General features: G+C 45.4%; 1 protein-coding gene across 2 annotated transcripts; it reads right to left on the minus strand.

Moving 5' to 3' along the window:
* Positions 1 to 104,815: 104,815 nt before the first annotated feature.
* Positions 104,816 to 212,124, minus strand: LOC122928457 (branched-chain-amino-acid aminotransferase, cytosolic-like). Of its 2 annotated transcripts, none has more exons than XM_044281309.1 (11): positions 212,051 to 212,124; positions 163,578 to 163,643; positions 132,286 to 132,486; positions 131,593 to 131,703; positions 125,025 to 125,144; positions 116,223 to 116,386; positions 114,287 to 114,429; positions 112,834 to 112,919; positions 112,611 to 112,751; positions 109,600 to 109,668; positions 104,816 to 108,551 (listed from the first exon to the last, which is right to left on the minus strand). In XM_044281309.1, the coding sequence occupies exons 1-11, from the start codon at positions 212,054 to 212,056 to the stop codon at positions 108,504 to 108,506; spliced, it is 1,155 nt and encodes a 384-aa protein (XP_044137244.1). In that variant the 5' UTR covers positions 212,057 to 212,124; the 3' UTR covers positions 104,816 to 108,503. The 2 variants fall into 2 exon arrangements, with proteins under 2 accessions (XP_044137244.1, XP_044137243.1); XM_044281308.1 differs by lacking the exon at positions 212,051 to 212,124 and adding an exon at positions 166,610 to 166,694.
* Between the last annotated feature and the right edge of the window lie 71,424 nt (positions 212,125 to 283,548).

Genomic DNA, 283,548 nt, shown 5'->3' on the forward strand with positions numbered 1-283,548 from the left:
TTGATCACCACTAGAAGCTATCTGTATAGTATGAGAGGATACTAAAGATATGGCAAGATAGAGGAGGGTATGGAAAAGCTACAAGAAATGACATGGAATATATGTATCAGTAGATTTAGCTTTTAGTACCATCTCTATGCTGACGATACCCAACTATATACTTAATCCCCTGACATCACCCCTGTTGTACTACAGAACATCAGTGACTATCTGTTCACTTTCTCCAAAATCATGTCCTCTCTCTGTCTGAAACTGGATTCTTCAAAAACTGAACTACTTGTGTTTTCTCTATCTAGTAACCTACCTAAACCTGATATCTCCATCTCAGTGTGTGGCACTACCATAACTAATAGGCAGCACTCGCACTGTCGTGTTATGCCTGACTCTGATATGCCATTTACCCCCTATATTCGATCTTTTTCCCACTCATGCTCCAAACAGCTCTAGAATCCGCCCCTTTAATACTGGGGAAACAACATAAAGACTCATTGTTGCCTTAATCCATTCCCGACTCGATTACTGTAACTCATTACTAATTGGTCTCCCCAACGAGACTTTCCCCCCTCTCCAATCTACCATGAATGCAGCAGCCAGGCTCATCTATCTGTCTAGACGCTACTCTGGTGCCTCAGTCCCGTGCCAGTCATTGCACTAGTTGCCCATGCAGTACAGGATTCAATTTAAAGTCCTCATTCTTATCCACAAAGCTCTCCACAGTGTGGCACCCCCTAACATCTCTTTCCTTATTTCAGTCTAGCGTCCTACCCGTGCTCTCCATTCCACCAATGACGTACGACTAACATCCACCGTAATCTGAAGCTCTCACTCCAGTCTCCAAGACTTCTCCTGAGCTGCACCAGTTCTCTGGAATGCTCTACCCCAAGCAATTAGGTTAATTTTCTCCATTCACCCCCCTTTCAATTCAGCATCAGCCACTTTAATAAATCTGACTCAATTTTAGACTGTCTTGTCTAACTTTACACTAAGGGAAAGGTTACCATGAGGGTACTATTTGAAGCCAGTTTTATTTCAATCTCCATTGGTATACTTTGAGCCAAATTTATCTTATTTGTTCAACTTGGCACATATTTAAACCTAAGGGTATGACGGCACGGGTTGATCCGGTCGGGTTTCAGCCATGCTGCTGTCAAAAACCTTGCGGCCAATTAGCCGCAGCTGCCTTTCATTTAACTAACGATGAAAGTCTGCACTGGTTAGTCGGTCTTCATTGTTAATGGCCGCGTGGTATTCAAGCTGCTACGCAGCCATTAACAATGAAGGCCAACTATATAGTGCGGACATCATTAGTTTCTCCATGCAGTTTTGTAAGCCAATATAAAAAAAAAATATAAAAAAAAGGAGAAGTTGTATATGTCCTTTATACTTTCTTTCCTTTTATGATTCACTCGTGATTTCGGCTTCTAAAACTGCATGCAGAAACCTGACCATGTGACTGTGCCCTTGTCTAGAAATGCTCCTCTGGACTGAAACTAATTAACATAGCTAACCACACTCACTTTCCCACCCGCTATTCAAATATGGAGCGAATGGTGTAAACATGCAAAATGTCAGAATATTTTGGCATAAATATTCCAAAAATGTTGTAAATCCCTAAAGCCCTAGTGTTGATCTCAGCTGAGCTATGCCTGAGACTAGTAGAATACCTTTCATGGACGGAGACCACGGCACTGATATTGGGACCCAGGAAGGGGGCAGCACTGAAATACTTCTTCTGTTCCTGACATGAAACACCATCAATACGGAGAGCTCAGTTCAAACCGATTTTTACAGCTTCCATTGCAGTCAATGGTAACTTTATAAATTCCTATGCACTGAGCTCCCCCTAGTAGTGGCATCAACCAGAAAGTTTTATAATACACTGCATAAAGGAAGCTACAGACATAGAGCTGCATTGGGAGATTTATCAGAGTATTTATGGCAGTTGTGCAGTGTAAATGCAAAAATATGGTGTTCAGAATGAGTGCAAGATTTTTGCAACCCCTTTTCCCCTGTTCACAGATTAGTTGGATAAAGTGTGTAAGGAGGAGGGTGACTTTTTATGACAATTTTCATTTTAAAATTAAGATTTCTTACCGCTAAACAAATCTGTCAGAAATCTGAGGCATCACACTTTGCACTCGATGTAGCCTTGGAGTGTTTTACGCATGCATGCTGGAAGCCCATACTGGATTTTGCTATGGGCCCTAATGAAATCAGTGTACACTCTCAGGGACTCATGACAAATGTCACAATTCTAGTACACCAGACAGAAGTTCTGCCCCACCTTTAGGGTCCATTCACACGTGCACAAAATGGGTCCGCATCCATTCAGGTGTGGGCCTATTCATTTTCAATGGGGCCGGAATGTGCTGTCCGCATCCGCAATTCCGTTCCGCAAAAAAATAGAACATATTCTATTCTTGTCCGCAATTGCGGACAAGAAAAGGCATTTTCTATGAGAGTGCCTGTGATCATCGGTCCACAAAATGCAGAACGCACATTGCCGGTGTCCGTGTTTTTCGGATCCGCAAAACACATACGGATGTGTGAATGGACACTTAATCTATCATATATGGGCCCTCCAACTTCTGTACAACAAATGGGTGCCTAAAGATACTGATAAATAGATATTACACAACTGTGTCTAACAAGCTCAATCCCTAACACTCTCCTTCAATACCTCTTTGAATTTGAGAAAAAGGGGTACGTGGCATGTGCACTAGAATTGTAGTCTAACCTGGGCCAGAATTCTGCTGCAGCTAGATTATTGTATTGTATTAATGTAGAAGTGAGATATATAAGCAGCAGCTTCCTGTCCTAGCAATAACCTCCCAACAACAACGGCTATAAACAGGAAAATCACAGCCGTCCAAATAACAAACAGCGAAACCTACCGCGATGTAAACGAGGAAGCAAAATACAATGAGGACGAAAACAAGTAAAATTAGAAGCAAAAAATACAGAATAGACTGTTAAAACTAAAGCAGAATTACAGTACCAGATGGAAGAAGTGCCCCAAATATACGCAAGTACCTCAATATCAGTGATAACAGTAGCAAAGCTCCCATGATTCAATGCTTCGGCCCTACATTCTAGGGGGGTGGGATTTAGCATTTGCCTGTTACACTTTTTGAGCATAAAAAAATCACAAGTGGCATTTCTATACCACCAGCAAAAAAAAGGGGGTCAGTCAGCACATCCCAATGCGCAGGTGCACGCCGCCATGGCTAGAAACACGAAGAAAATAATAATAATGCAACAGGGCTCTGCAAACACAAATAACGTACAATAATGCCATAGTTATAGAAAGTATTCTGATGCTAATGCTACGCTTATTTTGTAAATTTCAGATTCTTGGCAAATACATTTTGTAAAAAATGATTTGGGCCCGTCTGCCACACGTCAAGGCGATCTCTAAGACTTCTAAGACTGGAACCTAACACTAAATGCTACCTCTTATGTGCCATAATAAAATTGCCACCATAAAATTCAGGGAGGGCAGGTCCCACATGCATGCTGGGTCCACTCTGCCTTTTACCATTTTTGTTGCCATAATGGCCTCCATTAAATCCAGGGAATGCAGGTACCAACATGCATGCTGGGTCCACTCTGCCTTGTACCATTTTTGGTGCCAGGATGGCCTCCATTAAATCCAGGGAATGCAGGTACCAACATGCATGTTGAGCCCACTCTATATCTCTCCTGCTGCCAGACGGCTTCCATTGAATGCAATGAGAGCAGGCTACAGCTTTATACTTACACTATTTAATATCAGCCTATGGGGCAGACAGGCTAGTCAGGGGTGCAAGACCAACAGGAATCAGCCACACCTCCAGCTCAGTACAACTGCAAGAAAAAGGGGGTCAGTGAGCACATCCTAATGTGCAGGTGCACACTACCATGGCTAGAAACATGAAGAAAAAACACACAATGCAACAGCACTCTGCAAACACAATGTTGACTGACCCCTTTATCTTGCAGTTGTACTGAGCTGGAGGTGTGGCTGATTCCCGTTGGTCTTGCACCCCTGACTGGTCTGTCTGCCCCATAGGCTGATTTTAATTAGTGTAAGTATAAAGCTGTAGCCTGATCTCCCTGCACTCAATGGAAGCCGTCTGGCACCAGGAGAAGTATAGCGTGGGCTCAGCATGCATGTTGGTACCTGCATTCCCTGGATTTAATGGAGGCCATCATGGCACCAAAAATGGTACAAGGCAGAGTGGACCCAGCATGCATGTGGGACCTGCCCTCCCTGAATTGTATGGTAGCCGTTATGGCACATAACAGGTAGTATTTAGTGTTAGGTTCCCGTCTTATAGAGATCGCCTTGACGTTTGGCAGATGGGCCCAAATAATTTTGTACTTGGAAATGTGTTTTCCAAGAACCTCAAATTTACAAAATAAGCGTAGCATTAGCACTAGAATGTTTTCTATAAATATGGCATTATTGTACTTTATTTGTGTTTGCAGAGTGTTGTGCGTTTTTTTTTTTTTTACATCATCCTCGCCACTTCCTTGAAAAGTGGGGATTGGCGAGGACAGGGAAGGGGTGGGCCCAGCACACGGCTCAGAGCTTAGGTAAATTTTGTTCTGGTGCATGGACAGACATTGAACAAGCAGGGGATACTAGGAGACTTAAGCTCTGCAGCACAGCTCTGGGTATAACCTGATATACTATTCCTTTTTGCACCCATCCATGTACGGTACATCTGGTGTGGATAAGTGTGCGCTACTACTGTCTATGGCAGACACTGACCATCCATTCTGGTTGCTAATTACTTGCTGTCTATGTTGCCAAAAACACAATGATTGTTTTACGAGCACCATTTCCCAGATGAAAGCGAAGAGTCTTTGTTCTCAGGCTCTTTCCATTATTGAGTATATTCTTATGTTTCCAGGAGGATTTCTGTGCAACTTCAAATGTCCCTCCTGAAATTCCTGGCTTCTCCTGTAATAACACTCAAGATGTATGTCTCCAGGACAGCACCAGCAAAGCCTAAAGCTGCATGCGCCTTCATCTAGGTAAAGCACAGCTCCACTCTTGGATTTAATTTTAAGTCTTATTGTCTTACTGTATGCTCCAGTCACATCAACATCTGCAGTCACAATTTTGCTGTAACATCGTGTCTTATACACCTGTTACATCTAGAGTTGCAGTAACAATTCTCTAGTTACAGTATCTCACAAAAGTGAGTTCACCCCTCACATATTTGTAAATATTTAAATAAATCTTTTCATGTGACAACACTGAAGATATGACACTTTGATACAATGTAAAGTAGTCACTGTACAGCGTGTACACCCATAAGTGTCACTGTACACCCATAAGTGAAAATGGCCAAGCTGTGCCCAAAGTGTGAATATTTTGTGTGACCACCATTATTTTCCAGCACTGTCTTATCCGTCTTGGACATGAAGTTCACTAGAGCTTCACAGGTTTTCACTGGAATCCTCTTCCACTCCTCCATGATGACATCACGAAGCTGGTGGATGTTAGAGACCTTGCTCTCCTCCACCTTCCGTTTGAGGATGCCCCACAGATGCGCAATAGGGTTTACATCTGGAGACATGCAGCTTTAACCTCAGTTTCTTAGCAAGGCAGTGGTCATCTTGGAGGTGTATTTGAGGTCATTATCATGTTGGAATACTGCTCTATAGCCCAGTTTCTGAAGGAAGGGGATCATGCTCTGCTTCAGTATATCACAGTATACGTTGGCATTCATGGTTTCCTCAATGAACTGTAGCTCTCCACAGCCGGCAGCACTCATGCAGGCCCAAACCATGACACTCCCACCACCATGCTTGACTGTAGGCAAGACACACTTATCTTTGCACTCCTCACCTGGTTGCCGCCCCACACGCTTGACACCATCTGAACCAAATAAGTTTATCTTGGTCTCATCAGACCACAGGACATGGTTCCAGTAATCCATGTCCTTAGTCTTCTTGTCTTCAGTAAACTGTTTGTGGGTTTTCTTGTCTTCATCTTTAGAAGAGGCTTCCTTCTGGAACGAGAACCATGCAGACCAATTTGATGCAGTGTGCGGCGTATGGTCTGAGCATTGACAGGCTGACCCCTCACCCCTTTAACCTCTGCAGCAGTGCTGACAGCAGTCGTCTATTTTGAAAAGACAACCTCTGGATATGACTCTGAACATGTGCCTTCCTTCTTTGGTCGACCATTGGGATGCTTGTTCTGAGTGGAACCTGTCTTGTTAAACCGCTGTATGGTCTTGACTACCATGCTGCAGCTCAGTTTCAGGGTGTTGGCAATCTTCTTATAGTCTAGGCCAGTGGTGGCGAACCTATGGCACGGGTGCCAGAGGCAGCACTCAGAGCCCTCTCTGTGGGAAAAAGTCTATGGTATACCAATATGCCTTAGACCTCTGCCATTCATCAGCGCAGGGCGCACTATGAACCGCACAGGCAGCGCATTGAATGTAGCTAAATGATAAAGTACATGGAAGATATACTATATTGGCTGTAGTATTCAGGATAAATTGCCGTGTTGGCACTTTGCAATTAATAAGTAGGTTTTAAATTGCAGTTTGGGCACTCGGTCACTAAAAGGTTTACCATCACTGGTCTAGGCCATCTTTACGTAGAGCAACAATTCTTTTTTTCAGATCCTCAGAGAGTTCTTTGCCATGAGGTGCCATGGTGAACTTCCAGTGACCACTATGAGAGAGTGTGAGAGCAATAACACCAAATTTAACACACCTGCTCCCCATTCACACCTGAGACCTTGTAACACTAACGAGTCACATGACACCAGGGAGGAAAATGGCTAATTGGCGACAATTAGGACACTTTCACTTAGGGGTGTACTCACTTTTGTTTTGTTTGTCAGCGGTTTAGACATTAATGGCTGTGTGTTGAGTTATGTTGAGGGCACACCACATACACACTGTTATACAAGCTGTACACTGACTAGTTTACATTGTATCAAAGTCTCATATCTTCAGTGTTGTCCCATGAAAAGGTATAATAAAATATTTACAAAAATGTGAGCGATGTATTCACTTTTTAGAGATACTGGTATATTGTGTCTAATATGCTAATCACATCCATTGGTGCAATCACAATTCTATTGTATGTGTTGCAATTACAAATCTACTGTTATGGCATTTCTTATACTCCAGTCACATTCAGAGCTGAAGTCACAATTCTGCAGTTATTGTTGTCTTATACTCCATTCACTTTCAGAGCTATATTTTTCAAATCTGTTGGCTGCTACCTGGGACAGTCAGTCCTGCACACTATAAGAAAGGCGCCCTTAAGGCTACTGGATGTTTTTTTAACAGCCGTCACACGTCCGTTTTAAGAGCAATGGTAGTCTATGGGGCTATTCACATGGAAGTTTTTGTGATGGCCTGTGAATAACAGAAGACAAAAAATAGGACATGTTGTATTGTGTTTATTTTCACTGACAGACAGCCCCCATATAATTGAATTGGGCCGTTTTTAGCGTCCATTTCTCAGAAAGGCATCGTGTAAAAACGAAAAAAGTAGTTCATAGGTTGCATCGATCCCCATGGATATTGAAAAGAATGGGTGTTAGAGCTTCGGATGATTGTATAAAATGTGGGGGAGAGAATGCTGATTTAATACATTGTTTCTGGAGATGCCCAAGACTGTTCAGATATTGGACAGAAATAACAGATACTATATACCGAATTTTGAAGGTTCAAATATCAGAAGATCCCATGACTTGTATTTTGGGGGCAACCGAACACTTGAGCCTAAATAGAGATATACAAATGGTCTTGAGTAAAGTGCTATTTCAAGCTAGACTCCTAATAATTAAGAAATGGGTAGGGGCTGACCCTCCAACAGCTCGGCAGTGGAGGAAAGCAGTTGATGACTTGATTAAAGAAGAACGGGTGATGGAGGGCCATAGTAGAAAAGAAAAAACTGTTGATGAAATATGGAAGAAGTGGTTACTTTAGGGCTGGATAGATTGAGGATTTTAATTTTTTTTTGTTGTACTACACGTCCCCCTCTCCCTCCCCATAAGGGTGGTAGGAGGGTGGGTAAACTTGGAGTAAAAATATTTGTTTATGTATAGAAAAAGATTAGAATGTTTTCTTTTTGACAGATTAAAAATGTAACTTTTTTCTACTGATGTTGAAATTTGAGATGATGGAAATAAAGAGATAATTATAAAAAAATAAAAATAAACGAAAAAAGGTTTTTTGACTGTTTATTCATTTTTTATCCACGTTGGCTGTGTAGCCTGACCGTTTAGCTGAGATTCTCTGATAAGTACTCTCTTCAGTATGCTATGGGGTATGTACCTGTAAGCTGGTGGAGCAGCCTCTCCAAGTCATGTTCTGAACTGTTGCAGCTTATATGCTATTTCTTAGAAACTTAACCCTTTCATGACCAAGGGTCATTGATGCCCCAGTGTCCAGGTCAAAATTTACAAATCTGACATGCGTCACTTTATGTGGTAATAGCTTTGGAACACTTTTACTTATCCACGCCATTCTGAGATTGTTTTCTCGTGTCACATTGTACTTCATGATAGTCATATATTTGAGTCAATAGATTTCACCTTTATTTATGAAAAAATCCCAAATTTACCAAAAATTTGGAAAAATTCACAATTTTCCAAATTTCCATTTCTCTGCGTCTAAAACAGAAAGTGATACCTAATAAAATATTTATTACTTAACATTCCCCATATGTCTACTTTATGTTGGCATCATTTTGGAAATGTCATTTTGTTTTTTTAGGACGTTAGAAGGCTTAGAAGTTTAGAAGCAATTCTTACAATTTTCAAGAAAATTTCCAAAACCCACTTTTTAAGGACCAGTTCAGGTCTGAAGTCCCTTTGTGGGGCTTACATAGTGGAAACCCCCATAAATGACCCCATTATAGAAACTACACCCCTCAAGTTACTCAAAACTGATTTTACAAACTTTGTTAACCCTTTAGGCGTTCCACAAGAATTAAAGGAAAATGGAGATGAAATTTAAAAATTTCACTTTTTTGGCAGATTTTCCATTTTATATATTTTTTTTTCTTTAACACATTGAGGGTTAACAGCCAAACAAAACTCAATATTTATTACCCTGATTCCGCGGTTTACAGAAACACCCCACATGTGGTCGTAAACTGCTGTACGGGCACACGGCAGGGCGCAGAAGGAAAGGAATGCCATACGGTTTTTGGAAGGCAGATTGTGCTGGATTGGTTTTCTGAACGCCATATGTTTTTTATTTTTCTGCTGATCGTCTTGTGCAGGGGCTCGTTTTTTGCAGAAAGTGTTGAGGTTTTTATTGGTATCATTTTTGGGTACATAGGATTTTTTGATCATTCATTATTACACTTTATGGGGCAAGGTGACCCAAAAATTGGCTGTTTTGGAACAGTTTTCATTTATTTATTTTCACAGCGTTCATCTGAGGAGTTAGGTCATGTGATAGTTTTATAGAGAAGATAGTTACGGACGTGGCAATACCTAATATGTATACTTTTTCTTATTTATTTAAGTTTTACACAATAATAGCATTTCTGAAACCAGAAAAATGATGTTTTAGTGTCTCTATAGTCTGAGAGCCATAGCTTTTTTCTTTTCTGGGCGATTGTCTTAAATAGGGTATCATTTTTTGCGGGATGAAGTGATGGTTTGATTGGTACTATTTTGGGGGTCATAAGCCTTTTTGATCGCTTGCTGTTGCACTTTTTGTGATGTAAGGTAACAAAAATAGCTTTTTTGGCACTGTTTTTTTAAAATTTATTTTTATGGTGTTTATCGGACGGGGTCCATCACGTGATATATTTATAGAGACGGTCGTTACGGACGCGGTGACACCTAATATGTGTATTTTATTTTTTCATTTTTTATAGGAAAAGGCAATGTCTTTTTTTTTTTTATTTACATATTTATTTATTGATTTATTTTTATCAGTTCCCTCTTGGATCTTGAAGATCCAGTGGGGCTGATAGTTGTACTATACTTTGCAATGCTCTTGCATTGCAAAGTATAATACTTCCAGACTGCCTGTAGGTGGCAGCACTGGACGCCTTTGCCATGGCAACCGGACGCTTTTGCAAAGCGTCCGGTTGCCATGGCAACCATCGGGCGCTGCAATCACAGCGCTGCAGCCCCGATGGTGGAGAGGGGGAGCCCCCTCCCTCTGTTAACCCGATGGATGCCGCAACCGCAGCATCTATGGGGTTACAGGAGAGTGTCAGCATAGAGCTGACACTCTCTGCTGATGGCGGCGGCTCAGGAATGGAGCCGTCGCCATCGCACACAGAATGGGGAATCGGGGGCAGCGCTGGGGGGGGGGGGGCGGCCAGAAAATTAATGCAGAGGGTGGGGAGGGGGCGGACCGCATCAGGGCAGGAAGGAGATCAGCGTGGCACAGGTCAGCGGGGCACAGATGGGGGGGGGGGACCACAGAGGGGCACCAAAGGCTTGGAGGATCGGGGGGCACGAGGACACCTTACCGATTTCAGGCTCTGATCTGCAGAGCGCAGATCAGAGCCTGAAACCGGCATTTTAACGCTGCCGCGATCCGATTGGTTAGTCTGCACAGACTAACCAATCGGATCGATTGCCGGCAAGGGGCCACTCTGATTGGTCCCTTGCCGGCATTACTGCACTGTATGCTGTCCGTGACAGCATACAGGGCAGGGGCAGAAGCTTTAATCCAAGCGCTTTGCAGCGCTTGGATTAAAGAGCTGCCAGAACGTGTATATATACGTGGTAGCTGCACGGGGTATGTGCAGCTATCACGTATATATACAGATTGCAGACGTGAAAGGGTTAAGGGGGTCATTTACTAACAGAATATGTCTATATTAGATGCATTTCTGGTGCAAATTGCAGCACAAAGATTCTTTGTGCCTCAATCTGCAACTTTTCCCCGCTCACGCCAGGTTTCCAAAAAGGGTGTGGTGTGGGTGGGGAAGGGGACGGCCCAGCAGGCCCATCTCATTCATCAGGTGTAGAAAATGGTATAAATCTATAGTAAAGGAGGTGGAGTAGATTTAGGAGTGGTGGTGGTGGGGCATCTGCCTCTACATAACTTCGGCAGATCCACCGCCAGCGCAGGACCAAATTTTAAAATGTCTTATTTGACACCAATTTTTCTTCTGTCGCGCACCTGAAAATGGTTTGGGCAGAGACAGGGGTGTGTAATGAAGGCGCCACCTGTGTCCTGATGATGAGCAATGAAACTGGGGGAGTTGCTCATGCCTGCCAGCGCAAAAAAAGACCCTCTCTACTGGGGGTCTGTCTGGGCCATACGGAGCCTCTTCACCAAGTGTGCAACGTGCTGACCCACAGAGGAGGTATGGTGGCAGGAGCTGGAGAGCATAGGAATGGTGGCACTGAGAGTGGTTGTAGTCCTCACAGTGGCTAATCCCTCTGCCTCTGATGTTCCCTGGGCCACGCATGCAATAATGTGAGGGCGTACCCTTTCTTCCATTCGGGGCACACCCTGGACCTGGTAGCTGGGGTGCTCTTGATAATAGGTGTATGAGGAGCATGGTGCAAGGCAGGAGGGTAGACATAGAGGATTGGCGGATTGTGGAGGCACTGGCCAGGTCTCTTTGGTTATAATAAATAAAGTCTCTCTTTACTGAGCAGACTATGGGAGCTGTAGTACATACACATACAGTAGGCACAGTTCTGAGGTATATAACGCAGCAGGATTCTCCCAAACATTGTATATAGGAAGTGGCAATGATGGTAGTAATCCTTCCTGAGACTCTCTCTTGGTACACTTTTCACTCTTCCCCCAAAAAAACACAGGTGTATAATTCCGTTCTCATTAATACTTTTTGCAGTGCTCAGTCTGTAGGGTGCAAAACGTAGATCCATATGGAAAGTCTGTCTCAGAAGTGTGGTAGGCACCGGAGGCAATTAAGCCTTTCCACAAGCAGTATGGTCTATTGTAATAAACGTGCGTTTGCCTTAGGCCCCTTTTACACGGGCGAGATTTCCGCGCAGGTGCAATGCATAAGGTGAACGCATTGTACCCGCACTGAATCCGGACCCATTTATTTCTATGGGGCTGTGCACATGAGCTGTGATTTTCACGTATCACTTGTGCGTTGCATAAAAATCGCAGCATGCTCCTCTTTGTGCGTTTTTCACGTAACGCAGGCCCCATAGAAATGAATGTGGTTCCGTGAAAATCGCAAGCATCCGCAAGCAAGTGCGGATGCGGTGCAATTTTCACGCACGGTTGCTAGGAGACGATTGGGATGGGGACCCGATCATTATTATTTTCCCTTATAACATGGTTATAAGAGAAAATAATAGCATTCTGAATACAGAATGCATAGTAAAATAGGGCTGGAGGGGTTAAAAAAAAATATATATTTTAACTCATCTTAATCCACTTGTTAGCGCAGCCAGCATCTCTTCTGTCTTCATCTGTGAGGAAAAGGACCTTTGATGACGTCACTACGCTCATCACATCATGCTCTTTTACCATGGTGATGGATCATGTGACGGACCATGTGATGAGCGTAGTGACGTCATCAAAGGTCCTAGTCCTCACAGAAAAAAACAGAAGAGATGCCGGCTGCGCAAACAAGTAGATTAAGGTGAGTTAAATTATGTATTTATTTTTTAACCCCTCCAGCCATATTGTACTATGCATTCTGTATTCAGAATGCTATTATTTTCCCTTATAACCATGTTATAAGGGGAAATAATACAATCTACACAACCTTGAACACAAACCTGAACTTCTGTGAAGATGTTCGGGTCTGGGTACCACATTCAGTTTTTAGTCACGCGCGTGCAAAACGCATTGCACCCGCGCAATAAAAACTGAACAACGGAACGCAATCGCAGTCAAAACTGACTGCAATTGCGTACCTACTCGCTTGGGTTTGCCGCAATGCACCGGGATGCATCCGGACCTAATCCGGACACGCTCGTGTGAAAGAGGCCTTACTGTTTCAGTCCAGTACAGCCTTTAAGTGGTTCCCAACCATCTGCAAATGTCTGTTCTCTTTCTCTCAGCAGTAGTCCCTAGTAAGGTTGCTTTTTTGGCAGATTTTCAGTCTCAAGTATGAAGATTCCCTGAACTAAACCTAGTTATGAACAGTTCACACATGCCCTCACACAAACACTGCTCCTAACACCTAGGTCAGAATGATCTACAGGGTAGGCAATTAGAACTTCTGTCAGTCCAAGAGGTACACTACCCAAAAGTAGCATCTCAGAGCCTTTTCATAAGGCAGCGAGGGAAGCACTTTTACGCCCTCTTGTGGCAAGACCCGGCGTCTAATCAGGCCACACCTGTAGTAATTTACATATCTGCCTGAGATATAACTACATGGTAAGTTTAGCAGCAATCTGATATTTCTATTTGAGTGCACTATTTTTGCTATGCTGCCACTAAGTAGCCAAACTGCATTATTTTTAATATTGTGCTACTAAATGCTACAGGACATGTGGTCACAGGGTTCTTCCGGCAGATCCGCAAAATACTTCTACATAACACTGGCATTAGCATTGATAGGGTCTCAAAAGATATGGGGCTCAAGCCCCAATGCATATGTGTCATATTCTCGAAGTATCCACCCTATACCCCACACTCAGTAGCTATAATGTCCCCTATAAGATCCCCAGTGGTTACTGTCTAATGCCCCCTATAGTGCCCTTGTATTTATAATGCCCCCTGTAATGCCTCCTATAGTGTCCTAGTAGTTAAAATGTCCCTATATTGCCTCAGTAGTTATAGCGCTCTTCTGTAGTGCCCCAGTATTTTAATGGCCTCATCTGGTGCCCTCAATAGGTATAATATTCTACTATAGTGCCCCAGTAGTATTAAGGCTTTCCTGTTGTGCCCCCTATATGTATAATGCCCTTCTACGAACAAACAGCGACAGTAATTCAACAGTTGTACAGCCAGTAGCTGTAACATTCAGGGCCCTGGACAGCACATCGAGGGCTCAAGTCCCTAATGCTTTGACCTGGCGATACCCCTGGACATTGGTATATTTGTTTCAACTGTTATTGCAGCTGGTGAGAGATGCTGTACGTATTTGTTGCTGGCCTTGAGTAATACTGTAGTACAGTATGGCGGTGGGGAATAGCAGCCCTTTGTGCCATGTTGTCAAAGGCTGGTCCTTCTAAGGGTACTTTGACACTAGCGTTATTCTTTTCCGGCATTCAGTTCTGTCCTAGGGGCTCAATACCAGAAAAGAACTGGTCAGTTTTATCCTAATGCATTCTGAATGGAGAGCAATCTGTTCAGGATGCATCAGGATGTTATAGTTCAGTCTTTTTGACTTTTCAGGACGGAGATAATACTGCAGCATGCTGCGGTTTTATCTCCGTCCAAAACTCCAGAACACTTGCTGGAATGCTAGATCCGGCACTTTTTCCCATTCCATTTTTCCGGAGAGATGGATCTGGCATTTCAATGCATTTTTCATACGGATCAGGATTTTCATACCCTCTGTCTTGCGCTCCTTCTCCTTCAAGAGAATTGAGTGTACAGAGGAGTCTTCCCACATAAAGCTGAGAGTTGGGTCAAGTAAAGGCTGCAGCAGAGGTCAACCGTGAGGGAGCTAGAGACTGGCACTAAGGGCACAGAGACCAAGAGTTATGACATGGTCTGAGTAGCAGATTATTAGGGAAGAGCCTCCCTATGTATAGACTATAATGGCACCTGCGTGTGAGACCTTGGGCAGACAGACAAGGCGGTGTGTGTAGAGGATGTCAGGTCTGCCTTGCAATACTCCAGTCTTCAGGGAGGAATTATAAATTTGGAACATATTGTGGAGAACTACTGTACCTTTGCCACCTGTGGGTTTTGTGCTGTACTTGTACAGTTTGTATCATTTAAATGCGCTTGAACCAATCAAAATAAATTTCCACATGGAAAGCTGTAATGCAACCAACCATGCTATGACTAAGATCTGTTTGATCGAAACGCGTTGGCTGCGTTACCGCTTTCCAAGTGGAGATGTATTTTTACATAAAGCCAAATAAGGATTGAAGATTTTATTTTCATCTCAGTGCTGGACATATTTTCCCCTTTATTGTTTAGTCACTGGACCGTGCGTGTCCTTGCGCAAGAGATTATATGGGTAGTGTGACCTACGCCAGCCAAAATGTCCTATATGTCTCTACAAAAGAAAAATTGTGTAGATTTTTGGAAGCTTGGCATTTGCTTGGGAGGAATGGTGTCAGAAAGAAGCAATCTCTCTCCCTATGTGATCCTGAATAGACATATGTAGCAGATTCATCGATCTCAGGATGCTGCATGTTCAGCTATCCCCCACGTTCCATACATTACAGTAAGTGGAGGAAGAGATGAGGACACAATGAAAAGATCAGATGTCACAGTGTAACAATATTCCCCACACCAGCTGAGAACATTTTACACTCAGAATGAATCCTTCGCCTATGACTTTGCTCTGAGCATGACGCCCGTTTTTCTGGATTGGAATCATCCCAAAGCAACTGGAGACCATTAACACATCGTGGCCTTCCCAGCAGCTGACAGGCCTTAATTATTTTACCCTCGATTCCTTAAATACACTTTGTCTCTCTCTGGATTCAGGGAGTCCTATTGATCGGAGTAAGATGACTAATGATTAGCATTACAAGGCCCATCTTATTCTGCGGTGTCGTACTGATAACAATTAATAGCCCTGCATTAAAATGATATCTATGTGTCACGAACTTCAGGTTAGCTCCTCAGAAACTATAGTAAAGCAAGAAAGCTGCAGTCGGGTGCAAAAACTACAAGACAAGGAATGTGTACAAGATGCCTTTAGGGTTTTTAAGAAAAATGCTGCTTTTTTGTGGCACTTTTCCCTTTTAGTGATAGCCTATCTAGTTATTTGCATTATTCATTTATTATTTATCATACCTCTGATATCACTTATACTTTTTCATTTGCCATGTATCACTGCTTATGTACCATTCATCATTTATCTCCTATCAGTTATCGCTGCTTATGTACCAGTCATCATTTATCTCCCATCATTTATCACTGCTTATGTACCATTCATCATTTATCTCCCATCATTTGTCACTGCTTATGTACCATTTATCATTTATCTCCCATCAGTTATCACTGCTTATGTACCATTCACCATTTATCTCCCATCAGTTATCACTGCTTATGTACCATTCATCATTTAGCTCCCATCAATTATCACTGCTTATGTACCATTCATCATTTATCTCCTATCGGTTATCACTGCTTATGTACCATTCATCATTTATCTCCTATCAGTTATCACTGCTTATGTACCAGTCATCATTTATCTCCCATCATTTGTCACTGCTTATGTACCATTCATCATTTATCTCCCATCATTTGTCACTGCTTATGTACCATTCATCATTTATCTCCCATCATTTGTCACTGCTTATGTACCATTCATCATTTATCTCCCATCATTTGTCACTGCTTATGTACCATTTATCATTTATCTCCCATCAGTTATCACTGCTTATGTACCATTCACCATTTATCTCCCATCAGTTATCACTGCTTATGTACCATTCATCATTTAGCTCCCATCAATTATCACTGCTTATGTACCATTCATCATTTATCTCCTATCAGTTATCACTGCTTATGTACCATTCATCATTTATCTCCTATCAGTTATCACTGCTTATGTACCAGTCATCATTTATCTCCCATCATTTGTCACTGCTTATGTACCATTCATCATTTATCTCCTATCAGTTATCGCTGCTTATGTACCAGTCATCATTTATCTCCCATCATTTGTCACTGCTTATGTACCATTCATCATTTATCTCCCATCATTTGTCACTGCTTATGTACCATTCATCATTTATCTCCCATCAATTATCACTGCTTATGTACCATTTATCATTTATCTCCCATCAGTTATCACTGCTTATGTACCATTCATCATTTATCTCCCATCATTTGCCACTGTTCATTTCCCATTCATTGTTTATCTCCCATCAATTATCACTGCTTATGTACCATTTATCATTTATCTCCTATCAGTTATCACTGCTTATGTACCATTCATAATTTATCTCCCATCAGTTATCAATGCTTATGTACCATCCATCATTTATCCCCCATAATTTGTCACTGCTTATGGGGTGCAGTCATCATTTATCTCATTTATCACTGCTTATGTACCATTCATTCTTTATCTACCATCATTTGTCACTGTTCATGTCCCATTCACTGTTTATCTCCCACCATGTATCACTGCTTATATACCATTCATCATTTATCTCCCATTATGTATCACTAGGGATGAGCGGACCAGAGGATGTTTGGGATTGCCGGGTTCGGCTGAACTTCGGGTCAAAGTTAAGGTTTGGGACCCGAACCCCATCGAAGTCAATGGGTACCTGAACTTTGGTGCACTAAAATGGCTGTAAAATAGTCGTAGTAAGGGCTAAAGGGCTGCAAAAGGAAGCAAAATGGGGGAAAGAGTCGGACAGTTGCCCTGCAAACAGATGTGGATAGGGAAATGACTTAAAATAACATAGAATAGAAAAATATAAAAAATAATAATCTTGAACTAGGAGGCAGAGGTCAAAGTGGAGTAGGAGGTTGAGGAGGCGGTGGACGTGGCGGTGTAGGTGGAAGCTGCGGTGGAGGAGGAGGGGGTGGCCAACACTGTTTTTGTTGTTTTTTTTTCCTTTATTTTTAATTTTTTTATTATTATTTTTTTAAATAAATTTGGGAAGACCCGAAACATTGGGAAATAGAAAAAATAATGCAAAGAGAAAGTGCACTGGAGTATAACAATGGCTGGGTAAAGCCGGCATACTTGTCTACTCAGCTCAAGGTACGGACAAGACCTGTGGGATCCATGCCTGATTCCTTATAATGAACGTGAGCTTGTCCACGTTGGCTATGGACAATCGGCTGCGCTTGTCTGTGATTACTCAAGGCGTAAAGGGTAATCTCAGGCCATGTGCCCAATTTGGAGACCCAGAAGTTTAATGGGGTAGACCCATGTGTAGGCATGTGCACATGTACTGTTCCACCATGTTGCTGAAATGCTGCCTCCTGCTAAGACGTTCCGTATCAGCTGGTGGTGCTGGTTGTTGTTGACAAAGTTTTACCACATTTCGGCCATGCTAACCCTCCTTTCTGAGTTTGCTGACAGTGCCCCAGCTGCGTTGGTGACTTCCTCCTCCTCCTTGTGCTTCCACTGAGCCCCCGCTGTCAGGTGTGAATGCCATTAGCAGTGCGCCTACCAGCGCGCGCTTGTACTCGCACATCTTCTAATCACGCTCCAGTGATGGAACTAAGGACAGCACGTTGTCCTTGTAGCGGGGATTTACCAGGGTGGCCACCTAGTAATCAGCACTGGTTAGAATGTGGGCAACTGGGCGGTCGTTGCGCAGGCACTGCAGCATGTAGTCACTCTGTTGGTGCAGGAACCCACCCTCCAACCCACTTGTGAATGACTGGCCTGATAACAGTGGAAATGATCCCTCTTCCTCCTCCTCTTCCTCCTATGCCACATCCTCTTCCATCATCGACTGAAGTGTTTTTTCAAGGAGACATAGAAGTGGGATAGTAACGCTGAGAACTGCGTCATTGGCACTGGCCATGTTAGTGGAATACTCAAAACAGCACAACATGGCACACATGTCCCGCATGGAGACCCACTCGTTGGTGGTAAAGTGGTGCTGTTCTGCAGAGCGACTTACCTGTGCATGCTGCAGCTGAAACTCCACTATCGCCTGCTGCTGCTCGCACAGTCTCTCCAGCATGTGCAAGGTGGAGTTCCACCTTGTGGGTACGTCGCATATGAGGAGGTGAGCGGGAAGGCCGAAGTTACTCTGCAGCGCAGACAGGCGAGCAGCAGCAGGATGAGAACGCCGAAAGCGAGCACAGACGGGCCAGCACTTTCTACAGCAGCTCTGACATGTCAGGGTAATTTTTCAGGAATCTCTGCACCACCAAATTCAGCACATGTGCCAGGCAAGGGATGTGCTTCAAACTGGCTAGCCCCAGAGCTGCTACGAGATTTCGTCCGTTATCGCACACCACCAGGCCAGGCTTGAGGCTCAGCGGCAACCACTCATGGTCTGTTGTTCCATGTCCGTCTACAGCTCCAGCGCGGTGTGGGTTTTTCCCCCCAAACAGATGAGTTTTAAAACTGCCTGCTGTCGTTTCCCCATGGCTGTGCTGATGTTGGTGGGGAAGGTGTTACGCTGACTGGATGAGGAGGCGGTAGAGGAGGAAGCGGAGTAGGAGGCAATGAGAGATGTCCTGAAATCCTCGGTGACGGTAGGACATTTGCCAAACTGCTATCCGCCTCAGGCCCAGCCGCCACTGTACTTACCCAGTGTGCAGTTAGGGAGATATAACGCCCGTGCTTACTGGTCCACGTATCGGTAGTTATGTGGACCTTGCCACAGATGGCATTGTGCAGTCCACACCTGATTTTGTCCGTCACTTGGGTGTGCAGGGCAGGGATGGCTCGTCTGGAAAAGTAGTGACGGCTGGATACCACGTACTGTGGGACCGCCACTGCCATAAGGTTTTTAAAAGTCTCTGTTTCCACCCGACAGAATGACAGCATTTCAAAGTCTAGGAATTTTAAAATGCTGGTATTTAGGGCCAGGGATCGCGGGTAGGTAGGGGATACTTCCTCTTTCTCTCCAGTGTTTGGGGAATGGACAGATGAACGCTTCCATGGGACAGAGTGAACATGCAGGGTGACAGTGGTGGAGGTGGTGGTGTTGCTGCCACATCCTCTGTTTGCGGGGTGGCAGGTGCCACTGTCACTCCAGAGGGGAGGAAGAAGCTGAGATCGCAGCCGAAGAGGGAGCAAGAGGAGCCTGGTTTTTCAAGTGTGTACTCCACTGCAGCTTGTGCTTTGCATTTAGGTGCCTGGTCATGCAGGTGGTGCTCAGGTTTAGAACATTTATGCCTCGCTTTAGGCTCTGATTGCACAGCATGCAAGCCACTCACGTCTTGTCGTCAGCACATTGTCTGAAGAACTGCCACATCAGGGAACTCCTTGGAGCTGGCTTTGGTGGGCTCAGTCCCTGAGTGCGGTGGGCAGTAGAAGGCATACTGGCTAGGGGACGGCCACTCTGCTTTTGCACCCTGCTCCCTCTTTTGCTGTGCGACTGGCGCTGTGTGACCACCACCTCTTCCTCCGAACTGCACACGTCACTCGCATGACCTTGATTCCATGTGGGGTCTAGGACCTCATTATCCTCCACATCATCTTCCACCCTGCCCTCCTTGCCGGTCTGCACACGGCAGAAAGCCGCAGCAGTCGGCACCTGTGTTTCGTCATCATTATCAGAGATATGCTGCGGTGGTCCTCCCATGTCCACATCCTGAAACAAAAGTGGTGGGCTAGGTGAATGGCCCACGGAAACCCCACCAGCAGAGTCATCAAAAAGCATAAGAGACTGCTGCATGACTTGGGGCTCAGACTGTTTGGCTGATTTGCAAGGGGGTGAGGTGAAGGACAGATGCCCATGGGCTGCAGGTGCCAACTCTGCGGTTTCAGCAGGGGACCGGGTGGAAGACAATGTGAAGGAACTGGAGGCACTGTCAGCCATCCACTCGACTACCGCCTCTACTTGTTCTGGCCTCACCATTCGTACATCGGTATTCGGGCCTACAAAATGACGCTGAACGTCCTGTCACCTACGTGCACCTGAGGAAGGTGTTTCATTTGGGCGTGTAGCTGGCACAGATTGACCACGTCCTCCCCCTGCAACAGGAGCTCCAGCAGCACCATGACCAGGGTCACGTCCCTTATTTGATGCTCTCCTCATTCTTTGAGGTCACCCACCGAACTAACAGACAGATTAACTATATTAATTTCCCTGTCACGTATAAAAAGTGCACATGTATCTCACACGAAAAATGGCTATATGTCACCCACTGAACTAACCGATGGATTAACTATATACATTTTCCTGTCATGTATGCAGTGCAGGTGTACCTCACACTAAAAATGGGAATATGTCACCCACCAAACTAACAGAACGATTAACTATATTAATTTCCCTGTCACGTATACAGTGCACGTGTGTCTCACACCAAAAATGGCTATATGTCACCCACCAAACTAACAGAAGGATTAACTATATTAATTTCCCTGTCACGTATGCAGTGCAGGTGTACCTCACACCGAAAATGGGAATATGTCACCCACTGAACTAACAGACGGATTAACTATATTCATTTCCCTGTCACATATGCAGTGCATGTGTGTCTCACACCAAAAATGGGTATATGTCATCGGCCGAACTAACAGTCAGATTAACTATATTAATTTCCCTGTCACGTATAAAGTGCACATGTACAGTCAGGTCCACAAATATTGGGACATTGATGCAATTTTAACATTTTTGGCTCTATACACTACCACAATGGATTCGAAATGAAATGAACAAGATGTGCTTTAACTGCAGACTGTCAGCTTTAATTTGAAGGCATTTACATCCAAATCAGGTGAACGGTGGAGGAAGCATGCATAAACTCTGTTATTGTTATCTCAGGGGTAATCTTTCCATTTAGCTGTTCTCTGGCAGTTTTTAGTCCCAGGGATAAAAGTTTTAGGGCTACTTTTCAGGAGCTCTGATACATGTCTTTCCTTCTAGGCCTGCTTAGCAAAGACTACCGGGGTTGGGGCCAACTGGACTAAGACTGCCCATTTTAACTAACTGCTGCCTATAGAATACAATACCATAAGAGTACAACTAATCACAACATTTAACTCTTAAGCAGTGATCCGCAGAGTCACTGCATTTTCTGTCATTCATTTATCTCTGAAATTGGCCACAGACATTAGAATTTTATTTTCAGATTCTAGTAATTTAGACAGCATCTGCTGACAATCTAGTTCCAAACTAAGTTCACTCTAGTCAGCCCTATGCTGAACTGAATGTACTTGTTACTGAGTTGTGGGATAGCTCACGTATTAGTCATCAATTGTCAATCAATACTTGTCACTAGGGATGAGCGAACCCGAACTGTATAGTTCGGGTTCGTACCGAATTTTGGGGTGTCCGTGACACGGACCCGAACCCGCACATTTTCGTAAAAGTCCGGGTTCGGGTTTGGTGTTTGTCGCTTTCTTGGCGCTTTTTGAAAGGCTGCAAAGCAGCCAATCAACAAGCGTCATACTACTTGCCCCAAGAGGCCGTCACAGCCATGCCTACTATTGGCATGGCTGTGATTGGCCAGAGCACCATGTGACCCAGCCTCTATTTAAGCTGGAGTCACATAGCGCCGCCCGTCACTCTGCTCTGATTAGCGTAGGGAGAGGTTGCGGCTGCGACGTTAGGGCGAGATTAGGCTGATTAACTCCTCCAAAAGACTCCATCCATTGATCGATCTGCAGCTGTGGATGATTGAACTGCTGCTATTGAATTGCTCACTGTTTTTAGGCTGCCCAGAGCGTTTTTCAGTCACTTTTTTCTGGGGTGATCGGCGGCCTTGTGTTGCGCCAGCACAAGCTGCCACCAAGTGCATTTAACCCTCAATGGTGTGGTTGTTTTTTGGCTAAAGCCTACATCAGGGTCAAGCTGTCACACCAAGTGCATTTAACCAGCAATAGTCTGTTTATTTTTTGGCCATATTCTACATCAGGGGCAAGCTGTGCCTGTCACCAAGTGCATTTAACCCTCAATGGTGTGGTTGTTTTTTGGCTAAATCCTACATCAGGGTGAAGCTGTCACACCAAGTGCATTTAACCAGCAATAGTCTGTTTATTTTTTGGCCATATACTACATCAGGGGCAAGCTGTCACCAAGTGCATTTAACCCTCAATAATGTGGTTGTTTTTTGGCTAAATCCTACATCAGGGTGAAGCTGTCACACCAAGTGCATTTAACCAGCAATAGTCTGTTTATTTTTTGGCCATATACTACATCAGGGGCAAGCTGCGCCTGTCACCAAGTGCATTTAACCTTCAGTAGTGTGGTTGGTCAAGCTGTCACACCAAGTGCATTTAACCAGCAATAGTCTGTTTATTTTTTGGCCATATACTACATCAGGGGCAAGCTGCGCCTGTCACCAAGTGCATTTAACCCTCAGTAGTGTGGTTGGTCAAGCTGTCACACCAAGTGCATTTAACCAGCAATAGTCTGTTTATTTTTTGGCCATATACTACATCAGGGGCAAGCTGCGCCTGTCACCAAGTGCATTTAACCCTCAGTAGTGTGGTTGGTCAAGCTGTCACACCAAGTGCATTTAACCATCAATAGTGTGGTTATTTTTTGGCCATATCCCAGTCTAATTCTGTCAGTAAACGTATACCTGTCACCCAGCGCCTAAATACTAGGCCTCAAGTTTATATCCAGCTAAATCTGTCGTTACTGGTGTGGCTGGTCAAGTTATTTAGTGTCCGTCAAAGCACAGTTTTTGTTCTGGGTTGAAATACAATTCCCAATTTAGCAATTTCCTAATTTAGTGGTTTCTGCTGTATCAGAGCTTTTTTAAATCTATCCCTAAAAGGGTATATAATATTCAAGGTGCACATAGGGTCATTCTGAATAACTTCACACACACGCTACTGTGCATTTCCAAGTCTAATTCTGTCAGTAAATCTATACCTGTCACCCAGCTCCTAAATACTAGGCCTCAAATTTATATCCAGCTAAATCTGTCGTTACTGCTGTACTGTTGTGGCTGGGCAAGTTATTTAGTGTCCGTCAAAGCACATTTTTTGTTCTGGGTTGAAATACAATTCCCAATTTAGCAATTTCCTAATTTAGTGGTTTCTGCTGTATCAGGCCTACTTTAAATACATCCCTAAAAGGGTATATCAGATTCAAGGTGCACATAGGGTCATTCTGAATAACTTCACACACACGCTACTGTGCATTTCCAAGTCTAATTCTGTCAGTAAATCTATACCTGTCACCCAGCGCCTAAATACTAGGCCTCAAAATTATATCCAGCTAAATCTGTCGTTACTGCTGTACTGTTGTGGCTGGTCAAGTTATTTAGTGTCCGTCAAAGCACATTTTTTTGTTCTGGGTTGAAATATAATTCCCAATTTAGCTATTTCCTAATTTAGTGGTTTCTGCTGTATCAGAGCTATTTTAAATTTATCCCTAAAAGGGTATATCAGATTCAAGGTGCACATAGGGTCATTCTGAATAACTTCACACACACGCTACTGTGCATTTCCAAGTCTAATTCTGTCAGTAAACCTATACCTGTCACCCAGCGCCTAAATACTAGGCCTCAAATTTATATTCAGCTAAATTTGTCGTTACTGCTGTACTGTTGTGGCTGGGCAAGTTATTTAGTGTCCGTCAAAGCACATTTTTTGTTCTGGGTTGAAATACAATTCCTAATTTAGCAATTTCCTAATTTAGTGGTTTCTGCTGTATCAGGCCTACTTTAAATACATCCCTAAAAGGGTATATCAGAATCAAGGTGCTGATAGGGTCATTCTCAATAACTTCACACACACGCTACTGTGTATATCCCAGTCTAATTCTGTCCGTAAAACGTATACCTGTCACCCAGCGCCTAAATACTAGGCCTCAAATTCATAGTCAGCTAAATCTGTGGTTACTGCTGTGCCTGTATTAGTGTAATGCGGTACCTAACTAGATAGCCAGATAGTGTTAGGTGTCTGTAAAAAAAGGCCTGAATTTGAATTCAATACATTGGGCCAAATAATATTTTTGTTGTTGTGGTGAACGATAACAATGAGGAAAACATCTAGTAAGGGACGCGGACGTGGTCGTGGTGGTGTTAGTGGACCCTCTGGTGCTGGAAGAGGACTTGGCCGTTCTGCCACATCCACACGTCCTAGTGTACCAACTACCTCAGGTCCCAGTAGCCGCCAGAATTTACAGCGCTATATGGTGGGGCCCAATGCCGTTCTAAGGATGGTAAGGCCTGAGCAGGTACAGGCATTAGTCAATTGGGTGGCCGACAGTGGATCCAGCACGTTCACATTATCTCCCACCCAGTCTTCTGCAGAAAGCGCACAGATGGCGCCTGAAAACCAACCCCATCAGTCTGTCAGATCACCCCCATGCATATCAGGGAAACTGTCTGAGCCTCAAGTTATGCAGCAGTCTCTTATGCTGTTTAAAGACTCTGCTGGCAGGGTTTCCCAAGGGCATCCACCTAGCCCTTCCCCAGCGGTGGAAGACATAGAATGCACTGACGCACAACCACTTATGTTTCCTGATGATGAGGACATGGGAATACCACCTCAGCAAGTCTCTGATGATGACGAAACACAGGTGCCAACTGCTGCGTCTTTCAGTGTGCAGACTGAACAGGAGGTCAGGGATCAAGACTGGGTGGAAGACGATGCAGGGGACGATGAGGTCCTAGACCCCACATGGAATGAAGGTCGTGCCACTGACTTTCACAGTTCGGAGGAAGAGGCAGTGGTGAGACCGAGCCAACAGCGTAGCAAAAAATGAACCAGGCATGGATCCCACAGGACCTGTCCATCCCTTGTGCAGATTAGACATTAACTACCTCCCCTTAACCATATATTATTGTACTCCAGGGCACTTCCTCATTCAATCCTATTTTTATTTTCATTTTACCATTATATTGCGAGGCTACTCAAAGTTGAATGAACCTCTACTCTCTCTGGGTGCCGGGGCCTAAATATATGCCAATGGACTGTTCCAATGTTGGGTGACGTGAAGCCTGATTCTCTGCTATGACATGCAGACTAATTCTCTGCTGACATGCAGCCAGATTCTCTGTTACGGGACCTCTCTCCTCTGCCTGGGTGCTGGGCCTAAATATCTGCCAATGGACTGTTGCAGTGGTGGCTGACGTGAAGCCTGATTCTCTGCTATGACATGCAGACTAATTCTCTGCTGACATGAAGACAGATTCTCTGTTACGGGACCTCTCTCCTCTGCCTGGGTGCTGGGCCTAAATATATGCCAATGGACTGTTGCAGTGGTGGCTGACGTGAAGCCTGATTCTCTGCTATGACATGCAGACTGATTCTCTGCTGACATGAAGCCAGATCCTCTGTTACGGGACCTCTCTCCTCTGCCTGGGTGCTGGGCCTAAATATATGACAATGGACTGTTGCACTGGTGGCTGACGTGAAGCCTGATTCTCTGCTATGAAATACAGACTAATTCTCTGCTGACATGAAGACAGATTCTCTGTTACGGGACCTCTCTCCTCTGCCTGTGTGCTGGGCCTAAATATATGCCAATGGACTGTTACAGTGGTGGCTGACGTGAAGCCTGATTCTCTGCTATGACATGCAGACTGATTCTCTGCTGACATGAAGCCAGATCCTCTGTTACGGGACCTCTCTCCTCTGCCTGGGTGCTGGGCCTAAATATATGCCAATGGACTGTTGCAGTGGTGACTGACGTGAAGCCTGATTCTCTGCTATGACATGCAAACTGATTCTCTGCTGACATGAAGACAGATTCTCTGTTACGGGACCTCTCTCCTCTGCCTGGGTGCCTGGGCCTAAATATATGCCAATGGACTGTTCCAATGTTGGGTGACATGAAGCCTGATTCTCTGCTATGACATGCAGACTGATTCTCTGCTGACATGAAGACAGATTCTCTGTTACGGGACCTCTCTCTGCATCATACGGGTAGGCTACCCGACACTGCTAGATTTGAATGTGTATTTCCCTTTAAGCCAGTCAGGCCGGTTACCGGCAATCCTTGTCACAGCCAGCAGAGGGAGCCCCCAGTTCAGTATAAATAGGCTAGGGCCTAGCTCAGGAAGGCAGAAGTTTCTAGACTCAGTGCTGAGAGGGTAGAGTAAGCCCTGTAACCGGATTCCAGATCCGAGGAGAAGGTTCCCCTCCTGAGTCCGTATTCGTAGAAGCAAGAAGGGCATAGTTAAACAGCCTGAAGACCCAGAATAAAACAGAAGGCGAATCTAATCAGCAAGAGGTACTCAAGGTAACAGAGGAGGTACTTGATAAAGACAGATTCAAGGATACGCCAGAGCTAGGGCATCAGACCTTGGAGAATAAGTCACATGTTTCAGGATCAGTCAGGAATAGAGTGCAAGCCTCCTGTACTACAAGTCCTGTGTTTAACCCTCTGAAAATCACCTTGCTATTTCCGGCCTGTCTGTAACTTATGCAAACCCACTGTTTCCATATGCAAACCAACTGTCTTCAATGGAACTGCGTTTCCACCTATGTCCATGCCTGATTACTACTGAAAACCAGTGAAGTTCCAGTTTTGGTTGGCTATCACGTGGTTACTCCATTATTCCACATAACATTACACGGCGTGTCACCGTTTAATTGACACTGGCGTCACGAACATTTATGAACTGCCTGTTCCAGTCGCTGCCCAGATTGAAGACGACAGTGAATCCCAGGTTAGTGGGTTGCCCTGCACTACAAAGCCCAGCAGACCTAAAGCTACACTACTGACCCCCTGGGACACTGCATCGCTCTTTTTGGCGTCAACAGGATCCGCATACTTCTGAAGTGCAGAGAAGTGTGAACTGTGTGCTTTAAACTATTCCACCACCGTATTGCGAGGACTGTACCCTTTATTTCCAAGTCGGTGGATTACAATTGTGCCTGGGAGAAATCGGAGGCGCTGTGCTGTGTTGCGCTACCCCCAGGAAAAGAAAATCGTGGTTGTGGATTATAATTCATTAACTCCTCAACAACCCTGCTTGCTGTCAGGGAATGGTGATCAAGATGGCCACCGGCCGCCTGGAGTAAAGTTTCCCGCGCTGCTAAGGACCTTCGTGGGCGGATCCCTTCAAAGACATCGAAAAGCTCGCCCCTCTTCATCATCGCACCGCCGCGGCCCTGTTTCCTCTACGTCACCGCGGTCGCAGGAAGTCCGGAGTCTCTCGAGATTTGGCCTGCTTCACACCCGGCGATACCGGTAAGAACTTGTATCCGGAGGGAAGGAGATTGTTCCGGCCCTTTTAGTCGCCAGCGGCCGCATCTTATTAAACTAACATGTCCGATCCGGGAGTTGCCGAGCGGCCGGACCCGGGAGAGCTTGCGGCTCCTAATCATCCTATAGCCCCCAGCGTGATGCCCTTTACCATGCCTTACTATTTTGGGGCCCCATGGTTTCCCCGCTATAACGCAGAGGCCCATACCCTAAGAGACTTTAAAGAAAAGTTGCTGGCCTTATTCAAACTGTACCCCATAAATGCCGATCAGCAAATGGAAATCTTGCTAGCGCAACTGGAGGGGGCTGCCCGCAGAGAGGTATTATCCTGGCCTGCTGCGGAACGGAGTACTCTAGAGCAGATATTCACCCGCCTCAGGGCCACTTTTGAAACGAGGACTGCCTCAGAGATAAAGATGCAATTCTTTGGCAAGAAACAGAAGTCCGGTGAGTCCCTCCGTGACTATGCCCTATCACTTCAGGAGGCTTTGGGGGCTGTAATCCAGATAGATCCCAAGGAAGCTGATAACCAGGATCAGACCCTGAGGGAACAGTTTATTACCGGAGTGTCTAGTGAGCAAATAAGGACCCAATTAAAGATGCTGTCCGCCCAACACCCTAACAGTACCTTTCTGGACTTTAAAGAACTGGCTATAAAAATTCTGGGGTCAGCAGTATCTACAGAGTTGAGCACACCACCTGAGTTATCAGCCTGCAGGTCAAAACCGTTTATCATTAACCGAGCTGAGGCCGGTCAAGCTGTTCAAGCTACAGCTACCGATACTATCGCCATGCTGACAGAGCAAGTAAATCACCTCACTAAAAGCCTAGAGAGAGTGTGCAGAAAAATGGAGGAATGGGAAAAACCTATGATGTCAGAAGAAGAGTTCCTGTCACCTCCTAAGCCGTTCCCACCTCCATACCAAGAGACCAGGGATCCTGGGAGGCGCAATAGGGATCGCAAGCGGCCCGTGTGTACATACTGCAAAAAGGTGGGACACACAGAATCCACGTGCTGGCAGTTAAACGGGCAACCCCTGAGGCTGAGGACCACCCCTCGGGAGGTAGAACACTAGGTCCAAAAGATCCAAATTGGATGCCACGGTATGTAGGATCCCATCCTAAAATCAATGTAGAGATTAACGGGGTCCCCTTTGAAGCCCTATTAGATACTGGGTCTCAGGTCACTACTATTCAGCTGCCCGCCTTTGAAAGATTCTGGGACACCAACCAATTGACCCAGCCGCCTGAATCCTGGGTAGAGATTATCGCCAGCAATGGCAAACCGGTAAAGATTCATGGATACTGGGAACCCACCCTGCAGGTGGGAGAAGTAACCTTGCCTCAACAGGGGGTGATAGTAGTACAGGCCGGCGACAGAGGAGGACATCCTGTCATTCTAGGCACCAATGTCTTCAAAAACTGTTATGCAGAAATACTTGCCGTATTACACCAGACTCTGCCCACCGCTTCCTCTGCATCCAAGAGGGTGATTCAAAAGACTATCACTGTGTTAAGTGCCCAGCAGAGGTTTGCTAACGGGAAAGGAGAAATTTGTACTGCCAGGATTCGTGATAATAAGCCTGTGACTTTGCCTCCTAATTCCCAAACTCTGTTATGGTGTCGTGCTGTCCTGGGAGTCCAAGGCCGAGATTATCCGGCCCTGGTGGACCCAATCCAGATGGAGAATTACCCTTATGTGAGAGCTGCCAAGTGCCTGGTGAATGTCTCCCAAGGTAAAGTACCTGTCCGTCTGATTAACCTGAGTGATCATCCTGTTGCGCTTACTAAGCATTACCCTGTTGCCCAGCTTTCTCAGGTGTTCTTCCAAGACATCATCCGTCTTCCAGTGACAGAAAAGCCGCCAGCTGCAGTCAGCGGATGTCCGCCGGTGCCCCAGTCACAAGTACCCTGGTGGGAAGAGCTACATGTCGGGGACGAGACTACCCCCCAACGTCAACAAGAAGGGATACTACAGCTTGTCAAAGAGCACCACCAGGCCTTCAGTAAACATGCTACTGATTATGGAGAGGTTAGTGCCATACAACACACCATACCTACTGGCTCTCATCCTCCTATCAAGGAGAGATACAGACCCTTACCGCCTACTTCATATCAGACTGTAAAAGAAATGATCCAAGAGATGAAAGACTCTAATGTAATCCGGGACAGTCGTAGCCCATGGGCAGCACCCCTGGTCCTTGTAAAGAAGAAGGATGGTGGTATCCGTTTCTGCGTGGACTATAGAAAAATTAATCAAATAACCCACAAAGACGCGTACCCACTGCCCCGCATTGAGGAGTCACTAACTGCTCTGGGCTCCGCTGCCTATTTCTCCACATTGGACTTGACCAGTGGCTACTGGCAAGTACCCATGGCCCCGGCAGATAGGGAAAAGACTGCTTTCACCACTCCCATGGGCCTGTTCGAATTCAATTGTATGCCGTTCGGGTTATGTAATGCCCCAGGAACTTTCCAGAGACTAATGGAGCGGTGTTTGGGTCACAAAAACTTCGAAACAGTGCTGCTGTATCTAGATGACGTCATTGTGTACTCAAAAACATATGAAGACCATCTGAAACACTTAGCAGAGGTCTTTGAAATCCTTATCAAATATGGCCTGAAGGTAAAGCCATCCAAGTGCCACTTGCTCAAACCTGCGGTAAAATACCTGGGGCATGTGGTAAGCGGAGAGGGCGTACAACCTGACCCTGATAAGTTAGCGGCTGTCCGTAACTGGCCGGTCCCCACTACCGTCAAAGAGGTGAGGGGTTTCCTTGGTTTTGCCGGCTACTATAGACGTTTTATCCCCCATTTTGCTCAAATAGCCGATCCTATCCAGGAACTCTTGAGGGGACAGCCCAAGAAAAGTCCTAGAACTCCAGTGCCCATTGAGTGGAATGAAGAAAGAGAGATAGCGTTCCAGTTGTTAAAAAAGAAACTGACCGAGCCTCCCGTGTTAGGTTATCCAGACTACAGCAAGCCCTTCCATCTGTATACTGATGCTAGCAAGCGAGGCCTGGGGGCTGTGTTAGCCCAGATCCAAGAGGGAAAAGAAAGAGTGATAGCTTATGCAAGCCGCTCCCTGAAAGGAGCTGAGAAAAATGACCAGAATTATAGTTCCTTCAAACTAGAGTTCCTGGCATTAGTGTGGGCAGTGACGGAGAAATTCAAAGATTATCTAGCCGCTACCCCATTCATTGCATTCACTGATAATAACCCTCTGGCACATCTAAATACAGCTAAATTGGGGGCTTTGGAGCAAAGATGGGCCTCTCGCCTCGCCAACTATGATTTCTCTGTAAAATATCGTGCTGGACGTACTAATGACAATGCTGATGCTTTATCCAGGCTTCCCACAGAGACAGCTCCTGATGATGTGCGAGATGCTTGGGAAGATGTAGAAATGCCGGCCTTCTACCATAAATTTGCTCAACAGGATCAGGCTCGGGCTACCAGTGACAGAGCTGCAGTTCCTTCACCCTCCAGTAGGCCTGAACTCAAAGAAGAAAGGTGGGTGAAACTACAGTCTGAAAGTAGAGTGCTGGGTGAATTGTTGGACTTCATTACCAGTGGCAGAGCCCCTGAGAGGATTCGGCGTAAGAGTACAGATCCTGAGCTCATCAAACTGTGGAGACAGCGCCATCAGCTCTTCATACAAAAGGGCCTGTTGCTACGGAGAAGCCTAGACCCAGTGTCCAACGAAAGAGTGCATCAGATTCTCATACCCCGACGAGATGCAGGTATGGTGTTGGAGATGTACCACAATCAATCAGGTCACTTTGGGGTCCAAAAGACTGAGGCAAATATCCGCCAGCGGTTTTACTGGGTGGGCATGAGAGAAGACATGGAGAAGTGGTGTCGGGAGTGTGTAGCCTGTGCCTTGAAACGAGGTGAACACCATGATCAGAGGGCACCACTGAGACCCATTGTAAGTACTCGTCCCCTTGAACTTGTCGCCATCGACCATGTGAAACTGGAGCCTAGTCGCTCAGGGTATGTGTACGCTATGACTATTATTGACCATTTCACTAAGTTTGTTGTAGCGGTGCCTGTGAGAGACCAGACGGCCAAGACTACAGCCGAACTTTTATGGAAACACTTCCTCCTGCCCTACGGTTGTCCAGAAAAGATCCTCACCGATCAAGGTCCTGCTTTTGAGTCCCATCTGTTCCATGAACTGTGCCGCCTGCACAACTGTAAGAAGATCCGGACGACGGCCTACCATCCGCAAGGTAATGGATTATGTGAAAAAATGAATCAGACCTTGATAGAGATGCTGAGGACCGTGCCTCCTGAAACCAGGGGAGATTGGCCTAATCTGTTGCCACAGCTCATGTTCACGTACAATCATACCATACACTGTTCCACCGGGTATACCCCCTTTTATTTGATGTTTGGGCGCCAAGGGTTATTGCCTGCTGATCACTCCTTGGACGTACTCGTACCTGATTGCATCAACCCATTACCTAATACCGACTGGGTTGCTGAACACCAAAGGCGATTGAATACGGCCCAAGCTATTGTTCAGGAACGTATGGACTATGCTAGAGACCGGCAGCAGAGAGACTATGACCAAGCAGCCCATGCAGAACCCTTGACAATAGGGGCTGTGGTATGGTTAAAAAATAACCGCCGTACCAGTAAACTGGACAGTAAATGGGAGCAAAGTCCCTATGTTGTCACTGCAATCCCAAATGTTGGAACTCACACTTATGAGATCACCCGGGAAGGCAGGGGATCCCAAATTGTACACCGAAACCGGTTAAAGCTCTGCCTGACACCAGAACCCAGTGCCGAGAGTTCTATATCTGAACCCCCTGTGTTAGAGTCATCAATACAGCCCGAGGATCCTATGCAGGCAGTCCGTAATCTAAGGTATGACGCTGATCCCATGCATTGGCTTCTGACACCATGGTTGAACTTGTTGGTGCCCGCTCCGGCACCTACTGTACCTTTACTTCCAGAAGAGCCGGTTCCAGATGCCCCGGATCCAGTTCCCCCTCTAGTGGATCCTGTTGTTCCTGTTGTTCCTGTTGTTCCTGACCAAGGTCTCACGGATGGAGATCCTCCTGTTGCTACTCTCTCTTCTACCTCGGTGCTAAGGGAAGAGGAAACCCCTGTGTTGAGAAGGTCCACCTGGATGACCAGGGGACGTCCGCCAGTCCATTTAGGAGACTTTGACTATGCTGGTGGTGTCTCCTCCCGAACAGTTGTTACTAGAAATAGCCTGCTTGACGTGTGTGCGCAAGAATGGACTCCTCCACGTGAGCCCTTGCCTGTTCTACACCCGCAGGAAAACCCTGTGTAGTTCTTTATTATACTTCAGTCAAGGAAAAAAATAGACTAACCTGGTTCACCTTAAGTCCGCTGTGCCAGGTCAGCGGCCGTGCCTAAGAAGAAAGAAGACGCCCCTTTTTCTTGCGTCATTTGTTCATCAAGTCGCAAATGTTATATTTTTGTGTGAAATAGTTGTTTATCATATTTATAATGTAATGTTTAAATTATGCATCAGCTTATGTTGGTTCAGGCATGTGTGTGAGTACGAGGCCTTACTCACGTTAAAGTCTGGGGGTGTGCAGCATACGGGTAGGCTACCCGACACTGCTAGATTGGAATGTGTATTTCCCTTTAAGCCAGTCAGGCCGGTTACCGGCAATCCTTGTCACAGCCAGCAGAGGGAGCCCCCAGTTCAGTATAAATAGGCTAGGGCCTAGCTCAGGAAGGCAGAAGTTTCTAGACTCAGTGCTGAGAGGGTAGAGTAAGCCCTGTAACCGGATTCCAGATCCGAGGAGAAGGTTCCCCTCCTGAGTCCGTATTCGTAGAAGCAAGAAGGGCATAGTTAAACAGCCTGAAGACCCAGAATAAAACAGAAGGCGAGTCTAATCAGCAAGAGGTACTCAAGGTAACAGAGGAGGTACTTGATAAAGACAGATTCAAGGATACGCCAGAGCTAGGGCATCAGACCTTGGAGAATAAGTCACATGTTTCAGGATCAGTCAGGAATAGAGTGCAAGCCTCCTGTACTACAAGTCCTGTGTTTAACCCTCTGAAAATCACCTTGCTATTTCCGGCCTGTCTGTAACTTATGCAAACCCACTGTTTCCATATGCAAACCAACTGTCTTCAATGGAACTGCGTTTCCACCTATGTCCATGCCTGATTACTACTGAAAACCAGTAAAGTTCCAGTTTTGGTTGGCTATCACGTGGTTACTCCATTATTCCACATAACATTACACGGCGTGTCACCGTTTAATTGACACTGGCGTCACGAACATTTATGAACTGCCTGTTCCAGTCGCTGCCCAGATTGAAGACGACAGTGAATCCCAGGTTAGTGGGTTGCCCTGCACTACAAAGCCCAGCAGACCTAAAGCTACACTACTGACCCCCTGGGACACTGCATCTCCTCTGCCTGGGTGCTGGGCCTAAATATATGCCAATGGACTGTTGCAGTGGTGGCTGACGTGAAGCCTGATTCTCTGCTATGACATGCAGACTGATTCTCTGCTGACATGAAGACAGATTCTCTGTTACGGGACCTCTCTCCTCTGCCTGGGTGCTGGGCCTAAATATATGCCAATGGACTGTTGCAGTGGTGGCTGACGTGAAGCCTGATTCTCTGCTATGACATGCAGACTGATTCTCTGCTGACATGAAGCCAGATCCTCTGTTACGGGACCTCTCTCCTCTGCCTGGGTGCTGGGCCTAAATATATGCCAATGGACTGTTGCAGTGGTGGCTGACATGAAGCCTGATTCTCTGCTATGACATGCAGACTGATTCTCTGCTGACATGAAGCCAGATCCTCTGTTACGGGACCTCTCTCCTCTGCCTGGGTGCTGGGCCTAAATATATGCCAATGGACTGTTGCAGTGGTGGCTGACGTGAAGCCTGATTCTCTGCTATGACATGCAGACTGATTCTCTGCTGACATGAAGACAGATTCTCTGTTACGGGACCTCTCTCCTCTGCCTGGGTGCTGGGCCTAAATATATGACAATGGACTGTTGCAGTGGTGGCTGACGTGAAGCCTGATTCTCTGCTATGACATGCAGACTGATTCTCTGCTGACATGAAGCCAGATTCTCTGTTACGGGACCTCTCTCCTCTGCCTGGGTGCCTGGGCCTAAATATATGCCAATGGACTGTTCCAATGTTGGGTGACGTGAAGCCTGATTCTCTGCTATGACATGCAGACTGATTCTCTGCTGACATGAAGACAGATTCTCTGTTACGGGACCTCTCTCCTCTGACTGGGTGCTGGGCCTAAATATATGCCAATGGACTGTTGCAGTGGTGGCTGATGTGAAGCCTGATTCTCTGCTATGACATGCAGACTGATTCTCTGCTGACATGAAGCCAGATTCTCTGTTACGGGACCTCTCTCCTCTGCCTGGGTGCCTGGGCCTAAATATATGCCAATGGACTGTTCCAATGTTGGGTGACGTGAAGCCTGATTCTCTGCTATGACATGCAGACTGATTCTCTGCTGACATGAAGACAGATTCTCTGTTACGGGACCTCTCTCCTCTGCCTGGGTGCTGGGCCTAAATATATGACAATGGACTGTTGCAGTGGTGGCTGACGTGAAGCCTGATTCTCTGCTATGACATGCAGACTGATTCTCTGCTGACATGAAGCCAGATCCTCGGTTACGGGACCTCTCTCCTCTGCCTGGGTGCTGGGCCTAAATATATGCCAATGGACTGTTGCAGTGGTGGCTGACATGAAGCCTGATTCTCTGCTATGACATGCAGACTGATTCTCTGCTGACATGAAGCCAGATCCTCTGTTACAGGACCTCTCTCCTCTGCCTGGGTGCTGGGCCTAAATATATGCCAATGGACTGTTGCAGTGGTGGCTGACGTGAAGCCTGATTCTCTGCTATGACATGCAGACTGATTCTCTGCTGACATGAAGACAGATTCTCTGTTACGGGACCTCTCTCCTCTGCCTGGGTGCTGGGCCTAAATATATGACAATGGACTGTTGCAGTGGTGGCTGACGTGAAGCCTGATTCTCTGCTATGACATGCAGACTGATTCTCTGCTGACATGAAGCCAGATTCTCTGTTACGGGACCTCTCTCCTCTGCCTGGGTGCCTGGGCCTAAATATATGCCAATGGACTGTTCCAATGTTGGGTGACGTGAAGCCTGATTCTCTGCTATGACATGCAGACTGATTCTCTGCTGACATGAAGACAGATTCTCTGTTACGGGACCTCTCTCCTCTGCCTGGGTGCTGGGCCTAAATATATGCCAATGGACTGTTGCAGTGGTGGCTGATGTGAAGCCTGATTCTCTGCTATGACATGCAGACTGATTCTCTGCTGACATGAAGACAGATTCTCTGTTACGGGACCTCTCTCCTCTGCCTGGGTGCTGGGCCTAAATATATGACAATGGACTGTTGCAGTGGTGGCTGACGTGAAGCCTGATTCTCTGCTATGACATGCAGACTGATTCTCTGCTGACATGAAGCCAGATCCTCGGTTACGGGACCTCTCTCCTCTGCCTGGGTGCTGGGCCTAAATATATGCCAATGGACTGTTGCAGTGGTGGCTGACATGAAGCCTGATTCTCTGCTATGACATGCAGACTGATTCTCTGCTGACATGAAGCCAGATCCTCTGTTACAGGACCTCTCTCCTCTGCCTGGGTGCTGGGCCTAAATATATGCCAATGGACTGTTGCAGTGGTGGCTGACGTGAAGCCTGATTCTCTGCTATGACATGCAGACTGATTCTCTGCTGACATGAAGACAGATTCTCTGTTACGGGACCTCTCTCCTCTGCCTGGGTGCTGGGCCTAAATATATGACAATGGACTGTTGCAGTGGTGGCTGACGTGAAGCCTGATTCTCTGCTATGACATGCAGACTGATTCTCTGCTGACATGAAGCCAGATTCTCTGTTACGGGACCTCTCTCCTCTGCCTGGGTGCCTGGGCCTAAATATATGCCAATGGACTGTTCCAATGTTGGGTGACGTGAAGCCTGATTCTCTGCTATGACATGCAGACTGATTCTCTGCTGACTTGAAGACAGATTCTCTGTTACGGGACCTCTCTCCTCTGCCTGGGTGCTGGGCCTAAATATCTGCCAATGGACTGTTGCAGTGGTGGCTGACGTGAAGCCTGATTCTCTGCTATGTCATGCAGACTAATTCTCTGCTGACATGAAGACAGATTCTCTGTTACGGGACCTCTCTCCTCTGCCTGTGTGCTGGGCCTAAATATATGCCAATGGACTGTTGCAGTGGTGGCTGACGTGAAGCCTGATTCTCTGCTATGACATGCAGACTGATTCTCTGCTGACATGAAGCCAGATCCTCTGTTACGGGACCTCTCTCCTCTGCCTGGGTGCTGGGCCTAAATATATGACAATGGACTGTTGCACTGGTGGCTGACGTGAAGCCTGATTCTCTGCTATGACATGCAGACTGATTCTCTGCTGACATGAAGCCAGATTCTCAGCTACGGGACCTCTCTCCTCTGCCTGGGTGCCGGGGCCTAAATATCTGAGAATGGACTGTTCCAGTGGTGGGTGACGTGAAGCCAGATTCTCTGCTATGGGACCTCTCTCCAATTGATATTGGTTAATTTTTATTTATTTTATTTTTATTTTTATTCATTTCCCTATCCACATTTGTTTGCATGGGATTTACCTACACGTTGCTGCCTTTTGCAGCCCTCTAGCCCTTTCCTGGGCTGTTTTACAGCCTTTTTAGTGCCGAAAAGTTCGGGTCTCCATTGACTTCAATGGGGTTCGGGTTCGGGACGAAGTTCGGATCGGGTTCGGATCCCGAACCCGAACATTTCCGGGAAGTTCGGCCGAACTTCTCGAACCCGAACATCCAGGTGTCCGCTCAACTCTACTTGTCACCCATAACATTGTTACAATTAGTTGAGTTACCTTGTATGTCACAATTCTAATCACACACAACATAAATGTAGCTGACTCTGACAAATGACAACGACTATTGTCTAGTCTTACTCCAATATTAGACTGAAATGAATGAGTATTGCAGAGGTGCTGACAAACTTAAAAGATACCTGGGGCACCATGGAGCAATGGATGCCAATTCAGTTGAATGTAGCAATGGTTTCTTCCAAAAGAACCGGGTCTCTAGTGTTAGTAATGGATGTAGATCTGGGACACCGGTTATGCTGCAATCCCTTTGAACATTTGTCACTGTTCCTCCTTTGCCCACAACCAATAATCATATTTCCTTCAAAAACAAAACCCAGAAAGAAATTGTCGCGAAATCACAACATAATAAATACCAAATGTAATGCGTAGGGATTATTACAAGATGCTTGGTCCTTATACAGATCTCGAATAAAAGGCCTAATTCTAATTTAATACAATTATTCTTCTATCAAAAGCATTCAAAACAAACAAAAATATTGATAATGTGCAAAAGAAAGAGAAAACGAAGTCGACTTTTATCGAGAAATCAAACAATTATGCAGCATTCAGTAGAACATGATTAAAGAACGCGCCTGGCTTGATAGGCCTCATATGACACTTGATTGCCGGTGGATTATTAGACTCAAGACAGGAGACAGTGGTGTGATAATAGCCTGTTAAGTAACACAGCTTTGCATTTCCTTTGATTACAATTTTATATGCAAATAAAAAAAAATAAAAAAAGACTCAATTGCAGTTCAGCTGTTGGCGAATATGTAAATGGGAATTAATAAAGCGCTGTCTTTCAGCGAAAACTTAGTAATTTGAAGAATCAACATCCAGTAATTAATAATAAAAGACTTGAGTGTTCTATGCAGCGAATATCCAGACAGAAATTCCTTTCTTGTAGGGTCGTGTGTTTTTTTTTTTTTCCTCTCCTCCTCCTCTTAGTAACAAGGTTGTTTCACAATACAAAGCATGATACAGAATTGCCCACTCACTGTGAATGGGGTCTTTGTTTTCTGGCCTGTTTGGGTAGGAAATCGCTGCTATTTAGATTTCCAAGAGGGAATATAAAATTATGCTCACCTAATGAAGCGGGCCAGCAGTTAATCTGACAACTTCACATTCCTGAATAGCATTCGTAGAAACAATTTAACACAAACAATAATTTAAACCCTGCATAAATCATAAGGCTCGGGTAAGTAAGATGGCGGGGTGTTTTTTTATTTCACCCCCTGCAATCATGACGGGCTGTGAGTGAGAAGTGACATTTCCAGTGAACAGTCTCTGCGAGAGAGAAGAGCTGGACTAATAGAGCAGAGAGTGTGTCATTCTGTTCGTCAATATAATCACAGAGTGGAGAAATCGCACAATGCAGTCAGATACGGCGCTGCGGAAAAAGACTAATAGGGCTTTGAAGGAACAAAAGGTATTAAATGCATTGTATCCAGATCAATGTGAGAGACACGGGCATTTCATGGTTCTGGCGGCCTCTCCGTTTATTTCACAACTGTTTCCTTTAAACAGTATATTAGAGGAAACAATGTAACAAACTACAGAGCACAGATACTGAAGTATATACAGTATCATATACGATCATATATCATCATATACGTCTATGCTATGCAATGTGTATCCAGGGGACACCACTGCATCCATGAGTGACTGTTCAAGCATCCCCTGATACCAGATCTTGTCAAAGTATGTCCAAGATGTTGCTTTCTTTCTGGCACCATATTATTATATAGACCCTTCAGCAGTCTGTGATTGTAAATTGACAGTCAGTCCACCTCCTGATGATAACTTCTACAGTACATCAACTCAAACCACTGTCCATGCTGTTATTCGGAAATGTTGATTTAAAAATTGTGGTTCTATGGTAGAAATTGATGGAGATTAGAAGAGAGAAGAAAAGAGAGAAGAGAAGAAGGGTAGTGAAGGACAGAAAAAGGAGAATAGAGAAAAGAGGCGCCAAGGGGAGAGAGGAAAAAGAGGGGATAAGATGCGCAGAGAAGAGATGAGAGAACTGGAGAAAAAGATGCGGAGAAGAGAAGAGAGAAGTATCCAGGTAGAGAAGAGAACTAAAGAGCAGCAGAGCAGAAGGGAAAAGAAGAGGAGAGAAGAGAGGAGAGTAAAGAAGACATGCGGGGAGATGAGGGGAGAGAAGAAGCAGAGAGAAAGGAAAGGATAAGGAGAAAAGAAGAGGAGAACAATGAAAAGTAAACAATAGAAGAGAGGAAAGGAGAAGAAACTAACCATGTCCCATTTATAAAGCTGGTGTCTTCTGATGTGCCAGGTAGCAAATGCTGTCTCTGCACTCCATACATCTATGTTTCTGCATATATATAAAACAAATATTCACCCCTCTCACACGATAAATGGGGGTAACATGAAGAATTGCCCTGTGGCAATGGCCGGATGGATCAGGCGGGGAGGGGCATGCCTATATTTCCATCTGAACACTTGATCTTTCAAGAACATAAATTTTAATTAAGATTCTGCAGTCATCGGCAGAGTGACATGAGATAGATGAGGGGCCCTAAAAGTGCTTGACAGCTCTCTTCTCCAACAAATGAAACCTTCCTCATTTACAGCACTCAGCAAAAATAAATAAATCACATGTTAATATCCAAATAAATGTTAGAGAGCCCTACAGCATTGTTAAAAATCTTCTTCACTGTAAAAAAATCTTTTTAAAGGGATTTCCGGTTTGCATCAACATCCTTTAAAATAATCATTTGTGAAGGTAGCTGTAATTTTGTGATGTATTACTTTTACCCTTATTGCTCCTATGTTCTGTTCTGGGCTATGGTCACATGACCATGTCCATGCAGGAGAAGTGCATCAAGGGTTTGGTTGGATACGGCAACAGGAAGTGCCATATACAGGATGGAAACCAACCAGAGTGATTTCACCGGTCAGGAGAGCCCAAACTGAAAAAAATCATGAGAAAGATGTACATGAGCAATCACATAAACCTATTTGTTATAAAAAGGATTAATCCTGGAAAGCCCTTTTAACAATGGAAGCCCTAACTTTATACAGTCGTGCAAAAAGAGCACATGGAGGTCGCTGGCAGAAGGTTACACTATCATACAGAAGAACATTTGAGGGGTTATCCAGGTTTTAAAAATTGATGGTCTCAGCTATTTACATCAGGGGTGCACAACCTGCGGCCCGGGGGCCACATGCGGCCCTTGATACTTCCATCCATCTGGTAACAGACATGTATGTCTTGTGGCTGTTCACATGCATTTTACATGGATTTTGCCCATTAGATAGGAGTTCTAGAAGTGTAATGGTGTATACTCTGTGTTCAATATGCCATAAATACAGTATTTTCATTGGTAATACCCCTTTAAATTTTATTTTCGGCCCTCATCATTGGTTCAGTCTGGCAATGTGGCCCCCAACCAGAAAATGTTGTGCACCCCTGATTTACAATGTTCTATACCGCAAAGGCGTACATTGCATAGCAGCTGTGCTTGGTATTGTAGCTTTGTCCCATCCACTTGAGCACCACAGTCTCCTCAAAGAGCTGATGAGTGAAGGTGCCGAGAGTCATACTCCCACTGATCTAATATTGAGGGCCCATCCAAAAAAGAGGCCATCATTAATCTATAATGTGGGTTACCCAATTAACAGTGTCTTATACCCAGAAATGACAATAGGGGGTGCACTAATGCAAAAAAGAAATGCACTGAATGAGGATTGAAATAGGGGGATATATCTGTCTAGAAATGTTTGTAGATTTTCAGCTCCTCCTAGGTGTAGTTAAGAGAAGTTCTGCCTATGAAGTGATTAATCATTGATGACACTATGGGCATTTGAAAAAAATGGAAATGTTAATTCTTCTGAGCCCATTCATTTAGAACCGCAATGCAAACGACATATTCCACATCACTGTAGAGATTGGGGGACATGTACAAACACAAGCTACTCAACAATTGAAGCAATAAGAGTGATGGTCCTACTTGCAAGAGCTTACAGTCAATGAGGAAAAAGGATGGTGGCACAAAAGGTAAGAGTGCCATTTTGTAAATCAAGGTACTACACATAGAGCTGCATGAGCCAGTCACTAGCCAGTATCAATTCAAAGAGAAATTAGGGATGTATTAAAAAAATATAATAAAAATAATAATATATCTATAATAATTTATCGTCACAAAATATCCTCTTGTTTCTTCTCTTGTTCCGGGAAATATAGCTAATTTTCTTCTCCACTCAAATTAAATGTGCAAACTACCAGGATGATGTCATTGCAGTTGTAAAGCTATTTATACATACGTAGGCTTACATATAGCAGATGGTTGTTTATCATAATCAGTGTAATTATTCCATTAGTTTTTATGTATCTTACTAAATATTCAATGAAAAAAGTATTGAAAGTATCACATTTTTATTAATTATTACTATTTATATTTTAGTTATTTTTTGTATTTGTATTATCATTGGTATTTTGCTGCTATTTTACAGGATTACAGTCTCCTGCACAAGTTTGGATTGTTGTTGTTCCATACAAGCTTTAAGTTGTATAGAGCTGTAGTATACTTCCTATTGATATCCTCATATACAGCAGAGGGAGATTTGGTGGATCTCTGCAGGTCCCAGGGACTGGGTGTGACTACTACCTCTACATTTCCTATATCAATATGTATTGCATCCTTGCAACTCCAATGTTGAGAAGTTTTCTATGGTACAAGTGTTGAAGTATGTATTATAGAGGCATAAGGAAACTTTATTTCTAGGGGAGACTATCTTCATAATAAGACATTGTATGGAATATCATATTGTGGCACATTCTGAAGTATTTACTCAATGCACAAGTTTCTTCTGTGTGTATAAGGCCTAAATACAGTAGGCAAACTAATACCCTAGTAATATTGCCAACCTTAGACCCAGCCTATGTTTCACTATTGTAAATCCTAACTAGATGTTTAAACAACTTAAAATACATATTCTTTGAAAGTAATAATAATAATTTATTTAAAAAAAGTAAGAAATATATAAAAATACTAATGAGTAATGTAAATGTTATACTTTATTATGCACACATATACAGAATTAGATTCAGATTGTTATATAATGTGTATTATATATCTATAGTTATGTATATTTGTGTATATAATTATAATGTAGTAGCAGATAAATATATATGATCACTACTAATAGCCAGACATTTTTGGACTTTTCACCACATGTGTAATTCCAGAACATTGAGTGTAACTTCAGATCATGGAAATTAGTGGAGCCTGTTTTTCACACAGCAGTCATACCTGTGTTTGTTTTTCGGCGGTCGGATGATTTTCTATTCACACTAAGTTTCTGTCTCTAGAAACTTAATAAGGTTCTTTGTTTCATAAATAAAAAACCAACAGAAATGACACCTTATGAACAAAACGATAAATCTGATTCCCTATGGGTGCAATACACTTCGCAGCAAGACGAATACAGTATATGTACACACAATATCACTTCAGCCTCCAATATTTTATGCCTCCTAAATAGCACTATCACTATTTTTAATTCATAAATGCATAAAAATTTAAATAAAAACATATATAAAAATATATTTATTTACAATTTGTAAGTTTCATTTTGTTACCTTCTACATTATTCATTAATCATATGAAGATATTTCTTATTTTGTATTATCCTATTATTCTAACACACTTTTGTAACACTTCATGATATATATATATATATATATATATATAATATTTAGTATAATGTAATAATTTTTCAGATATTACAAAATAAACAAATGAGTGATTTAAAAATATTTCAGTCGTTACTTCTGATATGTATGGTCCTAGCAGCTGCATTGTAAACTCTCTATTACGGGACATTAGGGGATACAATAAGTTTTTGCTTCATCTGTATCCAGACGTCATGAAGAACCAGAATATGCCACTGCTATTAATATCTGTGGGAAATGAGAGGCTGTCAGACTCTAGGAATGAGAAGATACAGAATTAGTTCTTTGTCAGTCAAGCTTTCCTCTTGATAGGTCAAATTTAGCTCCTGAGCGGCTTAATGTAGAATTATCCTGTCTGAACAATTATATTTTCCTCCTTTGGTCAGTAAGATATGCAGATGTCATAATCTTTATGCTGAATATAGAATATTAGTGGATGCTTCCTACAGGGGTACTGACACATGGGCCATAATGCCCATAATGACCTTCGGATAGAGGTCCTCCACCAGGCCTCTTCTTAGGGTTGAGCTCCTTGCATTGACCTAGGGTCACTGTATGCTTTCTTCTAATGGATGCCGTGCTGGTGACACTGGCAAACTATTAAGAATAATTCACCCCTAGTTTCATATCACTGCCAATCCCTTCACCAGTTGCTGTGGCTACCAAATTTTATTTGACCCTTACTTTACTTTATGCCCCTCTGCCTCTGGGTTCTACTGATCAGTTGCCTTTTTCTAGGAATAAGAATAGTATCTTCATCAGTTTTGCAGTAGGGTATGTTGTTCTGTCACCCCAAGGTTGAGACCAGGGGACCATAGAGCTCATCCTATGGTAAAAACCTGTTATATCTTTCCAGTCCATAGCACAGACCTGTGCACGTTCATCAACTTATTCTAATGAGAATTGAGGAACTTATGGACATCCACTACACTCAACTTAGGGAATTCTGTGTAGACTATGCAGCTAAAGTTCTAAAAGATATGATATCCATGATTTGAAGCGATACCTAGGTGTATATCATCCGCCATCAATTTTAAGAGCTATCCTGACACATCCACAACCCTTGAAGGAGTTTTATGTGTATGAGCAGCTCAATAGGCACCACACAAGTCTGTTTCATACAATCGGGCTGGTGAAACCAAAGAGGCCTCTTCCAGAAAGTAAGGTTGTGGACTAAGGCCTTAGAGTGTTTTGGTTCTACTAGAGTTATGTTCAAATGTACCCAATGATGACGCAATGGAAGAATGGGTGAGAAGTTGTACAAGGATCTGATTCACACAGTAGCAGCAAAGTTAGAAAACAAGGTCATGAAAATGTGATGTGGACACCAGGACCAGATCTCCCAGGTTGTTAGGAGTGTTAGTTTGTGTCAAGCAGGCGCAGAAAGGGTTTCATTTTATATCTTTGGTCCCATCCTCTGTGTACTCATGAATTCCTACAGAATTTAAATACAGCGTTTTTAAAAATTGCAAATTGTTGATTGCAGCTGCAGAACTTGATACTTTCTTCAACCTCTCCATGTAGACACAATACTAAGTGCTGAGACACCATTTTAGTTCTATTTTCAATATGTCTCCGTCTCCTGAACTTCATTTCCAGACTTCATAGAACCCAGAATTGGTTAAAAACATTCTACACTGTTGACTTTTGTGCTCAGTTATTTGTTTTTGAGTAATAACCTGGTTTGAAGCCTCGGCAGCCGTTCTCGGTATAAAACCAGTTCTCCCCCACACTGCGCCAAGTGCTCTGAGAAACAAAAGACATTACAATTCATTGTTTCACGATTATGGATTCAATAAATTTTCCATCATTTGTGGGGAGGGTGGGGACTGAGCATTGTAAAAATGTATTTATCTAGAGTCTTAGAGCATTGATTAGAGTATTCAAATTCCCCTAATGCTGCATAATAGCTCCTAAAAGGTGCAACGTATTCAACTGTGCGGGAGGCAGGAACGTTAACTCCCAATGTGGTGAGTGTTGTGTTAACCCTTACATGGACTCTGACATGTCTGCAGAAGAAAGCAACAACACTGCCTCCACCACTCTCAGCTCCTCTGAGCCCTTATATTGTTCTTCACAATGTTCATTGTTTAGATGCTGAAAGTAATTGTCCTGCACTAAATGACACACAATATATAGAGCATAAGAAGTGGTACTGAGAATTACACCCAGTATACAGGACAGGAGAAGGGGTACTGTGCAGTGTCCATACATACAGAATAAGAGCAGATATTGAGAATTACACCCAGTATACAGAGCAAGAGAAGTGGTACTGTGCAGTGTCCATATATACAGAATAAGGGCAGATACTGAGAATTACATCCAGTATACAGGACAAGAGAAGTGGTACTGTGCAGTGTCCATATATACAGAATAAGGGCAGATACTGAGAATTACATCCAGTATACAGGACAAGAGAAGTGGTACTGTGCAGTGTTCATATATACAGAATAAGAGCAGATACTCAGAATTACACCCAGTATACAGGACAGGAGAAGTGGTACTGTGCGGTGTCCATATATACAGAATAAGAGCAGATGCTGAGAATTACACCCAGTATACAGGACAAGAGAAGTGGTACTGTGCAGTGTCCATATATAGAATAAGAGCAGATACTGAGAATTACACCCGGTATACAATGCAGGAGAAGTGGTACTGTGCAGTGTACATATATACAGAATAAGAGCAGATACTGAGAATTACACCCAGTATACAATGCAGGAGAAGTGGTACTGTGCAGTGTCTATATATACAGAATAAGGGCAGATACTAAGAATTACATCCAGTATACAGGACAAGAGAAGTGGTACTGTGCAGTGTTCATATATACAGAATAAGAGCAGATACTCAGAATTACACCCAGTATACAGGACAGGAGAAGTGGTACTGTGCAGTGTTCATATATACAGAATAAGAGCAGATACTGAGAATTACATCCAGTATACAGGACAAGAGAAGTGGCACTGTGCAGTGTTCATATATACAGAATAAGAGCAGATACTGAGAATTACACCCAGTATACAGGACAGGAGAAATGGTACTGTGCAGTGTCCATATATAAAGGATAAGAGCAGATACTGAGAATTACACCCAGTATACAGGACAAGAGAAGTGGTACTGTGCAGTGTCCATATATACATAATAAGAGCAGATACTGAGAATTACACCCAGTATACAGGACAGGAGAAGTGGTACTGCGCAGTGTCCATATATACAGAATAAGAGCAGATACTGAGAATTACACCCAGTATACAGGACAGGAGAAGTGGTACTGTGCAGTGTCCATATGTACAGAATAAGAGCAGATACTGAGAATTACACCCAGTATACAGGACAGGAGAAGTGGTACTGTGCAGTGTCCATATACACAGAATAAGAGCAGATACTAAGAATTACACCCAGTATACAGCACATGAGAAGTGGTACTGTGCAGTGTCCATATATACAGAATAAGAGCAGATACTCAGAATTACTCTACATTTATCTTAAATGACAAAAGAAGTGGTATTGTGCAGTGTTTATATTAAGAATTGCTCCCAACATGGACCACAAGAGAAGTGGTACTGTGCAGTGGACAGAAGAGCGATAGGATGCACTGGTCACTTGCATGGGTTAATGATAAAACCACATTTTGAATACTTCTGGGAGTGCTGAGACTTCTTGGAATTATTTTACATTATCCCAGTATCAGAAACCGGACCGCAAGCACCCCTTACCACTTGGACTTCACAGTGCAGCTTTCCTTTAGCAATATTTTCACCGGAGATGTGAAAGGAGCCTTAGACTTCTGGGTCGTATTTAGAATATTTATGTTTCACATTAGATTATGTCAATTTTCCTTCTCCACAGGTGATCACATAGAGACATATTGGGAAATTTATTACAGCTGGCAAGAGAGGAAATGATAATGGTGCTCTTTAGAACATCACACCCTCCCCTGTGTCCATATCCCACCCCAACGGTGGGTGGGGGAAGCACAAGACGTTTATCTCTCCATACATCAAGCTCTAAGGAGTAAGTCAGTTTAATGTATAATTATATCCAACACTGTACACGTTACATATAATCCAGTTATACCACTCGATAAATAGCCTCCAGTCCCCAGTGCTGGCTCTTCAGGGGAGGGGCTTGAACTTAATATGGCCAAATAAAAATCTGTGCAAAAGAATTTGAAAAAATACTGAAATAAATAAAATATTTCCTTTAGATGTATTCATGAATCCCATTAGATTACGTCAGAGAATTTTCCTTCTCCACAGGTAATCACATAGAGACATATTGGGGAATTGAGTACAGCTGGCAAGACAGTAAATGATAATAGTTCTCTGTAGAATATCACACCCTCCCCTGTGTTCATATCCCGCCCCAGACACTCTGCCATATGACTGATTGGAGGGTGGGGGGAGCACAAGAAGAAGTTGATCTCTCCTAACAACAAGTTTTAAGCAGTACGTCAGTTTGAAGTATGAATATATCTATGGCACCGTCGTACGCTTTACATTGCTACTACTCACAATTCACGTATAACTGACCTGATCACTGTTCATGCAATTGTCACTAGTCCTTGAAATTCACGTATTAGCCGGCATTGCTCACAATTCACGTGCTGCCACACAAATTTCACATTTAATCCACCACCACTCGTAATTCACATATAATCTGTCACTGCTCACATTTCTTGTAAAATCCAACGCTATAAACCACCACCTCTGCTCAAAATTCAAGTATGTTCGCCCACGCGCAATTCACTTACACTACGCCGTTGGCGCTCACCGCTCACATCTAACCCAGCACTGCTGTTCACAATTCCCATATATTGTGCCGCCTAATGATCCAGTAAAGGGACTTTATTCTATTCAATAGGTATTTCTTTATGAAAAACATAGGAATTGATGTTAAAGTGATCTATGACAAAAAAAAAATACTTTAACCGAGTAATGTGAGAGCTTGTTTTAAGACATTTCAACTTTCAGAAAGAAAAAAAAAAGTTTTGGAGAAAGTTTCAAAGTTTTGATGCGTACCCAGTCACAACCGAGCCTTGTTCTACCGTGTTTGCATAGGATGTAAAGCGCATTTTGAGGCTGCTGGTAAAAATAAGTGCAGGTGGCGGCACCACAAAAATCTCTCTATTAAAAGTTGCCTTAATGCAATAAGAGCCTCTCCTATATTACAGGGTGTCGAGGCTTCTGGTGGAAATATTCTTTGTTTGCTTTTCAATGCACTATTTATAGAGGACATATGCCGCACTAAAGACTCTTTCTGCTCAACCATAATGGACATCCTTGTGGCTGGAATCTGAAAACTGGATTTATTTATGTTTTTGTCAGGCTGGCTGCATTATATTACAACTGGGGGTGTGATGGGGCCACAGTGCTACCTGCTGGTCACTCCTGGGCACTACAGGCTGCAAACTTTTAACAGTCAACTTTTTATCCCTGATATAAAGTGATGTAAACTTCTACTAATGATTTATGTGTGACATGAGGAATATTACATTACATCAGCTGAGATACAATAACTGACTCCTATGGGGTTCATCTTCAGTGGTTACAATACCTAGAATCAGGGGCGTAGCTTAAGGCTCTAGGAGTTCAGCTTGGGACCCCCTTCTCTCAGTGCTTTGTGGCCGGGGGCAGGGAAGCACATAGCCTTCATGCTGCCTGAGGCAAAAATTGAAATGGCACCCCCCCATGCCAAATTCTTGACCTAACCCCTTCGCTACAGCCAGAGGTATAACTTGACCAGCATGCATTTCTACAATACCAGTGTCTTCTCATGTGGCACAAGGGTCTTTGTGCCCCCTCAGACACCTGGGCCCAGTAGCGACTGCTACCTCTGCACCCCATATAGCTACACACCTGCCTAGAATTACAATTGATTTCAGTGGATGAAAATGGATTTAGTATTCAGAAATAAATACCCAGAGACTGAATGTTGAAGCTGCTTATCCTCCCATGTGTGATACTGACTGCTGAATCTAAGCATCTGTGTGCTATACTCAGTGTCTGACTTGGTTCCAGAGGCCTAGCAGAGAACATTTTTCTTTTTCAACCCCTACACCATCAATAAAAAAGTAGAATAGACCCTGATTGGCAAGTTATTGGTTCCAAAGTAAGCCAAATTTTTTTGTACTGTATCTTTGGGGCCCATTATAGCATCAGAGCCAGGAGCCCACCAGGGAATCTTCTGGTATTCTGGTGGGCCAGTATGACCCTGGTGATACTGTCTGCTGAGCGTGTCTAAGCTGATCATGTGTGATACTGCCTGATAAGAACTGTATCAAAGCCATTCATGTGTGATACTGTCTGTGGGCAGTGTATCTAATGCTATCATGTGTGATACTGTCTGCTCAGCTTCTGTTTCTAAGCCTTTTATGGGTACTTTCACACTTGCGTTGTTTGATTCCGGCAGGCAGTTCCGTTGCCTGAACTGCCTGCCTGATCAGGCAAACTGTATGCAAACGCATGTCATTTTTTCTGACTGATCAGGCATTTTTCAGACTGCATTGCAATACCGTATCCGGCGATAGCCGCAAACCGCAGGTCAATTCAGACCTGCGGTTTGCGGCTTTTCTAACTTGTGGCGGCGAGCGGTGCCATCGGGTCCCCATGGGGCTGTGCGGGGGACCCGATGGCATGGAAGGCACCGCGATGCCTAAGGAAGGAATCGCGCTGCCTTCCGGTGACGAGCCTGTGAGATCCAGCCAATGTATTCCAATACAGAAGTATTTGACTGCATTGTAAAGGAATATACCCCCAAAAGTTCAAGTCCCAAAGTGGGACAAAAAATTAAGTGAAAAAAAGTTTAAAAAATAAAGTTTTCCCCCCCCCAAAAATTAAAAGTTTCAAGTAAAAATAAACAAAACGCAATTTTCCCCAAATAAAGTTTAAAAAAATTGGTAAAAATAGGGGGGAGGGGAGTATACATATTAGGTATCGCCGCGTCCGTATCGACCGGCTATATAAACATATCACATTACCTAACCCCTCAGATGAACACTATAAAAAATAAAAAATAAAAACTGTGCTAAATAAACAATTTTTTTGTCACCTTACACCACAAAAAGTACAACAGCAAGCGATCAAAAAGGTGTTTGCCCACCAAAATAGTACCAATCTAACTGTCACCTCATCCCGCAAAAAATGAGCCCATACCTAAGACAATCGCCCAAAAAATAAAAAAAACTGTGGCTCAGAATATGGAGACACTAAAACATCATTTTTTTTGTTTTAAAAAAGCGGTTATTGTGTAAACTTGCATAAATAAAAAAAAGTATACATATTTGGTATCGCCACGTTCGTATCTACCGGCTCTATAAACATATCACATGACCTAACCCCTCAGATGAACACCGTAAAAAATCAAAAATAAAAACTGTGCTAAATAAACCATTTTTTGTCACCTTACATCACAAAAAGTGTAATAGCAGGCGATCAAAAAGTCATATGCACCCCAATTTAGTGCCAATCAAACCGTCATCTCATCCCTCAAAAAATGAGACCCTACCTAAGATAATCGCCCAAAAACTCAAAAAACTATGGCTCTCAGACTATGGAGACACTAAAACATGATTTTTTTTTGTTTCAAAAATGATATTATTGTGTAAAACTTACAGAAATAAAAAGTATACATATTAGGTATCGCCGCGTCCGTATCGACCAGCTCTATAAACATATCACATGACCTAACCCCTCAGATGAACACTGTAAAAAATGTAAAATAAAAACTGTGCTAAATAAACCATTTTTTGTCACCTTACATCACAAAATGTGTAATAGCAAGCGATCAAAAAGTCACACGCACCCCAAAATAATGCCAATAAAACCATCATCTCATCCCGCAAAAATCATACCCTACCCAAGGTAATCGCCCAAAAACTGAAAACATTATGGCTCTCAGACTATGGAAACACTAAAACATGTTTTTTTTTGCTTCAAAAATGAAATCACTGTGTAAAACTTACATAAATAAAAAAAAGTATACATATTAGGTATCGCCGCGTCCATGACAACCTAGTCGATAAAAATACCACATGATCTAACCTGTCAGATGAATGTTGTAAATAACAAAAATTAAAAACGGTGCCAAAACAGCTATTTCTTGTTATGTTGCAAAAAGTGTAATATAGAGCAACCAAAAATCATATGTACCCTAAACTAGTACCAAAAAATCTTCCACCCTATCCCATAGTTTCTAAAATAGGGTCACTTTTTTGGAGTTTCTACTCTAGGGGTGCATCAGAGTGGCTTCAAATGGGACATTTGGGTGTAAAAAAAAAACAGTCCAGCAAAATCTGCCTTCCAAAAACCGCATGGCATTCCTTTCCTTCTGCGCCCTGCCGTGTGCCCGTACAGCAGTTTATGACCACATAAGGGGTGTTTCTGTAAACTACAAAATATGGGCCATAAATATTGAGTTTTGTTTGGCTGTTAACCCTTGCTTTGTTACGGGAAAAAATGGATTAAAATGAAAAGTGTGCCAAAAAATGTAAATTCAGAAATTTCATCTCCATTTGCCAATAACGCTTGTGGAACACCTAAAGGGTTAACAACGTTTGTAAAATCAGTATTGAATACCTTGAGGGGTCTAGTTTCTTAGATGGGGTCACTTTTATGGAGTTTCTACTCTAGGGGTGCATCAGGGGGGCTTCAAATGGGACATGGTGTAAAGAAAAACAGTCCAGCAAAACCTGCCTTCCAAAAACCGTATGGCATTGCTTTCCTTCTGAGCCCTGCCGTGTGCCCGTACAGCGGTTTATGACCACATATGGGGTGTTTCTGTAAACTACAGAATCAGGGCCATAAATATTGAGTTTGGTTTGGCTGTTAACCCTATTTCCCATTAATTCTTGTGGAACACCTAAAGGGTTACCAAAGTTTTGAATACCTTGAGGGGTGTAGTTTCTAGAATGGGGTCATTTTTGGGTGGTTTCTATTATGTAAGCCTTGCAAAGTGACTTCAGACCTGACCTGGTCCCTAAAATTTGGGTTTTTGAAAATTTCTGAAAAATTTCAAGATTTGCTTCTAAACTTTTAAGCCTTGTAACATCCCCATAAAATAAAATATCATTCCCAAAATGATCCAAACATGAAGTAGACATATGGGGAATGTAAAGTAATAACCATGTATTAAAGAAGTAGAGAGGTTGATACTTGGAAATTTGCAATTTGCAATTTCTTACCAATTTTTGCTAAATTTGGTATTTTTTTATAAATAAAAATGAATTTTTTTGCTTCATTTTACCAGTGTCATGAAGTACAATATGTGATGAAAAAACTATCTCAGAATGGCCTGGACAAGTCAACGCGTTTTAAAGTTATCACCACTTAAAGTGACACTGGTCAGATTTGCAAAAAATGGCCTGGTCCTTAAGGTGAAATAAGGCTGTGTCCTTAAGGAGTTAAAGGTCTGCGCATGTGCAGACAGGAAGGACGGATCCGGCATTCTGATATTTTGAATGCCGTATCCGGCACTGATACATTCCTATGGAAAAAAATTCAGGCAAGTCTTCAGTTTTTTTTCGCCGGAGATAAAACCGTAGCATGCTACGGTTTTCTCTGTTGCCTGATCAGTCAAAATGACTGAACTGAAGACATCCTGATGCATCCTGAATGGATTACTCTCTATTCAGAATGCATGGGGATATGCCTGATCAGTTCTTTTCCGGTATAGAGCCCTTGTGATGGAACTCTATGCCGGAAAATAAAAATGCTAATGTGAAAGTAGCCTATGTGTGATACTGTTTACTGAGAACTGTATCTAAGCTAATAATAATTGATACTGTCTGCTGAGCTGCATATCTAATGCTATCATGTGTGAAACTGTCTGCTGAGCAGCCATGTCTAAACCTTTTATGTGTGATACTGTCTACCGAGCTATTGTTTCTAATCCTTTTATGTGAGATACTTGATTGATGAGCAATAGTATCTAAGCATGTAAGTAATGGTAATTGTAACTCCTAGATAGAGGTCAGCAACCTCCATCACTCCAGCTGTTGAGAAACTACAGATCCCATGTAGTTTCACAACAGCCAGAGTGCCAGAGGTTGCTGACCCTTGGATTTTAAAGAGGTTCTCAGGATTTACATATTTATGACCTATCCTGAGGCTGTGCTGTGCTAGAAGCTGTGGAGTATTGGCGTAGTGTCCTGAAACACACTGCTATACACTGTAATTGTGTTTCATGAAAATGTGCTTGTCCCTGAATTCTCACAAAGCTGCATAGGGAGGTGGAGGTTCTAACAAACCTGCCAGGGAGGACTCCGCCCTTCTCTCTTTAAGAGGAAGGAAGTCAATGTAGTGTGTATTGTCTGAGGTAGAAGCAACAGCTCAGCAGCCATTGTGGAGAGTTATCTAGACTCCAGCGTTAGTTCCATGTACCACCCCATAGAAGGGAAAGATTACAGAAGATGCAGGCAACCCAGAGAGGGAGTGAGAATAATGGCAAAGGAAGGTAATTATTGTTAACAGGCTCTAGTCTCCTTTGCATTTGGTACAGAGATTCCAAGCAACAGTTCGAGCTGCCCACCATAACCAAAGACAGAAAGGCCACCTGTCAGGAGATAGTATTCCTAGAGAGGACACCGAAGCTATTAAGAACTGAAGTATATGTGGTGCTTGCTTCATGTGGCCAAAAAGGTATTGTGTACAGTATGTAAAGTGTAGAAGAAAAAATAAACTGATAGATGAGGACAGAGATTAAATTAAAAAAAATATATAGAAGGTTGCTTCATTGAAGCACAGAAAGTGAATGGAGAGCTGCTCTATTTAATTCCTTCTCACTGTTGGATTTTCACAAAATCAGTGTTTGGTCAGTGATTTCCATCAGTAATTATGAGCCAAAACCAGATGTGGGTCCAAAACACAGAACAGGTGGAAATATATCCTTTCTACCTTATATCACTGCTAGGTTTGGCTCAAAATCACTGATGGAAATCACTGATCAAACACTTATCAAACACTGACTGTATGAAAGCAGCCAAACATTTTAATCACATGTTGTACCATTGGAAAACCCATGTAAGGGTAGGTTCATATGTGCGATAAACTAATGCGGTAGAGAACAAAGTATCCGGTATAGCTGGATAATGCTATACACCGCCAGATCCCCATTCACTATAATGGGATCTGACGGGGATCGGCAGCTTTCCAGCATAAATGCTGCCTTTCGACTAGACAAATACCATTGTTATCTGGCTATGCTAAATACGGTAAACTCTGGTAGTCTGTTTGGAAAAGACTACCGGATTAGTTTACAATATATGTGAACCTAACCTTATGGTATGTTAAGTACATCTACCATAAGACAGTTTAAGGAGCATCTGTCAGCATGATCACCCCTATTAAACAATGAATAGGGTTGATCATGCTGACAAACACAATCATTATGTATTACTGGTTTCCCATTCCTGAGAAAAACAAGTTTTTATTGATATGTAAATTAGCCTACAGGAGCACCGGGTGGCCAGCGAGAGGACTTGGAGCACCAATTAGTAACACCTCTCCAGGTCTTGGCACTTGCCCAGATTTCAACTGAACAAGGGACGAGACCAGGAAAGACAAGAGACATTTGAAAAGATTAGGGTCAGCCCTTGCGCAGTGGGAATCTGCACTGTAGAGACCGTTAGGCATGGCGCAAGCACACAAAACATCTTGTCTAGCCCTGGTTTAATAGAGTTGCTCATGCTGACAGATGCCCTTTAAAAGAAGACCATACAGTGTGAGCAGCTATTATACAAATAGGGGCTGGGGACCTACACTGTGTGTACTGAGTTGAATAGTTGCCTTGATCAGAGTGAGGGCTCAAGCACACGTCATGCAGCAGTTCTTAGAGGTCCATATTATGTATGATGCCATCATACTGTCTGATTCTTCCATGAGCCACCATATTATCTCCTAAATAACTATACTTATGTGTTTCAACACAATTCCCACATTAATTTGCAAAAAAATAAAAGTCTGCATTCCGTTGTATAAAATTGTAGATGTACATAGGTACAGTATGGGACCATGACAGGCACTGGTGCAGTATGAGGCTGCCTTCATACGAGGCAGATTTAGTTACAGAATAGTTCTGCGACTGAAAATCAGTTCCATTCATTTGAATGGGGTTGTTTTGGCAGGAAGCATATGGATTTATGGAAGCCCCATTCAGATGAATGGAACAGATTTTTAGTTGCAGAAATGTTCTACAAGAAAATCTGCCTCGTGCGAAGGCACTCTTATGCCTCATTCACACGTCAGTGTTCGGTCAGTGATTTCCATCAGTGATTCGTGGGCCAAAACACAGAACAAGCAGAACAGGAGCAGATCTTTCCCTTATACGTTATGTCTGTGGAGGCTTCTCTTCTGGTTTTGGCTCACAAATCACTGATGGAAATCACTGACCGAAGTGTGAACGAGGCCTAAGGCTTCTTTCACACGGATGTCCCGGATTTGCTCCTGATGCGTTCAGGTTGCATTGCGGGAAACCTGCGCGAGCAGGCACACAATTGCAGTCAGTTTTGACTGCGATTGCGTTCCAACGTTCAGTTTTTTCCGCGTGAGTGCAATGCGTTTTGCATGCGCGTGAGAAAAAACTGAATGTGGTACCCAGACCTGAACACGGACTTCTTCACTGAAGTTCAGGTTTGGGTTAGGTGTTCTGTAGATTTTATTATTTTCCCTTATAACATGGTTGTAAGGAAAAATAATAGCATTCTTAATACAGAATGCTTACAAAAATGTGGTTTGAGGGGTTAAAAAATAAAAAAAAATGAACTCACCTCATCCACTTGATCGCGCAGCCGGCATCATCTTCTTTCTTCTTTTTTCAGGACCTGCAAAAGGACCTTTGATGACATAATCGCGCTCCCCAGTGTGGTGACGCCAGCGCAGGTCCTGCTGAATGAAGATAGAAGATCCTTCTATCTTCAGTCAGAAGGACCTGCGCTGACGTCACCGCGCTCACCACGTGGTTAGAGCGATTACGTCATCAAAAGTCCTTTTGCAGGTCCTGAAAGAAGAAGAAAGAAGACGATGCCGGCTGCTTGATCAAGTGGATAAGGTGAGTTATTTTTATTTATTTTTTAACCCCTCAAGCCACATTTTAGTAAGCATTCTGTACCAAAAATGCTATAATTTTCCCTTATAACCATGTTATAAGGGAAAATAATGCAGTAATTAGACTTTAATGGGGTTGCTAATCCCTATCATCTCCTAAGAACCATGCCTGAAAATCACACCGCATCCGCACTTGCTTGCGTGCAGCCCAATTCATTTCTAAGGGGCCTGCGTTGCATGAAAAATGCCGAATATAGAACATGCTGCGATTTTCACGCAACGCACAAGTGATCATGCTCATCTGCATTGAAGTGAATGGGTCTAGATTCAGTGCGTGTGCAATGCGTTCACCTCACGCATTGCACCCACGCGGAAAACTCCCCCGTGTGAAAGGGGCCTTACAGTTTCACTGTCACTCAACAATACAATGCTCTGAGACCTAGGCTCAGTGAGATGAACGAGCAGGATCATATAGACTCAAGATACTATGTTGTTCAATGATATATTGTAACAGGACAATGTTGCAGGACTCTAAAGACTCAGGATACAATGTTGCAGGACTCTAAAGACTCAGGATACAATGTTGCAGGACTCTAAAGACTCAGGATACAATGTTGCAGGACTCTACAGACTCAAGGGCTCATGCACATGACCGTATATCCTCCGAGACATACGGTCCGTGAGTGGGCAATATGTCCCGGAGCGGCATACATCGTGCACACGGTAGTGCACAGCATCATAGATTATTATGATGATGTGCGCATCAGGCCATTCCTCAGGGATATTGTCCTGCACTCATATGATCTTATGAGTGCAGGACAATAGTCCCGCGGGCGGCCCGATGCGCACAGCATCATAGTAACCTATGATGCTGTGTGCTCCCGTGCGCACGGTGTATGCCGCTCCGGGACATATGGCCCACTCACGGACCGTATGTCTCGGAGGGCATACGGTCGTATGCATCGGCCCTTAAGGGTACTAGACTGCTGATACAGTTTTATACTATTAAAATCTCAATGCAAGAAATCCCAGCCTCTGATATCAAAATGGATCTTCATCTCCCTCCACTGGTCCAGGTCAGAACTGCACATGGAAATTTAGATGTCAGCACCTTACTTCATGCAACTTCTTCTGGTAAATGAGACAGGCCAATAGGCCCTTCTCATTTACCACGTTCTACGCCTGGTTTAGGAGTACATAATTGTCTAAATGTAAGACAGCTAGGAAGCTGTCTGACATTTAGAAGTAGAGGTGGATCTGCTGAAATTATGTTAAGGCCGGTGCCTTTACATAACTTCAGTGGATCCACCGCCATTGCAGGGCTTTATTAAGACTGGCATCTAAAACGCCGGTCTTAATAAATGTGCCCCTAAGTCTTTGCTGTAATTGTGGACAGGTTGGCATCTTTGAGATGAACCATGTGTGCATCGTAGGCTGGGTTCACATCACATTTTTGCCCTACTTTTAACATAGATGTTGGGAAAAACAGATGCATAGTCATAGCAGACTACATGTACACATTAACATATCGTTTTTTTTTTTTTTACAATGTAGATCTAGGGTGATGTGTGCCACTGTCTGGCATCCATCTGAGGTGTACACATTTTTTGTATACATCAAACGCATGACAAATTTTCTGTGAACCTAGCCTAAAGAGTTATATTAGACTGTAAGCTCTTCTGGTGGGCACAGATATAAGTGCATTCTCTGTACAGCGCTGTGCAATATGTTGCTTTTATATCACTGATGTACCAACAATGAACACAATTGTTGAGTTCATAATCTACACTCAATAGTTGCTGCTGGTTTAGGGAACATTTTGCAGAATAAATGCAGAACAAGATTGAGAAGTGACTACTATGTTGTTGGGGCAGAATGTGCTCAGGTCAGTTGTCGCTGCCCCTTCCCTCGGCCTCCTAGATATAACATACAATATTACTCAGCAGGAGGTGACACTGGCCCCAAGGGAAAGCTGTTGTCAGGGTAAGGTCTCATGCACATGATTGTATTTTTGGTCCGTGTCCAATCTATATTTTTTTAAGGACAAGAATAGGCTTTTTTTAAAGTAGGTTCGCAAAAATTGCAGGAAGCACACAGATTGCACCCGTATTTTGCAGGTCTGCAATTAGTGTACCACAAAACGGATAAGGTTGTATGCAGGAGGCCTAAAGAGAACATGAAATATGTGCAAATCATCTCAAATACATGCAGTTTTTGGTTTGGTGCTGGAGATACTTGCTCTTCACAGTCTGAGATGAGCATATTCTGGAGTCAGCACATTGGTGTTTGTTCCCTTGAGGTGTTTTGACTTGACTTCCACTCAGCAGGAATTTACAGCCCCACGTGAGTCATGTACCAAGGGGCCTGCGGCATTGACCATAGACCCTTCCAGCGTGAACACTGCTCCCCTGTTCTGCTCTATCTCCTTCCACATCCTTCCCTCGGATTTATGACGAGTAAATATTGTCACATTCTGTGGAAAGAAAATGTGATATTTCACCCACCTTGAATGAGGCCGCCGCCGCAGAGAAGGAAAGTACAGTAGGGGAAGGGGGACGCCAGAGGTGGTGTGCTTATTAAAGAGGAAAATCTGCAAAATGGAGCAGCATCCAGATCATAAAGCCCAGAAGATCCCTGTCCGCTAACATCAGCAAAACAGAGTAATATCCAGATCATAAAGCCCAGAAGATCACCCCCTCCGTCCCTAACATCAGCAAAATAGAGTAATATCCAGATCATAAAGCCCAGAAGATCACCCCTCCGTCCCTAACATCAGCAAAATAGAGTAATATCCAGATCATAAAGCCCAGAAGATCCCCCAGTCCCTTAACATCAGCAAAACAGAGGTATATACAGATTATAAAGCCCCTGTCCCCTAACAAACATACTGTCACATCAAACATCTGAGCTGTGGATGACTGAACAGTCCAGTAAATGGGCAGTGTCCAAGGGCCCAACAGCATATACTTATGTGTCCTTCTTTATATTTCCTCTTGGCTTCAGATATCCATAAGTCAACTTTTCTAACACGGCAGGGTTAGATATGGTGGCTCAGGTCTATGTCCCAAATAATGGCCAGATACCAGTTCTACACAATTGGAAGTGATCACATAGCAGTTGCCCCTTCTCTGATTGCAGGATCTAAGATATTTGACAGAGGGGTGGGGTTTTCACATCACATTCTCCTTTTTGCATAGTCCCATGCATGCGCTTGTTCTCTAGTGTTAACCAGTGCATGAACAGACAATTTTAGCACTGTGGCTCAGTGGTTAGCACTGGTGCTTTGCAACGCTGGGGTCCTAGGTTCGAATCCGACCAAGGACATATGCATGGAGTCAGTATGTTCTCCCTGTGTTTGGGTGGGTTTCCTCCGGGTACTCTGGTTTCCTCCCACACTCCAAAGACATACATATAGGGAACTTAGATTGTGAGCCCCATTGGGGACAGTTGGATACTAATGTCTGTAAAGCGCTCTAAATTACTAGTAGCTCAAAAACACTTAGTAAGTTAAGAATTGAGCTGTAATTAATGTTTATAAGGTCAGAGATAAGGAGCCATCAGCTGAGCTATCTGAAGGGAAATGGTAAAGATACAGAGCTTGCTACTAGAGAATCTGAAGGCTGTACACAGAAAGGGGCTCAACATTTTTAATAAAGATCAAATGAAAAAATGATTTTTAGCTCAGAATGAGTACAATGCAATAATAAATAAATAAAAATGCCCCAAAAGGTGTACATAGCCTTTAACCCCTTCCTGAGACAGTGATTGTCAGTTTTTTCTTTTATGTTTTTCGGTCCCAGCCTTCCCTAAGCCATAGCTGTTTTATTTTTCCATTCACATAGCCATGTGAGGGCTTATTTTTTGTGGGACAAGTTTTACTTTATAATGCCACCAAATAGCGTTAATATGGCATATAATGTAGAAGGAAGCTGGATTTTTTTTTTTAATGGGGTGGAATTGGAAAAAAACACAATTCCTCCACAGTTTTATGAAATTTGTTTTAATGGCGTTCACAATACGGTAAAATTGACTTGTGCTCTACATTCTCCGGCTCAGTATGATTATGGTGATACCACATTTGTATAGTTTTTCTTGCATTTTAATGCTAAAAAATTAAATAAAATTGAAAAAAAAACATTTTTCTTTCTTGCCATCGCCATATTCTGACCCCCATAACTTTTTATAGTTTACATATGTCTTTTTGATCACTTTTTATACAATTTTTGGGGGAGGTAAAATGGGCAAAAATGGCAATTCTGTCAGTGTTTTTTATTTTTATTTTTCTATGGGGTTCCTCTTGCGGTAAATATTATATGATTATTTTATTCTGTGGGTTGATACGGTTATGGCCATACCAAATTTATATACGGTAGGTTTTTATGTTTTACTACTTTTTCAGCATAAAATCTCTTTTGTGTTAAAAATAAAGTATATTTTGTATCGCCATATAATAAAGTCCATAACGGATATGGGAAAAGACAATTTTTATTTTATTTTTATTTACTTTTAACCTTTCTTTACCCTTTTTTTTTATCAAGACCCATTTTGGTCTTGAATATCCAGTGGGTCTGATGGCTATACAGTGCATTGCAAATAGTAATCTATTGCAATGCACTATATTGTCAGTGCTACACTTACATCTAGGACTCATGCCGGACGTTCCTTGCATTGGGGACCGCAATTTGCGGCCAGGTGTCGGCTCTCACGGGAGTGCCAGCCCCAGAAGCAATGAGCTCTTCCATCAATACAGATGAAGCGCTCATTGCTGGAGCGCTGATGCCCACATACTGAGGCGGGGCACGGGAGCTCATAGTTCCCTGCCTGCTCCGCCACCAATCACCGCCTTAGGCTTCAGGCCTAGAAGTCATGAGGCCTATGTGGTAGTGAAATCCCGGCGCGCGCCTGTGTCGGGACGCAGCTGCGCAGTGAAGTGTGCGCTTCTTCCTCTGTGAGCAAGCGCCTGGACATAGGTGAGTATTTAGCTTTTTTTTTTTTTTATTTATTTTATGTGCCAACTTTGGGGGACACAGGAGGACATGTGGGGGGAAAATATTATGGTGGGCTACTGTGTTTGTGTAAGGGCAAATTATTATGGGAGGGATTACTATGTGGGGGAAATAATTATGGGGAAATGTGGAGAAAACTACTGTGTGGAGAAAATTACTATATGAGGGTAGTGGGGGTCAGTGTGGGGGAAATTACTGTGTGGGGGCAGTGTGGGGGAAACTACTGTGTGGGGGACACTGCTGTGTGGGGGCAGTGTGGGGGGCATTACTGTATAGGGGCAGTGTGGGGGAAATTACTGTGTGGGGGACACTACTGTGTAGGGGCAGTGTGGGGGACACTACTGTATGGGGGCAGTGTGGGGAAAATTTCTGTGTGGAGGCAGTGTGGGGGAAATTACTATATGGGGGCAGTGTGGGGGAAATTACTATATGGGGCAGTGTGGGGGAAATTACTGTGTGGGGGAAATTACTATATGGGGGCAGTGTGGGGGAAATTACGGTGTGGGGGAAATTACTGTATGGGGCAGTGTGTGGGAAACTACTGTATGGGGGCAGTGTGGGGCAAATTGCTGTATGGGGCAGTGTGGGGCAAATTACTATATGGGGCAGTATGGGGGAAATTACTGTGGGGGACAGTGTGGGAGAAATTACTGTATGAGGAAGTGTGGGGCAAATTACTATATGGGCAGTGTGGGGGGAATTACTGTGTGGGGTCAATGTGGGGGAAATTACTGTATGGGGCAGTGTGGGGGAAATTACTGTATGGGGGCAGTGTGGGGGAAATTACTATATGGGGGCAGTGTGGGGGAAATTACTGTGGGGGGCAGTGTGGGTCAAATTACAATATGGGGGAATTGTGGGGGAAATTACTGTGGGGGATAGTGTGGGGGAAATTACTGTGGGGGGGTAGTGTGGGGGAAATGATTGTATGGGGCAGTGTGGGGCAAATTGGTATTTGGGGTCAGTGTGGGGGAAATTACTGTGGGGGGCAGTGTGGGGGAAATTACTGTATGGTGGGAGTGTGGGGCAAATTACTATATGGGGCAATGTGGGGTAAATTACTATATGGGGCAGTGTGGGGCAAATTACTATATGGGGCAGTGTGGGGCAAATTACTATATGGGAGCAGTGTGGGGGGAAAATACTGTGTGGGGGCAGTGTGGGGGAAATTACTGTATGGGGCAGCATGGGGGCATTGCAATTGGGGAGGCACTGTAGGAGCAATTCTATTATTTCTAGGGACACTATATAGGAATTTTTACCCACAATATAGGGTGTAATTATTACTGGGGGCACTCTAGGGGACATTATATCTGCTGTGGACACTATAGGGACATTTGGGGTAATTTATCAAAATGGTGTAAAGTAGAACTGGCTTAGTTGCCCATAGCAGCCAATCAGATTCCACCTTTCATTTTTGACAGCTCTTTTGGAAATCCAGTTCTACTTTACACCAGTTTGATAAATGACCCCAATTATGTCTACTGGGGTCACTATTTTTTCAGCAGTATAGTACCTGGGGTATTGGGGGGCACAACGGGCAAAGTATTGGGGGGGGTGCCAGAGAAAGGACCCGCCCCGGGTGCCAAATACTCTAGGCACACACTGTCTGGCACTGATCTCGGACATTTACCTTATGGGGTTGAGAGGGAGGGAGCTCCCTCTCTCTACCTTCGGGCCGCTGTCATCGCGGTTACCATGAAAACTGGACGGCTTACAAAGGCGTCCAGGCTGCCATGTACCTAAGTCTGATCAGACCCTGAGCATCTGATCAGCCTTAGGCTTCATGCACACGGCCGTTGTCAGCCGTGGCCGTATTGTGGCCAACAAACAGTGGGTCTGCAATATGCGGGCACCGACCGCGTGCTCCCCACATCATGGATGCGGACCCATTCACTTGAATGGGTCCGCAATCCGGAGCTGCAGGGCGGAACATGTTCTATTTTTTGCGGTGCGGACGGATCAGGGACCCATTCAAGTTAAATGGGTCTCGATACGTTCCGGCCGCTGCACAGACGTTGCCCGTGCAAATTGCGGTCCCGATGAGTCCTAGGTGTAAGTGTAGCACTGACAATATAGTCCATTGCAATAGATTACTATTTGCAATGCACTGTATAGCCATCAGACCCACTGGATCTTCAAGACCCAAATGGGTCTTGATAAAAAAAAAAGGGTAAAGAAAGGTAAAAAGTAAATAAAAATAAAATAAAAATAGTCTTTTCTCATATCCGTTCATTTATAAGTCATTAAAAAATGAAAACATAAAAAACTACACATAATTGGTATAACCACTTCCCTTTCAACCTGATCTATAAAAGTATCACGTTACTAATGCCGTGCGGTGAACGTCATAAAAAAAATAATATAAAAAACAATGACGGAATTGCTGTTTTAGTCACTTCACATCCACAAAAAATTGTATAAAAAGTGATCAAAAAGACATAAGTACCCAAAAATGATACCAATAAAAACCACAGCCGTCCCGCAAAACAACAGGCCTCCACACAGCTACATTGGTGAAAAACTAAAAGTGTTATGGACTTTATTATATGGCAATACAAAATATAATTTATTTTTAACACAAAAGAGATTTTATGCTTAAAAAGTAGTAAAACATAAAAACCTATATAAATTTGGTATGGCCATAACAGTATCAATCCACAGAATAAAATAATCATATAATATTTACCGCAAGAGGAACCATAAAAAAATAAAAATAAAAAACACTGACAGAATTGCCATTTTTGCCCATTTTACCTCCCCCAAAAATGGTATAAAAAGTGGTCAAAAATACATATGCAAACAAAAAGGATACTGATATAGACTACAGTCCTGCAAAAACAAGCCCTCACACAGCTACATTGGTGAAAAAATAAAAATGTTATGGGCCCTAAACTAATTTCATCAAATTTTATGTTAGAAAATCGCGATACCACTCCTTTCCTTCTAAATGCTGCCATGCCCCCAAACAGCGGTTTATGACCACGTATGAGGTAATGCCGTATTCAGGAAAAAATGCATAATTTGTGGGGTGAATTTTCTCCTGTTACCCCTTGTGAAAATGAAAAATTTGGGGCTAAAGCAACTTTTTATTGGAAATAAAAGTTCTTTTTTTTTTTCATTTTTACAGCCACATGTTTCCAAATTCTATAAAATGCTTGTTGGATCAAAGCATTCACTTCACCACTAGACTTATTCCCTGAGGGGGTAGTTTTCAAAATGGGGTCACTTTTTGGGGTTTTCTTTCTAGGAGTACATCAGGGTCTCCTCAAATGTGACATGGCACCTGAAAACCACTCCAGCTAAATATGCCCTCTTAACAATATGGCGCTCCTTTCCCTCTGCACCCTGCAATGTTACCATACAGCAAGATACAACCACATATGGGGTGTTTCAGTAAACTTCAGAATCAGAGTAATAAATATTGATGTTTGTTTGGCTGTTGACCCTTGCTGTGTTACAGGAAAATTAGAGTTAAATTTAAATTTTTAAATTTCCCCTCCAATTTGATTTAATTCATGTGGAACACTTAAAGGGTTAATAAAGTTTGTAAAATCAGTTTTGAATAACTTGAGGTGTGTAGTTTCTAAAATGAGGTCATTTAAAGGTGGTTTCTACTAAGGCTGCTTTCACACTAGCGTTCGGGTTTCCGTTCGTGAGCTCCGTTTGAAGGAGCTCACGAGCGGACCCGAACGCAGCCGTCCAGCCCTGATGCAGTCTGAATGGAGGCGGATCCGCTCAGACTGCATCAGTCTGGCGGCGTTCAGCCTCCGCTCCGCTCGCCTCCGCACGGACAGGCGGACAGCTGAACGCTGCTTGCAGCGTTCGGGTGTCCGCCTGGCCGTGCGGAGGCGTGCGGATCCGTCCAGACTTACAATGTAAGTCAATGGGGACGGATCCGTTTGAAGATGCCACAATGTGGCTCAATCTTCAAGCGGATCCGTCCCCCATTGACTTTACATTGAAAGTCTGGACGGATCCGTCCCAGGCTATTTTCACACTTAGCTTTTTTTAGCTAATATAATGCAGACGGATCCGTTCTGAACGGAGCCTCCGTCTGCATTATTATGGGCGGATCCGTTCAGAACGGATCCGCCCGAACGCTAGTGTGAAAGTAGCCTAAGTAAGTCCCACAAAATGAAAAACATTTACAAAATGACGGAAACATAAAGTAGACATATGGGGAATATAAAGTAATAATTATTTTATGAAGTATCATTATCTGTCTTAAAATCAGAGAAATTCTAAATTCAAAATTTTGGATTTTTTTATACATAAAGGAAAAAACGTTTCACCTCAAATTTACCACTAACATGAAGTATGATGTGTCATGAAAAAACAATCTCAGAATGGCTTGGATAAGTAAAAGCATTCCAAAGTTATTACCACATAAACTGAAAAATGGGGCTCCCACATTTGGTCCAAACTGGCTGTCGCTTGAAGGGGTTAAAGACCCGACATCCACCTAACATGTATGGTAGATGTCAGGAAGGGGTTAAATATCTGTTCTTTTTTAGTTCATGGGGTTTTTAATTGATTCATATCTTTCTCTGTATACACACTTACTCAAGGAATGATATCAATCACCTCCTCCATTTACAACTAAAGTCATAAATAGCAGATATAGATGTATAAATTACAAGTTTTAGCCAATCTTTTCCCTCTTTATTGTGTCGGACTTTGGGCCCACCAGAGGAACCTCTGGTACACTGGTCAGCCAAGGCAACCCTGGTACTAGCTTTTTGCTCCATGCCCAGCATCCAGCACAAGACCAGTTCAATATCTGAGTATTACATGCTCACTGAATAATATAATCTTAAATAAGGCTACCATACAGTGTAGAAAAGTACTTAAATACAGTTTCAATATAATATTTCCATACTGTGCTTATATAATACTGCCTTACAGTGCAAAACAAGGCCTACATATTGCCATCAAACAGAGCCGACATGATCATACTTATGCTGTGATTGCTGTGATATTAATAATCTAGACCTAGGGGGTTAGGGCAGTTTCGCTACCATGCATTGTCCAAGGGCCCAAGATCTGGTGGAGGGCTCACGTTCTCCATGAGCACCAAACCCAGACCTGAAGCAGAGTAGATTAAGTGACACCCCAGAGTCAGTGACATCACCATTCATAGCCTGAAGGCCCATGTTTTAAACCTAAGCAACCTGAGTCCAAGTTGATCATGTGTCACGTATAATGTTCCAATGATAATTAGTTCCCCATGTCAAGCCCCTTTGCAAAGACCCTTTAAATCACTTCACGACTTATAGAGTGAGCTTATGTTCAACTCTCAAGGCATTTGTGAAGATTTCTCAGGGACATTGATCTGTCCCATTTCCAGGACTTTTCTCATTTGAAGCCATAAAACTCTATTGTATTAAATGTTTAAGTCCTTTGACTGAATGAAACAAATCTATGATCCAAGTGCCTAACCATTTACTCTGGAGGTTCTCATACCAGGTCAGTAATTCAGTTTCATGATAAAGAGGTGAATGTGGGGGCCAGGGGCGTTGCTAGGGTCTCAAAAGATCCGGGGCACAAGCCCCAATAAATATGTTGCCCCCCCGCACTTTGCTGTACTTACTATATATATATACTATATTACTATACAGCAGCACTTACCTGTCACATCCAGGGCCTCCAGGTGACGTCTCCTCTCTGTCATCATCTTCTCTGTAGATCTTCTCTCTTATCATCTTCTCCACTCGGTCCGGACACTTCTCTCAGCCGCCTCGTCTCTGCAGAGTGTGACACACAGACATCTTAGCTTCCTCACATTCTATCATTATCCCCCAACTGTAGTCCCCACAGTGTTATCCTGCTGCTTGCTGTGCCCCCCCCCCCCCCATCCCCAGGGGTGTAGCTATAGGGGGTGCAGCTACCAGTGGCTACCGGGCCCAGGAGCTTGAAGGGGCCCAAAGACACTTGTGCCGCATAAGAAGACACACAAAGCACTGAGGGAAGGGGAGCCCAAGCTGAACTCTTGTACCGGGCCCATGAGCCTTTAGTTACACCCCTGCCCCCCCCCCCCCAATACCCCCAAATACTATCCTGAAGAAACATTACTGCCCCCCATAGTAATAGTGCTTCTCATAGTCCCACCAATAGTAATTCCCTTCTAGAATGCCTTCATTAGTAACACTGCCCCAACCGTGATGATGCTCCTCAACAATGCCCCCATTATTAGAAGAGTCCTCCCATATTAATAATACCCTCACAGAGTACCCAGTAGAAATAAGGCCCCCTATTGTTCCCCCAGTCCCTACAGACCCCTCAGTAGTAATAAGGCCCCCATAGTGCGCTTAGTAGAAATAAGGCGGATCTATAAGACCCTCCTATAGAGCCCCCAGTAGTAATAAGACTGCCTATAATGTCCCCTGGATCTGCAGTGCCCCCTGCAGTTATACTCCACTCTCCACCATACAGTCTCATGTAAATAACATCACCTCCTCCCCAGCCGCCTCCAACGCACAATCCCATGTAAACATCACCCCCCTAAAGCTACTTTCACACTTGCGTTCGTGCAGATCTGTCCTGTACTTGTACAGGACGGATCCGCACCGATAATACAAACGAATGCATCCGTTCAGGACCGATTCGTTTGTATTACATTTGAATTTCTAAGTCTCAATACGGATCCGTACAATGTAAGTCAATGGGGACAGATCCCTTTGCATTGACACAAAATGGTGCAATTGTAAACGGTTCCGTCCCCCATTGACTTTCAATGTAAGTCAGGACGGATCCGTATTGAGACTTAGAAATTCAAATCTAATACAAACGAATCGGTCCTGAACGGATGCATTCTGAATGGATCCGCATCCATTCAGAATGCATTGGGGTTAAACTGATGCATTTGGGGCTGCTTGTGAGAGCCTTGAAACGGATCTCACAAGCGGATCCCCAAACGCAAGTGTGAACGTAGCCTAAACATTAAGTCCCATGTACATAAACATCATTCCCCCCACCATCCACTTTCAACATACAGTCCCATGTAAATAACATCACTCCCTCCCCCAGCCACCTCAAGCACACAGTTCCATGTCAATAACATCCCTCCCTTCAGCCCTAACATACATCCCAGTTAAATAACTACAACTCCCAGCATCTGCCTCTTCCTTAACTTACCTCTCCTCATGTACAGATATCACCATTAGGCTCCTTCTCCTCTTCATTCCGGTCCAATCCTGCACTGGTCACATGATAGTGACATCATCCAGGTCATCCTATCACAGCCTGTTTTGCTGATCACATGACCTGTGATGTCACCACAGGTCCTTCGCCTCTTCCCAGTGTAAGATTCAATTGTATTGCCGTTCTGTGTACGGCAATACAGTTGTATCTAGCAGGCAGGCAGGACATTCGGGGCATGGGACAAAACATCCGGGGCCCAGGCCCCGAATGTTTTAACCTAGCGACGCCCCTGGTGGGGGCACATCAATACGTCCAGACAGAGGGTGCGTAAATCTATATCTCACTGCCACTCTCGATCCTAATATATTATAGCATCATAGCTCTAATGTGAATGTGAATAGTATGGTGCGGAGCAGGAAGGGGTTAAACATGACTTAGAACATATCCAACAATATCAGCCAAACCAAAATCCTTCTCCGACTGGAAAGCGAGATCCATCTGCAGGCAGCTGTTTCTTGGATTTTAGAAACAACAACAGTTTGAAAGCAGATCTGGATGTAAAAGAAGAAGAGTAATGGGTGGACAATAAGGCAAAACTGCAGTAAAATCAGCATAGAAATGGTGCACTAAGTGATTATGCAGGAATACACAATCACTCACCCAGGACAGAGGTACCAAATGGCGGAAGGATGAGCAGAGGCGGCATTTTTAAACTTGTCCTGGCAGACTTCAGGCACGACAGAAAACAGCAGGAACTGTTCTGCTCACAGAGAGAGTAGCACAATGGGGCTTTAAAGGGGGTTTCCAGTACGATATTAATAGCCTATCCTCAGACTAGGTCATCAATATCTTATCATGAGGGGTTCTGACATCTGGCACATCCACTCTGGGGAGCACTGGGCCTTCTCACAGCTTACTGTTCTTGGTATAGCAACCCAGGACAATTCACTTGAATAGAACTAAGCTGCAAATAGGCCATGTGACCAATGAACATGAAGTCGCTGACCTATCAAGAGGCCGCAGTTTCAAATAGCTGATTGACGAAGGTGCCGAGAGTCGGACCCCCAAATATCAGATATTGATGGCCTAACATGTTCAGCAGGTTTACACAGGTCTCTTAGGAGTCTTCACATGTGGCCACTCATCCTCACTCTAGCTGGTCCTACCTCAATTTAGCTATAAGTCCCCCAGTCTTTCATTACTCATGGACAGACGGTAGACACAGCACACTTGCCTTGACACAGGGGCTTGCTTGGGTGTGCACCAAACCCTTAGGCCTCGTTCACACTTCAGTGTTTAGTCAGTGATTTCCATCAGTGATTTGTGAGCCAAAACCAGGTGCAACTCTAAACACAGAACAGGAGCAGATCTTTCCCGTCTACCTCATGTCTGTGGAGGCTCCACTTCTGGTTTTGGCTCACAAATCACTGATGGAAATCACTGACCAAACACTGAAGTGTGAACTAGGCATTACACTACCCTCATCACTCCACTAGAGGGTTGTGGCAGGTGCAGCACTATGAAGTGCCTTTTGCGCTGTGGCATTAGAAGAATTTTGATAACTCTGACTTTTAGTCTAACCAGACTGTCTGTTACTCTGTAATTCCTCTAGCGCCGTTCTATGGAAACAGTAGGTTTAAAGAGCACACCAAATGCTAGAAATAACTTCTTTATTAACTTCAACTTTTCTTCGTATAACACTGCCGCCTCCGCAGGAGATAATCCATGCACATAACACGTGCTAAAAATATATCACAAAATGGCGGTATGCGTAAGATGGTGGTTCAACTGTTCAATCTTGTCATTCAACATAAAATGATGGATATATTTCTCTCTTGAGTATCTGTACTCTCACTTTAAGCTATTTAAAGGGAACCTGTCACCGGGATTTGGGGTATAGAGCTGAGGACATGGGTTGCTAGATTGCCGCTAGAACATCTGCAATACCCAGTCCCCATAGCTCTGTGTGCTTTTAGTGTGTATAAAAACTGATTTGATACTTATGCAAATTAACCTGAGATGAGTCAGAGATTGAAAATATTACTCTTCTCTGGTCACACAAGTAAGATATGACTCTTTTATGTTAATTTGCATATGTATCAAATCAGTTTTTTTTACACAATAAAAGCACAGAGAGCTATGGGGACCGGATATTGCGAATGTGTTAGCGGCCATCTAGCAACCCATGTCATCCACTCTATACCCAAAATCCTGTGACAGGTTCCCTTTAAGCACTTTATGATCTCTCTGAGAGGTATATCTGAGGTCTAACTAATAGTTCTATTTGCTGAATTTGGTCGCAATTTGCAGTATGCAGTTAGCAGTAACTATTTGCAGATTGGTTGAGTATGATCTGGTATGGTTGTATGCAATTTGGATTGCCATATGGAATTTGAATGGTTACAACTGTATGGTATTTGCAATTGGTGGAACTGTAAGTAAACACACATATAACTGGTTCAGTATACAGTTCTAATCACTATATTAACAGTAGGAACATTATATAATTGTTCTAAATACCTATTTTGGCCTCTTTGCTTCCATAAAACACAGCTCTTAGTGGAGTGAATGTCTGTTCAGCTTCTCTCTCTGGTGAATAATAATTTCTAGCAGCCCTTGCTAGGAAATTTCCCACACAGGCTGTGTGTGAGGCTGGATGTGATTGGCCAAGACTACTGCTGTGTGTGAGGCTGGCTGTGATTGGTCTAGACTTCTGCCCAGCAACAACAGTTTTTAACTCTATGCTTTCTGTTGTTTCTGCTGTGTCATTGAGCTTAGCTCACATCCATATAATGAATTTTAAAGGCATATTATCTTTTCTGCTTCTGTGAACACAATATATATAACAGTTGTATGACATCCAAACATGAAGTCACTGTAAATAACTGCTTTTGTCTTTAACACACAAACATAGGAACTGTATTAAGGTTATTGGCAGGTCTAGCTGTATAAAACTATAAGCTATGTTAGCAACCTAGGACAGGTCTTAGCTGGCCAGCTATAAGGGTCTACACATTTACATCTCCTGAACTCAGAGAGAACTCTCCTCCAAAAGCCTGCTGCAGTAATGCTATTACCCAGCGCTTTGCTATAACACGCCACACAAATTAAAGGGAGTCTGTCACCTACTTTGAGCCCTTCATTAAAATTGTACCAGTATTGTGTCTTTAACATCAACAGAAAACGACTTTATAAAGTTATGCTAATTTGGCCCTGCAAGTGCCCAGGGGCAGTGGTATGGCTACAAGTGCCCAGACCCCTCATCAATGTGCCCATATAATCGCTCCCCTTTCAGTTCTCTAGCCCGCTCTGCCCTGCTACTTCGTCATCCTCCCCCGGCTCGGAGATCACAAGCATGCAAGACCTAATTGGCGTAACTTTGTAAAGTTGTTTTTTCATGATCTCTATGTGGGTCAGACACAATACAGGTACTATTTTAATGGTGGGCAACTGTTCTATAATGCAATATGAGCGGTATAAAACGCTCAAAGTAGATGACAGACTCCCTTTAAAGGAATATAGTTATCTTCCCCTTGTAAGGAGGGAATACTTCCAGCTCGCTTTACATGTAGTTCACTTGCAATGTAGCCAACAGTAGAGATGGCCTTGCGGTTCATTTCACGGCGAACTTTGCGTGTTCGCAAATCGCCAAACATGCGAACATATGGAGATATTCGCGCCTGCCATATTCTTTTACATTGTGAAGAACTTTGACCCATGACACATCCATCAGGTGGTACCACAATCCGGGGGGTTCCAGTGCACATCCATGAATCCCAAAGGGAAAGCAAAAAACATCTATCCCTGGGCTAGATGATGATGTGGAGTTGAAGGACAGGGCGGGCAAAGAACTGTCCCTGATATTTCCCTACAGGGGGGTGCTATTGAGACATTTCAGCACATGGACATACCCCCTACCTTATAAATAAACCTGATCTGGCCGCCATTTTACATTCAGTGTTTTGCCAGTATAGGGAGAGGTTACTGTGTGGAGCAGGGACAGGCTGTTAGAGACACCAAACGCTAGCTAATAGGGCCACAAAAGTCCTTTTAAGGACTGGTATAGGTGTGCTATCGATAGGTGTGATGCACAGAGGGGTGCGATATACTTATAATATACTTTTATAATGAGTCAAAAACACAAAGATCTATATAGTGATCACCTGGAAGTCGGGGGCCTAGGGGCTAGGGGCTTACTAGGGCCATTTTTATATAGGGTAAGGTTCCGGACGGGGTCGCTCTTATCAGGGCGGGTGGTTAGGCTATCAGGGCCAGAATAGCACCCCCCTGTAGGGCAATATCAGGGACAGTTCTTTGCCCGCCCTGTCCTTCAACTCCACATCATCATCTAGCCCAGGGATAGATGTTTTTTGCTTTCCCTTTGGGACTCATGGATGTGCACTGGAACCCCCCGGATTGTGGTAGGACATATGGTTTCTGATTTGGTGCCGCCGAGCACCTGATTTAGTGCTGCCGAGCATCTGATTTAGTGCCGCCGAGCACTTGTTATTGCCTACCACATCTATGCTTTTTACTTAACTTTAATAATTTAATTTATTTTCATTTTGAAGGATATCTTTTCCATTCACACGTCCGCAAAATGGGTCCGCATCCATTCCGCAATTTTGTGGAACGGGTGCAGACCCATTCATTTTTAATAGGGCCGGAATGTGCTTTCCGCATGCAATCTTCCGTTTCCGCAAAAAAATAAAACATGTCCTATTCTTGTCCGCAATAGTGACGGAATGCACATTGCCGGTGTGCGTGTTTTGCGGATCCACAAAACACTTACAGACGAGTGAATGAACCCTCATAGTAACATTATTAAAGGTTATGTTTTACCTTTATGTATATTCTAATGGATTGCCTTCCTTGTACAATGTTATAATATACTTTCTGTGTTAGAAAGTATATTATAGTGCATTTGTATTGTGCGGTTCTGCTGCGATACTGCAGGTATATAGAGGGACAAGCGTTATTGGAGCAAATAATTTTTACTGGTGTGATATACCAGTGGCCCCCCAAAAAAACTGATTGAAGCGAGGTGTTATATACCAATATACTTTCTTTATAGTGCATTTGGGTACTGTATAGTGCATTTGTGCATGCGCGTACGCAAACATCATATTGCTGTTATTTCGAATTGAAAAAAATTATGAATGGAGATCGCAAATTCGAATAATACATCTGGTATGTCACTGTCCATGTTGTGGGACTATTTGTGTACTTCTAGTAATTATTTCTTGGCTGCAAATATGAGCTGAAGGTTTTTCAGGTTCGTCTGCCATTAAAATGAATGGGACCCGTCGCAAACTTGCGGTTCGCGAACATTTGATCGTGTTCGCGCGATCGCGAACCGTCCCAGCAGATGTTCGTCCATCACTAGCCAACAGCTGCGAAGGCCATACCAGAAGGAAAGAACAGAAATGTCGTAAGTGTGCATTGGTCCTTGCACGAACAGTAAATCTCCCTAGTTATGTGCTAATACCTCTCACACATCCCTTCAGAACTAGATGCTGTCCAGAATCCTAGGAAAGCTATGTGACAATCAATAGCGTTGCTAGTAGAGCTGAGCGAATCAAAGCTGCCGAAGTGGAATTCGATCCGAATTTCAGGAAAAATCTGATTCGCACAGAATCTGAATTTCCTCACGCTTCGTGGTAACAAATCACATTATTTCCTAAAATGGCTGCTGCACGTGTGAGGACATGGAGCAAGGAACTCTGGAAGGCGGCATCACCCATAATGCCATGCATGCAGCCAATCTGTGATGTCACAGCCCTATAAATAGCCTCAGCCATCTTGGATTCTGCCATTTTTCAGTGTACTTAGTGCAGGGAGAGATGTCAGCAGGCGTTAGGGACAGTGTTAGAAAAAACTTAATTGTGATAAAAAAAAACTATTTACAAGTTCAGGGAAAGATTATTCAAGGTGTAGAGAAAGGACTTGATTCATTCCACAGCATTTATGTTGAACAGGGTTCAGGAGGGGAGGTTACAGCCTGGGTAATAGGAACAATCCTTTTATACACCTTGCTGCACTGACTGGGCACCCAAATTGCCATTATACAGCTCTGTAATTCCAGCAAACCGTTCTTGTTATTGGGGGTGTTACAGCCATTAACAGGGTTTATTACAAATAAATATTTCTATGTCTTATTTGCCCTTGTGTGGTGCAGTTATATGTTCAATCAAAAGCATTTTCAGCTTGTATTAGTGGGAAAAAAATGGCTCATTAGCCGTTGTGTGGTGAAGTGCTAAAATTGCAGCACTTTTTGTTGTGTATTAGTGGCAAAAGAAAAATATATTTGCCGTTCAGCGGTGCAGTTATATGTTCTAAAGCCCTTTTTGTTGTGTAATAGTGGTAAATGAAAAATATACAGTATTTGCTGTTCAGAGGTGCAGTTATATGTTCTAAAGCCTTTTGTGGCGTGTATTAGTGGCAAAAGAAAATATATTTGCTGATCAGCGGTGCAGTAATATGTTCTAAAGCCCTTTTTGTCATGTAATAGTGGCAAAAGAAAAATATATTTGCCGTTCAGTGGTGCAGTTATATGTTCTAAAGCCTTTTGTGGCGTGTATTAGTGGCAAAACAAAAATATATTTGCCGTTCAGCGGTGCAGTAATATGTTCTAAAGCCCTTTTTGTCGTGTAATAGTGGCAAAATAAAAATATATTTGCCATGCAGCAGTGCAGTTATATGTTCTAAAGCCTTTTGTGTCGTGTATTAGTAGCAAAAGTAAAATATATTTGCCATTCAGCGGTGCAGTTATATGTTCTAGAGCCCTTTTTTGTGTGTATTAGTGTGAAAAAAGGGCTTATCAGCCGTTGTGTGGTGAAGTGAGAAAATTGCAGACTTTTTTGGGATGTTTTAATTTCCTTTTTATTTATTTATTTGATCTAACAGTATGTCAGATAGAGAAGTGCAAGGCCCTGCACAGGGGAGTGACAGAGGCCTAAATGTTTCTGGCGCAGGCAGAGGTCGCAGCAGAGTAAGGGGCCGTGGCAGCAGGGGTCACTTCGAGAGGCCTGAGCTCCCAGTGTCAGCTAGCGGTCGTGTCTTGACCGGCAACCCAGTGGTTCTTGAATGGTTGACTTGATCTTCGACTTCGTCGCAAGTGACATCAGACACCCCCAGCCAAGAGTCAGTGGGTTCGTCAGACACAACCCTTAGTTGGCATGGTCCAGGAGCAGGCCCTGTGCCCTCACCTGTCCTCACCTGCCCTCAACCTGCCTCTGTCCTTTTCTGTTCTCTCACAGTCAGAGAAGTATTGGATGCCTCTGGGCTCAGCTCCACTATACAGTTAGGACTAGCTACTAGAAGACAGTCAGCAGCTATTGGCAAGCCAAGATGTGTAGGAGACATCCGCTGCTTCCTCCACTAGGCAGACACGTAGTGATGAGGAGAGTGGCGTGGGAGATGGTGTTGCGAGCGGTCAGGCTCCTGACCCAGAGATGGTTGAGGAGAACATAATTGACAGTACTCAATGATGATGTAGCTCATCGCACTTGGGAGCCGGGTGATGAAGGGGCTTCATCATCATCGGGAGAAGAGGGTGGCAGCTTGCCCATGAGGCAGCAGTGGAGCCAGCAAGTTGCTAGCGTGGCTGGGAATCAGCAGGGTGGCAGCAGTGGGAGGTCGGGAGCCAAACGTGCCCGGGGTAGACCACCCGCTTAGCAGGAGCCTACCTGCCCATAGAAGTAGTGGTGCACAGGTTCACGGAGGCAGTGGCGGTAGCAATCAGTCAGTGCGTAGTGTTGGGGGTAAAATCACCTACTCAGCGGTGTGGCAGTTTTTTGTTAAGCCTCCAGATGTGGTTAACATGGCCATGTGTAGAATCTGTGGGCAGAAGGTGAAGAGTGGCCAGGGTGTTAATGTTGGCACCACGGCCCTGCATCAACAATGCAATGTCACCATAAAGTGGCCTATGAGAAGTGTGGCTCCAATATGGTGGTCCAGTCAAGGCTCCACCACCTCAGCCGAAGGGAGCTGTAGAACAGCAGGTGGGCCAGTCCTTGAGCCTGTCGGTGTCTGCCAAAGTGCACGGCAGAGCCGACATGTGGAGCTGTAACTACGGTCAGGAGCAATACATTTCCTTTATGGCCCACTGGGTGAATGTGGTTCCTGCACAGCCACAACTTGGCCAGGTGATGCCGCTTCCACCTGCCCGTTCTCATGCCGTTGGTCCTGAGACAATGTCCGCCTCTGCCTCCTTATCCTCCACTGTGTCCTCAGTCTCCACTGCAGGGACAATCCACAGTGCCCCTCCAGCATACCACATATGCAGGGCACGGCGGTGTCATGCCGGTCTGCACCTCGTTTGCCTGGGCAAACAGGGGAGGAACTGCAGCTTTCTTCACCCGCCTAGTGAAGAAACTACTCACCAGCAGCATCTAGACCTGGAGCAGAACACTGCCACCCCACATTGAAGATCCGCTGAACTACTGGGCAGCCAAACTGGATTTGTGGCCGCAACTGGCCGAGTTTGCCCTAGAAAAGCTGTCCTGCCCGGCCAGTAGTGTGACATCAGATTGGGTGTTTAGTGTGGCAGTGGCCATAGTTACCCCAAGAAGAACTCGCCTGTCCACCCAAAATGTGGAGAGACTGACCTTTGTCAAGATGAATCAGGCCTGGATCATCCAGGATTTCCACTCACCAATGCCTGATGCATCAGACTAGATCATCCATGGTGCCACACCAACACTTTGACAAAAGAGACCGGTTTCTTCTGGCTACCTGCCTCAGCTACTATTCTAATGCTGCCACCCACCTGATGCCACACATCTGATGCCAAGTGCTCCTTCTTATACCCACCATCGTCAGCGGGTACTGTTATTGCCACCCACCTTCTCACTCTGTGGTCTCCTGATGCTGCTGCCACCTCCACATTATCTCACCTTGCCACTCTGTGGTCTCATGCTGCTGTGGCCACCTCCACACTGCCACCGGGTCACTCTGTGGTCTCCTTATGCTGCTACCACTTCCACACTATGTCACCTTGCCACTCTGTGGTCTCCTTATGCTGCTGCCACCTCCACACTGTCACCGGGTCACTCTGTGGTCTCCTTATGCTGCTGCCACTTCCACACTGTCACCGGGTCACTCTGTGGTCTCCTTATGCTGCTGCCACTTCCACACTATATTACCTTGCCACTCTGTGATCTCCTCATGCTGCTGCTACCTCCACACTATGTCACCTTGCCACTCTGTGGCCTCCTGATGTTGCCGCCACCTCCACACTGTCATTGTGCCACTCTGTGGCCTAGTCCTGATGCTGTTGCCACCACTTCCACACTTTGTCAATGTGCCACTCTGTGGCCTCCTGATGCTGCCACCTCCACACTGTAATTGTGCCACTCTGTGGACTTCTCATGCTGCTTCCACCTTGCACATCATGACTGGGCCACTATTTTACCTTTTCGGCCTGGCTGACATCATCATTTATTTAACCCTTCTTCTGATCTGTCAAAAGGAAGGAAAAATGAGACGCACAACAGATCCTGTTTGTGTAGCAGCTGTAAGGCCTGTATGCTCCCATTAGAATTGGCTTGTGATTTGCTAGCCAAAAGCAGAAGTGGGTACAAAGCACAGAAGACATGCAAATATTCCATTCACGTGTATCTCTGTTTTGGATCCACTCCTGTTTATTTTTGCCTTAGCAATACTGATGGATTACTGACCAAATGCTGACCGAGTAAAGGCAGATGCTCAACAGACGTGATCCGTTTTTTGGGGGGTTATTGCTCTGACGGATCAGAGGAAGGGCAAAATAATCAGTCAAATCAACACAAACTTACTGCTGACACCCTCTCCACTCTGTCGGGGGCTCTACTTGTACAGGGAGTGCAGAATTATTAGGCAAATGAGTATTTTGACCACATCATCCTCTTTATGCATGTTGTCTTACTCCAAGCTGTATAGGCTCGAAAGCCTACTACCAATTAAGCATATTAGGTGATGTGCATCTCTGTAATGAGAAGGGGTGTGGTCTAATGACATCAACACCCTATATCAGGTGTGCATAATTATTAGGCAACTTCCTTTTCTTTTGCAAAATGGGTCAAAAGAAGGACTTGACAGGCTCAGAAAAGTCAAAAATAGTGAGATATCTTGCAGAGGGATGCAGCACTCTTAAAATTGCAAAGCTTCTGAAGCGTGATCATCGAACAATCAAGCGTTTCATTCAAAATAGTCAACAGGGTCGCAAGAAGCGTGTGGAAAAACCAAGGCGCAAAATAACTGCCCATTAACTGAGAAAAGTCAAGCTTGCAGCTGCCAAGATGCCACTTGCCACCAGTTTGGCCATATTTCAGAGCTGCAACATCACTGGAGTGCCCAAAAGCACAAGGTGTGCAATACTCAGAGACATGGCCAAGGTAAGAAAGGCTGAAAGACGACCACCACTGAACAAGACACACAAGCTGAAACGTCAAGACTGGGCCAAGAAATATCTCAAGACTGATTTTTCTAAGGTTTTATGGACTGATGAAATGAGAGTGAGTCTTGATGGGCCAGATGGATGGGCCCGTGGCTGGATTGGTAAAGGGCAGAGAGCTCCAGTCCGACTCAGACGCCAGCAAGGTGGAGGTGGAGTACTGGTTTGGGCTGGTATCATCAAAGATGAGCTTGTGGGGCCTTTTCGGGTTGAGGATGGAGTCAAGCTCAACTCCCAGTCCTACTGCCAGTTTCTGGAAGACACCTTCTTCAAGCAGTGGTACAGGAAGAAGTCTGCATCCTTCAAGAAAAACATGATTTTCATGCAGGACAATGCTCCATCACACGCGTCCAAGTACTCCACAGCGTGGCTGGCAAGAAAGGGTATAAAAGAAGAAAATCTAATGACATGGCCTCCTTGTTCACCTGATCTGAACCCCATTGAGAACCTGTGGTCCATCATTAAATGTGAGATTTACAAGGAGGGAAAACAGTACACCTCTCTGAACAGTGTCTGGGAGGCTGTGGTTGCTGCTGCACGCAATGTTGATGGTGAACAGATCAAAACACTGACAGAATCCATGGATGGCAGGCTTTTAAGTGTCCTTGCAAAGAAAGGTGGCTATATTGGTCACTGATTTGTTTTTGTTTTGTTTTTGAATGTCAGAAATGTATATTTGTGAATGTTGAGATGTTATATTTGTTTCACTGGTAAAAATAAATAATTGAAATGGGTATATATTTGTTTTTTGTTAAGTTGCCTAATAATTATGCACAGTAATAGTCACCTGCACACACAGATATCCCCCTAAAATAGCTAAAACTAAAAACAAACAAAAAACTACTTCCAAAAATATTCAGCTTTGATATTAATGAGTTTTTTGGGTTCATTGAGAACATGGTTGTTGTTCAATAATAAAATTAATCCTCAAAAATACAACTTGCCTAATAATTCTGCACTCCCTGTATAAGCGTTTAATAGAACAGGTTCTGTAGACATTGTAGGAGAGTCCCCGGAATAATAATGGACGGACGATACGTGCCACCAGAGGTCCTGGCCTCGGTGGAGTAAGAACCGGATCATTGCGGTTACAGCGGCGAATGCTGCTGGTGCAGCGTGTCCGGGCCGGTTCTTACTGGGATCAGGTAAAGAGTGGGGGGGGTGCCTGTTCCCCTCGGCCAGCCCAGGTTTTTGGTGGAGCTGGGCCTTTAAAGAACCCAGCCTGCTGATGATGGGGGTGGGGTGTGTCTTGCTGTGCTGGAGATTTCCAGAGACAGAGTGAGTGCTGATGAAGGAGAGTCTGGGCGCAGCTCACATTGAAGGATAGCCCTGGGACCTGTGGTGCTACAAGCCAAAGGGGCTCTGGCCTGAGGGAGACAAAGGCAGATAGCCTAGAAGCCTGCAGAACTGCTGTGGTCTGTCCAAAACAAGGTGACTCAAACCTGCTGTTTATTTTCTATGGAAGGACTTTTGTTCTATGCACTATGTGGATATGCACCTGTGTGGTCTGCACATTGCCTGTTATGCCTTTGGTGTGAATAAAGTCACAGTGTATCACAAAGACTGTCTATGATTGCCTCAATACTGCCGCCGCTACCGTAGCCTACCACGAGCATATCCCCACAATTGGTGGCTTGGAGCGGGCATTCCTGCAGTGAGGCAGGCCTGAGGCAAAAGTTGTGTTGGACTGCATGTCATATATCAGGCCTGCAAGTTTTATGGTTCCTGACAAGATGGAGGAGGCCATTAAGCACCTGATTCAGAGTAATGTACAGCAGCAACAGGCATTGCAGGCTCAGAGGGAAAGTAATGAGCTACAGCAAAAAAGACATGAGGAGGCTATGTGTGCACAGCAGCAAACAAACACTCTCCTAATGCAGCAGCTGGTAGCCATGCAAGAGTCGGTGCGAACATCCCTGCAAGGAGTTTCAACTGCGACAACCCCGACTGTGTCTACCGCCAGGGACAAAGTCCGATCCGCCCTGAGGAAAATGGGTCCGGGAGATGATATAGAGGCATTCCTGATGGTATTCGAAAGAACCGCGGAGCAAGAGAGGCTGCCGTTGGAGCAGTGGGCCGAGGTGGTGGCGCCTTTTCTGGTGGGGGACGCACAAAAGGCCTATTTTGACCTCAGCTGCGATGAGGCCAAGGACTATGAGAGGCTAAAAGCTGAGGTGTTGGCCAGGTTGGGGGTAAACACCTATGTGCGAGCGCACAGGGTGTATCAGTGGGTGTTTGCCGAGTCCCGACCCGCCCGGTCACAAGCCTATGACTTACTTCACCTAGTAAAAAAATGGCTTCAGCCTGAGATATTGAGCCCTTCTCAGATGGTTGAAAGGGTCGTGGTCGACAGGTTCGTGCGTACCCTCCCGAGAGCCATACAGCGCTGGGTGGGACAAGGCGATCCAGGCCACCTGGAACAACTGGTTAGCCTGGTGGAGAGGTATATGGCCACTCAGGATTTGGGGCGGGACTCAGCGGTACTAACCGAAGTCACGTCAGCCCCCGCTGCCGACCCGGGATCCTGAAAAAGGGATCCCACCACATAAGGAGGGGAGTGGATCTCCAGTCCGTGGGAGGAATACCCTGGGGAGGAGGGAGGCTGCGAGGATCAGATGTTGGCATTGTCAGGACTGGGGACATGTGGCATCCAACTGCCCTAGGGCATCCGAACCCATGGACTGCGGGTTCGCTCGCCGGTCCTCTTTTTATGCCCAACCGGTGTATATAGCTGACCCCCTGCTGGAGGCGGACAACCCTCCGGTGTGTGATGTCGTTGTTAATGGACACTCCGTGCAGGCCCTGCTGGACTCTGGGAGCCTGGTAACTCTGGTCCATGAGTCGCTGGTAACGGAAAAACTCCCAGAAAGGCGAACCCTTACCATTGTCTGTATACATGGGGATCGCAGGGAGTATCCCACCACTAAGGTTACCCTGGCAGTGTGTGGAAAGGAGGTACCACATGTCGTCGGGGTGGGGAGACGGCTCCCTTATGCCGCAATATTGGGGAGGGACTTTCCCCTGTTCTGGACTTTGTGGAGGAACGGGTTGCCTACCTATGGGGAAGGAAAATGTCCAGGTCCGGAGCCCGAGGACCCCGAGGCAGGGACCCCAGCTGTAGGGGTCACCGTAGAGGAGGTAGAGTGTAACCCTGACCGGTTTCCCCTAGAAGTATTGGCGGGTGAGACAGTAGAAAGTTCGTCCATCCTGGATCTGGAGGTACCCCGAGAAACCTTCGGGACCGCACAGCTCCAGGATTCGACGTTATTGCGGGCTAGAGAAGGTGTGTCGGTGGTTAATGGTGTTGCCCAGCGTCCCGGCGCCGATACCGTATTTCCTCACCTGGCCTATAACCAGGACCTGTTATATAGGGTAGACAAGGTGAGGCAGGAGGTGGTGGAACAACTGGTGGTGCCCCAGCCTTACCGGCGAATGGTCTTGGATTTAGCGCATGCGCATGTGTTGGGTGGTCATCTGGGGGTTAAGAAAACGCTGGAGCGAATTCTACAACGGTTCTATTGGCCTGGGATATATGAGGAAGTCCGGAGGTTCTGTCAGTCCTGTCCAGTGTGTCAGCTGACTAGCCCCCAACCTCACTATCGCAGTCCACTGGTACCTATGCCCATTATAGAGGTGCCCTTCGAAAGGATCGCCATGGATCTGGTAGGCCCCATTATTAAGTCAGCCCGAGGTCACCAACACATCCTGGTAGTGTTAGACTATGCCACTCGCTATCCGGAGGCGGTCCCATTGCGCCATACGTCGGCCAAGGTAATAGCTAAAGAGCTCATGAGTATGTTTGCCCGGGTGGGGATACCAAAGGAGGTTCTGACGGACCAGGGGACACCCTTTATGTCCAAAATAACAAAGGAATTGTGTAAGCTATTAAATATTAAACACCTGCACACGTCCGTCTACCATCCCCAAACCGATGGGTTAGTAGAACGGTTTAATAAGACCCTGAAGTCCATGCTAAAAAGAGTCGTGGCTAAGGACGGGAGGGATTGGGACTTACTGTTGCCCTATGTTTTGTTTGCGGTACGGGAGGTGCCCCAGGCGTCCACGGGGTTCTCGCCCTTTGAGTTGTTATATGGGCGACATCCCCGTGGGCTACTGGATATCGCTAAGGAAGCATGGGAGCAACAGCCTACGCCTCATAAAAGTGTGATAGAGCACATAGGAAAAATGCAGGACCGAATAGGGGTCGTGTTGCCGATCGTCCGTGAGCACATGGAAGCGGCACAACTGGCCCAGAGTCGGGTATATAACCGAACCGCCCGGGTAAGGACATTTCACCCGGGGGACCGAGTTCTTGTACTCGTGCCCACGGTCGAGAGTAAATTCTTGGCCCGGTGGCAAGGACCCTATGAAGTTAAGGAGAAGGTGGGCCCAGTTGATTACAGGATATACCAGCCAGGGAGGCGGAAGCCCGAACAGGTATATCATGTGAATCTACTAAAACCTTGGAGAGACAGAGAGAATTTGTTTGCAGACAGCCCGCCCTCTGTCGGGACGTCAGGGAGTGACCCGGGGTCACCAGGTGTTCCGGAGAACGCCGCTGGGGTGACGATAGGGGACGGACTGTCGACCAAACAAGCACAAGAGGTGAAAGAATTTGTTAGTCGGAATAGGGACGTATTCTCTGACCTTCCTGGACGTACCACCTTGATCGAGCATGACATTGTCACCGAGCCCCGGGTGAAAGTCCGCCTAAGACCATACCGAGTACCGGAGGCTCGGCGACAGGCCATTTCGCAGGAGGTAAGATTGATGCTACGTCTAGGGGTCATAGAAGAGTCAAAGAGCGAGTGGGCTAGGCCGATTGTTCTTTTTCCCAAACCGGATGGTTCATTACGGTTCTGTAATGATTTTAGGAAATTGAATGAGGTATCAAAATTTGACGCCTATCCCATGCCTCGGGTAGACGAGTTGATAGAGCGGCTGGGAAAAGCCCGGTATTTTTCGATCCTAGATCTCACGAAGGGCTACTGGCAGGTACCTCTGACGGAGGCGGCAAAGGAGAAGACGGCCTTTGTCACCCCGGAGGGGCTTTTTCAGTATAGGGTGTTGCCTTTTGGGTTGCATGGCGCTCCGGCTACGTTCCAGCGTCTGATGGATGTCGTCCTCAAGCCCCATCACCAGTATACCTCCGCGTATCTGGATGATATAGTCGTGTTTAGCCCAGACTGGGAGGGTCATTTGTCAAAACTTCAGGTAGTGATAGATTCTCTAAGGAAGGCGGGGTTAACTGCCAACCCAAAAAAATGCTCGGTAGGACTAGAGGAAGCTCGCTATTTGGGGTATGTGATTGGACGCGGAGTCATTAGGCCCCAAGTAAATAAAGTTGAAGCAATCCGGAATTGGCCCAGGCCTCGTACGTCCAAGCAAGTACGGTCATTTTTGGGCCTGATTGGGTACTACATGAGGTTCATTCCCCATTTTGCCACCTTGGCAGCCCCGTTAACCGGCCTCTTGAAGGGTAGAAAGTCGGTGATGGTTCGCTGGGGGGAGAAGGAGGAGGAGGCGTTCTCCCGTTTGAAGTCGGCCCTATGTGAGTCCCCAGTTCTGGTGACGCCCGACTTCAAGCGGGAGTTTGTAGTTCAAACAGATGCCTCGGGAGTAGGACTAGGGGCTGTGCTTTCCCAGGAGCTCAACGGGGAAGAGCACCCCGTGGTTTTTCTAAGCCGCAAGCTTACCCCAGCAGAAACCCGGTATAGCATTGTGGAGAGAGAGTGCCTCGCCATCAAGTGGGCACTCGAGTCTCTCAGATATTACCTTCTGGGGAGAAGGTTCCGTCTGGTGACCGACCACTCCCCTCTCCAGTGGATGAGTCGGGCTAAGGAGGGGAGCGCTCGGGTTACCAGGTGGTTCTTGTCCCTCCAGAACTTTAAGTTCACTGTTGAGCACAGGGCCGGCCGCTTACAGGGGAACGCAGATGCCCTGTCCCGGGTACACTGCTGTGCATGTGTTCACCCCCTCAGGCTTGAACAGTATGTTCAAGCCCTCAGGGGTGAACAAAGGGGGGGGATATGTAGGAGAGTCCCCGGAATAATAATGGACGGACGATACGTGCCACCAGAGGTCCTGGCCTCGGTGGAGTAAGAACCGGATCATTGCGGTTACAGCGGCGAATGCTGCTGGCGCAGCGTGTCCGGGCCGGTTCTTACTGGGAACAGGTAAAGAGTGGGGGGGTGCCTGTTCCCCACGGCCAGCCCAGGTTTTTGGTGGAGCTGGGCCTTTAAGAACCCAGCCTGCTGATGATGGGGGTGGGGTGTGTCTTGCTGTGCTGGAGATTTCCAGAGACAGAGTGAGTGCTGATGAAGGAGAGTCTGGGCGCAGCTCACATTGAAGGATAGCCCTGGGACCTGTGGTGCTACAAGCCAAAGGGGCTCTGGCCTGAGGGAGACAAAGGCAGATAGCCTAGAAGCCTGCAGAACTGCTGTGGTCTGTCCAAAACAAGGTGACTCAAACCTGCTGTTTATTTTCTATGGAAGGACTTTTGTTCTATGCACTATATGGATATGCACCTGTGTGGTCTGCACATTGCCTGTTATGCCTTTGGTGTGAATAAAGTCACAGTGTATCACAAAGACTGTCTATGATTGCCTCAATACTGCCGCCGCTACCGTAGCCTACCACGAGCACATCCCCACAACATCTATGTGGAATCAGCTGACGACGGTGTAAAAGGAGTGCGCTTCCTCTTGACGCTAACATCGACCTTTAAGGCTGAGTTCATACTTGAGTTATTTGGTCAGTTTTGGCCCCGTGACCACCCAAATAAGTGAAGTGTGCAGTGATTCTAAGAGCGGCGCCTGTCATCTACATGTCATACTGACTTGCAGTATTATTTCACTACCACAGCAGACTCCCTATGCGTGTTACTGCAAGGCACAGTGTTCTACACCACTATAAAGGCTCTCTGCAACTAGGAAATAGCCGTTTTTAACGCGATTCACTACGAATAAATTCGGATAGAATTTTTTTCTGGAAATTTGGTGAACTGGCCGAATCGAATTTTTGAAAAATTTGCTCATCTCTAGTTGCTGGGTCAAAACACCCTGGGCTTAGGCCACCGATGTTTTGTCGAGGGTCCCGAATGTAGTGGTCACCAATTATACAACTGTATCCCTGTTCTCAGAGGCGAGCCATGGGAGTCAATGGCTCCCTGCTTCACCATTCACTCGCTCACTCAGTCATACGCCACTAGGCCAGATGGCCAATGAAATAGTAGAACGGCACAGGTGGCCATGAAGGGTCTCACGTGGAACAATGACATAAGCGTGAGCACCTGCTGCAAGACACAGGCAGCGCGTTGACTTCATCACAACTGCTTGAACAGAAGATGGCAGCTCATGCCACAGGAAGATGTGGGGAGTCACGTAAATATTTAGCTTTTTTTTGTTTATTTTTTTTATTTCTCACATTGGGGAAATATAGTACTAAGGCACTATGGGGAGGTCATTATAACCACGGGGGGGGGGGGGGGCGGGGCACTATAAGTATTGGGGGCACTACAGAGGGCACTATAATATTGAGGACACTACAGGGGGCCATTCTAACTACTAGGGAACTGTAGAGAGCATTATACTTACTGGGGGCATTATACCTATTGAGGGTTGTACAGGAGGTCATTATAACTACTGAGGACACCACAGGGGTATTATAACTACTGAGGGCACTAGGGGGCATTTTACCCACTGGGGGTACCACAGGGGTTAATTATAACTACTGTGGGCACTACAGGCATATTACTGTATAACTACTGTGGGCACTATAGGCGTATTATAACTACTGAGGGCACTAGGGGGCATTATACCCACTGGGGGTACTACAGGGGTTCATTATAACTACTGAGGGCGCTACAAGCGAATTATAACTACTGAGGGTACTAGAGGGCATTATACCTACTGGGGTTAGTACAGTGCAGCATTATAACTATTAGTGGCACTGCAGGGCACAATAAAACTACAAGAGGCACTAGAGGAGGCTATTATAATTACTGGGGGCACTATAGAGAGCATTATAACTATTGTGGGCACTATCGGGAGTATTATAACTGCTGGGGCACTTTAAGCGGCATTATAACTACTGGGAGCACTATAGGCAGCATTTTTAATATTTGAGGCTCTACAAGGGAGCCTTATGGAGGGGCTTTATTACTACTACAACTAACAGGGACACTCACATGGAACATAATCACTGTAGGGAACACTATTACTATTGATGGCAAAAATTTTACTATTGGTGGGACCTTTGGGAACACTTTGGGGACTACCTGTATGGCATTGTTATTTTGCAAATATAGTATTTGGGGGTATTGGGGAGCACAGCAGGCACAGTATTGGGGGTAGCAGCAGGGAAACACTGTTGGGGCACCAGGAGGAGGATGATAGAAATTTGAGGAACCTAAGATGTATTTGTGGCAAACTCTGCATAGATGAGACATGGCTTAAAGAAATCATGTGTTGTCTGAGCCAACTGGAGAAGATAAGGAAAGAAAACGTCTACATCAGAGGAGACTTCATTGGATGTAATAGGTATGTGGTGCTGTAGTCTCCTGTATGTGTGATAGCATTGTATGTAATGTCCATCCAAATATGCCTTTAGCACTAGGACTGGGGGTTTAAATTGAAAATGTAATACCTATGCATTGAGGCTTGAGTCCCGAATCTTTTTAGACCCTAGGAATACCCCTGGTGGCAATCCTGGTTGGAGCTACAGTGACACCATAAGAGATGTCACCCACCCATCCCAGAAACAACTAACAAGAAAGTTTAGGCCTCTTTCACACTTGCGTTGTCCGGATCCGGCGTGTACTCCACTTGCCGGAATTACACGCCGGATCCGGAAAAACGCAAGTGAACTGAAAGCATTTGAAGACGGATCCGTCTTCAAAATGCGTTCAGTGTTACTATGGCAGCCAGGACGCTATTAAAGTCCTGGTTGCCATAGTAGTAGTGGGGAGCGGTATACTTACAGTCCGTGCGGCTCCCGGGGCGCTCCAGAATGACGTCAGAGCGCCCCATGCGCATGGATGACGTGCCATGCGATCACGACATCCATGTGCGTCGGGCGCCCTGACGTCACTCTGGAGCGCCCGGGGAGCCGCACGGATGGTAAGTATACTGCTCCCCGCTCCCCACTACACTTTACCATGGCTGCCAGGACTTTAGTGTCCCGGCAGCCATGGTAACCATTCAGAAAAAGCTAAAGGTCGGATCCGGCAATGCGCCGAAACAACGTTTAGCTTAAGGCCGGATCCGGATCAATGCCTTTCAATGGGCATTAATTCCGGATCAGGCCTTGCGGCAAGTCTTCAGTATTTTTGGCCGGAGCAAAAAGCGCAGCATGCTGCGGTATTTTCTCTGGCCAAAAAACGCTCCGATACGGAACTGAAGACATCCTGATGCATCCTGAACGGATTTCACTCCATTCAGAATGCATTAGGCTAAAACTGATCAGGATTCTTCCGGCATAGAGCCCCGACGACGGAACTCCATGCCGGAAGAAAAGAACGCAAGTGTGAAAGAGCCCTTACTTGACAGAAGAGGACAATAACTGAGGTATGTTTTAAGTACTTTTTTATCTAATAGGCATGGCTGTCAGTCCCTGGAAACATTCACCATTAACATTCAGAGTATGACCTGCTCTTACAGCTGAGAATCTTGTTACAATGTATTAGGGCACGATCTATTAGCCTGAAGTCTGGGACAGGAGAGAGAGCTCACAGAGGATTGTCTTCATCAGGGGTACACAACCTTTTTATGGACTTTGGACTGTGCATAGTTGCCAAAAGTTCCTTGAAAGTAGTGAGACCACCTAAGAAGTGGTGGGCAAGGGTGCAGGGTTTGTGAAAGATGTCTCCAATGATGGTGATTTATGGGAATTTTCTGGGTGTTTTGGAGTGGTACTGAGGCAATGGTTGGGTGGTCCCAGTCCCCCAGGGCTTTAATGTCTCAGGATTCATTGGGAGCTATGACTGTGTAGTACTATGAGGGCTATTCTTTTATATAGTTCTTCTGGTTGCTCTCCTTTACAGATGAAAGGAACAGGGTGGTACGCACACATCAGTTTACAGGTGCATCTCAATAAATTTGAATATTATGGAAAAGTTAATTAAGGGTACTTTCACACTTGCGGCAGAGGATTCCGGCAGGCAGTTCCATCGCCGAAACTGCCTGCCGGATCCGCCAAAACTGATTAATTTTTTTTCACATTATCAAATTTTTTGAGCATGCGCAGACTGCAATGCCGGATCCCTTTAGCAGGAACACTAGGGGGTGGATACAGCATTAATGAATGTCAATGGGAAAAAATGCAGGATCCGGCATTCCGGCAAGTGTTCCGGAATTATGGACGGAGATAAAACCGCAGCATGCTGCGGTATTATCTCCGTCCTGAAAAATCAAAAAGACTGAAAATGTAGACATCCTGATGCATCCTGAGCGGATTACTCTCCATTCAGAATGCATTAGGATAAAACTAAACAGGTTTTTTCCCGGTATTGAGCCCCTAGGACGGAAATCAATGCCGGAAAAGAATTACGGTAGTGTGAAAGTACTCTTATTTCAGTAATTCAATTCAAAAAGTGAAACATATATTATATAGATTCATTTCATACAGAGTGATCTATTTCAAGGATTTATTTTAATCTTGATGATTGTGGCTTAGGCTGAGTTCACACTTCAGTTATTTTCCTCAGTTGTTAGGAGCCAAACCCAGGCTTCACTACTTTTTTTGGGGGCTCACAAAATAACTGAAGTGTGAACTTGATCTAGCAGTTAATGAAAATCCAAAAGTCAGTATCTCAGAAAATTACAATATTGTGATAAACTTATGCCATCTGCTGGCGTTGGTCCACTGTTATATCAAGTCCACAGTTATCACAGGTGTCTACCAGGACATTTTAGAGCACTTCATGCTTCTCTCTGCAGACAAGCTTTATGGAGATGCTGATTTCATTTTCCAGCAGGACTTGGCACCTGCCCACACTGCCAGAAGTACCAATACCTGGTTTAATAACCACAGTATCACTGTGCTTGATTGGCTAACAAACTCACCCTGACCTAAACCCCATAGAGCAGGGATACTGCTGTGAAACTACAATTCCCAACATGTACACTTACTTGGCTGTTCTTGTAACTCCCATAGAAGTGAAAGGTGGATTCTGGGAGTTGTAGTTTCACAACAGCTGGAGTGCCAAAGGTTACTGATCCCCACCATAGAGAATCTATGGGGTATTGTCAAAAGGAAGATGAGAGACACCAGACCCAACAAGGCATCTAAAACCTGGGTTTCCATAACACCTCGGCATTGATGCAGTAATTGATGCAGAAGGAGCCCCGACCAAGAGTGCATATACTGTATATACTTTTCTGTAGGTCAACATCTCTGTATTAAAAATCATTTTTTTTAATTAGTCTTATATAATATTCTAATTCTAGATACTGACTTTTGGGTTTCCATTAGCTGTAAGCCATAATACAACAATATTAATAGAAATAAACACTCGAAATAGATCACTCAAATAAGTATTCAATAGGTACAGTACCTACAGTATGAACGGCAATGACTAGGTACAATACTCAGTATCTTTACTGTCTGTGTAATTTATGGAGATAAATGGGTGATATGTGGCATTTTCCAGGCAATGTGTACAGTGTTTATTTGACCATTGTATGGCATCTGTATATTACACTGGCAATGTAGAGAAATATAAATACGGGAGGGCTCATGTCTGTAAAAAATAAATGTATATTGCTATCCTTCTTTGTTAAGGAAAAAATCTCACATGGTAACTGTAACGGATCTCCTGGCACCCCGACCGGGTACCTCCGTCGATAGATGCTCCTAGTGCTTTCTGAGGACTCCAAGCACTCCACTTGACACCGTACGCACTGCAGACCCCACGAACTGCCGAAGCTTGGTTGAGGTCTCACCGTCTCCTACCCACCCTGGACCTACGACAAGGCTCCAGGCTCCAGTGGGTGAACCTCTCCTAAAACCAGAGAGCAGGAACAGCTCTTACAAGAGCTAGTAGTTATGCTAGGGGAGTATAGCAATCCCCCAGTGTCGATCAGTTACCCAAACACCAGCCTCAACTTGGTAAAGGGTAAAAACAGGAACTCTTTATTTGAACACACAAGCATTGATTTATACACATCTTCCAACAAGGGTACCACCCACAGGGTTTTGTAAAAACAGCCAATAACCACGTACAATACACTCAGACACTCCCACACAAAATCCTCCCCTCTGTGATACAATTGCCTCACACCGGGTTGATGTAATCATCACAGGAAGGAGAATAAACAATGTCTTCTGTCCTGGAGACAACCGAGACGCAATTCAATTATCTCTCAGGACAAAGGGACATCGCCAATTCACACAGAGAGACAATGGAACAGACCTCACTACTCAACGTATACAATGTCCCACACTTTACAATACACATAGACATTTAACATCCCAAATTGGCACGAATTAGACCAGGGGTTCAAGTTAGTACAAGTCCTTTGTGAACAAAGGAGGCCTGGCTGATGAGAGGGCCCGTAATCAAGGGGCAGGAGGCGGGCAAACAGCCCTCTCCAAAACACCATGGTGAAGTGGCTTTCGCCACAATAACTTAGATACATTGCCTCATCAGATAGTATCCCACAGGATAGGCTTAGAAACATTGGTACAGCATATATGATCACACAAAATAGGATTAGATACACCAGCCCCACAGATAGTATCACATAGGATTACATACACTAGCTCTACAGACAGTATCACACACAATAGGGTTAGCTACAGTAACTCAGCAGCCAGTATCACACATGGTAGGATTAGATACTGCTGCTCAGTAGACAGTATCACACGTGAGAGGATTAGATACAGTAGCTGAACAGAAAGCATACACATGACAGGTGTATAGATATAGCAGCTCAGCAGATAGTATTACACTTGAGTATATAGTTCCATGGAGTAGCGGTAGTTTGTATGGAGCGTGGCAGTGCAGTTAATACTCCACTATTATTTTGATAATGAATCTTTCAGCACACAATGCGATGTCATGGTGTCTCCATTTTTCATGCTTAACAATTGCTGCCGGCAGCTTGGTTAATCACATTGTTCAGTTCCAACAACAGTAAAGACAATTAGCGCTCTCACTGAAGCCTCCATTGTCCTCGTGCTGCAAGGTTTTCTACAGCAACCATTTCAATGGCAGTAAATGACACATTAGACAACGTTGCGCACTCTCCTAAAGACGATTTTCTTCTCAGTAATAGTCGTCGACAATGCCTGTTAGCACGGAGTCACCCAGACAGATGAGTAATCAGCCGGATTCGCTGCTGTCACCACCTCTACCTCATTGGCAGGTTTAGTAAATGCACAATTAAAAACACATAAAGCCTTTGTTCGCAACAAGCCATCTGCAGCCAAACATCTTATGTGAGTACGTTTAAAAGCCCTGTAATCACCGTGGTTTTCTGCTAATCGAAAACTTCTATATTGTCTGAGGTTCCTACAATGAGAGCAGCAATTACACCAAACTTGTATATCCACTAGAGTCAATAAATGGACATCAGCACCAGGATTGTTACACTATGGAGTGGTAGAATATCGCCTGAACAGCTATAGCATCCCATCTAACTGACTAATATCAGCAGACTGGAGGACAGAAAATATATACAGACGTGGACAAAATTGTTGGTACCCTTTGGTCAATGAAAGAAAAAGTCACAATGGTCACAGAAATAACTTTAATCTGACAAAAGTAATAATAAATTAAAATTCTATAAATGTTAACCAATGAAAGTCAGACATTGTTTTTCAACCATGCTTCAACAGAATTATGTAAAAAAATAAACTCATGAAACAGGCATGGACAAAAATGATGGTACCCCTAACTTAATATTTTGTTGCGCAACCTTTTGAGGCAATCACTGCAATCAAACGCTTCCTGTAACTGTCAATGAGACATCTGCACCTCTCAGCAGGTATTTTGGCCCACTCCTCATGAGCAAACTGCTCCAGTTGTGTCCGGTTTGAAGGGTGCCTTTTCCAGACTGCATGTTTCAGCTCCTTCCAAAGATGCTCAATAGGATTGAGGTCAGGGCTCATAGAAGGCCACTTTAGAATAGTCCAATTTTTTCCTCTTAGCCATTCTTGGGTGTTTTTAGCGGTGTGTTTTGGGTCATTGTCCTGTTGCAAGACCCATGACCTGCGACTGAGACCAAGCTTTCTGACACTGGCTAGTACATTTCTCTCTAGAATTCCTTGATAGTCTTGAGATTTCATTGTACCCTGCACAGATTCAAGACACCCTGTGCCAGACGCAGCAAAGCAGCCCCAGAACATAACAGAGCCTCCTCCATGTTTCACAGTAGGGACAGTGTTCTTTTCTTGATATGCTTCATTTTTTCGTCTGTGAACATACAGCTGATGTGCCTTGGCAAAAACTTCGATTTTTGTCTCATCTGTCCACAGGACATTCTCCCAGAAGCTTTGTGGCTTGTCAACATGTAGTTTGGCATATTCCAGTCTTGCTTTTTTATGATTCGTTTTCAACAATGGTGTCCTCCTTGGTCGTCTCCCATGTAGTCCACTTTGGCTCAAACAACGACGGATGGTGCGATCTGACACTGATGTTCCTTGAGCATGAAGTTCACCTTGAATCTCTTTAGAAGTCTTTCTAGGCTCTTTTGTTACCATTCGGATTATCCGTCTCTTAGATTTGTCATCAATTTTCCTCCTGCGGCCACGTCCAGGGAGGTTGGCTACAGTCCCATGGATCTTAAACTTATGAATAATATGTGCAACTGTACTCACAGGAACATCTAGTTGCTTGGAGATGGTCTTATAGCCTTTACCTTTAACATGCTTGTCTATAATTTTCTTTCTGATCTCTTGAGACAGCTCTTTCCTTTGCTTCCTCTGGTCCATGTCGAGTGTGGTACACACCATATCACCAAACAACACAGTGATTACCTGGAGCCATATATATAGGCCCAATGGCTGATTACAAGGTTGTAGACACCTGTGATGCTAATTAGTGGACACACCTTGAATTAACATGTCCCTTTGGTCACATTATGTTCTGTGTTTTCTAGGGGTACCATCATTTTTGTCCATGCCTGTTTCATGAGTTTATTTTTTTACATAATTCTGTTGAAGCATGGTTGAAAAACAATGTCTGACTTTCATTGGTTAACATTTATAGAATTTTAATTTATTATTACTTTTGTCAGATTAAAGTTATTTCTGTGACCATTGTGACTTTTTCTTTCATTGACCAAAGGGTACCAACAATTTTGTCCACGTCTGTATATATGTGTGAAATGCCCCCTATGTACAAGAATATAGCTACTATACTGCTGCCCACTATGCACAAGTATATAGGTACTATAATACAGCTCCCAAGGTACAAGAATATATCTACTATTGTTATGCATTCAAAACATCTGTATGGCAAATTACTGTTAGTATTTGGTGCTATGGCTTCATCTAGTGGCTGTCTGTACAAATAGTTCTTAGTTAGTCAGCACTTAATCTTAGAAATATCCTACCTGAGCTATTGTACTCCATTGCCTCTGACCTTGCTGACATGATAAGCTCAGCACATACCAGCCATTTTCTTCCAAGACACTGAAGGACATGTAGCATCCATGTTATTCTCCTCACATCCAGACCAATCTGGCATCGCTGGTATGTCAGAATGCTAGTAGTGATGAGCGAACTTCTGTTTTAAGTTCGGCGTCTAAAGTTCGGCTTCCGGTTAGCGGAGAATCCCGATATGGATCCCGATATGGATTCCGACTTCCGTTGTGGTCCGTGGTAGCGGAATCAATAATGGCCGATTATTGATTCCGCTACCACGGACCACAACGGAAGTCGGAATCCATATCGGGATTCTCCGCTAACCGGAAGCCGAACTTTAGACGCCGAACTTAAAACAGAAGTTCGCTCATCACTAAATGCTAGTAAGTTAGAATTGCAGGATGTGTATTCAATATATACAGTGGGGCAAAAAATTATTTAGTCAGCCACCAATTGTGCAAGTTCTCCCACCTAAAAAGATGAGAGGCCTGTAACTTTCATCATAGGTACACTTCAACTATGAGAGACAGAATGGGGGGAAAGAATACAGGAAATCACATTGTAGGATTTCTAATGAATTAATTGGTAAATTCCTTGGTAAAATAAGAATTTGGTCACCTACAAACAAGCAAGATTTCTGGCTTTCACAGACCTGTAACTTCTTCTTTAAGAGGCTCCTCTGTCCTCCACTCGTTTCCTGTATTAATGGCACCTGTTTGAACTTGTTATCGGTATAAAAGACACCTGTCCACAACCTCAAAAAGTCACACTCCAAACTCCACTATGGCCAAGACCAAAGAGCTGTCGAAGGACACCAGAAACAAAATTGTAGACCTGCACCAGGCTGGGAAGACTGAATTTGCAATAGGCAAGCAGCTTGGTGTGAAGAAATCAACTGTGGGAGCTGTTATTAGAAAACGGAAGACATACAAGACCACTGATAATCTCCCTCGATCTGGGGCTCCACGCTCACAAGAACGGTGAGAAAAAATCCCAGAACCACGTGGGGGGACCTAGTGAATGACCTGCAGAGAGCTGGGACCAAAGTAACAAACGCTACCATCAGTAACACACTACACCGCCATGGACTCAAATCCTGCAGTGCCACACGTGTCCCACCGGTTAAGCCAGTACATGTCCGGGCCCATCTGAAGTTTGCTAGAGAGCAATTGGATGATCCAGAAGAGGATTGGGAGAATGTCATATGGTCAGATGAAACCAAAGTAGAACTTTTTTGTAAAAACTCAACTCATCTTGTTTGGAGGAGAAAGAATGCTGAGTTGCATCCAAAGAACATCATACCTACTGTGAAGCATGGGGGTGGAAACATCATGCTTTTAGGCTTTTTTTCTGCAAAGGGACCAGGACGACTGATCCGTGTAAAGGAAAGAATGAACACACCGCCCGGGCAATGAAGCATTTCAAGGTCCTGGAGTGGCCTAGCCAGTCTCCAGATCTCAACCCCATAGAAAACCTTTGGAGGGAGTTGAAAGTCTGTGTTGCCCAGCGATAGCCCCAAAACATCACTGCTCTAGAAGAGATCTGCATGGAGGAATGGGCCAAAATACCAGCAACAGTGTGTGAAAAACTTGTGAAGACTTACAGAAAACGTTTTGACCTCTATCATTGCCAACAAAGGGTATATAACAAAATATTGAGATGAACTTTTGTTATTGACCAAATACCTATTTTCCACCATAATTAGCAAATAAATTCTTTAAAAATCAGACAATGTGATTTTCTGGATTTTTTTTTCTCATGACAGGGTATTGGTTATTCCCCGCTCGCCCCTCTTGATCAGTCACTTACTAACCCTTGCCTCACCTACCACCAGCCCTATCCCTCTAAACTGGCCTTGTTAGAACCCCAATAAGACACGGACACCAAGTTGTATTATATCGGCCACAGCAGCCGTTTATTGAAAACACATACATGAATAACCTTTTATTTCCCACAAAACATAACCATAAGATATAACCAACTTATTCATATCCTTGAGTAACACGGGGGAGGTCTTAGAAGCCCCAAACCTCAGAATTTTCGCCAGTATCTTTTGAGCCGACTTGCCCCCAGCCGTTAAGCACCAGCTCGGAGGCACCACTGACGGCTCGCCCAAATTCCGCCACAACCGACCACCAGCCATAGGAGTCCAGCCCCAACTGTGGAGCCCTCCCATCCTCGTCACCTGAATCTCTCCAACTTCAAGGACCTCCCACCACCACAGCCGCCGTGACAAAATTTTTATTTTTTTTCTATGAGGTTGAGGAGGCAGTTGATGTGGCGGTGTAGGTGGAAGCGGCGGTGGAGGAGGAGGTAGCCTACACTGCTTTTACATTTTAGTACATTTTTTTACATTATGGTACACACCAAAACATTGGGAAATATAACCTGTGATAACCCCCTCCAGTCGTGCTAAACACACAGTCAGACAATACGCTGGCTGCAGGGCAGGCCAGCACCTCCAAGGCGTAAAGGGCAAGCTCAGGCCATGTGCCCAATTTGGAGACCCAGAAGTTGAAGGGGGCAGACCCTTCATTCAGTACATGTAGGCGTGTGCACACATACTGCTCCACCATGTTGCTGAAATGCTGCCTCCTGCTAAGACGTTCCAGCTGGTGGTGCTGGTTGTTGTGGCGTGCTGACAAAGCTTTTCCACATTTCGGCCATGCTAACCCTGCCTTCTGAGGTGCTGGTGGTGCCCCAGCTGCATTGGCGACCTCTTGCTCCTCCTCTGCCTTCGCCTTGTGCTTCCATTGTGCCCCCGCTGTCAGGTGAGAATGTCACCAGCAGCGCGTCTACCAGCGTGCGCTTGTACTTGCGCATCTTACGATCACACTCCAGTGACGGAATTAAGGACGGTACGTTGTCCTTGTAACGGGGATCCAGCATCGTGGCAACCCAGTAATCGGCACAAGTTAGAATGTGGGCAACTTGGTGGTCATTGCAGAGACACTGCAGCATTTAATCGCTCATGTGTGCCAGGCTTTTCAAGGAGGCATAGAAGAGGGATAGTAACACTGAGAACGGCGTTATCGGCACTGGCCATGTTGGTGGAGTACTCGAAACAGTGCAACAAGGAACACAGGTCTCGCGTGGAGGCCCAGTCATTGGTGGTGAAGTGGTGCTGTTCCGCCGAGCGACTCACCCGTGCGTGCTGCAGCTGATACTCCACTATCGCCTGCTGCTGCTCGCACAGTCTGGCCAGCATCTGCAAGGAGGAGTTCCACCTTGTGGGCATGTCGCATATGAGACGGTGAGCGGGAAGGCCAAAGTTACGCTGCAACGCTGACAGGCGAGCAGCAGCAGGGTGAGAACCCTGAAAGCGCGCACAGACGTCCCGCACTTTATGCAGCAGCTCTGACATATCAGGGTAATTTTTAAGGAACCTCTGCATCACCAAATTCAGCACATATGCCAGGCAAGGGATGTGCATCAAACCGGCTAGTCCCAGAGTTGCTACGAGATTTAGCCCATTATCGCACACCACCAGGCCGGGCTTGAGGCTCACTGGCACCAACCACTCATCGGTCTGTTATTCAAGGCCCGTCCACAGGTCCTGCGTGGTGTGGGGTTTATCCCCCAAACAGATAAGTTTTAAAACTGCCTGCTGTCGTTTACCCCTGGCTGTGCTGAAGTTGGTGGTGAAGGTGTTATGCTGACCGGATGAGGAGGCGGGAGAGGATGAGGAAGTGGAGTAGGAGGATGAAGCAACAGGAGGCAAACTGAAGCTCCCTGCAATCCTCGGTGGTGGAAGGACATGTGCCAAACTGCTATCCACCTCAGGCCCAGCCGCCACTGCATTTACCCAGTGTGCTGTTAGGGAGATATAACATCCCTGACCATGCTTACTGGTCCAGGTATCCGTAGTTAGGTGGACTTTGCCACAGATGGCGTTGAGCAGTGCACACCTGATTTTGTCCCCCACTTGGTTGTGCAGGGAAGGGATGACACGCCTGGAAGAGTAGTGGCGGCTGGACACGACGTACTGTGGGGCAGCCAACACCATAAGGCTTTTAAAAATCTCCGTCTCCACCAGACGGAATGACAGCATTTCAAAGGACAGTAATTTTGAAATGCTGGCATTCAGGGCCAGGGATCACGGGTGGGTAGAGGGGTACTTCCTCTTCCGCTCCAGTGTTTGGGAGATGTAGAGCTGAACGCTTCCGTGGGACATTGTGGAGGTGCTTGGTGACCCAGGTGGTGGTGTTGCTGGCAGATCCTCTGTTTGCAGGGTGGCAGGTGCCACTGTCACTCCAGAGGTAAATGAACAGGCCGAGACTGCAGCAGAAGAGGAAGCAGGAGGAGCCAGAAACCTTTCTTGGTTTTCGAGGTGTCTACTACACTGCAGCTCGTGCTTTGCACTTAGATGCCTGGTCATGCAGGTTGTGCTCAGGTTGAGAACGTTTATGCCTCACTTCAGGCTCTGATTGCACAGCTTGCAAACCACTTGTGTCTTGTCGTCAGCACATTGTCTGAAGAACTGCCACACCAGGGAACTCCTTGGAGCTGGCTATGGTGTGCTCGATCCCTTGCTGCGGTGGGCAGTAGCAGGCGTGCTATCTAGGGGACGGCTGCTCCGCTTTTGCACCCTGCTCCCTCTTCTGCTGTGCTGGTGGCTATGTGCGACCACCGCCTCTACCTCTGAACTACACAGGTCACTCGCATGACTTTGATTCCATGTGGGCTCGAGGACCTCATCGTCCTCCACATCATCTTCCACCCAGTCTTCACCCCTGCCCTCCTTGTTGGTCTGCACACTTTCGAAAGCCACAGCAGTTGGCACCTGTGTTTTGTCATCATCCGAGACGTGCTAGGGTGGTCCTCCCATGTACTCATCTTGAAACATAAGTGGTTCTGGGGCAGGGCTAGGTGGATGACCCTGGGAAACCCTGCTAGCAGAGTCATCAAAAAGCAGAAGAGACTGACTTGGGGCTCAGACTGCTTGGCTGATTTGCAAGGGGGTGAGGTGAAAGACTGATGGACATCGGCTGCAGGTGCCAACTCTGATCTTTCAGCAGGAGACTGGGTGGGAGACAATGTAAAGGAACTGGAGGCACTGTCAGCAACCCAATCTACTATCGCCTGTACTTGTTCTGGCCTCACCATTCGTAGAGCCGTATTAGGCCTGACCAAATACCGCTGAAGGTTCTATCGCCTACTCGCACCTGAGGAAGGTGTTTTACTTGTGCGTGTAGCTGGCACAGATCGACCACGTCCTTTCCCTGCAACAGGAGCTCCCCCAGGAGCACCACGACCGGGGCCACATACCTTATTTGACGCTCTCCTCATATTTCTCAAATTTTGTATCTTGCCCAAAATGGGTGTTTTTTAATAGCATAATAGAACAACAGTATCTAAAGGGTGTATGTCACAATGACAAATGCAGCAAAGGCTGCAAAATTATTTTTTTTTGCCCAAAATATGTGTTTTTTTAATTGCAGAATAGCGCAGCAGTGTCTAAAGCGTGTATCTCACACTGACAGGTGCAGACAAGGCCGCAAATTAAGTATTTTGCCCAAAAAGTGTCTTTTTAATAATAGAATAGCACAGCAGTATCTAAAGAGTATATCTCACACTGACAGATGCAGACAAGGCCGCAAATTAAGTATTTTGCCCAAAAAGGGTGTTTTTTTAATAACAGAATATGACAGCAGTATATAATGCTTGAATTTCACATGTACAGATGCAGCAAGGGCTGTAAAATTTAGTATTTTGCCCAAAAAAGGTGTTTTTTTAAAACCCAGAAAATTATACCTGTATTTCTAGCTTAAATTGCACACTGACTAATGCAGCAGAGGCCCAAGATGGAGGGTATTGCCAAAAATGGGTGTTTTTTCAAAACACAGAAAATTATAGAAGTATTTCAAGCTTGTTTTTAACAATCACAGATGCAGCAAAGGCTGCAATATTAAGTACTTGGCCCCAAAATGGGTGTTTTTGTAATAACAGAATATGACAGCAATATATACCGCTTGAATTTCACACTGACAGATCCAGCACAGGCTGTAAAATTGAGTATTTTGCCCAAAAATTATGTTTTTTAAAACCCAGAAAATTATTGCTGTATTTCTAGCTTAAATTGCACACTGACAAATGCTGTAAAAGCACCAGATGTAGGATATTGCCAAGAATGGGTGTTTTTTTAAACCCAGATTATTATTGCAGTATTTCAAGCTTGGATTTGAATGTCACAAAAGCACATATGCAGTGCTGGTGCACTGAGCTTGCATAAAATGGCCGCTGCCGCCCACCTAACTAACAGACGGATAAAAGTTATTTTTTCTGTGTCACTGGGCTCAGGGCAGGGTAAAAAGATTGTGTACTGCACCCACAAAACTAAATCTAGTTAGATCACTGAGTTAACAAGCATTTCTCATTAAAGATTCTTTCCTATTCTCTCCCTCACAGCAGCAGCATCCTCTCCCTACACTAGTAACAGCAGAGGGACATGCAGCGCTACGTGACTCCAGCTTATATAGAGCCTGGGTCACATATCACCATACACAGAGTGCAGGAAGGAGAGGGCACACATTTATAGATGGTGAGACCAGTGACTGCTGCTGATATCACTGACCCCAGCCAAACTGACAGCTCACAAGGGGTTAAAGCTCCTGAACTGTTGGTCTGGCTGTAATATCATGTCTGTGATAAGAACACAGAGCAGAGGGGCCATAAACAGGACAGACACTGGGACTGCTCACAGATACTAAATTTTTGATTCGATTGCGATAGTCGATACCACGGGAAAAAAATAAACCAAAAAAGCCACGAGCATTCCGCATTTAAAAAAATGGCGAATCGCGCAGTTTTATTTTATTTTTTCTGTTCCGGCGTTCACCACATAGATTTCTTTTCTATTTTAATAGTTTGGGCTTTTCGGACGTGGCAATATGCGATATAACCTGGGATTTTTTCATCGCTTGTCCTATTCACCCTGATAGAGCTCTATCAGGGTGAATAGGACTTCACACTCTCCCTGGCCGACTATGGCAGCCAGGGCTTCAGTAATGTCCTGGCTGCCATGGTAACCAATCGGAGCCCCAGGATTACACTGCTGGGGCTCCGATCACAACTGCAACTGCACCACCAATGAGGAGGAGGGGAGGGGACCCTGTGGCCACTGCCACCAATGATTTTAATATTGTGGTTTGGGGGGGAGGGGGCGCACTGTGCCACCAATGATTTAATACTGGGGAGGGGGCGCATTGCGCCGCCAATGATTTTAATACTTGGGAGGCGGAGGGGGCCGCACTGCACCACCAATGATAATTAACCTTTAATACAGGAGGCTGGTACTGGCAGCAAATCAGCGGCAGTTAACCCCTCAGGTGCCGCACCTGAGGGGTTAACTGCCGCTGATCGCAGCTCCCTGTCAGAGGCAGGGTGTTGGTCATTTGATTTTGCTGCCGGCACCTGCCTCCTGTATTAAAAGTTAAAGACTACCTTTCGTGGGTTCAGATTTAGTTAAGTTAGCAGGACATATAGAGCGGTGCCCAGAGATATCCCAGCACTTACTATTATTCCTGGGCGCCGCTCAGTTCGCCCGCTGTGCCCCAGTTACAGTCTCCTGCTCCGCATGCTAATTACTACTATTGGAGCGATGGGGAGGAGACATCAGCTTTTCTCCTGGGCGTTCCGAGAAGGAGCGACGAGGAGAGAAGTTGATGTCTCCTCCTCATCGCTCTGATAGGAATAATAGTAAGTGCTGGGATATCTCTGGGCGCCGCTCTATATGTCCTGCTAACTTAACTAAGTACGAACCCATAAAAAAGGTCGTCCTATCATTGGTGGCGCAGTGCGCCCGCCCCTCCTTCGCCCCTCTCTCCTCATTGGTGGCAGTGGCACAGGGAGGAGGGAGAGACTGCTTCCTTCTCCCCTGTTTTGCTGAGGGAACATGAGCGTGCTGACAGCAGCGCCCTCATGTTCTGTGATACTAGACTGCGCAGCCCATCGTATCAATACCGGGACAAAAGTATCGATTGGGTATCGAAATTTCGATACCCTCAACAACCCTAGTCCACAGAGCTTCCCTGGCTCTGCTACATCCTTACATGTTGGCAGGATCCTCTCAGTACAGGGGAAACAGAGGGAGCAGAGCCTTCAGTCAGATCAGCCATCACAGCTTCCCCTTAGTCTCCCTTCCTCCTACATAAGTTTCTTTATTTCAGCTTTTAACAAGTGTCCCTGCTAAGCCCCTGCCAGCCCTGAGTGCCAGCCACAGAAAGAAAGCACCTCTGATACAAGCAGGGTGCTTTAGGATCCAGACAGCAGCACAGGCTTCAGGCATGGACAGGTTGCTCTTCCATGGCACATGCAGGGATGGAGGAGACAGGCATCTGTGAGAGCAGGACAGGAGGGGGCGTGGTGAGAGCAGGACAGGAGGGGGCGTGGTGAGAGCAGGACAGGAGGGGGCGTGGCTTCAGCTTAAGAAGCTATATTAGTAAGTGTATTATCTCCCTACTTTCTTTATACTTGTAATAAGTGCTAACAGAGTGGACAACCCCTTTAAGTATTATTATACTGCTCCTACATAAAAGAATAGAACTACTATGATACTGCCTCCTATGTACAAAAATATAACTATTATAATACTGCTTCTATGTATAAGAATATAACTTTAATACTGCGACTATGTACAAGAATGTATCTACTATTATATTGCCTCATATATATATATATATATATATATATATATATATATATATATGTCATGGGCACTATTATTTAGAGGAGAAATGTATTAGGGCTCATTCACACGACCGTACAGTGTTTTGCGGTCCGCAAAGTGCGGATCTGCAAAACACGGTTGCCGCCCATGTGCCTTTCGCAATTTGCGGAACGGAACAGACGGCCCATTATAGAAATGCCTATTGTTGTCCGCAAAACGGACAAGAATAAGACATGAGCTATAATTTTTAGGGGCCACGGGACGGAGCAACAGATGCAGACAGCACACAGAGTGCTGTCCGCATCTTTTGTGGCCCCATTGTAGTGAATGGGTCCACACCCGAGCCGCAAAATGTGGCTCGGATGCGGAACCAAACCACGGTCGTGTGAATGAGCCCTAAATCTTAGGTTTTCAGCAAGCAGATGGTCTCCTCGCCATGTAACGTCGTCAGTGATAATCTTCTGGAAGACATGGGGCAAAGATCTGGTAGCAGGAGTGGAGAGAGACAGAGAACAGTGGGCGCCCTAGTCCACTAGTACAGGTCACGTTTTTAACCATCAGATGGGTGCAGTCAAGCACCAGTTGTACAATCAGTTTAAAGATGGGTGTTGAGCAGCCAGAAGGAACCATGAGTGGAGTAGAAATATAAGTAAGAATAGTTTTGGAAAGCTGTCAGAGAAAAGCTCTCAAGCCATTACACAGGGACTTCTGATGTAAAGTAAGGGTTGGAAAAGCAAGGATTTCTTATGGGTCTTGGGAAGCGGCAATGCAAAAACATTTTTTTTCTTTTAAAAAGGGGGTTTTATTGCAAAAAAAGTTGTAAAATGTAAAAAAATAAACGATATGTATTTGGTATCACTGTAATTGTACTGACCCAGAGAATAAAGATGTTATGTTATTTATACCGAAAAATAAACGCCGTAAAATTTATAACAAAAACGCGGTGACAGTATTGCTGTTTTTCCCATCTCCTTCCCAGAAAGAGTTAATAAAAGTTCATCAGAAAGTTACGTGTACCCCAAAATGGCGCCATTAAAAACTACAACTTGTCCCTGCAAAAAACAAGCCCTCATAAAGAAATGTAGACGGAAAAATAAAAAAGTTATAGCTCTTGGAACGCAATGATGAAAAAAGGAGGGGGTTAAACCTATTCTTTTGAGTTGGGCTGATTTTGATGAAAAAAACAAAACAAAAAACAGATGTGTCCTTTGACCCCAGCAAAGGCGATCCTGAGAAATATATATATTCTAAATTTCTATTATTAGTAACAGATCTTGCTTTATAATATGTGCATACAGTATTTATACATATATTTGCTTCTAGTGTGAATATACAGGTGACCACTAGATGGAGACAATGATCAGGACAATTGCTCAGGTGTCACTCTTTTGTGTTGGGCTCCAGAAGGAGACCCCAACTATAATGAATTATGTGACTCACCCCCTTACCCTTATTATATTATACATTTTACATAAAGACTACACATGGATGTTTATTATACACAGATTTATTGCATATTATACACATTTGGACTTACTGCACATCTTTTACACCTTGTCTCTTGGTCTCATAGATATAGACATAAATTTCTATATTATAATTCTTAAAATCCCTGAATATAGCGATTATAGTTATATCAGTCCGTCAACAAGGCAACGACAGAGGGAAAACACAACTGATTGTCAGAAATCCAGGTTTTACAACAATCGCATTGAATCACGATCCATAGAACAGCGACAATCATCACAATTTATTTTCTTGTGTTCGATATGCTAACAGTAAATTATTTATACTATTAATCTACCACACACTGATCCTGCCACTGTAACGTTGTGGGTATGGGGATCTCAGGTACTGAGCCACTCATCAATTCTAGAATTACAGGTCATTTTCAAGGGGGTAGGTGAACATGGATGGGAGGGAAACGCCACTGAAATGAATGGAAACTTGTGCTTCTATGTAGCATTACATCACGCACAACATACTTTTGCAGTTATAAGCCTCACCATACTTCTGCCCAAGAACACCCACAAATGCCAGTCTTAATATCCATTTGTACCTTTAGGGGAATTAAAACATGCATTTTTATTTTTATGCAAATAACGCCTACTGAACAAAAAACCAGCATATGCTAGGCTTGATGCTCCTAGCAACCAATTAGACCACGGTTTTCATTTTGGAGCTGAGCTTTAGTGTTCACAATGGTGTATTACAAATTTTGTGACCTTTTATATCTTCTTCTATATTAATGCTTTCATCTCCAGAATGTTGTTAAAAGAACATCTACAAAATTCCAATAATCCCCCACCCAAAATTCGACTGGTCCACCATGAGCATGCGTGTGAAAGAATTAGCACCAGATCAACGAACTGAACCACTGGGTACCAGATTATCAGCACATGTAATATGCTAGATTGCCGGACCTCTTGTTTCCAGACTTTCAACAATCCAGAAAATTTGATTTCGGAATGCTTATAATCATAAATTAAATGTTTTTTGGTTCGGTAAGAACGCGGAGGAAAAAACAAAAAACAAACTTAATATACAGAATATAATATATTTGGAGCAATGATATAATAACCCTGAGTGGAGTGTAATATGAAGTGTAATAAGCGCACGTACATCTTTGGATTTTCTGTGATGTCCAGACAAGTTACAATAAAGCAAGACTGACGTTGGAGCGCCAGGCGGAGTGTCCGGTATAGTAGGAGTCTTGTCCCAGAAAAGGGTACATGTCACCTGCTGTTGTATAACATCCATATTATGTTCAGAAAAGAGTGTAAAACTTCTCGCAGCGTCGCAGCTGCCTCCATCTTCCGTCCCTGGCGGTGGGTGCATAGGCATGGTCACATGCTCCACTGCAGCCAGTAAATGGCTTCAGCGGTGAATTGCTGCTTGTGGCCACATCCCTGCTGAAGCCAGTTATTGGCTGCAATGGAGCATATGACCATGTCCTTTCATGGCTGGATATAAACAGTGCGGGGACCGGAAGATGGAGAAAGTGGGTGCAACACAGAGGACTGCTGTGGCAGAGAGCAGGTAAGTATGAATTTTCTGTTTCAGGAGGCAGGCTGTCGGCAATACATAAAATTTAACCATTACCAGAAAAAAACTTTATGGTCATCCCCCTTTGGTTGACACAAACAAAAACTGTTATTCTGTGTCAGTCTTACTTTTGTAATTTATCTTCTGTTATAAAAATGCTCCAGTTGTGAGATATTCTCTTTACTTCCCCTGGTGTTTAATGTGTACATCCACCTACTGGGGTGGTCGCACATGCTCAGTTCTATCCTTCAACTGTCCCCAGCTTTATTTACTGTTAAAGGCTGGACAGTTACAAGGAAAGTGCAGCAGCAGAAAGGACACACCCTCTGAGCTTATTAGCCTTAAGAAAATCTAGCAAAGGAACTAAAGCAATGAACGGGGGAGCTCTAGATCCACGTGAGGCACAAGCCTAGTTTTAGCTTAGTTAGAAAGAGACCGTCACTGTCATTACATCACTTCTGAGTGACTGACAATGCTTTAGTTTCCTTCTGCTGATCTTGAGTAACATCATGTCCTATAATCCAGTCACATCCAGAGCTGCGGCTTGGAATTCATCAACACAGCTCTCCCCTGGAGTGTTAAGCATGATAAAACAACGAAAAAGTGAATCCAGATCTGGAGTTGAATGCAGTATAAGGCTAGTGCTACACTGCGACATGTGTAGCTGAAAAGTCGCGCAACATTTTTTATAATGATAGCAAAGGGTGTCACACTGTGACATGCTGCGACACGACAGTCTCAAAAAATCCATCGCAGGTGCTACACCATTGACTGTCATTGCAAAAATGTTGCGCAACATTGGTGCAACATGAATGTCGTGTGACACATGTCGCTGTGTGGCCCTAGCCTAAGACATGTAGCAGAAGAATTGCAAATGGAGTTCTGGCGTATAAGTCATGATGCAGGAGCAGAAATGTGACTGCAGCTATGAATGTGACTGGGGTATAAGAGATGATATAACAGCAGAATTGTGACTGCCATGAATGTGACTGGCGTATAAAAGATGATGTTATAGAAGAATCGTGAGTGTAGCTCTGGATGCGACAGGGGTATAAGACATCATACAACTCTGAATCAGTACAAGATTAGTATTGGTAATGGTACTTGGATCTGTGTGTAGATATAACTCTGCATTTTTGTGCTTTTAAAACCTCTGTTGTGCTGTTTGGAATATTGCTTTACTCGACCTCAATTTAAAGGCTAAGGAAACTTTTAGTTTTATGATTGCAGTTTATTCATTTTGGGCTAAAAATCATTTTTTTCCAGTCGGTTCTTATTAAAAATGTTCAGCCATTTTTGTGATACAAGTGGTTAAATATCAGTCTATTTGCAAACTGTCCATCCTGAGTTCAGTCAGCTGAAGCCTTATCTCGCATCTCCTGACCTTATAAACACTTATTATAGCTAAGCTGTTATCAAACTGGTAAGAATACGGCTTTATTGAGTGTTCATGAGGTAAGAAGATCAGGACATAAGGCATCACATAAGCCGTCAGCTGACAGAACAGTCTGCAAATAGAATGATTTTTAACTGCATGTATCACAAAAACTGCTGAATTTTTTAATAGACATAAAGAAATGTTTTTTAACCCGAAATGAGTAAGATGCAATGCAAAAGTCCCCCGAAGATGTCAAAGCCTTTAAATTTTGTTACAGATAAAATTGTTAAGCTGCTTGCACGTTATTTGCAGTTAAATAAAAAAAACTCAATGGGAAGATGTAACAAAACTGGTGTAAAGGAAAACTGGCTTAATTACCTATAGCAACCAACCAGATTCAACCTTATCATTTTTCCTTTACACCAGTTTTGATAAATCTCCCCTTCTTTGGCCCCAGCATAATGGGATCACAGTTTCCAGGTGTTCAGTAAATCTTAACCTGTAAAATTCCTGATTCACCAGATTTTAAAAAACAAGTGTCGACCAAGAATGTCATCTTGTGCTACAAGAAGTGCAGGAGAGACGATCTGCAAGGTCACCGTTTGGCACACAGGGATAACAACATGTTGTGACATTTAACATCACAGATTCTGAGAATGGGATTTCTAACCAATAAACATCAACTATTTAACTATTAAGATCGGAGACTCCAGACTGAGGGTGGATCTCCGCCTCACACCCTGAGTGACGTGTTAGGAATCCCCCACGAGCACCTCCCACTCACTTGGTGTCCTTCCATACTGAAACATAAAAAGAAACAATAGGACAAAAAATTATCAATACTGTAATATAAAACAGCAGAGCAGAGTATTTCAGGGGAGTGTGCCAGTCTTGTACAGTGATCTAAGTACTTAAAGGGGTTCAATATTGATGGTCTATCATCAGGATAGGCATTTATATGGACATAAGTGAATAAACGCACAAGTTCTCAACAACTATTGGGAATGCTATGATCCCTTCCTCGGTCACTCAGCTGTTTAAAGAGCCTGCAGCCGTCCAGTGATCGCCAAAGTCTCCTCCTAGGCCAGTGACATAACGTTCACAGATCCCATGGACTATGTGCAGCTCAAGCAAATACCAAGCACAGCCACAATGTATGGCACTCAACTTGGTAAGCTGTGAGCAGCGCCACAGAATTTTCAAACAGCTGATCAGTGGATTTGCCGGGAGTCTGATCCCTGCCAATCAGATATTGATGACCTATCAAACTTCAGTATCAAACTTTGGGAAAACCCCTTGAAGGGAATCTGTTGTCAGTTTTCTGCTGCTAGGTTCTAAGAGCTCCAGCACATGCCAATGAGTCCCCATATTCATGAGCTCACAGCCCCGCCCACCTGCCTCTGATTGACAGTTTTCTTTTTCCATATTAATCATCAGCAGGTGGGCGGGGAGAACCATGAGCTCATGAATATGGGGACTCATCAGCATGCGCAGGAGCTGTTTAGCAGAATGGTTGGGTCAATTAAAGAGAGTGACCCAGCATTTTGCTAAGGAGACCTGTCAGTAGTTTATGTTGCCCTTGGTTAGGAGACCATAAAACTGGTGATAGATTGCCTTTAAAGAATTTACTCAGACTTGCAGTTACCTAGTCTTGGACCCAGCAGCACACTTGTCTATTCATGTGATTTTAGTTAGGACACGTGCAATGACATGATGTGAAGAGATGGAGAAATGGAGACAAGTAGAAGGTTACAATTTTAGAGCCACACAGTAGAAGGAGCAGGGGATCTTGGGCTGGCAGTGACTAGATGTCACTCCGCTTAAGTGATAACATTTGGGTCCCCTCACCTGGATATCGGTCAGCTCCTTCAAGATGCGGCCAGCCAGTTCATTCCCCATGGTTGGGATTTCCAAGTTCTATTAAAACACAACAGATGTCAACAATACATAATAACATTGAGCTTTTCTTCTAGAAATTTCCAGATGTGTAAAGATCAATATGACAGAGCTGTAAATCAGTCAAGTACAGGCTGTCCACCAGAAAATTACCATACATGAGGGGCTGCGGTGGAGAAGGCCACAAAGAAACAATTCTATCACAATTCTGAACAAGTACTAACTACTATGGCTCAGAGCCAGATGCAGTTTTCATAGAGAAAATGGAAACACCTCAATACCAAAAACACCCTCCTTCCTTTGAAACAAGATTGTGGCAACATCATGGGGCTCCTATGTTATAGGCCATGTAAGGCTAGCACTTTGGAACAGGAGTAAATACAGTCCTGATCACAAGTTTAAGACCACTTGAAATATGGCAAAAAATCATATTTAGCATGGCTGGATCTTAACAAGGTTCCAAGTAGAGCTTCAACATGCAACAAGAAAAAATGAGAGTGAGAAAACATTTTTTTGAGCATTCAATTTAATGAAAACAACGAATAAACTGAAACAGGCTGTTTTTCAGCTGATCAAAAATTCAGGACCACACCTCCAAAAAAACACTAAACCCCCCCAAAACAGAAATCCAACTTCCAAACATAAACTCAGTAATGAGTAGCTCCGCCGTTATTGTTTATCACTTCCAAAATTCGCTTCGGCATGCTTGATGCAAGCGTTTCCATGAGGTGAGTAGGAACATTTCTCGAAGTGGTGAAGACGGACGCACGAAGGCCATCTACTGTCTGGAACTGTTGTCCATTTTTGTAAACTTCCCTTGCCATCCATCCAGGTTCTCAATTGGATTTAGATCAGGGAAACACGCAGGATGGGCCAAAAGAGTGATGTTGTTATCCTGGAAGAAGTCCCTTGTCCTGCGGGCATTGTGTACTGTAGCGTTGTCCTGTTGAAAAACCCAGTCGTTACCACACAGACGAGGGCCCTCAGTCATGAGGAATGCTCTCTGCAACATCTGGACATAGCCAGCAGCCGTTTGATGCCCCTGCACTTCCTGAAACTCCATTGTTCCACTGAAGGAAAAAGCACCCCAGACCATTATGGCGCCCCCTCCACTGTGGCGCGTAGAAAACATCTCAGGTGGGATCTGCTTGTCATACCAGTAACGTTGGAAACCATCAGGACCATCAAGGTTAACATTTTCTCATTAGAGAATAAAACTTTCTTACACCTTTGAATGTCCCATGTTTGGTGCTCTCTTGCAAAGTCCAAACGAGCAGTTCTGTGGCGTTCAAGGAGACGAGGTCTTTGAAGACGTTTTTTGTTTTTGAAGCCCTTCAGTCTCAGATGCCGTCTCATGGTTATGGGGCTGCACTCAGCACCAGTAAGGGCCTTAATTTGGGTCGAGGATCGTCCAGTGTCTTGATGGACAGCCAATTGGATCCTCCGGCTCAGTGCTGATTACATTTTTTTGGGTCTTCCACTTGAATTTTTTGTTCCATAACCCTCAGGATCATTTAAGAAATTCCAAATGACTGTCTTACTGCGTCCCACCTCAGCAGCGATGGCGCGCTGTGAGAGACCCTGCTTATGCAGTTTAACAACCCGACCACGTTCAAAAAGGGAGAGTTTTTTTGCCTTTGCCATCACAACGTGTGACTACCTGACAGAAAATGACAATGAATCCACATCTTTGCACAGATTTGGCCTTTTAAAGGCATGTGGTCCTAAAATTTGGATCAGCCGAAAAACAGCCTGTTTCAGTTTAATCGTTTTTTTCAATTAATTAAATGCTCAAAAAATGTTTTGTCTCACTCTCATTTCTTCTTGTTACATGTTGAAGCTCTACTTGGAACCTTGTTAAGATCCAACAAGATAAAATATGATTTTTTGCCATTTTTCAAGTGGTCTTAAACTTTTGATCAGGACTGTAGCAGCAGCAAAATACAGGGAAGTTCAAAGTGGAAACTCTGCAGTCTGCAGAACTGTCACCTGAGAGAAGATTGAAACAGACAACCCCAAACATAAAGTCAAAGGCAACACAGGACTGAATGAGTACCATAAATACAATTAAAGTGAATTATACTGTATTTGTCAGAGACTATAAGACACACGTTTTCCCCAAAAAATGGGGGAGAAGTGACAGTCTTATAGTCTGACTGCTAATGACTGCTTCCATTATGGAAGAAGTCATTAGCATGTGGGAGGCACGGAACGTGAGGGAAGCGATGTGCTGGCTGTACTCACCTTCCCTGGTGTTCTTCCGGGTCCTGCTGTGCATTTTGTCCTGGCCGCGCACAGAGTCAGGAAGTAGTGAATGTAGGCACACACTATGACCTGATGCTGTGCGCCGTCAGGTCACAGTACACAGCGTGACCCAGAAGAAGCAGTGGTCTGATGGGGGCTAGGTGGTCCGATCTGAGGCTGATAAGGGCTGGGGGTGCACTCTGAGGCTGATAGGGTTTAATATGGGGTCTGATCTGAATCTGATGGGGGTCTGATCTGAGGCTGATGGGGGCTGGGTGGTCCGATCTGAAGCTGATTTAGGCTGGGGGGTCTGATTTGAGGCTTATTGGGTCTGATCAGAGTCTTATGGGGTTAAGATCTGAGTCTGATGGGGGCGGATCCGAGGCTGATGGAGGCTGGGGGGGTCTGATGACAGGCTTATGGAGGTTGGGGGAGTCTGATCTGAGGCTGATCGAGCTTGTGGGTCTGCTTTTGGGGTCTGGTATGAGTTCTGATGAAGAATTTGGGTCTGTTTTGGGGGTCTGATGAGGGTCTGATCTGAGGTCTGATGAAGAATGGGGATCTGATTTGGGGGCCTGCTCTGAGGTCTGATGGAAAATATTTTATTTCTTATTGTCCTCCTCCAAATCCTCGGTGCGTCTTATAGTCTGCTGCGTCTTAAAGTCCGAAAAATACGGTAATCTATTTTTGGCAAAGATTTCAGATCGGCTCGCTCTTACCTCGTTCTTGTACAGTATCTTTCCAACTGGGCACACAACACAAGCCGTTCCAGAACCAAACATCTCCTTGACACGATCCTCCTTCAGGGCTTTCAATAGATCCACCATAGTTATATATCGTTCGGACACCTTAAACTCCCGCTGCGGACAGACATCTTACTTAGTTGCTAAAGAGTCTCATTTTCTGTGAAGTGCCAGACACCAGAAGACAATTTGTACATACCCATTTAAGAGCCAGATCTAAAATACTGCGCCTGGTGACACCCGGGAGAATGATGCCATCTAGTGGTGGAGTCACCAATTCCTGATCTGTAAAATAAAGATATGTCTTCTTTTTTTTTTTTTTAAATGGTCGTCTTAAATTGCCAGCGCCTTGTAGTTATAGGAAAAACTGATAACAAGCAGTATGGCCACTATTACAGGTCTCATTAAAATAAGGAGGGACCTTCAGAAGTCTGGGGAAGAGGGGTGGCAATCTATGGAAGCTGTAATGATTCTATTCTACTTTCTAACATTATATAGAGTTACAGTTGTTATAGATTCTATATGATTGTTGATTTGTTTCCATATAACCATCTCATATAACTATGACATTGCTGTGGAACATAAACCCTGAAGCCAATTCTCATTAGATGATGTGTCCAAAACATAGCAGAAAAAAAGATAATGGTTTCCCGTGAAGGAGAATGAAATCTAAGCTGAAAATTGGATTTGAAAAGTCATTTGTCAACTGCAGTCAGCAGCCATCTGTTCCTGAGTTGAAGATGGAGAATCTGCGGTGACCTTCAACCTGCCCTTTCAGGCTCCCTGTAATAATTTTTTTTTCTTTTTAATTATGCAAATAAAAATATATTCTGACTGGGTGTTTTTTATTTATATTCTGCAGCGTTCACAGTGGCCACTAGATGTCAGCATACCTTTACAATCATAGTTGACATTTCGAGCATTTCTTTTTGTGACCTGCTGTGAAACTTATAACCTTATGATTCATCTATTGTACTGAGAAAAGGATTTCCCTGAGGGTCCATTCACACGTCCGCAACTGTTTTGTGGTACGCAAATTGCGGATCCACAAAACACAAACACCGGCCATGCGTGTTCCGCATTTTGCAGGCCGCACATGGCCGGCACTATGATAGAAATGCCTTATTTTTGTCCGTGGCTGTGGACAAGAATAGGACATGTTCTATTTTTTTGCGGAGCGGAAGTGCGGATGCAGACAGCACGCGGTGTGCTGTCCGCATCTTTTGAGGCCCATTTAAAATGAATGGGTCCACCACCGTTCCGCAAAATTGGGAACGGATGAGAACCCATTTTGCGGACGTGTGAATGGACCCTTAACGTGTATCTGTCACCCAAACATGCTGCACAATTTAAAATAAGCCTATTATAGGGACCACCAAGTCGACTCTATTAGTCCAAATTGTGCAAAAAAAATTGCAGTTTAGCTATTAGAAGCAATCAAAGAATCCAGCTGATAGTTAGGGGTCTTCTCTATTCATGAAGCCCTCCTCCCATGTGTACACAATATGTTTTGTGCCGTTTTGGCTAACAGGAGGACAGAGCCGTTTCTGTAGCATGATACCCTTACAACTGGGCAGAATATTTAGGTGACAAATATACTTTAAATGTCCAGGTGACACAATCCCTTTACCAATAGGGTATTATTTTATTACCGCCATTTTCATTTGTCCAGAAGAGGAAGAGATTCATTGTGCCAACTTCTGTGATTTGCTGATCTTCACCGTACAGCCAGAGAACCTGCTGACAACCGTAAGCTTGAGCCTCGTACTGAGCAAAGAGGGAGTTTCCGTAATTCCTAAGAAAAACAACATGTTATTTGCCTGGGGTCCCCACGGCGATCCCTTTAATGAATTCCCCAACAGTATACCTTTCCACAAGCCTTGCTGCTATACCACTGGTGGCACTGTTGTACAGTTGCAAGAAAAAGTATGTGAGCCCTTTGGAATGATATGGATTTCTGCACAAATTGGTCATAAAATGTGATCTCATCTTCATCGAAGTCACAACAATAGACAATCACAGTCTGCTTAAACTAATAACACACAAAGAATTAAATGTTACCATGTTTTTATTGAACACGCCATGTAAAACATTCACAGTGCAGGTGGAAAACGTATGTGAACCCTTGGATTTAATAACTGGTTGAACCTCCTTTGGCAGCAATAACTTCAACCAAACGTTTCCTGTAGTTGCAGATCAGACGTGCACAACGGTCAGGAGTAATTCTTGACCATTCCGCTTTACAGAATTGTTTAAGTTCAGCAATATTCTTGGGATGTCTGGTGTGAATCGCTTTCTTGAGGTCATGCCACAGCATCTCAATCGGGTTGAGGTCAGGACTCTGACTGGGCCACTCCAGAAGGTGTATTTTCTTCTGTTTAAGCCATTCTGTTGTTGATTTACTTCTATGCTTTGGGTCGTTGTCCTGTTGCAACACACATCTTCTGTTGAGCTTCAGCTGGTGGACAGATGGCCTTCAGTTCTCCTGCAAAATGTCTTGATAAACTTGGGAATTCATTTTTCCTTCGATGATAGCAATCCGTCCAGGTCCTGACACAGCAAAGCAGCCCCAAACCATGATGCCCCCACCACCATACTTCACAGTTGGGATGAGGTTTTGATGTTGGTGTGCTGTGCCTCTTTTTCCCCACACATAGTGTTGTGTGTTTCTTCCAAACAACTCAACTTTGGTTTCATCTGTCCACAGAATATTTTGCCAGTACTGCTGTGGAACAACCAGGTGCTCTTGTGCAAACTGTAAACGTGCAGCAATGTTTTTTTTAGACAGCAGTGGCTTCCTCTGTGGTATCCTCCCATGAAATTAATTCTTGTTTAGTGTTTTACATATCGTAGATTTGCTAACAGGGATGTTAGCATATGCCAGAGACTTTTGTAAGTCTTTAGCTGACACTCTAGGATTCTTCTTCACCTCAGTGAGCAGTCTGCGCTGTGCTGTTGCAGTCATCTTTACAGGGCGGCCACTCCTAGGGAGAGTAGCAGCAGTGCTGAATTTTTTCCATTTATAGACAATTTGTGTCTTACCGTGGACTGATGAACAGCAAGGATTTTGGAGATACTTTTATAACCCTTTCCAGCATTATGCAAGTCAACAATTCTTAATCGTAGGTCTTCTGAGAGCTCTTTTGTGCAAGGCATCATTCACATCAGGTAATGCTTCTTGTGAAAAGCAAACCCAGAACTGGTGTGTGTTTTTTATAAGGCAGGGCAGCTGTAACCAACACCTCCAATCTCATCTCATTGATTGGACTCCAATTGGCTGACACCTCACTCCAATTAGCTCTTGGAGATGTCATTAATCTAGGGTTTAACATACTTTTTCCACCTGCACTGTGAATGTTTACATGGCGTGTTCAATAAAAACATTGTAACATTTAAATTTTTGTGTGTTATTAGTTTAAGCAGACTGTGATTGTCTATTATTGTGACTTAGATGAAGATCAGATCACATTTTATGACCAATTTGTGCAGAAATCCATATCATTCCAAAGGGTTCACATACTTTTTCTTGCAACTGTATATTGAGGCATTCACATGCAGTTGCACAATTCTCAAAATAAAAAGCCTTACCCTCCGATTTTGCAGTCGCCGGTTCCACCTTTCCAGGCTCGGATATATTTGGGGTCTGCCCATAACGAGATTGGATTAAAAGCTCCACTGGAAAAGTAAGGTCCAACTGGGCTCAGAATGACGTACAGTAAAGCCTTGGAAGATCTCTTAACTCCCAGAGAGGCCTGGACAAATGAGAGGAGACATCGTGAATACGAGACACAAAGTATCGCAGATTCACTAGTGACAAGAATGTCTGCTGAACCTGTCCCCTCCCCCTCGTTCACATAAATAGGCAGCCGCCATCTTTAAATTTACACATTCACCGGATCTGTCTCCTCCCCCTCATTTACATATAATAGCACCGGCCATCTTTATATTTACACATTATCTGTCTTTTCCCCCTCGTTCACATATAATCGCACCCGCCATCTTTATATTTACACATTATCTGTCTCTTCCCCCTCATTCACATATAATAGCACCCGCCATCTTTATATTTACACATTATCTGTCTCCTCCCTCTCGTTCACATATAATAGCACCCACCATCTTTATATTTACACATTTTCTGTCTCCTACCCCTAGTTCACATATAATAGCACCCACTATCTTTATATTTACACATTATCTGTCTCCTACCCCTAGTTCACATATAATAGCACCCGCCATCTGTATATTTTATCTGTCTCCTCCCTCTCTTTCACATGTAATAGCAGCCGCCATCTTTATATTTACACATTATCTGTCTCCTCCCCCTCATTCACATATAATAGCACCCGCCATCTGTATATTTTATCTGTCTCCTCCCTCTCGTTCACATGTAATAGCACCCGCCATCTTTATATTTACACATTATCTGTCTCCTCCCCCTCGTTCACATGTAATAGCACCCGCCATCTTTATATTTACACATTATCTGTCTCCTCCCCCTAGTTCACATATAATAGCACCGGCCCTCTTTATGTTCACACATTATCTGTCTCCTACCCCTAGTTCACATATAATAGCACCGGCCATCTTTATATTTACACATTTTCTGTCTCCTACCCCTAGTTCACATATAATAGCACCCACCATCTTTATATTTACACATTATCTGTCTCCTACCCCTAGTTCACATATAATAGCACCCACCATCTTTATATTTACACATTATCTGTCTTTTCCCCCTCGTTCACATAGAATAGCACCCACCATCTTTATATTTTATGTGTCTCCTCTCCCTCGTTCACATATAATAGCACCCACCATCTTTATATTTACACATTATCTGTCTCTTCCCCCTCGTTCACATATAATCGCACCCGCCATCTTTATATTTACACATTATCTGTCTCTTCCCCCTCATTCACATATAATAGCACCCGCCATCTTTATATTTACACATTATCTGTCTCCTCCCTCTCGTTCACATATAATAGCACCCACCATCTTTATATTTACACATTATCTGTCTCCTCCCCCTCGTTCACATATAATAGCACCCACCATCTTTATATTTACACATTATCTGTCTCCTCCCCCTCGTTCACATATAATAGCACCCACCATCTTTATATTTACACATTTTCTGTCTCCTACCCCTAGTTCACATATAATAGCACCCACTATCTTTATATTTACACATTATCTGTCTCCTACCCCTAGTTCACATATAATAGCACCCGCCATCTGTATATTTTATCTGTCTCCTCCCTCTCTTTCACATGTAATAGCAGCCGCCATCTTTATATTTACACATTATCTGTCTCCTCCCCCTCATTCACATATAATAGCACCCGCCATCTGTATATTTTATCTGTCTCCTCCCTCTCGTTCACATGTAATAGCACCCGCCATCTTTATATTTACACATTATCTGTCTCCTCCCTCTCGTTCACATATAATAGCACCCACCATCTTTATATTTACACATTTTCTGTCTCCTACCCCTAGTTCACATATAATAGCACCCACTATCTTTATATTTACACATTATCTGTCTCCTACCCCTAGTTCACATATAATAGCACCCGCCATCTGTATATTTTATCTGTCTCCTCCCTCTCTTTCACATGTAATAGCAGCCGCCATCTTTATATTTACACATTATCTGTCTCCTCCCCCTCATTCACATATAATAGCACCCGCCATCTGTATATTTTATCTGTCTCCTCCCTCTCGTTCACATGTAATAGCACCCGCCATCTTTATATTTACACATTATCTGTCTCCTCCCCCTCGTTCACATGTAATAGCACCCGCCATCTTTATATTTACACATTATCTGTCTCCTCCCCCTAGTTCACATATAATAGCACCGGCCCTCTTTATGTTCACACATTATCTGTCTCCTACCCCTAGTTCACATATAATAGCACCGGCCATCTTTATATTTACACATTTTCTGTCTCCTACCCCTAGTTCACATATAATAGCACCCACCATCTTTATATTTACACATTATCTGTCTCCTACCCCTAGTTCACATATAATAGCACCCACCATCTTTATATTTACACATTATCTGTCTTTTCCCCCTCGTTCACATAGAATAGCACCCACCATCTTTATATTTTATGTGTCTCCTCTCCCTCGTTCACATATAATAGCACCCACCATCTTTATATTTACACATTATCTGTCTCTTCCCCCTCGTTCACATATAATCGCACCCGCCATCTTTATATTTACACATTATCTGTCTCTTCCCCCTCATTCACATATAATAGCACCCGCCATCTTTATATTTACACATTATCTGTCTCCTCCCTCTCGTTCACATATAATAGCACCCACCATCTTTATATTTACACATTATCTGTCTCCTCCCCCTCGTTCACATATAATAGCACCCACCATCTTTATATTTACACATTTTCTGTCTCCTACCCCTAGTTCACATATAATAGCACCCACTATCTTTATATTTACACATTATCTGTCTCCTACCCCTAGTTCACATATAATAGCACCCGCCATCTGTATATTTTATCTGTCTCCTCCCTCTCTTTCACATGTAATAGCAGCCGCCATCTTTATATTTACACATTATCTGTCTCCTCCCCCTCATTCACATATAATAGCACCCGCCATCTGTATATTTTATCTGTCTCCTCCCTCTCGTTCACATGTAATAGCACCCGCCATCTTTATATTTACACATTATCTGTCTCCTCCCTCTCGTTCACATATAATAGCACCCACCATCTTTATATTTACACATTTTCTGTCTCCTACCCCTAGTTCACATATAATAGCACCCACTATCTTTATATTTACACATTATCTGTCTCCTACCCCTAGTTCACATATAATAGCACCCGCCATCTGTATATTTTATCTGTCTCCTCCCTCTCTTTCACATGTAATAGCAGCCGCCATCTTTATATTTACACATTATCTGTCTCCTCCCCCTCATTCACATATAATAGCACCCGCCATCTGTATATTTTATCTGTCTCCTCCCTCTCGTTCACATGTAATAGCACCCGCCATCTTTATATTTACACATTATCTGTCTCCTCCCCCTCGTTCACATGTAATAGCACCCGCCATCTTTATATTTACACATTATCTGTCTCCTCCCCCTAGTTCACATATAATAGCACCGGCCCTCTTTATGTTCACACATTATCTGTCTCCTACCCCTAGTTCACATATAATAGCACCGGCCATCTTTATATTTACACATTTTCTGTCTCCTACCCCTAGTTCACATATAATAGCACCCACCATCTTTATATTTACACATTATCTGTCTCCTACCCCTAGTTCACATATAATAGCACCCACCATCTTTATATTTACACATTATCTGTCTTTTCCCCCTCGTTCACATAGAATAGCACCCACCATCTTTATATTTTATGTGTCTCCTCTCCCTCGTTCACATATAATAGCACCCACCATCTTTATATTTACACATTATCTGTCTCTTCCCCCTCGTTCACATATAATCGCACCCGCCATCTTTATATTTACACATTATCTGTCTCTTCCCCCTCATTCACATATAATAGCACCCGCCATCTTTATATTTACACATTATCTGTCTCTTCCCCCTCATTCACATATAATAGCACCCGCCATCTTTATATTTACACATTATCTGTCTCCTCCCTCTCGTTCACATATAATAGCACCCACCATCTTTATATTTACACATTATCTGTCTCCTCCCCCTCGTTCACATATAATAGCACCCACCATCTTTATATTTACACATTTTCTGTCTCCTACCCCTAGTTCACATATAATAGCACCCACTATCTTTATATTTACACATTATCTGTCTCCTACCCCTAGTTCACATATAATAGCACCCGCCATCTGTATATTTTATCTGTCTCCTCCCTCTCTTTCACATGTAATAGCAGCCGCCATCTTTATATTTACACATTATCTGTCTCCTCCCCCTCATTCACATATAATAGCACCCGCCATCTGTATATTTTATCTGTCTCCTCCCTCTCGTTCACATGTAATAGCACCCGCCATCTTTATATTTACACATTATCTGTCTCCTCCCCCTCGTTCACATGTAATAGCACCCGCCATCTTTATATTTACACATTATCTGTCTCCTCCCCCTAGTTCACATATAATAGCACCGGCCCTCTTTATGTTCACACATTATCTGTCTCCTACCCCTAGTTCACATATAATAGCACCGGCCATCTTTATATTTACACATTTTCTGTCTCCTACCCCTAGTTCACATATAATAGCACCCGCCATCTTTATATTTACACATTATCTGTCTCTTCCCCCTCGTTCACATATAATAGCACCCACCATCTTTATATTTACACATTATCTGTCTTTTCCCCCTCGTTCACCTATAATAGCACCCGCCATCTTTATAGTTACACATCCCCTCGTTCACCTATAATAGCACCCGCCATCTTTATATTTACATACTATCTGTCTCTTCCCCCTCGTTCACATATAATAGCACCCACCATCTTTATATTTACTCATTATCTGTCTCCTCACCCTCGTTCACATATAGTAGCACACGCCATCTTTATATTTACTCATTATCTGTCTCCTCACCCTCGTTCACATATAATAGCACACGCCATCTTTATATTCACTCATTATCTGTCTCCCCCCCCCCCCATCCCGTTCACATATAAAATACACATTTTTTTTGTGGGACACTAATATTGGATATGATGCATGCGATGTAGTGGAAAGCTGGGGAAAAAATTAAAAAATGGGGGTGGAATTGGAAACAAACGCGATGCTGCTAGACTTTTATGGACTTTTTATAGCGCTCCCTATGTGATAAAACTGACCTTCATTCTCTAGGTCAGTACTGCGATACCACATTTCTATAGTTTTTCGTGTGTTTTAATACTGAAAAAAATAAAAAGCTTTACAATATATACAGTGGAGGAAATAATTATTTGACCCCTCACTGATTTTGTAAGTTTGTCCAATGACAAAGAAATGAAAAGTCTCAGAACAGTATCATTTCAATGGTAGGTTTATTGTAACAGTGGCAGATAGCACATCAAAAGGAAAATCGAAAAAATAACTTTAAATAAAAGATAGCAACTGATTTGCATTTCATTGAGTGAAATAAGTATTTGAACCCCTACCAACCATTAAGAGTTCTGGCTCCCACAGAGTGGTTAGACACTTCTACTCAATTAGTCACCCTCATTAAGGACACCTGTCTTAACTAGTCACCTGTATAAAAGACACCTGTCCACAGAATCAATCAATCAAGCAGACTCCAAACTCTCCAACATGGGAAAGACCAAAGAGCTGTCCAAGGATGTCAGAGACAAAATTGTAGACCTGCACAAGGCTGGAATGGGCTACAAAACCATTAGCAAGAAGCTGGGAGAGAAGGTGACAACTGTTGGTGCGATTGTTCGAAAATGGAAGGAGCACAAAATGACCATCAATCGACCTCGCTCTGGGGCTCCACGCAAGATCTCACCTCGTGGGGTGTCAATGGTTCTGAGAAAGGTGAAAAAGCATCCTAGAACTACACGGGAGGAGTTAGTTAATGACCTCAAATTAGCAGGGACCACAGTCACCAAGAAAACCATTGGAAACACATTACACCGCAATGGATTAAAATCCTGCAGGGCTCGCAAGGTCCCCCTGCTCAGGAAGGCACATGTGCAGGCCCGTCTGAAGTTTGCCAATGAACACCTGAATGATTCAGAGAGTGACTGGGAGAAGGTGCTGTGGTCTGATGAGACCAAAATAGAGCTCTTTGGCATTAACTCAACTCGCTGTGTTTGGAGGAAGAAAAATGCTGCCTATGACCCCCAAAACACCGTCCCCACCGTCAAGCATGGGGGTGGAAACATTTTGCTTTGGGGGTGTTTTTCTGCTAAGGGCACAGGACAACTTATTCGCATAAACGGGAAAATGGACGGAGCCATGTATCGTGAAATCCTGAGCGACAACCTCCTTCCCTCTGCCAGGAAACTGAAAATGGGTCGTGGATGGGTGTTCCAGCACGACAATGACCCAAAACATACAGCAAAGGCAACAAAGGAGTGGCTCAAGAAGAAGCACATTAAGGTCATGGAGTGGCCTAGTCAGTCTCCGGACCTTAATCCAATCGAAAACCTATGGAGGGAGCTCAAGCTCAGAGTTGCACAGAGACAGCCTCGAAACCTTAGGGATTTAGAGATGATCTGCAAAGAGGAGTGGACCAACATTCCTCCTAAAATGTGCGCAAACTTGGTCATCAATTACAAGAAACGTTTGACCTCTGTGCTTGCAAACAAGGGTTTTTCCACCAAGTATTAAGTCTTTTTTTGTTAGAGGGTTCAAATACTTATTTCACTCAATGAAATGCAAATCAGTTGCTATCTTTTATTTAAAGTTATTTTTTCGATTTTCCTTTTGATGTGCTATCTGCCACTGTTACAATAAACCTACCATTGAAATGATACTGTTCTGAGACTTTTCATTTCTTTGTCATTGGACAAACTTACAAAATCAGTGAGGGGTCAAATAATTATTTCCTCCACTGTATATATATATATATATATATATATATATATTTATTTATTTTTATTTTTTTCCATTGCCATAATCCTAAACCCTATAACTTTTCTGTAGTTATGTGTACAGGGGACATTTTTTTGGAAGCAACCAAAAAACGGCGAATAAGCCTTTTTTTCATTTTTTCCTTTTCTATATTTTATAGTACAGGCGCTTTACCAAGCAGCGATGCCTTTTTTTAAAAAATATATAATTTATTTTGGAGAAAGAGAGGTGATTTGAATTTTAACTTTTTTTTTTTCCTTTTTTTATATTAAAACATTTTATTTTTTACACTTGTTAAAGGTTCTCATAGGCAACTTGAACAAGCAATCATTAGATTGCTTCTCTCATAGACCCTAATGTATTACCATTGGAGTTTATGACAATTACACTATGTTTCTATGGAGGGTCTCCAAAGGAACCTATCTGCGGCAGCCTCGGATCATTCAAGAGGACCAAGCTGCCAAACATGCTACTCAGCTCCCCCGCTCGTGGAAGCCGTTGCAGGACTGGGAGCTCCCAGATGTCGGGGGCACATATGACCACAGCATCTGAGGGGTAAAATGTCTGCAATCGATAGTATCATCAATAGTAAACATTAGCCCCGGTGTTTGCTGTTTAAAACAGGAAGAACCGGACTACTATGGCGCCCTCTGCACTTACGAGCAGGTCCCATCTTTAAAGACCTCTTAATAGATGCCATTTTTTTATTTACATGTCTATTGCACCACTTCTTTAAGTTATATTGTTGCTATTGGTTATCGATGACCTTTTTGTGGTGCCCACTCCACCTAGCTGAACTTACAATGATGCTGATATGCCATCTTATTTATGAAATGTAATACATATGTGCTAGGTGGGACTTTTAGTGTAGGGAAATTCCAGCCGGGGTACCGAAAGAGAAGGTACTCACTGGACATGGCTGTCTAATGAGGGGAATGACACGGTCTGGGATGGTATAAAGCCACTCTGTGGGAGTCATATGACTTGAGCAGGATGTGATGGACATGGTTGATAAACCACAATGGAGATAGTTAGAAAAACCCTGCGGATATACTGCACTAATGTGATTTAATATGTACTGCACTGTATAATGGAGCAGCAGGCTTCTGCACTGCAGCTCCATTCATTCACTATAGGACTGCTGGAAATAGCCAAGCGCTGTAATCCTGTGGATAGGAGATAACTTGAAAATTTAGCACAACCCAAGGTTTAAGCAATAGGAAGCACAGTGAGAGCACATGGTTGGAAAATAAGTTTAGGTCACACATTCAGAAGCAAGAGACAGAGAGTTGGGAAACTGCTGCTGGAAACAGCAATAACCCTGCGTGTAGCTAGATAGCAAATGGTGGTCCACCTCAGGGCATAGAGAGGGCCACAGTGCAGCTGAGTATTGCAGAGGAGATGATGCTGGAGCTAGGGGTAGAAAGAAACCATCTAGTACATGCATCCTGGAGGCCGCCAAGGCCTGTATAGTCAGGCCTGTAACCAAGACCAGCCAGCCTACTGCCTGTAAACAGCAAGATACAACTGCTAAGTGGTTGTGAGGACAGATATCACAACTTGATAGCCCGTCTTAGAGACCATAGTCAAATGATGAGACGACGTCTTGGTCTCCGTACAGAGGTGGTGAGAAAGCTCTTTCCTGTGTGTCAAGAACCATAATTACTGGTCTCAGGGCCAGGGGAACAGAACACAGAAAAAATTTACAATTTTACATCAAAGTATAGATGTCAAATATATCTGTGTAAGTGCATTGAGATGGAATACAATATGTTTGTTCATTGGAACACCATTAGCAATAATACTGCAGCTCACCTCAGTTCCCATGAAGACGGGCCGGACATAGAGGCTGGCTTCCGTGGATTTAGGCACCCATTCTCTATCCACATCTATCAGCTTCTTGATGCATTCCAAAAGTTCATTCGTATCAAAAAGCTATAAAAAAAAAAAAAAACACCAGTAGAATTAAAAGGTCCACAAACTCCATAACACACTTGTCAACTTTTATGAAGTACCCTCTGGGCATTTACACGCTCCTTTTCCTCAGACCATGCCCCTGTTTTATAATAGGACAAACCAGTTTTTGTGACGCAGCACCACCCTGTCAGGGCTGAAACTGATGATGCAGCAGACCAAGACAAAGGTTACATAGACCGATAAACAGGGAATGAACTATTTGCTTCCTGATTGTTGCCGGCTCAATCAGCTGTATTTACATACTGTAGATCATCCCCTCTGTATGGGGTTGAATGATCACTACTGCGATTGTTCGTCCTCGTACAGATTAACTGTTTGTCAGCAGCACAATCTCTATTTCCCCAGGCAATATGCTGCCGACAAGCACTCATTTTATGTGCTGCACAAACAACAGATCAAACATCAAATGAACATTTTATTCATTTGTCTTTGCATTTACATGGAGGAAATATCAGGAATGAATATGCCAGTAGCACAAAGGTTAAGAAATGACAAGCTCAGAGTCTTGTCTACAAATGCTCGCAGTTTAGGGAATAAGATCAATGAACTTGAGTCTATAATGGCATCTGAGAATATAATTTAGTGGCTGTTACTGAGACATGGTTCAATGGGAGTAATGACTGGGATATAACAATACCAGGGTTCTCTCTATATAGGAAAGACAGAGAAGGCAAGAAAGGGGGAGGGGTGGCCCTGTATGTGAAAGATAGCATAAAATCTAATTTAATACAAGTTAGCGAGACCAATTTAGAGTCAGTTTGGGTTACCTTGCAGCTTGATAATCATAAGGTAACTCGTGTAGGTGTGATATATAGACCACCTAGCCAAGTCAAAGAATTAGATGATCTACTAGTTGAGGAAATAGCTAAAATGACATTGAAAGGGGAAGTTATCATTATGGGAGACTTTAATATTCCTTATGTAAACTGGAAAACCAAAATAGCTAGTTCTGCCAGGAGTACAGATATTCTAAATTCCCTACTGGGATTATCTCTACAGCAAGTAGTTTAGGAGCCAACCTGGAAGGAGGCCATTTTAGATTTAGTATTCACAAATGGGAATTTGGTATCTGGTGATGACCAATCAGTGTGGTTTACTATGAGAACAGTGACTGAGTCACATCACACCACACAAAAACTAAAGTTTTAGATTTTAGAAAAACTGACTTTTCTAAAATTAGATTAATGGTATACAAGTTTCTATCAGATTGGAACAGTTTCAATGGAGTCCAGGAGAAATGGAACTACTTAAAAGAGGCACTATTGAAGGCAACAGATAATTGCATTAGGCTTGTCAATAAAAGCAACAAAAGGAAGTGACCACTGTGGTACTCAGCAGAAGTGGCCAAAATCATTAAAAACAAAAATATAGCATTTAGTAATTATAAAAACAGAACGAGGATGACAAGTTATAAGAGCTTCTGAAGCACAGGCAGAAGAGAAATTAGCTCAGTCAGTGAAAAAAGGTGATAAGACATTCTTCAGATACATAAATTAAGAAGGAAACTAAAACAAGGAATTACCAAATTAAAAACAAAAGAAGGAAGGTATATGGAAGCAGGTAAAGAACTAGCTGACTGCCTCAATGAATACTTCTGTTCAGTTTTTACAAAGGAAAATGAAGGAAACTGACCTCAGTTAGGAAGGAAGATTAATGAATCTTTTGATGCATGTGTCTTTACAGAGGAAGAGGTTCTAAGTCAGCTGTCTAAAATCAATACAAATAAGTCACAGGGGCCTGATGGGAAACACCCAAAGTTATTAAAAGAGCTTAGCGGTGAACTAGCAAAACCATTAACAGATTTATTTAACCAATCACTGGTAACAGGAGTCTATATTTACAAGTGCCTGACTAGGCAGAAAACCTATCTTGACCCAGATATTAAAACTTCACTTTTATTGGATCAACTCTAAAAGGTGTATATGCGACTTACAACCTTTGATTAGACTAAGACAAACCAAAGAGTGAAAAGTTAAAAATACAAAGCACCTCAAACTCAAGCAACAATAGGAGCCTGCACTACATGAGGGAGAGAGAAAAACATGCACTATCTCTCACTTGGTATCCCTATAGGCTGAGTGCTACTGTATCTGGAGGGGCTACACGCTGCCGTAACAGTGTCCACGGTTCACTACACACTAAGAGAGGTTGTCATAGCAACCTAGAGGGTGATGTAGAAACGGAGGGGGGCACAGCCCACTATACATAGATATCGCAGGGAGCGTGTGATTTATTGACTGAGATGGTTAAATAACTGAAACCACGTCAGGGACTCAGTAGACAACAACTAGTGCTCAGATCAACTAAGTCGTTGAATCACACCAGACACCATCGGCCATATAAACGTGAGGTTTAGGTAGCCAGTGAGGAGGTGCAATGCAGTTAAAAACTACTACTGCCCCCCGACATGTTTCGCCAGATTTCTGGCTTCTTCAGGGGCAAAATGGGCAGCAACGAATGGACCCGGACAAAAGGGATTTAAATCTTGTGATTTCATTGATTGACACAATGACAAGCCAAACAAAAAAAGTTTTTAACTGCATTGCACCTCCTCACTGGCTACCTAAACCTCACGTTTATATGGCCGATGGTGTCTGGTGTGATTCAACCACTTAGTTGATCTGAGCACTAGCTGTTGTTGTTTCAGTTATTTAGGGCTGCAGCTAACGATTATTTGAATAATCGATTAGTTGCCGATTAATTTCTACGATTAATCGGGAAAAACGACAAAATTACAAAACAAAGAGGTTTATATGATCTTACTTGAAAAATTATGTTCAAAGGCCATATTAAAACAAATTGTGGACGACACTATTATGGGGAGGATCTGTGGATGGCACTGTTATGGGGAGGGGGATCTGTGGATGGCACTGTTATGGAGGGTGGGATCTGTGGATGGCGCTGTTATGGAGGGTGGGATCTGTGGATGGCGCTGTTATGGAGAGGGGGATCTGTTGGTGGCGCCGTTATGGAGAGGGGGATCTGTGGGTGGCACCGTTATGGAGAGGGGGGATCTGTGGGTGGCGCCGTTATGGAGAGGGGGATCTGTGGGTGGCGCCGTTATGGAGAGGGGGATCTGTGGGTGGCGCCGTTATGGAGAGGGGGATCTGTGGGTGGCGCCGTTATGGAGAGGGGGATCTGTGGGTGGCGCAGTTATGGAGAGGGGGATCTGTGGGTGGCGCAGTTATGGAGAGGGGGATCTGTGGGTGGCGCTGTTATGGAGAGGGGGATCTGTGTATGGCACTGCTATGGGGAGGGGGATCTGTGCACTGTTATGGAGAGGGGGATATGTGCACTGTTATGGGCATAACAGTGCACAGATCCCTTTCCCCATAACAGTGCACAGATCCCTTTCCCCATAGCAGTGCCATACACAGACCCCCCTCCCCATAGCAGTGCCATAGACAGATCCTCCCTCTCCCCATAACAGCCCCGGCCCCGCTGCTTAGTCGGACTAATCACTGCATCTTTATTTTACCTTTTACAATGACGCTCCGGTAACAACTAACAGGCAGAGCGGACGCGGCGTAACGTCACTTACTCACGTGACGCACCTGCTCCGCCCACTTAATGAATGAAGGAGGCGGAGCAGGTGCGTCACATGAGTAAGTGACGTTACGCCGCGTCCGCTCTGCCTGTTAGTTGTTACCGGAGCGTCATTGTAAAAGGTAAAATAAAGATGCAGTGACCGCCCGCCCGCATAGCAATGAATCGGCGATTATTCGATGACTGGATTCGTCGACAACGAATCCAGTTATCGATTATAATCGATTACATCGATTAATCGTTGCAGCCCTACAGTTATTTAACCATCTCAGTCAATAAATCACACGCTCCCTGCGATATCTATGTATAGTGGGCTATGCCCCCCTCCGTTTCTACATCACCCTCTAGGTTGCTATGACAACCTCTCTTAGTGTGTAGTGAACCGTGGACACTGTTACGGCAGCGTGTAGCCCCTCCAGATACAGTAGCACTCAGCCTATAGGGATACCAAGTGAGAGATAGTGCATGTTTTTCTCTCTCCCTCATGTAGTGCATGCTCCTACTGTTGCTTGAGTTTGAGGTGCTTTGTATTTTTAACTTTTCACTCTTTGGTTTGTCTTAGTCTAATCAAAGGTTGTAAGTCGCATATACACCTTTTAGAGTTAATCCAATAAAAGTGAAGTTTTAATATCTGGGTCAAGATAGGTTTTCTGGACAAAAACACAGAAATATAGTGGCAAATCTGGGGGAGCAGCCCCACCGCATGTGGACCGCAGCAAACGACTATCCCCAGCAAAAATTTTTTTGCTGGGGATAGTCGTTTGCTGCGGTCCACATGCGGTGGGGCTGCTCCCCCAATGAAAAACACGCTACAGTGTTAGGGGTTGAGCAGCTCCCCCAGATTTGCCACTATATTTCTGTGTTTTTGTCTTGTTTTATATGTAGTGTATGTGCCTTTACCTGGCATTTAAACACTCTCCTTTGCACCTGGTAGCCTCCATCACATGGTCTGATATGGGTGTGGCTTACAGTCTGGCTTTGTTCACATTGCACTGGTTGTCCTGCTAGGCGGTTGTGTGGAAGCTTGGCTGTGAGCTGGATTACATCACCTTCAGACCTTGTTCACACCATAGGTAGCGTAGTGGTAGGACCCCTTGCCATGCTGAGAGCCGTGCCTGTGGGCTCCGATATCTTCCTGACAGGAATATATTGGCAAAAGTCTCAGCTTTTAATATCTGCATTTATGACTAGCCAGTATAGTCAGTGGCATATCCGTTTGGTGCATTTTTTCTGTGATTTATCAAGATAGGTTTTCTGCCTAGTCAGGCACTTGTAAATATAGTAATAATAACCTTACCCAGGTTGGTCCTAAATATATATGGTAACAGGAGTCGTCCCAAAAGATTGTAAATTAGCAAATGTTGTGCCCATTCACAAGAAAGGTAGTAGGGAGGAATCGGGCAACTATAGGCCAGTAAGTCTGACATCAATAGTGGGGAAATTAATGGAAACCATACTTAAGGAGACAATTGTGGAACATCTAAAATCTCATGGATTTAAAGATGAAAAACAGCATGGGTTTACTTCAGGGAGATCGTGTCAAACTAATCTTATAGATTTTTTTGATCGGGTGACTAAAATAATAGATCGCGGAGGTGCAGTAGACATCGCTTATTTAGACTTTAGTAAGGCTTTTGATACTGTCCCACACAGAAGGCTTATCAATAAATCGCAGTCTTTGTGCTCAGACTCCCTTATTGTTGAATGGATTAGGCAGTGGCTGAGGGACAGACAACAGAGGGTTGTAGTCAATGGAGTATATTCAGACCAAGGTCTTGTTACCAGTGGGGTACCTCAGGAATCTGTTCTGGGACCCATATTGTTTAATATCTTTATCAGCGAAATTGCAGAAGGCCTCGATGGCAAGGTGTGTCTTTTTGATGATGACACAAAGATTTGTAACAGGGTTAATGTTCCTTGAGGGATACACCAAATGGAAGAGGATTTAGGAAAACTAGAGGAATGGTCAAAAATCTGGCAACTAAAATTTTATGTTGATAAGTGCATGATAATGCACCTGGGGCAAAAAAAAACAAGAGCAGAATATCAAATCAGTGATACAGTCCTAACCTCAGTATCTGAGGAAAGGGATTTAGGGGTCATTATTTCAGACGACTTAAAGGTAGGCAAACAATGTCATAGAGCAGCAGGAAATGCTAGCAGAATGCTTGGGTGTATAGGGAGAGGCATTACTAGTAGAAAGAGGGAGGTGCTAATGCCGCTCTACAGAGCACTAGTGAGACCTCACTTGGAGTATAGTGCTCAGTACTGGAGGCCATATCTCCAAAAGGATATTGATACTTTGGAGAGAGTTCAGAGAAGAGCTACTAAACTGGTACATGGATTGCAGGATAAAACTTACCAGGAAAGATTAAAGGACCTTAACATATATAGCTTGGAAGAAAGACGAGACAGAGGGGATATGATAGAAACTTTTAAATACATAAAGGAATGAACAAGGTAAAAGAGGAAAGAAAATTTAAAAGAAGAAAAACTGCTACAAGAGGACATAGTTTTAAATTAGAGGGGCAAAGGTTTAAAAGTAATATCAGGAAGTATTACTTTACAGAGAGAGTAGTGGATGCATGGAATAGCCTTCCTGCAGAAGTGGTAGCTGCAAATACAGTGAAGGAGTTTAAGCATGCATGGGATAGGCATAAGGCCATCCTTCATATAAGATAGGGCCAGGGGCTATCCATAGTATTCAGTATATTGGGCAGACTAGATGGGCCAAATGGTTCTTATCTGCCGACACATTCAATGTTTCTAATATTCCTACACATGATTGTTTCCAGGAATTGGCCTAACAATCTGCACCTCTGGATGAATGACTATCATAATCAGACACAGATGGACTTACAGGTAGAGTCAGTCTTTTCGCCGATCGGAACATCCTCTCCATGTTTAGCTGTGGTCGAAACAATCGGATCTTGCCATCTTCTCCCCGATATGCTTTCAATCCTTCAAAAAGCTGCACAGAAAGAAATAACGATCATAAAAAAATCTAACACATGCTATGACTATAATGATGAATGTAAGATGCAGGAGGTCAAGGGTTATTCTGCCCAACAATAATGTCCATATTACCAGTGCGGCATTGGGATCTGCACATCTTATGCTGTAGTGAAAGTTTTTCCATCTATTAAAAGCCTTTTACAAGGGACGTTCCTAAGCAATCACTGGCCCGTGTAAAAGGCGATTAGACGATCAGCTGACAAACAAGCAAACACCTGTCTGATCCTATATATTCTGCCAACAAAAGATAACTTTATGCCGGCATCACATCACCCAGGATGTGCTGCCGACAATAGTGTAAAGCTGCATTTACATGGCCCAAAGCTTGGGCCAATTATCTGGACCAGGCGTTCCTACAAACACTAAAGGTGCCGCATATCACCTGATGAACTAGCAAAATGCTTGTTCATCAAGTGAAATGATCTGAGGTGCGGAGACACATCCATGAGATCCATACTCTTTATACTACTTATCATTGAGAGGTTGTCACAGCCTTGCCCCGATACAGCCATCACTGAACACATTTGCCACCACTCACCTCTATGGCATAGTTAAACACACTGCATGCTGGGTGTAAGCTCAAGTTCTGTAGAGGTTTGATCGCCGGTGTTTGCCATCCCTTCTCTGCAGACCACTCAACTGTCAGCATGTGATCGCTGAAGACTGTGCCGAACACCAGCTTGCTTGGATCAGGCTTTTCTTTTGGAGAGTCTGTGAGTTCAATGGTCAAATCTGATGCCTGAATGTAGAAGACAAAAGGAGATGAGACAAGGGTTCAATAATTCTGCCAAGAACGCCAAAGAAATTCTTACTGGAGCACAACCAAATCTCACAGTATTAATCATAAACACTGCTCTCTAACGGGGCACATTTACTAAAAGGCCTGCACCTGTTTTTAGTATAAAAAAAAAATGCTTTTTTAGTGCTTTGACTGTTTTGATTTTTTTGACTAATTCAGAAGTTATAAATTTTGCTACTTTTTTCCAACCTATTTTAGGTGCACAATTTTTGTGCCTCAATTTGTTGCAAAAACAATTCAATTTCTACTTCATCCCAGGGCTGGCATACTTTTCTTCATCCATTTTTTTCATTAAAAGTCGCACATTTGCAGAGATATGCGACTTTTCTCCTTAAGGTTGAAACTTTTTTCATTCACTAATAGATTAGACTAGTCTATGTGAAAAACGACCACCTGAGGTCGGACTTAGGGGGTCATTTATTAAGCTGAAATACCCCTAAATTAGGCGTATTCTTCTGCGTATGTTCTGCGACTAACCGTGTTCTGCAACTTCTCCCCACTAACACCAGGTATAAAAAAGTGGGCATGGCAGGGAAGGGGACGCCTGTTTTAGGCGTCGAAAAAGGTCTATATGTAAGCTAGCTAGGAAGCTGTCATATATTCAGTTACGTAGAGGCTGGCACCTCTTCATAACTCCTGGTGATCATTCCCCAGTTTAGGGTTTAGGGCTTAATAAATGTGCCCCTTAGTGTTGAGTTATTCGGATTTGGATTGCTGTATCTGAACTCGATTTATTTGAAAACTTTGTTAACGATATAGTCTCCGTCCTACCATAAAATGTATGGGCTCCGCGAACTTGCGGCAAATATTGTGATACTTGCTTCATCTCGGGTCTATGATGTGACACTTTGTCAATTCGCATAAATTACTGTGTCAAAATCCGAAAATGAACTCAGCTTCGATAATGAGGCACGACGGGTCTCAATCATCATTTTCTAGGCCTGTTTTAGTTGTAGAAAATGGTCTAAATTTTGGACAGAAAGGAAGCTGGCTTACATTTAGACCGGCGGTGGATGCGTCAAAGTTATTTAGAGGCCGGCACCTCAGCATAACTTTCCAATTTTGCGGAACGGGTGCAGACCTATTCATTTTCAATGGGGCCGGAAAAGATGCGGACAGCACAGTGTGCTGTCCACATCCGCACTTCCGTTCCGCCAAAAAATTGAATATGTCCTATTCTTGTCCGCAGACACGGACAAGAAAAGGCATTTCTATTAAAGTGCCTAGCATGTGCGGCCTGCTGGTGTCTGTGATTTGCGGATCAGCAGTTTTCGGACCGCAAAACACTTGCGGACGTGTGAATGGACCCTAATGTGTATGTTCAATGTGATTCCAGGTTACAGTGGCCCAGGAAAGATCACTGTAGGCTGAAAATTTTGTAGTCCGAGTCCACTGTAACTGGAGGGATAACTGCACTATAATAATAAAGATAGATAGTGCCACCAGAGATCCCCTGTGATCTAATGCAGGGTCAAAGACCAAACAACTCTTCCTAGACACTAGAACACAATGGTCCGTAGTCAGTGGCGTACATAGAGAAGTAAGGGCCCCATAGCAAGGATCAAACCAGGCCCCCCACACAGGACAGAAGGGTTTCTGCCTAAACCCCTTTCAATGACCCTTGGGCCATAGTTACGCCCCTGTCCGTAGTTAATCCCTAGAATGTTAGACAATGCTAAATATGCCTGCGCAGGACTGGTCTTACTAGGAAACTCGTGGTACAACGGGGGTTGCAACCCTCCTGCTTAAATTTTTCTATAGTCTGACGAAGGTTGGATGAACTGCGTTAGTAAGCTACTTTCACACTAGCGTTTTTGCTTGATCTGTCATGCATCAGCAAAAACGCTTCCGTTACTTATAATACAACCATTCTGCATCCATTATGAACAGATTTGTCATTAACTCCATTCAAAATCAATGGAGGACGGATCCGTTTTCTATTGTGGCAGATTGTGGCAGAGAAAACAGATCCATCCCCATTGACTTGCATTGTGGGTCATGCCGGATCCATCTTGCTCCGCATCCCAGGACGGAAAGCAAACTACAACAAGCGGTTTGCTCTCCGGTATGGGAACGCAACTAAACGGAACGGAATGCATTTTGGAGCATTCTGTTCAGTTTTGTCCGCATTGACATTAAATGAGGACAAAACTGAAGCGTTTTTTTTCCAGTATTGAGCCCCTATGACGGAACTCAATACCGGAAAACTAAAACGCAAGTGTGAAAGTAGACTAACACTGGACGGGTAACTTTAGATAGGGGCAGCTCCAGACAGGATCACCCTTAGGGTCCATTCACACGTCCGTTGTTTCTTTCCTGATCTGTTCCGTTTTTTGCGGAACAGATCTGGACCAGATCTGGACCCATTCATTTTCAATGGGTCCTGAAAAAAGAATCGGGACATTGTGCTGTCCGATTTTTTTTCAGGACCCATTGAAAATGAATGGGTCCAGATCTGGTCCAGATCTGTTCCACAAAAAACGGAACAGATCAGGAAAGAAACAATGGACGTGTGAATGGACCCTTATTAGGGTGGCAGACCTGTATTGGTACTAGGGATACTGGCATCTCTCTTGTTTGGGATGAACGCAGAAATTGTGGATGTGACCCCTGGATTTCTAGATTACCATTTTGGACTACCAGAACTGTCCCTACCAGCACTGCATCACGATTGATCCAGTAAGATTTGTTTAGCAGTATCTGTGGTACTCTATGGGTTCATTAAGGATTATAGTGTGCCAGCATTCAGAAGGTATTGTTGGTCTCTGACCACACATTAGATCACTGGTGGATTTTGGTGGCACTATTATCTTTTGTGTTATTCACACTGTCTGTGTGGTTTTCAGAGTTATCCATATAAATTATGTTTTATGTCTGTCACACCTGCTATTATTATAGTGAACGTGGGTTTGGTGAGTGTAGCCGTTGTGACTTTAGCACCTGAGCTAGGCTTGTTTTTTGCTGTTATTGAGATAGGTCCTTTACAGCCCTAGACCACCATGGATGCTACCATTACCCATTTTATTACTCCACAATACCTGTGATAGTATCATTAACACTTAAGCCACCACAAATTACTATGGATATGTAACAATCTCTGCTCCAAAAGCCAGGCAAAGAAGTAGGAGTGGGCATAGCCTGAGGGTTGTGATGAGTTCCCCCATTCTAGTTCCTGATCCTGTAGGTATAAGGGTGCTGCAGGGCAAGTTTGCCAGCTCTTGTAGCCAAGTCAGGCAGTGGGTGAACAGTTTGCTGTACAGGTTACTTGTATCCTGTCAGTCCTGTCACAGGATATTAAAGGGGTTATCCTGGAAAAAGATAATGATGACTCATCCTCAGGATAGGTCATCATGATCATATTAGTGGGGGTCTAACTCCCAAAATACCCGCTGATCAGATCTGATACTGATGACCTATCCTGAGGATAAGTCATAAATATCTTTTCCTGGATAATCCCTTCAACTTTTACCCATTTTTTCATCACAGAACATGAGGGACTATATGCATTAACCTCTTTACCACTCTAGTCTACCAGGGAAAGGTTATTAGATTTTAACCTAAAGGCACTCGCAAGCACCAAGAATACTTATTATCCTGCGAGTAGTTTCAATGTCAGGTACTGTGAGGAATGTGGAGTTATTATTAGTGTTGGTCGAGCAATAAAAAGTGCTTGGGTGCTCAAGTAGAGCACCTCGGGATGCTCGGGTGCTCTACCGAGCACAACAGAGGTCAATCTTCCAAAAATGTTCCCTCCTTGTGACACTAGGCCGCGCTTCAGGTTGAGGGTGCTGGCGGGGTGTCATAAAACTGTCCAAGGCCTTGGAGAGTGTTGCCCTGCCTCTGTTGGAACTGGTGTGTGTTCCCCTCGTCTCCCCTCCTTGGTTGGCCAAGGAACTACGTACTCTGCAGCCAGCGTTGTCAGCTGTAAATATTTGGAGCGATTTTTCCACAAGGACCTTCTGGTATTGCACCATTTTGCTTGTCCTCTCCACCACAGAAATGAGAGATGAGAAGTTCCCTTTGTAGCGGGGATCGAGAAGGGTGAACAACCAGTAATCGGTGTTGGCCAAAATGCGTATAATGCGAGGGTCACAGGAAAGGCTGCCTAACATAAAGTCAGCCATGTGTGCCAAAGTCCCAACAGACAAGACTTCGCTGTCCTCATTAGGAGGATGACTCTCAATCTCCTCATCCTCTTCTACCCATCGACGTTGAACAGATGAAATAAAACTTCCATGGGTACTATTCTCTGTAGCGGAGGCAACCGTCTCCTGCTCCTCCTCCTCACCATCCAATTCACGCTGAGAAGACGAACTGAGGGTGGTCTGGCCATCACCCTGTGTACTTTCTTCCCCCATTTCCACCTCTTCCACATTCAAAGTGTCCGTCTTTATTGTGAGAACCGAGAGTTTGAGTAGACACAGAAGTAGGATGGTTACGCTGATGGTGAGCGTTATCGCCGCTCACCATCTGTGTTGATTCCTCAAAGTTGCGTAAAACCTCACAGAGGTCAGACATCAATGCCCACTCGTTGCTTGTAAAGAGTGGAAGCTTACTGGAAAGGCGACGACCATGTTGCAGCTGGTATTCCACTACTGGCCTCTGCTGCTCACAAAGCCTAGCCAACATGTGGAATATCGAGTTCCAGCGCGTGCTCACGCCGCACAACAGTCGGTGAGCGGGCAATTGCAAGCGCTGCCAGACCGGCGGAAGCTGTCGATGACTTGCGGAAATGGGCACACACGCGGCGCACCTTCACCAGTAGCTTAGGCAAATTGGGGTAGGTTTTGAGAAACCGCTGAACCACTAGGTTGAACACGTAGGCTAGGAATGGTATGTGTGTGAGCTTGTCGAGCTCCAAAGCCGCCACCAAGTTACGGCCATTATCAGACACAACCAAGCCTGGTTGTAGGTGGAGTGGCAAGACCTCAGTCTGGTCCCTTATACACTGCCACAGCTCTGCAGCGGTGTGCTGTTTGTCACCTAAACAGATCAGTTTAAGCGCGGCCTGTTGCCGCTTCCCCACTGCAGTGCTACACTGCTTCCAGCTACTGACTGATGGCTGACTGGTGCTGCAAGATTATAATTGAGAGGTGGAAGTGAAGGAGGAGGCGGAAGAGGAGAAGGGGGGTTGCAGCCACTAACGTAGGTGGCGGCGGAAACCCTGATGGAAGTAGGGCCTGCAATCCTTGGCGTCAGTAGCACCTGTGCCATCCCAGGGTACGACTCGCTCCCGGCCTCTACAACGTTCACCCATTGTGCCGTCAGGGAAATGTAGCGTCCCTGGCCAAAAGCACTTGTCTATGTGTCAGTCGTTAAGTGGACCATCCCAATAAATGCGTTGGTCAGGGCACGAGTAATGTTACGGGACACATGCTGGTGTAAGGCTGGGACTGCACACCGTGAAAAATATTGGCGGCTGGGGACATAGTACCGCGGGACAGCCGCTGCCATCAGGCTGTGGAAAGCCTCAGTGTCCACAAGCCTAAATGACAACATTTCCAGGGCCAGCAATTTGGAAAGGTGCGCATTTAGTGCTATGGTCTGTGGGTGGGTGGCTGGGTATTTGTGCTTTCGTTCAAAGGCCTGGGGTATAGACATCTGTATGCTGCGCTGGGACACAGAAGTGGATGTGGTAGCTGATGGTGCTTGCAAAGGTCCAGGTGCATGGTGGAAGGCATCCGGGCCTGCGTCTTGGACATGGGATTGGCCAGCACGTAACACAGGGGAAGAGGAGGCACTGGTGTGACCCGCAGACACTGGTTGTGGACCCAGGCGTTCAGCCCATCTATTAGGGTGCTTTGATGCCATGTGGCGGATCATGCTGGTGGTGGTGAGGTCGCCCCTGCTCATTTTGGTATGGCACAGGCTGCAAATGACAATTCTTTTATCGTCCGCACTTTCCTCAAAAAAGTGCCAGACTGCGGAACACCTACTCCTTGACAAGGGAGATTGCCGCAAGGGGGTGCTCCGGGGAACAGTTGCGGGTCTATTTGGTGTGGCGCGCCTTCTTCCTTTTGCCACCCCACTGCCTCTTCCAGCCTGTTGTGGTGCTGCGGATCCCTCCTCCTCTGTACTGTTGTTCTCGCTCTGCTTGACACCTTCCCAGGCTGGGTCAGTGACTTCATCGTCCAGCATCTCCTCTTCCACTTCCTTACTCTGGTCATCCTCCTGACTTGTTGACCTAACAACAACCTCAGTTATTGACAACTGTGTCTCATCCTCATCATGAACCTCGTGAAACACTAATTGCCGTTCCCCACCGTCATGCTCCAGAGTTTGGGAATCCGGGTACAAGATCTCCTCATGTCCCTCCAAGCAGGCTTGGCGAGAGGCCCAAATTAAGGAATGGCGATGAAAACAGCTCCTCGGAATATCCGAGTGTGGGATCACTTGTTTGCCAAGACTCTACATGGTGGGTGGAAGGAGTATCAGGGTGAGGATTCTGTTGACCAGACTCTTGGCTACTGAGACTGGACTTTGTGGAAGAGAGGATGGTGCTTAACCGACTGGAAGCATTATCTGCTGCAATCCAACCGACCACCTGGTTGCACTGGTCTGACTTCGAGAGTGGTGTCCTGCGCCGCCCTGCAAACTAGGACATAAAGCTAGGTATCTTGGATGAGTGTGTTTCTTGTGCTCTGGCCTCTGCGTGCACCATCAGCAGCACGGCCACTTCCCCGTCCCTTACTGCTCGCCTTGCGCCTATTAAATGGTATATATCAGGCATACTCAAAATGCGGCCCTCCAGCTGTTGTAAAACTACATTCCCACAATGCCCTGCTGTATACCTGTAGGCTGTTCGGGCTTGCTGGGAGTTGTAGTTTTGCAACAGCTGGGGGGCCGCAGTTTGAGGATGCCTGGTATATATGCTTGCAAGTATGTCACACGTACAGTAGCGCGGTTTTTTTAAGTGTATGCGCAAATAAAGTACACAGAATGTAGTACTGTCGCTGTCACCACCGCCAAATAAAAAAATTACACTGAATGAGTCACTGATATTTAGTATGCACAAATGTTATACAGTAGGTATAGCGCAAGTAATATCGCTGTCACCACCGCCTAATAAAAAATTACACTGAATTAATGTCACTGATATTTAGGATTCACAAACGTTATACAGGAGGTATAGCGCAAGTAATGTCGCTGTTACTACCGGCTAATAAAAAAATTACACTGAATGAATGTCACCGATTTTTAGGATGCACAAACGGTATGCAGGAGGTATAGCGTACGTAATGTCGCTGTCACCAGCGGCTAATAAAAAATTACACTGAATTAATGTCACTGATATTTAGGATGGGCAAATGTTATACAGGAGATGTAGCGCAGGTAATGTCGCTGCCACCAGTAGCAAAAAAATTAGACCGAATATCACTGATATTTCGGATACGCAAACGTTATACAGGAGATGTAGCGCAGGTAATGTAACACTGGATGTCACAGATATGTTTAGGCTGTGCACATGTTAGACAGGAGATGTAGCGCAGATAATGTCGCTGTCTGCAGCGGCCAAACAATTGCAAGCTATTTAACGCAGGTTGCACTAAAAATATATATTGCTGCCACACACCATAGTCCTTAAAGGGCTTCTGTCACCCCCCAAAACTAATTTTTCATTTTTGGGCATATTAAAATCCTTATTGGACGACTATTCCCTATACAGGGCTCTTACCTTGTTCTGTGGCTTGGTTTCACTAAAAATCGATCTTTTAAAATATGCAAATGACTTCACTACCAGCAAGTAGGGCGTCTACTTGCTGGTAGCCGCCGCATCCTCCTTTAAAAAAAACGCCCCCTCCTCCTGCTGATTGACAGGGCCAGCGAGCGCAGGCGCACTGAGGAAGTGCTAAGGAAGCGAGCGTCCTTCTCTCAGAGAACCTGCGCCGAATGAAGACACGTAAGGTGCAGGCGCGGGTTTTGAATTTCAGACAGGGCCAGTCGGAGTAGGAGAGCGCTCGCTGGCCCTGTCAATCAACAGGAGGAGGGGGCGTTTTTTTGAAAGGAGGATGTGGCGGCTACCAGCAAGTAGACGCCCTACTTGCTGGTGATGAAGTCATTTGCATATTTTAAAAGATCGATTTTTAGTGAAACCAAGCCACAGAACAAGGTAAGAGGGAATAGTCGTCCAATAAGGATTTTAATATGCCCAAAAATGAAAAATGAGTTTTGGGGGTGACAGAAGCCCTTTAAAAGGACTTTTGGGTCTATAACTAGGGTTGTTTTGGGTATCGAACTTTCGATACCCAATCGATACTTTTAGCCCGGTAGCGATACGATACCGGGATTTGTCTTTTATCGATACTAGGCTGTGCTACTGCACAGCTTAGTATCAGATAATATGGATCACGCTGCTGTCAGCAGCACAGGGAAGAAGGAAGCAGTCTCTTCCTCCCCCTGTGCTGCTGCCGCTACCTTCAATAAGAGCGTAGAGGGGAGGAGGAGGGGAGGGGCTGTGGCCACTGCGCCACCAATGATAACTAACGCTTAATACATTACAAATGCAGCCGGCGGCAGAAACACATTGCCGGCACCCTGCCTCTGACACGGTGCTGCGATCCGTGGCAGTTAACCCCTCAGGTGCGGGACCTGAGTGGTTAATTAATTTCTGCGGATCGCAGCGCCCTGTCAGAGGTCGGGTGCCGACAATGTGTTTCTGTCGCTGGCCGTATTTGTATATTAAACAATAGGTGGAGCAGTGCGCCCTCCCCCCAACCCCTTCTCCTCTCTCCCCAGTATGAAAAACATTGGTGGCGCAGTGCGCCCTACCCTCCCCCTCCCCAGTATTAAAATCATTGGTGGCAGTGGCCACAGAGTCCCCTCACCTCCTCTCATTGGTGGCTCTGATCTCTAGCCCCAGCAGTGTAATTGTGGGGGCTCCGATCGGTTACCATGGCAGCGAGGACGCTAATGAAGCCCTGGCTGCCATGGTCAGCTCCCTGCTGCTGTGTGTAGTATGCACATGGCAGCAGGGAGAGTGTGAAGTCCTATTCACCCTAATAGAGCTCTATCAGGGTGAATAGGACAAGGGATTAAAAGATCCCAGGTTCTAGCCCGTAAAGGGGGAAATAGTTAATAAATAAACAAGACAAAAAAAAGGAAAAAAAAAAAAACACACCTAAATATTATGTATAAATCACCCCCTTTCCCAATTTTACATATAAAATATATAAACAATTAATAAATTAAATATTACATATAACCACATCCGAAAAGTCCAAACTATTAAAATATAAAAAAATATCTCCTTTGCCGTAAAAGAAAAAAGAAAAAAAAACTGTGCGATTCACCATTTTTTTTGGTCACCTTGTCCCCCCAAAAAATAGGATAGGACTGTTCGATTATGGGCCGAACGTTCCATAAAATGCGGAATGCACGCGGCTTTTTTAAAAAAACGTATCACACTACTTTTTTATGGTATCGAAACCGAATAAAAATTTGGGTATCGAAACAACCCTATCTATAACAGGTAGGGCTGCAGCTAACGATTATTTGAATAATCGATTAGTTGCCGATTAATCGGCAAAAACGACAAAATTACAAAACAGAGAGGTTTATATGATCTTACTTGAAAAAATATGTTCAAAGGCCATATTAAAACAAATTGTGGACGACACTATTATGGGGGATCTGTGGACGACACTTATGGGGGATCTGTGGACGACACTATTATGGGGGATCTGTGGACGACACTATTATGGGGGATCTGTGGACGACACTATTATGGGGGATCTGTGGACGACACTATTATGGGGGATCTGTGGACGACACTATTATGGGGGATCTGTGGACGGCGCAGTTATGGAGAGGGGGATCTGTGGACGACACTATTATGGGGGATCTGTGGACGACACTATTATGGAGAGGGGTTTTGTGGACGACACTCTGTGGGTGGCGCTGTTATGGAGAGGGGGATCTGTGGGTGGCGCAGTTATGGAGAGGGGGATCTGTGGGTGGCGCAGTTATGGAGAGGGGGATCTGTGGGTGGCGCAGTTATGGAGAGGGGGATCTGTGGGTGGCGCAGTTATGGAGAGGGGGATCTGTGGGTGGCGCTGTTATGGAGAGGGGGATCTGTGGGTGGCGCTGTTATGGAGAGGGGGATCTGTGGGTGGCGCAGTTATGGAGAGGGGGATCTGTGGGTGGCGCTGTTATGGAGAGGGGGATCTGTGGGTGGCGCTGTTATGGAGAGGGGGATCTGTGGGTGGCGCAGTTATGGAGAGGGGGATCTGTGGGTGGCGCAGTTATGGAGAGGGGGATCTGTGGGTGGCGCAGTTATGGAGAGGGGGATCTGTGGGTGGCGCAGTTATGGAGAGGGGGATCTGTGGGTGGCGCAGTTATGGAGAGGGGGATCTGTGGGTGGCGCAGTTATGGAGAGGGGGATCTGTGGATGGCGCTGTTATGGAGAGGGGGATCTGTGGGTGGCGCAGTTATGGAGAGGGGGATCTGTGGGTGGCGCAGTTATGGAGAGGGGGATCTGTGGGTGGCGCTGTTATGGAGAGGGGGATCTGTGGGTGGCGCAGTTATGGAGAGGGGGATCTGTGGGTGGCGCTGTTATGGAGAGGGGGATCTGTGGGTGGCGCAGTTATGGAGAGGGGGATCTGTGGGTGGCGCAGTTATGGAGAGGGGGATCTGTGGGCGGCGCTGTTATGGAGAGGGGGATCTGTGGGTGGCGCAGTTATGGAGAGGGGGATCTGTGGGTGGCGCAGTTATGGAGAGGGGGATCTGTGGGCGGCGCAGTTATGGAGAGGGGGATCTGTGGATGGCGCTGTTATGGAGAGGGGGATCTGTGGGTGGCGCAGTTATGGAGAGGGGGATCTGTGGGTGGCGCAGTTATGAAGAGGGGGATCTGTGGGTGGCGCAGTTATGGAGAGGGGGATCTGTGGGTGGCGCTGTTATGGAGAGGGGGATCTGTGGGTGGCGCTGTTATGGAGAGGGGGATCTGTGGGTGGCGCAGTTATGGAGAGGGGGCTGTGGGTGGCGCAGTTATGGAGAGGGGGATCTGTGGGTGGCGCTGTTATGGAGAGGGGGATATGTGCACTGTTATGGGCATAACAGTGCACAGATCCCTTTCCTCATAACAGTGCACAGATCCCCCTTCCCATAGCAGTGCCATACACAGACCCCCCCTCCTCCCCATAGCAGTGCTATACACAGACCCCCCTCCCCATAGCAGTGCCATAGACAGATCCTCCCCCCTCCCCATAACAGCCCCGGCCCCGATGCTTATAAGTCGGACTAATCACGTCTGCATCTTTATTTTACCTTTTTACAATGACGCTCCTGTAACAGCCAGGCAGAGCGGACGGCGGCGTAACGTCACTCACTCACGTGACGCACCTGCTCCGCCCACCTCATGAATGAAGGACGTGAGTGAGTGACGTTACGCCGCCGTCCGCTCTGCCTGGCTGTTACAGGAGCGTCATTGTAAAAAGGTAAAATAAAGATGCAGCGACCGCCCGCATAGCAACGAATCGGCGATTATTCGATAACTGGATTCGTCGACAACGAATCCAGTTATCAAATATAATCGATTAATCGTTGCAGCCCTAATAACAAGTATAAAAACTAAAATATTCCTATTCCACTCCCTACACTATCTCTCCCTTCTGCTCTCCAGCTCTCCCTGACTAAGGGTCCATTCACACGTCCGTTGTTTCTTTCCTGATCTGTTCCGTTTTTTGCGGAACAGATCTGGACCAGTTCTGTACCCATTCATTTTCAATGGGTCCTGAAAAAAAATGAATGGGTACAGAACTGGTCCAGATCTGTTCCGCAAAAAACGGAACAGATCAGGAAAGAAACAATGGACGTGTGAATGGACCCTTAGACTGAGCCGAACACGTGTCATTGCGTGCTACATACCACCCGATGACGCGTTCCGGCCAGCCAATCACTGTAATGACAGTATCCAACATGCCTACGGCATTAGAGTGAATGGCAGTACTTACCTGCACGTTCAACAAACATGCGTGGAGGAGACTCGAGCATCGCGCTCGAGCACATGCAGTATTCGGCTGAACACTGCGATGTGCCGCTCGAGTAAAATTAGTGTTCGGCCGAGCATGCTCGCCCAACACTAGTTATGATCTAATTCCAGCCATTTGCTGTCAGCTAGCAGAGGAAGCAGACCACATGATTACAGTTTACACCCCACTCAGCCCCACTGGCAACTCAACTTCTCTGGCAGGATGAATGCCGTTGGGGGGGATGAGTTGGTCATCAGAACAAAAGAATCCAACAGACATCATGAAATAGGGAGTTCATAAGGGATTATGAATTGCTCGTCCATCACAGGCATAAACCTGTTACATATCTGCGACCCTGGGACCAAGATGAACTTGCCCCTGGTCACCGTTTGGGGGTAGGGTGCTAGGAACGGGAGATACAGAGATCACCCAGTAGGAACCAAATAACGGCGCCATGTTTGGTCTCCATTTGTAGCTAGAACCCAGGCGGATCCGTTGGTCCCAGAACCATCTCCCTGTGACCTTCCGGTATGGAGCTTTGAGCCAAAATGGGATTTGTGGATCTTTGGCTACCAGGACCAGGAAGGGGGAGTGGACTCCTCCCAGAGGCCAGCATCTTTCTCTGAAGGAGGCCACATTGTGTAATGTGTTTGGGGAGACCTGGAAACTGCTGACATCACTGTTACCCGTGTAAATGCAGCTAAGAATTATAGCAACCAAGAATTCATCATCATACCCAAAGGACTACTCATCCACCCGTTAACTGACTTTTGCTCTGTTTAACCCTGTTTGTACCCAGTCATCTGTATTTGCACATCTGGCCATTGTATATATGTCACAGTCCCTCCCGTGACAGAGGTGAGAAGATCTGATACACTTGCTGCACGTGAGGCTATCTGACAGGTCTCTCTGTTTTCCTCTTTGTATGTTGTTGTTTGGCAGGATCTCACCTCTCCTCAGGTTCTGCTTGTTATCAGTGATGAGGCTGTATTTAGGTCCGCCTCACACTGCTGACCATGCGGTTAATATTTCCTCAGGGAGTTGCTAGAGCTTGTTTGTCTTGGATTGCCTGCTTCTCCATTCATCTCAAAGCTAAGTACATGTTGCCTGTTCTGTTTGTTGTTCTCTGGTGTGTTTTGGTTCTAGGCCTCAGGGAGATGCAGGTTTCTTAATCTGCGAAGGAACCAGCCGTCTCCTCTCCTGCTACCTATCCTAGGGCTCGTCAGTTTTAGAAGGGCATAGGTATCCGGCGTATGAGAATTTCCACCATCAGGATATGCTCATACTGGCAGGAGTTAGGCAAAGGCCTAGGGATTACTAGGAGGTCACCATCCCACTTCCATAGCTTTTGAGGCCTAGACTGTTGTCTATTTATCTTGTATGTATCTGGTGTTTTCCCCTTCCCCGTTACCCGTGACAATATATTCTGTGTGTGTATATTGTGTTATGTCTAGTACACCTTTAAGGCAATTAAATATATAATTTAATCTTGCACTGTTCTTGTATCTCGATCACGAATCCCCACATCCGCGTTTCAGCATAGTTATAAGCTACCTAGGGATGGTTCTCGACCCGATATAATCCTGCTAGCGGACTGGGCTTATATCTAACAAGGAACTGGTGGCAGTCTACCGGGCGCTGTTTCACTGGGGAAGTGAAAAGGCCCTCTCAGCTTGTCAGGGTTGTGAGCGAGTGTGGAGTTACGCCAGAGGTAGTGTGGACTACCCTCTCTTACTCCTCGTGCCTCCCTGTGCCTGCATGGACAGGAGGTGTCTGTGTAAACTGTGCCAAGCTGACCTTACGTACTCTCAGGAAGGGCGTAACGTCACATCTTGGTAACCAGTGACAATAGCGTGCCACGTGAGCTCGACGTAGTTGACGTCAGGTGGGGCTGCAAGTTACGGTATTCGCCAAAGGTACGTTGTGTTGTGAGACAACTGCCCGGATATGTACTCAGAGGTATAATGACAATATTATATAAGAAGAAGGTTGATGTATCTCCGGATGAAAAAATAACACTCTGCCCCCTCCTTTACTACAGTATAAAGTCACATGAGGGCTCGGTGTAACCCTGAACTGATGGAAGAAGAAAAAATGCAGCACAAGGTCACATAAGGGAAGTGACCTTGGAGAAGCCAGCAAAAACGACTTCCTGGAATACAAATAGTGATAAAGAGCTGATACAGCGAGAAGCGCTCTGCACTGAGGAGGGGTAAAATCAGCATCAATTCAATACTGACATTACACAGAAATGTATACCCCATAGTCATTATATTATCACTAAGGATAGGCTCTTAAAGGAAAACTCCACAATATTACACTGGTGGCCCTTAGTAGAAGACAAACGATCACCAGGCCTGAAAAGTGCAAAGATATAAAATATAGGATAAATATTTATTTCATATTTTCATGTTCATAAAAGAGCCGAGGTAGTACGCTTGGCTATTTCCAGTACTCTCTTAGAAGTGAAGGGAGAGTACACCGCACAAGCGCGTCCACCTCTCCCTCCACCTCTATGGGAGTTCTGGAAATTATCAAGCTAGTGCTCTGCTATTTTTGGCACACCTATAGAAGTGGATAGAGGGCGGATGCACTTGCGCGGTGCACCCTCGTTCACTTTAGGGGCCCCATTCTAGAAATAGGTGCAGGTCCCAGAGATGTGTTGCAGTACACTCCACAATGTGTATAGTGGAGCACTGTTATGCAGGGCGAAGGTTGAAGTGACTTCAGTCCTTCCGTTTGTGCGATCAATGAGGATCCCATAGGTCAGACCCCCACCAACCGTATGGTCATAGCATATCCTAGCAATATGACATTGGTACTCATTCATCATAAAGCTGTCACATATCCAGGTGTGGGAAAATAGTTGGCCTGGAAAAATCTGCCATGCAGCGATATAAGCAGAATCTGTATTGCTGCATACGCCAAGCAGGAGCTCATTAATGAACGTCACAGAGCTGAGTGGGGGAAGGGAAGTGACAACTGAACCACGCATTGCTTTGGCACTGACTTTCCATACATGAGCCCCACTCCCCCCAGTGTTTATTCCTGAGCAGTGACCTGTAAATGTGATTACCGGTGAGCACATATAATCTGTTCTGTGCTGCTGCATTGTAATATTGGGTATTACATTAGTAATAGGATAACACTGAGTTTTAGGTGTCCCTTCTTTGTTTTCGGGTTTGAACCTGATCGCCGAACAACAGGCTCTTTGTAGATTTACACCCGTGAAATCAGAATTTGGGGATTTTGATTCGCTTTGTATCCTTTGAGCTGGTAATGTGTTTACAACGTAAAACCCTGGAGAATTTAAAGGGGTTGGCCACTTTCTGGCTAGTACTGACTAATGTGCTTGTGAGATGATTATGCGTCACTTACTAATATAGTCTTTGTTGAAATTATATACCTTTTTCTATATTTCATAAGGTATGATCCCTTATTTGCCAAGTCTTTTGTGCTGTCCACAGGTATGCCCTGTCCACAAAATGTCTGCTGATGGAGGGTCATGTGACCAGGCACATCACTCAGTCTCCCAACAGAGAGGACAGGTGCAGTGTATTTGAATGGACATCACATGGAAGTGATTCGCCTGGTCACATGACCCTCTACCAGCAGCGCTATTTGGCCGGGCGGACTTCCGGCAGCACACAGATGTACACTCTAGTAGGGATCCAGCAGTAAACGCCAGTGTGAAAGTAGCCTTAGGCCTCTTTCACACTTGCGTTGTCCGGATCCGGCGTGTACTCCACTTGCCGGAATTACACGCCGGATCCGGAAAAACGCAAGTGTACTGAAAGCATTTGAAGACGGATCCGTCTTCAAAATGCGTTCAGTGTTACTATGGCACCCAGGACGCTATTAAAGTCCTGGTTGCCATAGTAGTAGTGGGGAGCGGGGGAGCGGTATACTTACAGTCCGCGTGGCTCCCGGGGCGCTCCAGAGTGACGTCAGAGCGCCCCATGCGCATGGATGACGTGCCATGCGATCACGTGATCCATACGCTTGGGTCGCCCTGACGTCACTCTGGAGCGCCCCGGGAGCTGCACGGACGGTAAGTAAGCTGCTTCCCTGCTCCCCGCTACACTTTACCATGGCTGCCAGGACTTTAGCGTCCCGGCAGCCATGGTAACCATTCAGAAAACGCTAAACGTCGGATCCGGCAATGCGCCGAAACGACGTTTAGCTTAAGGCCGGATCCGGATCAATGCCTTTCAATGGGCATTAATTCCGGATCCGGCCTTGCGGCAAGTCTTCAGGATTTTTGGCCGGAGCAAAAAGCGCAGCATGCTGCGGTATTTTCTCCAGTCAAAAAATGTTCCGTTCCGGAACTGAAGACATCCTGATGCATCCTGAACGGATTTCACTCCATTCAGAATGCATTAGGATAATCCTGATCAGGATTCTTCCGGCATAGAGCCCCGACGACGGAACTCTATGCCGGAAGAAAAGAACGCAAGTGTGAAAGAGCCCTGAGTGGATACAGTTGTATCTCGTCTGGACAATATTCTGTACAGCGACATTGATACATTGTAGTAAATGAGCAGAGAGATCTGTGCAGCAAGATGCTACTATACTTAGCTCACAGAGCACTGTCTAAGGCCTCGCCCACTTGATTGTATCCGTTTTGCAGTCCACAAATCGCAGATCCGCAAAATACGGATGCAATCCTTGTGCGATACGCATTTTTAAGGACCCATTGACTTCAATCGACTTGTGGTCCGCATTTTGCGGCCAAGTACAAGACATGTTCTATCCTCCTGTGCAACAGACATATGGATGTGGAAAGTATTCGGATCAGCCATGTGCTTTCCGCATCAGTATATCCTTTCCGCAAAATGATAGAATAGGTCTACAAAATGCAGACCATGGACCCTTTGAAGTCAATGGGTCCACAAAAAAATACTGAAGAACTTTTCATCCGTACAGCGGTTCTGCACTTTGTTTTCATCAGCTTCTGATCGGTGGGGTTCCGACACCCAGGCCCCTCGCCGATCAGCTGTTTGAGAAGGCAGCGGCACTCCAGTAGCACCACAGCCTTCTCACTGTTTACCACCAGCCCACTGACGTCACAACTAGTATCAAGTGAACAGAGCTTAGCCCCGCCCTCTCCATATATGGACATACAGGCCAGAAGAGGCTGCATCGCATCACTGACATGAAGGGAAGTAGAAGTGTTTTTTTTTTTTTTTTTTAATACCAAACTGTTACTGGGGGGAGCAAGAGGCACTTGAGGCATTGCAAGGGGGGTGCAGCCCGCACCAGGTGACACCAGCAGGGCCAGCCAGCAACTTGCACACTTCTCATTTGCCATCCTCAGGAGAGGATGTGTCTGGGATGCAAAGCTCTCACCCACACAGCCATAAGAGCTGCATTACCACTCACTGGAAAACATATGAGACTTTTACTGTTATAGCTGGCTAAGTGTACATCATATATAGAGATATAGCAGTGCTGAGTGTGCTGGGACAGCTGTCATATAGAGATATAGCAGTGCTGGGTGTGTTGGGGCAGCTGTCATGTGTATAGATGTATACTTAGTCAGCTATAACAGTAGAAGTCTCATATTTTTTCAGTCAGTGGCAAGGCAGCTCTTATGGCTGTGTGGGTAAGTGCTTTGCCTCTGATACAGAAGGTCATGGGTTTGAATCCCAGCAGAAACTTTTCTGAAATACAGGCTAAATTAGAATACACAAGCACTGACTCCATATATGGACATACAGGCCGGAAGAGGCAGCATCGCATCGCTGACATGAAGTGTGTTTTTTTTATTTTTTTATACCCAACTGTTACTGCCATGGGGGGAGCGGAAGGCACTTGATACTGGCACATGGGGGGAGTGGAAGGTACTTGATACTGGCACATGGGGGGAGGGGAGTTGGCACCTGATACTGGCACATGGGGGGGTTGGCACTATGATACTGGCACATGGGGGGGAGGAGAGAGGCACCTGATACTGGCAAATGGGGGGGAGGGGGGTTGGCACCTGATACTGCCACATGGGGGGGTTTGGCACTATGATACTGGCACATGGGGGGTGGGAAGGAGAGAGGCACTTGATACTGGCACTTTTTTGGGGGGAGAGATGGCACTATGATACTGGGACATGGGGGGGGTTTGGCACTATGATACTGGCACATGGGGGGGTGGGAAGGAGAGAGGCATTTGATACTGGCACTTTATTTTGGGGGGGTGGCACTATGATACTGGCACATTGGGGGGGAGATGGCACTATGATACTGTCATGGTCTTACCTTCTCACTGTTCTCCTTTGTTTGACATGTGCTGGCGGCCATCTTGGTTTCTGTAGCCTCCCACCCTGCGGCGGCTCCTTCCCACTGGGAGGAGCTGGATGCCTAGCTCATCTATATAGAAGGTCTGTGGCTTCAGTTCCTTGCTTGGTCCTCCTGTGTTCACATGCTTCTAAGACTGCTGCTGCTTCTGGTTCCTGATCCTGGCCTCGTCTGACTACCCCGTTGGTTCCTGATCCTGGCTTCGTCTGACTACCCCGTTGGTTCCTGATCCTGGCTTCGTCTGACTACCCCGTTGGTTCCTGATCCTGGCTTCGTCTGACCACCCTCCTGGTTCCTGACCTCTGTCTACGCAAGACCCTGCTTCGGTTTAGCCATCCGTTTGGACTTTTGCTACGGCTTGATTTCCAATAAAGCCTTCTTATTTCCACTCATCTCTGTTGTACGTCTGGTTCATGGTTCCATGACATTAGGACCAAGCCATGAATTCTGACGGTACAGGGCCATCCTCACTACCTACGCTGGTTGCCAGACTTGATCAGCAGGATCACCTGTTGGGTCGGTTCGCTGTGGCGTTGCAAACCCTGCTTGAACGCACGGCTCATTTAGCTTCCGTTGCCGATGGGTCGGTTGTCGCTCCTGGGCCCGCTCCTACTGCCGCTCCGGTTGTTGCGCCAGAGTCTACCCCGACACCTGTTGCTGCGCCTGCGGTGTTTCGGGGTATGACCGGTTCTGCCCCCCTTCCACAGCGCTTTGGGGGAGAGCCAACTCAGTGCCGAGGTTTCCTTAACCAGGTGGGCATTTATTTCGAGTTGCTGCCACATGCCTTTCCTACTGAGAGATCAAAGGTGGGCTTCTTGATCTCGCTGCTCTCGGACAAGGCCTTGGCCTGGGCCAGCCCTTTATGGGAGAACAACAATCCGGTGGTTGCCGAGTTTTCCGGTTTTGTTGCTTCTCTTCGGAAGGTATTCGATGTGCCGGCTCGTGCTGCCTCTGCTGCGAAGCTCCTTATGTCCATCAGACAGGGTTCACGATCCGTAGCTGAATACGCCATTGAGTTTCGTACCCTGGCAGCAGAGGTGGGCTGGAATAATGAGGCTCTGGTCGCTGCTTTCTCTCATGGTCTCTCGGATGCCTTGAAGGATGAGGTTGCAGCTAAGGACCTACCAGTGGAGCTCGAGTCTCTTATTTCTTTCCTGATTTTGATTGACACCAGACTCAGGGAGAGACCTTCCTTTAAGGAGAGCCTGCGGAGGTCTCCTAACAGATTGGCGCCTACGTTTGCTGTCCCACCCGTGCCTCCCTCTCCTCCCACGCCTCCTGGGGATGACTTGTCTGGGGGTGAACCCATGCAGCGGGGGTTTGCTCGCCTGTCTGAGGGGGAGAGGGTACTCCGGAGACGCGAGGGCCGATGCATGTACTGTGGTCTCGGTGGGCATTTTCGGTTGGCATGTCCGAACCGTCCGGGAGAACGCTCGCACCTGAGGTCCTGTCGGGGGCAGATCTTGGGTGGAGTCTCCTCGTCCCCGGTTTCCCGTGTTGACAAACCACTGATCACGGTTGTCCTCTCCTGGGTCGGGGGCTCGGTGACGACCCAGGCGTTGGTGGACTCTGGTGCTGGTGGTTTGTTCATTGATAGAGTGTTCGTTGCCGCCAATTCCATTCCTCTGCAGCCTCGAGGTTCCCCACTGGCTCTTGAGGCGATAGACGGCAGACCCCTTCTGCCGCCACACGTGACTCATGAGACCCTTCCAGTGGGGATAGCCATTGGTGCCGTTCACAGAGAGTCGGTCTGTCTCCAGGTTATTTCGTCTCCACACTACTCGGTGGTCTTGGGGTACCCCTGGCTCCAGAAGCATAATCCGACTTTCGATTGGAGATCGGTCGAGATCCTCTCGTGGTCACCGCAGTGTGGGGCTAGTTGCATCCATGGGCCTGTCAAGTTGCTGTGTACTTCCTCGGACTCTCTGTTGCCTCCTGAATACGAAGAGTACCGGGATGTATTCGATAAGGTGCGCGCGGTTGCCCTACCTCCGCACCGCCCATACGATTGTGCCATAGAGTTACAATCCGGTGCCGTTCCTCCTCGTGGCAAAGTCTATCCACTGTCAGTAGCGGAGAATGAGGCCATGGAGGAGTACGTGAGGGAGGCGCTTTCACGCGGACACATTCGCAAATCCTCGTCCCCGGCAGGGGCTGGATTTTTCTTTGTGAAAAAGAAGGGCAACGAGTTGAGGCCTTGCATCGATTACAGGGGTCTCAATCGCATCACGATCAAGAACGCTTACCCGATACCCTTGATTTCCGAGCTGTTCGATCGCCTCAAAGGGGCCACGGTCTTTACCAAACTCGACCTGAGGGCGGCATATAACCTGGTAAGGATAAAGGCGGGCGATGAGTGGAAGACCGCGTTTAACACCAGGACCGGTCATTATGAATCCTTGGTTATGCCCTTTGGGTTGTGCAATGCGCCCGCAGTCTTCCAGGAATTCATCAACGATGTTTTCCGTGACCTGTTGCAGCAGTGTGTGGTGGTCTATTTGGATGACATCTTGGTATATTCTGCATCCATGGAGGCCCACATTCTGGATGTCAGACGAGTGTTGCAACGCTTACGAGAGAACAAGCTGTTCGGTAAGCTTGAGAAATGCGAATTTCACCGATCCCAGGTAACCTTCTTAGGTTACATCATTTCCGCTGAGGGGTTCTCCATGGATCCTGAGAAGGTTTCGGCTGTCTTACAGTGGCCCCAGCCCAGTGGGCTTCGTGCCCTGCAGCGCTTTTTGGGCTTCGCCAATTATTATCGGAAGTTCATCAGGGACTTTTCCATGCTAGCCAAGCCTCTCACGGATCTGACCAGGAAGGGCAGTAATCCTCAGGTCTGGCCGCTCTAGGCCATCCGAGCTTTTGAGGCTCTAAAGTCCGCCTTTGTGTCGGCTCCGATTCTGTCGCATCCCAACCCTGGGTTGCCTTTTGTCCTCGAGGTGGACGCGTCTGAGACGGGAGTAGGCGCCCTCCTGTCTCAGCGTAGAACACCAGAGGGTCCTCTGCTTCCTTGTGGGTTTTACTCCCGGAAACTGTCTTCCGCGGAGTGCAACTATCAGATTGGTGACAGGGAGTTATTGGCCATCGTGCAGGCCCTTAAAGAATGGAGGCACTTGCTCGAGGGCTCGGTGGTTCCGGTTCTCATCCTGACGGACCACAAGAATCTGACCTACCTCTCTGAGGCCAAGAGATTGACACCACGTCAGGCCAGATGGGCTCTGTTCTTGTCACGTTTTAATTACGTGGTCTCCTACCTACCCGGCTCCAAGAACATCAGAGCGGATGCCTTATCACGGCAGTACTCCGAGCTGTCCGGGGAGGAGTCGATTCCGACTACGGTCATACCCCCGAATCAGATCCTGGCCGCTATTCGCACCAGCCTGACCTCTCCTCTGGGTGAGCAGATTTTGGCGGCTCAATCTGGTGCTCCCTCTGGGAGACCCAACGGCAGATGTTTTGTGCCTGAGGAGTTGCGCACTCGGTTGTTGCGAACCTACCATAACTCCAAGGCTGCGGGGCACCCTGGGAAGAATCAGCTGTCCTGGGCGGTTTCACGTCTGTTCTGGTGGCCTTCTCTACGTTCCGACATCGCCGCATATGTAGCGGCATGCTCCGTTTGTGCCCAGAGTAAGTCCCCTCGGCACCTTCCGTTGGGCCTTTTGCAACCCATAGCCACCGGGGAGCGTCCATGGTCACACCTGGGGATGGATTTCATTGTGGACCTCCCTGCATCCCGAGGCCATACGGTCATTCTCATGATTGTGGATCGGTTTTCCAAAATGTGCCACTGTGTTCCTCTCAAGAAGTTACCCTCTGCACAAGAGTTGGCCTCGATTTTTGCCAGGGAGGTCTTCCGGTTGCACGGTTTGCCCAAGGAGATTGTGTCGGATCGGGGGAGTCAGTTTGTGTCCAGGTTCTGGCGCGCCTTTTGCTCCCAGTTGGGGATTCATCTCTCTTTCTCCTCGGCCTACCACCCTCAGTCCAATGGGGCCGCAGAACGATCCAATCAGGCCTTGGAGCAATTCCTTCGTTGCTATGTCTCCGATCACCAAGACAATTGGGTTGACCTCCTGCCTTGGGCTGAGTTTGCCAGGAACACGGCGGTGAACTCTTCCTCTGGGACGTCTCCCTTCATGGCCAATTATGGGTTCCAACCTGCCGTGTTACCGGAGGTATTCTCTCCCCAGGATACTCCGGCTGTGGAGGATCACCTTTCCGTCCTACGTACTTCTTGGGTACAGATCCAGAGGTCCCTTGAGGTCTCTGCGCAACGCCAGAGACTCCAGGCTAATCGCAGACGAGCGCCCGCTCCTTCCTACCAGGTCGGAGACCGTGTATGGTTGTCCACCCGCAACCTCAACCTTCGAGTGCCCACTCCCAAGCTGGCGCCTCGCTTTGTTGGTCCCTTCCGAGTGCTTCACAGGGTAAACCCGGTAGCCTATGCCCTTGCGCTTCCTCCTGGCATGCGGATCTCCAACGTGTTTCATGTCTCCCTGTTGAAGCCATTGGTGTGTAATCGTTTCACTTCCTCGGTTCCTCGGCCCCGTCCGGTCCAAGTGGGCAATCGTGAGGAATATGAGGTGAGCAATATCCTGGACTCACGCCTGGTCCGCGGTCGGTTGCAGTTTTTGGTCCATTGGCGTGGTTATGGTCCAGAGGAGCGTTCCTGGGTTCCCTCCGCAGATGTCCATGCTCCTGCGTTGCTCCGAGCCTTCCACGCACGCTTCCCTTTGAAACCGTTCCTTACTCCGCGGAGGAGGGGCCCTTGAGGGGGAGGTACTGTCATGGTCTTACCTTCTCACTGTTCTCCTTCGTTTGACATGTGCTGGCGGCCATCTTGGTTTCTGGGTTTCTGTAGCCTCCCACCCTGCGGCTCCTCCTTCCCACTGGGAGGAGCTGGATGCCTAGCTCATATATATAGAAGGTCTGTGGCTTCAGTTCCTTGCTTGGTCCTCCTGTGTTCACATGCTTCTAAGACTGCTGCTGCTTCTGGTTCCTGATCCTGGCCTCGTCTGACTACCCCGTTGGTTCCTGATCCTGGCTTCGTCTGACTACCCCGTTGGTTCCTGATCCTGGCTTCGTCTGACTACCCCGTTGGTTCCTGATCCTGGCTTCGTCTGACCACCCTCCTGGTTCCTGACCTCTGTCTACGCAAGACCCTGCTTCGGTTTAGCCATCCATTTGGACTTTTGCTACGGCTTGATTTCCAATAAAGCCTTCTTATTTCCACTCATCTCTGTTGTACGTCTGGTTCATGGTTCCATGACAGATACTGGCACATGGGGGAGAGAGGCACTTGATACTGGCACTTTTTTTGGGGGGGGGGAGATGGCACTATGATACTGGGACATGGGGGGGGGGGAGAGGCACTTGATACTGGCACATGATGGGGGGGCATCTATGGGGACACTTACTGGAACATTATTGGGGGGCATTATGGGAGACACTAGGCCGGCAGCCTATCAGAGGCTGGACACTGAGGGCATCTACTGGGGAACTATATATGGGGCATTTTATACTGGTACATTATGGGGCGTACTAGCAGGAAGAGGAGCACTATGGGGGAATTTACTGGGGGCACTATATAGGGGTATTTTATACTGGGACATTATGGAGGCACTATGAGGACATTAGCTCAACTGGGGGCATTACAAGGAGGTATTTTTTGCACATTATAAGGAGACTTATTTCTACTGGGGAGGGGGGGGGCATTATGGTGGGCTTTATTACTCCCCCATGGTATGACCCCCTAGTAGCAGCACCAGCCTCTCCCTGCTCTGCCCTTTCTCCAAATCCTTATTATGAAATCTCTCTCTTTAGGATAAAACACAACATCAGCTCCACCGAGCCCCCCAGCCAAAGTGTTGAAGTGGTGTCCGAGATCCCCAAGGGCCAAGCCAAGTAACTGTAAGTTTTCATGTGAAATATGTTTGTTATACACATATAGCCTACACTGTGCCACACAATATACAGTATACCTCTACACTGTGTAGTCTGTTCTATAAGCACCATTGTTTTGTGGCGGCGGACAGAAAATAATCTGGAAGTGCCCCTCCCGAGACCAGGCTCTGACTGCTAGGGGGGGTCTGCTGAGATAACGGATGCCCCCTATGGCAGTAGCACCACCATAGCCCCCATAATATATGGCTAAAAAATTATTGTTTCAGGAGGGAAGGGGGGGGGGGGGTTACACCATTTTCTACCGCACCGGGTGAACAGTGAGAAGGGCGGTGCGCTACTGGAGCGCCGCTGCCTTCTCAAACAGCTGATCGGGCGGGGGTCCCGGGTGTCGGACCCCGCCGATCAGAAGCTGATGATCTATCCAGAGGATAGATCATCAGTTAAAACAAAGTACAGTACCCCTTCAAGCATTATTTTCAGAAACTCCCTTTAGACAGTGTGTATAAGATACATTTTTGGAACTCCCCTTTAACCCTCTCCATGCCAGAGAGTTTGGACATTTTGCATCTCTGCTACGCCTGACAATTTTCATACTTTTGACATGTACAGACACCTGGCTCCTTATTAAAATGTCACTCAACCCTTCACACACATGAACCTTCAGGCGATACTGCATGAAAGTTTAATTGATATACATTTGTGGCAAAATAAAGTGCAAGTACAGATATAAATGGGGTCATTTATCAACACCAGCGTCTTAGACGCCAGCCTTAATAACCCTGCGTCTACGTTACGTAGAGGAGCTGGCCTTTATATAACTTAGGTGCATCCACCGCCGGCCTACAACAGCCTTAAATCTACACCAGCTCCCTTGGAGTAGAAAATGATAAATGAGACAGGCCTACCCATAGAAAAAAATCTGTGCATAAAATTGCTCAAAAATCCAATTTTGCAACAAAACTGTGTCCTGAGGTTGACCCATTATGACTCAAACAAAAAGTTCTGTGCAAAAACTGTAAGGTTCCTTTTACTAGGGCAGATAAATCCGGACACACACTGATCGATGATATAGAATAGGGGTCAGCAACCTTCGGTGAAACTACAACCCCCAGCATGCTCCGTTCACTTCTATGGGAGTTCTGAGAATAGCCAAGCAAGTGTGCATGCTGGAAGTTGTAGTTTCATCACATCTGGAGTGCCGAAGGTTGCTGATCCCTGATATAGAAGGATAATTGGCATTCATTTCTACTTTTATTTTTGCAGGGCAATTATCCTGGGGGGTGAAGTGGCGTTTGAATAGACGAACATTATTGCAAATCAGTTGCTCCTCATAGAATGACATTGTTGCCGGTACGGTACATCTCCTGTTTACACGCGAAGATGTGCTGCCGACAAACGTAAAAGATTCAGTCACAGACACACAAATGTTTGCTAATATGTCGGGCAATCACTGAGCATACTTACATGGGGCTATGATCAGGAACGAGCGTTTTTGTGTTCATCTCCCTATATGAACTCTGGTTCGACTTATTTCGCATTGTGATCTAGATGCTTACTGTATAAATGTCTAGGTTTTGGAGTTAATAAACCGTCTAATTAGATGTAGCGTGGTCAGCAAGTGCTCATCTTCTCACTTCTTTTTGGAAAAAAAGAGACAAAGAGCAAGTATTTCCACTCCCTGCATGCCTCCAGTTATGGGAAACCATTGCTGCTCTGCTTTCCCAGGTGTATTTCTACCTCAACCTGCTCTAGCTCAGGCTGGATTGTGACTACAGCTAGTGAAGTGCCTCCCAAAAAGGACAGATGGCATATGTCCTTGGCAGGCAAAGGGTAAATGATAACCATAAAGTATCAGAGATGTATACCATTGAAAAAGAAATAATAAGCAATCAGTATCATGGAGGTATACTATTCAGAACATAGTATAAACTATAGAGTTTTTTTAAACCATGATTGGCTCTTCCAGTGTTGTCTTCTGGGGCAGACTTGAAACTTAAAGGGGTTGTCTCATCTAAGACAATGGGGGCATATCGCTAGGATATGCCCCCATTGTCTTATACCAGTAGTTGCTAGAACCCGCACCTATATTGGGAGCGGAGACCTGCAAGGTGGTGGCTGAAGGACTCTGGTCTGGGAGAGCACCACGCATGACCGTCCACCGCTCCCATTTACTTCTATTGGCCCGACAAAAATCAGCAGCCCTATAGAAAATGAATGGAGGGCGGCTGTGCATGCGCAGTGGGCCCTCCACCACTTTCAGGGCTTCGTTTTCAATATAGGTGCGTGTCTCAGCGGTGGGATCCGCACCTATCAGACAATGGGGGCATATCCTAGCGATATGCCCACATTGTCGGAGATGAGAATAACCCTATAAAATAGCCCTGGAAAAAAAATCCTAAAGTTGGCCCTATGTTGTATGGGGGTTCAAACTGACAGGAGGTGGGGCAACATACATAGGCGGGATCAGCAATACCATAGCGCAAAACACCATCCCATCAGAACCATATACCACAGTGCAGCACAATATATTGCCCCAAAAGCTGTCCCTTTGTGGAGGCAATCAATAGCTGCCATATTCTGTTCTCCTCCTCCAGCTCTCTCTGATTAAGGCCTCCTGCACACGACCGTTGTGTGCACCCGTGGCCGTTGTCCCGTTTAACGTGTTTTTCTGCGGTCCCATTGACTTTCAATGGGTCCGTGGAAAAATCGGAAACTGCACCGTTTGGCAGCCGCGTCCGTGATCCGTGTTTCCTGGCCGTGAAAAAAATATGACCTGTCCTATTTTTTTCACGGCCAACGGTTCACGGACCCATTCAAGTCAATGGGTCCGTGAAAATCACGGATGCACACAAGATTGGCATCCGTGTCTGTGATCCGTGTCCGTTTTTTCCTATCATTTCAATGGCAAACTTGACTTAGATTTTTTTTTTCATTTTTCATGTCCGTGGATCCTCCAAAAATCACGGCAGACCCACAGAAGAAAAAACGGGCACGGATCACGGTACAACGGAACCACGTTTTGCGGGACGTTAAAAAATACTGTCGTGTGCAGGAGGCCTAAGATATGGAGCAGGGAGCTTAAAAGGTGAGATGTTGGTCAGAGCTGTTGAATTCAGGAGGACATACAGTGCTGCCCATAATTATTCATACCCCTGGCAAATTTTGACTTAAAGTTACTTTTATTCAACCAGCAAGTCATTTTTTTGTCGGGAAATGACATAGGTGTCTCCCAAAAGATAATAAGACGATGTACAATAGGCATTATTGTGGAAAAAAAAAAAAAATTTCTCAGCTTTTATTTACATTTGAGCAAAAAATACAAGATGTGTATGGAAAATCTCAGAGGACGTGGTCGGAAGCAAAAGTGACACCTGTGCTGGCCAGGAGGATAGTTCAAGAGGTGAAAAAGAATCCAAGGATAACCACCAAGGCCATCCTGGTGAATCTGGGCTCTGCTGGTGGCAATGTCTCACGGCAGACAATCCAACAGACACTGCACACTGCTGGGTTCCACGGATGCAGACCAAGGATGACGCCACTTCTCCAGATAAGGCACACAAAAGTTCGCTTGGCCTTTGCAAAAGCTCATCTGGACAAAGAAGAAGACTTCTGGTCTTCTGTGTTATGCTCAGATGAAACAAAAATGGAATTGTTTGGTCACAATGATGTTTTCTTCATTTGGCGTAAAAAATAAATAAAAAAGAGAATCCTTCAACCCAAAGAACACCATCCCCACTATCAAACATGGTGGTGGGAACCTAATGCTTTGGGGGGGTTTTTCAACCAATGGACCAGGGAACCTAATCACAGTAAACGGTTCCATGAAAAAAGAGCAATACATGAGAATTCTCAACGACAACATCAGGCAGTCTGCAGAGAAACTTGGCCTTGGGCACCAGTGGACATTTCAGCAGACAATGACCCAAAACACACAGCAAAAGTGGTGAAGAAATGGTTAGCAGACAACAACAATAACGTTTTGGAGTGGCCCAGCCAGAGTCCAGACTTGAATCCAATTGAGAATCTGTGGAGGGAGCTAAAGATCAGGGTGATGGCAAGAAGACCCTCCAACCTGAAAGATTTGGAGCTCATTGCTAAAGAGGAATGGGCAAAAATACCTGTGGAGACGTGCAAAAAGCTGGTCTGCAATTATAGGAAGCGTTTGATTGCTGTAATAGCCAATAAAGGCTTTTCTATTGATTATTGAGAAGAGAATGAATAATTTTGGACTAGACACTTTTTGCTCAAATGTAAATAAGAGCTGAGAAATGTTTTTTTTCCACAATAATGCCTCTTGTACATCGTCTTATTATCTTTTGGGAGACACCTATGTCATTTCCCGACAAAAAATTACTTGCTGGTTGAATAAAAGTAACTTTAAGTCAAAATTTCCCAGGCGTATGAATAATTATGGGCAGCACTGTATGAGGTCACTGGCCAGATACATGGGTACCTGATCCTCACAGCATTAATTATAGCCGAGAGCTCATTAGGTACCTGGCCAGGGGCATAGGGGAGGGCAGCGGCCCATCTGGAAGTTTCCCTGTAAGGTCTATGGCCAGTCCGCCACTGCCAGTTGACCACATGACTAGTTTTCCTCTAGTCTTCTCATGTGTTTGAGTCTTGAGTCTTCACCAACAACAAGTTCAAAGGTGCCTACACTTTTCTAGTCCCAATCCATTATTATTCCTCTGCTCCACAGCTGAACTGGAGAAAATACTGCATGTGTACAATACACATCTTAGGGTTCAGCTTGCAATTGCCCCTTAAAAAAAGTGAAACAGATCCATGGCGCAGGTGAACACAGAGAACAAGAGATCTTCTCTGAAGAACATCTGTACAAGTATTAGCATTTTCCTCATGGTTGACGTGGGAATCTCAGCTTCATGTCTAATACCAGCAGTGTGATTCTGGGTTTTCAGAAGGTAATTTGACACAGAACTCTAGTGTCTGCCTGATTTCTGTCTAGCTCTTGCATCCCAGGCAGCGCTGAGAATTGTGTAAAATGATATTCAGTGCAGCCTTGGAGGAAACATGAGGAGACGCCTCATTGAGAGGCGAGGGAAGGAGAAAGCATGACCTGTGCATTTCTTTGAAGCCTGGATACAGATTGGATCTCAGCTACTTCTTGGAAGTCACTAAACAAGGAAGAAGAGATTAGAAGAACTGGCACTGGAAAAAATGTTTTATGATCAGCTGAAAAGTTTGTTGCTTCTCATTTTGTATGAAGAAAATAAAGCAAAATCTCTGAAATCGCTTTCCTGCCGGTAGGAGGCTTGTTAATCTTCCAAGCGGGAGGCAGGAAGATCAGAGAGGGAGGAGGATAAAATCAGACCAGCCAAAAAAATTGTGAGCCAGAGGAGGAATGTGTGGTCCTGCCAGATGTTGTCAGAGGATTGAAGAAGGGGGGGGGGGGGGGGGTCACACGGGGTCATGTAGGAATTATTCCTGTATATTGTCATCTGAGACAGAGAAATGAGGGCATTTGAGATTCCATTCCTGAGCTTAAGCTTCCATTTCTGCAGGATTGTAAAGGGGACCTGTCACCAGGCACTAGCCATCCTCCGCACCAGACGTTCCTTGCATCCAGGCCGTGAACAAGGTCTCGGGATGAGACCGAAACGTTGGCCTTAGCCTCTTTTTCTGGATGGATAAATAAACAACTATTTACTTAACTTGAGTGCAGCGGTCCTATATATTATAAGGGTCCATTCACACATCCGTGTGTGTTTTGCAGATCCACAAAACACAGACACCGGAAATGTGCGTCTTGCATTTTGCAGACCGCACATTGCCGGCACTAATAGAATATGCCTATTCTTGTCCGCTATTGCGGACAAGAATAGAACATGTTCTATTTTTTTCGGGTACAGAAATGCGGACCCAGAAGTGCGGGTCTGCATTTCCGGAGCCGGGCCGCACATCGTGCAGCCCCATAGAAATGAGTGAGTCCGCAATTCCGTTCCACAAAATGCGGAACGAGATTGCGGATGTGTGAATGGGTCCTAAGGGCTCATGCCCACGGCCAGCTCATGCGGGCAACAGCAACTCACCTCCAGTCCTCAGGGCCCACCTGCCTTTCAGGTTTTCAGGATTTCCTTAGTATTGTGCAGGTGATATCATTGGTGTCTCATCAGGATTTACCACAGATATTCATTCTCTGGGATATTCTCCACTCCTGAGGGGTAGGTGGGGAGGACCTGAGTTAAGGAACACTGGCCTATAAGATTCAACGGCGGGTATGGAAGCCTTCGGCTCCCATACCCCACTGCAACATTCCAACGAGATGCACTAGGCAAAGCATCTGGGACCGAATCCCAGAAATATTGATGGGTGTTTTGTGATCAGACATGAGATCCACACACCTTATACTACAGTAACAGCTATTCCATCTATTACTGCTGACAACCAGCCTCTATGTCATGTCTGAGAGGTTGTCACAGCCCCGCCCCCTGTTACTGACATCACTGAATATAATAGTAATATAATTACACTGTGATCGGACATGAGATCCACACACCTTATACTACAGTAACAGCTATTCCATCTATTACTGCTGACAACCAGCCTCTATATCATGTCTGAGAGGTAGTCACAGCCCCGCCCCCTGTTACTGACATCACTGAATATAATAGTAATATAATCACACTGTGATCGGACATGAGATCCACACACCTTATACTACAGTAACAGCTATTCCATCTATTACTGCTGACAACCAGCCTCTATATCATGTCTGAGAGGTTGTCACAGCCCCGCCCCCTGTTACTGACATCACTGAATATAATAGTAATATAATTACACTGTGGTCGGCTGTATGCCAGGTACTTGTCACTGGATCTCTAGTGACCCTTGAATGCACACAACTCACCTTGAAGGCACCGGGCACATGATCATCACAGCCAGGTTTCCCACTCCCACAACCATTTTTGCAGTTCTGTCGAGAAATAAACACAAGAAAATGTAGTTATAAGATCGGCTGATTCATAAGAGCAGCTGACATGTGTATTATGAGGTTCTGCAGCAGCTGAGGGGGGTTATATGAGGGAGGTGCATTATCTTTTGATAGCCATGATGTGGTTGGGTGGTGAAGAACAGAGAGGAACTGGTAAGGGAAATGTCAATTTAGATCGATAGTATTGTCCATTCAGAGAATGATACTGTACAATCACTGCAGGAAGTTGAACAACAACCACTATATCCACATTACAGCGCCGCAAAAGTTGTTACCCAGCTTTCCCAGACAGCTGAATAGCAAACGTCCATGGTTAAAGCCTCTAAACCAGGGGAGCCCATCGCCCCCTCAACAGCTGCCCTTAATCCCTGAATAACTGGGCAGAATGCTTTTGAAACGCCCTGTCCAATCATAGAGAGAACTGCGTAGCTAAAAGGTTACAGCCCTGGCCACGCTGGAGCCTGGAGAGGCGAATAACCCCTGGACCTCAGGTATACAGAATTAACCGTTCCCTTCTGCTTCAAAATATTAACTTAAAGGGGTTATCCAATACTATAAACTGCCCCCCGATATGCCGGGCTCCTCACAGTGAATATACTTACCCCGCTCCCTGCGCCGCTCCTGGTTCCCGCACCGCCGCTTCTCCCTGTTCACCGGGGGGGGGGGGAGCAGCCAATGGCAGGAGGTGACAGGGATGAGCTTCCCTAGAGTCACCCGCGATGCTAGGGAGGTTCGTCCCCGTCTGCCATTGGGGGGGGGGGCAGTTTATAGTATTGGATAACCCCTTTAACCCCTTATCCATAGGACTGGGAATAAGTATCTGATCAGTGGGGTCTGCTGGAGATTGCCAAGCACTTCAGCTATTGCAGGCAGTCCCATAGAGAATGAATGGAGCAGCAGGAGAAATGTGCAACCTGCCACTCTGTTCATATGGTGGCATGGGAACAGGAAAGGGGGTCAGGAGAAGTGGATATATTGGTTAGTCCCCGGACTATAAGGAGGGGGATACATGGCAGAACTGCCATTATGCACCTGACCTCTGGGTGAACTTAGGTGGTGGAGTGTAAGAGCAGGAAAAGATTTTCCCGCTGTTTTCATGATGGTCACTGCGCAGACAAGGTTCGCCCAGTGACATAGGTGTGATTGGTTTAGGGTCTGACCTACGGGGTTGCCAGGGCCAGGGCAGGTTTACCTGGACCCTGGCGACAGCATATGATTGGCTGAGAGAGTAGGGGTTGTGGGAATAAATTGCGGGGTCTGAGGGGGTTCTGCGCCTTAGACCTGTCAGCTGGGTAAGAAGAAGAGGTTTGCCTGCGCCCGCCCACCCGCCCATTTGATAAGTTTAAGGTTTATTTGGCTTAAGTTTTATATATATATTTAAAAAAAAAATAAGAGAAAAATAAAATATCAATAATAAAGCGTAGTGAGAAAAAATTTTATAAAAAAAAAATTATAATATTTTAGCTTATTATTATCAGTCACGGGCACTGTGGGGTAATTTTAAAATTAGTCGTCCCATTTGAGGGATGGAATTGGTAGTTATGTGCTATGAACAGCTAATTGTTTGAGTCCGAGTTTATTACTGGACTCTTGGGTTAATTTTATAAGGTATTTCAAGGTTATATTTATATGGAAGTTATCTAAAATGTATTTAATAAACAGGCCGTGGCTTACCTCCACTCTCTGGGTCTTCGATTTATTGTATGAGTGATGTTGTATAATTGCATTGAGTTGGTGTATGTGCGTGACATGTTCTGCCATGGCACAGTCTAACCAATTCATTGCCCTAGACCACCAGGAATACTGGACGTAGACCATCAGGTAAACTGGCAATAATCCCTACACCAACCAACACCAGAATAAACCCCCACACTGTCCAAAATCACCAGATATGCTCACATTAACCTCCTCATTACCCTAGATCACCGAGAATATTGGCAATAACCCTTTCTTTGGTCTGTGGATGCTATCGCTAACACCTTTACTGCCGCAGACCACCAGACAGGAAGACATAGAGGTTTAGAGGGAACACTGGCAGCGATGCAGATAAATGGGTGGGTTGTAGACAGCAGCCATATAGATAAGTGGTCGGCGGGAGAGAGGGGGCACACTGTACTTTTGCACCAAAGCCCATGAACCTTGAGCTTTGTCCCTTTCCAGCAATATATCTAAGATTCGCAAATAAGGAGGTAACTCTGGAGGACAATCTCAGTAGGAGCAGTGACGGCAGCCATACTGATTATCACCTATCTTTCTTTATGTTCTCCTCTGGGGTCACAAGATCTGGCCATCAGCTGCCCAAGGCTTTCCATTTTTGGGCACTTTGCAGTGAGTGACCCACTACAGGGGTTCAGTAACACTCCCGCCTACGCTCAATCCTACACCTATATCATGTGTTGCGTCCGGTTTTCACGCTGACTCCTGTACATTATAACAATTAGCACAATGATTAACTCTGATCATACAGGATTTCAGGACGCCATAGCAGCCAGAGGTCTACTGTACGTCACAGGCCATTACCCGCACGCATTTCACATGATTACTCTGTGGGAGGGACATGGTGTTCAACCTGAGAACAGGTCACACAATACTGTAGACCTGTGCTGTGTTACATTGCTCCAACATCATCCTGTATGATACTACTGATGTACATGGGCATATGCCCATCAACTGACCCCTGCAAGGATCGCACCCTCGCCTGCAGGGTCCTTGTGCTTGGATACATCTACACGCTGATTCACATATGTACATATATGCCATTGTGCACACCCTCTCCCTGCGACATTTACATAGGGAACAGTCAGATGCCTGGCGCACACCTGGCGTTATATAAAGCGTCACGTGACCTACTATAATAAACATATGGGAGCCTCCCGGATCAGGCACCGTCCTCCTCATCTTCAGCGGGTGACCCCTGCTCCACCCCCCGCCTCCCCCGGGGGTCTTACCTGGTGCCCGGCCGCCGCTGCCCCCCTCTCTGCCAGGTTCGCCATTCTCTTTCTGGAAGATCACAGAAAAGCCCCCCAGCACGTGACCAGCGCCCTCCTCCCCCCCCTTCCCTCACACACGTCATTATCACTATCATACATGACCATGGTACCCTGCACTAGATATCGCGGTGTGACGTCATCACGCTGCACGGCCTCACCTGAATCCTGCAACATATTCTATGACGCCATCTCCCTCTGCTGTTCTATATGAGGTGACGTCACGACTCTTTACCCCACACTGCTTTGTCAGTGGACGTCATTGTTACACTGTACCATTTGACATCATCCGGCAGGGTTGTTGCAAAATAGCGTGACGTCATCACACTGAACCCGCGATACCCTGTTAATGACGTCACCCAGCCCATAGGTTGTGAATGTGATTGAAAATACAGGGCCAAGAATCATTATTATGGTCAAGCCCTGATCTCACTGACTGACACTTTTGGAAAACTGCATAAACAGCAACTACCCAAAATGTAGTTATTATGGGATGGCCCTGTGAATGGGCGCCGCGTGTTCTGTCAGCGGGATGTCATCAGAGATAATGTAATGAAGTGAAGAACAGCAGTCCTTTATCTTCCATCAGCAGCTGCCTGACAGCAGACCCATCATTATTAGAACATCCAGCTCAGCTTCGCAGAGGTTAAAACGGTACTTTATTTAAGCGGTTAAAAATACATCCAGTATAACCAGTCATAGACTACGCGTTTCAGGCTACCTGAGATGTAAGCCCTTACTCATGACCTAGTAAGACACAACTGAGTGCAGCAGATCTAGTGGGGTCAACACCTGTGCCCCTAATTGGCCCAGAGTAAATGCTGCCATCCACATGTATCAAATCTTCAGATAAAAGCCACATACTTCATTCACTAAAAACATGTCCATGTCGGACACCACGTCTGAGATGGGAACATATATTCCTATATCTGATGGCATCATTGCTGTAATATAAAATCCAGCCTTGCTGACGGCTACTCAGCTGGAAAATCCAGAAAGACTCCCTGTTCCGGAGTTTCCTCCTGTGATCACCTCCTCTCTTAGGTGCTTTAACTCTTTCGATCCCTTGTACAAGCATATCGGACGTGTCCCCTCCATGGGAAACCGCAAAGTGTAGGCTGGCCACAGACACCCCGCGGCTCTCATGGTGCGGCACGTCCGGAATAAGCTTGCGTATTCTCACCTTGATGGGATTGGTGGTGCAGCCCACATTCTGTAAGTTACAAGTTCCACATGTGATTAAGGCCTCATGCACACGTCCGTTGTTTTAGTCTGTGTCCGTTGCCCCGTTTTTCTGCGGACCCATTGATTTGAAATGGGTCCGTGGAAAACTCGGCTGATGCACCGTTTGTCATCCGCGTCCGTCAAAAAAATATAACCTGTCCTATTATTTTCGCGGAACACGGTTTGCGGCCCCATTCAAGTCAATGGGGCCGCAAAAAAACGCGGAGGCACACAAGATTGTCATCCGCGTCCGTGCGTCCGTTTTTTTCCTATCATTTGCATGGCAAACCTGACAGACTTTTTTTTTACTTTCCTTTATGTCTGGAGGTCTCCTCCCAAAATAAAGGAAGACACACGGAAACAAAAGGAAACGGATCACGGAACAACGGAACCCCATTTTGCGGAACGGAACACAACAATGGTCGTGTGCATGAGGCCTAATGATCTTACAAATTTCGGGATACTCAACACTATATTGTGTCACAAAAGTACTCTGGGGAGTCGTATCTGACAATATCTGTGGCTTAATGTGTTCCTGTTTCATTGCCGAATAAACTAGCAGGTTCCTATCCATATCTAATGTTTGTTGTATATACCTGCCAACATGTTTTCGCGAATATGCCCTCTGTGCCAATCTATTCATAATGACATCTGCTTCCACCATGAAGGAGTTTACCTCTGTACAATTCCGTCTGGCGCGAATCATCTCACCCTTGGGTATATTATGTACAGTGTGTGGTGGGTGACAAGAGGATCCGTGTAATATAGTATTACCTGCTAGGGGTTTTCTAAAGGTGGATGTGCATATAGCCGCAGTGGCAGAGTCCCCCCTCAGGCGCAAGTCCAAATATGATATCTCCAAGGCCGGAGTCAGCACCCTGCATACCTGGGCAAGTGCTGGGGCCCACAGCACAGCTGCCAGAGGCCAGAAGCAATGAGTGCAGGGAGCTGGGTCCTGTCACTCAACGATCAGCTCCCCGCGCTCCTCCCCTCCTTCAGGCCAGCCGAGCTCTGAATGGTGAATCAGGAAGACTTCTCCCCGCTCCACCATTCAGCCTGCAGGCACAGATCGCGCTGCCGGCCTGTGTGGGCGGAGCCTGCAGCCCCATAATCTGCATTAGCCCCGCCCACACCGTGCTGCAGAGCGATCTGTGTCTGTAGGGGAGAGAGGACTGTGAGCTTCAGGAACGGGACAAGGTGAGTAGTAACTGTGTTTTGTTTTTTGTTTTTAATATAGAGGGGTCACAGAGGACTTTTTTACTATGGAGGAGGCACAGAGGACTTTATTACTATGGAGGGGCACAAAGGTCTTTATTACTATGGAGGGGGCACAGAGGACTTTATTACTATGGAGGGGGCGCAGAGGGCATTTCTACTATGGAGGGGGCACAGAGGACATTACTACTCTGGAGGGGGCACAGAGGGTATTACTAATGTGAAGGCACAAAGGGGGCACAATTGGGATTATTACTATGAAGGGGGCACAATGGGGATTATTACTGTGAAGGGGGCACAGATAGGGCATTACAACTGTGAAAGGGGAACAGAGAGTGCACATAGTGGGCATAACTACTGTGAGGGGGCACACATCTGTACAAAACTACTGTGAGGGGGCACCATTTTTGGGGGGGTTGCCAGAGAAAGGATCCGCCCCGGGTGCCAAACACTGTAGGCATGCCACGGAAGCAGGGAACTATTTGCTCCCCACTCCACCATTCAGTCACCAGTCACTCACACATCGTGCTGCTGGTCTGTGTAGGAGGAGGAGCGGGGCAGGCTGGGAATCAGTGTCTGCTCCTCCTACACAGCAGCGCGATGTGTCACAGTATCCTGCTAATGGGGAGCGCAGATCATGTGAGGAGCCAGGTGATTGAGGCGAGGAGTATTTATTGGTTGGTTTTTTCACTTCCTGTGAAGGGGCAAATCTGGGCATAACCACTGTGAAGGGGGCACTGGGAACATATCTAGGCATATCCACCGTAAGAGGGCACATATCTTGGCATATCTACTGTGAAGGGGGCAAATATCTTGGCATATGTACTGTGAGGGGGCACATATCTTGGCATATCTACTATGAGGGGGCACATATCTTGGCATATCTACTGTTAGGGGACACATATCTTGGCATATCAACTGTGAGGGGGCACATATTTTGGGATATTAACCGTAAAGGGGGCACATATCTTGGCATATCTACTGTGAGGGGGCACATATCTTGGCATATCTACTATGAAGGGGGCATATCTTGGCATATCTACTGTGAAGGGGCACATATCTGTGAGTAGACCTGAGGGACTATAACACTTGGTAGAAAATAAAAGTAGGCACATAAGGACTGATCCACATATATACACTCTGTAGCATGCTCTGTGTAAGGTATTTAATCTATAATACATGCACTTTCATTGCTGTAAGCGCCATGCAAAATGCCACAAGGGAGCCCACTGAGACTTTATCGCCCAAGGACCCACATGAACCAGGAGTCAGCCCTGGATATCTCATGTGGTTCATGATGAACACTAAAAGAGATAGTATTTAAACAGGAATTGAGATATTGGGCAAAAGGTGGTATGGCCGCCACATCCCCAGACCAGATAAAAATCATGTAGCGACCATACTACCTTATATGCTCCCAAAATGGATGGGTGTCAATGAGGAGAAAGCCCCTCTCCCACCATGCCATAAAGATATTGGCTATGGAGGAAGAGAACTTGGCCCCCATCAACAACCTGAAGAAATTGTGCCTGAGGAGGAAGTCCACCACCACCACTACATACTCCTGCAGTCCTACGGTGAAATCACTATATGTTTTTAGAAACCATACGAGGGGTCTAAGGGCCAGCTCATGTGGTATGGTCATATATAATAAAACCACGTCAGCTGTGATCCATGTATACTGTGCAGACCATTGCATGGTATCAAGTGCCTGTAGAACTGATCTGGTAACCCTTAGAAACACTGGTATGTGTGGGACTACAGGTTGCAGAAGTGAGTCCACCCATTGCGATAGTCTCTCTGAAAATGAACCAATTCCTGCCACAATTGGTCTGAATGTGGGAGGGAAAACATCGTTGTGTGTTTTGGGGAGTGCATGTTTAATGACAGGTTTTATTTACAGGTGTCTGGGGTGTCGATGGGGCCAAGTTCTCTCCCTCCATAGCCAATATCTTTATGGCATGGTGGGAGAGGGGCTTTCTCCTCATCGACACCCATCCATTATGGGAGCATATAAGGTGGTATGGTCGCTACTTCGATGACCTGATTTTTATCTGGTCTGGGGATGTGGCGGCCATACCACCTTTTGCCCAATATCTCAATTCCTATTTAAATACTATCTCTTTTAGTGTTCATCATGAACCACATGAGATATCATTTTTGGACTTGCGCCTGAGGGGGGACTCTGCCACTGCGGCTATATGCACATCCACCTTTAGAAAACCCCTAGCAGGTAATACTATATTACACGGATCCTCTTGTCACCCACCACACACTCTACATAATATACCCAAGGGTGAGATGATCCGCCCCAGACGGAATTGTACAGAGGTAAACTCCTTCATGGTGGAAGCAGATGTCATTATGAATAGATTGGCACAGAGGGCATATTCGCGAAAACATGTTGGCAGGTATATACAACAAACATTAGATATGGATAGGAACCTGCTAGTTTATCCGGCAATGAAACAGGAACACATTAAGGCTACTTTCACACTTGCGTTTGATCGGATCCGTTCTGAACGGATCCGATCATATTAATGCAGACGGAGGCTCCGTTCAGTACGGATCCGTCTGCATTAATAACTTAGAAAAATTTCTAAGTGCGAAAGTAGCCTGAGCGGATCCGTTCAGACTTTCAATGTAAAGTCAATGGGGGACGGATCCGCTTGAAGATTGAGCCATATGGTGTCATCTTCAAGCGGATCCGTTCCCATTGACTTACATTGTAAGTCTGGACGGATCCGCACGCCTCCGCACGGCCAGGCGGACAGCTGAACGCTGCAAGCAGCGTTCAGCTGTCCGGCTGGCCGTGCGGAGGCGAGCGGAGCGGAGGCTGAACGCCGCCAGACTGATGCAGTCTGAGCGGATCCGCATCCATTCAGACTGCATCAGGGCTGGACGGAGGCGTTCGGGTCCGCTCGTGAGCTCCTTCAAACGGAGCTCACGAGCGGACAGCAGAACGCTAGTGTGAAAGTAGCCTAAGCCACAAATATTGTCAGATATGACTCCCCAGAGTACTTTTGTGACACAATATAGTGTTGAGTATCCCGAAATTTGTAAGATCATTAAACAACACTTCCCGATCCTGGCTTTTGATAAACAATGGGCGAAAATAGCAGCGGGAGGCGTCAGGTGTGCGGCCCGTAGAGCCCCTACAGTAGCTACGTACGTTAGTCCGAGCCTCTATCAAGTTAGAAAATTATTGCAGCCAAATTGGCTGAAAACAAAGGGTAGTTACAGATGTGGACATGCTAAATGTGTGTGCTGTGACCATGTGGTAGCTAGCTCACTTAAGTCCACTGCCAATGGCAAGGATTTTCAAATAAAATCCTATATTAACTGTAACACTACATATGCAGTATATTTAATCACATGTGGAACTTGTAACTTACAGAATGTGGGCTGCACCACCAATGCCATCAAGGTGAGAATACGCAAGCATATTTCGGACGCACCGCACCATGAGAGCCGCGGGGTGTCTGTGGCCAGCCTACACTTTGCGGTTTTCCATGGAGGGGACACGTCCGGTATGCTTGTACAAGGGATCGAAAGAGTTAAAGCACCTAGGAGCGGAGGTGATCACAGGAGGAAACTCCTGAACAGGGAGTCTTTCTGGATTTTCGAACTGAGTAGCAGTCAGCCAGAGGGACTTAATTAACCCCTTAGGGACCGGGCTCATTTTCACCTTAAGGACCAGGTCATTTTTTGCAAATCTGACCAGTGTCACTTCATGTGTGAATAACTTTAAAACACTTTTACTTATCCAGGCCATTGTTTTTTTTTCCGGCACATATTGTACTTTATGATACTGGTAAAATGGAGTAAAAAAAATTCATTTTTATTTAAAAAAAATACCAAATTCCCCCCAAATTTTGAAACATTTGCAAATTTCAAAATTTTTATTTCTATACTTTTATAATAGATAGTAATATCTACAAAAATAGTTATTACTTTACATTCCCCATATGTCTACTTCATGTTTGGATCATTTTGGCAATGACATTTTATTTTTGGGGGACGTTACAAGGCTTAGAAGTTTAGAAGCAAATCTTAAAATTTTTCAGAAATTTTCAAAAACCCACTTTTTAAAGGACCAGTTCAGGTCTGAAGTCACTTTGTGAGGCTTACAATAATAGAAACCACCAAAAAATGACCCCATTCTAGAAACTACACTCCTCAAGGTATTCAAAGCTGATTTTACATTTTTTGGCAAATTTTCCATTTTAATCCATTTTTCCAGTTACAAAGCAAGGGTTAACAGCCAAACAAAACTCAATATTTATTGCACCGATTCTGTCGTTTGCAGAAACACCCCATAAGTGGCCGTAAACTACTGTACGGGCACATGGTAGGGCGTAGAGGGAATGGTGCGCCGTGTGGTTTTTAGAAGGCAGATTTTGCTGGACTGGTTTATTTACACCATGTCCCATTTGAAGCCCCCCTGATGCACCCCAAGAATGGAAACTCCATAAAAGTGACCCCAATTTGGAAACTACGGGATAAGGTGGCAGTTTTGTTGGGACTATTTTTAGGGTACATATGATTTTTGGTTGCTCTATATTACATTTTTGTGAGGCAAGGTTACCAAAAATAGAAATTCAGAAATTTAATCTCCATTTGCCATAAACTGTTGAGGAACACCTAAAGGGTTAATAAAGTTTGTAAAATAAGTTTTGAATACCTTGAGGGGTGTAGTTTCTAGAATGGGGTCACTTTTATGAAGTTTCTACTCTAGGGGTGCATCAGGGGGGCTTCAAATGGGACATGGTGTAAATAACCCAGCCCAGCAAAATCTGCCTTCCAGAAACCATACGGCATTCCTTTCCTTCTGCGCCCTGCTGTTTGGTCATACAGCAGTTTACGACCACATATGGGGTGTTACTGTAAACTGCAGAATCAGGGTAATAAATATTAAGCTTTGTTTGGTTGTTAACCCTTGCTTTGCTACTGGAAAAAACTGTTTAAAATGGAAAATTTGCCCAAAAATAGCTGTTTTTCACAGTTTTTATTTAATTGTTTTAACCGTGTTCATCTGAGGGGTTAGGTCATGGGGTATTTTTATAGAGCAGATTCTTACTTTTTTATTTATTTAGGTTTTACACTATATTATCCTTTTATAAACAAAAAAAAAAAACATTTTAGCATCTCTATTGGGGGGGGGGGGGCGGGGGGGTATATGACTTTTTGATCGCTTGCCATTACACTATTTGTGATGTAAGGTGACAAAAAAAATACCTTTTTTTTGGACCGTTTTTATTTTATTTTTGGACCGTGTTCATCTGAGGGGTTAGGTCATAGGGTATTTTTATAGAGAAGATTCTTACAGACGCGGCGATACCTAATATGTCTACTTTTTTATTTATTTTAGTTTTACAAAATAATATTTTAGTTTTGTTTTAGTGTCTCAAGTCTGAGAATCATAGTTTTCTTTTTCCGATTGTCAGTGGCTAAATGGAATTGGAATTGGGGAAGGGGATTATAAATTTAGTACTCCATGGAAGTGTGGTACTCCCTTAAGCAACCAATAATGCAGAGGCCCAGATGATCGGGGCACGTGTCACACTGAGTGGTGGTGTCCTTCCGTATCCCCCTCCTGTGACACACTCTGGACCTTTTTTGGGTCTGTCCCTTCCTTCCAGTATGGGGGACCACACCTGGAAAGTGTTGGCCAGGGACGATCCGGGCGCCTCCAGTTCCCGAGGTACTCCGGCCTGCTCTTTCCCGGTCAGAAAAGATCAGGCCCTTGAGGACTGCCTCATAGAACTGGAGGAATTTCCCTGTGTTGCCAGCGCTCCGGGATAGCACAAAAGAGTTGTACAAGGCTACCTGTACCAAGTAGACTGCAACTGTTTTGTACCATGCCAGGGTTTTGCGCATGGCATTATATGGCTTGAGGACTTGATCAGAGAGATCAACTCCTCCCATATACTGATTGTAGTCCACGATACAATCGGGCTTGAGGACCGTTGCCGCAGTACCTCGCACAGGGACAGGGGTGATGCCGTTACCATGAATTGTGGACAGTACAAGGACATCCCTTTTGTCCTTATATCTGACCAGCAACAGGTATCCACTGGTAAGGGCACGGGTCTCACCCCTGGGGATAGGTACCTGGAGGGGGTGGGTAGGGAGGCTGCGTTGATTTTTCCGCATGGTCCCACAAGCGGACGTGGAACTGGCGGCGAGGGACTGGAACAAGGGGATACTAGTATAAAAGTTATACACGTACAGGTGGTAACCCTTATCTAGCAGTGGGTGCATAAGGTCCCACACAAGTTTCCCGCTAATACCCAGAGTGGGGGGACATTCTGGGGGTTCAATACGGGAATCTCGTCCCTCGTACACATGAAACTTGTAAGTGTACCCTGAGGTACTCTCACAAAGTTTGTACAGCTTCACGCCGTACCTCGCCCGCTTTGAGGGAACATACTGGCGGAAAATGAGTCTCCCCTTGAAAGCAATGAGAGACTAATCAACCGCGACCTCCCTTCCAGGTACATAGGCCTCCAAAAATTTGGCCCCAAAGTGATCGATGTCCGGCCTGATTTTGTACAGGCGGCCATAATGCAGCATGTCCCCCCCAAGGTGATCCTGCCTATCTGCATAATGCAGGCATTTCCGGATGGCCTCAAACTGTGTACGTGTCATGGCCGTACTGTAAAGTGGGGTCTGGTAGAGGACATCCCCACTCCAGTAATGCCTGACACAGTTTTTTTTTTACTAGGCCCATGTGCAGCACGAGGCCCCAAAATGTTCTCATCTTGGCTGCACTGACTGGAGTCCAGCCACCGGCCCTAGCCAAAAAAGGGGCCCGGGTGTTGAGCAATGAACTGTTGGACGAACACGTTCGTTTGCTCCACCATCAGGTTCACATAGTGGTCACTGAAAGAATACCAAAATAGTCATATTCAGTGAAGGCCACTGTGGGAATCTGGATTCCTGGTTGGCCAACAAAATCAAGAATCGCAGGCTCAAAATGCTCTGGGGTACACCAGACAAGTTCACCGGTAGGGGCTCCGGTGAACTTAATTGGTGGGCCGGAAAACTAGTACGAGCCCCAGAGCTTCTCGTACTAGTGTGGGCCACAGGGTCCCTAGAATGGAGGTCCCCTTGCTCCGCCGCCTTGGGGGCTCATCATCATCGCTAGATAATGAGGAGTACGCGGATGACAAAAGGAAAGTGGGGTCATCCTCGTCCTCACTGGGGCTCTCGGAGTCGGAGGCAAGCTGGGCGTATGCCTCCTCGGCCGAGAACATCCGGCGGGCCATAGGAGAGTGTGTGTGTGCTTGTGTGGAAATCTTTATTTAGTGTGCGTGTGTGTGGGGGGGCACGGGTGTTTGCGGACTTTGCCCTAAAACTAACAGAAAAAAAAATAACAAAATAAAAAAAAGGCTACAAATGTGATTATTTTTTTTTACAAAGAATTCAAACTCTCTGATCAGCCGTCCGAAGCTGATCAGCTGAGGGGTGTGCGATGCGCTAACAGTGGCCGGATGCTAAGAGTGCCGGCCACAGTCACCGTACACAGAAAAATATATATAACTGCTTGCGCCCCATAAAATGTGTGTGGGGCGGGGGGCAAGCTGCAGCTCCCCTGGGGGGTCTAGAGTCACACAGCTGTGCATGTAACAAGGTCATATTGTGCAGCTCCATCATCAACATTGTCCTAAAAAGGGGTCATGAGAAGTGATTCCAGCAGGTAGAAAAGAACAGAAGCTTTATCAACCAATTCCTATGATGTAAAATTCCCAGTATTTGCCTAGAGCTGCACTCACTATTCTGCCGGGGAGTCACTGTGTACATACATTACATATCCTGTACTGATCCTGAGTTACATCCTGTATTTTACTCCAGAGCAGCACTCACTATTCTGCTGGTGGAGTCACTGTGTACATACATTACAGTAATTATCCTGTACTGGTCCTGAGTTACATCCTGTATTATACTCCAGAGCTGCGCTCACTATTCTGCTGGTGGAGTCACTGCATACATACATTACTTATCCTGTACTGATCCTGAGTTACATCCTGTATTATACTCCAGAGCTGCACTCACTATTCTGCTGGTGGAGTCACTGTGTACATACTTTACTTATCCTGTACTGATCCTGAGTTGCATCCTGAATTATACTCCAGAGCTGCACTCACTATTCTGCTGATGGAGTCACTGTGTACATACATTTCATATCCTGTACTGATCCTGAGTTACATCCTGTATTATACTCCAGAGCTGCACTCACTATTCTGCTGGTGGAGTCACTATGTACATACTTTACTTATCCTGTACTGATCCTGAGTTACATCCTGTATTATTCTCCAGAGCTGCACTCACTATTCTGCTGCTGGAGTCATTGTGTACATTACATTACTTATCCTGCACTGATCCTGAGTTACATCCTGAATTATACTCCAGAGCTGCACTCACTATTCTGCTGATGGAGTCACTGTGTACGTACATTACTTATCCTGTACTGTTTCTGAGTTACATCCTGTATTATACTCTAGAGCTGTACTCATTATTCTGATGGTAGAGTCACTGTATGCATACATCATACCTCCCAACCGTCCCGGATCCAGCGGGACAGTCCCAGATTGCAGTGGCTGTCCCGCTATCCCGGTACGGGAAGCTATGTCCCGCTTTCTGGCAGCTGTCCCTGCTTCCATAGGAAGCAGAGACAGTTGCCTCTATTATGTTGAAGCAGAAAAGCAGAAAGCCGACATCGGCTCCCTGCTTCATCATCCCTCCCCCTTGCTGGCTCTCGACACCTCTTGTCTGTGCGGGGGGCAGCCTCAGCTCCGCCTCCTCCACAGACCAGAGCAAGGTAAGTATGTGGTGTTTATTTTTTTAACTTTTTGTAAGGGGCACAGCTGGGCATATTAGTAGTGGGCACAGCTGGGTATATTACTGGGGGCATAGCTGGACATATTGAGGGCACAGCTGAGCATATTACTGGGGGCACAGATGGACATATTACTGGAGGCACAGCTGGGCATATTACTGGGGGCACATAACTGGACATATTACTGGGGGCACAGCTGGGCTTATTACTGGGGGCACAGCTGGGCATTTAACTGGGGAAACAGTTGGGCATATTACTGGGGGCACAGCTAGGCATATTACTGGGGGTACAGCTGGGCATATAACTGGGGGCACAGCTGGATATATTACTGGGGGCACATAACTGGACATAATACTGGGGGCACATAACTGGACATATTACTGAGGCACATAACTGGACATATTGCCGGGGGCACAGCTGGGCATATTACTGGGAACACAGCTGGGCATATTACTGGGGGCACTGCTGGGCATATTGCTGGGGGCACACCTGAATTATACTCCAGAGATGCATTCACTATTCTGCTGGTGGAGTCACTGTGTACATACATTACTTATCCTGTACTGATCCTGAGTTACATCCTCTATTATACTCCAGAGCTGCACTTATAATTCTGCTGGTGGAGTCACTGTGTACATACATTACTTATCCCGCACTGATCCTGAGCTACATCCTGTATTATATTCCAGAGCTGTACTCACTATTCTGCTAGTGGAATCACTGTGTACAAACATCACTTATCCTGTACTGTTTCTGAGTTTCATTCTGTGTTATACTCCAGAGCTGCACTCACTATTCTGGTGGTGGTGTCACTGTGTACATACATTACTTATCCTGTAGTGATCTTGAGTTACATGTTTTATTATACTCCAGAGCTGTACTCACCATTCTGCATTCTGCTGGTGGAGTTGGTGTATGCATATATCATACCTCCCAACCGTCACGGATCCAGCAGGACAGACCCAGATTGCAGTGGCTGTCCCGCTGTCCCAGTACGGGGAGCTATGTGACGCTTTCTGGCAGCTATCCCTGCTTCCATAGGAAGCAAAGACAGTTGCCTATATTATGATGACGCAGAAAAGCAGAAAGCCGACATCGGCTCCCTGCTTCATCATCCCTCCCCCTTGCTGGCTCTCGACACCTCTTGTCTGTGCGGGGGGCAGCCTCAGCTCCGCCTCCTCCACAGACCAGAGCAAGGTAAGTATGTGGTGTTTATTTTTTTAACTTTTTGTAAGGGGCACATTTGGACATATTACTGGGGGCACAGCTGGGCATATTACTAGTGGGCACAGCTGGGTATATTACTGGGGGCATAGCTGGACATATTGAGGGCACAGCTGAGCATATTACTGGGGGCACAGATGGACATATTACTGGAGGCACAGCTGGGCATATTACTGGAGGCACAGCTGGGCATATTACTGGGGACACATAACTGGACATATTACTGGGGGCACAGCTGGGCTTATTACTGGGGGCACAGTTGGTTATATTACTGGGGGCACAGCTGGGCATTTAACTGGGGAAACAGTTGGGCATATTACTGGGGGCACAGCTAGGCATATTACTGGGGGTACAGCTGGGCATATTACTGGGGGCACAGCTGGATATATTACTGGGGGCACATAACTGGACATAATACTGAGGCACATAACTGGACATATTACTGAGGCACATAACTGGACATATTGCCGGGGGCACAGCTGGGCATATTACTGGGAACACAGCTGGGCATATTACTGGGGGCACAGCTGGGCATATTGCTGGGGGCACACCTGAATTATACTCCAGAGATGCATTCACTATTCTGCTGGTGGAGTCACTGTGTACATACATTACTTATCCTGTACTGATCCTGAGCTACATCCTGTATTATATTCCAGAGCTGCACTTATTATTCTGCTGGTGGAGTCACTGTGTACATACATTACTTATCCCGCACTGATCCTGAGCTACATCCTGTATTATATTCCAGAGCTGTACTCACTATTCTGCTAGTGGAATCACTGTGTACAAACATCACTTATCCTGTACTGTTTCTGAGTTTCATTCTGTGTTATACTCCAGAGCTGCACTCACTATTCTGGTGGTGGTGTCACTGTGTACATACATTACTTATCCTGTAGTGATCTTGAGTTACATGTTGTATTATACTCCAGAGCTGTACTCACCATTCTGCATTCTGCTGGTGGAGTTGGTGTATGCATATATCATACCTCCCAACCGTCACGGATCCAGCAGGACAGACCCAGATTGCAGTGGCTGTCCCGCTGTCCCAGTACGGGGAGCTATGTGACGCTTTCTGGCAGCTGTCCCTGCTTCCATAGGAAGCAAAGACAGTTGCCTATATTATGATAACGCAGAAAGCCGGCATCGGCTCCCTGCTTCATTATTACTTCCCCCTGCCAACTTTCCACACTTGTAGTCTGTGCGGGGGGAAGCCTCAGCACAGATGGACATATTACTGGGGGCACAGCTGGGCATATTACTGGGGGCACAGCTGGGTATATTACTGGGGACACAACTGGGCACATTACTGGGGGCACAGCTGGGAATATTACTGGTGCACAGCTGGACATTACTGGGGGCACATAACGTACTGGAGGCACAGCTGGACATATTACTGGGGGCACATAACGACATATTACTGGGGGCACATAACTGGACATACTACTGGGAGGCACACCTAGGGATATTAGTGGGGGCACAGCTGGACATATTACTGGGGGCACAGCTGGGAATATTACTGGGGGCACATAACTGGACATATTACTGGCGGCACATAACTGGTCATATTACTGGGGGGACATAAATGGACATATCACTGGGAGCACAGCTGGGCATACTACTGGGGGCAGATAACTGGAAATATTACAGGGGGCACAGCTGGGCATATTACTGGGGGCAGATAACTGGAAATATTACATGGGGCACAGCTGGGCATATTACTGGGGGCACAGCTGGACATATTACTGGAGCCACAGTTGAGCACTGATCCTGAGTTACAGCCTGTATTATATTCCAGAGCTGCACTCCCTATTCTGATGGTGGAGTCACTGTGTACATACATTACTGATCCTGAGCTACAGTGTGTATCACACTCCATACAGGCACAAGAAAACAGAAGACGGATCCGTCGTGGCTATGTTAAAGATAATACAAACGGATCCGCACCAAACGCGAGTGTGAAACTAGCCTTAGCTGAGTCCCTATAATACAGGAGCAGTTTTTTTTTTAATACAAGATGTCTGTACAGTGCCAGCTGAAGACTACAGTTTTCAAGAGGCAAATCGCCAGAGCAAGCTCTGTGCAGACAGTGAACAAGGAGCACAGAGATTCCAGCTCTGAAGCCTGCAGAATTGTGAATACAGCTCTTGACTTTCAGGTATTTGCCTTGGAGGCTTCTTATTGCATCGCTGCATAATGTAAAGAGAGAGCATTAGACTGATAATGATATGACAACTGCCCAGAAAACAGTTCCATAAAATGATAATGTTGCCCCTTGTCTATATGGGTAACTAGATGAAAGGGCCATCAGAGCATCGGGTGAGCAGCTCGGCACCCAGCCCGTCTGGCACACAGCGGTGTGAAGGCCTGTTTAATCGTGTGTACACAAGCTGATTACAGGCATATCGGGCTGCCAAGTGTCCCTAATAAGGGGCGAGATATCACCGCAACGCACTTCAATCCTCATAATACCCACGTTATACATACAGGGAGACTATATGTGAACACTCATGGAAGAGGGCTGAAAAGAAGTTCAGCTACTTTTACAAGAAAAAAACAACCTTACCCTTTGTATTTGATTACGGCTGTGGGTTGTATTTTGACCCCTGTTCACTCCATCTAGTTGATCTGTTGGACTGTTACGTGACTGTTGCTATACCTTTAAGTGCTCGCTATTTATATGCTGCATTATATCTCTCTGCACTTAAAGGGGTTCTCTGGGAATGATTACAACTGTCTGCCGGCAACCCATGTGTGAATAGGATAGGGGGCCTCCACTTCACAGCGGCCTGGGAGGCAGCGTTCCTGCACCTTCCTATGCTCCACACTTTGAAGTCTTCAGCCTGACTGCCTATTGCACAAAGCATCGCTCCATTAACCCCTTCAGGACCCTGCCATTTTTCACCTTAAGGACCAGGCCATTTTTTACAAATCTGACATATGTTACTTTATGTGCTGATAATCACATCATTTACGCCTAGAAACAGGTGTAAATGTTACAAAATTAGCCAGGGCCCTAGTGGCGAGGACGGCACGAACACCCATGCGGCAAAATACTGTTGCACGAGTGTTTAAAAAGTCGCAAAACTGGATCTTTTTTTTACAACAAACTGATGTTAGTGAGTCTAATATAGTATTATAATTACACTGTGATCAGACATGAGATCCACACACCTTATACTACAGTAACAGCTATTCCATCTATTACTGCTGACAACCAGCCTCTATATCATGTCTGAGAGGTTGTCACAGCCCCGCCCCCTGTTACTGACATCACTGAGTATAATAGTAATATAATTACACTGTGATCAGACATGAGATCACACACCTTATACTACAGTAACAGCTATTCCATCTATTCCTGCTGACAACCAGCCTCTATATCATGTCTGAGAGGTTGTCACAGCCCCGCCCCCTGTTACTGACATCACTGAGTATAATAGTAATATAATTACACTGTGATCAGACATGAGATCACACACCTTATACTACAGTAACAGCTATTCCATCTATTACTGCTGACAACCAGCCTCTATATCATGTCTGAGAGGTTGTCACAGCCCCGCCCCCTGTTACTGACATCACTGAGTATAATAGTAATATAATTACACTGTGATCAGACATGAGATCCACACACCTTATACTACAGTAACAGCTATTCCATCTATTCCTGCTGACAACCAGCCTCTATATCATGTCTGAGAGGTTGTCACAGCCCCGCCCCCTGTTACTGACATCACTGAGTATAATAGTAATATAATTACACTGTGATCAGACATGAGATCCACACACCTTATACTACAGTAACAGCTATTCCATCTATTACTGCTGACAACCAGCCTCTATCTCATGTCTGAGAGGTTGTCACAGCCCCGCCCCCTGTTACTGACATCACTGAATATAATAGTAATATAATTACATAGTGATCAGACATGAGATGACACACCTTATACTACAGTAACAGCTATTCCATCTATTCCTGCTGACAACCAGCCTCTATATCATGTCTGAGAGGTTGTCACAGCCCCGCCCCCTGTTACTGACATCACTGACTATAATAGTAATATAATTACACTGTGATCAGACATGAGATCCACACACCTTATACTACAGTAACAGCTTTTCCATCTATTACTGCTGACAACCAGCCTCGATATCATGTCTGAGAGGTTGTCACAGCCCCACCCCCTGTTACTGACATCACTAAATATAATAGTAATATAATTACACTGTGATCATACATGAGATCCACACACCTTATACTACAGTAACAGCTATTCCATCTATTACTGCTGACAACCAGCCTCTATATCATGTCTGAGAGGTTGTCACAGCCCCGCCCCCTGTTACTGACATCACTGACTATAATAGTAATATAATTACACTGTGATCAGACATGAGATCACACACCTTATACTACAGTAACAGCTATTCCATCTATTACTGCTGACAACCAGCCTCTATACCATGTCTGAGAGGTTGTCACAGCTCTGCCCCCTGTTACTGAAATCGCTGAATATAATAGTAATATAATTACACTGTGATCAGACATGAGATCACACACCTTATACTACAGTAACAGCTATTCCATCTATTACTGCTGACAACCAGCCTCTATATCATGTCTGAGAGGTTGTCACAGCCCCGCCCCCTGTTACTGACATCACTGAATATAATAGTAATATAATTACACTGTGATCAGACATGAGATCACACATCTTATACTACAGTAACAGCTATTCCATCTATTACTGCTGACAACCAGCCTCTATATCATGTCTGAGAGGTTGTCACAGCCCCGCCCCCTGTTACTGACATCACTGAATATAATAGTAATATAATTACATTGTGGTTAGACATGAGATCCACACAACATATACTACAGTAACAGCTATTCCATCTATTACTGCTGACAACCAGCCTCTATATCATGTCTGAGAGGTTGTCACAGCCCCGCCCCCTGTTACTGACATCACTGAGTATAATAGTAATATAATTACACTGTGATCAGACATGAGATCACACACCTTATACTACAGTAACAGCTATTCTATCTATTACTGCTGACAACCAGCCTCTATATTATGTCTGAGAGGTTGTCACAGCCCCGCCCCCTGTTACTGACATCACTGAATATAATAGTAATATAATTACACTGTGATCAGACATGAGATCACACACCTTATACTACAGTAACAGCTATTCCATCTATTACTGCTGACAACCAGCCTCTATATCATGTCTGAGAGGTTGTCACAGCCCCGCCCCCTGTTACTGACATCACTGAGTATAATAGTAATATAATTACACTGTGATCAGACATGAGATCCACACACCTTATACTACAGTAACAGCTTTTCCATCTATTACTGCTGACAACCAGCCTCGATATCATGTCTGAGAGGTTGTCACAGCCCCACCCCCTGTTACTGACATCACTGACTATAATAGTAATATAATTACACTGTGATCAGACATGAGATCACACACCTTATACTACAGTAACAGCTATTCCATCTATTACTGCTGACAACCAGCCTCTATATCATGTCTGAGAGGTTGTCACAGCCCCGCCCCCTGTTACTGACATCACTGAATATAATAGTAATATAATTACACTGTGATCAGACATGAGATCACACACCTTATACTACAGTAACAGCTATTCCATCTATTACTGCTGACAACCAGCCTCTATATCATGTCTGAGAGGTTGTCACAGCCCCGCCCCCTGTTACTGACATCACTGAATATAATAGTAATATAATTACACTGTGATCAGACATGAGATCCACACACCTTATACTACAGTAACAGCTATTCCATCTATTACTGCTGACAACCAGCCTCTATATCATGTCTGAGAGGTTGTCACAGCCCCGCCCCCTGTTACTGACATCACTGAATATAATAGTAATATAATTACACTGTGATCAGACATGAGATCCACACACCTTATACTACAGTAACAGCTATTCCATCTATTACTGCTGACAACCAGCCTCTATATCATGTCTGAGAGGTTGTCACAGCCCCGCCCCCTGTTACTGACATCACTGAATATAATAGTAATATAATTACATTGTGATCAGACATGAGATCCACACACCTTATACTACAGTAACAGCTATTCCATCTATTACTGCTGACAACGAGCCTCTATATCATGTCTGCGAGGTTGTCACAGCCCCGCCCCCTGTTACTGACATCACTGAATATAATAGTAACATAATTACATTGTGATCAGACATGAGATCCACACACCTTATACTACAGTAACAGCTATTCCATCTATTACTGCTGACAACCAGCCTCTATATCATGTCTAAGAGGTTGTCACAGCCCCGCCCCCTGTTACTGACATCACTGAATATAATAGTAATATAATTACACTGTGATCAGACATGAGATCCACACACCTTATACTACAGTAACAGCTATTCTATCTATTACTGCTGACAACCAGCCTCTATATCAGGTCTGAGAGGTTGTCACAGCCCCGCCCCCTGTTACTGACATCACTGAATATAATAGTAATATAATTACATTGTGATCAGACATGAGATCCACACACCTTATACTACAGTAACAGCTATTCCATCTATTACTGCTGACAACCAGCCTCTATATCATGTCTGAGAGGTTGTCACAGCCCCGCCCCCTGTTACTGACATCACTGAATATAATAGTAATATAATTACACTGTGATCAGACATGAGATCCACACACCTTATACTACAGTAACAGCTATTCTATCTATTACTGCTGACAACCAGCCTCTATATCATGTCTGAGAGGTTGTCACAGCCCCACCCCCTGTTACTGACATCACTGAATATAATAGTAATATAATTACACTGTGATCACACATGAGATCCACACACCTTATACTACAGTAACAGCTATTCTATCTATTACTGCTGACAACCAGCCTCTATATCAGGTCTGAGAGGTTGTCACAGCCCCGCCCCCTGTTACTGACATCACTGAGTATAACAGTAATATAATTACACTGTGATCAGACATGAGATCCACACACCTTAGGCCTCTTTCACACTTGCGTTGTCCGGATCCGGCGTGTACTCCACTTGCCGGAATTACACACCGGATCCGGAAAAACGCAAGTGTACTGAAAGCATTTCAAGACGTATCCGTCTTCAAAATGCGTTCAGTGTTACTATGGCAGCCAGGACGCTATTAAAGTCCTGGTTGCCATAGTAGGAGCGGGGAGCGGGGGAGCGGTATACTTACCATCCGTGCGGCTCCCGGGGCGCTCCAGAGTGACGTCAGAGCGCCCCATGCGCATGGATGACGTGCCATGTGATCACGTCATCCATGCGCCTGGGGCGCCCTGACGTCACTCTGGAGCGCCCCGGGAGCCGCACGGACGGTAAGTATACTGCTCCCCCGCTCCCCGCTACACTTTACCATGGCTGCCAGGACTTTAGCGTCCCGGCAGCCATGGTAACCACTCTAAAAAAGCTAAACGTCGTATCCGGCAATGCGCCGAAACGACGTTTAGCTTAAGGCCGGATCCGGATCAATGCCTTTCAATGGGCATTAATTCCGGATCCGGCCTTGCGGCAAGTCTTCAGTTTTTTTGGCCAGAGCAAAAAGCGCAGCATGCTGCGGTATTTTCTCCGGCCAAAAAACGTTCTGTTCCAGAACTGAAGACATCCTGATGCATCCTGAACGGATTTCACTCCATTCAGAATGCATTAGGATAAAACTGATCAGGATTCTTCCGGCATAGAGCCCCGACGACAGAACTCTATGCCGGAAGACAATAACGCAAGTGTGAAAGAGCCCTTATACTACAGTAGCAGCTATTCCATCTATTACTGCTGACAACCAGCCTCTATATCATGTCTGAGAGGTTGTCACAGCCCCGCCCCCTGTTACTGACATCACAGAATATAATAGTAATATCATTACATTGTGATCAGACATGAGATCCACACACCTTATACTATAGTAACAGCTATTCCATCTATTACTGCTGACAACCAGCCTCTATACCATGTCTGAGAGGTTGTCACAGCCCCGCCCCCTGTTACTGACATCACTGAGTATAATAGTAATATAATTACATTGTGATCAGACATGAGATCCACACACCTTATACTACAGTAACAGCTATTCCATCTATTACTGCTGACAACCAGCCTCTATATCATGTCTGAGAGGTTGTCACAGCCCCGCCCAGCTGTACAATTTATTACTGCTGACAACCAGCCACTATACCATAACTGAAAGGTTGTCACAACACCCCCACTTAGTGGTTTTGTAACCTCAGTGGCAATATGCACATATTTAAAGGGGATTTTTTTTTTCTGTTATCTGCTGAAATCTATGAATAGGAATCCTGGATTTTATGGTCAGAGATTCCAATAACTTATTCAAAATATGTAATGACAGAATATTAGCTGTTATTTCCCCAAGCAATATTTTGTTAGCAGCTATAGTGCTTGTTTGTCCTCTTACTTTACCGTTTTGTTTTACTACAAATAACTACCAGAGTATGATTGTGATTTGTTTGGGGAAGGAGGGGGATATCTGCACTAGAATATATTAAATGGAAAGGATAAGCAATGAGGAAGCGTAGTGGGAGAATAAAGCACAAAATAGAGAGCAGAGGAAACCATAGAAGTCTGCCCAGCGGAGAATGCTTAAAGTTCTTAAGAGTACAGATCACTATGAAATGCTTCCTGTCCTAAGGAGACGTTTTTCAAATTTGTTGTCAAATAAAACTCTTGTCCCTTTAAGATGGAAACCCCCCAGAATGTAACAGGAAGACAGAAGATACACGGTATCTGTCCTACTCTCACTCATGGAAACTGTGAAGAAGCCGCCATGCTCCAGCAGCGTCTGAAGCAAGAGCCACAAGAACAGGCCCGGCTTCCTCCTTGCAAGCATTTTATGAGCTTCTAATGAGACGTTTGTGGTCGGCAGAAGAGGAAGTTCTGCTGACACCGAAGGAAGAATGTCAATAAGTAGTAGTAGTAGTGTAGTACTAAAGGTAGTAAGTAGCATTAGTACTAGTGATTAGTAGGAGTTGTAGGAGTTGTAGCAATAGTAGTAGCAGCATTATTAGTAGTAGTAGTGGCAGAACTATTGGTTGTAGTAGTATTATTAGTGGCCATCCAGCAATTCTGAGTGGGCCACCTGCTCCTGGGGCTAGTCCAAAACATTCAGGGCTTGAGCCAGGGCCCTAAAAGTAGTGACATATGCAACTGTATCTCTATTCTCAGTATAGTGCAGTGCGGCATGGGAAGCTGTTAGTTGGCCACGGACCCAAAGACTATGAGGCAACACTGGCAGTCACAAAGCAATGATATCATTGCGACCACTTGCTACGGATCTAAGGTCGTAGCAATGACTTTGTCGTTCCAGTGTGAAGGTGGCGTAATGACTTCATAGTGACTGCCTGTGTCAGGCCGCAGGGAAAAAGGGGCCTGTGGCCCACTTCACAGACTGAAGCATGGCCCCTGACTCAGGTGACTGCAGTGAGTATTTTGGGGTTTTTTCCGTCTCTTTTGCGGCAATACAGTTGGGACAGTATAAGTACAATATAAAAGCCAGGTTCACAGCTCACCGCCTCAAACAGCACTCCCTGTGTAATCCAGAGATGTACGGAAACTCTGGGCCGACTCACAGATGCAGTGAATCCAGTAGGTCCCCCAGTCATTATAGAGTCCCCTAGTTCTGCCTCAGTACTAATACTGTCCCATAGTTCCACAGGCAAAATATCCAACAGCCCCACAGTAGTAGTAAAATCATGTATGCCTTATTTCTTTAAGAATGTAAATCCAGATGTAAAAATTATTTAACACTGACGCATTTCGAACTATAACGTAGTTTAGGACTAGGAAGTATGCTATAGTCCGAAATGTGTGAGCATTAAACAATGTGCACATGACATGATTTTACTATTACTGACGGCTGCTGGATATTTTGCCTGTGGAACTGTGGGACAGTATTAGTACTGAGGCAGAACTAGGGGACTCTATAATGACTGGGGGACTACAGGGAACATAGGTACTTGGGCAATACAGGGGGCATTATAACTACTAAGGACACTACAGGGGGCCTGTCACGCTTGTGGAAACTCCACACCGAGCATAGGAGGGAACAGGGAATCAGGCCTGAGAACCAGGGAAGGAAAATGGACACCTCCTAGTGAAAACCCTAACCAAAATCCTGACTGACTACCAGTATGAACAGACTCCAAAGGTAGGTGAGTTCATACGCAGGAATACCTAGAGTCCTATCAAGCCCTATAGGACCCTGGTACTAATAGCAGGGACAAGACTACCTGTTCCTCCAAAAGGAAAGACAAACAGGAGTCTCCTTCAGGCTTAATACAAACAATAGGGAAATGAAACACACAGAAACCAAACAAAATACAAAAGGGAAAGGAAAGACTTAACTGCAAAGGAGCAATGAAAGCACCACAATCTATCCAAAGGTCCAAACAGAAGCTATAAACCGCACAGCATTGTGGGAGAAACAACTATAAATAGATAAGGTTAAATGACCCTAATAGCCAGACCTTGGGAAAGAAGGTGTGGTAAGCACCAGAAACAACACAGACATCATTTGATCCAAATGGAAAACATGTCAGATCAAACCACGTGTTGCCAGTCTCACCAATCTCCTGCCACCTGTTGCGGGAACATCCATGACAGGGACGCTATAACATCTGAGGGAACTACAGGGGGCCATAAGTACAGTAGTGGGACAATACAGGAGAGGCATTATAACTACTGGCGGCACTATAGAGGGACCTTATTACTACTGGGGGCATTTTAAGTACAGGGGCAATACAGTGGGGCCACACTGTAACTACTAGGGCATTACAGGGGCATATTATAACTAATGGAGCCACTACTGGGGAACGTTATAACTACTAGGTGCACATTGCAACTACTTAGGCACTATAGAGGGCATTATAACTACTGAGGGGCCTTACTACTACTGGGAGAATTTTAGGGGGCCTTATACTACTTGGGCACTTTAGGGACCCTTATACTGATGGCACTATGAGGCATTATTACTTCTGGTGGTACTGTGGAAAGCATTATTATTATTAGGCACAATATGGAGGGTAGTACTACTAACGGGCACACCTGGGTAGCATTATCACTGTTGGTGGCACTATTAGTAAAAAGGGCGCTCTGAAAGAGAATTATAATTGGTGAGGGGAGCAGTATTAGTATGTGGGGGAATATCTGTATTATGGTACTGTTATTTCTTCAATATAGTATTAGGGGGCATTTGAGGGGAGGAGTAGGATAACACTATTGGAGAACTGGGGGGGTTGATGATGGAAACTGAGGAATCTAAAATGTTTGTGTGGCAAACTCTGCAAAGAGGAGACAAGGCTAAAAGATGTCATAATGGCGGTCTGCGCCCAATGGAGAAGATGAGGAAAGAGAAAATCTACATTACAGGAGACGTAATCTCCTGTATGTTTGGTAGTGCTGAAAGTAATGTTAATCCAAATATGCCATTAGCACTGCGGCATGGCAAGTGTGCCTGTTTGTTTTGAAACGCCAGGGCTGAATTTCAGTCTCAGTCCAGCCCTGGTGATAATAGTAGTAGACGTTATATTGGTAGATATAGTGGTAGCCTTATATTATAAGTGGCAGCAGTATTATTTGTAGTACCAGTAGATGTAGTAGCGCTGTGAAACAAAACACGCAATGCAACAGCTCTCTGCAAACCAAATAAAGTATAAAAATGCACAATAATTGCTAGTGCTATACTTATAAATTAGAGCTGCTTGGCAAATCATTTTGTACAAAATTATTTGAGCCCGTCTGCCGCACGTCAAGGCGATCTCTGTAAGACCATTTTGGCACCAAAGATGACAGAAATTAAAGCAGGCCCAGCATGCATGTGGAACCTACACTCCCTGAACTGTATGGTAGCCGTCATGGCACATAACAGGTAGAATTTAGTAGTCTCAGCCATGGGGTCCATTCACATGTCCGTAAGAATGGTCCTGATCCGTTCCGCAATTATCTGAAACGGGTGCGGACCCATTCATTTTTAATGGGGCTGGAAAAGATGCGGACCACGGCTTTGCCAAAAAATAGAACATGTCCTATTCTATTCATCTGTGGACAAGAATAGGAATCCTCTATATAATACTGGTGATGTGCGGTGTCAGTGCGGACTGCAAAACACTACGGACGTCTGAATGGATCCTTAGTGGTAGTCATATTAGTATAGAAGTTGTGCAGTTATTAGTAGTGGCTGAAGTACTATCAGTAGTAATATACACTCACCTAAAGAATTATTAGGAACACCATACTAATACAGTGTTGGACCCCCTTTTGCCTTCAGAACTGCCTTAATTCTACGTGGCATTGATTCAACAAGGTGCTGATAGCATTCTTTAGAAATGTTGGCCCATATTGATAGGATAGCATCTTGCAGTTGATGGAGATTTGAGGGATGCACATCCAGGGCACGAAGCTCCCGTTCCACCACATCCCAAAGATGCTCTATTGGGTTGAGATCTGGTGACTGTGGGGGCCATTTTAGTACAGTGAACTCATTGTCATGTTCAAGAAACCAATTTGAAATTATTCCAGCTTTGTGACATGGTGCATTAACCTGCTGGAAGTAGCCATCAGAGGATGGGTACATGGTGGTCATGAAGGGATGGACATGGTCAGAAACAATGCTCAGGTAGCCCGTGGCATTTAAACTATGGCCAATTGGCACTAAGGGGCCTAAAGTGTGCCCAGAAAACATCCCCCACACCATTACACCACCAGCCTGCACAGTGGTAACAAGGCATGATGGATACATGTTCTCATTCTGTTTACGCCAAATTCGGACTCTACCATTTGAATGTCTCAACAGAAATCGAGACTCATCAGACCAGGCAACATTTTCCAGTCTTCAACAGTCCAATTTTGGTGAGCTCGTGCAAATTGTAGCCTCTTTTTCCTATTTGTAGCGAAGATGAGTGGTACCCGGTGGGGTCTTCTGCTGTTGTAGCCCACCTTTCTTTCCCATTCTGACATTCAGTTTGGAGTTCAGGAGATTGTCTTGACCAGGACCACAACCCTACATGCATTGAAGCAACTGCCATGTGATTGGTTGACTAGATAATCGCATTAATGAGAAATAGAACAGGTGTTCCTAATAATTCTTTAGGTGAGTGTAAATAGAAGTTGTAATAATAGTAGCAGCGTGGTAGCAGTGACCATAGTATTGGTTGTAATGGTCTTATTACTGGCAGTCAAATTAGTAGAAGAAGTTGTAGTAGTGGAAATGGTAGTGGCCTTATAGTGTTAGTGATAGTAGTAGTACTTGTATTACCAGTCGCTGTAGTAGTCATATGAGTAGTAGATGTAGTATTGGTGGTGGCAGTATCATTATTATTGGTATATGTAGTAGTAGTAGTAGTAGTAGTGATGTTGATAGAATTAGTTGTAGCAGCAATAGTTGTTGTAGTATTAGAGGAAGTGTGACATGCTATTTCTATGAGACATTTCAGGACTTGGAGGATGGTTATGAAAGCTGAGCCTGTACCACAGATTGGGGGAGGGGGTTACTGAAAAGAAAGAGTAAGAGATCTAACAGGATAACATTTCTGTGTGTGGTCATATATCACATTCCAAGGAATACTACTACTAAATCTACATATGATAGGTCACAGCTGAGCCAGTGTATCTAGGCCTGTCATGTGTGATACTGCCAGCTGAGCTACTGTATACAGATGTAGCAGGGGTAACCCTCAAACCCTTAACTCAAATTTAATTATCTCATCACATTATCTTGAAACAAATGCCATTGAAAAGCAATTACTTAACACGTTTAGTTAACTTTAGTTTAGTTACCCTACTGTAGTAACCCTACTACATCTGTATTTAATCCTATCATGTGTGATACTATCTACTGAGTCATGAACGTAATCCTATCATGTGTGATACTTTCTACTAAGTCATGAATGTTATCCTATCATGTGTGATACTTTCTACTAAGTCATGAATGTAATCCTATCATGTGTGATACTGTCTACTGAGTCATGAATGTAATCCTATCATGTGTGATACTGTCTGCTAAGTCATGAATGTAATCCTATCATGTGTGATACTTTCTACTAAGTCATGAATGTTATCCTATCATGTGCGATACTTTCTACTAAGTCATGAATGTAATCCTATCATGTGTGATACTGTCTACTGAGTCATGAATGTAATCCTATCATGTGTGATACTATCTGCTGAGCTGTTGTATCTAAGAGTATTATGTGTGATACTGTCAGCTGTGTCACTGTATCTAATCTTATCATATATGATACTGTCTGCTGAGCTGCTATATCTAATGCTATCATGTGTGATACTGTCTACTAAGCCACTGAATGTAATCCTCAATGCTATTCAGTAGCATCTGGATCCAAAGTCAACTGAAGCAAGTGTGAACATCTGGGAGGAGGACTTCCTGGTTTTGATCTTTCAAACCTCCTCCCAGTGGCCCAACAGAAGTCAAAGATATTGCGTATCAAATTTGGTTCTGGTGATTAACCCAAAGAAAATCAGGAGCGTGGAATAATGGATACTGCTCAAATGGTTAAACAATGATCAACATTTGACCCCAAGTAAAAGAGTGAACCTGATCAAAGCATTCTTGGACCCGCTTTTCTTGCATCCCAGAAATGTCTGCCTTGTGCCAAAACCTCTCTGGGTGTGGATCTACAGCCTGTTCTTCCACATGTTGTGGAAGGAGGGATGTTCCCTACGGATTTCAGCCAACCTGTTGTATTATTTGTGAATACATTTTTTCAGACAAACTCTGTTCTCTGTGGATAAACTCCTCAAAGAAAACATGTCTGCCTTTCTTTCGAGACTGATCTTAGTATCTGCAATCCTATGCTATCTTGTATCTGAAGGTAGATAGAGTCTGGGGTGTGGGAGGTCAGAACCAAAGAAATTACTTGAGCAGAGGGTCCTGTTGACCCATTTCCAGAATCCTCTGGCCTTGAAGGATTTCCCAGTATTTTAAGGGGCTTTTCTGGGAGTACAATATTGATGGACTATCCTCAGGATAGGCACTCTTACCGATCAGCTGTCTTAAAGGGCCGTGGTACTCCGGGGAGCACGGTGGCCTCCTCACAGCTTACCAAGCACAGCATCGTACATTGTATAACAGCTGTGCTTGGTATTGCAGCCCCAGCCAATTCACTTGAAGAGGAATGAATTGTACACAGGCTGTGTGACCAATGAACATGATGTCACTGGCCTAGGAAGAGGCTGCAGCGCTCAAAGGAGCACCGCAGCCTCTTCCAGCAGATGATAGGCTGATGTGCTGGGAGTTGGACATCACCAATCAGACATTGATGGCCTATCCATAAGGTCAGTTCATCAATATTTTACTAATGGAAAAGCTCCTTAAGGGTTGCACTATATTTATTGAATTCATTAAGACTCCTGCAGGGGGTGTGATAAAATAGCTAAGTAAATATTACTCACCCACAGCTCCAGGGCCACCTCTCCAGGGCTGCCACTGATGACAATGCAGCTACCCGCATGTGACACCTGCAGCTAAACAGCGTCCGCGGCTTTTCTGTACTGGTCATGTGTAGGTAGTCACAACATCATCCCTGCAAGCTAGCAATAGAGACCTGATGGAGCATCGGAGCAGCACTGACCAGCCGGGGATTTTTCCAGGTAATTCTTGTTATTTTATCACATCCCTTGCTTTCTGTGAGGTTTTTAGATGTGCCGGACAACCTCTTTAATGTCAATGTAAACTTTAAATAGGCTTGAGGCTTATTGCATTTAATGTTGAAGTTACTCATACTGAATTAATGGCAGGTTTATGGATATCGTTTCGTCTAGAAGCTGCTGGTATTTAACAACCTCATTAATTACCGTATATATCCATTCTGCTGGAAATACTCTTAAGCGCTCCACGCAGCCTCCTCACCGTCGGGACATGATATAAATATCTGGCCAGATACACAAAGCACCATTGATAGGAGGCCCAGCTGTTCATACACATTACTTTACTGGCTGCAGAAGAACTGAAACACATGGACTGATATCTGTTCCCACTTTCCTCAAATTACCTGCCGATTGCTCAACTAACTCCTACCTAATACTTCAAATGAGGCTAAATGGGTGCTCTTTTAGCATTTATGTCAAATACTTTCCGAGTGTACACGATAAAACTTTATCACAAACTTAATGTGAACCAAATCTAAAATATTTCAGTCTGGAGTTCAGGCTGTATAGCTCCAAGAAGATTGTCTAGATACAATTGTAACAGAACTTCAGCTTTGTACAGATTTTTAACCTCTGGATATAAACATGTATATTCCCATTCAATAAGAGCAAATAGACACACTCATGCAAGCTCAGAGTGCTAAATGTAGAGGACCTTTCATCGGTCCAAACATTGTAAGATAAGTATCAGGCTGTGTAGAGCGGCGCCCCGGCATCTCACTGCACTTACTATTATTCCAGGGCACAGCTCTGTTCTCCCGCTATGTCCCCCGGTATTTTCTCTGAATTGGTTATACTAGGCGGAGTCTGCCCTGTTTCTCCCTTGGCGTTCCTTCGCCCAGGCTGTAGCGCTGTCCAATCGCAGAGCTCACAGCCTGGACGTTTTTTTTTTCTCCCTGGCTGTGAGCTCTGTGCAGCGATTGGACAGCGCTACAGCCTGGAAGAAGGAACGCCCAGGGAGAAACAGGGCAGACTCCGCCTAGTATAACCAATTCAGCGAAAATACCGGGGGACATAGCGGGAGAACAGAGCTGCGTCCCAGAATAATAGTAAGTGCAGTGATATCCCGGGGCGCCGCTCTACACAGCCTGATAATTATCTTACAATGTTTGGATCGATGAAAGGTCCCCTTTAAGTCCTGGAGTAGGGCAGAAGTGTTTGGGTTCTTTGAGCACCGGGCCAGCTTTTCATTGGGGTACAAACTGTATCTCAGGGATGGACTGCACCTGAGTGGAAGGGAGTTTGCTGTGCTGGGGGGAAAGAATTCTACCAGGGGGAAGGAGTATTTAAAGTAGGTATAAGGGGGAGGGCAAGGCAGAAAGTGAAGTGGTAGTCAAAGAGGTGTCAGAGATTATTGGTGGGGGGGGGGGCTTAAAAACCAACAATAAAAACCAAGGTGCCCACAAAAACTCAAGAATCCACATTCTGGGAACTAAATGTGGAAAATTAAATGGTAACTTAAAATGCATGTTAATAAATGCCAGAAGTCTAGCAAGCAAAATTGGGGAGCTGGAGGCTATGGTACTAGAGGAACACATAGATGTAATTGGTGTGGCTAAAACTTGGCTGGACTCTTCACATGAGTCTTTAGTTTATCTTTAGGGTTTTACACTCTTTAGGAAAGACAGGGACAATAGAAAAGGCAGTGGCATGTGCCTGGATGTGAGGAGTTAATTGAAGGCAAGTGTGAAAGAAGCAACTGTGGGTGGTGAGGAGGTTGAAACCTTATGGGTAGAAATACAAAGAGAAATAAACTCTGAAAAAATAATAACTGTTGTGATGTATAAACCCCCTAACATCACAGAAGAGATAGAAGTTCAGCTATATAACCAAATAGAACGGGCTGGACAGGTACAGTGTGAGATGTGAGATTTTAACTTCCCAGATATTGACTGGGTCATGGTTCTGCCTCAACTGCAAAGGGGAGAAAATTCCTCACCTTGCTGAAGGACCACTTTATGGGCCAGTTTGTAGAAGATCCTACATGGGGCAATGCGCTACTAGATTTGGTAAATTCTAACAATGCAGAGCTTGTTGGAAATGTTACTGTTTGTGAAACACTTGGTAACACTTACCACAAGAAGCAAACTAGTTGGGAGGACAAAAACATAGAATTTGGAAAAGGCTAATTTCCCAGTTTGAGGGCAACACTTCAGGGTATAGACTGGGAGTATCTATTGTCAAAGAAGAATACAAATGATAAATAGGGAGAGCTTTACATCTACCTTGGATCACTATACTGCAAAATGTATCCCTATAAGTAACAAGTATAAACGGCTAAAATGAAACCCCACATCTATTAAAGCTACAGTAAAAAGGCCAATAAATGACAAAAAGGGGTATTTAAAAATACAGTTCTGAAGGATTAGCTCAAGCCTTTTAAATTACAAAGGGCTTAATAAAATCTGTAAATAATGGTAACTGGAAGATAGTCACTGTTATCAGTGGTGATAGGGCTGTTAGTACATCCTATGGTAAACTAAATTGGCTGAATGTAAATATGGTCACAGTTAAGCTAAATAAGGTAAATAGGTGAATCCTGAGGATAGGTCTTCAATAAAAATATCTCAGAAAATCTCTTAATGACTGGCATAGGGCTACTTCCTCAGGTAATTATAGACCAGTAAGCTTAACTTCTGTTGTGGTGAAATGTTTGAAGGACTCTTTAGGGACTATATACAGGAGTATGTGACTGTTAATAATATCATAAGTGCTAACCAACATGGGTTTACCAAGGACAGGCGTTGTCAGACTAACCTGATTTGTTTTTATGAGGTGATTAGAAGCCTGGACAGAGGGGCGGCTGTGGATGTAGTGTTCTTGGACTTTGCACATGCATTTGATACTGTCCCTCATAGACGTTTAGTAGGTAAAGTAAGGTCTTAGGCTTAGAAAGTATAGTTTGTAATTGGATGGAAAACTGGCTGAAGGGGGTCAATGATTTCTATTTAGAATGGTCCCGGGTTATAAGTGGTGTATCCAAAGATTCATTACTGGGTCCCCTATTATAAAATTTATTTGTTAATGATATTGAGAATGGGATTAATAGCACCATATCTATTTTTCCAGATGACACCAAGCTATGTAGTACTGTACAGTCTCAGGGACTACAAGCTGGTCATCCACTTGGAAGATTAGATTCAATGTGGATAAATATAAAGTTATCCATCTACGCAGTAATAATCTCCGTGCATTATGTGTCCTAGGAGGAGTGACACTGGGAGAGTCACTTATAGAAAAGGATTTGGGTGTCCTTATAGATCATAGATTAAATAACATCATACAAAGTCAATCAGCTGCTTCTATAGCAAGCATGAAAACAGTTTAAGACTCGCGGGACAGGGATGTAATGCTACCACTTTACAAAGCTTTAGTGCAGCCTTATCTGGAATATTAAGTTCAGTTCTGGGCACACTTTCATAGAAAGGATGCCCTATAGCTGGAAAAAGGTACAAAGAACAGAGACTAAACTGACAAGGGGCATGGAAGGTAATTCTTAGAATCAAATAATATTAATGATTATGTAAATGTGTAGCAGTCTGGTTCTCACTTGCCTTCCCCAACTCCCATTCTCAACCATCTGTTGGCTGAACTTGATGAACTTATGTCTTTGGCTACTTCACACTCGCGTTTAGTGCGGATCCGTCTTGTATCTGCACAGACGGATCCGCACCAATAATGCAAACGATTGTATCCGTTAATAACGGATCCGTTTGCATTATTCATAAAAAAAAAGTCTAAGTCAAAACGGATCCGTCTTGACTTACATCGAAAGTCAATGGGGGACGGATCCGTTTTAAATTGCACCATATTGTGTCAGTAAAAAACGGATCAGTCCCCATTGACTTACATTGTAAGTCAGGAAGGATCCGTTTGGCTCTGCATAGTCAGACGGTCACCAAAACGCTGCAAGCTGCATTTTAGTGACCGTCTAAAAATTGATGCATTCTGAACGGATCCTTATCCATTCAGAATGCATTGGGGCTGAACTGATCAGTTTCGGGCTGCTTGTGAGAGCCCTGAAACAGATCTCACAAGCGGACCCAGAAACGCCAGTGTGAAAGTAGCCTTTCTTCAACCATAACTACCGTATGTAACATAATATATTAGAAAGTTGAAGAACATGGCACAAGGAGTATTGTTTATATAATATATTTTGATATAAACCATGTGTTGGAGCTTCATCTAAGAGTGACTAGAAATAATCTGTTGTTCTCATTCTTCTGCTCTCGGCCCCTTGAGCTAGTTGTGGATGGTGGGGCTTCTATTATGAGGAGGGGGAGCTGCAGTTGAGCTAATGAAAGAATGAAGTTCAACACATGAAAGACCCTAACAGCTGAGTATGACCTCATGACATCTGCTCAGAGCTTCCAGTCATCCAATTCCCCACAACTCTGCAGCATGTAAGGTCTTACCTACTGAGGGTAAACTCCCTGAATTTTTCCTCCAGTCAGGGTGGCTGGTTCTCCTTACTCCTCTGTGTATGGAGCTGGATCCTGACCATAAATTAGGCTAATTTATTATGAGAAAAACCATCTGTATCACATTCCAGCCAGAACACGAGTCTAGCAAAACAAGTGGTACTGTGCAGTGTCCATATATACAGAATAAGAGCAGATACTGAGAATTACACCCAGTATACAGGACAAGAGAGGTGGTACTGTGCAGTGTCCGTATATACAGAATAAGAGCAGATACTGAGAATTACACCCAGTATACAGGACAGGAGAAGTGGTACTGTGCAGTATCCATATATACAGAATAATAGCAGATACTGAGAATTACACCCAGTATACAGGACAAGAGAAGTGGTACTGTGCAGTGTCCATATATACAGAATAAGAGCAGATACTGAGAATTACACCCAGTATACAGGACAGGAGAAGTGGTACTGTGCAGTGTCCTTATATACAGAATAAGAGCAGATACTGAGAATTACACCCAGTATACAGGACAAGAGAGGTGGTACTGTGCAGTGTCCATATATACAGAATAAGAGCAGATACTGAGAATTACACCCAGTATACAGGACAATATAAGTGGTACTGTGCAGTGTCCATATATACAGAATAAGAGCAGATACTGAGAATTACACCCAGTATACAGGACAAGAGAAGTGGTACTGTGCAGTATCCATATATACAGAATAATAGCAGATACTGAGAATTACACCCAGTATACAGGACAAGAGAAGTGGTACTGTGCAGTGTCCATATATAGAGAATAAGGGCAGATACTGAGAATTACACCCAGTATACAGGACAGGAGAAGTGGTACTGTGCAGTGTCCATATATACAGAATAAGAGCAGATACTGAGAATTACAGCCAGTATACAGGACAAGAGAAGTGGTACTGTGCAGTGTCCATATATACAGAATAAGAGCAGATACTGAGAATTACACCCAGTATACAGGACAGGAGAAGTGGTACTGTGCAGTGTCCATATATACAGAATAAGAGCAGATACTGAGAATTACACCCAGTATACAGGACAAGAGAAGTGGTACTGTGCAGTGTCCATATATACAGAATAAGAGCAGATACTGAGAATTACACCCAGCATACAGGACAGGAGAAGTGGTACTGAGCAGTGTCCATATATACAGAATAAGAGCAGATACTGAGAATTACACCCAGTATACAGGACAGGAGAAGTGGTACTGTGCAGTGTCCCTATATACAGAATAAGAGCAGATACTGAGAATTACACCCAGTATACAGGACAGGAGAAGTGGTACTGTGCAGTGTCCATATATACAGAATAAGAGCAGATACTGAGAATTACACCCAGTATACAGGACAGGAGAAGTGGTACTGTGCAGTGTCCCTATATACAGAATAAGAGCAGATACTGAGAATTACACCCAGTATACAGGACAGGAGAAGTGGTACTGTGCAGTGTCCATATATACAGAATAAGAGCAGATACTGAGAATTACACCCAGTATACAGGACAGGAGAAGTGGTATTGTGCAGTGTCCATATATACAGAATAAGAGCAGATACTGAGAATTACACCCAGTATACAGGACAGGAGAAGTGGTACTGTGCAGTGTCCTTATATACAGAATAAGAGCAGATACTGAGAATTACACCCAGTATACAGGACAGGAGAAGTGGTACTGTGCAGTGTCCATATATACAGAATAAGAGCAGATACTGAGAATTACACCCAGTATACAGGACAGGAGAAGTGGTACTGTGCAGTGTCCATATTTACAGAATAAGAGCAGATACTGAGAATTACACCCAGTATACAGGACAGGAGAAGTGGTACTGTGCAGTGTCCATATATACAGAATAAGAGCAGATACTGAGAATTACACCCAGTATACAGGACAAGAGAGGTGGTGCTGTGCAGTGTCTATATATACAGAATAAGAGCAGATACTGAGAATTACACCTAGTATACAGGACAAGAGAAGTGGTACTGTGCAGTGTCCATATATACAGAATAAGAGCAGATACTGAGAATTACAGCCAGTATACAGGACAAGAGAAGTGGTACTGTGCAGTGTCCATATTTACAGAATAAGAGCAGATACTGAGAATGACACCCAGTATACAGGACAGGAGAGGGACTTTATAGAGGGAGACAGTGTCACTTCTGTAATCAAGCCAACCTTACACTGTCAGTGTGAAACACCATGGCCTTATCTGTCACTGCCACTCACCATGTCATCCATAGCACAACCACCTCCTCAGGGGTAGAGGGCCCCCCTGCTCTTGAAAAAGAGAAATCCTCAGTAAATATAAGCCTTGAATCCCCCTCCTCTGCTTTGAGCCCTCATTATATCTGCTTCTGAGAAATCTAGATGAAAACCAACAGGGGCGGACTGAGAACCTAAAGTGGTCCTGTAAAAAATACTAAAAGTGGCACCATTTTATAGTTGGGTCCAAATTGATTGAAGGCAGGGCTATATTGCAGCACATTATACCACCCTAACAGAGCCAAATACTACAGTCCATCACAAAATACTGCCAGCAGCACAAAACACATCCCCAAAAGCTTCCATTGGCCGGTCCCCTGGGCATTGGCCCACCGGGAAATTTCTCTGTAAGGTCTGAGGCCAATCCGCCCCTGAAAACCAACATGACTGCCATTACAGTGGCTTTCAACCATTCTGAATGGGAAATCTTACTGGAGCTATATGGGAGATGAAGATGTATGTAAGCAGTGTTCCATCTAAGCTGCGCGGGTGCGCAGCCGCGCAGCAATTATTGTGCCCCCACGCACGAGTTTACTAAGTTCGCTCAGCGCTCGCTCACCCTGCTTCCAAGAGGCCCACACTAGTGATGAAACTTCCTCCTTATGTGTGCATGGTAAGCGGGGCGCCACCTACCACATATTCCGGCATTACTGCTGCCTCCTCCTTCTTTTTCTGACCAAAGAGGAGGAGCAGTCTACACCTATGTACAGCATACAACTATCTACTGCCTATACACAGCCTATATCTATATACATCATATAACTATATATAGTCTATACTTATATACAGCCTATATCTATATACAGCCTATATCTATATACAGCCTATACCTATATACAGCCTACAACTATATACTACCTATACATATACTACCTATATCTATATACAGTCTACACCTATATACAGTCTGTACCGTGTAGACCAGTGTTTCCCAACCAGTGTGCCCCCAGCTGTTGCAAAACTACAACTCCCAGCATGCCCGCACAGCCAAAGGCTGTCCAGGCATGCTGGGAGTTGTAGTTTTGCAACAGCTGGAGGCACACTGGTTGGGAAACACTGGTGTAGACTGTACATAGGTGTAGTCTGTATATAGGTATAGAATGTATATAGGTATAGAATGTATATATTCACATAGGTATAGGCTGTATAGAGTGTATATAGGTATAGGCTGTATATATGCACATAGGTATAGGCTATATATAGGTATAGAGTGTATATAGGTATAGGCTGTATATAGGTATTGGTGTTGGTGTTTCACAGACGTGTGCTGTACATGTTCTCCACGGACAGCACAGATCCCCATTCATTTAAATGTTTGTATTCAGACATCAGTATTTTAGCACGGATGCATGCTCTGTCCATGTTCACGGATCCATCACGTCCATTATAGTCTATGGGTCTGTGAAAACCACGGATGCCATCCATGTTGCATCTGTGTTTCACGAATCATTAAAGAAAGATTCATTGAAAATAATTTTTCAGCTGTTCAGTGTCAGTGAAACATGGATGCAACACGGACAGCAAAAAACAGACCCAACACGGATCTTTCACGGGAGAAAACACGAATTGAACACGGTCCGTGTTACCACTGATCCAAAACTGACACGGACGTCTGCATGAGACATTATAGGATAGCTGCCTTACATCTGGTGGCATTAGATGCAGAGCTTGTTAAGAGCTCATTTGCATCCCTTTCCTCCCAGAATTCCAGAGGAGCATGTATGGCCTATAAGTCTCCTCACGCTGATTAAGGTTCTCTCTCCCTAAGGAGAGTTAGTTCCCCCCTGACCCGGACACAGGCCTCTCGCCCAGTTAAGCCAGTACTCCCCGCACTGCACTGAGGGGTAATCACTCTGAAACAGCTGTCTGCAGATAAGGTGCTGGCTTAGTTAATATCCAAGTCATAGCTTATTTTAAAAGCTGAACATTTAATTATAGGCTAGCTGCTTTACATCCGGTGGCATTGGAGGCAGAGCATGTTAAGCGCTCATTTGCATCCCTTCTCTCCCTGGATTATAATGTATATTGTACAGCATGGTGCAGGGATTTGTATACTGTACAGTAGTACAGGAATTATAATGTATATTACACGGCATGGTGCAGGGATTATAATGTATACTGTACAGTAGTACAGGAATTATAATGTATATTACACGGCATGGTGCAGGGATTATAATGTATTCTGTATAGCATAGTGTAGGGATTATAATGTGTATTACACAGCATGTTGCAGGGATTATAATGTATACTGTACAGTAGTGCAGGGATTATAATGTATATTACACGGCATGGTGCAGGGATTATAATGTACACTGTACCGCATGGTGCAGGGATTATAATGTATTCTGTACAGCATGGTGTAGGGATTATAATGTATATTACACAGCATGGTGCAGGGATTATAATGCATTCTGTACAGCATGGTGCAGGGATTATAATGTATTCTGTATAGCATAGTGTAGGGATTATAATGTATATTACACAGCATGGTGCAGGGATTATAATGTATATTATACAGCATGGTGCAGGGGTTACACTGTATGCTCTTTGATGTGACAATTATCTTAGGTTTTCCTATCGCCCACCTTTGATGGCGCTGTGCCCAGCTCTGAGCCAACCCCGCTCAGCAGCTGCCAAGGCTTAGAGGGAACACTGTATGTAAGGAGTCTTGGAAATCAGGGTGACGGCGCCTGTTAGACCTGTAGAGGAAGCCGTATTGATTTTTACCCAGATCCCAAATTTTGCTGAATCTAATTTTTGACCAGTTTACATAAGAGGGTGTCTCAAGAATTTATACTGTTTGTATTACGGCAAGCGGAGGAGTCATAAGATAATTATACCCTGCATACAGGTCATAGCTGAATACTCCTCCCAAAGTTGCAAATACCTGGATAAGACTGGAAGAAGCCAATGAGCCCGAGGAATTACTCCCTACTTTTTGGAAGGCAATGGTTAAAATTAATTACAGTAGATTTTTTCCGCCCTAGGCAATTGCCCCCCCCCCCCCCTTCCTTATCAGATGATCTGCCCATATCATGACATCACATATGTTCCACCCCTTTCTCAGCATTTAAAGAGGACCTTTCACCAGGAAAAAGTATGTAAACTGACTATACCGACGTGTAGAGCGGCGCCCAGGGATCCCCCTGCACTTACTGTTATCCCCGGGCGCCGCTCCGTTCTCCGGTTATAGCCTCCGGTATGTTCCTGCTTAGGCTCCACCCGGGGGAACTTAGGCTCCACCCAGGGGAACCTGCCGCGGTCTCTTTCTCCTATGCTGTAGCGCTGGCCAATCGCAGCGCTCAGCTCATAGCCAGGCCAGCGCTACAGCATAGGAGAAAGACGCCGGCAGGTTCCCCTGGGTGGAGCCTAAGTTCCCGCGGGTGGAGCCTAAGTAGGAACATATAGGAGGCTATAACCGGAGAACGGATCGGCGCCCGGGGATAACAGTAAGTGCAGGGGGATCCCTGGGCGCCGCTCTACACGTCGGTATAGTCAGTTTACATAATTTTTTCTGATGAAAGGTCCTCTTTAAATGAAAAGAACTGCTATGTTTCCCTTAGGCCTCTTTCAGACGGGCGTTGCGGGAAAATGTTGCGCGAGTGCAAAACATTGCAATGCGTTTTGCACTCGCGTGAGAAAAATCGCGCATGTTTGGTACCCAAACCCGAACTTCTGGAAGTTCGGGCTTGGGATCGGTGTTCTGTAGATTGTATTATTTTCCCTTATAACGTGGTTATAAGGGAAAATAATAGCATTCTGAATACAGAATGAATAGTAAAATAGCGCTGGAGGGGTTAAAAATAAATAAAAAATAATTTAACTCACCTTAGTCCACTTGCTCGCGTAGCCGGCATCTCCTTCTGTCTTCTTCTTAGCTTTGTGTAGCAACAGGACCTGTGGTGACGTCACTTCGGTCATCACATGATCCATCACCATGGTAAAAGATCATGTGATGGATCATGTGATGACTGTGACGTCACCAAAGGTCCTTGTTGCTACACAAAGCTAAGATCAAGACAGAAGGAGATGCCGGGCTATGGGAGCAAGTGGACTAAGGTGAGTTAAATTATTATTATTATTATTTTAACCTCTCCAGCGCTATTTTACTATGCATTCTGTATTCATAATGCTATTCTTTTCCCTTATAACCATGTTATAAGGGAAAATAATAATGATCGGGTCTCCATTCCGATCGTCTCCTAGCAACCGTGCGTGAAAATCGCACCGCATCCGCACTTGCTTGCGGATGCTTGCGATTTTCACGCAACCCCATTTACTTCTATGGGGCCTGCGTTGACGTGAAAAACGCACAAAGAGGAGCATGCTGCGATTTTCACGCAACGCACAAGTGATGCGTGAAAATCACCGCTCATGTGCACAGCCCCATAGAAATGAATGGGTCGGTATTCAGTGTGGGTGCAATTTGTTCAACTCACGCATGGCATCCGCGAGGAATACTCGCCCGTGTGAAAGGGGCCTTAGGGTTAATCAAGATTCTTGTAGCTGTCTCCCTGACATCCGCTAGAGGTGCTTCCGCGATTCTCACTGTGAAAATTACAGTGGGAAGACGCGGAACATAGTTTTGAATGCGTGCGCATGCACATTCACAGCTGAGAGGAGGATTGGGGAGAAGAGTTCCCTGTGCCAGTGTTCTGCCACTTTTCTATACCCGGACAAAAGTCTTGCTGTCCGTGTTGCAAGTGATGTAGCTGCACCGGAAGTCACGTGGACGCGTTGGAATCAGCTGGAGGAGGGGGTGTGCGCGCTGCGCAAGCGCATTCGGCTAAAGTATAGTAATCTGGCAGAACGCAGCGAGCCCGTAATCTACATTATTTGTACCCTCGCCACGCATCGGGCTCGGCCTCGCTGCGCTCGGCATTTGCTAAAACTAGCTCTATGCCGCCATTGATAGTAAAGAAAGAAATGGATGGTAAAGAAAGAGATGGATAGTAAAGAAAAAGATGGATAGTAAAGAAATGGAGGGCTGGGAAAATGCAGGGGCGTTCTGCCAGATTAACATACTTTAGCCGAATGCGCTCCTCCAGCTGATTCCAACACGTCCACGTGACTTCTGATGCAGCTACATCACTTCTGGGTATAGACTTTTGTCCGGGTATAGAAAAGTGGCAGAACACCGACGCTGGAGAAAGGTAAATGGCTGAAGGGGTTTAAACCCCTTCAGCCCAGTGGGTGCCCCACTCCTAACTATATAGTGCCAGGAAAATGAGTTTGTTTTCCTGGCACTATAGTGCTCCTTTAACACTAGTACTGCTCAGTGTAGTTTCTCTGCAGGAACAGGCTATAGACACCAGTACCACTACATTAAACTGTAGTGGTTCTGGGACTATAGTGTCCTTTTAATGTGAGGTAAATTAGTTGCCAATGTAGTATTAATAACTAAACAATTAAATAATAAACATATTGCATTGTCTACTTACCACCAGGACAATAAGATGATCTGATCTCTGGCAGCAGTCTGGCTCTGGGGACTCCCTTGTCACTCTCTTCTCCCCCCTCCCTCCCTTGTCACTCTCTTCTCAGCCCCCCCCCCCCCCCCACTTCCTCCCTTGTCTCTCTCTTCTCCCCCCCTCCTCCCTTGTCACTCTCTTCTCCCCCCTCCCTTGTCACTCTCTTCTCCCCCCTCCCTTGTCACTCTCTTCTCCCCCCTCCCTCGTCACTCTCTTCTCCCCCCTCCCTCCCTCGTCACTCTCTTCTCAGCCCCCCCCACTTCCTCCCTTGTCACTCTCTTCTCCCCCCTCCCTCGTCACTCTCTTCTCCCCCTCCCTCCCTTGTCACTCTCTTCTCAGCCCCCCCCCACTTCCTCCCTTGTCTCTCTCTTCTCCCCCCCTCCTCCCTTGTCACTCTCTTCTCCCCCCTCCCTCCCTTGTCACTCTCTTCTCCCCCCTCCCTCCCTTGTCACTCTCTTCTCCCCCCTCCCTTGTCACTCTCTTCTCCCTCCCTCCCTTGTCACTCTTCTCCCCCCCCCTTGTCACACTCTTCTCCCCCCCCTCCCTTGTCACACTCTTCTCCCCCCCCTTGTCACACTCTTCTCCCCCCCCTCCCTTGTCACACTCTTCTCCCCCCCTCCCTTGTCACACTCTTCTCCCCCCCTCCCTTGTCACACTCTTCTTCCCCCCTCCCTTGTCACACTCTTCTTCCCCCCTCCCTTGTCACTCTCTTCTCCCCCTCCCTTGTCACTCTCATTCCCCCCCTCCCTTGTCACTCTCATTCCCCCCTCCCTTGTCACTCTCATTCCCCCCTCCCTTGTCACTCTCATTCCCCCCTCCCTTGTCACTCTCATTCCCCCCTCCCTTGTCACTCTCATCCCCCCCTTGTCATCTCATTTCCCCCCCCCCTTGTCACTCTCATTCCCCCCCCCCCCCACCTCTAATGTAGCATGGCCGAGCTCTGTTCGGTCCGCGGTACAGGAGCTTTTGTTTTCTGTACCCGGCCGGACTGAAAGGAAGTGCACAATAAGTGAGCACTTCCTGTCAGTCCGGCCGGGTACAGGAAACAAAAGCTCCTGTACCGCGGACCGAACAGAGCTCGGCCACGCTACATTAGAGGCGCTTCCCTCCTGTCAGTCCCTCTCTTCAGGCTGCGCCCGGGCGGTGCACAATCATAGACGCGCCAGCCCGGGCAGTGCGGCAGCCGCCTGGTGCTGGTGCGGGGGAGGGCCCGCCACCGTACTTTAAAAATAAAATTGCGGCAGGACCGGCCTGGCCGCCACTTAACCAAAGCTTTTTTTTAAACCGCAGGGGGCCGGCGCCCCCTGCTAAATTGCGCCCTAGGCGGCTGCTTAGGTCGCCTTACAGGTGGCGCCGGCCCTGTTTCCATGGTTACAACCACCCTGCAATCCAGCAGCAGTGGTCATGTTTGCACACTCTAGGAAAAAGCGCCGGCCTCTCTGGTGGCTGTGACTGCGGGAGTGTCCATAGTCCAGCACTTTTTACTATACTGTGCAAACACGACCGCTGCTGATGGATTGCAGGGTGGTCGAAACCATGGAAATGAGCAGTGTATAATGTGATGGAAAATTAATCTAGCCAGCAAAGGAGGCAATATGGACAATTACAATACATTAGTAAGTGCCTTGTACTAACTTTTTCCACATGATGAATGCCATCTGCTTAAGTTAGACAACCGCTTTAAAGGGAACCTGTTACCGGGATGTATAGAGATGAGGACATGGGCTGCTAGATGGCCGCTAGCACATCCGCAATACCCAGTCCCCATAGCTCTGTGTGCTTTTATTGTGTAAAAATTTTTTTGATCCATATGCAAATTAACCTGAGATGTGTCCTGTACGTGAGATAAGTCCAGCGTGAAGGAGCCCAGCACCGCCCCGCACCCTCAGAATCTCCTCCTTGCTCCCCGACGTCAGAAAGCTAGAGCGCTGTAATCTCGCGATGCGCAACCTAGCGCATGCGCAGTGCCGTCATAGTGTTTCTTCCCTGTGCTAGCATCAGCCTCAGGGAAGGATTTGCTGATGCCAGCACAGGGAAGAAACACTATGACGACGGCGGTGCTGGGCTTCTTCACGCTGGACTCATCTCACGTACAAGACACATCTCAGGTTAATTTGCATATGTATCAAATCGTTTTTTTTTACACAATAAAAGCACACAGAGCTATGGGGACCGGATATTGCGGATGTGCTAGTGGCCATCTAGAAACCCATGTTCTCAGCTCTATACATCAAATCCCGGTGATATGTTCCCTTTAAGTTACAGGTCAGTATGCCAACTCTACAGGTATAATGTGAACCACTTCTGATGGAACAAAGGCAGAACACAACACCTGCTGACCTCCATATGGACACTGGTAAGGGGGGGGGGGTCACACTGAGCCTAGGTTCTTAGGAACCTTTCACACGGGCGAGTATTTCACGCGGATGTGATGCGTGAGGTGAACGCATTGCACCCGCACTGAATCCCGACCCATTAATTTCTATGGGGCTGTTGCGTGAAAATCGCAGCATGCTCTATTTTGTGCGTTTTTCACGTAACGCAGGCCCCATAGAAATGAATGGGGTTGCGTGAAAATCGCAAGCATCCGCAAGCAAGTGCGGATGCGGTGCGATTTTCACGCACGGTTGCTAGGAGACGATCGGGATGGAGACCGGATCATTATTATTTTCCCTTATAACATGGTTATGAGGGAAAATAATACAATCTACTGAACATGGGTACCAAACATTTTTCTCACGCGCGTGCATAACGCATTACAATGTTTTGCACTCGCACGGAAAAATCGCACGTGTTCCCGCAACGCACCCGCCTCTTATCCGGGCCAAAAATATTACGCCCGTGTGAAAGAGGCCTTAGAGTAAAGAGAAGAAGCACACCATCGGCAGGACCTTCAATACATAAAACATAATGTGGAAAGAGCTACTCATCTGGGATAGGTGTGCGCAGGGCACAACAACCTGTGGCACTGTGAGATAGGGGTCAGCCGACTGCTGCACGCTCGTCCAGGTGGGTACTGAATTAGGCCCAAAATGTGATCAAAGGAGTGTGCTGAAAAAGGACTTGGTGGTGGCGCTGTCATATTCAAGAGCTCCACATCAGAGATAGTGATGGAGGCTTAATTCGGGACTTCAGCAGTCCCTTCCTCAGGTCAATAACAACCTAATTTGTGTTGACCTAAAGGAAGGGGCTGGTGCAGTCCTAAAACGTGTTGTTTGTCACAACAATAAAGCCTTCATCATTATGTCCGATGTGGGGCCCTTGCTTACGACAGCCCAGATACCAAGTCCTTTTTCTGCATTCTCTTCGGACTGAGGCTAGGTTCACAATTGTGGCGGAGGTCCCTGTTAGGAGTCTCTATTGCAGATTCCAGCAAGACAGCAGCGGTTTTGTCTGGCAGAATCGCAGAAGCTGTAGCCGACCCCGGTGGACCCTATAGTCAATGGCATCCATCGGGTACTGTTTGTGTCCAGCATATGCTGCATGACAGGCCATCCTTTTTTTCATTTTTCTGTTCCTATACTGTGGTGATCATCAATCTGTGGCTCTCCAACTGTTGCAATACTGCAACTCCCAGCATGCTAAGACAGCTGAACCCTGTCAGGGCATGATGGGAGTTGTAGTTTTGCAACAGCTGGAGAGGCACAGTTTGGAAAACACTGCTATACTGGAACAGAAACCCCAAAGACTACAATGATCCCATCCACATGTCACTGTACAAGATCTATGGCTCAGCGGTGTGCACGAGCCCTATATAAGGTCACATAGCACCCTGTCCTGCCAGGTGCCACCCTATGGGGTACATTACAGGAGCTCTATAGGGATCTCTGTCGGTAATAACTGCAGGTCTCATACTCTGACTACTGATATACTATATTCCGTTTTCTCTGTGCGAGTATCCCAGGACGCACATGCAATCAGTACTCACCTATTTAGTAAGGCCCTGCTGGACTACCTTCATCAGGGATCAGAGGATGATGAGACTCCACCATAAGTAATATTATATGTCATGCACTTTCCCTTATATTTATTATGAATTATTATAATAAAAGCCCCAATGTCCCAGACTTGTAGTCAGAAAGGAATTAATATGGGGCAATTGGCGTCTACCTTGTGGACCTTTTCCCTTCCTCGGGATCAGCTCTGCAGGATAATTGGGTGTACTTGATGGACCTGTGTCTTACTACATTTCTATTACATGCATGGCTGGATCCAACTCTGGATTAGATGTGACTGCTGCTTTTCCTGTTCGGCTACAATATAGTTCTGTAGTGGAAGAGCCTGCAGTGTGCCACAGTGTAGTGCAGATGGCAGCGTAGGGGGAGGGGGGGGGGGTAAGTCCTATGTAAAAGAGCTTCACTCCACAGTTTAGTGGTAGTCATCAATTACACTAAATACCTGTAGAACCCCTTTAATTATGACTTCTTATGCATTCATACGTATATTAAGGGTGAGAAGCCAATTTCCTTTGACCTTGCACCTGAGCCCGTTTACTGGTGCCGCAGAATTTCTTTTTCTTTTCTATATATATATATATATATATATATATATATATATATATATAGTGATTTCATCAGCTCTTGCCTCCCCTATAGTCATGCCAGTTGTGTTCTGCAAAGCAGAGCCAGCATATGGTGGATGTGGTGCAGTGTATACTGTGTATGTTACAAGCTGTGCTGTGGAGTACTGAGAGGGCTACACTATCAGAGCACTGTGTACAGTATGACTTGTATATGCTGTAGAGTATGTGCTTCCACAACGTGTATATATCAGCCTGTATATACAGTGCCTGTGCATAGCATGGTATAGCAGTGCTTGTGTCTAGCAGACGATATGGAGTAGAGGATATACTGTGTATGCAGTGGGCACATGGTATAGTAGACGTGTGTATGCAGTGGGCACATGGTATATACAGGATATCAGACTTTCCTTTCCTGTGTGTGATGCCAGCTGCAGCCTCTCTTACCTCCATGCCGTCTGCCTGAAGAGAAGTGCACGGGACACGTTGCAGTCCGAAGAATGTACTGAGCTCTACAGCCGCCTCTGCCGGGAGGATGACATCAGCCGGGGGTGTGATCTACATAGAGCCATGGCACTGAGGAGGAGAGCCCCCTGCTCAGACTGAGCCTGGCACCCAGGACACTACCCTGTACTGACTGACCTGCCAATGTGCATATCATCCTGTATTGACTGACCTGGCACTAAGGATACCACCCTAAGCTGACTGACCTGGTACCCTGAACTGACTCACCTTGCACTGATACCACCCTGAGCTGACTGACTTGGCACTGAGGATACCACCCTGAGCTGACTGTCCTGGTACACTGAACTGACTAACCTGGTACTAAGGAAACCAACCTGAACTGACTGACCTGGCACTGAGGATACCACCATGAACTGACTGACCCGGTACCCTGAACTGATTAACCTGTCATCGGGGATACCACCCTGAACTGACTGACCTGGCAATGTGGATATCATCCTGTATTCACTGACCTGAGGATGAGGATACCACCCTTAACTGACTGAGCTAACAGTGAGGATACCACCCTGAACCAACTGACCAGGCATTGTGGATATCACCACTTACCTGGCGCTGAGGATACCAGCCTGTACTGACTATAGAAGAAATCCTGGCACTCGCTATCTTCAGTTAGTTATTTTATTATTCACAAATATAGTTATAAATGTTAGAACTACCGGTATATTAGTGAATAATAAAAGTAACTGATTGAAGATAGCGAGTGCCAGGATTTCTTCTAGATTCCATGGGGACTGACCCCGCCACATGTACCACTGACCTCCGTGTGCCGACCGAAACCCTCTTTGTATCACAGTCTGTACTGACTGACCTGGCACTGACTATGCCATCCTGTAATGACTGTCCTGGCCATCCTGTACAGACTGGCACTGAGGATACCACCCTATACTGATTGATCTGGCAATCAGCCTGACTGACCCTGAACACTGTGCTGTATTCCCATACACTGACTGACTCTGAGTTTACCCCCATATACTGCATTGATTGACCCTGAACCCTTGGATATACCCCCCACACTCTCATTGACCCTGGACTCTGGTGTGTACCCTCATTCCTGAGGTATCTTTATGCCCGTCCAGGTCATAATCACTACCATCATGTAAAGGAATGGCGGGACAGCACACAAGAGAAGTGATGCCAATCAGTACAGAGTTTATTAGACCTTGGAAAATGAGGCGTCATTCCGATATGTGACAAGCCGTGCGTGGAATCATTACCGCTATCAGATTCAGTCTCATGAAAGTTGGTTACGCCCGCAAAATGGCCACAAAATGCCAGTCAGGGGCATAGAAAGTAATGCATCACATGCATGAGCCTATTAAGCCATTCAGAAGTCTGAGGTAAATCGCATGACACCCTGCCCTCCAGATGTCACACCTCGCAACGCACCCCTCAAAAACCCTATAGATCCATATGGTATCTGCTGTAGTTTGGCTGCAGTTGCAGTGCAGTGTTTCAGTGCAGGGAAGAGCTCTTAGCCTGGCATCCAGAACAGGAGAGACACCTGCGCTGCTTCTGTGTCTAGCTGAAAGAGTCTGCACTGGTACATTGTCACATCCCCTCAGCTGTGTGGGCAGCACTTTTCATTATATAATGATGAAGCGTCATGTATGTAGACATCACACAAGCGATCTGTCCTAGTGATTCCTTCCACACACAGCATCTGTCTTTCACAATCTCTATGGCCGCACCCTCCATTCACAGGAAGCTCCTTGTGCCAAAATTCCAGGGTATTACACATTTGTCTTTCAAGCCTCCCTTGCTTTCCTCCTGAAGGACGTCCTGCTCTCACCGCCCCATGCATACACTGAGAGGCCCATGTCACCTCAATCTTGGTTACCTGTGCACCCAGCATGTACCAGTGGTGTAACTAGAAATGACTGGGCCCCACAGCAAATTTTTGAACAGGGCCCCTGTGGCTCCTATGGCTAGTCAAGTATATACTGGATGTCATGTTGTCACTGTATATACTATCACTATACATAATGTCATTATAGGATACTGTTGAAGGGCCCTGACAATAAAATCTTTTAGTCCCCCTCCTGAGTGGGCCCCTGCCCCCTTCTGAGTTTGGGCCCCAAAGCAGCCGCTTTTCCTGCTTCCCCTATAGGTACTTCCCTGGCGTGTACCTTCATGTTACAGTCATATTCCAGAACTGAACCAGAGGGTGCCATTGTGCACAAAGTAGATCATGGGGGTGCGGCCCAAAGATGTGGGAATCAGCAGATCACAGTAATGAGTAGGCCCCAATGGTCACCCTGGTCCCTACTTCCACTGTAGTTCCCCGATGTCCCTGCGCTGAGCTCTGAGTTCTCCTGTCACCAGTTTACACATCATCTTCAAAAGGCCACCTGCCCGTGCGGGGGAATGCACATAAGATCCACACAAATTTCCACACGGATTTATGTATGTTTCTGTACCATATCCGCACCAAAATCCGCAATTTCTAACAGCCGTTTTTGGTGCGGATGTGGTGCAGTTTTACTACAGATCTCACTCTTCATCGGTAAAGGGTGAAATCCGCAGCTAAAACCGCAAACATAATTGACCTGCTGCAGATTTGGAGATCCGCACGTCGGATAAGTTTCTGCACAGAAAAAATCAGCAAAGTGTAAATGAGATTTGTGTATGTTCATACACTTTGATGGTACTGTACTACGCTGCGGTTTATCCACACAGGAATCCGTGCTGAAAAACCGCACGTATTTTGCAATGTGTGACCTGTCTGGGTGCAGATGATTCTTCTAGACTCCCCTGGTACTGTGACAAACGTACAGGACACAACAACGCCGCTATGAGAGAACTCAGTGGTAGATGCCTCACAACCTAGGCCTCATGCACATGGCGTTCCATTCAGTGGGGACCGCAATTTTCAGTGCGGCTGCCACAATACGGGCAACGGCCGTGTGCATGAGGCCTAAGGCTGGTGTCATACATAGGTTTCTGTCTGTTTTGGGGGTTTTGCACTTTTTGGTGCATTTTTTTGTAATTTCTTTTGCTGGTGTGGGAAATATTTTACACACTTTTTTTATAATGGTGTAATGGTGTTTTTTTCACACTTGAGGTGTTTTTTTTGTTCTGCTTTTTATTGGGGGGGGGGGCATTTTTTTTCAAACAGTAGCAAGCCCAACGTATCGACATTTGTTCCCCCTGTTGTTTTTCTCCCATAGACTTCCATATTTTTTTTACCTCAGGTTCAGAAAATACATATGTAATGTGTTTTTTTTTTTTCTCTCCTATGCAGCTCTGCAGTGGAGATGATTTTACAGGGAGGGGGGGGGGGGCACATACTTTCCTCAAGGTCTTAAAATGCCGTCTGTGCTAATGACAGGCAGACACCACGCAACCCCCACTGGAACTTTGGAGTGGAGTCTGTGCCAAAATTCCAGCTGCATAAACCACTGTATGAATTTACCCTACGGCTACTTGCACACGGGTACGGGCTGTCTTGTGGAAATTCTGCATGAATTTTGATGCCGATTTTTTAGCGTTTTGACACCAAAGCCGCACCATGAACCGCATGTGCTACTTGCGGGTTTTGGTGCAGATCTGATGCCATTTTGCCGCAGATAATAACTGCATTGACATGCTGTAGATTTCAAGATCCACACGGCAGGTCAATTTCCACACAAAATGAAAAAACTAAGTGTACATGAGATTTGTTTAATCTTGTACACTTTGCTGTGGGTTTTCCACATGAAAAACTGAGCATAATCCACACTGTGTGCAGGTAGCCTAAAGGAAATTTCTAATAAAGCTTGAATGGCAGGCGCATATTGGCCATAGATCTTACAGGGACATTTCCTGGTGGGCCGATGCCCAGGGGGCCACCTGTGCATTCCTCTCTGCCGGCCAGGGGAAGTTTTTGGGGATGTATTTTGTGCTGCTGGCAGTATTTTATGATGGACTGTGGTATTTGGCTCTTTTTGGGCTGGTAAAATGTGCCACAATATGGTATTGCTGGCCCCATCTATTTGTGTTCCATCAATTTGGACCCGACTACAAAACGGGGACACTTTTAGTATTTTTCCAGGGCTACTTTAAGTTCCTAGTCCGCCCCTGTTAAATGGGGTTCTCCAGGTTATACAGCTTATACAAACTTCCAGCATGGACATGGTCATGTGTGCCTTGGAAGCCAATGACTGACCACAGCAGTAATGTCTCCCCAAGTGGCACATCACTGTTGGGTCACGCGTCACTGGAGGACACGTCATGGTCCGCATCCAGTCTTTGGCTACAGGAGCACACATGACCCCCTTCATGCTGGAAGATTACTGAAGTGCTGTAAAGACAGCAATGGAACTACGGGGCCAAAAAACGAGAATCGGGGAGGAGGTAGATATGCTTTACGCAAAAGGTCCTGCTGGGTGGCTGGTTGTGCAGCGTCCCACATGTGTGTAAATAGGACACTTTAAACATCTGCCTATGTATTTGCATTGTATGGTATTTCCTATTATCAGGCTGGCAATGTCATTACACCCAGTCGCCTCTAGGTGGTGCTGTCACAACATAATATATATGGCTTGGGTGTGTCTAGCTAAAAAAAAAGTACAGGAAGTTAGTAGTTAGTGAGAGGAGGAAAAAGCAAGTGTATAAAGGAGAGAAACGGGCATCGTCCATCATGTAGTCTGCTATTTCTACCCCTTGGTCATGGACAGGCTAAGGGAGTACATCTAACATTTATCTAGAGCAGCCAAGCACCATCTAGCAACCCATGTTCTCAGCTCTATATCCAAAATCCAGATGACAGGTTCCCTTTAAGGACCTCATCAGCACAGGTGACCAGGAGAAGCTTTCCGAGTACCTGGACACACCTGGATGATTAAGGCCATAATTGTCCTTATCCACTACATGAGCCTTCCAGGACATAGTGGAAAACCTAAACCTTTTTAGTGGAACATCCTCCAAAAAATGAAGCAGAAGTGTTTGCCTGCCACAAGGAGAACGAACGCCCTTATTTGATAGCTTAAGATAAGTAGAAAACAGCATATTTAGTACCAGTGTACTATAGTTTGGACTTAGAATAACTACAGAAGTCTTGCCTGTAAAGAGTCAATCCTAAAGAGAACTCCTCAACTGACAATTGCCTAAACCTGATAAAAGGAATATAATTGAACTTATTTCTGAGTCATCACTTATATCTTACAAATGAACTGTGTCTGTACTGACTACCTGAAGACAATTGATTTAGTAAATGTTCAACTGTTTGATAACAACTGACTCCTCATCATTTTCACTACTAAACTCAACATTTGCACCTAGCGGTGCTGGCATCACGAACCAGGGGCCCAGCCGCCACAAGCACCCTAAACACCACCACCATCAAGGGCACCTCAACTTCCATCTGGCTAGTGTTCCCTGTAACCAAGAGTTACCGGAAGATTCTGTGCTGTCTTCCCATCCACTGCACTGCCGGCCCCAAGGGACAACTTAACCGTGAGTACTACTATTCTCCGCACCTTATCACTAGTACGCTCATGCACATTACCCCTAGGGTGTCCGGTCGTTGCAGTTGGGTATTTAAAGGGAATCTGTCACCTAGTTTTACCCTATAAAGCTGCGGACATCACGGATAGATCTCCGCTAGCATGTCCGCAATATACCTGTCCCATAGCTCTGAGTGGTTTTATTTTGTTTAAAAAATGATTTTATAGATATGTAAATTAGCCAAGTAAGGTGCCCAAAGCGTGGTTACTTATGGTTAAGGAGCCCAGCCACGCCCACTGTGAAGGAGCCTAGCCAGCCCCCTGTGAAGGAGCCCAGCACCGCCTGCATCCAGGAATCTCCTCCTTGCTCACGAAGTTACAGTGCCGTAATCTCGCTATGCGCGAGCTAGCGCATGCACAGTGCCGGAAAAGTGTTCGTTCCCTTTGCTGGCATCAGCCTCAGTAAATGAACTGCGCATGCGCTAGCTCGTGCATCGCGGGATTACGGCACTGTAACTTTGTGAGCAAGCAACCCCTTTAAAGAGGACCTTTCACCTGAAAATGCAAGTTAAACTAAAGATATACCCTTACTTGCCGGCCCCCGGTGGTGCTTATTCAGTTCTTCATTTTGCACTCAGTGCCCCCGTTTGTCCGCGGTGCCCGCCGCAATATTTCCCGCCTTCTATGCTAATGAGCCATTTGGCTCAACTGGCTTCTCCCTGGCACGGAGCGCATCCAATCAGTGCACTCTGCTCTTAGCCAGGGAGAAGAGAGTTCTCGCGAGAACTGGAGCGATTTCATCGATCCTGAGCCGGCGCCATCTTGGATTCCCGCAGCGCGCATTGGAGGCGGCAGCTCAGGATGGATGAAATCGCTCCAGTTCTCACGAATCTTGCGAGAACTGGAGCTTCTTCTCCCTGGCTAAGAGTGGAGCGCGCTTATAACGGGGCGCTGAAGGGGCACTCGGTATCCAATCAGCCGCAGACCTGCTGCTTAGCTTCGGTAGCGAGGATCTGTGTTCGGCCTCGTTCCCAGGGCGGCTTTGCTAGCTGGGAGGCTCCCTGCTCCTAGGTCTGCCTTGAGCGCCGAGCTGATCACTCGGTGCTTGACTTGTCTGTCTGTCGGTCATGTGACGCTGGCCACGTCACATGACCCTCACTCCCCATTATAAATACAGGCAACCTGCTGGCTACAGGTTGCCTGTGATTTTGGTCCCTTAGGCTGTGTATTATTATTGTTATTAAGCTTACCTTTGGATCTGACCCTTGATCTGATTCCTGACACCTCTTCTGCCTGCTCCCTGAACCTTGACGCTACCTCTCGGATTTTGACCTTGGCTTGCTTTTGGATTTTGTCTTTGCCTCTTCTCTTGTACTGACGTGACCTCCCGGATTTTGACTTCGGCCCGCTCTCGGATCTGTCTCGGTCTCCTCCCTAATACTGACGTGACCTCCTGGACTGACCTCGGCTAGTTGACCCTCCTCGCCCTTCCGTTTTTGGTGGTACCTTGCTTGTTCCACCTCTCTGTCCGCTCGAGTGCTACCTCCCATTGGCTGTCTGCTACCCTGCTGTCTCTATCTCTCTGCTTGCACTTACTCAGGTCAGGGACTGTCGCCCAGTTGCGCCCTGTCACCTAGGGCGGGTGGTGCAAGTAGGCAGGGACAGGGGAACGGGTGGCAGCTCAGGGGGTGCACCTTCGCTCTATCTTTATACCCGTGAAGCTACCCTGTGACAGCGCTGATTGGATGCGCTCTGTGCCAGGGAGAAGAAAGACACGCTCGGGAGAACTTTTGCAGGGCCGCCCGGTTAAGCCGAATGGCTCATTAGCATAGAAGGCGGAAAATATTGCGGGGGGCACTGCGGACAAACAGGGGCACTGAGTGCAAAATGAAGAACTGAATAAGCACCACCGGGGGCCGGCAAGTAAGGGTATATCTTTAGTGTAACAAAATTTTCAGCTGAAAGATCCTCTTTTTTAAGTTGTCTATGCAATGCCTGGGAAGAAGTAAGCAAGCCGCAAACTGGTAGATGGACACACAGGAGGCGGCCGGTGCGCAGGACCAGAGCTGCAGAGAGCAAGTACAATAAGGGCTCATGCACACGACCGTTGCCTGTTTTGAGGTGTGCAAATTGCGGATCCGCTAAACACAGATACCAGCCATGTACAACAGAAAGGCCTGCCCCTAATAGTACAGTCCTATCCTTGTCCGTAATGTGGACAATAATAGGACATGTTCTATTATTTTGCAGAACAACCAAGCAGACATACGGAATGCAAATGGAGTTATTTCCTTATTTTTTGTGGGAAGTGAATGGTTCCGCATCTGGGCTTTAAAAAAAGACGGAACGGATAAGGAAAAAAAAATATGTTCATGTGCATAAGCCCTAAGTATGATTCTTTCCATAGCGGAGGCAGGCTGCGGGCATCAGTGAAACGTTATTTATTCCCGGATGGGAATGTGAAAAAGGAAATGATGAAAAAAAAGTGTAAAACAAAAGACGCATGAAATCAACTTCGAAAATGGTGCAGGATTGTGGTTGTGGCATCACAAGGCCCACTAGCTGGGTGGCGATAGCACAGCAGTTTTTAAAGGGAGCCCGTCACCAGCGACCTTCCTGTTTGCATAGACTCAAAACTGTGGTTCACCCGATTAAAACACTGGGGGTCATTTATTAGGAGCCTATGTCAGTTTTCACTATAAAAAAGTCACAACACCCCATTTAGCAACTTTTCAAAAGCCAGTGAAACAAAATCTTGTTACACTGGTGTTTTTACACTGTTTTTACACTGTCCTCGCTACGTAGCCCTGTCAAATTTACTAAAATTTATGCCTGGAAACAGGTGTAAAAAAGGAGTGAAGACAACTCCAGTCAGGGGCGCCGTAGTTTTCACTCCCGGTGCACAGATTTATCACAAATTAGGTGCTTCCTCCGGCTGCACAGGGGCTATTAAAGACCAGCATGAAAAGATGTTCTCTAATTAATGACACCCACTATTTATTTATTTATTTTCATCAGCAAGAGCAATGGGGATGCCTTTATTGCACCAAAGGTTTAATTTGCATATTAAGAAAAAGTATCATAACTTGGCAACGAAGCCTATGATAAACTAAAGAAAAACTGCGTTTTATTCAGGTGAACCACGGCTATGTGTCTATGCTAAAATCTGAATAAGGAGGTCGCTGTTGGTGGATTATCTTTACGTACTGGAGCATGACTCGAGTCGTTCACCGTGCTTACATTGTGTGCAGGATTCACATACAGCTATGATTCACACACGTTGCTGGTATTTTTCGGCCACAGCACAGATTCACAGTCTGCGGCAAAACGTCCGCCCTCATCTGCTATCTTTCGTTGAATTTGTTGTTGTTGAAGTGCAGTCAAGGTCCTCACTTCGATTACTGTGCAAGTTAATATGCAGCAGTCAGGGGGGTGAGGTGAGCAAACAACACACCTTCCACCCCACCCCTCAGAGTCAACAGACCTGTGACTGGTCAAAGCGGACAACACCAGATCAGAAAGCTGGATCTTGAAGGACGATCCGTGGAGATTCTTTTCTACAGGTGATACTCGAAAAATTAGATTATTGTGCAAAGTTCATTTATTTCAGTAATGCAACTTAAAAGGTGAAACTAACATATGAGATAGACTCATTACATGCAAAGCAAGATATTTCAAGCCCTTATTTGTTATAATTTGGATGATTTTGGTTTATAGCTTATGAAAACCCCAAAGTCACAATCTCAGGTACCCTTTGCTCAGGGGGTATGGATTCATTAACTGACTAGAGTGTGACACGTTGAGCCTAGAATATTGAGTATATTCTAATTTTAAGCTGCATTAATGCAATTCCTTTTAATTTGCATTACTGAAATAAATGGACTTTTGCATGATATTAAAATTTTTTGAGTTTCACCTGTATATATGGTCTAAACCAGTGATGCCCAACCTACATGTCATGTCGGCCCACGCAGTAACAGGACTTATCAGCCCAGGGCGCGCTGCGAATGGCACAGGCAGCAAAGCGATGCTGCCTGTGCCCGCAATCTCCCCGCCCAGCGCCGCCTCCTAGCAAATTTATTCACTGCACTTGCCTCTGTGAAATTGAAGAGAAGCGCCGTAATCTCGCACAGGCGCACTGGCAGAGGCATCGAAGTGCGCATGCACCGTCTTCCTGGCCTCTGCCAGTGCACCTGTGCGAGATTACGTCGCTTCTCTTCAATTATACAGAGGCAAGTGCAGTGAATAAATTAGCTAGGAAGCGGCTCTGGGTGGAGAGGAGATCTGTGGATGACACTGAGGGGGGATATCTGTGGATGACACTGAGGGGGGGGATATCTGTGGATGACACTGAGGGGGGGGATATCTGTGGATGACACTGAGGGGGGGATATCTGTGGATGACACTGAGGGGCGGGGGATATCTGTGGATGACACTGAGGGGGGGGGGATATCTGTGGATGACACTGAGGGGGGGGGATATCTGTGGATGACACTGAGGGGGGGATATCTGTGGATGACACTGAGGGGGGGTTATCTGTGGATGACACTGAGGGGGGGATATCTGTGGATGACACTGAGGGGGGGATATCTGTGGATGACACTGAGGGGGGGATATCTGTGGATGACACTGAGGGGGGGATATCTGTGGATGACACTGAGGGGGGGATATCTGTGGATGACACTGAGGGGGGGATATCTGTGGATGACACTTAAGGGGGGGATCTGTGGATGACACTTAAGGGGGGGATCTGTGGATGACACTTAAGGGGGGGATCTGTGGATGACACTTAAGGGGGGGATCTGTGGATGACACTTAAGGGGGGATCTGTGGATGACACTTAAGGGGGGATCTGTGGATGACACTTAAGGGGGGGATCTGTGGATGACACTTAAGGGGGGGATCTGTGGATGACACTTAAGGGGGGGGGGGGGATCTGTGGATGACACTTAAGGGGGGGGATCTGTGGATGACACTTAAGGGGGGGGATCTGTGGATGACACTTAAGGGGGGGATCTGTGGATGACACTTAAGGGGGGGGATCTGTGGATGACACTTAAGGGGGGATCTGTGGATGACACTTAAGGGGATCTAGGGAGGGGTGTGGGGATGTTGGGGTGGGAGGTCCTGGAAGGGTGTTTGGGTGGGAGCTCTGGAAGGGGTGGGAGATCCGGGAGGGGGGACCATACATTTTTTTGCTATGGGGCCCAGTCATTTCTAGCTACGCCCCTGATTGGTAAGATTGGGCAGGCACTGGAGCGATAGAGCGCCCTGCTGTAGGAGAAGCCGGCGGGAGATGAAAGGACGAGGGGCCAGCTCCTGGTCGTGTCAGGCACACGGCGCAAGCATGGCGGTGGGGGATCTGACTGAAGCCTAAAGACCAGAAGAAGGTGACAGCGCAGTATGTGATGTATACATGTGTGTAATGTATGTAGTGCAGTGTGTGCTCATCACATACTGCACTACATACATTACACAAATGTATACATCACATGCCCCCTCACAGTAATAATGTCAAGATATGTGCCCTCTTCACAGACGTAATGCTCACACATGCCCCCTCACAGTAGTTATGCCCAGATATGTGCACCCTCACAGTAGTTATGCCCAGATATGTGCCCCCTCACAGTAGTTATGCCCAGATATGTGCCCTCCTCACAGTAGTTATACCCTGATATGTTACCCCTCACAGTAGTTATGCCCTGATATGTGCCCTCTTCACAGTAGTTATGCCCTGATATGTGCCCTCCTCACAGTAGTTATACCCTGATATGTGCCCCCTCACAGTAGTTATGCCCAGATATGTGCCCCCTCACAGTAGTTATGCCCAGATATCCACCCTCTTCACAGTAGTAATGCTCACACGTGCCCCCTCACAGCGCTTGCATTTCTTTCTGGCAAAGCTACCTGGTTCCGGCCCGCAAAATTTATACCAAGTCTAGTGCAAGTCAGACGAAAAATGGTTGGGCACCAATGGTCTAAACATCCACATGAGAGTCATTTATCAAAGACCGGCTTTTTACCCTGGTCGCCAAATATTTTGGGGGGTCATTAAAAATGTGATAAATTGTGCAGATTCATGTGCAGTTTTGGTGTGGATTTCATGTGGATTTTCTGCACATAAGGCTACATTCACACGACTTGCGGGTGACGTGCGTGTTGCATCAATTTTTTTTTGCCGGATGAATTTTAACAATGCCTATCCTTGTCCACAAAATGGACAAGAATAGAACATGTTCTATATTTTTTGCAGGACTACGGAACGGACATACGGATGCGGACAGCGCACTGTGTGCTGTCTGCATATTTTGCGGACCCATTGAAATGAATGGATCCACATCCTATGCGGACCAGAAATACGGTCGTGTGAATGTAGCTTAACCCCTTCCCGACACATGACATACTACTATGTCATGGGAACCACTGCGTTCCCGCAATTTGATGTAATAGTACACTGGAGCAATGCGCGCGCGATCACTGCAGGGGCCCAGCAGTCCCTGATAGCCGGGCCCCTGCTGTATCCGCCGGCTTTGCTGTAAAAGCCGATGCCGGTGGATTAACCCCTTCTATGCCGCGCATCACGCATCGGGTCCCCGCCACAGCAGAACGGGGACTCGATGCGCTCACTCACCCAACACAAACCCCTTCTATGTCGCGGGACCTGCCTTCTACGGGTGCCCAGGAGATCCAGCCTCAGGCTGGGTCTCCTAGGTAACCTGTTAGTATATGGCTCGGTGTCATACGCTAACAGGCAATGCATTACAATACAGATGTATTGTAATGCATTTCAGAGAGGATCAGATCCCTAAAAGTGAACATCAGAAATAAAGTAAATAAAAAAAGTTTAAAAAGTGTATTTAATAAAATTAATAAAGTAATAAAATTAATAGAGTAAAAAATGAAAAGAAAAAAAAAACGCCCCTTTCCTGTTATTTTATAATTTAAAAAAAAACTGAAAAAGAAACAAAAACACACATATTAGGTATCGCCGCATCCGTAATGACCGGCTCTATAAATATATCACATGATCCACCCTGTCCGATAAACACCATAAAAAAAAAAAAGGTGTACAAAAAAGCCATTTTTGTCACCTTACATCACAAAAAGTGCAACACCAAGTGATCAAAAAGGCATATGTCCCACAAAATGGTATCAATAAAACCGTCAACTCATCCCGCAAAAAATTAGCTCCTACCTAAGACAATCGCCCAAAAAATAAAAACTATAGCTCTCAGAACATGGAGACACTAAAACATCATTTTTTTGTTTCAAAAGTACTATTATTGTGCTAAAGTGAAATACTTAAAAAAAAAATATATATACATAGAAGTTATTGCCACGTCCATAACAACCACCTTTATAAAAATATCACATGACCTAACCCCTCAGGTGAACACCGTAAAAAATAAAAACTGGCTGTGGGAGGGAGTGGTATTTACATGGGACTGTATATTGATGGTGGCTGGGGGAGGGAGTGATGTTATTTACATGGGACTGTATGTTGATGGCGGCTGTGGGAGGGAGTGATATTTACATGGGACTGTATATTGATGGTAGCTGGGGAGGGAGTGATGTTATTTACATGGGACTGTATATTGGAGGGGCTGTAGACAGAGAAGGATGTTATTTACATGGGACTGCATATTGTAGGGGGCTGGAGAGATGGTGTTATGTTATTTACATGGGACTCTATGGCAGAGGTAGGGAAATTGTGTTATTTACATGGGATTGTATGGTGGAGGGACTGAGGAATTATAATTTGTGAGGACACTAAACAGAGGAATATAACTACAGGGGGTACTTCAGGGGAGAGCATTATAACAGGAGGGGGCAGTATAAATACTGGGAGCACTGTAGGGGCATTTTAAATCCAGCGGACATTAGGCGTTCTTATTACTACTGGGGGCTCTAAAGGAGGGTCTTATAGATCCGCCTTATTTCTACAAAAAGCACTATGGGGGGCCTGATTAGTACTGAGGGGTCTCTGAGGGCATTATTAATACTGGAGGGCTCTTCTACTAATGGAGGCACTCTTGGGGAGCATTATCACGGTTGGGGGCACTGTAGGGGGAATTATTACTAAGGAGTGTATTCTAGAAGGGAATTACTATTGGTGAGACTACGAGGTGCATTATTACTATGGGGGGGGGGGGGGGGCTATCTGTACAGCACTCATTTTTCTTCAGGATAGTATTTAGGGCTATTGGGGAGCACAGCGAGCAGCAGGATAACACTGTTGGGTCTCCAGGTTGGGGGATGATGATAGAAATGTGAGGAAGCTAAGATGTCTGTGTGTCACATTCTGCAGAGATGAGGTGGCTGAGACAAGTTGTCTGGACTGAGTGGAGAAGATGATGACAGAGAAGATCTACATCCGAGGAGACGTTACCTGGGAGGCATGGATGTGAGAGGTACTGTATGTGCTGCTGTATAGCAAGTACAGCAAAATGCGGTGTGCGCGGGGAGGGTTGACTTCTTGGGGAGTACGGCAAACATGCCGAGAGGTGGGCTGAAAAAAACCACAGCATGCTGCAGTTTTATTCCAGCCGCCTCTCGGCATGTTTGCCGTGCTGCGGCTGGACCTCATTATAGTGAATGGGGCCGGAGCAGACTTCCGGTGGCACGGTGCACTAGCGGTAGCAAGCATCTCGCAAGCTGTTTCCCCGCCGGAACAGCCTGCAGGAGAAAGCTACCGCAAGTGTAAAAGTAGCCTTAGAGAATTGGGCCATATTCATTGGGGCTTGGGCCCCAGGTCCGTTGAGACCCTAGCAATGCCCCTACAGTGAAGGCATAACTACTTTGAAGGGCACAGAGAGGGCATAACTACTGTGAAGGGGGCACAGATAGGACATTACTACTTTGAAAGAGGCACAGAGACGGCATAACTACTGAGAGGGGGCACAATGAGGGCATAAATACTTTAAGGGGGCACAATGTGGGCATAACTACTGTGAAAGTTGTACAATGAGGTCATAAATACTGTGAGGGGGGCATAGTGTGGGCATAACTACCCTGAGGGGGGCACAATATAGGTATAACTACTGTGAGGGGGCACATATCCAGACAAAACCACTGTGAAGGCTGTACAATAAGGGCAATACTACTTTGAGGGGATACAATTTTTTAAAGTATGGGGAGGGGGGGGGGGGGTTCCAGAGAAAGGACCCGCCCCAGGTGCCAAACACCTTAGGTGCACCACTTAAACTTTTATATTGAACACGGTATCCGAGCTGCAGGCAGTGTGTTTTAGAGCAGGAGGAGCTGAGCAGATTGTTATATAGTTTTATAGCAATAGATTCAGTAAAACTTGTATTTAATTAATTTAAATTCCTGCAGATTCTGGGCTTCAACGTCAAAGAGGCGGTCCTATCAGTGATTGACAGCTATCTCTATATACACAGAAGGCTGTCAATCACTGATAGGACCGCCTCCTTGACTTTGAAGCCCAGAATGAGCAGAAATTTAACCTCTTCTTGACATCCGCTGTAAATGTACGGTGGATGTCGGGTCTTTAAAGATGGCGCCCGCTGTGGCGCACTTTCTCTCAGCTGAGATCAGGGAAAGCTCCCTGTATTTATTATAAGCTGGAGCCTGTACTAAGTTTTCAGGCTCATTATTAGTATGTCATAACAAAAAAGCCAGTGGAAATAATTTATCAAAAATAATATCAACTTTATTACATGACATATATAAAAATATGGAGGAAAAAAGGCAAGATGGAAAGGATATACAGAGAAGCAAAGGGTATTCCCTCAAATAGGCAACCATGTACCTCCACAGAACTAGTTGGCACTTACCAGGTACCAGGCCATCCGCCGTGTCTCACAATAGCCCGAGTTGCGCACCACAAATATGGGGATAAAGTATGTCACCCACCCCTATAGGGGATTACACACAATGGTACAGCTGTATCAAAAAATAGTCCCCGGACATTTGTGAGATCCACAGCATAAGCCCCTGGACAAGACCTCGACACGCGTTTCACCTCAGCGGCTTCGTCAGGAGGTGACAAAGCTGCTGAGGTGAAACGTGCATCGAGGTCTTGCGCTTAGGGTTTCTTCACCTCCTTTGGGCTAGACCATGTCTTCAGGTACGTCCCTGGTTAGGTGTGTCGATTTAGACACAGCCATGTTACAGTATCCATATTAGGCCTATGATATAGACTAGGCTGGGAGTTGACTACTCTCATGTTATCAATATACACTATTGTTCATGGTTACCAGGGGCTTATGCTGTGGATCTCACAAATGTCCGGGGACAATTTTTTTTATACAACTGTACCATTGTGTGTAATCCCCTTATAGGGGTGGGTGACATACTTTATCACTATATTGTGAGACACGGCGGATGGCCTGGTACCCGGTAAGTGCCAACTAGTTCTGTGGAGGTACATGGTTGCCCATTTGAGGGAATACCCTTTGCTTTTCTGTATATCCTTTCCATCTTGCCTTTTTTCCTCCATATTTTTATATATATCATGTAATAAAGTTGATATTATATTAGATAAATTATTTCCACTGTCTTTTTTGTGATGACATTGTGTGTTGTCCCAGGTGTAGTGTTGTGCTTTCGGCGGTAGACAGAGAGGTTTTGTAGGCTTACAATTATTATTAGTATGTCCCAGTTCAGGCCAGTAGGTGGCAGCACTGACCTGAGATATACCAATTTGTGTACAGAATAATGGAGAAAATTCCATTATTCTGTACAAGTTGAAAACTGATGATTGCAAGTTGTAAGTTGTGGTCCACTTGGGGACCTAACAAAAAGTTTTTTAAAAGTTTTGAAAAATATAAAAGAATTCAAACATGAAAATTCAAGTCCTTTCCTCAAAATCAAAATCAATAAACAATAAAAAAAAGAGCATCATGGGCATCACCGCATGTGTAAATGCCCGTACTATTAAAATATAAAAAAGATCCCATATGGTGAGTGGCATAACGGAAAGAAAAATCAAAATGGCCAATTCGCAGTTTTTTTTTCAACATTTTATCTACCCCCCCTCAAAAAAAAGTGATCAAATAATAAAATATGTAAAAGTCATACACAGCCCAAAATGATGTTATCAAAAACTACAAATCATCCAGCAAAAAAATGAGCCCCCACACATCTCTGTAGATATAACTGTAAAAAACAGTTATGGGGGTCAGAATATGGTGCTCACGCATATATTAGGGCTCACGCACACGAGCATGTGTGCTCCGAAGGCTACTTTCACATTAGCGTTTTCAATTCCGCTATTGAGATCTGTCATAGAATCTCAAGAGCAGAAGAAAACACTTCAGTTTTGTCCCCATACATTGTTAATAGGGACAAAACGTAGTGCTCCAGAATGCATTCCGTTCCATTTGGTTGCGCCCCCATCGTGGACAGAATAACGCTGCAAGCAGCGTTTTTCTGTCCGCGATGCTGTGCAGGGCAAGACGGATCCGTCCTGACACACAATGTAAGTCAATGGGGACGGATCAGTTTTCTCTGACACAATAGAAAACGTATCCGTCCCCCATTGACTTTCAATGGTGTTCCTGATGGATCCGTCATGGCTATAGAAGACCTAACACAACCAGATCAGTTTATGACGGATGCATGTGGTTGTATTATTGTATCCCTGATGGATCTGCAAAAACGCTAATGTGAAAGTAGCCTAACCTGTATTACGGACCGCAAACATTAATTGAACGGGTCCATAATCCACAAGATATGGAGCAGAGGCACGGATTGGAAGCACTACGAAGCGCTTTTGTGGGATTTCGGTCCGTGCTTTCGCACTGCAAAAAATAGAAAAAGTGAATGGATCCACATCTACAAACGGCGTGCACTCGGCTGGTACCCTTGAATTGTGGACCATTTGCAGTACATGGCATGGGCACGAGGCACACACGCTTGTGTGCATGAGCCCTTATTGTCCACATTACAGGCAAGGATAGGACTGTTCTATTAGGCAGTAAAGGGTCAAATGAATAAATTACAGGTTTTAGGGCTCATTAACACGACCAAATCCGTTTTTGCGGATCTGCAAACGTCCTTCTCCATAAAAGAAAGGCCTATTATTGTCTGCAAATACGGACAAGAATAGGACATATTCTATCTTTTTTGTGGGGCCACAAAACAGAAGTGCAGATGTGGACTGCACACATGGCCATCTTTAACGTGGGGCAAAAGGGGCAGCTGCCCCGGGCCTGGTTGTTCCTGGGGGGCCCAAAGGCAGCTGCCTCTTGAGCCCCGCTGGCCACTGCCCACAATTTCAATTAGACCAAGTGGCGTGCCGCGGGGGAGGGGGCCGTCCGCCCCAGTTGTCAGGCTGTCAGCTATAGGGAGGTGCTGCCATGCCTGCCTGCGTTCCGGTAAGGTATTGTGACAGAACACCGGCACTCCAGAGCGAACTGTGAGAGAGTGAGAGCTGTGGAGAAAAAAAACTCATCATCATCATGTGACCAGTAACATAGCGATATTACTGGTCACATGGCTATGAGGTAATCAAAGGTCCTTTCTTCCAGGACTCGGTGTTCCTGCAGCCTGCCGGAGAAGTGTAGGTCACGTGGGTCGGCAGCGCTCTGCTATCACAGGCACTGGCCGACTGTCTGCAGAGTAGGAAGATCAGGGATGGCTGCTAAGCAGCGTCTGTAAAGGGTAGAGAGTCTGTCAGCGCTGGAGAGGTGACTACTGGGGAGGCTGTGTGGGATTATATACGGGGGGGGGGGGGCTGCTGTGTGGGATTATATACTGGGGGGCTGCAGTGTGGGATTATATACTGGGGGCTGCAGTGTGGGATTATATACTGGGGGGCTGCAGTGTGGGATTATATACTGGGGGGGCTGCTGTGTGGGATTATATACTGGGGGGCTGCTGTGTGGGATTATATACTGGGGGGCTGCTGTGTGGGATTATATACTGGGGTGGCTGCTGTGTGGGATTATATACTGGGGTGGCTGCTGTGTGGGATTATATACTGGGGGGCTGCTGTAGGGGACTATATACTGGCAGGGCTGCTGTATGAAATTATATACTGGGGGGCTGCTGTATGAGATTATATGTTGGGGGGCTGCTGTTTGGGATTATATACTGGGGGGATGCTGTATGAGATTATATACTGGACGGGGGTTGCTGTATGAGATTATATACTGGGGGGCTGCTGTATGAGATTATATACTGGGGGGCTGCTGTATGAGATTATATACTAGAGATGCTGTATACTGTGTGGTGCAGTGGCGTATCTATCACGAGGCATACAAGGCATTTGCCTAGGGCGGCACTTGCCAATGGGGCAGCAAAATGCCTTGTTTGCCCCTTGTCCCATCAGTCTTATCTGTCTCCGGTATACTCAGAAGATCCGATGGTATATTCTAACCCCCAGGCGTTCCCATGGTGACGGGGACGCTTGCCTGGGGGTTAGAATATACCATCGGATCTGAGTTTTCACGCTCTCAGTGAGAGCGTGAAAACACAAATCCGATGGTATATTCTAACCCCCAGGCGTTCCCATGGTGACAGGGACGCTTGCCTGGGGGTTAGAATATACAGGGCCCTGCCGCTCACAGGAAAACATTTAAAAACAAATCAGTAACCTTAACTTTATTCATTGGTGATGTCTTTTCTGTATACCTTACTCTGTCTTTCAGCTCCGGTAACAGCAGGCAGTGCTGGCGGGCGGCGCTCACTCACTGACGTCACGCGCCTGCACCGCCTAGTGGGAGGAGCAGGCGCGTGACGTCAGTGAGTGAGCGCCGCCCGCCCGCACTGCCTGCTGTTACCGAAGCTGAAAGACAGAGTAAGGCCTCATGCACACGACCGTTGTGTGCATCCGTGGCCGTTGTCGGGGTTTTTTTCGCGGACCCATTGACTTTCAATGGGTCCGTCGAAAAATCGGAAAATGCACCGTTTTGCAGCCGAGACCGTGATCCGTGTATCCTGTTCCTCAAAAAAATATGACCTGTCCTATTTTTTTGACGGACAACGGTTCACTGTCACGGCTGTAAATGAGCAACAAGAGTGTACACAGAGAATAACAACTGACGGACCCACTCTAGGGAGGAATAAGGGTGACCCCTGCCAGACCCTAAAAGCTCTCCCTAAGCTGCTATGCGCATGTCCGGATCCGAATGGTAGATCGAGACATGCCAGCGTACCTGAGGCTGAAGACCACTGAAACCCCTACAATAGTGGAAGGGGCACGGCCACCGGTGCCCTGCTCAGTATATGGAGGGAGCCGGGGTCGCCTCGGATCCAGTCAGCAAAGAACAGATAAACACAATGTCTGTACACTTAACTGAGGTGCTGCAGCCGCAGTGCAAACAGATCCGAAGTCAGCAGACGGTATCTGAAGTACTCGCATCAGCAGGACACAGATCCAGTGAAGAGAAGTAACACAGGTGAAGACACTCAAGCGAGAGATACAGCTCAAAATGAAGAGTATAATCCGCACCTCTACAAAAGGAGGAGGGGTGATTTAAAGGCAGCGAAATCAAACACAGGAGGAACAGCTGGGAGGAAGGAAACCAAAAGTAAAGACCTCATCACAGAGGCGGAGAAACAGGGAAGAGAACTCCTTCGAGCTCTAGTAGTGACATCATCACAGGGGGTGTGGAAACAGAGCTATGAGAACGTCTCAAAGCTCTGGTAGTGACAACCCCCCCCTCTACGGGTGGACTCCGGACACCCAGGACCCACCTTCTCAGGATGAACCCTATGAAATGCCCTGACGAGGAGAGTGGCTTTAATGTACGACACCGGAACCCACATCCTCTCCTCAGGACCATAACCCCTCCAATGAACGAGGTACTGAAGAGAACCGCGGACAATGCGAGAGTCCACAATTCTGGAAACCTCAAACTCCAGATTGCCATCAACCAAAATTGGAGGAGGAGGCAAAGAGGAGGGTACCGTGGGCTGGACATATGGTTTTAAAAGAGCCCTGTGAAATACATTATGTATCTTCAAAACCCGTGGAAGATCAAGACGGACGGCAACAGGATTGACGACTGACAAGATTTTATAAGGGCCAATGAACTTGGGACCCAATTTCCAGGAGGGAACCTTCAGTTTAATATTTCTTGTAGACAACCACACCAGATCACCCACATTCAGGTCCGGACCAGGCATACGTCTCTTATCAGCCACACGCTTATATTTCTCACTCATCTTTCTAAGATTACTCTGAATCTTTTGCCAAATGGTAGACAAAGACGAGGAAAATCTCTCCTCCTCAGGCAAACCAGAGGGAGCGCCTCCCGAAAATGTCCCAGACTGCGGATGGAACCCATATGCACCGAAGAATGGTGACTTATCAGAAGATTCCTGACGACGGTTGTTCAGAGCAAACTCAGCAAGAGGGAGAAATGAACACCAATCCTCCTGGTTCTCTGCCACAAAACAGCGCAAATATGTCTCCAGATTCTGGTTGACGCGCTCAGTCTGACCATTCGACTGCGGGTGAAAAGCAGAAGAGAAGGACAGCCGAACCCCCAGACGAGAACAGAAAGCCTTCCAGAATCTGGACACAAACTGCGTGCCTCTATCGGAAACAATATCCGAGGGAATGCCATGTAATTTAACAATATGGTCGACAAAAGCTTGCACCAACGTTTTAGCACTGGGTAAAACAGGGAAGGGTACAAAATGAGCCATCTTGCTAAAACGGTCCACCACCACCAGGATCACCGACTTCCCTGAGGAACGAGGAAGATCCGTGATAAAGTCCATGGAGAGGCGTGTCCAAGGACGGGAAGGTATGGGTAACGGGAGAAGGGGACCTGAAGGCCGTGAACGAGGGACCTTAGCGCGAGCGCACGTCTCACAAGCAGACACAAAACCCTCCACCAACTTACGGAGAGCCGGCCACCAAAATCTCAGAGCAATGAGATCTACCGTGGCTCTACTCCCGGGGTGACCAGCAAGAACGGTATCATGATGTTCCTTGAAGAGTTTGTGACGTAACTCAGGAGGCACAAACAACTTCCCAGGAGGACAACGGGGAGGTACCTCAGTCTGGGCAGCCTGGACCTCGGTCTCCAAATCAGAATACAGGGCAGAAACAACCACCCCCTTCGCCAAAATGAGACCCGGGTCCTCGGAGTTTCCTCCTCCCAGAAAACAGCGAGAGAGAGCATCAGCCTTCACATTTTTGATCCCAGGGCGGAATGTAACAACAAAATTGAATCTGGAGAAGAAGAGAGACCATCTGGCCTGTCTCGGATTCATACGCCTGGCCGACTCCAAGTACGCCAGATTCTTATGGTCGGTAAACACGGTGATAGGGTGCCTGGCTCCCTCCAACCAATGGCGCCACTCCTCGAAAGCCAACTTGATGGCCAACAACTCCCTATCCCCCACATCATAGTTTCTCTCTGCCGGGGAGAGCTTTTTAGAGAAAAAAGCACAGGGTCGCCACTTGGCAGGAGAAGAGCCCTGGGACAAAACCGCACCCACACCCACCTCGGAAGCATCCACCTCAACAATAAAAGGTAAGGAAACATCGGGATGCACCAAGACGGGAGCAGACGCAAAACTCTTTTTAATCTTAGATAAAGCTGCAAGCGCCTCTTCCGACCAAGAGGAAAAATCCGCCCCCTTTTTTGTCATGTCAGTAAGGGGTTTGACAACAGAGGAATAATTCAAAATTAACTTTCTGTAATAGTTCGCAAAACCCAGAAAGCGCATCAATGCCTTCTGATTCTCAGGAAGCTCCCACTCCAGCACAGCACGGACCTTCTCCGGATCCATGCGAAAACCAGAAGCAGAGAGAAAAAAAACCAGAAATTGAATCTCCGATACCATAAAAACACATTTCTCCAGCTTGGCGTATAATTTATTCTCCCGCAGAATCCGCAGAACCTGAAAAAGATGATCCTGATGGGTCTGAACATCAGGGGAAAAAAAAATCTAAATATCAAGATACACCAATACAAATTTCCCCATTAAATGGTAGAAAATACTGTTAACAAAATGCTGAAAGACGGCCGGAGCATTCATCAGGCCGAAAGGCATAACGAGATTCTCAAAATGCCCATTAGGGGTATTAAAGGCCGTTTTCCATTCATCCCCCTCTCTGACCCTGACCAGGTTGTATGCGCCTCTCAAATCCAACTTGGAAAAAACCTTGGCCCCAACAATTTGGTTGAAGAGGTCCAGGATCAGAGGAAGAGGATAGGGATCGCGAATCGTGATACGGTTCAGCTCCCTAAAATCTAGGCAAGGTCTCAGAGAGCCATCTTTCTTTTTAACAAAAAAAAAACGAGCGGCAACAGGAGATTTTGAGGGACGAATATGCCCCTTATCGAGACTCTCAGAAATATAAGTTCGCATTGCGATTCTTTCCGGTTGTGAGAGGTTGTAGAGGCGTGCTTTTGGCAGTTTGGCGCCGGGAATGAGGTTAATAGGACAGTCAAACTCCCGGTGAGGAGGTAGCTCCTGAACAACGCTCTCGGAAAACACGTCCGAGAACTCAGAGAGAAATGATGGCACCGTTTTAGTAGACACCTCTGCAAAAATCGCTGTGAGACAATTCTCTCTACAAAACTCACTCCACTCAATTATTTGCCTTCCTTGCCAATCAATAGTGGGGTTATGTCTAATAAGCCATGGTAACCCCAAAACTAGAGGAGAAGGCAATCCGTTAAGGACAAAACAAGAAATATCCTCCACATGAGTGTCACCTATCGCTAACCGGATATTGTGAACAATGCCCTTCAGGGATCTCTGTGAGAGTGGAGCAGAGTCAATAACAAAAACAGGTATATCCTTTTCTAATGTGCAAACCTGAAAACCATGCATGGCTACAAATTGAGTATCAATAAGATTGACGGCCGCTCCACTATCGACAAAAATTTCACAAGAAATGACTTTGCTCCCTAGCGCTACCCTGGCAGAAAGGAGAAAACGGGAACTGCAGGTCAAAGGAAAAGCATCAATTCCTACATCAACTTTGCCCAAAGTAGCAGATAAAGCAGAATTTGATGATTTACTTTTTGAGGTCTTTCTCTTAGTACAGTTCAAGAATTTCCTAGACGGACAAACGTTCGCCAAATGACCTATGCCCCCACAACAAAAAAACACCATTCTCTGAGGACTAAATTCTCCTTTATCTGGGGCAAGTCGACCTAGCTGCATGGGCTCCTCCACAGAGGGAACCGAGAGAGGATGAGGCCCCTGCACACTAAATGAGTCCGCACCACTGCCCCTAGACTGAAAATGACTGGACAGAGAGGTCTCGTTTCTTTCTCTTAGACGCCTGTCAAGGCGTACCGCCAATGACATGGCAGACTCTAAGGACGTTGGTCTCTCATGGAAAGCAAACGCATCTTTCAATCTCTCTGAGAGACCATGAGAGAACTGACTCCGGAGTGCAGCATCATTCCAACCTGTATCAGCTGCCCATCTCCGAAATTCAGAACAATAAAGCTCAGCAGACAGTTTGTCCTGGCATAACAAACGTAAGTTAGATTCAGCCAGAGCAACACGATCCGGGTCATCATATATCTGCCCCAGGGCAAAAAAAAAATATCTTTCTACGGATCGAAGGGAGGGATCCCCCGATGGCAACGAAAAAGCCCAAGTCTGAGCATTACCCCTGAGCAGGGAGATGACAATCCTCACCCTCTGTTCCTCATTACCAGAGGAATGGGGACACAAGCAAAAATGGAGTTTGCATGCCTCTCTGAAACGAACAAAATTCTCACTGCCCCCGGAGAACGTGTCCGGAAGTGAGACCCTTGGCTCGCAACAGACTCCATGGGCCGGAGCAGAGCCCAATGCTTGAAGCTGAGACATAGATTGACGGAGATCCGCTACCTCCAAAGAAAGACCCTGCATGCGGTCAACCAGGTCAGAAAGCGGATCCATGTCAAAAAAGGACAGATAAACACAATGGGCCAGATTTATCATTAGCTCAAGTCAGAATAATGGAGTGAAAAAGTCGAAAATTTTTGCGCAATTGCTTAAACTGCGCAAAAATTTGCGACTTTTTTCTGCTCTGCACTATGCTCGCCAGTTTTCTGAAAGTGGGCGTGTTTTCTTATGTAAATGAATCTCTAGACAGATTTACTATTGTGACTATTTAACCGCCTCCGGACCGCCTAATGCAGATGTGCGGTCCGGAGGCGGCAGCGCTGCGCACAACGACGCATATACGCGTCATCTCGCGAGACGCGAGATGACGCGCTATGCGGCCCGCGCATGCGCAGTTCGGGCCAGCATTTCGAAGAGGACCATTTCGTCATCAGCTTGCCAGCCAATGATCGCGGCTGGCAAGCTGATGATTTTCAAAAAAACCAATCACAGCGCCAGATAACAGATCATATTTGTAAATATGATCTGTTATATGGCTGCCTGCTCCTCTGCTGGTTCTTTTCGTCGGTTGGATCCAGCAGAGGAGCAGGCTTCACAGTGAGTACACCAAACACTACACTTTAGCCCCAGATCACCCCCCTGAACCCCAATTAACCCTTTGATCACCCCTTTGTCAATCACTAGTGAAAGGAAAAAAGTGATCAGTGTAAACTGTCACTTTTTTTTTTTCACTGGTATTGACCGTTAGGTTTTAGATATAGTTTAGGCCCCTTGGTTAGGTAGTTAGCGATCAGTTAGCGCCCAGCCCACCGCACCGCAGTCCGTTATTCGCTGATTAGCGTATCGCTAATCAGCATTTGTACTTTTATAGTACCTGGAAGTGATCAAAACTGATCACGGTCAGATCTATAATAGTACTAGTGTCACTTTAGTTCGCCCTCCACCCAAAACGCAGTGTTTGCCCGATCAGGCCTGATCGGTCGCCCACACGTGCGTTCGCCCACGCCCGCCCCACCGCAGTGACAAAAAAATTTTTTTTTTTGATCACTGCACAATCACTTTACACGCACTGCGGCGATAAAAAAAATCAGTTTTGATATTTTTTATCAACCGCAGCGGCCTCCGGTACTTCGCTAGCCACCCCTTTGTAAGACAGGCTTTTTTTTTCTTGGGTAGTCTCAGGGAATACCCCTAAATTTAGTTGCCCAAAATGTCAAACGGGGTATTCCTCTGAAGAGGCCTACAGGCTTCTGACCCAGTCGGATGAGGAGTGGGAACCCTCATCTGATGAATCCAGCGGGTCAGAATACGAACCTGTAGAAAGCAGTGGCTCTCTGACCCAAAGTTCGGACGAGGAGGCTGAGGTCCCTGATACCACCAGGCGTACCCGGCCCCGTGTCGCTAGACCACAGGTTGCGCAGGATCCGCTTCAAGAGCAGCAGAGTGGGGCTGGTGCTGTCGGATTACGTGGTGAGGCATACACCAGCAGCCCAGCCCTCCCTGGACCTAGTACCAGCACTGCCGTACAACCTGGTGAAGTAGCGAGCACCAGAAGGGCAGTTGAAGCTGGTACGGTGGCACGTGCAGTAGTGACCCCGTCGCAGCCACCGCAAAGACGTGCCCATAGAGCCCCTAGAATCCCAGAGGTGCTGGCAAACCCTGATTGGCAGTCCCCAACTTCAGCCGCACCTGTCGTTTTCCCTTTCACTGCCCAGTCTGGAGTTCGGGTTGAGACAGCTCAGATCGGTTCGGCCCTGGGATTTTTTGAGCTGTTCTTGACTGCGGAGCTCTTAGACATAGTTGTGGCCGAAACAAACAGGTATGACACACAATTTCAATCACCGCTAACCCGGGAAGCTTTTATGCCCAGCCTTTCCGGTGGAAACCAGTCCAAGTTTCCGAAATTAAAACTTTTCTGGGCCTCCTCCTCAACATGGGCCTGACAAAAAAGCATGAATTGCGGTCATATTGGTCCACGAACCCGATTCATCACATGCCCATGTTCTCCGCTGCTATGTCCAGGGCACGTTTTGAGGCCATCCTGCGTTTCCTGCACTTTAGTGACAACACCGCCTCCCGTCCCAGGGGCCACCCTGCTTTTGACCGGCTCCACAAAATTCGGCCCCTCATAGACCATTTCAACCAGAAATTTGCAGATTTGTATACCCCAGAGCAAAACATCTGCGTAGACGAGTCCCTGATACATTTTACCGGGCGCCTTGGCTTCAAACAATACATCCCAAGCAAGCGCGCCCGGTATGGGGTCAAATTGTATAAGCTCTGTGAAAGGGCCACAGGCTATACCCACAAATTTCGGATCTATGAGGGAAAAGATCAGACCCTGGAGCCGGTCGGTTGCCCTGACTACCTGGGGAGCAGTGGGAAGACAGTTTGGGACTTGGTGTCACCCTTATTCGGCAAGGGGTACCATCTTTATGTGGACAAATTTTACACAAGTGTGGTCCTCTTTAGGCATTTGTTTCTAGAACGTATTGGCGCCTGTGGTACCGCGCGAACTAGTCGCGCGGGCTTCCCCCAACGGCTCGTTACCACTCGTCTTGCAAGGGGGCAGAGGGCCGCACTGTGTAACGAAGAACTGCTCGCGGTGAAATGGAGAGACAAGCGTGACGTTTACATGCTCTCCTCCATTCACGCAGACACGACAATACAAATTGAGCGAGCAACCCGTGTCATTGAAAAGCCCCTCTCAGTCCACGACTATAACCTTCACATGGGAGGGGTGGACTTCAATGACCAGATGTTGTCTCCGTATTTAGTTTCCCGACGCACCAGACGCTGGTATAAGAAGGTGTCTGTATATTTAATTCAATTGGCTCTGTACAATAGTTTTGTTCTCTACAGTAAGGCTGGGAGAACTGGATCCTTCCTCAAATTTCAGGAAGAGATTATCGAGAACCTCCTGTACCCAGGAGGTTCCGTGGCCCCATCCACCAGTGTAGTTAGCCGTCTACACGAGCGACATTTCCCCAATGTCGTTCCTGGTACCTCAACCCAACCGTCACCCCGAAAAAGATGCCGTGTCTGTAGCAGGAGTGGAATAAGGCGTGACACCCGCTATTTCTGTCCTGACTGTCCTGACCACCCTACCCTATGCTTTGGAGAGTGTTTCCGGAAGTACCACTCACAGGTACACTATTAGCATAGGAATCATCTCACCAGGACAGGCACACAGGGCTATTAGGGCCCATTCACTCACTGCTGCTGCAAACGTCTCCTTTCACATGGGACAAAGTGCATAACGCACTTCGCCACATCTTTGGGCGATTTGCGCTTTGCACATTGACCCATGGGGAAGGAGAGATTTGTTCTATAAAGGTAAAAAAAACAAAAAAAAAAACAAAAAAACACCAGTAAGCAAAAAGGTTAATGTTCAGTTAAAAAAGTTAAAGTTTATATGTTCTGTTGCAAAGTTAATAAAATTATTGCATTGCGGCCTGGTTTTTTCATTATTTTTTTTTTTCTTTTTTTACCTTCCAGGTGGACCAACCGATCGATTAGCTGCAGCACTGATGTGCATTCTGACAGAAGCATTGCGCTGCTGTCAGATTACACGCAAGTCGGTGTATGCGGCGCTGCAAGACGAGATTTTCTCCTCTGCAGTAACAGATACGTTTGCCGAGGCATACGAGCTGAGGAGGAGGCGGCGTTCCTATGCTTTGGCAAACACGTTGTATATATATATATATATATATATATATATAAAAAAAAAAAAAAAAAATCCCGGCAATGATTTATTCATCCACATCGATTGATGTGAATGGAGAAATCTGGTTTGCCAGGGCATACGAGCTAAGTGGGTATGGATGTAGGGCGGAGCTCCTATGTCCTGGCAGACGCCTTTCCCCTCCATTTTTTTTTTTGGCAGAGATTTTTTCATCCACATTGATCGATGCGAATGAAGAAATCTGTGCCGTTCATTTTTTTCTTTCAGCCCAGAGGCTGAACGGAAAAAAAAATCTCATTACCTGTATGCTCAATATAAGGAGAATAGCAGAAACTCCTAATGCTGGCCATACATGTAATGATTGCGGAGACCCTCAAATGCCAGGCCAGTACAAACACCCCACAACTGACCCCATTTTGGAAAGAAGGCACCCCAAGGTATTTGCTGAGGGGCATATTGAGTCCATGAAAGATTTAAATTTTTGTCCTAAGTTAGCGGAAAGTGAGACTTTGTGAGGAAAAAACAAAAAAAAATCAATTTCCGCTAACTTATGCGGAAAAAAAAAAATTCTATGAACTTGCCAGGCCCCTCATTGGATACCTTGGGGTGTCTTCTTTCCAAAGTGGGGTCACATGTGGGGTATTTATACTGCCCTGGCTTTTTAGGGGCCCTAAAGCGTGAGAAGAAGTCTGGGATCCAAATGTCTAAAAATGCCCTCCTAAAAGGAATTTGGGCACCTTTGCGCATCTAGGCTGCAAAAAAGTGTCACACATCTGGTATCGCCGTACTCAGGAGAAGTTGGGGAATGTGTTTTGGGGTGTCATTTTACATATACCCATGCTGGGTGAGATAAACATCTTGATCAAATGCCAACTTTGTATAAAAAATTTGAAAAGTTGTCTTTTGCCAGGATATTTCTCTCACCCAGCATGGGTATATGTAAAATGACACCCCAAAACACATTCCCCAACTTCTTCTGAGTACGGCGATACCAGATGTGTGACACTTTTTTGCAGCCAAGGTGGGCAAAGGGGCACATATTCCAAAGTGCACCTTTCGGATTTCGCAGGCCATTTTTTACACATTTTGATTGCAAAGTACTTCTCACACATTTGGGCCCCTAAATTGCCAGGGCAGTATAACTACCCCACAAGTGACCCCATTTTGGAAAGAAGACACCCCAAGGTATTCTGTGAGGGGCATGGTGAGTTCCTAGAATTTTTTATTTTTTGTCGCAAGTTAGTGGAATATGAGACTCTGTAAGAAAAATAAAAAAATAAAAAATCATCATCATTTTCCGCTAACTTGTGACAAAAAATAAAAAGTTCTATGAACTGACTATGCCCATCAGCGAATACCTTAGAGTGTCTACTTTCCGAAATGGGGTCATTTGTGGGGTTTTTCTACTGTTTGGGCATTGTAGAACCTCAGGAATCATGACAGGTGCTCAGAAAATCAGAGCTGTTTCAAAAAGCGGAAATTCACATTTTTGTACCATAGTTTGTAAACGCTATAACTTTTACCCAAACCATTTTTTTTTGCCCAAACATTTTTTTTTTATCAAAGACATGTAGAACAATAAATTTGGCGAAAAATTTATATATGGATGTCGTTTTTTTTGCTAAATTTTACAGCTGAAAGTGAAAAATGTCATTTTTTTGCAAAAAAATCGTTACATTTTGATTAATAACAAAAAAAGTAAAAATGTCAGCAGCAATAAAATACCACCAAATGAAAGCTCCATTAGTGAGAAGAAAAAGAGGTAAAATTCATTTGGGTGGTAAGTTGCATGACCGAGCGATAAACGGTGAAAGGAGTGTAGTGCCGAAGTGTAAAAAGTGCTCTGGTCATGAAGGGGGTTTCAGCTAGCGGGGCTGAAGTGGTTAAAAAGTCGCAAAAAAGTCACAATTTCACTCCAGTGAGGACCATGCTTATCTTATGAGACTTTTTAATAGAACATGCGACTTTTTCATAAAAACGTGCGACTTTTTCGTAAAGATGTGCGACTTTTGTAAAGCTGCTTACTGACGGATAAACTGCTACCGTCAAACCACATTTATTACAGTCTTAAAGGGCCGATCATAAATCTGACTTGGCTAAAACTGACTTTAGCCATATGTGAAAGTGGAGTGAGCTGTCAGAGGAATGATAAATCTGGCCCAATGTCTGTACACTTAACTGAGGTTCTGCAGCCGCAGTGCAAACAGATCCGAAGTCAGCAGAAGGTATCTGAAGTACTCGCATTAGCAGGACACAGATCCAGTGAAGAGAAGTAACACAGGTGAAGACACTCAAGCGAGAGATACAGCTCAAAATGAAGAGTATAATCCGCACCTCTACAAAGGAGGAGGGGTGATTTAAAGGCAGCGAAATCAAACACAGGAGGAACAGCTGGGAGGAAGGAAACCAAAAGTAAAGACCTCATCACAGAGGCGGAGAAACAGGGAAGAGAACTCCTCCGAGCTCTAGTAGTGACATCATCACAGGGGGTGTGGAAACAGAGCTATGAGAACGTCTCAAAGCTCTGGTAGTGACATTCACGGACCCATTCAAGTCAATGGGTCCGTGAAAGAACACAGATGCACACAAGATTGGCATCCGTGTCCGTGATCCGTGGCCGTAGGTTACTTTCATACAGACGGATCCAAAGATCCATCTGCATAAAAGCTTTTTCAGATCTAAGTTTTCACTTCGTGAAAACTCATATCCGACAGTATATTCTAACACAGAGGCGTTCCCATTGTGATGGGGACGCTTCTAGTTAGAATACATTACAAACTGTGTACAAGACTGCCCCCTGCTGCCTGGCAGCACTCGATCTCTTACAGGGGGCCATGATCAGCACAATTAACCCCTTCAGGTGCGGCACCTGAAGGGGTTAATTGTACTATCATATCCCCCTGTAAGATATCAGTGCTGCCAGGCAGCAGGGGGCAGACCCCCCCCTCCCCAGTTTGAATATCATTGGTGGCCAGTGCGGCCCCCCCCTCCCTCCCTCTATTGTAATAATTTGTTGGTAGCACAGTGTGCGCCCCCCCCGCCCCCCCCTTCCTCCCTCTATTGTAATAATTCGTTGGTGGCACAGTGTGCGCCCCCCATCGGCCCCCCTCCCTCTATAGCATTAACAACATTGGTGGCCAGTGTGCGGCCTCCCATCTCCCCCCCCCCCCCGATCATTGGTGGCAGCGGAGTTCCGATCGGAGTCCCAGTTTAATTGCTGGGGCTCCGATCGGTAACCATGGCAACCAGGACGCTACTGCAGTCCTGGTTGCCATGGTTACTTAGCAATAGTACAATAGTAGAAGATTCATACTTACCTGTGAGCTGCGATGTTCGTGTCCGGCTGGGAGCTCCACCTACTGGTAAGTGACAGGTCTGTGCGGCGCATTGCTAAATGAACTGTCACTTACCAGTAGGAGGAGCTCCCGGCCGGACACAGACATCGCAGCTCGCTGGTAAGTATGAATCTTTTACTATTGTACTATTGCTAAGTAACCATGGCAACCAGGGCTGCAGTAGCGTCCTGGTTGCCATGGTTACCGATCGGAGCCCCAGCGATTAAACTGGGACTCCGATCGGAACTCCGCTGCCACCAATGATCGGGGGGAGGGGGGGGGAGATGGGAGGCCGCACACTGGCCACCAATGTTGTTAATGCTATAGAGGGAGGGGGGCCGATGGGGGGCGCACACTGTGCCACCAACTAATTATTACAATAGAGGGAGGGGGGGCCGATGGGGGGTGCACACTGTGCCACCAACAAATTATTACAATAGAGGGAGGGAGGGGGGGAGCGCACATTGTGCCACCAACCTATTATTACAATAGAGGGAGGGGGGGCCGCACTGGCCACCAATGATATTCAAACTGGGGAGGGGTCTGCCCCCTGCTGCCTGGCAGCCCTGATCTCTTACAGGGGATATGATAGTACAATTAACCCCTTCAGGTGCGGCACCTATGAGGTTAATTTTGCTGATCACGGCCCCCTGTAAGAGATCGGGTGCTGCCAGGCAGCAGGGGGCAGTCATGTACACAGTTTGTAGTTTATTCTAACTAGAAGCGTCCCCATCACCATGGGAACGCCTCTGTGTTAGAATATACTGTCGGAAATGAGTTTTCACGATCTAACTCATATCCGACAGTATATTCTAACATAGAGGCGTTCCCATGGTGATGGGGACGCTTCAAGTTAAAATATACCATCGGATTGGAGAAAACTCCGATCCGATGGTATAAAAGGGACTCCAGACTTTACATTGAAAGTCAATGGGGACGGATCCGTTTGAAATGGCACCATATTGTGTCAACGTCAAACGGATCCGTCCCCATTGACTTGCATTGTAATTCAGGACGGATCTGTTTGGCTCCGCACGGCCAGGCGGACACCAAAACGACTTTTTTTTCATGTCCGTGGATCCTCTAAAACTCAAGGAAGACCCAAGGACGAAAAAACGGTCACGGATCACGGACCTACGGACCCTGTTTTTGCGGACCGTGAAAAAATACTGTCGTGTGCATGAGGCCTAAGGTATACAGTAAAGAAATCACCAATGAATAAAGTTAAGGTTACTGATTTGTTTTTAAATGTTCTCCTGTGAGCGTCGGGGGGGAATCTGTGGATGGCACCGTTTAGGGGAGGGGGGGAATCTGTGGATGGCACCGTTTAGGGGAGGGGGGGATCTGTGGATGGCACCATTTAGGGGAGGGGGGGGGGGAATCTGTGGATGGCACCGTTTAGGGGAGGGGGGGGGAATCTGTGGATGGCACAGTTTAGGGGAGGGGGGGGAATCTGTGGATGGCACCGTTTAGGGGAGGGGGGGATCTGTGGATGGCACCGTTTAGGGGAGGGGGGGGGAATCTGTGGATGGCACCGTTTAGGGGAGGGGGGGAATCTGTGGATGGCACCGTTTAGGGGAGGGGGGGGAATCTGTGGATGGCACCGTTTAGGGGAGGGGGTGATCTGTGGATGGCACCGTTTAGGAGAGAGGGGGGGATCTGTGGATGGCACTGTTTAGGGGAGGGGGGATCTGTGGATGGCACCGTTTAGGGGAGGGGGGGGATCTGTTGATGGCACCGTTTAGGGGAGGGGCGGATCTGTGAATGGCACCGTTTAGGGGAGGGCGGGAATCTGTGGATGGCACCGTTTAGGGGAGGGGGGGATCTGTGGATGGCACCGTTTAGGGGAGGGGGGGGGATCTGTGGATGGCACTATTTAGGGAAGGGGGATCTGTGGATGGCACTATTTAGGGGGGAGATCTGTGGATGGCACTATTTAGGGAAGGGGGATCTGTGGATGGCACTATTTAGGGGGGAGATCTGTGGATGGCACTATTTGGGGGGGGATCTGTTGATGGCACTATTTAGGGGAGGGGAATCCGTGGATGGCACTGTTTAGGGGAGGGGGATCCATGGATGGCACTGTTTAGGGGAGGGGAATCCGTGGATGGCACTGTTTAGGGGAGGGGGATCCGTGGATGGCACTGTTTAGGGGAGGGGGATCTGTGGATGGCACTGTTTAGGGGAGGGGGATCCGTGGATGGCACCGTTTAGGGGAGGGGGATCCGTGGATGGCACCGTTTAGAGGAAGGGGGGGATCTGTGGATGGCACCGTTTAGGGGAGGGGGGAATCTGTGGATGGCACCGTTTAGGGGAGGGGGGGGATCTGTGGATGGCACCGTTTAAGGGAGGGGTGGGATCTGTGGATGGCACCGTTTAGGAGAGGGGGGGGATCTGTGGATGGCATCGTTTAGGGGTGGGGGGATCTGTGGATGGCACCGTTTAGGGGAGGGGGGGATCTGTGGATGGCACCATTTAGGGGAGGGGGATCTGTGGATGGCACCGTTTAGGGGAGGGGGGAATCTGTTGATTGCACCGTTTAGGGGAGGGGGAATCTGTGGATGGCACCGTTTAGGGGAGGGGGGATCTGTGGATGGCACCGTTTAGGGGAAGGGGGGATCTGTGGATGGCACTATTTAGGGAAGGGGGATCTGTGGATGGCACTATTTAGGGGGGAGATCTGTGGATGGCACTATTTAGGGAAGGGGGATCTGTGGATGGCACTATTTAGGGAAGGGGGATCTGTGGATGGCACTATTTAGGGGGGAGATCTGTGGATGGCACTATTTAGGGGGGAGATCTGTGGATGGCACTATTTAGGGGGGGGATCTGTTGATGGCACTATTTAGGAGAGGGGAATCCGTGGATGGCACTGTTTAGGGGAGGGGGATCCATGAATGGCACTGTTTAGGGGAGGGGGATCCGTGGATGGCACTGTTTAGGGGAGGGGGATCCATGGATGGCACTGTTTAGGGGAGGGGGATCTGTGGATGGCACTGTTTAGGGGAGGGGGTTCCGTGGATGGCACCGTTTAGGGGAGGGGGATCTGTGGATGGCACCGTTTAGGGGAGGGGGATCTGTGGATGGCACTATTTAGGGGCGGGGGATCCGTGGATGGCACTATTTATGGGAGGGGGATCCATGGATGGCACTATTTAGGGGAGGGGGATCTGTGGATGGCACTCTTTAGGGGGGATCTGTGGATGGCACATAGGAAGGGGTGGGGTTTAGAGAGAAAGGGGTTTGGCCTTGACAGGAAGGGGTGGGTCAAATTTATATTAGGGGGTGCCCGAGTTTAGACTCGCCTAGGGCAGCACAAAACCAAGATACACCACTGGTGTGGTGCTATACTTCTCTACTGTATATTGTGGGGTGCTGTATACTGGGTGCTATACTGCTCTACTGTATACTGTGGGGTGCTGTATACTGGGTGTTATACTGCTCTATTGTATACTGTGGGGTGCTTTACTGCTCTACTGTATATTGTGGGGTGCTGTATATTTTGGAGTGCTATACTGCTCTACTGTATACTGTGGGGTGCTATACTGTATGCTATAGGATGCTATACTGCATACTGTGGGGTGTTATACTATGTATTGCATACTGTGGGGTGCTGTATACTATAGGGTGTTTTACTGCATACTGTGGGGTGCTATATACTATAGGGTGCTATACTGCATACTGTGGGGTGCTGGGTTGCACTGCAAAGCTAGGGTGAGCTAAGCCCCGGTCTCCCTCCTGAACTGCAGAGCGGTTCTGTCACATCTGTGACAGGTCTCAGAAGGTCTGAAAGATTATCTACGCATTAGTGATCTGACAGCCTTTTTTGGTTTCACTTTGTGTGTTGCTGGTATGTCCACACCTCCTGTTCAGGTGTGGATCATGTGACCTTTACCTCGCCCTCTTTGGTCTGACTTTTCCCATCATTCCTTGCCTGGGATAGCTTCTTTTGGTTTAGGAAGAGCTGGAGTGTGGTTCATGTTGAAGTCCTGTTCATCCTTCATCCTCTGAAGTTAAGTGTTCCGCTTGTTGTGTTTTGTATCCCCCCCCCCTGGTTGTTTACTAGGCCTCAGTGAGACGCTAGTTCCTTCACCAGTGAAGGAACGGGTGGTCTCTGCCCTGTCATTATCTTTAGGGCATCTGAGGGTCACCAGGGTTTTCTAGGTTCCTGTGTATGGGTATCTCTACCATCGAGAGGTGCCCATACGGATAGGAGTTACGGCCAGGAGCAGGGTTTTATAGGTGGTGACCCTTTTCCTTCCCTAGCGGTGAGGCCTAGTGCCTTTCACCTTCCTTCTTGATTGTCTTTTGGTGTTCTCCCCTACTACATCCGTGACTTTTACTGTCCCATCTGTGACAGGTCTCAGAAGGTCTGAAAGATTATCTACGCATTAGTGATCTGACAGCCTCTTTTGGTTTCACTTTGTCTGTGTGTTGCTAGTATGTCCACACCTCCTGTTTAGGTGTGGATCATGTGATCTTTACCTCGCCCTATTTGGTCTGACTTTTCCCATCACTCCTTGCTTGGGATAGCTTCATTTGGTCTTGGAAAAGCTGGAGTGTGGTTCGCGTTAAAGTCCTGTTCATCCTTCATCCTCTGAAGTTAAGTGTTCCGCTTGTTGTGTTTTGTATTCCCCTCCCCTGGTTGTTTACTAGGCCTCAGTGAGATGCTAGTTCCTTCACCAGGGAAGGAACGGGTGGTCTCTGCCCTGTTATTATCTTTAGGGCATCTGAGGGTCACCAGGGTTTTCTAGGTTCCTGTGTATGGGTATCTCTACCATCGAGAGGTGCCCATACGGATAGGAGTTACGGCCAGGAGCAGGGTTTTATAGGTGGTGACCCTTTTCCTTCCCTAGTGGTGAGGCCTAGTGTCTTTCACCTTCCTTCTTGATTGTCTTTTGGTGTTCTCCCCTACTGCATCCGTGACAGGTGCCCTCTTGCAGCCTGAGCCCAGCTGCCCAGAGCACTGATCCTGAGCCTGCCGGAGTCTTCAGAACTGTAAATATTTACAGTCATTCACTGTAAGCTATATTATATATCGTGGTGGAGAGCGTGATTGCCTGCCAGGTGTGGGAATGCGGGATCCAGGGGGCCCAAGTAAATTCTCACCCAGGGTCCAAACAATATTAAAGAAGGCCCTGACTGCACACGGCGTGCTGTCCGCATCTTTTGTGGCCCCATTGAAATGAATACAGACCAAAAAATACGGTGGTGTGAATGGGTCCTTACTGAATCCTTTCCTATAAAACTATATATCAATCTGTACAGCTCTTCCTGCTCTATAACATGGTACATTGCATTTTTATGGTGACAAGTCAACCTGAAAGGTTGAGAACCTTGGGAGAACCTGCAGCACAAAACCCACAGCACATGCCAGTTTATGCTATGGATTTTCTCCACATTTTGTGGATTATATTTCTGAAATCTTGTCCCCTTTGCTTGTACTATAAATCCTAAGGATTTCCCATGAAAATTGCGCTGCTGAAAATCCTCAGCATTTACACCATGTGTGGCTGTACTCTTGGGGTTTAGCCAGATGATGTGGCTGTGGATAGGGGATAACTTCTAACAACCAGAATACCCCTTTAAGTGCGAAAAATATAGAGCATAGAAGAGGCTTGTCCAGTATGTAACTAGTTAAAATGTGTACCTTGCTGCTAAACAAGGTCAAGACTGAAGATTTCAGAGTTTAATTGTCTGATAAGACTTCACATCACATAGAAGCTGGCAGCTGGCGGATTACACCATGTGCTGCATACCCATAAACAGTGTCCTTACTGATTACATGACCTGGCACTTGGCAGAGGAGATCCAGAACGGGATGTGGTTATCTGATCTGTCGTTTATTACTTCACATGGTGGACACTCCAGGAAGCTAAGACTAAACATATTTTATCTAAAAAACAAGGACATGAGGAAAGTCCTCTCTCTAGGGCAACCTGCAAGAGCACAATTTAGGCTACTTTCACACTAGCGTTGTTTGAATCCGGCGTTCAATTCCGACACCGGAACTGCCCGCCGGATCCGGAAAAAAGTGTGAAAACTGATTACATTTGAATCCTGATCACGCTTTCGATCACAATGGAAAAATGCATTGGAAAAAACGGATCCGCCATTTATGGACTTTAACTTTTTTTTCCTATTTTTCGGGTTTAACATGCAAAAGCCGGATCCGTTTTGACTGAACACACGGTGCCGGATCCGGCGTTAATGCAAGTCAATGGGAAAAAAGCCTGATCAGGCGTTCAGTCAAAGTGTTCAGGATTTTTGGCCGGAGGTAAAAATACTGCATGCTACGTTTTTCTGAAAAGCCTGATCAGTCAAAAAGACTGAACAGAAGACATCCTGATGCATCCTGAGGGACGGACTCTCCATTCAGAATGCATTAGGATAAAATGATCAGTTCTTTTCCGGATTTGAGCCCCTAGGACGGAACTCAGCGCCGGAAAAGAAAAACGCTAGTGTGAAAGTACCCTTTAAACTTAATCTTCTCACTACTCCTGATTACAGAAAAAATACCTTTGTACCACTCTCCTTAGTCCCTACATAGTGCTGTCAGCAGTTTAGCATGGTCAAAACTGCTGATAGACTCCTTTTAACTTTATGGGCACAGCAGATGTTATTAGAACATTATAAAAGGCTGTTTCTGTTGTATAAGGTATGTCAGTTTCATGTTCGAACACAAGGTAATTATATTACTATTATATTATACTCAGTGACATCAGTAACAGGGGGCGGGGCTGTGACAACCTCTCAGACATGATATAGAGAGAGGCTGGTTGTCAGCAGTAATAGATGGAATAGCTGTTACTGTAGTATAAGGTGTGTGATCTCATGTCTGATCACAGTGTAATTATATTACTATTATACTCAGTGATATCAGTAACAGGGGGCGGGGCTGTGACAACCTCTCAGACATGATATAGAGGCTGGTTGTCAGCAGTAATAGATGGAATAGCTGTTACTGTAGTATAAGGTGTGTGGGTCTTATGTCTGATCACAGTGTAATTATATTACTATTATATTCAGTGATGTCAGTAACAGGGGCGGGGCTGTGACAACCTCTCAGACATGACATAGAGGCTGGTTGTCAGCAGTAATAGATGGAATAGCTGTTACTGTAGTATAAGGTGTGTGATCTCATGTCTGATCACAGTGTAATTATATTACTATTATACTCAGTGATGTCAGTAACAGGGGGCGGGGCTGTGACAACCTCTCAGACATGATATAGAGGCTGGTAGTCAGCAGTAATAGATGAAATAGCTGTTACTGTAGTATAAGGTGTGTGATCTCATGTTTGATCACAGTGTAATTATATTACTATTATATTCAGTGATGTCAGTAACAGGGGGCGGGGCTGTGACAACCTCTCAGACATGATATAGAGGCTGGTTGTCAGCAGTAATAGATGAAATAGCTGTTACTGTAGTATAAGGTGTGTGATCTCATGTTTGATCACAGTGTAATTATATTACTATTATATTCAGTGATGTCAGTAACGGGGGGCAGGGCTGTGACAACCTCATGGAATAAATTCATAATTCCCCGTGTACAACTGAGCTCAGAGAGAGCAGAGATATAATAAATGTATAAAATGCAGCTTTTACTGTATCTTTTCCTACAAAATAATACATCAATCTGCCCAGCTCCTCCTGCTCTATAACCTGGTGCCTGCCAATTGCATTCCATGGTGACAGGTTCCCTTTAAGTTTGCACTGTCTAAATATTAAACCCGATCAGCAAATCTGTCCCGTTGTGCTTTGCTTGTGTTTAGGGCGAAGAATTTCTGGCACCACTATGAATGTAAATTGGAAAAATTTGTGGATAGCTCACCACCCTCCTCAGTCGGGTAAGGGTGCTCAGGACGAAAGACTGCTCACTCAATCAGTCTAGAAAATGGAGAGTTAAATAGAAAACACGGCTGGCACTCACTATGTGGTTCACATCAAACAACTAATTTATTAATCACTAGTTCACAATGGAACAAAAGCAGCAATGAATATATTAATATACACAATACAGATTAAAAAACGTTCAGAAAACCCCTAAAAAATTGAATAAAATGTGATAAAACTGTGTAAGACACTATTATATAACTGTAATAATATTGCACAGTAAGAAAATTGTGAGGTTCTGTGAGTCACAGTACTCTTTTGCTTGATAGCAATAAATATCCAAGTCTCTTATATTTGGGACCACTATGAATGTAACCTATGGAAGTCTGGAGGCTTTCGGAGGCGATGTATCCAGAGGAGATCTGTGAGTGGCAGTAATATCTGTAATTCTGTTGCCAACCTTTCACAGTTGCGTTTTAGCCTGATCCGGCAGGGATCAGCAAAAACACATCCATTTCTGGTAATACAACTATCGTCATCAGTTATGAATGGATCTGATTGTATTATCTTTGAAATAGCCATGATGGATCCGGCAGTAAAACCGTTGTAAGTCAATGGGGAAAAAATCCAGTTTTGTTCCCGTTGACAGTGAATGGGGAGAAAACTGAAGCGTTTTTCTCCGGTATTTAGATCCTCTACTGGAAAAGTTACACAAGTGTGAAAGTAGCCTAACACTATAAGAATATAGATTGATTGTATCTTGTCCTGCTCGTACAGAGGAGTTTGTTACAATTTATCATGTATGTAACAGCTATAAGCCTGGAGTCAATGGCTGGAGTGATCTTGCAGTACACAGTCTGTCCAGCAGGGGGCTCGGCACACTTCAGAATAGTACTGTGTATAGCCCTGACAGCGGGTATAACTTTTTATATGGCTTCTAATAGTATTGGTGAAGACATTACAGCTTGCAAAGATTCCCTTACTGACTACACCCTTCGTATATGTGTTATCAATGGAGCGTACTGATCTACAGAAGATCATCTCTCTAATCAGATATTCTACACATTGGCCCAGATTCAAGAAGCACTTGCGCGGGAACAAGTGTGATTTGCGCCGCGCAAGTACTGATTTGCTCCTATGCAAATTTGCGGCTGATTCTGTAAACCAGTTAAGCCTGAAAAGCGGCCATTTTCCCGCGCACGCAGCCTAGCTGTTCCTGCGCAATTTTCGTGCAATTTTGCACGGGGTGTAAGTTGCGCCTTCATGGAATTCCCTCAGCGAATATGCAAATTAGGTACTGCCGATGATTCAGAAACATGCGCGTGTGATGCGCATCTTGCGCTGGAAGCGTGCAAGCTTTTTTCCCTGGGCAAACTTGCTCCTGTTAAAAGCAGGGGCAAGTTAGCAAAAGATGGCCAAATGTCTCATATCATTTAATTTCTTCTGGATGTCATCCCAGGTACACACTTCATTACCCAGGGCATTGATGTCCAGGGCAATGGCTTCATATATAGCCCTCCTTTGGGCAATGGTGGTGTTTGCCCGCTGGGCACCATATAGGACTTCCTTATGCTGCTGGAGTGCAGCAATCAGGATGTCCATCTCTGCAGCCACAAAGTTGGCCTTCCTTATTTTGGTCCCTTTGGGAGGTGCCATGTCTTGCAAAAGGGCTGAATTTCCTTGCTCAGGGGGGGGTAGGAAAAAGCAGGATGAAATTCAGCAAAGAACCTGCGCAAGTCTGCTCCTATTTATTTGCTCAGTGCAAGCAGCTGAGCAGGATTTGCCCTGAAATTATGCTAGCAAACCTCTGCTGAGCCGAAAATTCCTCATTTACATAGGGGCACACCCACTTTGACTTGCACGGCCTTGCGCCCTCAGCTTTGCCTTAAACAGGAGCAAATTAAATGAACAAACGATTCCTGAATCAGGTGGCAATTTGGCAAAATTGCTCCAGCGCAGAGAAATTCAGCTGAGCGGCTCAGGTGTAAGTAATGGGCAAATCTACCTGAATCTGGGCCATTGTCTATTCCTTCCCTATTTGAGGTTTTCAGCTGAGCTATGTAAAATGCTCCTGCAGCTCTTTCTTCTGTGCAGCAGTCTCTTGGCATCTACCTGTTAGTACATTTATAGATTGTTTCCACTTACTTGTTCAGTGTCTGCACAGATCTTGCTTTGATGACTTGCATTCTGGAAAGTGTCATTTTTACATGTTTTTTACAGTTGTCTGATCTAGGAAAGAGTAAGGGTACAGCCACATAGTCAGGTTTCTGCATGCAGCTCTGGAAGCTAAAATAAAAGTATAAAGGACAGATATGATTTTTTATTCCTGGCTTTGGCTTCCAAAATTGCATCCAGAAATTTATAGTCGTACCCTAACTGCCCCTGCATTATTGAACAAATATCCACCAGCAGAATACTGAGTGCAGCTCTGGAGTATAATGCAGTCCATGTCTAATACAGAGATACTGAGCTGTGTATAAAGAGGGGTGATCTCCTGCTTTGGGACATGACTAGTGACCCTATTTTCCTACAGCGACACCTCTGACCTCATCACCTGTATTGCTGATCTTCAATATAACAACCAGAAGCTACAGGAGCAGCATGGCAAACTGAAGGCGGCCATCGAAGCGCAGGACGAGTCCAACCATAGGCTCCTGGAGGAAAATGAAACGTTACGCAACCATTGGAACAGGGGCGTAGCTATAGGGGGTGCAGAGGTAGCAGTCGCTACCGGGCCCAGGAGTCTGAGGGGGCCCAAAAACCCTTGTGCCACATAAGACACTGGCATTATAGAAAGTGCATGTTGGTCAATTTACACCTCTGGCTAGAGGGAAGGGGTTAGGTCAAGAATTTGGCATGAGGGGGTGCCCTTTCAATGTTTGTCTCTGGCAGCAGGAAGGCTATGTACTACCCTGCACCTTACCAACAAGCACTAAAGGAATGGGGGCCCAAGCTGAACTCTTGCACCAGGGCCAGTGAGCCTTTAGCTACGCCCATGCATTGGAACAGCTACATCCCCTATGCCAGTTTAGAATTTTCCCCCTAACCCCCTAATCCTCACTATATCATCATTGGTTTAACTTGTTGCAGCCTTCTTGTCCTTAGTGCAATTCTCAGGCCATGGCAATGCAGGTTACTGAACCACTTACCTTCTTTTCTGTGTGGCCATTATTCTAATACATGTAGCTACATATACACAGTAAGTACTGTCGGCTGTACAGTAGACCATCTCGCCATGCTACGTAGTCTAGTTATATGACCTTCCACTATAGGATTCGGCGAGTCACGGTTTTAGATTTTTTATTTATTTATAGTCCTCCTCAACCTGAAGTGTACTCAGGGCCGTCTTTAATATTGATTGAACCCTGGGCAAGAAACTTTAATAATGGTGAGTGGCCACTAGAAGTATTCCTTGGCAGTAATGTAAATACAGCATTTTTTTCTGAAAAGGCAGTGTTCACATTAAAAAAACTTGCAGAGACATGCTGTAGACACCAGAACTACTACGTTTAGCTGTTGTGGTTCTGGTGACTATAGTGTCCCTTAATATAGAGAAAAAAAATCAGCACAAAAGTATCAAATAAAATGGATGTATCATTATTCAAAAAATTGAAAAAGCACAACTTCCGAATATATAGTATTTTACAGATTACTTTTTTTTTTTTTTACAATGTGCAGATAGTACTGTACTACTAACCCCTCCATCCACCCCTACATACAGGGTAATACAGCACCACATACCTCTTACATTCAGTGAGTGACGCCTCTTTGATGTAGATGTTCTCTTTCCTCATCTTCTCCTTTCAGACCAGACCACCATTTTTCAGCCATTTCTAGTCTCTGCAGGTTAGCAAACAAAATCTTAGTTCATTACTTTTCCATCATCCTCCCATCTTCTGGACAAATCATCCTACCACCCCCAATACTATTCAGCAGAAACAGATAAACCCCCTGATAATAGTAGTACCATGCAGATAGTGCCCTTCAATAATTATTGTCACACAGTGCCCTAAAATAACTGCGCCCAGCAAATAGTGCCCTTATACTAATAGTGTAAACATAACGTCCCCAAAAAAATTATTGTGGTAAGCTGATACTGTGCCAAGGTGCCCCCACTGTAATAGTGCTCCCAAAAGTCCCAATAGGAATAATTCTCTGCTAGAGCACACATGGTAGTAATAGTGCTCCTACAGTGCCCCCAACATGTCCCCACTGTGCCCCAGAAGTATAGACCCCCAGTAGTAATAAAGCCCATCTTAATGCCCCTCAGTAGTAATAATTCTCCTTATAATGTGCCAGTGCAAAAAATACCCCCTTTTAATGCCCCATTTGAGCTAATGTCCCCATAGTGCCCCTATAATGTGCCAGTATAAAATACCCCTATATAGTGCCCCCAGTAAATACCCCATAGTGCTCCTTTTCCCCCTTCTTCCTAGTGCCCCCCATAATGTACCAGTATAAAATGCTCCGTATATATAGTTCCCCAGTAGATGCCCTCAGTGCACACATAATTTGCAAGTATAAAATACCCCTTCTTAGTGCCCCCCATAGATGAGCCCATAGTACTCCTCTCTCCCCTTCCCCATAGAACCCACCATAATGTGCCCCAGTATAAAATATCCCTATACAGAGCCCCCCATATAAAATACACCTTCTTTGTGGCCTCAGTAGAAGCCCCCATAGTGTTCCTCTCCCCCTTCCCCCATATAAAATACACCTTCTTTGTGGCCTCTGTAGATGCCTCCAATAATGTGCCAGTAAGAAGTGCCCCCAATCATGTGCCAGTAACAAGTGCCCCCATAGATGCCCACCAATCATCTGCCAGCAACAGGTGCCCCCATAGATGCCTCCCAATCATGTGCCAGTAACAGGTACCCCCATAGATGCCCCCCAATCATGTGCCAGTAGTAGTACCATATACAAAAAAAATAAACACTTATACTTACGTCCATCAGGCTGGCAGCGATGCGATGCAGGACTCTTCTGGTCTGTATCCAGCGCTGTACGGCTCAGGTGGCGCAATGACATCATCGCGCCGCCTGCATCGGCCTCTGATAGGCTGCAGGCACTAGGCCTGCAGCCTATCAGAGGAAAGGGGAAGGGAGATACTTCTCCCTCCCCTGCCCCGCTGCAGCACTTCCATCTGTATCGCTGTCCTGAAGACGGCGATACAGGTGACTATGGAGATGAGTGCTTCCACAATGGAAGTGCTCATCTCCCTGTGCCCTGCCGCCGCCCCTCACGTCACTAGTGGCCAGCGGGGCTCAAGAGGCAGCTGCCTTGAGCTCCCCATGAGTAACTGGGCCCGGGGCAGTTGCACCTTTTGCCCAGAGTGAAAGACGGCCCGAGTGTAGTTATAAGGGATCTTATCCCAGACACATAGGAGAAGATGGTAGATGTGGGGAGGGGGCTGTTATGGATTTTTGACTGAGAACCAACTGCTTTAGCTCACCCCTCTGTCCTTACCTGAGTTGCTCTTCAGTACATTTTTCCATCTTCCTGTGTCTTATAGTGCTCAGCAGTCCATCACCAGAGTGCGGACCCTTTCACACTTGCGTTTTTCTTTTCCGGCACTGAGTTTCGTCATAGGGGCTCAATACCGGAAAAGAACTGATCGGTTTTATCCCTATGCATTCTGAATGGAGAGAAATATGTTCAGGATGCATCAGAATGTCATCAGTTCAGTCACTGAATAGCGTTTTGGACGGAGGAAACTGCAGGATTATCTCCGTCCTAAATTCCGTATCAGTTGCCTAATCCGGCATTAATTTACATTGAAATGTATTGGTGCCAGATCCGGCATTAAAAATACCGCAATGCTGGTTCCATTCTTCTGGTCTGCACATATGCAGACCGGTAAAAATGTGAAAAAAAAAATGGTGCCTCATGTTGGTTCAGTAGGATCTGATAACCCAGTTTAGGGTTGCTGGAGTGGTAGGGTGTTTGGGGGAGGTAGTTGTCCAGCAGGGAAAATAAATGAATTGACATATGTTAAAAAACAAACAAAAAAACACAGCGTTTAGCCATACTTATACTTGGGTAGCAGGCTTCTGTTGGTGAGTGTAGCCTCCGTGTACTTAAGTGGTATCGGGGGTTGAGACGAGCCAATTAGCGCTGGCGTCAGTCTGTGCTTACACACGCGTGGTTTAGTGGGTTACTTTCGTCATGCAGCGTCGGTAGGGGTTGTGAGGAGCGCTATTAGGTTAGGGTAGGGGTGCCGCAGCAGTGATACGTTTGGTCACCTATTTATTACTTGTTTAGGTTTTTAGTTCGGCCAGCTACTCTGTGACACTGCTGGGGTAGGTTGCTGACATGGCCGCCAGGGGAGTTAGGCGCATGGGCTCCCTTTTGTGCTTCTTGGGGTTGGCAGGGGTGGTTGAGGCCATGCAGTCCCACTTTTGCTAGTTCCGCGTGGTGGAGCCTACTGTTGTGGCCACTGGGGGGATGTTTGAAAAAAAAAAATAATAATAATAATAATTTTAAGTTAAAAAAAAAAAAAAAGAAATTTTAGGTAGGTACTGCCATGTCTGTCACGACTACAGACTCGTTATAAAGTCCTGCCACGACTGCAGGAATTAGTCTGTGACGACTACAGACCCGTTACGAAGCCCTGCCACGACTGTAGGCATTAGTCTGTCACAACTACAGACCCGTTACGAAGCCCCACCACAACTGCAGCCATTAGTCTGTCACGACTACAGACCCATTACAAAGCCCTGCCATGACTGCAGGCATTAGTCTGTCACGACTACAGACCCGTTACGAAGCCCTACCACGACTGCAGGCATTACTCTGTCACGTCTACAGACTCGATTGGCCTCCGGTCACGACTCCAGGCACCCGTCCGTCACGTCCATAGATTCGGCTAGTCTCGTTCACACACGCTAGTCGGCCACGAGTTCTTCAGTTTAATCGGTCACGGCATTAGGCATGTCCTGTCACACCCACAGTCTCTCCCAGCAGGTACAAATCTCAGTGCCACCCTCGTCAACGCTGATAGCCGCGGCGTCTGCACTCTACCACGTCATCAGACTCGGAGCTTCACGCTGGCACGGCCATAGGCTCAGCAGGATTAAGTCCTCCTCAACTTTGTCCACTTCCTGAGTCGGTAACCAGCCAGGCCGACAGACCTGGCAGCCTTGTGGATATACGACCGTGGGCGCCCTTGCTCTTAGGCACGGGTGCAGTAGCTCCTTCGTGGTGCACGTCTGAGGCTGACGTGGCCTGTGGTTGATTTGTAGGTGTTGGTATGGTCACTTGAGTCTGTATTTTCTTTTAGTAGGGAGATGTCTCAGGCGTTTCTTCCCGAAGGTTCTTCGTCCTCTCGGGACAGCGGGGAGCAGCAGTCCGAGCGGATGGCGGAGTTACCAATGAGGTTGTGGACTGTCCCTAAACTGACGGCTGAGTTGTCTAGGAGGGGAATTCCATTCCCAGCTTCCGCGAGGAAGGCAGAACTCTACCGCCTTCTGTCAACACACCCGGTGGCTCCTAGCCAGGATGAAGTGTCCCTTAGCACCATCCTCACATCGCTCAATCAGCTACATGCGGCTGTCAACACGATGGGTTCGTCCATGTCACACATGCAGGCTAGGCTGGAGACTATCGAGGCCAGTCCTGCGGTGTTCCGCACAGGAGTGCAGACATCATCAGTCGCCGGCTCGTCAGCCTCCGGTGCTCCTGGTGGGTCCTGTCTTTCTCTCATGGTAGCACCGTCCCATTCCTTACCCGCTAATATCCGACAGGATATTTTGGAAGACAAGGACATCAATCTGGCGTCCCTTCTCGTGGCTGCACACGAAGCCCTGGACAACAAGACCATTTCATGTGGAGAGGTCTATGTTGTGACTAAGTCAAGGGACATCAGGCTGAATAGGAAGCTGAGTGTCGCTGAGTTTGTGTTGGCCTTCAGCCTCTATCGGGACATGGTGTGCACCATTAACCCCCCTCAAAAGGGAGGAATTAGATTTATATTTGTTTTAAGGGGGTCAATTTAGGGTACAAATACGATGGTACTGCGTTTTACGACTACCACCGTTCCTTTTCGGCCAAGGCGGCAGCCACTCTCACCCAGTGTAACCATTCCGTGGTTTGGTTACAGGTTGATACGGAGCTGTTTTGCCGTCACTTTGTGGGGCTTAAGGCTCCGACCTGCTCAGGTTGCGGATCCTACGCCCATACGGCCGGCTGGTGTTCAGAGAGTGGTAGCCCGTCAGGGCCTTCTGTAGCTGGCACTCCCCCTGCCCAGCCGGCTAGTAGGGTTCTCTTGTCCTGCGACAAGTTGGGTCGCCCCGTGAAGTATCTCAGCAAATCGCCATTATGTAATAATTTCAATTACACAGTGTGCCACTACAATCAATGTAGGTTGCTTCATTTATGTACGCTGTGTTTCAGGGCCCACCTCCGCGCTGCTTGCACGCAGAAGGGTGGTAGTCATGCATGACTAAGCGTGGTCAACATGGATCTCCTCGCCTGTTTTCTAGCCGGTCATCCAAACTCAGTTTGGGTACAGTTCGTACTCAACGGCCTACGTTACGGCTTTCACACAGGTTTGCTTGCCCTTCCTCAAGCCCCACATGAGCGCAGGAACTTGTTGTCGGCAATCAGAGATCCGGAAACAGTCACACAGTTGATACGGCTGGAGCTAGACAAGGGATATTTGGTTGGCCCAGTGGCATAGCCCCCGTTCGATTGTTGGAGGGTTAACCCGGTCGGGGTGGTGACTGGCAAATTTTCGAATAAAAAGAGGTTGATTTCCGACTTGTCGGCCCCGCATTCCTTACCCGTTCCCAGTTTTAATTCGTTGATCCCCTCAGATGAGTTTTCAATGAGGTACACCTCCATCGATGAGGCTATTGAGGTAATACTTACATTTGGCAGAGGCACCTGGTTGTCTAAGGCGGATATCACAGACGCCTTCAAACTGCTCTCCATCCAGCCAGACCTGTGGCATGGCATCAAGTGGCAGGAACGGTATTACTTTGCCAATAAGCTGACCTTCGGGTCCAAATCAGGGGAGGGGCCTATCACTCACCTATTGGGGTTTGTCGGGTTTTGCCACTTTTAACTGAATCTGGCCTATAGCACTATTAAATTGTACCTGGCAGGTGTTCAACACCATTGGTACATGCCGTGTCCGTACCTGCCGTCGCTCTTCTCAGCCCACCCTATCAGAGCAACGTTGAAGGGTCTAAGGAAGATGTCCGTTAAGAAACGGCATACTCGTCAGCCGTTCACTGGTGATATGTTTAAAAAGATCTAAAAAGGAAAATTTGTAATTTCCAGTTTACAAGTCTCCCTTTCGGTATCTCCTTGGTCCCCAGGGTCTTTACCAAGATCATAGTGGAGATGATAGCTCACCTCAGGAAACAAGGTCTAATCATAACACTGTATTTAGACGACTTCCTAATTCTGGCAGATTCAAAAGAACATATGCAAAGCGACCTCCATGCCTTTCTGAGCCTATTAGAAGATCTGGGTTGGATTGTAAATCTAAAAAAATTCTGTGTTCATCCCCAAACAAGGATAACATTCTTGGGTATCCTCCTAGACTCAGTCAAGCAGTCCTCTTTCCTCCCAGAAGAGAAGATATTGGGCCTGAGACAGAAAATAAAAAAATAAAACTTTTTGCTCAGAGACCTTCCAGAACTGGCTATTTAAGGTTTGGGACAAAAGACAGGTTTCGTTAGACAGGAAGGTCTGGACACCGATGAGGGTAAAATCATCCCTCACATAGTGGACAAGGTCCATAAATCTCGACAAGGGCTTGGTCTGGCAGAAAATACCATGTATCCAAATTCAAACAGATGCAAGAATATCAGGTTGGGGAGCATACATAGAAGGACACTTCTTTCAAGGTGTCTGGCCAAAGAGCGTTGCAGAAAAATTATCAAACTACAGAGAGCTAAAAGCAGTTTGGGAAACGCTAAAAGCTGCATCAGGATGCTTAGGTCATCATGTAAAGATTCTGTCCGACAACATAACAACTGTATCTTATTTGAGACGACAAGGAGGAACGAGATCACAGGATCTGATGAGGCTGACGGAAAAAAAATTCTCTTGGGGAGAAAGAAGCGTAAAATCAATTTCCGCAGTTCACCTAGGGTTCCCAAAACCAAATGGCGGACTTCCTGAGCAGGAAAACTCTAGACCAGGGAGAATGGTAAAAAAATGTGCAAAAACCAGCAAATTCTGCTCCCTAAATCCCAGGGACAACCCTTGGGCAATAGATGCCTTCTCCCACACATGGGATTGAACTTTGGCTTATGCATTCCCTCCATTTCAGCTGATCCCAAATGTGGTTCAGAAAATCATTCAGGACAGACCAAATTTCATTTTGATAACACCATGGTGGCCAAAGAGAAGCTGGTTCTCGGTTCTCAAAAGGTTGTCGATCGAAGACCCTTGGATCCTTCCCTACAGAAAGGACATTCTAACAAAAGGCCCATTGATTCATCCACATCCGGAATTCTTCAAGCTATCAGCCTGGATCCTGAGTTAGAAAGCCTAAGGAGAGAAGGCTTGTTAGACAAAGTGATCTCCACACTCAAAGTCTGCAGAAAAAGGGTCACTTCGGCAATTTACTTAAAGATCTGGAGAAAATTCGCCACCTGGTTGGGAGAGACAGATCCAAATCAATCTCCTACAAATATACCAAAAATCCTAGAATTCCTTCAACAGGGGTTAGACATGAGTCTTTGGCCATCGACCCTAAAAGTACAGATTGCGGCCCTAAGCGTATTTTTCGACTCAAATTTGTCAGAACATAGATGGATAAAAAGATTCTGCAAGGCAGCCACTCATTTGAAGCCCCTTATCAGACCTCATGTACCATCTTGGGATGTAAACATAGTTCTACGAGGCCTAACATCTAGCCCTTTTGAACCTCTGGATGAAGTCTTGGTTAAACTTCTTTTGCTCAAAACAGTGTTCCTGGTAGCCATTACCTCTGCTAGGAGATAAGGGAAATTCAGGCCTTATCCATTAGACAACCCTATTTAACTATTAGGGACGGTAGCATTATTTTCAAACCAGATCCGGGGTTCTTGCCGAAGGTAGTTTCCTAATTCCATAGAAATCAGGAAATGGATCTGTCATTGTTATAGTGTCCAAAATCTTGCTTGCCCGGTAAAAATTAAGGCTCATTCCAGCAGGGCAGTCTCTTCATCCTATGCAAAAAAAGCGGGTGCATCTTTGGACCAGATATGCAAAGCCGCGACCTGGTCAAATGTGCATACATTCATTAAGCATTATAGGCTCGACTTGTCGGGATCTTCCGAATTATCCTTTGGTAGGAAGGTCCTCCAAGCCATAGCGCCCCCCCCCCCCCAAAAAAAATAATTGTTGATTTGTTGGGTCTCATATACTATGCCATCAAAACAAGGAATCCTACTGTGAGAAAACAAGATTTTCTGGTCTAATGAAACCAAAGTTGAACTTTTTGGCCTAAATTCTAAGTATCATGTCTGGATTAAACCAGAAACTGCTCATCACCTCGCTAATACCATCCCTACACTCAGCAGCTGGAACAGGAATACTGGTTATGTTTGAGGGAAAACTGAATGGAGCAAAGAAAGATTAATGAAAAACTGATCCCGAGTTATCTGGGTCTTAGACTGGGCTGAAGGTTCACCTACCAACAAGACAATGGACCTAAGCACATAGCCGAGACAACACAGGAGTGACTTTGGGACAACATTGTGAATGTCTGAGTGGCCCAGCCAGAGCCCTGACCTGAACCCTTTTGAACATCTCTGGAGAGACTGGAAAATGGCTGTTCAGAGCGTCCCCATCCAAGCTGACAGAGTTTAAGAGGCTCTGCAAAGAAGAATGGCAGAAAATCTCCAAATCTAGGTGTGAAAACCTTGTGGTATCATACCCATGAAGACTGGAGGTTTAATCACTGTCAAAGGTTCTCCAACTAAGTCCTGAATAAAGGGAATGAATACTTACTGTATGTCTGCAAGATTCTAAGCTTTTTTTAATTGTTTAATTTTAGCATAAGGCCACGACATAACAATGTATAAAAACTGAAAGGTTCTGAAGAGTTTTTTTCTAAATGCACTGTAGGACAGTATTGTACTTATGGGGGCAGTATTATAGTTACATACATTCTTGTACATAGTGGAACAGCATCACCCCAGCCTGATATGGCTGATAACAGGGAGAATTACTGTAAATGGTATTCAGCTCCACAGGAAACAGAAGTCAGACTACAAAAGTAGTACCCTTTTTTTTTTATTCTTTGACCCACATCAGGGGGGTTAATGATCTGTACTTGAAATTTGGGGTTCTAGAGATTTGGCAGGTTTAGCAGGAGATTTGTCCTTGATGGCGCCTGTGTACTGTATTCATGATGTGTATGTAAACATTACTTAATCGTTCGGCGAAGCGTCATGTAGGGAGACAGATCTCTCTCCCGCCACTGTACTGAAATCACGTCATGCAAGCATTTACTGCTCGGAACCTCCCCTGACCTTTGCTAGGTTTACTGCTGGCGTTTAAGAGTCTGTTAGGCTGGTTTCACATGGGGATTGCGGGAAAAGATGCGGGTGCATTGCGGAAACATGCAAGTTTTTTTTTTCCCCGCGAGTGCAAAGCGTTTTAATGCATTTTGCACGCGGGTGAGAAAAATCTGCATGTTTGGTACCCAGACCCGAACCTGGACTTCTTCACAGAAGTTTGGGTTTGAGTTCAGTATTCTGTAAATTTTATTATTTTCCCTTTATAACATGGTTATAAGGGAAAATAGCATTCTTTAATACAGAATGCTTAGTAGAAGTGTAACATCCCAGAGTTATGTTACGAAACTCTTTTACCCCGCTACAACTTGTTAAGTGTATTTAGCTTGTCATCTAATGTGATTTTATCTAATATTCTCACAAATGTGCATTATAATGTTGCATGTATAATGTTGCTGTAATTTCCATGTTCACCAGCAGGTGGCAGCAGAGACTTAGTGTCAGTTTAGTGTTTCTAGACTGGAATAGTACATTCCAGTCTAGCTCCCCCTTCTTAGAGGAGGTGTGGAATGTTCCCACATCCTGCCTCATGGGGAGAGAAGGAAGTTCAGTTATTGTGCCAGCCACCCCGGCTAGGGGAAGGCTGTGCGTTTAGGAGCTCCCAGATATAGAGATCCAAGCCAGAATCTTGTCTCGGCTGAGACAAAAGATCATCATTCCCAGCCTGAGCCTTCAGCCTCAGCTGGTAGAAAGCAAGCAGCCACCTCCAGTATTCCAGGAAGAAGCATACCCTGTGAGCACAACTGTGAGTAACGTCCAGAGACCAGGAGAAGCCAAATTCCTCCTCAGCTAGTCAGTCCCCAATACAGCAGAAGACCGATAGAGTAGAAGATATAAATTCCTGCCACATTACAGAGCCACAAGCAGGCGACTTATCCTGCAAAAGAGCTCCAGGCACATGATAGAAGCAGAAGATATAGATTCCTGCCACACATTGCCAATACCTGCTGGGACTTCAGACTAATGCTGTATCTCGCATGGATTAAAGCTGCATCAAGTAAAGACAAGTTTGAACTTTATTCCAAGTCTGGATCTCAATTATTGCTGCTAATCCCTCAATTGGCGTCACAAACAAAACTATAAACTATCACTTACACCTGACCCAGTCATATTATTGGCGTCAGAGTGCATATCCCAATCCGGCTTACTGCATATTGTCGATTGAGGGTTAAAAATGTTTAAACAAAATTACTCACCTCCTCCAATTGTCCAATCCTCCAAATCCGAGTAGCTGCCAGTCTCCTGTTCTTTCTTCAGGACCTGTCAAAGGATTTGTGGTGACATCACTGTGCTCATCACATGATACATCACATGATCCTTCACCATGGTGATGGACCATGTAATGAGCTCAGTGATGTCACCACAGGTCCTTTGACAGATCCTGAAGAAAGAACAGGAGACTGGCAGCTACGTGATCAATTGGAGGAGGGGGGTTAATTTTTTATTTTTTTTTAACCCTCAATTGACCTTCTACTAAGCATTCTGGATTAAAGCATGCTATTATTTTCCCTTAGAACCATGTTATAAGGGAAAATAATACAGTGAATAGACTTTCATCCTAGCAACCATGAGTGAAAATCGCACCGCATCCTCACTTGCTTGCGGATGCTTGCGATTTTCACGCAGCCCCATTCACTTCTATGGGGCCTGCGTTGCGTGAAAAACGCACAATATAGAGCATGCTGCGATTTTCACGCAATGCACAAGTGATGCGTGAAAATCACCGCTCATGTGCACAGCCCCAATAGAAATGAATGCGTTCACCTCACGCATTGCACCCGTGCGGAAAACTCGCCCGCGTGAAAGGGGCCTTAGGGTTTAAAGCTAGACATGTCAGGATTATGTGACTGGTGTTTGTTTTTTTTTTACAAGGAAGTTGTGTTTTGCTCTACACTTAATACTGAGAGAGCAGCTTGTCCTCGATTCCTGGAAAATTTCCAGGAATACATGAAGCAAATTGGCCTGCTTGCAAAAGTCAACAGCCAGTCTCTTCCTGCAGAGTCTTACTCCATACCTCCCATCTTTGAAAGAATGAAAAGTAGGGCTGAAACGACTACTCGATTTAATCGAGTAATTCGACACCCAAAAATTATCAATGCAAATTTTTTTGCATCGAGAATTCGTTTGTGTCATGTGCCCACAAAGCGGCGTGAAGCTCTGCTATTACTTACCGCTCTGTGGTCACCCGCACCGCGCTGCACTTGCTTCCTGACACATCATCAGCTCATAGTGCACATAAGCGCGCACTGTGACCCGACACTGTGTGACATCAGTGCAGCGCGCATAGAAGATGGAGGAGCTATGGGGGGCAGTTGGGGGTGCAATCTGGTAGCACTTGGGGTGCAATCTGGTGGCACTGAGGGGGCAGCTGATGGCACTGGGGTGAGGAAGAGCTGAAGGGTCTTGGGGGAACTAATGCACTTAGGCTGACTGCACAGGGAGGAAGGGTGTTGGGGACTGATGGCAGGGGGTCTGATGAGTTTTTATAAAGGAAAAAAGTATATTAATTAATTTTCTTATTAGATTAATTGAATTAATCGTAAAAAATAATCGTTAGAATACTTAATTACTGAAATTAGCATTTACTGCAGCCCTAATGCAAAGAGGGGTAAAAATGGACAAGTACTTTTTTTTCACATTGTCAGTCACACCTCTACACTACCCTTTCTCCTTAACCCCTTAAGGACCAGGCTCATTTTCACCTTAAGGACCAGGCCATTTTTTGCAAATCTGACCAGTGTCACTTTAAGTGCTCATAACTTTAAAATGCTTTGACTTACCCAGGCCGTTCTGAGATTGTTTTTTCGTCACATATTGTACTTCATGACACTGCTAAAATTGGGTCAAAAAAGTTAATTTTTTTGCATAAAAAAATACATTTTTTACCAAAAATTTTGAAAAATTAGCAAATTTCAAAGTTTCAGTTTCTCTACTTCTGTAATACATAGTAATACCCCCAAAAATTGTGATGACTTTACATTCCCCATATGTCTACTTCATGTTTGTAGCATTTTGGGAATGATATTTTATTTTTTGGGGATGTTACAAGGCTTAGAAGTTTAGAAGCAAATTTTGAAATTTTTGAGAAATCTTCAAAATCCCACTTTTTATGGACCAGTTCAGGCTTGAAGTCATATTGTGAGGCTTAGATAATAGAAACCTCCCAAAAATGACCCCATTCTAGAAACTACACCCCTCAAGGTATTCAAAACAGTTTTTTCAAACTTTATTAACCCTTTAGGTCTTCCACAAGAGTTAATGGCAGATGGAGAAACAATTTTGAAATTTCTATTTTTTGGAAAATTTTCCAATATAATAAATTTTTTCCAGGAGTAAAACAAGGGTTAACTGCCAAACAACACTCAAAATGGGTTGCCCTGATTCTGTAGTTTGCAGAAACACCCCATATGTGGTCGTAAACTACTGTTTGGCCGAACGGTAGCACATAGAAGGAGGGGAATACCATATGGGTTTTGGAAGGCAGATTTTGCAGGACTGGTTTTGTTTATACCATGTCCCATTTGAAGCCCCCTGTTGCACCCCTAGAATAGAAATTTCTAAAAAGTGACTCCATCTAAGAAAGTACACCCCTCAAGGTATTCAAAACTGGGTTTACAAACTTTGTTAACCCTTTAGGTGTTCCACAAGAGTTAATGGCAGATGGAGAAACAATTTTGAAATTTCTATTTTTCTGAAAATTTTCCAATATAATCAATTTTTTCCAGGAGTAAAACAAGGGTTAACTGCCAAACAACACTCAAAATGGGTTGCCCTGATTCTGTCGTTTGCAAAAACACCCCATATGTGGTCGTAAACTACTGTTTGGCCGAACGGTAGCACATAGAATGAGGGGAACACCATATGGGTTTTGGAAGGCAGATTTTGCAGGACTGGTTTTGTTTATACCATGTCCCATTTGAAGCCCCCTGTTGCACCCCTAGAATAGAAATTTCAAAAAAGTGACTCCATCTAAGAAAGTACACCCCTCAAGGTATTCAAAACTGGGTTTACAAACTTTGTTAACCCTTTAGGTGTTCCACAAGAGTTAATGGCAGATGGAGAAACAATTTTGAAATTTCTATTTTTTGGAAAATTTTCCAATATAATACATTTTTTCCAGGAGTAAAACAAGGGTTAACTGCCAAACAACACTCAAAATGGGTTGCCCTGATTCTGTAGTTTGCAGAAACACCCCATATGTGGTGGTAAACTACTATTTGGCTAAACGGCAGGACATAGAAGAAGGGGAACGTCATATGGTTTTTGGAAGGCAGATTTTGCTGGACTGGTTTATTTACACCATGTACCCTTTCAAGCCCCCTGATGCACCCTTAGAGTAGAAACTCCATAAAAGTGACCCCATCTAGGAAACTACGGGATAAGGTGGTTGTTGTTTTGGGACTATTTTTGGGGTAAATTTGATTTTTGGTTGCTCTATATTACTCTTTTTTGAGGCAATGTAACAAAAAAATTAAATTCTAAAATTGTTTCTACATTCGCTATTTAGTTTTGTGGAACACCTAAAGGGTTAACATAGTTTGTAAAGTAACTTTTGAATACCTTGAGGGGTGTAGTTTCTTAGATGGGGTCACTTTTTTGGAGTTTCTAGTCTAGGCTACATCAGGGGGGGCTTCTAATGGGACATGGTGTAAAAAAAAAGAATGTCCATCAAAATCTGCCTTCCAGAAACCGTATGGAGTTCCCTTCGTTCCATGCCCTGCCGTGCGGCTATATAGCCATTTACGACCACATATGGGGTGTTTCTGCAAACTACAGAATTGGGGCAATAAATGTTTAGTTTTGTTTGGCTGTTAACCCTTGCTTTATTACCGGCAAAATGGATTTAAATTGAAATTTTGCCCAAAAATAGGTATTTTGGCACCGTTTTTATTTTATATTTTTAACACCGTTCATCCGAAGCGTTTGGTAAAAAGTTATTTTTATAGCGACGACTTTTACGCACGCGACGATGCCCAATATGTATGGCTCTCAGACTTTAGAGACACTAAGCAGGCATCCTAAAACTGCAGCCCTCCAGATGTTGTAAAACTACAATTCCCACCATGCCCTGATGATGGCTGTAGGTTTGTCTGGGCATGCTGGGAGTTATAGTTTTACAACATCTGGAGGGCCGCAGTTTGAGGATGCCTGCACTAAAACTAATATTTTTTGGGGAAAGAAAAATTGTTTTCGTGTCTCCAAAGTCTGAGAGCCATAGTGTTTTATGTTCTCTAGTGAACTGTTGGGGATTATAAAAATTTAGTACTCCATGGAAGTGTGATACTCCCTGAAGCAATTGATAATGCAGAGGCCCGGATGATCGGGGCACGTGTCACATTGAGTAGTGGTGTCCTTCCGTATCCCCCTCTTGTGACACACTCTGCACTTTTTTTGGGTTCGTCCCTTCTTTCCAGTATGGGGGACCACACCTGGAAAGTGTTGGCCAGGGACGATCCGGGCGCCTCCAGTTCCCGAGGTACTCCGGCCTGCTCTTTCCCGGTCCGAAAAGATCAGGTCCTTGAGGACTGCCTCATAGAACTGGAGGAATGTCCCTGTGCTGCCAGCGCTTCGGGATAGTACAAAAGAGTTGTACTGTCACGAGGGTGTCAAGAGCCACGTCTGACTCCGTTATACCCGGGGTCAGGAAGTCGCAGCGGGTGGCTGCGCGCTCTATGACTCTTGCTCAGGTGTTTATCAGTGAAATCGTGAAGCTTCACGGGGTCCCTTCCGATGTGGTTTCGGATCGGGGAACCCAGTTTATTTCTAAGTTTTGGAAAGCTTTTTGTACCCGTTTAGGGGTACACTTATCCTTTTCCTCAGCTTTCCATCCTCAGTCGAATGGACAGACTGAGCGTACCAACCAAAACCTAGAAACATATTTAAGGTGTTTTGCGTCTGAAAACCAAGAGGTGTGGTCATCATATTTACCGTTAGCCGAGTTTGCCATAAATAATCGCCGTCAGGAATCCACTGGCAAGTCACCATTTCTTGGTGCATACGGTTTTCATCCCCAATTTTGTACTTTCAAAGAGGGGGGGGTCTTCTGGGGTTCCCGAAGAGGAACGGTTTTCTTCATCTCTTTCATCGGTATGGCAGAAGGTGCAAGCTAACTTGAAAAATATGAGTGGTAAATACAAATGCATGGCCGATAAGAAACGGTCGCCAGGTCCGGACCTAGGAGTGAATGACTATGTGTGGTTGTCTACTAGGAATATTAAGTTGAAGGTTCCCTCTTGGAAACTGGGTCCTAGGTTCATTGGTCCTTATAAAATTGTAGCCGTCATTAACCCTGTGGCTTTTCGCCTGGAGCTACCTCAGACTTTTAAGATCCATAACGTCTTCCATAAGTCGCTGCTCAAGAAGTATGTTCCACCTCTAGAACCATCACCGCTGCCACCTCCTCCTGTTGTTGTGGATGGTAATCTGGAGTTTCAAATATCCAGAATTGTTGATTCTCGTCGGGTCCGCCGCTCTCTTCAGTATCTGGTGCATTGGAGGGGTTACGGTCCCGAGGAAAGAATGTGGGTTCCAGCGTCAGAGTTAAACGCCAAAAGGTTGATTCAGGCTTTCCATGTCTCTCATCCGGAGAGACCTGGTCCTGAGTGTCCGGAGGCCCCTCGTGAAAGGGGGGGTACTGTCACGAGGGTGTCAAGAGCCACGTCTGACTCCGTTATACCCGGGGTCAGGAAGTCACAGCGGGTGGCTGCGCGCTCTATGTCTAAAGATCACGGTGTTTCTTAGTGTTTGTTTTCTGTGTTTGCCTTGCTATCCGTTTTGTCTCACTCAGGGATCCGTAGCTTCTCCTCCTCAGCTGTTTCTTGTCTGCCACTCCCAAACTCCTTATATTCTCCTCTCATACTTCTCTTGTTGCCAGTTATAGAGCTTCCTGCCTGGACATCTATGCTGACCCACTGGAGCTGAGAATCTGGTTGTTGTTCCAGAGTGCTACCCTCCGGATCCCTGTTGGGCTTTTGTTGTCTCCTGTTGTTGCCCTCCTGGGATTATATGTTTAGTTTGTATTGTCTGTCCTCCCCTTGGTGTTTTCCTTTAGAGCTAGTGGTGCGGACTAGTGTTCCCACCGCCCTGTTCACTATCTAGGGCTCATCCTAGGGAAAGCCAGGGTTTTAGGCACGTGATCGGCGTACGGGTGAGGAACCCGTCTAGGGACGACAGGGCAGCCAGGCGCCAGTCGCAAGGTGAGTCAGGGGTCACCACCTTCCCTCTCACTAGGGCAGGGCCTCCCTCTTTTCCTCCCTCCGTGTCACGTATGTGACAGTTACGCCGATCGTGATATGTACATGGCAACCTGCACCAAGTAGACCGCAACTTTTTTGTACCATGCCCGGGTTTTGCGCATGGCGTTATATGGCGTGAGGACTTGATCAGAGAGATCAACTCCTCCCATATACCGATTGTAGTCGACGATACAATCGGGCTTGAGGACCGTTGCAGCGGTACCTCGCACAGGGACTGGGGTGGTGCTGTTACCGTGGATTGTGGACAGCATAAGGACATCCTTCTTGTCCTTATACCTGACCAGCAACAGGTTTCCACTGGTAAGTGCACGGGTCTCACCCCTGGGGATAGGTACCTGGAGGGGGTAGGCAGGGAGGCCAGATCCACGGTCCCACAAGCGAACGTGGATCTGGCGGCAAGGGACCTGAACAAGGGAATGCTGGTATAAAAGTTATCCACGTACAAGTGGTAACCACTATCCAGCAGTGGGTACATAAGGTCCCACACGAGTTTCCCGCTAACACCCAGAGTGGGGGGACATTCTGGGGGTTGAATACGGGAATCTCGCCCCTCGTACACACAAAATTTGTAAGTGTACCCTGAGGTACTCTCACAAATTTTGTATAGCTTCACGCCATACCTCGCCCGCTTTGTGGGAATATATTGGCGGAAACTGAGTCTCCCCTTGAACGCAATGAGAGACTCATCAACCCACGATCTCCCTTCCAGGTACGTAGGCCTGCTGAAATGTGGCCCCAAAGTGATCGATGACCGGCCGTATCTTATACAGCCGGTCATAGGCAGGATCACCTCGGGGTGGACATGCTGCATTATCGGAATAATGCAGACATTTCCGGATGGCCTCAAACCGGTGACGTATCATGACCATACTGTACAATGGGGTCTGGTACAGGACGTCCCCACTCCAGTATTGCCTGACACTGGGTTTTTGGACTAGACCCATATGCAGCACGAGGCCCCAAAATGTCCTCATTTCGGCTGCACTGACCGGCGTCCAGCCACCGGGTCTAGCCAAAACTGAGCCTGGGTTTTGAGCGACGAACTGTTGGGCGTACAGATTTGTCTGCTCCACCATCAAATTCACCAGTGGGTTACTGATGGGGGGGGCTGGTGGGGGGGGGGGGCAAGTGGCAGGGGGGGTCGGGTTAGGGTTAGATGGATAGATGGAAGTTTGGAAGTTTGGAATAAAAGTACTTTTTTTTATATTTTTTTTCCTAACTTACTTTTCCCTTCTTTCCCTGCCTAACGGTGCCTCTCCCTCACTGACCCTAACCTACCTGGGTGGCGATGGGTGCAGGAGGGTGATGGATGCCGATTAGGGGGACACAGGAGCTGGTGCTGGACGATGCTGCACGGTCAGGGTGCTGGACAGGAAGAGGAGGGGAGAGAGGAGCGCAGGAAGTTTGAATCTCGCGCCTCTCTCCCCTGCACCAATCAGCACCCTGGACAGCAGTGTTCCACACCAGGGCCAGCACCGCCTCCTCAAATCCTCGGACTGCGATTGGTGGTGTAAAATTACGCCACCGATCGCAGTCTTTTTCCGGTTCATCGGGTCACAGGACACCCGAATGGACCGGAAACGCAGAAAACCGCAGGTCTGAATTGACCTGCGGTTTTCTGCGATCGCGGATACGGCGGGGTCCAATGACCCCCCCCTGCGTTGTTACGGGATGCCGGCTGAATGATTTCAGCCGAAATCCCGTTCCGATTAACCCCCGCGGCGCCAGAATTACATTTTTAAGTCAGGACGTACCGGTACGTCCTCGGTCCTTAAGGACTCGGGAAATAGGGCGTACCGGTACGTCTTCGGTCCTTAAGGGGTTAAAGGGTTTATCCCATGATAAATGTAAAAATCTAAATTGGAGATCATATAGTACATGACAACCTGTTTGTAACAAAGCTAGAACCAGCCCTGTACTGTACCTCACATGGATCCAGAGATTTCCCCATTCATTGCTCTGCTAGATTTATATCAAGCTGGCAGCTCAAGGGGAGTGGCTTTTCTGCTGCAGCTCAGGGGGCGTGTCTTATCTGCTGGAGCTCTCTCCTTATCACGGCTCAGGGGGCATGTCCATGCTCTCCCTATCACAGCTCAGGGGGCGTGTCTTATCTGCTGGAGCTCTCTTCCTATCACAGCTCAGGGAGCATGTCCATGCTCTCCCTATCACAGCTCAGGAGGCAGTTGAAGGATGAAACAGCATGTGCGGCATTCTCAGTGAGCAGGACAAAAAAATCTAAAAACAAAAAACAAACAGCAGGTGGCGCTATACAGTTATTGAATAACCCAGTGGCTATGCAAAATTTTTAATTACATGCAATTATAAAATAATTCAGAGCCTGGTGCTGGTTTGAAAACTGTAGAATATTTTTCGCTGAACAACCCCTTTAATGTCTCCAAACTGTAAAGATGGTCCTTAGCGCCTCCTCACATGGTATGGTTCCACCTTAGAGCCTCCCCACACAATATTGTGCCTCCTAAATTAAAATGCACGTAGCCCATGTTCCCATGTTGAATGGAGCAGATCTCTCACTGCAGTTCTGGTCCAGTCAATGCTATCTGGGGCTTGGCACAGCAGGTGCGATGACGTAAGTGAATCATGCCCACCTGCACTAATGGCATCTGTTACAGGGTGAATTAGGAAGAAGGGAGCAGACTGCTCCTACTTCACCATTTTATTCAACTGTATCTGCGTCCAGAAGAAGCTGATACATCGGCAATTGGGAAACGTGGCCGGACTCCGGAACTGGATCCGAGATAGGTGGGAGGCATGCCTTCTCATAGTTCATTTTCTTTTCCCACCTTTATGGTTTTACACTTCCTCCCTCTCTACTCCTCATTATCATGTATTTTCTGCCCTTCCGTCTCCTTTTACATTAATTGCAGTTTTCGTTACTCTTTATCTCCTGTCCTTTTTATTGTCATTGTCAATTCTTCTTCCTTCCTTCCAGGTTAGCAATCTTCTGTGGAATTCTAATATGGCCCGCGTCAATTCCCAGACACCACAATATGCTTACCTGTGTAGACGGCATGGCAGGATTATAAGTACTCATTCCCAGCAGCCATACACAGGATTTTCCTACTATATTACATCTGTCAAATGAACTTTGAGGTTCACATAAGGCTGAGGACTTCAGTAAGCGATCGGAGGTCAATGTGAAGGGGTTAGGAATGAATAATGCTGTCATGCTTCGGTGTGGGAGGGAAACACCACACCAAGCATAAGAGGGAATGGAGGAACAGGGAATCAGGCCTGAGGACTAGGGAAGGAAGATGGACACCTCCTAGTAAAACCCTAACCAAAATCCTGACTGACTACCAGTATTAACAGATCCCAGAGGTAGGTGTGTTCATAGGCAGGAATACCTTGAGTCCTATCTAGCCCTATAGGACTCTGGTACTAATGGCAGGGACAAGACTACCTGTTCCTCCAAAAGGAAGGACGAACAGGAGTCTCCTAGAGGCCTAATACAAACAATAGGAAAAGGCAACACACAGAACCCAAACAAATGCAAAAGGAAAAGGAAAGACTTACCTTCAAAGGGGCTATGGAAGCACCAGGAACTCCGCTGAGATTCACACACCAGCAATCCACAGCTGAAGCTATAAACCGCACAGCATAGTGGGAGAAGCAACTATAAATAAGGAAGGTTAAGGCTAGGTCTAGGTCTACAACATTTTTCGCGCGACAGATAGGGCACAACTACACTGCAACATTTGTTGCGCAACAATTTTTATAATGTCAGTCTATGGTTTCGCTCTGCAACATGCTGCGACTGCGACGTGACAGTCGCAGAAAAATCCATCTCGAATGGATTTTCTGCGACTGTCGCAGTCGCAGCATGTTGCAGTGCGACACCATAGACTGCCATTATAAAAATTGTCGCGCGACATTGGTGCAACAAAATGTTGTGCGACAAATGTCGTTGTGTAGACCTAGCCTAAATGACCACATAAGCAACACCTGAGGCAATGGGTGTGGCCATTCCCAGAGACAACACAGAAGCCTATTGATCCACAAGGAAAACCTGTCAGCTCAAACCACGTGTTGACAGTCTCTCCGATCTCCTGTCACGGGAACGTCCGTGACAAACACCCATAGTTGCATAGATTGAAAAAAGACACAGGTTCAGTCTTTCTCTGATCAATTATACGACTTTATTTGTTAGCAAAAGGCACTGATGGTTATAATTAATCTATTAGATAAGCATCTAGCTCTTTTTTAAATGATTACATAGTATCTGCAGTTACTACTGTACCTCTTGAGGGTATGACATTCCATAGTTTGACTACTCTAACCAGTGTCGGAAATGGGGCGCCTAGGGCCAAACTAGTAAAATTTAATTTGGGCGCCCACCATACAGATACATTCAAATATTACCTGCTCGCACAGCAGCAAGATGCTACCAGATGAGTGGATATGGGGGTCCCTGCAGCAACTTTGAGAAGGTAGGTCCTGGGGAGAAGAGGACACCGGCAGCTTTCCTCTCTACCTAGAAGTCATCTCAGCCCTGATTGTTTCTTTAATAGTCTATCAGGTTTTTATATGAACATAGGCTTGTGGAGGTGCTGTACATTGAATATATGTATGTAGTGCAGTAAGTCTACTGTGTTATGTGCCACTTGTGCAGGGGGTGGGGGACTAGGGGCCCACCTTGCTCAGGGGCCCACCGGGGGATTCACCTGTACCCCTGTGGGCCAGTCAGAGCCTGACTAACTGTAAAGAATCCTTTCCTGTACTGATGTCTAAATCGCCTTTTCTCCACACAGAAGGATTGTCCCCTGGTCCTTTGTAAAGTTCTTGGAATATGTAAATCACGTGGACGTTCTTTTTATTGACCACACATTATTTGAGACCTTCCATCCCGTTTAACCGCCTCCGGACCGCCTAACGCAGATGTGCGGTCCGGAGGCGGCAGCGCTGCGCAGACTGACACATATACTGGCGCATGCGCAGTTCGGGCCGGCATTTCGTCGAGGGGGGTCGCGTCATCAGCTTGCCAGCCAATGATCGCGGCTGGCAAGCTGATGATTTAAAAAAAAAACAATCAGAGTGCCAGATAACAGATCATATTAGTAAATATGATCTGTTATATGGCTGCCTGCTCCTCTGCTGGTTCTTTTCGTCGGTTGGATCCAGCAGAGGAGCAGGCTACACAGTGAGTGCACCAACACTACACACTTAGCCCCAGATCACCCCCCTGAACCCCAATTAACCCTCTGATCACCCCTTTGATCGCCCCTGTCAATCACTAGTGAAAGGAAAAAAGTGATCAGTGCAAACTGTCACTTTTTTTTTTCACTGGTATTGACCGTTAGGTTTTAGGTATAGTTTAGGCCCCTTGGTTAGGTAGTTTAGGGATCAGTTAGCGCCCAGCCCACCGCACCGCAGTCCGTTATTCGCTGATTAGCGTATCGCTAATCAGCATTTGTACTTTTATAGTATCTGGAAGTGATCAAAATTGATCACGGTCAGATCTATAATTGTTTTAGTGTCACTTTAGTTCTCCCTCCACCCAAAACGCAGTGTTTGCCCGATCAGGCCTGATCGGTCGCCCACACGTGCGTTCGCCCACACCCGCCCCACCGCAGTGACAAAAAATTATTATTTTTTGATCACTGCACATTCACTTTACACGCGCTGCGGCGATAAAAAAATCAGTTTTGATATTTTTTATCAACCGCAGCGGCCTCCGGTACGTCGCTAGCCTCCCCTTTGTAAGACAGGCTTGCTTTTTTTTCTTGGGTAGTCTCAGGGAATACCTCTAAATTTAGTTGCCCACATGTCAAACAGGGGGTATTCTTCTGAAGAGGCCTACAGGCTTCTGACCCAGTCGGATGAGGAATGGGAACCCTCATCTGATGAATCTTGCCGGTCAGAATACGAACCTGTAGAAAGCAGTGGCTCTCTGACCCAAAGTTCGGACGAGGAGGCTGAGGTCCCTGATAGCACCAGGCGTACCCGGCCTGTGTCGCTAGACCGCAGGTTGCGCAGGATCCGCTTCAAGAGCAGCAGAGTGGGGCTGCTGCTGTCGGATTACATGGTGAGGCATACACCAGCAGCGCAGCCCTCCCTGGACCTAGTACCAGCACTGCCGTACAACCTGGTGAAGTGGCGAGCACCAGAAGGGCAGTTGAAGCTGGTACGATGGCACAAGCAGTAGTGACCCCGTCGCAGCCACCGTAAAGATGTGCCCGTAGAGCCCCTAGAATCCCTGAGGTGCTGGCAAACCCTGATTGGCAGTCCCCAACTTCAGCCGCACCTGTAGTTTTCCCTTTCACTGCCCAGTCTGGAGTTCGGGTTGAGACAGCTCAGATCGGTTCGGCCCTGGGATTTTTTGAGCTGTTCTTGACTGCGGAACTCTTAGACATAGTTGTGGCCGAAACAAACAGGTATGCCACACAATTTATAACCGCCAACCCGGGATGCTATTATGCCCAGCCTTTCCGGTGGAAACCAGTCCAAGTTTCCGAAATTAAAACTTTTCTGGGCCTCCTCCTCAACATGGGTCTAACTAAAAAGCATGAATTGCGGTCATATTGGTCCACGAATCCAATTCATCACATGCCCATGTTCTCTGCTGCTATGTCCAGGGCACGTTTTGAGGCCATCCTGCACTTCCTGCACTTTAGCGACAACACCGCCTCCCGTCCCAGAGGCCACCCTGCTTTTGACCGGCTCCACAAAATTCGGCCCCTCATAGACTATTTCAACCTGAAATTTGCAGATTTGTATACCCCAGAGCAAAACATCTGCGTAGACGAGTCCCTGATAGATTTTACCGGGCGCCTTGGCTTCAAACAATACATCCCAAGCAAGCGCGCCCGGTATGGGGTCAAATTGTATAAGCTCTGTGAAAGGGCCACAGGCTATACCCACAAATTTCGGATCTATGAGGGAAAAGATCAGACCCTGGAGCTGGTCGGTTGCCCTGACTACCTGGGGAGCAGTGGGAAGACAGTTTGGGACTTGGTGTCACCCTTATTCGGCAAGGGGTACCATCTTTATGTGGACAATTTTTACACAAGTGTGGACCTCTTTAGGCATTTGTTTCTAGAACGGATTGGCGCCTGTGGCACCGCGCGAACTAGTCGCGCGGGCTTCCCCCAACGGCTCGTTACCACCCGTCTTGCAAGGGGACAGAGGGCCGCACTGTGTAACGAAGAACTGCTCGCGGTGAAATGGAGAGACAAGCGTGACGTTTACATGCTCTCCTCCATTCACGCAGACACGACAATACAAATTGAGCGAGCAACCCGTGTCATTGAAAAGCCCCTCTCAGTCCACGACTATAATTTGCTCATGGGAGGGGTGGACTTCAATGACCAGATGTTGTCTCCATATTTAGTTTCCCGCAGAACCAGACGCTGGTATAAGAAGGTGTCTGTATATTTAATTCAATTGGCTCTGTATAATAGTTTTGTTCTCTACAGTAAGGCTGGGAGAACTGGATCCTTCCTCAAATTTCAGGAAGAGATCATCGAGAACCTCCTGTACCCAGGAGGTTCCGTGGCCCCATCCACCAGTGTAGTTAGCCGTCTACACGAGCGACATTTCCCCAATGTCGTTCCTGGTACCTCAACCCAACCGTCACCCCGAAAAAGATGTCGTGTCTGTAGCAGGAGTGGAATAAGGCGTGACACCCACTATTTCTGTCCTGACTGTCCTGACCACCCTGCCCTATGCTTTGGAGAGTGTTTCCAGAAGTACCACTCACAAGTACACTATTAGCATAGGGATCATCTCACCAGGACAGGCACACAGGGCTATTAGGGCCCATTCACTCACACAGCTGCTGCAAACCTCTCCTTTCACCTGGACAAAGTTCATAACGCACTTCGCCACATCTTTGGGCGATTTGCGCTTTGCACATTGACCCATGGGGAAGGAGAGGTTTGTTCTATAAAGGTAAAAAAAAAAAAAAAAAAAGCACCAGTAAGCAAAAAGGTTAATGTTTAGTTCAAAAAGTTAAAGTTTATATATTCTGTTCCAAATTTTTTTTTTTTTTTTTTTTTTTACCTTTCAGGTGGACCAACCGATCGAATAGCTGCAGCACTGATGTGCATTCTGACAGAAGCATTGCGCTGCTGTCAGATTACACGCAAGTCGGTGTATGCGGCGCTGCAAGACGAGATTTCTCCTCTGCAGTAACAGATACATTTGCCAAGGCATACGAGCTGAGGAGGAGGCGGCGTTCCTATGCTTTGGCAAACACTTTCTATATAAAAAAAATAAAATAAATCCCGGCAATGATTTATTCATCCACATCGATTGATGTGAATGGAGAAATCTGGTTTGCCAGGGCATACGAGCTAAGTGGGTATGGATGTTGGGCAGAGCTCCTATGTCCTGGCAGACGCCTTTCCCCTCCTTTTTTTTTTTTGGCAGAGATTTTTTCATCCACATTGATCGATGCGAATGAAGAAATCTGTGCCGTTCATTTTTTTCTTTCAGCCCAGAAGCTGAACGGAAAAAAAATAAAGAAAATAGAACAGGTGTTCCTAATAATTCTTTAGGTGAGTGTAGAAAATAATAGCATTCTTTAATACAGAATGCTAAGTAAAATGTGTCTTGAGGGTTAAAAAAATAATAACAAAATTGCCTCATTCATTTGATCGCGCAGCCGTTATCTTCTTCTTTTGTTTTTTTGCAGGACCTGTGGGTCCTGCAAGAAGAAGAAAGAAGACGTAAACAGCTGAGCGATCAAGTGGATGAGGTGAGCAATATTTGTATTATTTTTTAACCCTCAAGGGACATTTTACTTAGCATCAATACAGAATGCTATTATTTTCTGATATAACCATGTTATAATGGAAAATAATAAAATCTACAGAACACCGAACCCAAACTTCAGTGAAGAAGTCCGGGTTCGGGTCTGGGTACCACATTCACATGCGCGTACAAAACGCATAAAAATTCTTTTCACTCGTGCGGAAAAAACTGAAAAACGCAATCGCAGACAAAACTAACAGAAATTGTGTAACGCATCCGGACCTCTTCCGCGATGCCCGTGTGAAAGGGGCCTAAAGAGTAACTTTCCCAGTGCGCTTAAAATCCACTTTTCAGTACACCGCTGACTTCTCAGCGGTGTATGGAGTACAGGCTGTACACTTGATGAATGGGGCCACTGTCCCTCGAGGTTTACTAAATGGTGGCATAGCACATGGGTACCCTGTAACCATGTACTATGCCAGGATAAGCTGAGCGGAGCGGGCTCATGCCTGTGCCTGCTTCGCTAAGCTAAAAGCTTCCATGTAGGACTCTTAGCTTAGCAGCGCAGTCACAGGCAGGAGCCCTCTCCTCTCAGCTAATCCTGGCATAGCACATGGTTACAGGGTACCCATGTGCTATGCCACCATTTAGTAAACATCTGGGGGGCACGGGCAGGTGTGGCAATGTGTGCTCCTGCCCGTACTCCGTGCGCTGCAGCCCCATTCATAAAGTGTACAGCCCATACTCCATACACCGCTGGTCAGCTGACATACAGTGAGGAACAGAGGTATTTGAACACCCTGCAATTTTGCAAGTTCTCCCACTTAGAAATCATAGAGGGGTCTAAAATGCACATTGTAGGTGCATTCCCACTCTGAGAGACAGAATAATAAAATACATAAAAAAAAGGAAATCACATTGTATGTTTTTTAAAGAATTTATTTATCTTGCACTGCTGACCATAAGTATTTAAACACCTGAGAAACAGCAAGAATTCTGGCTCTCAAAGACCTGTTACTGTGCCTTTAAAAAGCCCACCTCTACTCAACTCATTAATCTAACTTAGTAGCACCTGTCTGAGCTCTTTAACCGCTTTAAGTCCGCCCATAGGATATAAACGTCCTATGGGTGGACCTCTATTTCTGAAAGCACGTTCTAAAACGTCCTTTCAGAAATAGCAGCTGCACGCTAATCGTGCAGCTGCTGATCGGGTTGCCCGCTGTCAGTGACAGCAGGGCAACCCAGAGAGAAGGCAGGGACAGTGCCCAGGTGTCCCTGCCTTCCGGATCGCTGCAGACACAGCGCTCGCCGAGCGCTGTGTCTGCAGAGCAGGAAGCGCTATGCGCTTCCTGTTCCGGCCCGGCGGTCATGTGACCGCCGGGACCGGAGCGTGCAGGAGCTGTGTGAGGTCTTACAGAGACCTCGATCAGCCCTGCATTGAGGCTGTACAGCGCAGAATCACGCTGTACAGCCTCTCTGGGGGGTGCATTTCTTCTGTAACTGGGGCTACTATGTCAGCCCCAGTTACAGGAGAAATCAACAGTGAAAAAAAAAAAGAAAAAGTGAAGCAAATGTCCCTCAGAGGTCTTGTATGACCTTATGGGGGACGAAAAGTGTAAAAAAAAATATAAAAAAAATAAAGGGTTGAAAAAAAAAAAAAAAAAAAAAATTTCACATGTAAAAAAAAAAAGTCCCCAAGTAAGGAATAAAAAAAAAATATTAAAAATAGAAAAAAATAAAATAGACATATTTGGTATTGCCACGTCCGTAAAAACCAGCTCTATAAAAATATCACATGAGCTAACCCCTCGGGTGAACACCGTAAAAAAAAAAAACAAAAAAAATGTGTCAAAACAAGCAATTTTTGTCACCTTGCATCACAAAAGGTGCAACACCAAGTGATCAAAAATGCGTATGTCCCAAAAAATGGTACCAATAAAACCGTCACCTCATCCCGCAAAAAATGAGCCCCTACATAAGAAAATCTCTCAAAAAATAAAAAAACTATAGCTCTTAGAACATGGAGACACTAAAACATCATTTTTTGGTTTCAAAAATGCTATTATTGTGTTAAAGTGAAACAAATAAAAAAAGTATACATATTAGTTATTGCCGCGTCCGTAAAAACCATCTCTATAAAAATATCACATGAGCTAACCCCTCAGATGAACACCGTAAAAAAAAAAAAAAAAACTGTGTCAAAACAAGCAATTTTTGTCACCTTGCATCACAAAAGGTGCAACACCAAGTGATCAAAAATGCGTATGTCCCAAAAAATGGTACCAATAAAACCGTCACCTCATCCCGCAAAAAATGATCCCCTACATAAGAAAATCTCTCAAAAAATAAAAAAAACTATAGCTCTTAGAACATGGAGACACTAAAACATCATTTTTTGGTTTCAAAAATGCTATTATTGTGTTAAAGTGAAACAAATAAAAAAAGTATACATATTAGGTATTGCCGCGTCCGTAAAAACCAGCTCTATAAAAATATCACATGAGCTAACCCCTCAGATGAACACCGTAAAAAAAAAAAAAAAAAACTGTGTCAAAACAAGCAATTTTTGTCACCTTGCATCACAAAAGGTGCAACACCAAGTGATCAAAAACGCGTATGTCCCACAAAATGGTACCAATAAAACAGTCACCTCATCCCGCAAAAAATGAGCCCCTACATAAGAAAATCTCTCAAAAAATAAAAAAACTATAGCTATCAGAACATGGACACATTAAAACATATTTTTTTTGTTTCAAAAATGCTATTATTGTGTAAAACTTTAATAAATGAGAAAAAGTATACATATTAGGTATCGCCACGTCCGTAACAATCTGCTCTATAAAAATGTCACTTGACTGAACCCCTCAGGTGAACGCTGTAAAAATAAATAAATAGAAACTGTGCTAAAACAACCAATTTTTTGGTCACCTTGCCCCATAAAGTGTTATAATGAATGATCAAAAAATCATATGTACCCAAAAATAGTACTAATAAAACTGGCACCTTATCCCCTAATTTCCAAAATGGGGTCACTTCTTGGGAGTTTCTACTGTAAGGGTGCATCAGGGGGCTTCAAATGGGACATGGCATCTAAAAACCATGTGGAGTTCCTTTTCTTCTGCGCCCTGCCGTGTGCCCATACAGCAGTTTATGACCACATGTGGGGTGTTTCTGTAAACCGCAGAATCTGGGTAATAAATATTGAGTTTTGTTTGGCTGTTAACCATCGATGTGTTAAAGAAAAAATTGGATTAAAATGGAAAATCTGCCCAAAAAGTGAAATTTAAAAATTTGATCTCCATTTTCCTTTAATTCTTGTGGAACGCATAAAGGGTTAACAAAGTTTGTAAAATCAGTTTTGAGTAACTTGAGGGGTGTAGTTTCTACAATGGGGTCATTTATGGGGGTATCCACTATGTAGGCCCAACAAAGTGACTTCAGACCTGAACTGGTCCTTATAAAGTGGGTTTTGGCAATTTTCTTAAAAATTGGAAGAATTTCTTCTAAACTTCTAAGCCTTCTAACGTCCTAAAAAAATAAAATGACATTTCCAAAATGATGCCAACATAAAGTAGACATATGGGGAATGTTAAATAATAAATATTTTATGAGGTATCACTTTCTGTTTTAAAAGCAGAGAAATTGAAATTTAGAAAATTGCGAATTTTTCAAATTATTGGGTAAATTTGGGATGTTTTCATAAATAAAGGTGAAATATTTTGACTCAAATTTATGACTATCATGAAGTACAATGTGTCACGAGAAAACAATCTCTGAATGACTCGGATAAATAAAGGCGTTCCAAAGTTATTACCACATGAAGTGAGATATGACAGTTTTGCTAAATTAGGCCTGGTCAGGAAGGGGGCAAAT

This window comes from Bufo gargarizans, chromosome 2, assembly GCF_014858855.1.
Source record: "Bufo gargarizans isolate SCDJY-AF-19 chromosome 2, ASM1485885v1, whole genome shotgun sequence".
Taxonomy (NCBI): Eukaryota; Metazoa; Chordata; class Amphibia; order Anura; family Bufonidae; genus Bufo; species Bufo gargarizans.

Excerpts from the sequence above, each read along its gene's own strand:
- LOC122928457 (XM_044281308.1), bottom strand. The coding sequence starts at position 166,654 with ATGGCGAACCTGGCAGAGAGGGGGGCAGCGGCGGCCGGGCACCAG. Across the intron at positions 112,920-114,286 it reads CTGGACAAATGAAAATGGCG|ATCAGGAATTGGTGACTCCA; the intron begins GTAATAAAATAA and ends TTTATTTTACAG. Across the intron at positions 108,552-109,599 it reads AGGAGCTGACCGATATCCAG|TATGGAAGGACACCAAGTGA; the intron begins GTGAGGGGACCC and ends TTTATGTTTCAG.